The sequence below is a fragment of the Phoca vitulina genome, unplaced genomic scaffold (assembly GCF_004348235.1).
Source record: "Phoca vitulina isolate PV1807 unplaced genomic scaffold, GSC_HSeal_1.0 scaffold43, whole genome shotgun sequence".
Taxonomy (NCBI): domain Eukaryota; kingdom Metazoa; phylum Chordata; class Mammalia; order Carnivora; family Phocidae; genus Phoca; species Phoca vitulina.
The window spans coordinates 1,186,834-1,438,406 of record NW_022589746.1 but is presented as its reverse complement, the minus strand read 5'-3'; the positions used below and the strand labels follow the sequence as shown (position 1 = coordinate 1,438,406).

The window sequence follows — 251,573 nt, the reverse complement described above, 5'->3', positions numbered from 1 at the left end:
GCTGTTCACAGCTGGGTCACTCCCCGCTCGCATTCCCTCAGCAAACGCGGCTGTTCCGGCCACTCTTCAGGCATCTCCCAAACATCGAGGGGCAGGACAGGGCCTGGAGGGCACCCGCTTTCCTGAAAACAGCTTTACCTATGTGCGCACAGTAACATGGGAGGCAGATCTATGGGAAGACTTTCTGGAAGGGCCTAGCAAGATTGGTGGGCAGGGATGTTGTTCACGTAGAAATCTGTGGTGTTTCCTCATGGGAAAGCCTGCTCTTTGGAAGGCACAGCGTGACAGAAGAGATCAGACTTGGTGACCCGACAGCGCAGGGAGCCCACCTCAGCGGGCACTTCCTTGCGTGAAGTGATTTGCAGGCTGGGAAGAGGCCTCGTGGTGTGAAGGTTCCTGGGAGTAATGGGACCCCCCTCGGAATTGCAGATCTGTCTCCTTCCGTCAGTGGCCGCAATGACCAGGATGTCCCCAGGCTGAGGAAGTTAACGGGGCTGCAGTCTGTGGGAGCACAGAGGAGGGTCTTGCCCTAGCGCGACTTTCCCCAGGGCCCCTTCCGCTTAGCATCTATCTCACCTCTCTGTGGATTTCCTTCGGGGTGCTTCACGCTGCTCACTGTACCCCCAACCTCATCTGGGTGCCCCCTATTTCTTGTCCCAGTCTCAAAACCGACCTGTGTCCTCAGAGTCCGCGAGGTGCTCAGAGCCCACTAGTCCGGTCGGCAGCGTGGCGTTTGGTTTAACCTTGTGTGCAGTGAGAATCCATGTGTTTTCCTAGCAGGAAAATGCCTTAATACAAGATGTCTTAGGAAAAAGCATTTATGAGCTTACGGGAAGGGTGCGGCGCGGGGGTGGGGTGGGGGGGGTGGGGGGGGCTGGTCTTCATTTCCACACTGACAGTGGAATGCAACAAAAAGAGCCCTGGGGGGCGCCTGGGGGGCTCAGTCAGTGAAGCATCTGCCTTCGGCTCAGGTCATGATCTCAGCGTCTTGCGTCTTGCGATCAAGCCCCACGTTGGGTAAAGCCTGCTTAAGATTCTCTCTCTCCCTCTCCCGCTGCCCCTCTCCCCACTTTGTCCCTCCCCCTCCCTAAGAAAAAAAAAGAAAAGAAAAAGGAAAACAACAAAAAAGAAAGAGCCCTGGGCCAAGCTTGGGGAGCTTGTCTGTAGGGATCCCCACTGCCCCGTCTTCATGCGGATGGTGGACCTGGCTTTCTTGCAGGCGCCTGCCCCCCTCTGGCTGCCTGTGAGGCTATCCTCTCTCCTCTGAAGACACTTGCCTCCACGGGACAAATGATTGTAATGATAACCTGCAGGTGGTGTGACAGTGACAGGTGGTGCTAGTTTGGAGAAGGGGGCCTTTTGAAATCTCTCAATTCCATCACCAGGCAACCTCTCCGCACGAGTGCTGCTGGCTTTGGAGCCCGGCCAAGGCAGGCTGTGTCCCTGACTCACCGACGTGCCAGAGACCGTCTCGGCCTGAGCGGGCTTCTGAATGGGGAGAAGTCTTCCAGGAGTTGGATTTTCTGCCTCTTGGGCCAAGTTGGCTAAAAGAAAAGGACAGCCGTGAAAGAGAAAGGAGAAAAAACTGAGTGATCCCTGAGAGAGAGAGAGAGAGAGAGAGAGAGAGAGAGAGATTGGTGTGGCTGACGGAATTCGGGTCAGGTGTGTGAGCCTGGAGCTGCCAGCCCGAGCAGCTCTTTCCCCAAAACTGTCATTGTGGAACAGACAACAGTGTTTATCACTCTGACAACTCTGCCCCATGCCCCGCCTTGGCGGGAGCCACGGGTCCTCTCAGGAGCCCTGCTGTCCCCAACAGTGGGAGGACACAGTGGGTGTCCCTGTTTGCTGAGCGTGGCTGGGACTCAGGAACCACTTCCTCGCCTTCCCCACCTGCTCCTTGCAGCCAAGAGCACGGGCAGAAAGGCTGGGACTTTATTATAATAACAAAGGGACAGCTTGCGGAGTGTGTGTGTGTTGGGGGGCGGGTGGGGACAGAAAAGCTTGCCTGGGGTTTCAGGCAGAGAGCAGCCACCCGAAACTGGTGTCCAAATTGGATCCTTATTGCTTCTAGAGAACTGATCCAAAGGCCATCTACTTCCTTAAGGAGTTGATGTGAACAAACCAATTAAGTTCCTAGTAGAGATCAAAAAGGGAGAATTTGTATTATAATGCTTTCTGGGACACATTTCTGGGCTCTATTTCCTTCCCCTTCCAGGGAGGTGGGGGAAGTTAGGCCAGTCTATATCATTTTATTTGTCTCCAAATCCCTGATCCAAGAAGAAAAGAACAGAGCTGGTTAGAGGGGTGCGTTATAAACAAACCTTTTTCCGACGTTGAGAAAGGAGCCGGCCTGTCTCAGCCCGGAGCTCAGGGGCCAAACGGGATTCGATTTTCTGGGTAAGTGCTCAGCTCAGGACCTGATTCTTCACTCCCATGAAGCTCTCACTGTCTGTATTTGAATGCTTTATGCCACTCTTACTCTTTTTATCCCCTACTTTGATTTTCAAGATAAGTTCTGTCACTCACAGGCTTCTGAACCCAAGGATTCCAAATTGAAATCACAAAGTGAAGATCCGTGATATTAAATCCCTTTGAGCTGCAGACGGGGGAAAATGGTTTTCTGACAAAGCAGGTCAGAGTATAAGCGAAGTAGGAGAACCCCACTATCTTGCTTGTACAACTCCGTTCATATCATATCCCCATTTTACCGATGAGAAAACAGAGCACACTTAGCCCAGGTTAGAACACTTAACCCGGGATCATACAATTCCAAGTTCCAGCTCACGGAAGCTGGCCAGGCAGCGGTCTGGCCCCAGAATCCACAGCCGGAACACCACCTTACGCCTTATCAAACGCTGCGCTGGGAATCAGCAGCGGACTTTTAAATTAACTAACCAAGTGCCTTGTTCCTTCAAGTGCGGTCTCTGGACCAGAGACTTGGGGGCTCCCTAGAAACATAAATTCTCAGGTCCCACCCCAGATCTCCCGAATTGGAAACTCTGGAGGTGGGCGCAGGAATCCGTTCCCATGAGCCTCCCAGGTGATCCCGAAGTCTGGTTCACAGCCTGGCTGCATGCTAGCATCCCCTGGGGAGCTCCGCAGACACCCTGCAGCTTAGCCCCATCGCTCTAGGGTTGGTGTGGGTCACCGCTTCGGGGTTTTTTGTTTCTCAGCTCCCAAAGGAACTGCAATACGCCGCAAGGTTGGAGACTTGCCAGCGTCACACGGAGAGCTGGGTTTTGCTTCTGCCGACCACTAGCCGTGAACATGGCTTAACGCAGCCCCACTTGGTGCACCGGGTGACAAGGTGGAAGTGACCGCTGAATGAGATCATTCATGGAGCAGCGAGCACGGTTTCTGGCCGACTGCAGGCCCTCAATAAGCGGGAGCCCTCACCGTACAAAGCGGCAGCCTACTCACGCCCCCCAGCTGGTGCCCGAGCACACGGGGTAGGAGTGCTGGAAGGAGGTCTGGGATGCTGGGAAGCTCGCCCTCTGATGTGACCTCGGAGGCCCCGTCCTGTGAAGGCCACCCCCGGGGATGGGCTCCGGCCTACTGTCTCTGTGCCCATCTGGTTTGGAGCCAGCAGGAGGCTGAGCCGAGCTGGGCGTGGGTATCTGGGGATTCCCGAGGGCACCAGCCTTTGTATGAGTTTACAAGGCCGCAGCTGTCACGAAGTACCCCACACTGAGGGGCTTCAACAACAGAAAGTCCCTCTGTGTGCGTGTGTCCTGATCTCTTCTCACAAGGACGCCAGTCCCATTGGATCAGGGCCCTCCCCAAAGACCTCATTTAACCTTAATGACCCTGTCTCCAAACACAGTCCCATTCTGATGTGCTGGGAGTTAGCACTGCAACAAATGAATGGGGTGGTGGGGGGCACAGTTCACTTTGGGGAGGGATAGAACACTCTGCTTTATGACCCCCCAAATTACGTCCTCCTTATATGCAAAATACATTCACCCCATCCCAACAGCTGCACAGGTCTGGACCCATTCCAGCATTGACTATAAGGTCCAAAACTCATCCAAACGTAAAGCAGGTACGGGCGAGACGAGAGGTAAGATTGTTCTCGACCATCTCCAACTGCTGTCTCGAAACTCTTTCCAGCTTATCTCTTAACGCGGGCAAGCATCCTGGCCCGAAACGGAAACCACCCCTGGCGCAGGCGGGGCTGCCGGGAGCCAGCAAGACCCCGCGGGACCGGCTGCCAGAGGCCCACCGGCCAGACAGCGATGCCCCTGACCTCCGCGCCCCGCTGCGTGGTCCCACCGACCTCTGTCCCGCGTTCTCCTGACAGAAACTCCGAGGTATTTCCGTGCTTCGAAGACAGTCTTCGAGACGCTGGTGCGCCATTCTGCCGGTGCTGGCCTCGCTGGAATAAATCCCTTTCTTGTGTCACCCCCTTTGGACTGCTTGTGTCTCTGCCTTTGGGTTCGGTCAGCGGCGAGTGGCTGCACCTGGTCTGTTGGGGACCCCCAGGCCAGGTGCTCTTGCACTTAGCTCTCTACTTCCAAAATATACTGGTGGGTCAGGCACAGGCTAGACATCCCCGGTCCCCAAGGGAGAAACTGGAAGGAAGAAAGGGGTGACAGTCCCAAGCAAGTCTGAAACCGACCAGGGCAAATTCCACTAGATTTTAAGGCTCAAGAATAATCCTCTTTGGCTCTCTGCTCTGCCTTCTGGGCCAGCCAAGATAGTGGCCCTGACGAGCCAGCTCTGTCCCTCCGGGCCCGTGCCCTGGGGCCACTGTGGCAGTGGCAGCCTGTGACCTCTGGACTGCCCTCAGGGTCATTCTTGTCTTTTTTTTTTTTTAAAGATATTATTTATTTATCTGACAGAGAGAGAGACACAGCGAGAGAGGGAACACAAGCAGGGGGAGTGGGAGAGGGAGAAGCAGGCTTCCTGTGGAGCAGGGAGCCCGATGCAGGGCTTGATCCCAGGACGCTGGGACCATGGCCTGAGCCGAAGGCAGACGCTTAACGACTGAGCCACCCAGGCGCCCCAGGGTCATTCTTGTCTTGCCTAAAGGAGAAGGCGTGCTCCCAGCTTGATGGCCCTGCTGTGCTGTCCCGCAGGATCCCAGAAGCCCACCAGCCTTCCTTCGTTTTGTCCCCTCTCTGGTCCCCTTGGTCTAAGTTGGCATTTCTGCTGCTACAAAATTCCTCCACCACGTGAGATGGGGCTGATGGGTCCAAGCCGTCCGACGGGAGGCTCTTTGCGGATCTTCCCTGCATAAGCTCGTTTCTATTCCTGGCTTCTGTGGAGAAGGCTGATCAGATCCTTAAGTGACACCCATAATCTCTTTCCCATTTTTCAAAGTGTAGACAGGCTGAGAATTTTCCAGCTCTTCAAGTTCTGATTTCTTTTTCAATTTGTCTCTTTCCTCTCCCATTTGACTACAAATAGCAAGGAGAAACGAGGCCGTGCCTCCATTTGCTTGTAAACCTCCCCAGCAATGCACCACCCTGATCACTCACTAGTTCTGCTGTCCCCAAAACACTAGAACACACTTCAGCCAAGTTCAGTGCCACTTTTTGACGAGGACGGCCTTCCTCCAGTTTCCAGTTGCTGGTCCCTCACGTCCGAGAACTCGTCGGGAGCACCTTTAGCGCCCATATTCCAGCAGCAAGCTGTTGGGGATGCTACTCGCCATCTCTCCTCTTTTCTCGAGGAGCCCTCAAAAGAATTGTCTTTCATGTGTGTATTTCCACCAACAGTTTCTTCATGGCATTGAAGGCTTTTTCTAACATTCTCCTCAAAACTCTTCCAGCTTCTACACATTATCTAGTTCCGAAGCCACTTCCATACTTTTTAGGTATTTGTTACTTAGCAACCATGTCCCGGTACCAAAATCTGCATTGTTTTGCCAGGTCCGCCAAGAAAAGTACCACAGACTGGGCGGCTTATCAACAGGAATTTGTTTCCTCATAATTCTGAAGGCTCAGAGTCAGAGATCAGGCTGCTGGCAGGGTGGGCTCCTTCAGAGGCCTCCCTCCTTGGTGTGGAGACGGCCGCCTCCTCCCCGTGTCTTCATCTGGTTTTCCGGACTTGCGTCTCTGTCCTAATGTCCTCTTCTTATAAGGACACGAGTCATATTGGATTAGAGCCCACCCCAATGAGCCCATTTTAACTTATTCATCTGTTTAAAGATCTTACCTCCCAGTAGAGTCACATCCTGCGGTATTGGGGGTTAGGACCTCAGCATGAAGTTTTTGGGGGTTGGGGGCACATAACTGCGGCTCCACAGTGAGCCTTAAACACTTACTCACCACCTCCTAAGAGCTGACCCACATGCGTAGTGATGTCACTCTGTGGCTGTGTCCTACCCAGCCCCTCCTTGCCAGCCCTTCGAGCGGCTGTTGTCCATTTGTCCCCTACTGGAGAGACGTGGGCCACACGCTCACTGTGCCTCGCTCCTGGCATGTGGCTGTGGGGAGGGCAACACTTAAAATCGAGAGGTGTGGGGTGCCTGGGTGGCTCAGTTGGTTAAGCGTCCAACTCTTGACTTTGGCTCAGCTCGTGATCTCAGGGTGGTGAGATCGAGCCCCAGTCAGCAGGGAGTCTGCTTGAGATTCTCTCTCCCTCTGCCCCTCCCCCCGTGCAGGCACGCTCTCTCTCTTTCAAATGGAGAAATAAAAACTCTCAAATAAATAAGTAAAATTTTGAACAAAAAATCGAGAGGCGCTTAGCTGGCCCTCTTCTGAGGCCTGTGGTGCAGCTTCCGGGACGTGTGATGGCGGGCCTGATGCCTCTCCCCTTCCCGCCCGCACGGGAACCTTCCACTGAGAACTCAGAGTCTCCATCGCCCGTCGCCTGGGCAACCCGGTTCCGGTTCCCCTTCCCTCTGGGGCCCACACATGCCCACAAGGCCGCAGGGGAAACCACGGTGGCTCGTGGCAGCTGTGCCCGGGCCCAGAGGGAGGCGCTCTGCCTGACGCATCCTGTGAGGTGAGCCCACTGTGCCCATTTCACAGACCCCGGTAAGTGACACAGGCGGCAATGTGGAAATGCCATCTCTCTAGTCCCGAGGCCTTACCTTTCACTCACGTGAAGTCCCCTGAGCCTTCCCGAACTGTCCCTCCGCCAGGCCTTGGGGGGGCATCCACTGGCCTACCCCACCGCGGCTCTGCACTCCCCCTAAACCCCCTCCGGCCCCCGGCCCCTCCCTCCGCGGCTCCCAGCGGCACCCCCCTCCACAGGGCGAGGATGAGGATGGACGTGTGTGCTGTGCCATAAACTTTGGGCTTGGCTTCTGGGGGTGTCCGTTTCCCCCATGGTGAAATGGGGGAACAACTGCTCTGTGGGCTGTGAAGGTGATTGGAGGGCGGCGCCTTTATTCCAGGGTCTGGCAAGTCACGGGGTCTTGGGGTCACCCCCAGTACCTCCTTCCTCTTGCCTTCCTTGCTTCCCCTCATGCCTGATTCCCTGTCCTTAACCTTCGGTCCCACCTGGCAGCCAACAGTGGCGTTGGAGGGAGGCTACACTCTGCCCCCTTCCCCGCCCCGTCCCCCGCAGGCCCGCGAGCTGAGCTCCATGAGGCAGGTAGGCGGCACGCACCCCGCACGGCCGAGCTAGTCCACGCAAGGCGGGCTTGGACATGACAGGTTCCTGGATGAGGCCAGCCCCGGGGCCGTCGGGGAACACCTCCCTCTCCCTTAGCAGGGGCACTTCTCCCAAGTCCTTATTCTAGTTCCTTGCTCACTGGGCCATCTTCTGCTCCCTGTATCTCCCATGTGCCTCCAATATGGAGAGAATTTGGTCGGAAAATCCCAGCCCCTTACAGCCCCCATGTCATAGGTTCAACCGATGCTTGGGCGTTCTGAGGACCAGGTGGTTCCCCCGCAGCCCCTCCTGGGCCCCCTGGCCCACTCGCCCAACGCATTCACTAGCCGTTATTTCTCAAGAGAAATGCAAAGTCAGTGACTAGGAGTCTCAGGGTGCTTGGCTCACACGTCTGTCCTCAAGGGGCACCTCTTCCCACTTGGCCTTTGGAATCAGGGTGGGAGCCCAGGTCTGGGGTCAATGTCAGATTCTGCTCCGCCTCAGTCTGCCTCCCAGGCCATTTCCAGCTGATGCCACAGCAAGGAGACAGCCCCTGAAGCTGAGGGATGGTCCCGGATCACAGACGTTGCTCACAGATGTCATCCACACTGAAGTTCTTAGAATTCAGGGGATCCAGAAACTTTGATGGGGAAAAGAATGACATCTTTATTTCCACGAACCTCCAATTGAATTATAAAACTGGGAACTCTATCACCAGTTGAAAAAAAAAATCAGAGATATTTCCATATTACATTAATTATTGCAGATTTTTCAAAATGTTCACACTCATCACGACTTTGAAATTACAGTAGCTATTAGATAGGAGGCCTAGTTATTTAATGCATTGAGAAGCTCACTTACTATAAAAATATTTTGATAACTGTGTCTCAGTCTAATTAGTCGTCTCTGTAATCTCAGGCCATGTGTTTTAGTCATTTGAAAACCTCAGAGGCAACCCCACGTTGCCAGCAGACATCAGGAGAGCCGGAAGCCACCGCTCAGCGAGGATGCGGGAATCCTGTGACCGCGGGGCTGCCCCCACCTGTCTAGCTGCTTCCAGAATTCCTTCGGAGATGGCAAACGTGGTGGGTGCCGTGGCGTCCAATGGGTAGCCGGCCCCTCCCTGTCCTCCTTGCCAGCAGAACCCAAGTCCGTGATGGAGGATGACGGCCCCAGGGGAGGACAGCTGCTGGCTGGCTACGCACCTGAGCGCCTGGTTCTGGGCGGCGGGGCCTGAGAGGTCAGCGGGAGTGGGGTGCTCATGGGAAAGATGTGTCTTCTCTAAGGACAGGAAGGAAAGAGGGAAAAGAGAAAGGAGAAAGGAAGGAAGGCAGGGCAAGGAAGATAGGAGGGAGGGAGAGGAAGAGAAGGAAAGAAGGAAGGGAGGGGAGAAAGCCAGGAGCAGGAGGGGCAGAGGGGGGCGGGGGTGGTCAGGCAGAAAGCCGTTCGTTTTGTTCCCGGACAACGTCAAGCCCCGGGATTGACCTGGAACCCTGTCACCTTTGGATTCCTTGTTATACAAGACAGGAAATGTCTCTTTTAATTTAAACCGCACGTAACTGAGATTTCTCACGCTCAACTCCAAGTGCTCCACCAGAGAATCTTCTGCAGTTCGAGAGCAACATAACAGCTCACTGCTGTAAGTTCGTCAGCAAGCCTGCATCGGCCACGCTGAGGTGTCACGTGTGGGCCCTCGGCTGGCGACCCCGCCCCCAGACTGTTCTCCACGCAGCACCGAGGCGGCCGGCGCCGTTGTTGAGGCGGTCTTTATTCTCATAACTGCGTTCAAGGTCTGGTTCAAAGTCTGGCTCCCCTGCGGGTGTAACGTGGGGTGAGGCCCACGATGGTCTATTTTGCAGCCCTGTCCCACTGCGGGCGCCCCAGGCTGGGGTCCGGGCCCCCAGGGGCTCAGGCGGGGACTGCTGAGCCATCTCTCATTACTGCTTTGGGACCCTCCGGCCCTACTGTTTTTTGGAAACGATGTGTATCATTTGCAGCACGCATAATACAGAAAATCAAATACCTACACATTGTATTATTAGTAAACTGGTTAGGAATAGTAATAAATTGGTCTAAGAAGAGAATTTTCTTTTTTTCTTTTAGGTAGGTCCATGGACAGAACAGAGCATGAGACGAGATTTTATTTTTCTGGCTGAATATTTTTTAAAAATGTGGAATGTACTGCAGAATCAAATAGCTGAGTCAGGTTACACACTTTACTATAAAAAATGTTGCAAATCTGATCCTCTCCGCTCCAGTCCAGAGCTCATAGAGCACCCCTCCCCCTGCATCAGCCGAAACTCCTTCCAGAGCATTTGGGAGTCCACACCTGACTTGACTACCCAGTCGCGTCTCTGCAAAGCCCCCACTCGGAGCCTGCAGAGCACCTGTCCTCTTGCTTGGTGTTGAACATTTCCTCCCCTGCTGGGTCTTCAGGATGGTGAGGACCACACAGAGTTTTTCAATAAATAAACTTTTCCCTGATGCCAAAGCAGGACTCCCCCCCCCCCCCCCCCCCTCCCCCACACCCAACCCCCCCCCCCGCCCAAACCCCCCCCCCCCCCCCCCCCCCCCGGCCCACACACACATTCCTAAAGCACTCTGAGGGACACTGCACAATTATGCTAAGAGCTCTCTTTCTCACGGCAGGAGAACCTTGTTTTTGGTTGTCTCAGATAATGGGGGCAAGAGGACGCAGAAATGTGGTCTCTGGAACATGAAAACACCTTGTCCGGGCCAGTGTTTTCAGGGCCCCTCCCGGCACCCAGTCCCCATCCAAACTGCCAAATAAGGAATAGGCCACTGTAGTGTTTTCTTGATATGCCTGTGGGGTTTTTCAAAGGCAGGCATTTTAAAAGGCTGAGGATAAGGGGAAGGACCTCAGCCAGCCTCAGATAGCACTGGGAAGCCCCCGATAACTGGCAAACAAGTATATGGATCTTAAATACCGTAAAAGCTGTGAAAATATTTGCCCCTTCCCCCCACCGTGGTTTGGGGTGCAGGCCCTGAGTGCCGAGGGCTGACTCCAGGTGAGCACTCAGGAGTGGCGTGACCTTGAGCAGGTTAGCCCCTGACCTTGAGGAGGTGAAGGGCTTCAAGCGGCAGGCTCCCCGGCCAGCTGGGAAAGGCAGCCCGTCACACTGTCTCGCAGGTACCGTGAGTGGGTGGGGAGAACGCCTTCCAGGGCTTGGCGCGGTGCCTGGCACATCATCAACACCCCACAAACGATAATGGTTAGTATGACAAATAAGAATAAACAGCACGAGGGCAGAGCAGTAAAAAGCGAGTGCTTTTTAAAAGTGCGATAAAAAAAATAAGTAAATAAAATAAAAGTGCGATAAGGAATGGTCATTGAGCAGGGCCCCCAGAGAGGACAGACGGTCTCCCCTGCCCTCAAACGCTAGTCACCCCCTCCGCTAAAGCACCAAGGACGACCACAGCCACCGCCGAGAGCATTATCTATAAAGTATCTTCTCTTTATTTAAGTTAAACAATTTTCAAGGATGGTTTCCATCTATAAAATGGACAAAGTACAAGCTCTGTACAGCAGTTCTTTTTAAAAATCAACTGGAAAAAAAATTACCAAACTATATTTTGAATTTGCAAAACATACTCACAGAGACCATCATTTTAGCTTTGATGAAGACATAAGAAAGACCACCACAGAGAGGACAACTAGCTTCGCCACGCTTTGCTCAAAGGGCTCTTAGGAAAGAATCTGTACTTGTAAAAACAGGAGTGAGAGGGTGGGGTCGTCCCGATGACTAAGAAATAATGCAACCGCAGTAAGTCACTTTGGCACACTGTTGTCTTGTAAACATAGCTCACCTCCAGGGAGCCCTCCCAGCCCCACTTCTGCTCACAACGCCCCCCCACGGGGTCGGAGGCCGCCAGCTGCCCCCCCACCCCCAGCTCAGGGACGGGGAGCGACCCCAGAAGGGGCCGGGTGGGCCCGTCCCGATGGTACAAGCTCGATGAGAGTTCTGGGTGGGGCGGGGGTATGTGGGGGAAGGACTCATCAAGAACCTGACTCGAATTTGTTTTATATCAAAGCCAAATTTGTTTGCTTGCCATGGGGTATTTTTTGCAAACACTGGCAGTGGCTCACAGGGGACAGGGCCTTATGATGGGACCCAGGTGCTCGGGCTGAGTCTGGTTCCTCCTGCCCCACCTGCATTCAACGGCCTTGCACAGGTACCTGGCCCTCTTCCCGGGGCCTCCCTGTAGTCAAGACCAGCCTCTGAAGACACAGGTGTGCACAGGTAATCCAGCTATGGCCTCCCTGTCCACTGAAGGTACATCCGGTTGCTGGGCAGAGGGCAAAAAGGAAGCCACAGGACAGTCCCTGAGCCACGCCTCTACACCCGATCCCGGTGACCTAGAGCAAACACACGTGGGCCTTTTGCAGCGAAGGAAGAAAGACCAATAGCGTCCCCTTGCCTAGAAGAAATGGGTAGGGAACAGAGTGGCACTTCGCAAAATCTTCTGGGGCCAATTCTCACTCTGTGACCCCCCGGGCCCTCCCCGAAGGGGCCTGAGGATGTGCATCTCTGACGCACGTCCCACTCCGCAGCAGCTAGGGGTGGCCTGGGGTGGCCAGCCTCTGTGAGATCGCATGTGTGCGGGAGGGCCACTCCGTAGGGGGCCGGGGACTGCCCTGTCACAGCACGCGGGGCCACTGCAAAGGCAAGGGGGGCTCTGCAGGGACATTCCTGGGCACCTCTTCCTGTCACAACTTAGTTCCTAACTGGCTTGTGGTTATACTGATCTCTGCTTCCTAACGCACATGCCTCCTGTGTTGTGTCCAGAATCCTCCATGTCAGCTGATCAGGCATTGGATGGTTTCCGCCCCTCCCAACTCTTGACCCAATGCCCCATGACCCAAAGCAGGCGCCTGGGCCTGGGAGGGACGGTGTGGGCAGGCCAGATTCCAGAGCCCAGGGACCAGCTCACGGGACACTCACGATTCGCCCAATGCCAGCCTAGGACAGCTTCCTACTGTCGCCTACTGGGAGCTGGGAGGCTCCTGGGTTTTTGTTTTTTCCCTAAGAGAAAAGAAATTTAATTCAAAAAGACCCAAAGTAATGTCTGTCAAAATAAGTAGCCCATCCAGGTTTCCAGATACCAAGGGCACAGAAGGTGGATGCCGACACTTAGCAGTGACTCCCAAGCTGAAGCCGACAGAGGTGCCCGGGCTGAGGCTGGCAGTCCGCACCCCCCCCCCCGACCCAGGACCCCTAGCCTCCTGAAGCCCAGCGACAGGGAAGCCCCGAGCGGCCCCGTAGCACCTGCTCACTGATGGGGTTCCGGGCGGGCAACAGAGCCCGCCTTCCCCACCCCCCCAAGGGCCCCCTCCCTCTTCCTTCTGGCTGTTAACTAACTTGTGTGGGCAATTTACAAGATGAGGACAACCTACAGAAACCATAGGGAACTGACCGTACATTCTTTCTTTATATATATTTATATTTAGTGTCCCACCATAGAAAAGTTCATATTCAAATAGAGCAAGGACGTCACGTGGAAGAGGGGGTCTGTGCTGGGAAGACAGCTGGGAACAGAGGAGCAGGGACAGGGGAATACAACGTAAACCTGCAAAATGACTCGGTTCGCTGTTGTGGAAACCAGACGTGATTTCGATGGGATCAAAAATGGAGATTTCAAAAGAGTTCTCCTCGGGGTGACGCAGCAACGGCCCCCCCTTCCGCCCTCCCTGCCCCGCATTGGTCCGCGCTGGGGCGGCGCCTTGGCCGTCCTGGGGGGCGGGGGGGGGGTGTCGCTGGGGGCGGGCGGCCGCGGCCTCGGAGGAGGGGCCTGGCCGCCTCCTGGGGGGCGAGGAGAGCGGTTCTCTTCCGGGCCTCTTCGGTGTGCGCCCAGGCCCCGTGCCTCGCACAAGTTCTCCGACTTTCAGACCATGATGGAATACTGAGGTATATAGTTTCGCAGAAAGTTTAAGAAACGTAATCAAGAACGTGACCTCCAGACTCAGCCGGCGCGGGGGCCGGGCTGGTGCGGCGCGGCGGGCTCCGCCTACTGCTGCAGGTTGAGCGTGAACTTCCACTGCTGAGACAGGGCGGGGCCGCACACCTCCACGCTCAGGCCCCCGTTCCTGGCCGCGCGGCTGTCCAGACACAGGTTGCTGCCCACGTGCCGCAGCTTGGAGTTGCCCTCGATCTGTTCCCACTTCTGCAGGAGACAGGAGAGTGCCTTACGATCACGGCACACACAAAACCGCACAGTACACATCCATTTGCAGCGTCTCCTAGCTACACTAAAAACAAAAAAAACCAAGCCTTTTTTTTTTTTTTTGGTGGGGGGGGCCGGGGGTTTGGGGGGTGGGGGTGGGGGTGAGGGGTGGGGTTCTGATCATAACGGAGGAGTTACCCACTGCCCCAAGACAAAGCAGCTCCAGGGCCAGCTGAGCGTCCAGGGAAAGAAACCTATGCTCTCTGCCTTGGTTTGCAACTCAAAACCTCCTTTCTGGGCTGCTAGGGGCCGTGTGCCCTGCCCTCTTCCCTCCTTTGGCTGTCCCCTCATCCAAGCACCAGTGCTCTGGGCACCTGCCCGTCCTCGGTCATCAGGGCAAGGACTTGAGGTAGGGAGTCTCTTGTCGGCAACGTGCATTCATCCACAAGAAGGCCTCCTCTGATGCTATTTCACCTCCAGGAAGGAGCCCCAGGAAGCTGAGCCAGCTCAGAGAGGACCCCAATCCTGCCCCTGGCTAGTGGAAGGCAGCCCTGCCCGGAGCCCGTGGCCTGGGCACCTCCACGCTCCCACTTAGGTCCTTAGGCTCAATTAAACTAGGGGAATGGTGTCAGGTCAAACGAGAGGGAAAGAGATGCCTGAGTGGACAGAATATCATGTTGAGGAACCCGTTTCTATACTGTGTGATTTTCTCTACTAGTCTGTGAGCTCCTTGGTGGGTGTGAGAAACCTGTCTCAGCCACCCTGGGGGCCCCCAGTGCTCTGCGCAGCAGGGACCAAGCAGTATTTGCTCAGTTCCAAATGTGACTCTTGTAAAGCACAGGGTATAATGTCTCCTTATTCGAGTGTGGACACCCTTCCCCCACCAAGACCAAACCCATCAACCAACCCAACCCCAACCAACCAGCTAACTAAATTCAATCAGCCAACCAACCAACTCACCAATCAACTAACTAATCAACCAACCAAACAAGAAAACAAAGCCCACAGCCTAGCCTAAACGAAGTCTGAGGCCCCCTCACCCCGTTGTTCACCCCCATGTAAAAATCTCTAATGTTTGTTCTTTAAAAGAAAAAATACTATCATACTTTTTTCTCCCAAAAGCTCTCCCTTCATTAATATAGTCTGTGATTCTAATTAATTTTTTACACTGTGTGCACTAAAGCTCCTTTCCGTAAGTATTTTTGCAAATCCTTTTGACACCGCGGAATTGCATTCTCTTCCTCCTGCCTCCTTTCCCCTCTGACTCTGCAAATGCACACAAAACACGACCCACAGACGTGCCTGGAAACCAAATACTCCAACTGGCAAGACGGTGCAGCTTTGAGATCAAATTAGCTGAGGAGCCTCCTCTCAAAGGGCAAATGGATGGGGAGGGGAAGGAGGCAGAGTGAGGCAGAAGGCCCCGGCGCCCCGAGAGCCGGCCTTCTGCACAAGAACAGGAGGCTGGGATGTTCTCGTAAGGACCCTATGATACTCATTCAGGCCGCCCGCTAACCTGGAGCTTCTGCCAACAGTGAAAGTCAGCGCAATCAGATGAGCACGGGGAGGTCACTGCTGCCTGCCCATCATCCCTCCTCTCCGGTTCCCTGGCTGTCAGTCAGTCCTCACGCTGGTCTCCTCCATTGTCATGGAAAGTGTGTATGCGCAGCTGACAGCCCTGTGTCGCTCTGAGTGGCCAGGAATCAGGCCTGACAAAGAATGTGGAATGAATGGAATCTGATTCCCCTCTCTGGAGGGGCTCTGCCTGTCAGGTGTCAAAGCCTCAGCTAAATGCAAGGTCTTTAAAAAAAAAAATAACCAAACTCCAGCTCTGGCTCTAATCATGGGTCAGACTTCTGGGCCATCGAGGCTCTACTGAAACAGCCCCCACACGGCTCTGCACCGGGCGAAGTCTCGGGGTCAGAAGAGCTGTTTGCAGGATGTTTCCACCCCGTGCTGTGAGCCTCTCGGGGGCATCAGTTATGCTTCCCAAGAACTGGGATGGCACCAGGGACGCCTGTCAGCTCTGGAAACAAGGCAAACTCCTACTGAACTCCTCCAGAGATTAAGTGTCCATCAGAAACCAGGCTGGGGGTCTGCAGCATAGGGGACAGGGGGCACCCCACGAGCAGGCCAGGGATGGACAGATGCAAGCATTTCCCGACAACCGGGATCTAAGCCAGGCACCTGGTCCCGGCCTCGGTCCTCCCAGGTGACACTGGAGAGGAGGCGCTGACTCTGTGGGTCTCAGCCTCCCCTTTGGTGAAATCCGTCTTGGACTAGAAGCCCACTCAGGCTCCTGGCTCTGGTAGGCTCTGTGCCTCAGTTTCTCTACACCCGTCTATCTCATAAAAAGAGATTGTACGAGGATAAGCCAGTCTCCACTCGTTGGCACGCTGGAAGGTCCTTTCGTGACTGCATTTCTATTTCTGACACTAGTCACCACTCCCCCATGGCTCAAGAAAGGGCTTGCCTCCAAGTTACCACGGGGGCTTATGTCAGAGAAGGTAAAAACAATCCGAACTGTTTGGAAAAAGTAATATATACACACAGATACTTGAAAGAGAGAGAGTGTGTGTATAAGGTCTCATCTGCTTGAACTTTTATACTCATTTAGCATTTTTATAAATTTAAAAAGCAAAAATATTTAATGAGTAAGTAAGAACACGCAATTTTTCTTTGAAACATCCGGTGGCATGGAAAGAATGAGAATGTCATCAGAAATAAGCAACATCAGACCACCGGCTTAAGAAATAGAGATCTTTCCTTCAGGGCTGTGGGTTTACCAGCACAGAATGAAATGAAACAGAATGAAAACAGCTCCCTTTGGTGATGTGGTTATGAACCTCGCTTTCTTTTCTAGTACTTATTTGTAGGTCAGTGTTTCGCTGACTTCTCAGTGGGCCCCGCGCCTGGGCCAAGTTCTCTGCCCGGCGTGCCTGGCCGCTGCCGCACCCCTGCTTGGCCCCCGGGGCTTCCGCAATTCTGTGCAGAAGCCGTGAGCCGGCTGTGCCTCCCCGCTCCCGGGCCTGAGGTCTGTGCCTCCACACACGGGGTCTGATGAGGCAGAACGTGATGGGGTTCCAGGCATCCCGCCCAGCCCTCAGACGCACACGTGCACGGCCCCGGCCCCCGGGCCTCTCCCGCGTTCACAGGCATCACCAAACACTTTCAGGATGCCCATGTACGAGCGGCTGCTACAAAGAAGCTTCTAAAGAAGGGACCAGCAGCACTGCTTACCTGCACCTGGAGGTGCTGGGAGCCCCTACCGAGGCCCTCAGCCTGGAGAAGGTGCTTACACACCTTCGTAGGAGCTGAACATACAAATGAGGCCCCTTCCTCTCCTGTGTGGCTAGAGGGTGAGGCCCAGATATAAAGAGATCAATCGAGAAGGTACGGAAGGGGGCCCTGGGTGGCTCAGTCCGACCTCCGACCCGTGATTTCGGCTGGGTCCTGATCTCGGGGTCGTGGGGTCGAGCCCGGGGTTGGGTTGCATGCTCAGCGGGGAGTTGGCTTGGGATTCTGCCTCTCCCTCTGCCCCTCTCCCTGCTGATGCTTTCTCTGTCTCTTTAAAATAGATGAATAAATGTTTAAAGAAAAAAAGAAGTTATGGAACGACATAACCCGGGATGGGGGAACTTACGGTGGAGCCGCCCACAGGGGACAGGCCAGAAGGCACGCTGCCCAGAGCCGGTGCACGTGGGCGGCACAGGGCCTTCTGAGCGCCCACAGCCCGCACGGAGCACGAACGCCCCGACCGCACGCTCACCCAGCACGGGATTCACGGAGCGCCTGCTGTGTGCCAGGAGCTCCCGGCGCGGCGGGAGACGGCGGACAGCCGGAGCCGAGGTCCGACAGGGCAGCGGGATGGGACAAAGCAGCGCTGCAGTCAAGGCCGCAGTGGGGGAGGGGCACAGGAAGGCCGGACTGAGGGGCAGGGGCGCCCTACCTGTCTGGTGTCGTTCTCTCGGCAGCCCTGCAGCTTTATGACAGAGCCGGGCGCCCGGTCCACCACCGTCAGGCACAAGTCCATGTGCTTCACCGACTTCTCCTTCGTCAAGGCCCATTCCTGGAGCACAACAGCGGAGGTCAGGGCCGCGCCACGCGCAGGGCTGTGAGTGACGGGGCCCCGAGAGGGAAAGGGTCATGCTGCTAAGTGGAGACTCCGAGCCCCCAGCCAACGCAGGGCCGACAAACGACTTCTTACCGAAGGGCAAATCTCCACCTGGGGGTGCCAGGGGGAGCCTCCCAGCGTAGCATCAAGTTCACCGACTGATGTGACGAAAGGGCTTTGAGAACACGAGTAACTAAGATAAACAGTGTGAACTATTTTAGCCCCTGGTGCAAATCTGAGCGCCACACCCAGTTTTCTACCACGAAAGGTGACCTGGAAACAAAGTGGCCCATGCGTGGATCCCCCAAGATAGACAGTTCAGGGTCGACTTTTCCACCTGCATTATTTTGGAAAGACTCTGCCCCCCTGCAGGTGTGGTTTGGAAACAGCCTTTATGAATGTGGATTGTAATGTGTGAAAATGATAAATTATACATGGCCCATTTAAGCAAAATATGCAGCACGTAACCTTACTACTGAGCAGTGAGTTGACTGGCTGATGCTCACAAAGGTCTGAGATCCCTAAATCTGTGTACTTACACACACACCCCTTGTGCTAATACCAGGCGCCTACTGTGTACTGGGAACCACTGTATGCCCCACGAGAGGCTGTTATTACCCCCATTTACAGATGGGAAAACTGAGCCATGATCAAATAGAAACACACACACACACATGCACACACACCCCTTAAGGGCTGAGAGCACAACCATTTATTCTGAGTGCTAAATAAGACAGTCTTAAAAGGGCAGGAAGCCAGAGAATGGAGAAGATGGGTGAGCGAGGCCCCAGGCAGAAGGTTCTGGGCGGGGCCACGGGTGGGACAGGAGGAGGTAGCTTCCGACCTTCACTCTAGGACCTGACTCTCTCAAAGGGGTAAATACCCAAGTGAGCCCTGAGGATCCAGAAGCAGCCAAGCGTCTTCCAACCCAGAATTCCACCTGGACACACTCCCTACCACCGTGTCCCTTTCTGCTATCTGCCCAGGAAAGCTGCTACGACTCAGCCATCCTTCCAGCGACCGTCCACGGCGCCCTGCAGTGTCTCAGGTGCTCTCCCAGGGCCCAGCCCATGGCGGTGAACAGACAGTCAAGGCCCCGACCTCACGGGGCTGGCTCTCCAGTGGGGAGAATGCCTCACCCATGAATAAATGTATTATGTAACTTTAGGCGCTACGAAGTGCTATGGAGAAATTCTTTTTCTTTTTTTTTTTTTTTTCCTGTTCTCAGGGGACAGAGGTAAGGGAGGGAATAAATGATCTTTTAAAGAAGCCTCACTATTCAGCACCTCGGTCACCTTGGAACAGATGGTCTGCCCTAGATAGGCAGCCCATCTAGGGACTGGAGAAGGCCCTTAGCCTGTTCACGGCTTCCTTCTCTCCTAGCAGGGAGGCAGACTGGGGCCAGTCCCCTCCTTTTCCTTGGCTTCAATGTTCTCACCTTTTAATGAGTGTTTCTCAAAGTGTGCTCCATGAGGGATTCTATGAAAAGTTAGTTTCAGGTCAAGTAAGTTTGGGAAACAGTGAATTTGGGCCACGTTTCTTTCTGCAAAGTCACACATAGGCTCCTCACGGCTCTGGAATGCTGAGCCTAGCAGAACGTGCTCGGACTGTTTTCCTTAGCATCTCTCAAACCTGAGAGCACGGAGCCCTGTCCCCACCTGTCCCCACTGGCAGCTCCTGGCAGTGAGCTCTGCAGAGCATTCTCTGGGAAGGGCACCACACCGCCCCTGAGGGTCAATCCCAACCTTCCATGGTGCTGTCCCTCCACAGCTGGTGCCTTTGAGGCGCCAACGGGCACTCAGCATCACCTGTACATCAGGGCAGAATTCGGGGCCAAAAGGTCCCAGGAAGGAGCTCATGCACCCCGTCTTTCATGCATTCAGATACGCATCACACCCACAGCGAGGCTCACGTGAAGGAATGGCACCAACCCGCCCCCACTCGTGGGCAAGATTCTAGATGCTTCTTGGAAGCAGGTGTTGAAGAGATGTTGGAAGGGTTGCAGATACCCAGTGAAAGCTCACGTACGAATGTTTCTACAACCTTCTTCCTATTGTGTGCTTAATTATTTTAAAGCAGACTTTACACTGAATTCCAGGAAAACTAATTCAACTGTGCAAACAACAGAGCTGGCTGCCACTTTGTTCTTCTGTTGCATTTCAATGATCTGAATTTGTAAAATAAAGTTCATAAATATTTAAGAATTGCTTTTTTGAGCTGCCACTCTTAAAAAGAGCACGGCCATTAATTTTCCCATTTTCTGTGTGTCTGCTGAGGCTCCGCCAGAAACCAGATAAGAAACCGTACTCGTTCAGAGCATGGGACCCTATTTGCAGTTAGGAAACGTTATTTACCCTCTCATTTCTCACCCATGTGGCACACCACTCAAAACAGCATCGCTTTCCATCAGCTGGGACGGGACTTACTCACGGAACATCTGCACCAGTAGGCACGAGCCCTGGCTTCCCGCCGCCTCCAGACCCACGCTCGCCAGCATGGTGGCCAAACTATGCACCTGCTGAGTCAAGTGAATGAACACCTGACACCCTCAGTCACACTAGCTACATTCTGAGTGCTCTGTGGCCACATGGGGTCGGTGAGAACTGGACTGCATGGTGCCGATCTGGAACATTTTCAGCAAACAAAGCACAGTTGGACGGTGCTGATCTAGAAGGCAGCTCTCCGGGCCGCAGGCTGGTCCATGGAGGAACGTGGTCCCCGGTATGTGGGTGAAGGTACACCACGTGGTCACACTGCCGTTCCCGCACTGGTGTGGCCTCCCCTGCTAGAAAACCCTCACTGTGCAGTTGCTCGTTTAGAATCACCCACCTCGGGAGCTTTCACAAAGCCCAGTGCTCTGCGGCCCCAGGCTGATGAAAGCAGGCTTTCTGGGCAGGGGACCCGGCATCAGAATTTCCGGAGAGCTCTCAGGGTGATTCCAGCACAAAACCACGGGGGAAGGGCTCACTGGGCAGGCAGGGCCGGGTCCTCCTGGCTAGGACCCCTGAGCATGCAGCGGCTGGCCCAGGGGGCACTCAGCAGACATCTGCAGGGAGGAGGGCAAGCTCTCCCCGCCCCAGTGTGAGAACAGCAACGGTCTCCCAACAGCAAAAGGGAAAAGAGAGGGAACGGACTGCTCTGCACAGGCCATGCTGCACGCTCTCGCCGACAGCCCCAAGCCCAGCACAGGGACAGCCCAAGCCTGGTAGGGTCGCGGCCCAGCACGGTCACCTGTGCGCACAGCTGGGAGCAGCCACCTCTGGGGGGCCTCCGACACCGTCCCAATCTCCTCCTCCCCCCAGAATGGCATCCTGAGAGCAGCTCATCATCAACGAGCTCCCGTGCCTATAACCATGGTGACTACAACCAGGACACCTTTGAGACAAAAAGGGGGTGCTATGAAAAACTGCAGGGGAGACAGGTGGAAAGCAGTGATGCACTGGGCAGGCCAGGATGCTCAGCCTCCCCGTGGGCTTGCAGAGCAGGGCTCGTGGGCTCAGAGACCAGCTTGCAGGCAGGATCCGGGGATCCAGAGCCACAGCCACCAGCCCTCATGGTGGGGGTGGGGGGGGGCACGACTACCCAGGCCATGGCAGCCTGCTACCTGGTGGCCACTGGCTTTATTACCAGCTGTGCAGTACAAGGTGCCATCCATCCCCAAGGCCATGCTGAGCGCACAAGAGCCACGCACAGAGCCCAGGACAGAAGCGGGTGCCTGAGACCGGAGAGGGCAGGGTGCGGAGCACCGGGAAATCCTTCACTACAGCCGCCATACGTATGTACTTTTCAAATGCACAGAGTCAGACTTCTCACTGCCCGGTAGAGCTGCTAAAATATGAAGGACTGACCCTCTAACGGTCACTGAATCATCAGAACGTTGCAAATGTGACCGAGGGAAACCCCGGTCATTAAATGGGGGAGGGCGGTGAGGCTAACTTGGAATCAGACGAAGTCTAACAATACAGAAGGTAGATAACTCGGGGCCGCATCTCTGAACTGTAACATGCAGACGGAAGGCGAGCTTCACCCTTCACCCAGCTCCACGTGCAGCAGCCAATTTCTGAATTTCTGCCACCAAGACCAGAAGCACCCTGGGGCTTACTAGACCCCGAAGCACCGCCTTTCTGACGCAGATTAAACTGAGCTCCTGGAGACTCATTAGATGCACTGCGTTTCCTGTCTTCCCAAAGCTTCACTTTTTGGAAGGCAACACTTAAGTATTTTCATTCTGGCTTGGCCACAAACAGATAAAAACCCCCGCCTCTCCCTGCGCCCTCAGCCTCCCTACCTCACACCGAAGCCCCAGACCCCTTCACGCTTCGTCCCTGCACGGTTCCACGCAGTCAGACCTGCACCACATGGCCCCGCATCGCCACTGCTGTGTGCATCGCTGGGGGACAGAACCACACCCACACGGTCCCCAGCAGGAAGTGGGGCCACAGTGAATTTCAGTGCGTCAGACCAAAGGCCTGACAAGGACATAGAGACACTCCTGGCAGGCACGGCGCCCTCCCTCCCTCCTGTCCGCACCCAACAAACTCGGCTGGACTTGAATCTTCCCTCCTCCTCTCCTTCTTCCCTCCCTCCTTATAGCTCCTCCTTCCAGCCAACTCCTCACATCTAGGGACCCACCTATCATAGGTTGAAATACTCAGAATCCACAAGTCAGGCTACACCCTGAGGCCGGCTGTGTGTGCTCACCCAAAGCTCCTAGCCTCTCCCTGGGGAGCACGCACAGGAGCCAGGGGCTGTGCTCCGAGGACAGAGGTGAGACCCTGGGGGCCCGGGTGCGGCATGCACGCCCTGGCCGCTGCCTGAAACCGGCTCTCCCTCCCTTGTCTAATTTAGGATGTCCACACCGGTCCAAGCAACTGCTAAGATGACATCACCAAGTGAAGAGAGGAGGCAAAGCATTTGGGGATTGCAGTCTGCCTAGATATGCCCTGGGGGGGACTCAGAACCAACTTTACAGGAAAACAGGTGCCCTCTTTTAAAAATAGTTCTATTTAAAGAAGGTTCTGGGATTCAATAAATCTGGGATACACTGAGTTAACCCCCCACGCCCACACTTAAACTGTAGGTCCTCTGAGAGCTTGACATATTTTCAAGGAGATAAGAGCACCTAGCATTACCCAAACTTTTTTGTGCACAAAGCCCATATTTTACAAATATCTATTATTTTCTTATGGGAAAACTGCTTTCTAGAACATTGTCCTCTGGAACACGTGGGCCATGGGTTAGGCCTAACAGGCCTTCACTTCTCTGTCTTGTTTTCAATGAGGACAGAAGTTCGGGGTGGGGGTGTGTGTTATGCTTCCAAGACAAGTTGTGTGTGTATATGTGTGTCAGACTGAAGCTAGTAATTATTAATATTTTCTATCTAAGCCAGTGTTATCTAATAGGCAGGGACCAATAATGACTTTGGTAGCAGCGACAGAGTCTGTGCCTATTAAGCTGGGACCCAGGCAGGTGTTTATCAGCATGCTTGGAGATCAGACTCAGAGGCAGACACAGAACAGGTGCTTTGGGGACGAGCACACGCCAAAGGGACGACAGGGGTGGCAGGAAGACGAGGAGGAGGAGGAGGAAGAGGAGGAGATGAAGGCCACCAGCCCTGTAGGCCTGCCTTGACAGAGGGATGCTGGATGTCAGTGTTAACCACTGCGCCCCTCGCTGCGGTAGCAGAGCCTGGCCCGAGGCTGACGGCAGGCTCCACGTGTCTGTCCAGATCTGGGGCATCCCACCTGAGCCTGCAGCTGCCTGCTAGCGGGTGACCAGCTGGGGCCAGGTGCTACCTCAGACATCCCGGGTCACAGGAGAAAGGCAGCAGCCAGGACTTGTAAGCTCAGGGCCCCCTCCGTGCTCTCTCTGGGCCTCCAGGGGCTCAAGCCCACCCCCTCACATACCTGGTTCCCCCCTGCATTGTGACACTCGTAGACTCCAACGACACCATCAGCAAAATGTCCCAAAGTGTCCAGGCAGTTGGTTCCCTGCTGCAAGGCCCCAAAAGCTATATCCTGGTGGTCAGGGACCCTGGAAAGCAAGAGGAGAATCATCTGCTTAATTCCGCAGGCCCCCCGGCTCCCGCCCCCTTGCTCGGTGATTCCATGTCCGGCAGCAGGGACCACGAGAGGAAGGCCCCACCCCCCGGCCCGTACCGCTCCTCCCACAGGCGGCCTGTGTCAGCCGGGCGGCATCTCTCGCACATCCTGGATTTCTAACCCTAAGTGAAGATTTCAAGTTGGAGAAGCATTCTTTCCCTATCTGGAAAATGTTTCTGGAAAGGAAAAGCTCCTATACTCTTCAGTGTTGGCCTGTTGGAAGTTCTTTAGAAGAGCCATTCCTGAGGTCAGATCCTGTTGCCTTGAGCTTCCCAGCAGACTTAGGATCTGAGCTTTACCTAGTAGAGGGGGGAACTTGAGTGGCTCTGTCAGGCGGCCTGCGACCAACAGAAACAGGGCACAGTGGGCGGGGGCCACATGCCTCAGGCCTGGACCCGAGTCTGCGCCCGGCCGGGCCCCGTACTGGCTGTGTCATCTCTCGGACCCCCCCCAAGCCTCAGCCCCCCCCTCCGCACAGTGCCTGTAAAGCAGCACTGTCGCACGTGTCCCATACAACGTTTCACCGTGAGCACGGGCAGCCCGGTGCCTGGCGCAGGAGGTGCCCAGCGAATGGCAGCGATTACTGCAGACACAGCACGAGTACTGGGTCGGGGTCTCCCTGGCCGGGCTCGGGTGGGGGCAGGCAGACTCGCCTGCTGCCGTGGTGCTCGATGCTCTGGATATGGTCTGACGTGGCACAGGCCCGATGTCACCCCACATCATGGGCGTCCTCACGGTGAAGCTGCATTTAATGTCACTCTGTCTGGCATCATTACCCGGCAAATCACAGACAACCGTGACGGCAAAAGCAAAGTGGGCACCATTACGGGGCCACAAGGCCCTGGTGAGAAGCACCGCATTGGCGGGGAGAGAGACAATGCCCAGGGGCCTCCCCCGGGTGACCAACTCTGCTCGCAGGCCCCAGCGAAAGCCATCTGTCACAGAGGGGCCGGAGGGAGGAGAACGTCTGCTCTCCCCGCTCCTCGGGGCGGGGGCACCATGTCGTACACCACTTCTCGAAGGGCACAGGAAACAGTTCCAGGGGCTGATGGCTGTGAAGAGCAGCGCTGGGGCAAAGCCGCATTCTCTAACTCTCAAACAAATCTCTGGGACAAGGGCTCTGAAGGAGCTGTTAGCCCAAAGGATAATGGTGGGCATTCACGGCCCGTGTTGGGGGTGTGCGACCCGCTGGGAAATGCTCGGGCGACATGCAGAATAAGGAATGTGCCGCATTAAAGCAAAATTGTCCGGCAATCCCTTTACGAAGATGAAGTTCGGATGGGTCCCGAAACCCGCAGCCCTGCAGGCCCTCTGATGAGGGTCTCAAGTGCTCCCTTAGGACGCAGAGCTCCCATTAATTTAAGATGGAACAGCGGGTGTTGAGAGCAGATGCAGAAGAGTACTTCTGCCATCGGCAAGTCTCCTGGAGGGAAGCAGGGGAGTGGCGTAGCGGATTTACTGTTCCGTCTCTGCCCAGGTCGGCACTGACCTCAGCTCCGGACACTCACTCACGAGGGCAAGACGAGCGAGGAGGGTGAGGCCCTCGGAGCCAGAACAGGGAGGCCGGGCAGAGGCACCCACTGGGCAGGGAGGGCACAGAGAGCACACCGGGGTGGGGTGGGAGGGGAGCTGGGCGCTGCTCCTCGGGCGGCTTACAGAGCCCATGAGACAACAGCCCTTGTCACTTAGCCCCTGTCCTCTCACCAACAGGGCATGACTAAACGAGGCGCCACCTGGGACCGTTCCCGCCTCTGTGGGGAATGGGAAGGTCACACAGCAGGAGGCCACCATTCAGGGAGCGCGTTCTCAGGGGTGCTTAGGGACAGCTGTGGGGTGAGCCCCAGCTCCCGGCCTCTCGCCAGGGGCACAACCTTCACTAGTCACTTTTCGGGGCCTCCCCGCCTCTCTGACATCCGTGGCTCCTAAGCCCTTACAAAGCGAGACCCCGATCCCCAGCGGCTTACCTTAGTTCTGGGTAGACATTTTCCAGGTACCACTTGAAAGGCTTGCAGCTAAGTTTCTTCCTGAGCTCCAATCGGCTCTGAATACTGGAGGAGAGGGAAATAAGATTCCTTTACCAATTTTAAGAATGGACAAGCTCCCTACATCAAATCTGGAAAGCTGCTGCTGAGAAGAGGATTGAGGCAGGTGGTGGAGCTTGGACTGTCCACACTCCTGTCCCCGCAGCCCTGGCCCACCTCCCATGCGCCTCCTGCCTTGGGTCCTCGCCCGGCCTTGAGCAGAGGCCCCTGCTTTGGCACCTGGGCGACAGTTCCCGACTCTGGCAGCAGAATGGCTCGTGGGGTGCAGGATGACCACAGCCTCCCCCCACCCCCCGGGATCCCAAGTAAAGCAGCACGAGAGGGCTCAAGTGACACTTACTTTCCATAAGGAACGTTTCTGGCAGAAGGCACTGCTGCGTAATAGAAATTTTTGTATTCGTCCATCCAGACCTCTGCTGCCCGGCGGGTGTTACTAGAAACAAAATAAATCTCCTTGAGCTGTGATTTGCTTCCTTTCCATCAGCATCACTCTGTGTGCACTTGTCTGCTTGGAGGGCTACTTAGGAAGGTCCTCCAAGGTGGGCCGGCAGCTGGGGCAGGGATGCAGAGCAGGCCATCTCCCCGCTTGGCACCCAGGCCCGGATTTGCAGGTAGCGGGCACTCAGTGGGTGCTTACTGAACCAACAGAACTCGCCTTCTCATCTTTCACAGAAACAGATTGTCAAAGAGCAAAAGTCAGAGTTAGAACTGCAGCACGGGCAGGTCCCGGGAGGAAGAGACTGGAGCTGGACCAGCAAGAAGGACGCGGCGTGTCACCGCGGTAACCTGCATTATGTACGCACAGGAGGCTGGCACGGAAGAGTACAACCAAGAAATCCTTGGCCTCTATGGTCCTTCTCATCACGGCTGTCACATTACTAGATAGCTCTGGGGAAAAGTTACAAATAGATAAGAATTAATATTAAAAAGACTTTTTTCCCTGCAGACCTGAGCTGAGAGAGTGTCCTGTTTGGACAAGGAAGAGCGATGGGAAGGGGAGAGAAGCCTTCTGCCCCAATCTGGGGCTCCGACTGACCACACCGTGCTAGAGGGACCCACATAGAGCGGCCTTTTCTGCCAGGCAAGAAAACCACGTGCTCCAATCTCAAAACCATGATGCGTGATCATTTAAGGCCACCGCAACAAGCTACTTTTGCATATACGGCCAGTGTGCAAGGCTCCCACGTGCGTGGGCGTCCGCACCTGACCCTGCCCACATTGTTCTCACACACGTATGAAGCAGCATTCATACCGTGAGCCTCTTTGCTCCCGTGTCCTGGACTCGGTTCCAAAGTAGACTCACTCCTCCTTGAGAACCCATATGGAAGACATTATGTTCTTCCAAAATAAATACATTAGGGAGGCAATGTTCACCTTTGAAAAGAATTCCTTTTCTCTACCAGAAAGGTCTCTTTTAAACGGTGAGTCTTTCAAATTACCTGAGCTACGATTATTAAAATAATTTCTACTCGGGGCATCTATCTTTCACAATGATGTATAGCCCTCTTTTTCTCTTCGTGCAATAGAAGATGAACTGTTGTAAATGCCATTTACGAGACAGGCAGGACAATATGAATGAACACACCCCCTCCTCTGATCCGGCAGTTCCCACTTCTAGAGCTTTACCTCAAGGAGAATATATAGCTGAAGATATGCTCACTTCAGCATTACTTATAATGGTAAAAAAAAAAATTTAGAAACCCTATGACCATCGACAGGGAAATGATGAAATAAATGGATGACTCTGCAGTCACTGAAAATCCTGGTGGACATTTGACCTGCTGCCGTGGAACAATGTCCCCCTGGCTGGTTGTTGGGTGAGAGACCAGGGCATGGGAGGTCTGTGTGTGCAGGGAGGAGAAGGGAGGAGGAGGGACGGGAGGGGGGTGAGAGATGGACCCGCCACATTATAAGACTGCTCTCTTTGGTAATGAGATTGAGGATATTTTTTACTCTCGCCCTGTAAGAAATACATATGTACAGCCATGTGCATCTAAAGATTTGAAGTGCCTGGGATGCTAGAACATAAGCATTATTTCTCAGACGAGCCATTAAATACTCTTACTGGGATTTTGGAGGCTTCCAAAGTGGCTCATGCCTCAATTTACGCCCAATCCCTAACCTGCTGTGTGACTTCAGAGCTCTGGGACTTGGACTGCTCATCAGTAAGATGAAAAGGATTGGATTCAAGCATCTCCTAGGTCCCTTTTAGCCCTAATGGCTTCAAGGTTTTGTGAATTCCAATCACACAGTGGTTTTGAATCACTTAAGTCATTAAGTAATTAAGTTATTTCTTAATTCCTAAATGCAATGCAACACCTTTCTACTTAGTAGAGAAAGATATGTATGCAGCCTCAACGAGTCGGCTCCATATGCTACTCAGTGCTAGTTTCAGTTCATTCATTCCAACGTTTATTGGGTACCTGCTATATGCCAAACAGTCCTCCTGGTGCTATGACTACCTCGGCCCCCAGAAGGGTCCACTTTGATTTATCCGGCTTCTCCTCGCTTGCGCTTCCCCTCCGCCCACCCGTATACTCAGGGCAAAGCAGCTCTACCAGGAAGCAGGCAGCAGAGAGAAGGTGTGATTTGCATGGGCCAGCCAGCTCTGCTGCTTGGCGGTAGTAACAGAAGGAAGTTCTGTAAGAAACTAACTTTAAACCATTGGTTTCCTCTATTTAATTTCAATCGTATTAGTAAAGTCTTGCCATTAACTCTACACCTAAAACCATTTTAAATATCCATCTAAGGATCTACCCCACGGCCACACTGCTATTCTGATTGGGACCTTCCCCGCCCCCGGGGGAAACTCTAATTAACATACCACTCAAGCACACACACAACGCCCTCCAGTCTCTGCAGGGGTTTGTGGGAAGCTAACTGGAAATGCAGTGAAAAACATACCACCTGGATCACTCTCAAAATGGTCTTAAGGGATGTGGCTGCCATCACCAGGGACAGGAAGTAAGAATTTGCAGGTGGGTCACATCATCTTACCCTTTCAGTGCAGGTGCCCACGTGCACACCCGGGGGTGGCAAAACAACGTGAAGACCCCACTGGGGCTACTTGCTCCATTCATTCATTCATTCACTCATTCATTCATCATTCACTTACTCACTGACAGACTAACCTACACAAATGAGATCAGCCTCCACACCCTGTTCTGTTGCCCATTTTAGAATCTGTACCTAATGGACAAATTCCGGCAACCTCAGACACTAGCTGCCCCTATGGATCTAGATTAAAAAGATCAATGTGTGGTGACGACATGGAGTCTGGAGCCCAACTGCGCAAGTGGCAACCCAGCTCTGGCACTTTCCGGCTGCGTGAACTTGGACTGAGGGACTGAACCTTTTTGTGCCTTGCTTTCCTTTATAGCACTTCATTCATAAGGTTTTATGAGAATGATGTAAGCTAGTATTTGTCAAGTACTCAGAACAGCCAGACGCACACAAAACACTATATAAGTGTTAGCTATTTGTGAAGTCCCAAATTTTTAAATCATGAAATACTTATACCTTAATGCCACAGATTAGAGAAAATCAGAGAGAACTTGGAACTGGAAAGGGATCTCAGAAATAATGTAATTCTACCTCCTTATCTTTTAGCTGAATCCATGGAGGCAGAGGGCCGCAGAACCTCACAGAAGGCCAGCAGATCTCTGCTGCCCCAAATATGGAAAGCCTGGGTCTGTCTCCTCTCCAGGCCTCTAGTGTTCAGGCTCCTGGGCCACAGAACAAGAGTGAGGAAGTTTCCCTTCTAAAGAAGAGTGCTTTTAAAAAAACAAAGCGTATAAAGCAATGTTCTGTGTATGTTAACAGATTCTTAGAATTCTAAGGGCCTGCCATGTGCTGGTAGTGACCAATGGCTTTGATTTGGGTATTTGATATGTCTACCCAGGAGGTTTTGGGGAGGAATCTCGCGTTGTCCCTGGGAAAAAACATATCAATCACTGTTTGATTTTGTAGAGCTCACTGGATAAGAACATATTTTTGTTTCTAATAAAAAGCAGTAATGAAGTTAGACAACATTCGAGAAAGGACAGGCTTTTGAAAGAAGATAATTTGGTCAGAAGTTACTTGCTATTTGGCTTCATTTAAGTTTCCCAGAACCCAGAGTCTCTATGCTAAAACTAACTTCTATGTAATACATGTGTATTGTGCGATCTGTACTTTGAATCAAGGTTTTAAAATGCTATACAAGAGATAAGCTAGTCATTCTCCCCAACTCATTTCCACCATCTCTCAAGTGCTCCTAGTTTGGTGGGGGCAGCAGGTCAGCAAAGTTGTAGGACCGAAGGCCAAGGACTTGCTCTTAATTCCTGGCTCTCGGTCCCCGGCCACTGCCAGGCCACGGTCAATGCTGCCTGCTGGAAGGTGGCTGGAGCCTGATGCCCCTGGGTCCAGGCCACCTCCTCTCAGCCCTGGGCCACTGCAACAGCTCTTACAAGTGTCCCCGCCCCTGCTCCTGGAGAGGAGGGGAGGGACACCTGCACCATCATTTCCTCCTGGTGTCACCTCGCTCTCTAAAGCTTAAAACAGAGAAGTCAGGTAATTGCTCAAAGGTCAGGCGCCTACAGCGGCTTCCCCCCGGCCTCAAAACAACCTCCAGTTTCCCACAACCCACAGGGGGGCTTGGCTGGGGCCGGTCTAGCCCCCCACGCTGTCTACTGTCCCCTCATTCTCTAGGCTCCAGTCCCACCTGGGGTCCTCCTGCTCTGAAGTCACACTGACCTTGGCACCGAGGACCTGCTCGTCCTGCAGGGAGTCCACAGCTCCTCCCTCCCACCTCTCGGGGGTCCCCTGGCTGCACGACACCCTACGAACCTCTCCCCCGTTCCTCTCATGCTCAACCACGTGACCACGTTTTATCTGTTTCATGGCATTTATCAGTGGTTGTGATCATCTTATTTAGCTATTCGAATACTGGGCTGACTACTCCCACCTCCCGGAGGCCAGGCGGGCTGGCTTGTATGCTGTTTTATCTTTAGTATCGAAAAGAATTCCCTAGAAAAAACCGTGGGCCCACGACTGGTAATTTGCCTATTTTCTTCAGAAAGCTCTTCATTTGGCATCTTTATGTTGCTAAAATGTATCTATTATCTATCACAGATCCTATCTACATGCCGTGTGGATTTCCTGGCTTGAATTCAGTACGGCTTAACTTACACACTGTTCACACATTGTTCCTTGGATGGTAATACATACAAAAAAAAAAACAAGCTCCTCTTCTCTACAATCATGTTTCCTCATACATTTCTGGGGTTACAGTTGTATGAGCTTTCCCACGTGTACAGATCGGTGTGATGACCAACACATCAGGATGCAGCATGGCACCCTCACCCCGGCCACCATGCCGGCTGCCCCTCTGTGGTCACTCCCCCCCCGGGCCCTGTCCGCCCTCCATCGTTGTAGCTGCGTCTTTCTGAGACTGTCCTAGAAGTGGGATTGTAGAGGATGCGACTTTTCACTCAGCACACTGCCCTCCAGAGGCACTCGCGTTGCTGTGCGTACGGGTGATCCTTGTCAATGGCGTGTGGTGTCCCAATGAAGGACACCTGTTTCCACGCAGCCCCAGGTTAAGTGCCATCTGGGTGGTGGCCCCCAACGGCCTTGTCATGACCACTTACCGGGCAAAGACCGTGCCACTGCCACCTGGGAAAGTGTAGGGGTGCTGCTTCCGGAACACGTGTCCCACGCGGCTGCAGGGGACGATCTCCAGGCTGCCACCACACTGCCACACGCGGAACGAGATCTCTGAGACGAGGAACGAGACAGGGTGACGCACAGAGCGTACCAACGCCCACCCACCACCATCCCATCGAAGGGCTCTCATGCCCTCAACGGCCGAAGGAGATGGGGATAAGGAACCTGCCTCCCTCCAGAACATGGTCCTGAACTTCCTACAGTGGAGACATCCGACACACCCTGGGTCTCCCGGCTCCATGGCATGATCCGCAAAGTAGGTGCAGGCGGATGTGGTAATCAGCTTGACTCTAGTGAGTATCTCACAAAGTACACATATGGCAAATCATCAAGTCGTGTACCTTAAATGTATACAACTTCAAATTGTCAACAGGACCTCAATAAAGTTGGAGACACAAAAAATCAAACAAAAGTTCACACTCGGGTTCACTAGGAGGGTGTCTCCACAACAGGGTTGTTTTACAGAAATGTAAAGTGATGTAGACAGAAAGAAGAAACACGTCAAACACATTACCTCTGCTGGGACATGTGTGATCTTAGATTTTGGCACAGATCTGAATCATGGAAGCCAATGAGGTCTATGTTACCAAATCCCATGTTTTCATTAAACAATTCTATTCCAAATTCAAGAGAGAGAGACCACATGGAAACAGTTTTCAGATTCAGATGAGACACCTTGAGACAAATGTGAATCTTTGGTCTATCCTGAATATAAAGGACCCCAGGGAATAAGACCACGCATGTCCATATAGCATCATAGTATCGACCAGTGAAATGCTCGCACTGAATACTTCACTAGCTGGTTTGTGACCACGGGGTATGACATGTGCACTTGCTTAGTATCAACACTGTTAGAAAAGGCATCTCTGAAGGTGCATAAACATCAAAAGGCATGAAGTGCCCACACAATGAAACTTTGATCTTAACTACACCAGGCCACTGTATATGCCGTCTTCCTCTAAAACTTACTTTCTGTGCACTGAGCACTACTATGCACCCGGGCTTTCTCCACCCAAGAGAAAAAATGCTTTTCTTAAACTTCAAAATTTACCTTTATTCATAACTACATTATTAGCAGGCTTCAAGTCACCTGGGAAGTTCACAGGTGCCTCTTGGACTATGGTAGTGACCAAAGACGCTTCAGTAACTCACAGATCCCTCAAAGTTGGCCACGGAGTTTACCAGCAGCCAGTCACCAGTGGTTCCCCTGCTTGGACACAGAACCGACCTAAGGAGTAACGAGATGCTCAGGGCTGGCATTGCTCAGGCCAACGTCAACACACACACCGCCCTGAGCATCTGTACTCGGGCAAAGCTCGGCACGTGGCTGGCCCGTTTGGAACAGCCCGGTACCGTCTGACCAGGCACCTGTCCTCACCACCAACCATCCGAGTGCCTGCAGCAGACGTCATGATTGGTATAAAAGGGCACTTCCTCAACATCAAGAACACAGTGAGAGGCAAGACAGAATCCCCAGAATTAGCCATCACTGCCGCAAGTATAGAAGGATCAGAAGTCAGGTGGGATTACCGCAGACCCCGAGTGAGGTGCTGGGGGAATCCTCCAGACAAGGCCTCGTCTGTGACAGCAGGAGCCCAGACTGCACAGCTGAAGGCACATAACTCCCACTCGGACAGAACAGCAGGAGCTCCTAGGACTGGGTCCGGCAAGCTGAAGTATAGGAAACACCCCACTGGCTGGAAATGAGTGATCCACACAGCTGTTACAGGCCTTTCGTAACCAATTCCCTCACAGCCTTGAGAAATGCAAGGTCATGACCACCCAAGCCTCTGCAATGAAGGGCTTCTGACTTTCTTTCTTAGCGTCCAACAACACTTTGAATAAGAAGTTCTCTGTATTTCAGGACATAAAATTTAAATACACGTTTGCCTAACTGGAACATTCAAACTTGGGGGCTAGGAAGGTCCTGTGCCTTCTCTATGGGAAAGCTGTTAAACCAGGAGGGGGGATCCAGTCAGGGATCTGGTTGGAGATTCTGAAGGCCACATACGATTACAATTACATTCAGCTCTGATTTCACTTGAACTCGGCGACGCTACAACGTGCGAATGGTTTCTCAAGATAACTTGGTGGATTTTGAGTTAGGCAGTTTGTGTTTGCAGCTTGGCCTTTGCTCTGAGATCTTAGGCAAGATCTCGGTCCTTCAAGAAAGCATGAAATGAAGTGTATGGAGTTGTCAAAAATCTTTATGTTGTGCACCTGAAACTAATGAAACTGTAACACTGTGTGTTAGCTATCCTTTAATTAAAAAAAAAAAAAGCGTAAAATGAACTAATATACTGGAAGCAGATAGCCTCTATCCTAATGCTGTGGGGACACGAACGAAGGACAAATATGCCCAAGGAGCCTGTCCCCTGTGTCTCCCACGGGCTCAGGATCAGGTTCTTCGACTTTTTAATTGCTTACATTAGGCCCACACGACCAGCTAGGAAAAGTGGAAGCTGCAGCGGTTCTTTAGTTTGGGGGGTGGGTGTATTTGGAGGAGGCGGTTTTGGATTTTACTCCCGCATCCCTGCACCCCACCTCTCCCGACACACGTCCACGCACGCCTCGCAGTCTGGACAGCCGCCGGATGTGCAGCCAGCGCTCAGAGAAAGAAGTCACAGCAGTCTCAGAAAGAAAGAATCAGACTGGGGACTTCCCTTGCTGGAACCTGTACGCCTGCTTGACCTCTGAAGACAGTGGGAAGACTCATCGGGAGTGGCTTTACCGAGCTAGGCAAGGGGAGGGAAGGTGCCAGATGGGGCCCAGGCAGGGGCTGCTCCAGCCCCTCCCTCCCTGCCCGCCCCACCCTGACCCCAGGCCCCTCAAGCCCTTCTGGGGAACCTCCCCTATGGCACAGCTCCATGAATATAAAACCAAACCACCACCACCAACAAACCAACAACAACCAAACCAGGTCATTTAAGAAAACTCTCCCCCTTCTTCTGGTCTCTCTGTGAAATGTCCCATTTGATGCTTCAGTCAACACTCTACCCTGTGACACAAAGGCTGGCCGCCACCTCATCCGCCTAATCCATGCTTTCAGGTAATAGCACATATTTTGAAAATCACTCGGTGGCTTCAGGAGATGGTCACCTAAGTGATGCACTGTCCTACTGGGGGTTCCTGGCTGGCTGGGTCTCCACGAAGCCATCAGGAGATGTCTGCGGAGCGAGGGTGACTGAGAATTCTCCTCAGAAGATTAATAATACTTCTGAAGCCTTTCGTGCTCAAACGACTTTAATCAAGTCCTCCCTACCTGTCAACGTATCGTTAAAAAAACCAAAAGGAGTTTGACTCATGGTCCTTTGTCCCAGTGTAGTTACTGAGCCTAGAGAAGCTTTCAACATCAAACCACAGCAGACAAATGCTCTGCAGTGGAGATGTTATCACGAACTTTCACATCATAAAATGAGAGAAAAATAAAAGGCTAGTCTCGTTTTTTTTTTTTTCTTTTAAACAAAAAAGTATCCAAGTTTCTGTTACAGGTAAAACTACTAAAAATGACAGTGACGTCATGTTTCCCCCCTTGTCCCTGCCCTGCTTTCTCCCAGGGCACGCCCACCCACGGCCGGTGTAATGAATTCAACAGCATCAGTGGCTGAGGAGACTCAGTTCAGAACGCCCGGCAGAAAACCCTAAACAAACAGTAAAACAAAATAAGAAGAGTCTTTCTATCTTAATGCAATAAATATGATGTGGCTAGTAATGTAGACCGAAGTCTATAAAATTTCATTGGCCCTAAACCTAAGGAAAACTGATTTGCATGGGTTATTAAAAACAAAAACCAAAAAAAATCAAACCAAATTAGAACCATTCACAACATAGTCAAGAAGAGCTTAAACGCCAAGGCCTCTCAGCTCCGTGTGATTTCCTGCATCACAATTCAGTCCATCCCACGAGGCTGGCCCGGGCTGGTTTCCACCCCACATGGTGGAACACGGATCCCACAGCCTGTTCCCCATGTTTGGAAGCTCGCTGTCCAAACCCTCGGATCCAAAGGATGTTAAAGAATTTGCCATTCCCTTCAAGGAGACTGCCTGTCTTCTAGCATCCTGCGCTCTAACTTAGGGCGACAGACTTAACGCCCAGCCCCAGACACTGTAGTGGAAGCAATGCTATTTATACTTATTCAGGGACTGACGGTGTGTGATGAATGGTGACTGAGGTCTTTACAGTTGTTTTTTTTTTCTCCAACTGGCTCCCTGCATACCACCTGCTCTTGCCTAACAGCCTCCTCAAAGCTTCCACTTTTCATTTTGAAGCCCTTGGTGGGTAGGAAAAGGCCATCCAATTCATCAGAATTGTAAAGCGAAGACACAGGCTCTCACGTACCCAGGTTTTCTCCTCCCCACACGTCCATCATCATGTCATACTTCCCCAGTTCTTCAAAGTAGAGCTTGTCCATCACGAAGAGCCCGCCAGCAATCATAGGGGTTCTGAAAAGGTGGAGAGGGTGGAATGGGAGAGGGGGACGGGCCAGAGGTCAGGGTTAGATCTGCATTCTAATACCAAGGTCAGGTCTACAAGCTGACCTTAAAAACCCCGGTGCAGCCATGGCTCCCCATTTGGAGCTCGGGATGCTCTCACTGCTGACTTCAAATGCCTCCCACCTGCCCTGCTCAGGCACTCCCACCGCGGAGTGGTGTCCCCTCCGAGAGAGTGACCGTTGGAGCTGGGGGCACTCACTGACAAGCAGCCCTAGGCAAGTACTTGGGCTCTCTGTGCCTCAGTTTCCTTAGAGGATTTCAAAAAACCATACGTACAAGCCCTCAGCACACTCGGGAAATGCTCGCTAGTGTCAGCTAGCCTCCTCCTCATCCTGGAGCCGGTTCCTCCCGTTAGCGGGGACCATCACTGCTGTGCTTCCTCAGCCTGGGAGGGGGCTAACTGAGCCCCTACTTCCTTCCCAGGAGATGCCCTGAGAACTCAACTTCGAGTGCTGGAGGTCTAGAGCACACTGTCATGTTGGATAAATGCTAGCGAGTGCCGGTGGTCAGTGTGGGTGGTCAGTGCCCGGAAGTCAGTGCCGGAGGTCAGTGTGGGTGGTCAGTGCCCGGAAGTCAGTGCCGGAAGTCAGTGCCGGAGGTCAGTGTGGGTGGTCAGTGCCCGGAAGTCAGTGCTGGAGGTCAGTGCCCAGAAGTCAGTGCCCGGAAGTCAGTGCCGGAGGTCAGTGCCCGGAAGTCAGTGCCGGAGGTCAGTGTGGGTGGTCAGTGCCCGGAAGTCAGTGCCGGAGGTCAGTGTGGGTGGTCAGTGCCCGGAAGTCAGTGCCAGAGGTCAGTGTGGGTGGTCAGTGCCCGGAAATCAGTGCCAGAGGTCAGTGTGGGTGGTCAGTGCCCGGAAGTCAGTGCCAGAGGTCAGTGTGGGTGGTCAGTGCCCGGAAGTCAGTGCCGGTGCTCAGTGCCGGTGCTCAGTGCCGGAGGTCAGTGCCCAGAAGTCAGTGTGGGTAGTCAGTGCTGGAGGTCAGTACCGGTGGTCAGTGTGGGTAGTCAGTGCCGAGGTCAGTGCCGGTGGTCAGTGTGGGTGGTCAGTGTGGGTGGTCAGTGCCCGGAAGTCAGTGCCGGAGGTCAGTGTGGGTGGTCAGTGTGGGTGGTCAGTGCCCGGAAGTCAGTGCCGGAGGTCAGTGTGGGTGGTCAGTGCCCGGAAGTCAGTGCCGGAGGTCAGTGCCCGGAAGTCAGTGCCCGGAAGTCAGTGCCGGAGGTCAGTGTGGGTGGTCAGTGCCCGGAAGTCAGTGCCGGAGGTCAGTGTGGGTGGTCAGTGCCCGTAAGTCAGTGCCAGAAGTCTGTGGCAATGCTGCCACTTAGCTATGTCTAGCCTGAAGAGGCACCCCACATTCACGCCCAGCTACAGGTGGTTGACTCTGAAAGCCAGGTGTTAATGGCTACAAGCTCTGTCTTCTGTGGGCCAGCAGGAGGGCAGAGGCAGCTCAGGGAGCGAAGCCGACCAGGAAGGGCCTCAGTAGAGAGGACTCCCCCACCCTCCCCTTTCCCTGGTCCCCGAGTTCAACTTGAAGAAGAGCCTGCCCTGCTGGAAACTGCTCTACAGTATAAACGTGGGGGAACTCCCAGAACTCACAGATCTGCCTCCTTTAGTTGTAGGTTAGGCTTCATCTGAGGAAATCTCAAAGTACTTTATTCTATGATTCGGTGGCAGAAACTCTCCCTCGAGCCAGGACAGGGGAAACGGTGTCGGCGGCCGGCAGGAAGATGAGGAGTCTAACTACGTCTCTAGGAAACACGGGGCCAGAGCCAGGGTCTTACCTGGGAGGAGCACCCGGAAGGATTCCTGGCACTTACTTTATGGGGGCGACTGGGTTCCCTTGCCGGGATCTCCTCTGCTCTGGGGTCATGTAATCCCATTTGAAGACCAAGTTCCAGTCAAAACCTGCCGGCCACGGAAAAGAAACAAAACATTAGGGTGCTGACGAGAGAACTGAGTGTGCTCCTGGCACCTCTGTCCCTCAGAGCTTAGACATATTGGATATTTGGACTGGACTCACTGAAAACCACACACAGCAAAAAATTAAATAAAAGCACCACCACTAAAGCAGGAGAGGGGAGAACCCGGGGCAGGGGGACCAGCGGGGAGGGCACACACCGACTCCTTCCCTGAAAAGCTCACCCCAAACAGAAAATGTGGGTCAGGCTTTCCTACCATTAAAATGCCTGAGAATAACTCTGACAGGGAACAGAGGGCTGTGAGGAGGGAGAAAATGGGTGGGACAGAGTCAAATCTGCCACCGTGCCTCCCCCCAACCCCCCAGGGCCACAGAACCCAGGGGAAGGACAAGAGCATAGGTTCCCTGGGCTGGCCAACTTGGCCTCCTCCTTGACCCTCGATTGCAACTAAACCATGGGGGGCAAGGTGGCAGAGGGAAAACTTTTAGGTGAAAACAAGCCAAAGGAAGTGGCAAAGCGGGCAGCAGGCTGTGATTTCTGAGAAATACGGCAGCTGTCCCAATTCACGTTTAGAATCCACAGATCACTCAGGACACGGTTTCTGACATTTGTGGGCCCCTGGCCCAAGCTGTTGGGTCCGCCCTTACTCAGAAGGCACCCCGCATCGAGCCAGCGGGCGCCAGCACACCCCACCTGCTGATGCTCTCGAGACGCACGAGGAGACCACTTCTTGGTGACAGGTGGCTCACTGCATTTCCAAAGGTCTGACAGCCAAACTTAACTACTCCAGGGCCGTCTATCCTTTAGCTCTGTGCCACCAGGCTTTTCGTTGGTCGGCAGGGCTTGTGCAGTGCCTAAGTCTGGATTTCTCTTCAGTGTGCTCGGAGGTCAACGTTCAACTGCCCTGCCAGCCCCTGTGTCTGTAGCCTTAACAGGGCAGGATGGGAAGCATGGGCTGGGGGTCTCCTGGGACAGCACAGTATCCTTTATGGCCCAACCAGAGGCATGGGACTAAAAAGGCCTCCCAGCTGTTATTGCCAAGTGTGGTAGGCTAGCAAAGAAGCAGCGAGCTGCTGGGAGGCCAGGCGGCAGGGACAGCAGCACAGAGGGGAAACTGAGGCAGGCCCCACACAGGCTTTTCCTGAAGAGCCCAGCTCTCCCTGAGGCAGAGGGCCTGCCTCAACCAGGGAAACAACAAACGTCCTGCCTGTGTTATGAACAGACAATGCAAAGGCCTCAATGGGCCAGTCGACACAATGTTACCTGCATTTTTTGAATGATCATTATTATTTTATTAATTTGTTCCAAAGAGACAAACTTTATTAGGTTTTGAGAATCTGCTAAAAACATCATCCTTGATTTTTTTTTTCCTAAAGGGATTTGAGAAAATGCTCCTAGAGTAAATTTGGTGCATCCTCTTCTTCTGATCCAGCAGGAGGACTGCACCCCTCACCCCCACCCCCTGCCCCAGGGCATCTGTGTCCCTGCACTGGCTCTCGAATAAGCAGCTGCTATGGGAAAAGAGAGCCCATCAATCTCAGCTCCTACAAATACTTGGGGGAAGAAGACATTCTGAACACTAATGTTTTCTTGATAACTAGGGATCGGTCCTCTTTAAAACCCCAAACCTTCTCACCGTTTGCTGAGAATCTTTTCTGAATGTTACGTTTCCTGATGTAAGGAGAGTCCTCCCACCATGACCGCCCTGTTGCTGATGCCTTGGGATGGGGCAGCTGCTCGCTCACGTCACTGACCTCACGCTGGCTACTCTCATCCTTTCACTACCCCTGTGGCTGGCGTTCCTATCTCCCCACTTCTCAGATGGGCATGCTGAGGCACAGAGGTGAACTGGCTGGCCCACGGTGACATGGCAGGTGGAGTCAAAAACCCGAGTCTCACTGACTGTCTCAGCATTCTGTTTTCTGAGGTCATGCCCAATTTTATAGTTTCATGGTCTTTTTTTGACGCTAGACTATTAGTTGATCCTGTGTCTGTCTGTCTGGAATAGTCAGTCCTCCTCTAATCAGCTCAAAGTGTTAGAAGGTGGGAAAAGAAGCCCCTTGTTTCACATAAAGCAACTGGGGTGCTGGACAGCTAGAAAAGAAACCATGGATCTCAGGTGTAGAGAATCAATAGTGAATAGATTACACAAACAGAAGGCAAAAGCTTTGATATCTCTTTTAGCTGCTCTGGGCAGTCTTTGCTGACCTCTTGGCTCTCAGCTGAGTTCTGAGAGGTGTGGCTGCCATACAGCTGAGTTTCAGAGCACAGAGCATTCATTGCTGGGCCCCCGCCAGCCCTTCACCCTACCCCCCCCATCCCAGGGACACAAGGACAACTAGTAAGAGCCAGATGTCACGTGACTAGTTCCTTCGAGGGGTCCGGTGTGATTCCTATGCACCTCTCAGCACCATGAAGCACTACGTGAGCTCAGTGGTTCTCCAGGCCTGGTCCAGGAGCCCGTGGGGGTCCACAGACCCTTCGGGGGTCTATCCCATCAGAACTACTTTGATATTTACACTAAGACCTTACATGCCTCTTTCATGCTCACTTCTTCAAAAGTACATGATGGAGTTTTCCAGAAGCTGCAGAACATGTGATATTGGCACGCTGATGGACAACAGGATGTGTACTTGCATCGTCTTGTGTTTTAACAATTTCTTGGCTTTAATTTCTAATACAGCAAATGCTGATACATACAGCCCACGTGAACAGAAGGTCTTTGGGGCCTCTGATAGTTTTTGAGAAGGTGGAGAGCATGAGACAAGTTACTCGTGGGGCCCCAGGGGGGCTGGGTGTGAAGGGGCACATCCGGAGGCTGTGAGGACCAACAGGAAGCTGGTGTGGCCCTTCGAAGCAGGATGTGGATGGTCAGCGGGGGGGAGGGGTCCACAACCAAGCCAGGTGTAGGGGTGCCGAGTGGGCTTGGGTGGTCAGCGGGAGCCGGGGTGACCCAGCTGACCCGGGCTTTGCCACCAGGGAGACGCAGGCTGTCAGGGGAGCTGGTGTCAGAGAGGAAGGAGGCCAAGGCGAGCCCAGCCCTCCCACGCTACAAACCCCGGGCTCTGTGATGCTCACCACAGACAGCCTGTCAGCTCGGGCGACGCCTCGTCCCAGACTCCGACTTGGGAAGGCTTAATCTTCTCCGATTAAAAATGACACCCAAACTGTGTACTAAGCCACACATGTCATCACAGCCACAGAAGGTCAAAGAGATAAGAGGAGAACAGGAAGCACAGGAAGTTCTTTAAGGGGAAGAAGGCCATTTTTCTCTCTCTTTATGAGATTCTACTTGTCGGGCACAGAGACGCCCTTTGCTCGCGGCACGTGCGCTGGCGGTGAGCAAGCTGCTGTCACTGTCCCTCGTGACACCGAGCGGGAGCAGTGATCAGCCGCCATGCAGACGGCCAGAGCAAGGCCAGCCGGACCAGGAGCGGCACCTACCGCCTTTCAAGTCAGCGGACGCCCCCACGTACTGAAAGTTGTCCATGTTAATGACATCGATGATAGGGGACACGACCCGAGTCCTGTCCTGAAAAACAAATCGACAGAAGACGGGAGTCGGTATCACAAACAAAACAGAGCATCCCGCCCCACCAGAGGCAGGCATCGGTGTCCAGCGGCTTCAGGGACACCCGCTGCCCCTCTCACCACCTGCCACCCCCCAGGCCCACAGAGACAGAGGCCAGGGGCTCCCCGCCCTCACTGTCACGGACGGGGTCTGTTCTGTGCCGACCAAGGTCGGCAGTGGGCGGGCGGAGAGAATCGCTCCGAGAGCCGACAGCCGTGGCCACGGGACACCTCTGGCATTTGCCGCCCTGGCTGACGGCGAGGCCTGCACCCGTGTGTCCCCAGCGTTCTTTTCTGTTTCCCCAAACGCCAAAACTTCCCAGCACGGGGCTGCTTTCCTTCTGACAGAATCGAAGCTCCGCTGTCCTTACGTATCCTATCCCGTGAGCTGTGGTCAAGCTCGGGAAGGGACGCACGGCTGAGACAGCCACGCCGCACTGCTAGGAATCTGTTTCTGTGGGCCTGAGGTGTGTGTGATGAGAAGCACATGGATATCATTACAGCCGAAGGTAACCCAAGTCAACTCGAGAATCCCAGATTCGAAGTATGTCTCACCTGTGAGTCTACCCGACAAAGCATTTTTCCCCCTTAGATGGAGGCATTTCTTTTTGCCACAGTTATTACTCTGGGGGTTTGTGAACATAAGGCCTTTTAACTTTCCTGCCCTCTTTAAAATCAGATGCTTGATGCTGGTGAGAGGCATCGCCCCATGCGGCTAGTTAACAAAAGAGTAAATGCTTTCCTCGAGCCATTTACAGAACCCGCGCTAACCAGAAGAAAGACTGTGAAAAACAAATTAGTAACAGAATCTGCAGAGCTAAGAACAGAATACATCAGAGGAACACGTAAGAAAAGAGTATAAAGTTCCATCACCCCCCAGGTGCAAGTTTACGGGGTAGAAACCCCCGTGCGGGGCACTGAGCTCGAAGAATCCGATCTTCCTTGCCCAGCTCTGTCTGGACCTGGGCGTGGGAGTCAAAGAACATATAATGTGCTCGAGTTCTCAGTCCACTTCTTTTGTTTTGACTTCTTTTGATAGGACTGGAACTAGTGAGAATTACAATTTTCCACGCCTTCCATCCTTACTTGAGGAGAGGGCACTGGAAATAATTCTGACAGTTCCGCCGTGGACGTGTGGGGTCTACGCACATGCTAGCGTCTTGGCTGTGGCATCCCTGTGTCCTCTGCCTCCCTGGGGGACAGCCTGGGGCTGTGGGTACTGGCCCGGGAGAGGCGGGGCGGAGATTCCAGGGGGGTTCCTCTTTCAGCTAGGTTGGTGTGATGTGTAAGAGGGCTCAATTAGGGATGGACTCGAACTTTCTCGGCCACCCTGGCTCTGCCTCCCATATGAATTTGGATGTGTTATTAAAGTTCCCTGGACCCCAAGTCCCTCATGTGTCCAATGGGGGTAATACCTGGATTAAAGGTCATATGTAATGTGCCTAACATGTGGTAAGTAAAGAGTCCTATCAACAACTACTAGTGTACAAGATCAACATCATCATATGGTAATTGCTAGTAGCTTGTGGCTAGTTAGTATTTCATGACTTACTGTCCATTGGCTATGTCCTTGTCATGCTTGACTTGTAAAAGGCATGACTTGTTCATTCTCTATTTCTCTAGTACTTTCATTAAGTTTGCTTTATCACCCCAAAGAAACACTTTCTCAGGAGAGAGGAAAGAAAGTCAATAGACCAAGTAAAAGGCAAGAGACATGGCAAAAGGCCAAAAGTAATACCACTGATGACGTTTCTAGAGACAGAGGGACACAGAGTGCGCCACGGGTCACCCTGACAGCCTCAACAGGACAACCCTGTGGTCACGGGCACCGGTCCCGCCACAAGCCCGCAGGCTGGGTCTCTTAGTGAGCAGCACCACGGGAGACGCCCCCCCGCCCCACCTGTCAAGTGCTTTTCTCCCCGGCCGTAGATGCCTACGGTGAAGACAACACTCTAGGAACAGATGTCCAAGCGGCACTTCCTGCCGCACAGCGCGAGCCCCGTGCCTCACCTCGGCCACCCTCTCCAGGAGGGGCTCCAGCCAGTGCTCGTTGCACTCACAGTGGCTGTCCAGGAACGTCAGGACCTTGGCCTGGGCCGCGTCGGCGCCCCGGACCCGCGAGCGCATCAGGCCTGCGGAAGGGATTTCAAAAGCGCGTCAGGGTACCTGAGACAAAGGCCACAGACCAGCTCCTCCATCCCCACCATCGACGCCCCCCCCACCTCGGATCTGCAGCCCCCTTGCAAGCCTGGGTGGGAGGGGCAGTCCTGCCCTGTGGTCACCAAGACAGAGCTCTGTCGGGACGACTTCTCTGTCGGGACGACAAGTTTACTGGGTGCCCGGGAAGACAACTGTCTTAGCCCCGCCCTCTGAGAAAGGCCTCTTGAACTGGAGTCTCCTCCATCAGGCAACTCAAGTGTGGAACTTTTACAATGATTTTCCTGTGACACAGCGACAGGGTTTTCTGATGAACGGGGCCACGGAAGGTGTTACTCGGATGCTTCCAGGGGCTGATGGAGCCGATTTTGGTGGTGATAATGTAGTGAGAACAGTGTTGCAAATATCTTTGTCTTCCGAAGACAGCACAGCCCAGTGACATACATGACAAACCCCAGGTGATTGGCTTTTACACAAAAAATTAGTTCCACTATTGGTCAAATTAATGCCATTTTATACTTGTGACCTGTTCCTAATATAGGGTTTTTATGATCACGCAAAGTCCCAAGTGGTATCTGTGTCACTGGATGGGGGGTCATATGTGGCCTCTGTGATGGACGCTGCGCTCTATACAGCACCCCCGCCCGGTCTGTGGTTTCGCTTTTCACAGTTTCAGTTACCCATGGTCAGCTGCGGTCTGCAAGCAGATGACCCTCCTTCTGACGTCTCCTCAGAAGGTCAGTAGTAGCCTGACGCTATGGGGTCTCTGTCCCTCACGTCACTTCATCGCATCACGTGGGCATTTTATCATCGCATGTCAGGACAAGAAGGGTGAGTGCCATCGGATAAGGTATTTTGAGAGAGACCACATTCACATAACTTTTTTATAGTATACTATGATATCCTATATTTTACTATTATTGTTGTTAATCTCTTACTGTGCCTAATTTATAACTTAAACTTCGTTGGAGGTATGTATGCATAAGAAAAAAGAGTCTATCCAGGGTCCCATATGACCCATGGTTTCAGGCACCCACTGGGGGTTTTGGAACGTATAAGGGGGGATGACTGTATATGAAGATGATGTGACTATTCACAACCAGTGAGGACCAGTGTGTTAAGTTCCTTCATACACAGTAGTCAAATGGGTTTTCAGTGGTACTTATAGAGCCGCACGCCACGGGAGGGAAAAGAGACAAAGGCTTCTAGTTCTGCTGTTGCGAAGGCAAGAGTATCAGTTTGTATTGGGCAAACCCTTGCTCAGAGCACAGTTCTAAACCCCGATCGAAACAGAAAAGGCAAGTATTGTAAAGGGCCAGAGAGCAGTCAGAAGCAGGCAGAAACGGGAAGGGGTTCAATCCTTAAAAGAAGAGAACCAGTGGAGTGCCCCATGCATGTGGTGTTTCTCATGAGGTTACTCTACGACCCACAGCAACACCACCTTTTTGGCTCGCGGTGTCAGAGGACAGAGTCCAGGGTCTCTAGAGTGGCCGGAAACTGAAGGAGGAGATCCCGGAAAGGAGGTCAGCCCCCAGTCTGGTGATAACCTCCCCATAAATCCTCGGCTGACTCCTGATCCCCAGGCACAGGGAGACCCCAAGCAGTCCGTGAAAAGGAACGATCAGAAGGCAGAAAGAATGGAGATTTCAGCTGGTAACCACCCCAGGGACACTGAATTTGGCACATGAGTTCCGCCAAGGTCATCTTTGAAGTTCCTCAGCTGATTCTAATGAACAGCAAGATAAAGAATCACTGGCACAATAAAATCCTCAGTGCTAAATGAAGCTAAGCTGTTCCTTCGCTGTCATATTTTATGCAACTGATTTTCTCTGTCATCTAGTAGCAATACTGTAGGCATCTGTCTATATGTTCAAATATATGGGATACACACACACACACACACCACGTACAGCCAAGCACACATATACATTTGTGTGTGTGCATTTTCTCACTCAACTATCGCACACTTCATTTGTTTCATATAGACTTCCCACCCTCTGCCTTCCCCCAGCGGGCCCTCCTCATCCCATTCCAAAACAAAGCGTCAATATGGGCTCTTACCCGAGTGAACACCCTAATTTAAAGCACTTAGAAGCACGGATTTCTGAGGCTAACGGCACTCTCTGACAAGGCCAGCAAGTGATTTTTCAGTTATAAAATGCCGACACGAAAAATAATTTCTTTCTTTTCCCCCTCTTTTTTTTTCCCCCCCCCCCCCCCCGTGCTAGCAGACACTTTGGGTTTAAATTCAAAAAGTTATTATGCAGTTCGTCTGGAAGCAAATATAAGGCAATATTTTCAGTCTGATCTCAAAGTTTTGGCTTATTCTAAGCTTGGGAGACAGATGGGAGTCCAGCAAATAGAGCTTGCTTAGGAGCAAGGCCGGTCCCATTGTTTATGTATCTTGAACATCTGGATTGATGACCTGAGTTGGTTAAAATATGGTGCTGACAGCATTGTCCAAACAGGTTCAATCACTTTATCGCAGATGAAAATCGTGCTAAGAAAAACTGCACTGCTTGACTCCAGCTGGACTGTCCAGGGAACCAGAAAAAAGAGTGTCCATTGATCAGGGAATGCAAGCACCACTCCAGATCAACAGAGTCATCCTCAAATAACCAAAATGGCATGTTTTGAAGCTGTGCAATCTTCCTATCGGGAAAGGTTTCTCCGGACTATGGTGGAGTCTAGATGCCAGCCACCATGCCTTCCAACAGCACTGATACACTGGATGGTAATTACATTGTGGATTTAGCTTCCTTTCCAGACACTTCAAAGTAATACTTTCCCCCTTTGGAGTCTCTCTTATACCTGCCAATAAAGTCGACTCGATGAGCCCAGCTCCGGCAGATAAGACTGACAGCAGGTTTTGAAGCCGGCATTTGCAAAATCCAATAAGCATGTAATTGCAGCACTATCTTCCTTCTTGGGATGCCTCACCTTCAGCGGGCTGTCAAACTTGAATCCCTTATTTTATCAGATGCCTGGAGCATGGAGTCATTAAACTTCTCATTGCTAAGTCTTTGTTTTTCTTCTAAACTCTAGTACTCCAGGGACTGATAAGACTTCCTAGATTGTAAAAGGAAGAGAGGAGCCACTTTTCTAAATACACAAATAAAAATATAATTTGAACTCCTGCCCTAGTATACAGATAATTTCAATTTGAATGTCCTCCCTAGGCTTTGCAGGGAGGGGCTCCCAAGAGGCTCTGGGAGAGACAGACAGACAAAAAAGACTAGAAAGTTAATTGTTCTTTTAGCTGAAACACTTCTTTAAGTTATTGCCGGGCTCGGGAAAAGTCAGAATTCAACTGTCTTGGTATTGAATTAAGAAAAGAGTCTTACCTTCTCGCCGATCATTTCTGAGAACCCTCACCTTCTCAATTTTCCCCAAGAGAGCCCCGTCTTCAGCTAGGGAAAGAGAGAAGCAGAACATTGGGAACCCCGTTTACATGGGCTTCGTATTCAGGTATTGTGAATCTCGGTCATCTGCGGGCGGAGGATCTCCTGGGGCATCAAGGGGTATCTTCTTTCTGCGGGCCCTGATTTCTGGCCTTTTCAGGAAACTCGTCATTAGCACGCACACTAAGGGAAGCTGGCGTCCTGGAGAAGGGCCGGGCATGGGGGAGGAATCTGACACGGTACTCACGGTCGTTGCTGTAGTCATCCACCAAGATGATCTCTTTTATGAGGTGGGGAGGGCTTTTCTTAAGCACACTGAGGAAAAAAAGATAAAGGTTGGAGGCCTGTAAGGGGTATCATTGGGGTGGGGAATTCTCATGTGCTGGTCCCAATCCTTGGCTGGAGAAGCCATCAGCCACTCCTCGTGCTGCAGTCAGGGGACCTGCCTGTCCCCCCCCCGAAAGCCCTGGCCCAGGTGCGCTGGGGACGCGGGCCGTGTCCAGCACCCCTACCAGTGAACGCCTCCCATAAGGTGCAGCAGGTGGGCAACGGGGGGCCTCTCCTGCCCTCACCTGACCACTGTCCTCAGCAAGGCCGACCTGGCTTCATTGTGGAACGTGATCACCACGCTGGTGGCTGGCAGGTCCACCCGCCACTGCTTCCGTTGACACCTGAGGGAAAGGAAAAGACGGTTCTCTGAACGAAGAACCCGGACCTGTCTCGGGAAGGCTCTGGAGAGCGCAAGCAGCCCGACCGGCTGGGGTGGACCTTCTCGGACGAACTGGTTATCTGCAGAAGGGACCGGCACATTCTGAGAGAAAGTGACAACGGGACATAAGGAAACAGAAAAACACAACCGGAGTTACATTTTAAAAGACGATTTCGGCGAAAAGTAACATATTGAGAACATCTTTCTAACGCTGAAAAAAAAAAGCATGTTTTAAAACAGTGAAGTCCCATTTATTCTCACATGCAGATACACCTCTAGAGATGTGCTTTTCACAATTCACAGTGGTTATTTCTGAGGGGTGGAGCCAACTGTGCGTCGATGCTCTTTCCTCATTTCCGCAGCAAGCACGTGGGGCCTCTGGGATTCTTGGCAAAGCTGTATTTGGAACCTGGCTCCGCCCCCCCGCCCCCCCCCCCCCCCCCCCCCCGCCCCCCTCCCCACCCCAAGGCAGCAGGGACACACGTCTGTCACCCTGCAAGGCTGGGGCAGGGTGTGGGCCCGTGGGAACCTGAGCCCGCCCGCTCTCACCTTTCGTTTTAAGGAGTACTGAAAGAACCCAGGGACTGTCTCTGAACAAAGTCGATCCGGGGGGCCGGGGAGAAACTATGGGCAGATCAACACAAGGCACTTCTCAAGTCTGTTCTCCACAAACAGACACAAGACTGTGAGGACAAGGAATGGCTCTTTTAAAAAATAGGACTCGGCCAGCTCGAGGTTGAAGATGCTAAAGTATCCCACACTAGAGGTAGAAATGACCCATTAAGGTAGACCCAGCTCAGTAGAAACCATCATAAGGGACCCTCCAAGGCAGGCCCCATGGATCTGGAGAACATGCTACCATGGAGGTGATGGTTCCAGACACAGAGCAATACATCTGGGGCGGGCTTGCAGCCTGTTAGGACCGCGAGGCAACCATCAACTTGGGGTTTCAGTGCATTTAGAAAGTTTCCAAAATGGTGGTACCACGGACACCTGCTTGGAAAAAAGGCTGGGGAGACAGTAAAGCCTCTTTGCCCTGAGAGAAACCGTTCTGGAACAGTCTTTTTATACCCAAGGTCCAAAGAGTGAAAGATTTTTGCTGGGAGCCTGCAGCAGGGTGGGGACCTGTCCAGGGGCGCCCACCACGAGGTCCGTCCCCGGTGGCCTCTGTGCTCTGCAGACTGTCCCTGCACTTCATGCAGTGAAGCATACTGCCACCCGCACGGACGCAGCTGGAAACCTTCCATGGTGCCAATCCACTTTAAAAACCTTGTTCTACCTGTTAGCTCTTAACGCCATTTACCGCGGCTGTGAGGGATGGGCTTCCAGAATTAAAGGCCTCTATCTTAAATGGCAAATCAGTGGGAAAAGGAGACAGATTTCTTAAAAAAAAAAAGTCATCTCTGGAGCTCAGCCACGGCTAAAAGCACTTAAGCAGTTAAGGACTCAAGTGGCCGAGCGAGCAGCTCACGGACAATGGCCAGTACTTCCACATGAACGGGGACATCTGAAAGGAAAATGGCCCACAGACACTAATTTTCCCTCCTGACTGGGAAAACGACTTCAGAGAAGCAAATTTCGAAAAGGAGCAAGAAAAGCAGTGCAATTAAGAAGCAATTAATTCAGAATCACAAAACGGACTTCTTTTACTTATTCTGGTTATCTGGATAGGCTGACTTTCACTAATCATGAGAAAACTGCATAATCTACCCGTCATTGTTGTCCGGGGGACAAAAACACATTCTGGAATTAATATGGTACCTCATTATGGCTCCCGACAGCCGAGTCTTTAATGACAAGTAGACGGATAGGCTAGTTTTGCAGTTACTCCTTTTCTTTCAATTTTAAGAATTAGCCAGTTGTTGGATTAAGGAAGGGTGTGCAAGGTTCAGCTGTAAACAAATTCCCGAAGACAGTCCTTCCCCGGGACTCATTCCGTAATGCTAACGAGCAGCGTCGGAACAGCAATACCCTCCGTAGTGAGGGGCCCCCCAGGCCAGCGGGCAGCGCGGGCACAGAAGGATTCAACCAGGGAAGCACTTTTCCTCCTCGAATCATTGTCCACTTAACCAATCCAATCATGTCCTATTCTCCCGGCTTCCTCTTTTCTGCGGGAAGCCTCATTCTCCGCGAGCACAAGCACGGGCGAAGTCTCAAGGGGTCCCTGGAAATGTTTTTTTCCAGAACACAAAGGGCTGCTGCAGCCACATCATTTTATGAAAACTCCTCTGCATATTCATAAGGCACCAAGTTTTGCTAGGGCTTGGCAGTCAGGAGGCATACCATTTTTTAAGAGGCATCGCATTTTTAAGGCAAAGAGGGATAACGAGCAAAAACTGAGAACTATCTTACGCCCCATGAGCTAAGAGTGTATGTGTGTACGGACGTGTATGGATTCAGATCCGAACTCCTCACGCGGAGCCAAGAGAAGGGGGAGGGGGGAGTGCAGAATTTCTTTAAAAAGAAACAGAATAAATCTTGCATTTAAAGACTCCTATCCGTGCCACCCAGTCTTCACTACTGCAGAGTGAGTGAAAGAAGGCCCGATATAGCAGCTCATCGGGGGACTTGGCTGCCAGGGGCACGTTCCTACTGGAGCTTTCTTGGGGAGCAGAGGATGAACCACAGCGTCCTTCAGGTCCGTGGCAGGACGAGTCTGCAGCCGACGCGAGCTGGAAGCCGTGGGATGCCTGGGGCGCAAGACAGGGCTCTGGGGCCACAAGCTGGCCTGAGTCTCCACGGGTCTGGTAGTAGAGCGGTCATTCTGGTAACTTCCTATCCGGTAAAACGCAGACTTTAAAAACTGGACACAAAGTTTTTCTTTTTTAAGTCTTGAGTTTAGTTTTAAAATTTCTCTGCGACCACACGGCTATCAATATCTAACTCTTGAGTGGCTGGAAATGGAAAAAATGGCTGATCTCAACCACCATGTGCTCCTGAGCCCTTCTGAAGAATGAACTTGTCTCTGGGGCAGACTCGTTCTGATGTGGGGGTTATATTTGGGGTTGTTCATAAAGTTGATCAAAGAACCCAAAGCACCTCTTCAGATGCATCCCCAAATGCCCTGGGAAGCTAGGGGCTCTGTTTAAGAACGCAGGAGTTGAATAATGTATGTCTTCTACTCCACCCCCAGCATGCCACGGCTCACCACCATCCCAGCTGGCCTAGTATTTCCGCAAATGGCCTGTGGTAGACTTGGTTACCGAATGTGGCATCTGCGAACATGGCTCTCATAATCTTGCACGGTTACTGGAAAAATCAAATAAAAATGTATGAAAAAAAACCTTTGAAAATGGGAAAGGCCACTATAATTATAACTCAGGGGTGTAATACGCATTTGGTGGTTGCGCATGATCAGTGCCTGTCATCGGCACGTGGAGGTTAGCATGGAGTTTTCTCTAGGAACTTGGAGTTGAGGCCGATGTGACGGGCGTGAGACAGACTAACGCACATGATGATCCAGGGGGCGGGGAACGCACGGTCACTCGGGGGAAGAGGGGTTCTGAGGTCCGTGAGAAGAGCTCAGCGGATGGAAAGGTGGGGGATGGAGAAGCAGGCTTCAATAAAAGAGAGAGTTCCAGAACATCTACAATGTGTAGAGCAAGGCTACACTTAGTGAGACGGGCATGACAGCCAAACGGAGGGTCACAGGAATGAAGAAACACTGGGTGAATATGCTCCGTCTCCCTGAAATGCCCATTCAACTCAGATTTTGTTAGGAAAATAGCAAGCAAGTTGGCTGATTCGTAATTAATTTAGTCATTAAATTAGTAATTACACATTACTCTATGTCAGCATAAAGATTGGCTTCTATGATGGAAGAGATGGGAAATATACACACCTTAAAAGATAAAAAAGCAACATTTCAAACCATGTCAAGCCCACGTCGGCATTTTCTGGTCTCCCAGCGCTCAGAGATGCTCAGCCCCTCTATGAAGCCCGCGGGGTGCTTCCAGCCAGTCCCGAGAGAGGGCTGTGTAGACCCCACAACCCTGAGCATAACACAGCCTGCATCCTGATTACGAGCTGGAGTCCGCGTCGGAGGAGATCTTCTGGCCACGGGAGCCTTGGATGTTAGTTTCTGCAGCAGACACTTCTCACCGTGTGCCCCCAAGTCACCCTCCAGCCATGTCTGTGCTTCCCGTGGAGCAGCTCAAGGGGGAAACACCACCAGGCTCAGGCAAGGCCGTGGGATTTCAAGGTTCTGGGTGCTGTCCTATGTATTCCTCTTTACAAATTATTAAGTTGGCATTCTGGGTTCATTCAATCTGTGAATTCAGTTTGAGTCTGCCCCTGAGAGACAAATCTAGCTTTGGTTTGCTGGCAATGAAACAAAGCAAAGCATGGGGGGCGGGGAGCAAGTAAGCAAAAAGCAAAAGTTTCTGGGTTTGCAAAGATAAGGGTCAAGCCCTGGACCATGATACATCCACCATGGTGAAGAGTTTCCCGTGGCTTCTTGGGAAGAGCTGCTTTTGCCCAGGCAACCTCTGCCCCATCACCATCGGTGTGTGTATGCACGAGGAAGATTTCATACCCACAACCTAGAGACCATTACACAAGCAGCCATACACCCTCCACTCACTTTTATCAAGTCTTAATATTTTACAGGGCGCCTGGGGGGCTCAGTCAGTTGAGCGTCCTGATTTCAGCTCAGGTCATGATCTCTGGGTCATGGGATCGAGCCCCGCGTCGGGCTCCACACTCAGCACAGAGTCTGCTTGAGATTCTCTCCCTCCCCCTCCCTCTGCCCCTCCCCCTCTCTCATGAATAAATAAATCTTTAAAAAAAACCTATTTTACAACAGGGGCACATGACATGTGGTAGTTTAGTCCCTTGTGTCCTTCCCACCTCAAACCCTATCTTTGCCAGTAACCACCACCCTGAATTTGGTACTTCATTATCCCTATGTATGTTTTCAATAAACTACGTATATCCATATTCATAAACAATATATAGTATTGTTCTGTGCGTATTTGAAATTTATATGGGTGACACTGCACGGCGACTTGCTTTTTGCACCTTTCGGGAATACGCCTGCTTTGATCCACATTGCTCTATTTACCTCACGTTCACTGCTGACTAGCTGCCCACAGAAGGCACACAGCACATTCCGTCCCTTTTCTGTGGATTGTTAACTTGTCTGTTTGGAATAACGCAGCAGTGGACACTTTTTACATGCATGAGAAAGCTTCTCTGCATTATCTACCCACAAGTGGGACTGCTAGTCGTAGATTATGTCCCTCTTCAACTGAGCCTGAGACAGTCAAACTGTGCTCTAACATGGCTGTTAGTGGTTTCACTCCTACCCACAAGGTCAAGTTCATATTGCTCCATGGTCTCACCACTCTTGGTACCATCACAGTGTTTTAATTTTGTCAGGCAGACTGGTATGAAACGGCTGCTTAGGATTCCGATTTTTATTTCCCCAGTTACTAGAGGCCACACATCTTTCCATATGTTTATAAGCTGACTGGAGTGTTTCTTCTGTTAACTGCCTGCTCATATTTTTGGTCTACTTTTTGATTAGATTTTTACCTCACCATTACTCGATGACAGCAATTTGTATATTCCGGACATTATCCTTTGTCTGCCAGATGCACTGTAAAAATCTTCTCCAAGTCTGTGGCAGATGCTTTAGTTTTGTGTATGATGTCTTCTGTCTAATGTACGTTTTAAGTTTGCTTTTCAAACTGTGGCCCTGGGGTAACGTTTTCGCGACCCAAGGTCACTGATATATTCTCGTAGATTTTCTTCCAGATGTTTTAACTTTTACAAATACTTTTAACATTCACGTTCTCCACCTACCCATACTCTCATGAATGGGAGGACTGTCATCTCATTTTTCCTACGTGGATGATCCATTGTCTGAGCACCACTTAATGGCTCATTTACTTCCTCCCGGATTCATAATGTCACTGCTGTCATGCTGCATTTTTTATACGCAGAGTTCTGTTTCTGGTTCCACTTCTGCTCTGTTCATCTATTCGTGTAACCCTGCATTCATGCCACGCTGCCTTAACTGGAAGTAAGTCCTCACATCCGACACGGGAGGTTGCCTACGGTGTGTTGTTCTTCAAGGCTTTTATTGGCTATTTGGGGCTATGTGCCTTTCCTTTTGATTTTAAAGATCAGTTCTTTAAGTTTCATGAGAAAAAGCACCGTATGACACTGTACTGAATTCCCACATTAATTTCAAGAGAATTGGTATCTTTATAATATCGACTGGGTTTTTTTTGGGTCCTTCAATTACGATTTTTTGTTCGCTTTTGTTTTGTTTTTTAAGTAATGTCTACACCCAACGTGGGGCTCGAACTCAGGATCCCGAGATCAAGCGTCACAGGCTCCACCGAGGGAGGCAGCCAGGCACCCCCTTCAGTTATGTTTTGTATTTTTCTAATCTTCTCCAGAAAAGTTGTGCGCATCTTATGTTGTGTTTATTCCTAACCGCGTCCCGCTCGCTCTACAGAGTGGAGTCTGTTGTCCTGTCTCCTAACAGGCCAGGACTACTGCTTGTCTCTGCAGGTGGACGCTGTGCTGCGGCCTCAGGGGGCTCCCTTCTTTGTTCTGACAGTCTGTAGGCTCTCCTGGATTTTCCGCTAATCAAGTCATCCACACTTTGTCCTTTTCTTTCCATTTCTTACCTATATTATGGTTCTTGTCTTAATAAGGCACTGGTGATGGCCTACGGCATAAAATGCGGTTTAAAAAAACAGGGTAGAGATCATCGCTGCCTCCATCCCATCTTTGATGTCCATGTGATTAGATTTTCATCATTAAGCATAATGTTTGCAGTGGATGTTTTATTGATACCTTTAATTGGGTTAAGGAAATTCCCTTGTAAGTGCTAAATTTTACTGATTTTTTTTCCCTTTCCATTTATTTTTTTTTTAAAGATTTTTTATTTATTTATTTGAGAGAGAGAGAATGAGAGAGAGAGCACATGAGACGGGGGAGGGTCAGAGGGAGAAGCAGACTCCCTGCTGAGCAGGGAGCCCGATGTGGGATTCGATCCCGGGACTCCAGGATCATGACCTGAGCCGAAGGCAGTCGCTTAACCAACTGAGCCACCCAGGCGCCCCCATTTATTAAGTTTTTCTTAAGCTTTTCTTCATTATTTTTTAAAAGGTTTTATTTATTTATTTGAGAGAGAGAGAGAGAGAGAATGAGTGCATGTGTGCAATTGGGGGGAGAGGCAGAGGGAGAGAGAGAATCCCAAGCAGGCTCCACACTGAGCATGGAGTCCAACGCGGACTCGATCTCATGACCCTAAGATCATGACCTGAGCTGAAACCAAGAGTTGGATGCTTAACCAACAGAGTCACCCAGGAGACCCTAGCTTTTCTTCTTTAATCCATTGAGAAGGTAAATTGTATTAATACAGTTTCTTTGCTCAGTCATTCTTGTAGTCCTAAAATAAACTCTAATGGGCTATGATTTTTTTTTAAATAGAGCTGTATTATATTTGTGAGGATTTGGTTGAGATCTTTTGACTCTATAACCATAACCGTGACTGGTCTACAAGTTTCTATTCTTATGCTTTCCTTTTCCAATTTCATAGTAAGGTACTCCTGCCCTCATGAAGCAAACGGGGTAGCTTTCCCTCTTTTTCTGTTCTTTAAACTAGCCCATGTTTTAGGTAAACCCACTTGAGCCTTGTCCATTTGGGGAAGGCAAACTTTTTATTGCTGTAACTTTCTTTCGTGGCTTGTATTTATTCATATTTTTTATTTCTTGAGTGATTCTGGTAATTTCCACGTTCCTAAAAAACTATCTATTCTATATAATTCTGTCACATCTATTTGCATGTAAGTGTACTTACAATTCTCTTACGGTCTTTATAAGCTCTACTGTATCTATAGGAATGTCTGTGCTTTTCTTCCTAATACTATTTAATCATGGTTTTTCTTTATTTTGGTTCATCAGTATTCTTGGAAATTTCTATTTCTTTTTTCAAGCTTTATATAATCCTCTCTACTTTGTGTTTTCCTAGTTCATTAAATTTTTCTTTTTCCTGAATTATGTCCTTCCTTCTGCTGTTGAGGTTTTACCCTGTTGTATTTTCCCACCTTCTTGAGTCACAGAGTGGGCCTGGGTTACCCTATGGAACAAACAGGTGGCTTCAAATCCAATCAAATTCTATAGGACGGAGAAACAAAAGCAGTTCTGTCCTTAACCAGGAGGAGGGTGGGGTGAAATGGGGAGAAGTGGCCTGAGGTGTAATGATTCACTTTTTAACTCCAGGAAAGAGCGACGTGGCATGTCTCCATCCTATGCCAAAGTACACACCGCGGGCCGGGCCCCGGGGAAACAGAGCTGCCGAGGGAGCCCTGGGGCTGCGCCCCCTGCCGTCTCTAGCACACCCAGCACCTGACAGTGTGCCAGCCTCCACGCACACCTGCCGGCCAGGTGAGACCAACCGGGAGAAGCTGCGTGAGGGTCAAGCTCAGACGGTGAGGCCGGGATGTTTCAAAACCTCGAAATAGATTCAAGTGGATTCTCTCACCTCCCAGCCCGTTTGCTCGCTGCCTGTTCAGAGGAAGGCTCTGAACAGCAGGTGACCCCAAAGAGGCCCTGAATGCACATTTGTCCCCTTGTGCTCCCCCACAGAGACCACTTCCGTGGTTTCCATTTCAATGGAGAAAAAAGAGCGGGTCTGTTGTTTGTGTGTGTTCCGGCAGCCTGACACAGCTGTCCCCATGGGAGCTGCCGATTCCCACATAAGCTGTCCAGTTGGGGCACCCGCCAGGCACATACTCTTCATTCAGGATGCCGATGTCCTTTGGGGGCAGGGCCTGGACTCCTGATCGCCATGAAGTCTGGACAGTTAGTGTCAGACTCTCAGAAGGGCTATGAAAATGCAGATGCCTTGGCCCGTCCCCTGGGGTAGGTCTGAGTGATGCCTGAGAATCTGATTTTAGAAGCTCCCCTTTTCCCCAGGTGAAGCTGAAGCAGGTTGTTCTTAGGCCTCATTTTTTATTTTATTTTTATTTATTTTTTATTTTTAAGTCATCTCTCATTTTAAGAAACTTGGCAGAAGACTGACAGACTTAGGGAGCTGTAATCAGACTCATCCGAGGAGCTCTGGATTTATACACCCAATTCTGATAATGGACCACAGAGCACAGAGGTTAAAAACCACTTCTCTAGATTTTGGTTTCCCATTCCCCGTCCACCTCAAGCTGAGTCCCAGTGTCCATCACGTAAGGACCCCGCCTGTGCTATATTCCTCACACTCTCCCATGGCTGTGAAGCCCGATGCCTCGAGTCAAGTCTGAGGCCTCTGGAATAAGGCCCCAACACCCAGGGCCCCATGGAAGAAGACCTAGCCCACCCGTGAAGTCTGGACTCACTACAGGAGGTGGGAGGTACTTGAGACAGGCTGGCCCTCTACCTTCAGAGCATGAAAAGCTTTTATAGGCCAGACTGGGTGGGATGCCTCTCGGGCACTTCCTCTCGGGCCACCCACAGATAATCAGCCTCCCATGGCCAAGTTCACCGTGCATTTTGCTGCAGAGTTCTAGGAAGGCTGGACAGACCCTGGCGTAGAATGGGTGTTGGATATGGAAAAGAAGGCAAAATTGAAAGGAAAGAAGAAAAAAAAAGAAGCAAGCTAACTAGTTGTTGTATAGTGTTCATTTAATTAAAACATGCTCTGAATAATCCTCCCAACAGTGATCATGGCGCTATATTCCACCTAATCAACTAATTTCTGATCAGTCCTAATGGCTAGAGAGCTTATTCCCACAGAGGTTTCTTAAGGCGGAAGAGAACCAAATCCTCAGACATTCCAAAACCTCTACAGGACCCATCTGAAATTAAGCTTCTTAAAAATCTAGTTGGCAGGAGATGGGAATAAGCCCCATTAATCACCATGGGTTTGTCTCGTTTTGAAATTATTAGTCTAAAACAGCTCTCTCGAATACTGCCAGTTCTTGTATCCTGAATGCATACGGATCAGGGGCATGACCTAAAACAACATACTTATCCTCGCTGTGACACGAGGAGCTCGAGCCGGCCTGATTCACCACACTCCCTGGGAAGTCCTCTGATGCCCTGGAAAGCCAGCAGTCCCAGAGGAGAAAGCACACACATGCCCTGGGTGGGGGGGTGGTGATGCACGAACACACACTCTTCACTCACCGGACACCCCAGGCCCAGGATCCACAGTGTCCTCCTCCCAAGGCGGGAAAGCTTTAGGCTTCCCTGTGCTGCCCGCAGCGAGCACCGTCTGATGGGATAAAACTGTTCTTTCATTCAAAGGCCATCAATTGCCCTTTACTGCCTCTAGCTTTACACGCACTGAATTTTAACTGAAAACTTTTTCAGGAGTCAAGAGCTATTGAAAGTTGTGAAAACTACAGCCCTGGATGAAGCCATCTGAGCTTCTGTCATCCGCTCCTGCTCGCCGTTCGCGTGGAGTCCGTGCAGAGACGGAGAGCACAGGACTGCCCACTTTCCTTCCTCCCGATGCCAGGGGAAAAAGCTGTCCTCTCTGGAGGGAAGCCCACGCTGCGCATCAGACAATAAGAACCGTATGTCCCGTTTCTTGCCCCTTGCCTGTCCCCCTGGGACACGAGGCACCAACTGTCCCGCTCAGCGACACCAACTCTGCCTCCAAGTTGCCAAGGACTGAGTTTTTACTTTCACTGCTCTCCGCAGAGATGTGCTTCTATTTTATCTGCTCCCTGCTGTCCCGAAGTGGCTAATCTTTAAGAGTATCTCTCTTAGGGATTACTCAGGCAGTGGGCTTTCTTTTCTGCTCTGTATCTTTCTCTTTCAGCCGTGGCCTCAAAATAATGGAGTCTGGGTGGCCACTGAGCAGTAGTTCTGACTTTTTGAACTTGGTAGAAGAAAGCTATGTGCCATCAAGGATGATGTTTGGAGGGACCACTCTTTTCAAAGATATAGTTAGTTGCTCTGTGTTGTTGACTGTTGGACACAGATCAACTTTCCATATAACAATACGATGACTAGTCATCGAAGGTTGCAGAGGATCCATTCCCTCACACGGATGACGGCAAACAGCTCGTTATGTCCCTGGACAAGTGTAACAGGGGCGCCTGGGTGGCTCAGCCGGTGAAGCGTCTGCCTTCGGCTCAGGTCATGATCCTGGAGTCCTGAGATTGAGCCCCCTGTAGGGCTCCCTGCTCAGCGGGGAGTCTGCTTCTCCCTCTGCCCCTCCCCCTGCTTGTGCACGCCTGCTCTCTCTCTCACTCTCAAATAAATAAAATCTTAAAAAAAAAAGTGTAAGAATGTAACCCTGAAGTAGAAGATTCACTATTTTAACTGCCTCTGCGGCCCCAGCCTATCACTATTCCGTACAGAGAACCAAACACCCCGTGTTTGTCTTGGCATGGCGTGTGTGCATTTTTTCCAACCAATGTCAGGGTAATTTGTTTGGTTCCCTAATCCTTGCTCATGTCAAATGTAACACCAATGTCTGGAATCTTGGGAAAACACATCAACTTCTAGTTGATGACAGAATGGCGTGTTATGGTAAAGAATGATAAGGTTGTCTGACATATCTGGACACTGACAGTTATTACGTTTTACGTTCAGTCCTTCTGACTCTACGATTCTGTGGGATGCCTCTAGGCACACCTCAAGGAGGGTATGTCCTTCTCAGTATTGCAAAAATCACCCTCTCTTGCTCCTTTCTGACAGATTTTGTTTTGGGTGAACTGCCAAGCCTCTGAGGTAAGTTCTGACTGCCCCAATAGAAACTCACTTTCCCAGCCTCGGTCACGGCCACAAAGAGCCATGACTTCGTTCTGGCCCAGGGATTATAACAGAAAGTCTGCTGGGCAGACTTCCAGAAAAGCCACTGAAGAAAAGAGCATTTCTGACCCCTTTACTTCCTGTCTTCAAAGTGATCGTGATGCATGGAGCTATGGCAGCCTTTTTACAACCAGAAGGGAAAAAAAAATGCTGACTACAGTGGCGAGGACATCAGTTCTCAGCCAGCTGAAGCAGCCTTAGGGGTCGCCTCCAGACTTCCTGTTAAATAATTTAATAAAATGTCTTTTTTGCTTAAAGTATCCTAACCGACACAACACAGTAAATGAACCCGATCAGAATACTAAACAGAAAACCATGAAACAACATATAAGAGTTTCAAGAAAAGACACGCCACAGGAATTCTGTGCATTGTGAATTTACCATTCATGTCCGTAGGGAATGGAAAGTAATTCTTAGGGTGAGCAAGCTCACAGAGCACTTCAGTTATCTGAGCTGCCTGAAAATACATTTGAAGGTCTCCTCTAAGATAAATAAATTAAAAAAAAAAATAAAACCAAGACTCAACTTACGGCATGATATGGTAGGATGCATGAAAACTACTTCAGCAACAGAAACAGGCTTGTGTAATATATGGTGGTGCAAATGAAACACCGCTTAAAAAATCATTATATAAAATATAATAAAATGATTATATAAAATAACTTCAACAATGATCTGTGTCGAATTCCAGGTAAATCAACAAAACCAGAAAGTGAGTGGGAGAAAGTAAAAGCATATTAATTCGTCATGTGGAAATATATACGGTTTTATTCTTGGCATTAAACCAACACTCCTTTAATTTCAGTGTTTTTGTGGAACTTTTATAAACATGGAAAGGTGCAACTAGTTGACTCCCATATAGGAAACAAACTTTCTTAGCCACGGGAGGGAAAAACAACTGACAAAACAGAAGACCAGCAAAGTAAAACACAACATGTTTTCCACGTGAGAGAGGAGAGAAAATGGTGAGAAAAGCAGGCATGAAAAAAAACAGGATGATATAAAAAACCAGAGAACAGATCCACCATGAAAATGGCATAGCGTTCTATTACACTTCGGACCATCAGGCTGGCCTAAAAATAATACAGTACTGGTTGCTTACAAAAGACAAACCTTAATCAAAATGACACCAACAATGCAAAAAGAAAACTAATTGAAGACAACAATATATCAAGAATAAGCAGAATCAGGCGCCTGGGTGGCTCAGTTGGTTAAGCGACTGCCTTTGGCTCAGGTCATGATCCTGGAGTCCCTAGATCGAGTCCCGCATCAGGCTCCCTGCTCGGCAGGGAGTCTGCTTCTCCCTCTGACCCTCCCCCCTCTCATGTGCTCTCTCTCATTCTCTCTCTCTCAAATAAATAAAATATTTTTTTTAAAAAAAGAATAAGCAGAATTGAGTAGGAAGTTAACATAATAAAAAGTAAAACGCATGGCAAACCAGAAAAACATCAGATGCAATGCCAGAGGGTAATTTTATGTTAATAAAGGTATACTTCATCATGAATATATCATTTCTAGGTCCCGAATCACAGCAGTCTAACATATCAAGCAAATACTCTTAGAAATAAACAAAAACTCAGCAAACTGTAGTAGGGGCTTCAAATTCTTCTATCGGGTGGATAATAATAAGGATCAAGAGGTTTTGAATACAATTAATTAAGCTGGTTTAACAGGTAAATTTTGAACTTTGAAACAATGATAGATACTACCGGCCTTAAAAAAAAAAACAAAAAAAACCCCATCAGATATTTCTAGAAATGAGAAGGAAAGATTGTAGCCTCTGGGGTCAGACTGCTGTTGCTTAGAGTTACGCAACCTGGGGATTCTGTCTCCTCAAGTATAAAACCATAGTACCAGGAGGAGCATCTACTTCAGAGTTGTTGCGGGAATGACATGAGTAATGCTTGCGAAGTGCTTAGCATAGCGTCAGGGACCAAAAAACTTGACTGCAGGGGGCTACCAGGGCCATCACTCATCTCACACCACAAATAAAGCCCTCCGTGTCCTCCAAGTCAAATCATCATGTTGCGATGTCTGACTACACCACAATACAGTGAGAGAAAAAAAAAAAAAAGAAAACGACTTGTTTAAACAGATAAAAAAAAAAAATCAATTTCTTACAGTTTTGAAACTCTCTCCGAAATAAGCATGGTATTAAAAAAGAATCCACAAGTAGAATTCCAGATGAGTGAGAAATAAAAGGTCATTTAAAAGGAGGCTTAAACAACAACAAAAATTATAATGCTACATTTCATAATAGGGGAAATTCAGCCAAAGCAGCCCTCAGAAACAAATGTTAACAGACATAAAGTAAACATTCAGTTCTAATGGGGGGTGGTAGGAAAGCAGAGGGAAGAAAATATAAAATAACACAGGCTGACATGAATATGCTGGAAACAGATAAATCTTAGAATGTACGCATAATCCCAGGTTCCTAAGGATGAAAGCAAGAAAGGGTAAAAAGACAAAGAAGTAGAGGAAGGAAAAAAACCCAGAGAGACAAACCCCTGGCATTTCTAAACAGAAAAGAGATTTAAGTGCATATGCACACAACACACGCCAATAAATTTGAAAAGCGAGCGAAACTTATCTTCTGGGAAGATATAAACTATCAAAATTAATTCAAATACAACATAGACAAACCTACCATATGTCAACATCCATGAGAGAATTTTTAAAAGTCATCAAAAGACTGCTTTGAGTAAAACAAAAACGGCTCTAGGTTCAGATGGCTTTTATAGGTGAATTTCAGGAAACAATTCCTTTGTAAATAAGTTTTTCTTAAGCATCTTTTTTTTTTTAAGGATGATTGTTCTAACATTCATTTTACAAAGTTAGCATAAACATGAAGCCAAAGGCAGATGAAGGGAAGGGAGGAAGGGAGGCAGGGAGAGAAGGAAACCACAGATCATTTCAATTATGAATCTTAATCTAAAACCCAAAATAAAATAGTAGCCAAACTCAGCAATACACGGAATACATTCTGGTAGATTCTCAGAACCAAGTAATACAGTGACATTTAAAACAGGACTTCCTTTCAAATGAGTGGGCAAAAAAGGTTAAAAAAAAAATACCCCAACACTGTTAGCATTAAAACCGAAAAGAAACAATCCCTACTTCCGTCACCAGAGAACTAGCTAAATAAACATAAAATGGAATATATAAAGCCATTAAAAAGGAAAGCTATATTTAAAATGTTTCCTATGGATCAATGAGTGAAAAAAAGGAGAATGCCAAAGAGCAAATATAGTAACATATTTTTATATAATTACATGCATCTAACTATTGCAGGATAATATAAGAGACAGATCAGGAAGGACATTCACAAGAATGCTAACGCTTATCCCTGCCTACTGAGACTTTTACATCAGGTGACATTCCTTTTAACTCTTTGGTATGGTTTCCTTTTTTGGGGGAGAGGGTGATATACAGCAAACATGTATCTACTTTTTAAAAGCTACTGTCAAAAGAAAAAGAAACTGTTTAAGAAATTAGATGTCTTTTGAAGAGGTCTGATACCAGCTCTCCTATGCAAGGTAGGGACAGGTCCTTCTGGGTGGCTCGCTACTGTGCAGATGAAACGGGGACAGTTGCTTAAGATACAGTTTGCCAACCATGGGAGGGGGTGTCATCATCGCCACCGCCGGCAGCCCTGTCATCCGTGTCTTACCCTGAGCCCCTCGGCGCTGGAACTGCTTACACCCTGGAATAGACAAATCCTAGGACCCTCTTCCCCTCATCCTGGAGGCCGTGACAAAAGTGTGTTCAGAAATGCGACACGGCCGTGTGCTGCTGGGCACCTCTTTCCAAACAGGCTTCTGGAGTCAACAGTGCCAACGGAGTCATTGTATGAGAAGCCACCAAGTGAGATCCGGGGCAAGCGGTGGAGGGTGAGTGAGTTACAAAGTACGTGAGGAGCTGCGTTAGGTGTTAATCTCCAGGGTAAACCTCCCCAGGTAACTCCAGAAGCCTTCCAGGAGATCGAGCTGCCTGAAGACTATTCCTGGGGTCTCTATTCCCCTCTACGACCTCTCCTCCACCATCTAATATACCTGAGAGCGAACACATCTGATCACTTGGGTTGTCTTAATCTCCCACTATGCAGGGCAGGACGAGTAGGCTCTGGCCCCTCGAGGTCTAGCTGCTATTCATCATGTGGCAGCAGAAGGACATTTGCTTTGCTACGCTTCTTTATTTACCTACCAGGAGTCCATAATTCCTGATCTACACTTCTGAAATTTGAAACTCTTAAAAAAACAAAACAAAACAAAACAAAACAAAACAACTCCTATCCTATTTCGTGGCAAAACCTGAGCCCACCTGAATTCATCTGGCAGCAAAACGTGACCCAGACTGAGGTCTATCAGCTTTATTCATCTCGCTTCGTGTGAATGTTCATTAAGTTTTCCCGCAAAAAAATATTAGCATTTAATTATAAGGTATTGTTCCAGAATTAAGGATATTATGTAATAAATCTATCCATGTAGTATCTATCTGGAGTGAAAAAAAAATCTGAATTCCTCAGGAGTTTAAGTGAGGGACTGGGAAGCTACATAAGTACAGACAGTCTCTATCCCCAAGAAGCTTACTAAATACCTGGAGGAAGAACATGTGAGCCCAGAAACAAGGGAGCCCCTCCCTCACACAGAGGGGATAGGCTGCGGGGGATGTCAGCTGAGGGCTGGGAGCCCCTGGCATGGGGCCGGTCGGAGGCGACCCTTTGGAAGAAGCAAGGTGAGCTGTGTCTTGAAGGATGAGCCGGGGTAGGAGGCCGGGCCAGCTGCTGTGGGATGCTGATGCAAGGCCAGGAGGGTGGATTACGCTTCCTGTGGTCTTCTGTGATTTCTTGCATGGGAAGGAGCAGGTAGGAGTGGCGCCTGGGGAGGGGGGCCTGGAGATGCATGGAGTCACCTGAGGTAGGTGCTTGCAGCAATTCCAAGGGGAGGAGCCAGGGACTGGACCGAGAGTGGCAAGGAGAGGAAGGAGTCCATTTGAAAGGGAGGCCAGAAGAAGAGAAAGGCACTCCATGCCACGTGGGCCACTCACAGTCCCACGGGCCCGTACGGATCAGACAACCCGAACCAGACAGGCATTCTAGCTCAGAACAACAACCGGGGACTTTTCCAGTGTCCAAACATAGCACTTGCATGTGAGTATCAAGAACAAGAATTACCTTGGCCTTTGCACTTAATAGAAGAGAATATAAAAACGAATTATCAACCATAAAAAGGTGTTGGTTTCAAGGGTCACAGCGTAAGTACCAAAGGAAATTCAACAATCACCATAAAGGAGAAAAATTCCATGGAGAACAAACCTATTAACACTGAAGCCATTCTGGTGATCAGAAATACCTCTGTGCTTAATAACACAAATTCAGGGATGGATAGCGGGATGGTTTTAAATACCACGTAGAACTGTTTCGAAGTCCCAAACGTGTAACTTCTATCCAGGCTTGTGCCCCGAATTCCAGATTTTCGCGTATCTCCACTGCCCACTTGACCCTTCCACTTGGATCGAAGTTTCCCCCCTAGTCCTTGCAGCAAGGCTCCCCTAACCACAGCTGATGTTCATGCAGCACCTACCGTGTGCTGAGGAACTTACAAGTGTTAACTCATTCACCCCTCACCACAGCTCCGTGAGATGCCTGCTGCTATCGCCCCAACTCACATGGGACGGAAGTGGCTCAAGGGGCTCAGGGATGGGTCACTTCCACGGGTTTCCCGGATTCTGTCCTTGCATCTCCCACTCCAGCCCCAATAAGCCTGGTCTTAACACAGCCACCTTTAGAAGAAGCATCCTTTACACACCTAATTCAGATGATGCTTCTTTGCTCAATAACGTGCAGTGGCTCCCATCTCTCTCGGGGGAAAACCCAGTGTCCTTATAATAAGCCTCCAGGCTTCCCAGATGCCCTGACTCCTGTCACAACTCCTGCTCCCCTTGCCCAGCCACGCCGGCTTCCCGGCCGCCCTGATGTGCCTGGCACACTCCCTCTTCAGGGAACTTTCCCTTGCCACGTCCCCTGAAGGGAACCCCTTCCCACTATCCAGATGGCACTCCCTTGTCCCTCCCTCAGATCTTTGCCTAAAAGCCTTCCTGTCTGTGAGTACCTTCCCTAATGACCTGTTTATTTTTTCCCCGTTTTACAGAGATATAATTGGTGCACAGCACAATGACTCGACTTAATGTATACTGTGAAGTAATTACCACAATAAGTTTAGTTGACAGCCATCATCTCATACAGATACAAAGGAAGGAAGGAAGACACGTAGTTTTCCTTGTGATGACAACTCCTAGGACCTACTCTCTTAGCACCTTTCCAACACAGCATACTCCAGTGTTGACTAAAGTCACTATGCTGTACATTACATCCCTAGTACTTATTTCTAATTGGGTGTTGTATCTTTTGATCAACTGCCTTCAATTCTCCCCCCACCCCCACCCGATAATCACAAATCTGATCTCTTTTTCTATCAATTTGTTCTTCTTTTTCCTTTCGTTTTTTTTTGGCGGGGGGATTCCACCTATATGTGAGATCACATAATATTTGCCTTTCTCTGTCTGACTTATGTCACTTAGCATAATGCCTTCAAGGTCCATCATGTTGTCACAAATGACAGGATTTCCTTCTTTTTTATGGCTGAGTAATATTCCAGTGTGTGTGTGTGCGCATGCACGCATGTGTGCGTGTATCACAGTTTCTTTCTTTATTCATCCATCAATGTGCACTTAGGTTGCTCCAGGTATTGGCTACTATAAATAACGTTGCTATAAACATGGGGGTGTAGCTATATTTCTAAGATAGTGATTTTGTTTCCTTTGGATAAATACCCAGAAGTAGAACTATTGGATCATAGGGTAGCTCTATTTTTAATTTTTTTTTTTTTTTTTAGATTTTATTTATTTGAGAGAGAGAGAGAAGGAGAGGGAACATGAGCAGGGGGAGGGGCAGAGGGAGAAGCAGGCTTCCCGCTGAGCAGGGAGCCCGATGTGGGGCTCGATCCCAGGACCCTGAGATCATGACCTGAGCAGAAGGCAGACGCTTCATCGACTGAGCCACCCAGGCGCCCCTCTATGTTTTTATTTTTGAGGAACCTCCATACCGTCTTCTATAGAGGCTACATCAATTATACTCCCACCAACAGTGCACAAGAGTTCCCTTTTCTCCACATCCTGGCCAACATTTCTTATTTCTTGTCTTTTTTTTTTTTAATATTTTATTTATTTGACAGCGAGAGACACAGAGAGATAGGGAACACAAGCAGGGGGAGTGGGGGAGGGAGAAGCAGGCTTCCCGCGGAGCAGGGAGCCCGATGCGGGGCTCGATCCCAGGACCCTGGGACCATGACCTGAGCCGAAGGCAGATGCTTAACGACTGAGCCATCCAGGTGCTCCATCTTATTTCTTGTCTTTTGATGATAGCTACTCTAACAGGTATGAGATGACACCTCATTGTGGTTTTGATTTGCATTTCTCTGATGATTAGGAATGCTGAGCACCTTTTCATGCACCTGCTGGCCATTCATATATCTTCTTTGAAAAAATGTTTATTCAAGTCCTTTGCCCATTTTTAATTAAATTATATATTAAATTATATATGTTAATTATTAAATATTTTGCTATAAGTGGTATGAGCTCTTTATATATTTTTGATATTAACCCCTTATCAGATATATGATTTGCAAATATTTTTTCTCATTCTGTTGGTGCCTTTTCATTTTGTTGATTGTTTCTTTTACTGTGCCTAAGCACTTAATATTGGACCTTCGACCTTGACTATCACACTCTCTGACCCCACCCTTCTTTTATTTCTCTGTATTGCCTTTAACATCATCTTATACCATATAATTTAATAACTTTCTTTTACTGTCTCCTACCCCTCCCCCTGCAATGTAAGCTCTATGAAGGCAGAGATTTTTTTTTTTTTAAATCAGTTTTGTTCATCGATGTTTCCCTAGTGACCAGAAAAATACCTGTCACACAGTAAGTCCTCAAATGCTTGCTAAATGAATGCATGAAGGCAAGAGTCAAAAGAAATCAATGCTGAATATAAAACTTCAAATCCGAGTGCAATTTTCCTATTGGGATAGTTCCTTCTTTTAATAGACTTGAATTTCCAAAGACGTGGATTTCCTTTTTCTCTCATCACTGTCAGATGGAGGAAATCACAGTTGATTCAGTATAGTTAAGATGGGTGTTATTTTAAAAGTCTGTACTTCTGGGCGCCTGGGTGGCTCAGTCGGTTAAGCAGCTGCCTGCGGCTCGGGTCATGATCCCGGGGTCCTGGGATCGAGCCCCACATCGGGCTCCCTGCTCAGTGGAGAGCCTGCTTCTCCTTCTACCTCTACCTGCAGCTCTGCCTACTTGTGCTCTCTCTCTATCTCTCTTTCAAATAAATAAATAAAATCTTAAAAAAAAAAATTCTGTACTTCTAATTTTACAGATTGGGATGGAGATCTGGGTTCTCACAGACTCCACCGCTAACACCTAACACTCCAGGACACACATGAAGCAGTCAGTTATACCGCTGAGCAGGCAGATGTTTAGGTGTAAGAACACAGGTGCCATCAATGGGCCATGCTGCTTCCTTCCAGCTCATCAGAAAAGTCCCAAGTAATCTCTGAAATCATATTGTTTCAGAAAAAGTAAAATACACAGCCCAAGGGACTAAGAAGGCTGAAATACAGTTTATCCTGTTTTGACTATTTCCTAAAATATACAAAACGCTTCTGTTAAAAAAGAAAAGAAAAATTTTTTTAAAGATTTTATTTATTTTGACAGAGACAGAGAGGGAGAGAGAGAGAGAGAGGGAGAGAGCACAAGCAGGGGGAGCAGGAGAGGGAGAAGCAGGCTCCCCACTGAGCAGGGAGTCTGATGCAGGACTCGATCCCAGGACCTTAGGATCATGACCTGAGCCGAAGGCAGAGGCTTAACCAACTGAGCCACCCAGGCGCCCAAAAAGAAAAATTGTTAACAGTTACATGGTGATGGTGAAGCAATGTGTTCAAGTGGGTGGCTAACAGAGGAGGGTTTGTTTGGACCCAGAGATTCATCTCATTTACCAACAGCATGCTGATGACCCCCATTTTTCTTGCTCTAATTTTTTTCTAAAATAGGTGGAATCGCTGTTTCAAAGTTATTTCCTCAACTGTTTTTGGTCGATAACGACACTCTCCAATGTCACGCTTGCACGAGAAGACCCACTTACCCCTCAGCACAACGGAGGCATTCATACAGAGAAGGCGGAACGTCTGCCCTCAATGGGATGCACCTATCGAGAGCAAAGCTTAACAGAGTAACAACTCAGTCTTTGCTCAAAGCTGATTTCTCATGTACATAAGCTGCTAGTCACACAGAATAACAATACAATAATATCCTGTATTTGTGTAGTTGTTTGCAGCTTATGAAGTTCTTTCACAGATGTCTGAGCTTAATAGCAATGTGTAAGATGGAGAGGGCATGCATTATCGTGGTTTTGCAGGTAAGAAACCCAGAGTTTACAGAGATTATTTCAACCCTAGTTTGGGAGTTAAGTGACAGAGCCATTAACCACTCAAGTCCACAGCTATTTCTACTTATTTTCATTTGTGACAGACAGTGCTGCTCAGGGCAAAATCTATGAACTGTCAAGATTCAGACTGAATTTGGATTCCAAAGAGAACACTCAGGTTTTTTTTTCCTGCTTTCAGTGATAGTAAAGTTCTTGGTATAGACCAATCTACCCACTAAAAGCAACTAGAAATTTTGGATGAAACACACCAAAAAAATCTATTTGAAGGCACTGGAGAGTTTCACGAGGCAGCTGGATGTTACGGGGCCAGGTTTCCAGAAAGAGGAGAGGCCCCCAGAGTAAGGCCAATGTTCTCTGATCCTCTTCCCCTCAAGCAGTGTGAAGCCAAGAGACTGGATAAGCCAAGCAGAAGTGAGGGCTTTGCAGGTAGGGAGGCAAGCCAAGGTTCTGCAGGTGGCATGGAGCTGGGGAGGCCAGAACTGTAGTTCAGGTCTTGCCAAGGAAAAGAGGCCCTAATAAACATCCCGGACTTCCAGGTGGAATCCCAAAGGGCTACTTCCTAGTAGCAAAAGAGAACTGGAAATTCACCAGCACTCTACAAAAGACTGAAATCCAGCTTTATGGCAGCTCAATTCCAGACCTGACCCAGGTGATCTGCCCTATTTTAACTGTCTGCCAGGGAGCAAAACTAAATCCTCTTTGGAGGATGAAAACACCAGCTAGGGCCTTTAAATATCTCTATATTTGTTCATACCCAACAAAACACAACAACTAAAATTAAGAATGCAGTAGATGGACTTAAAAGTAAAACAGATATAGCAGAGGAAAGAATCAGTGAACCAGAAGGAAGGCCAATAGAATTATATCTAGATTAAAGCACAGGGAATAAAAAAGAATAAATAAAAGGAAAAGAGCACAAGAGGGGCACAGGACATTTAGAAATATCTAACAAAGATGTAATTAAGGCCCAGAGGAAGTGGGGAGAGAAAATGGGGCACAAGCAAAACTTTACCAAAGACATGAAGCTACAGATTCAGGAAATCTACAAACACAAACAGGTTCAATACAAAGAAAACACTTAGGCACATTTCAGTGAAATTTCTGAAAACCAAAGACAAAGGAGAATGTCTTAAGGCAGCTAGAGGAAAAAGTCAAAATGCCTGGAAAAAAAACGCTACAGTAAGATGAACGGTTGATATTTTACCAGAAACAATGGAAGCCCAAAGACAACAGAACGACTACATAAATGTGCCCAAAGTACTGTCAACCTAGAATTCTAAATTCAGTGAAAATACTTTTCCCAAAACTAAAAGTGAAATAAAGGTGTTTTCAGACAAATAAAAGGATAGCATTCATTGCCAGAAAAGTGGTACGAACAGAAGTTCTCAGACAGATGAAAAATGGTCCAGGTGCAAAAGTGAAAATTATAGGAAATGAGGAAAAATGGAAACATAAATATATGAATAAATTGAAAGAATATTTACTGCATAAAACAACAGAAGATGTCCTGTGGAGTTTACACATAAAGAGAGAATTAAACCATATGACAACAAAGAGTGTCAAAGGGGAGAGGAAAGCTAATGGGATAAAGAGCTATAAGGTCTGTGCATTGTTTGGGAAATAATAAAATTATTCATTTATATTAGATTCCCATTAAGTAAAAAATGCAACAAGCTAATAGAGGGGGAAATACTTAAACCAAAAGAAGCAGAAAAGAGGAGGAAAAGGAACACAAAGCAGGTGGTGGGAATAGGACACTGACAGAGGGATGCTAGCGTTAAATCCAAATACATCAGAACTTGTACTAAATGTAAAAGGACTAAATACTGTAATTAAAAAGACAAGATTGTCACAGTGGATAAAAATCCAAAACCCAATTAGCTGCTACTCACAGGAGATATGCTTTAAATATAAGAACAAAAAGGTTGGAAATGAAAGCGTGGGAAAAGATAGACAACCTTTCCCATGGGAACGGAAACAGAGCACACTCTTCCATTACGTTCCCTGGAGAACCTGAGACTGGAAGGAGAGAAACAAAAACCTCGCTTCTTCTCAATTTCTCAGGATTCCATCAGCATGTGGCTGGCGGAGAGCTGATGTGTCTCAGGCGTTTGGCTCTAAGTCACCAACTCTTGCTGCTTTTTAGGTGCATTTAGGTCTCATGCCTGAAAACCAGGAGTGGGAAAGACACCTGTGAAGAACGATGGCAAGGCAGCCACACTGGAGACGGAACTCCGAGTGGGTGGTCAGGTGTCTGCCGCTCGGGTTCCTCCACTGACCGCCGTGCTCAGCCACAGGCAAGTGGCCCAGCTTCCGAGGCTCCCCATCCACCCCGCAGACAAGCCATCAATGGCATGGACTTCCCAGGGGCTCGGGGCTCTAGATACAGGTGGTGCCTTAGTGGGGGCTGGGGATATCTCAAGTGCCTGCCATGCCCTAAATGTGCTGCTCTTGACAACACAACAAAGGGGGAACCACCTCCGTCCAGCACGCGGTCAGCAACTCTGCCTCCTGGGTGAGGCTCCTGCAGTTTCTCGAGGCAGGCTCTCAATTCACGGGCTTCTGGAGACCGGCAGATGATGCCATCAGAAGAATAATCTCCCTACCTACTTGGCAGGAATGCTAGCAGATTAAATACAATCAATGCGCATGAAAGGCTGAGCACAGGCCATGACTGATAAAATGTCCAATAAAGATTCTGTTATTGTTATTATCGAACAGACTCTAAAGGCTCGCTGTTATGCTACAGCCAAACTCCCTCTGCCCCACTGGCCACAAATGCCCACAAGGCCACTTGAACGTAGAGCATACCTTGTGCGGTGCCTGCCTCCTCCACCGGGACCCTGCCTGGTGGGACGGAGGAAGTGCAGTTCGGTCTGCAAAGCGGGTGGCTGGGTATTCACGGGTCTGAGCCCTACCGAGCTGCAGAGGGAGCAGGTGCTCTGAACAGTCTGCCCCGAAGCAGGTGCCACGTCAGGAGGTTGGCTGCGCGTGTTCATAAGACACCACTTTTATAAGAAAAAATGTGCAACAAAAACAAAGCCTTGGGCCCCCTTAAGAGCCCCCCCTTTCATGCACCCACTCACGAGGAGCCAGATTCCCATCAGAGATGCACTTCTCTTGTTTCCCCGGGTCCTCTGCTCTCCTAAAAATCAAACTCTTGAGTCCAAAATGATTGCTTACGCCAGTGTCCCTCCAAGCAGCTGAGTTTACGTAGAAAACTTTTTCTTGGCTTCCACAGTAACAATGAGAAGTTTAGATTATATTTTTCCCCACAACCTTTAATCTTGATCGGCCACTCTTAAAACAACTGACATCAACGCTGACATTCCAGCCAGAATAAACAGCACAGCCCATTACTTACATGCCTGCTCTGTTGTTGAAATTTTCCAAAAAATAAAAGAAAGAAAGGGAGAATGGCCCCCTCACGAGTCCTGATCTCTGTGTTTGGGCAGCATTACGGCCAGACATTTAAAAACACTGGTTCAAAACACAGCTCTTCAGTGATGATTCTGAACAAAACCAAACCAAACCTTACAACTCTAATTTATAGACAGAGTAAAAACAGCGTTTTCTCAATTTCGAGCCTGCCAAATGAATCCATTAGGTGGGTAATTTGGATACACTTCTTTCTGAGAGAAGGATCCTTTGTGGGATGCAGTCAAGATAGCCCTGTTCTCAGGAGCAGTATTTTAGTTTTCAACTCAAAAAAGCTTCAAAACCCTTCATTTTTAATTTAGTGATCAAAGGAAAGGGTGGGGACACAGAGAGAAACTTTCTAATCATTTAACTTTTGCAACCTGAGCAAAACCTGTTCTTTTACCAAGCAGTTCTCATTTTAGCAACTTCAATACATAAATGAAAAGGAATGGTGTTTGGCTGACAGGGAAAAGAAGAAGGACAGAACCATATTCTACAAACTTCTTGGGTTGCACTTGATTTCCGGACTTGACTTTCCCATCAGACGCATTTCCGGGCAAACAAAACAACACACGCTCAAATGCAAACAAAAAACAAACAACACAAACCCTTCTGAGTTGGATGCTGGAGAGGCTTTCTCATACCCCTACTCTAAGAAGGCAACACTTCTCATCACCCATAGGAAATAGTAAGCGGTCTACCATGTTGGCCCATACTCCAAGTGTTAGCCTTGGCTTCACATTTGCAGCTGAAAATTTCAATGGTGGAGTCATCCAGAGCTTGGTCTTTGGGCCTCTCCTTATTTCTATGTTCTCTGCCTTGGATATGACATCCATCGCATGATTTTAAGTACCATCTGCATACAGACCATTCCCAAATTCACACTGCCACCAAGACCTTTCTCCTGAACACCAGACACACATCCAATCACACACAACGCATCTGGAACTTAACATGTCCAAATGTTAACTCTGGATGTGTCCCCCACACCTGCTCCACTCAGCCTCCCCCATCTCACTTAAAGGCAACCTGTCTCTTCCCTTGTTCTAGCCATAAACCTTGGAGCTCTACCCCTCATCAAATCCATTAGCGCGTCCTGTTGGCTCCCCCTTCAGTACGTATGTATGTGGATCTGTCTAATGCTGCTTTGCATGATCTTTTGCCAGGCCCGTAACAACAGCTTCCCAGAGGTGGGATGGGGTAGAAACAAATAGTCTGAAAAAGGACTTTCGAAATTCCATCGGTTTTTAATTTGCTTTTCGTCGTGATAGCTTATTTGAGATTTCAAATAAGATTAAATGAGGTAGAGAAGCAATTTTTTTTGGAGTGGAGAAACTGTACTTTCAAGAATAGCATGGGCTTCCACTTTCTAATTTCTAAGGGTTTCCTGTATGTCAGATCTAGGATTTCACTCCCACAAGCTTTTCTAGGCTTCCTGCTTCTATGTGTGGATTTTTTTTTGGCACAGTATTTTTTTATACACTTAAAAAGGTAAATAAAACATAGCCCAAATGTGTGGAGTTTTTGTTTTGTTTTGTTTTTGCTTTTGCAAGGCTCTGAATCCCTGATTCCTTGTATCTATCCCAAATGACAAACAATAAGGAGTAGAGTGTAACTGCAGTGCCTTCCAGTCCTGAAGAACATAAACATGGTAGAGTTATTTGGGGTTCATCTTGGGGCTCATCTGATCTCCACTGCTTAACAATCTCCCTTTCACTCACTCTCCTTTATTTTTTTTATGACTGTTAACATCACTAATGACTCAGTGGGCACTCACCATATGTCAAGCTCTGTGCTAAGCAATACACTCACTCAACAAATATGTACCGAGTTTATGGAGTGCAGTGAGTTGTTCAATAACAGCCCTGGACATGCTATCTCACTATTCTTATGCGTAAAGACAGACGAACGTGTAAATAAGTCAAATGCATGGTGTGTAGGTGGTGATATGAATTATGGAGAAATCAAGTGGGGGATTAGGAATGCTGGCATGGGGGCCAGGAGGCTGCATTCCTAGGGGAGGCAGTCAAGGTCAAGGGCCGCCTCACTGATGTGGCTCTTGCGCAAAATCTCGCAGGAGGAGGAACCAGCCCTTGTGAACATTCTGCTTAATCCTCACAGTAACCAGAGGTGATCGTGTGACATCATCTTATAAATGATAAAGGCCACAGAATTAAGAACTGGAGAGTCTGGGATTGTGACCAAGATCTGCGTGACTCCAAAAACCTTGTCCTTAATTAACCACGTGCATTGCTTTCAGATTTATTCCAAGTGAAGACTGAATCCAAACATTTCCATAATCCTAGACCAAGGGGGATACTGCAGAGACAAACAAAAAAGTGACATCTGTGTGGAAGGTCAAATGCCTTAATCGCTCTTTATTAGAGAAACGGTGGGGTGGGGGGTGGGGGGATTCACAGAGGTAACTTGATCTCCTTAACCTGACATTTAATCCGAGCAGTTCTCCTCGAGCTCACACTTTGAGGACAGCACACTGGCTCGGTTCCAGGCATCTGACGGACTTGGGCAGACTTTAATTTAGCCGAAGTCAAACAAACATGGAAGGCGTCCCAGCTGTTCCTTTAACACATGCAAATGAACATGACACAGTAGCTGGAACTCAAATTAGCCCCACCTATAACACATCCCACCATGAGATGAATAGTCAAACAACTGTTTGGACAAACTCCTATCTCAAAAACTGAAAAGAAGCCATGTCTGTCTATGTATAGTTTGGGGGACTTTCAAGGGGCTGGTAATGTTGGCAGAACCACAGCCCACACACTGATGGGCCGTCACCAAAGACAAACTTTCTCGCAGCTCGAAGGAAAAGTCTGTGGCGGAAGAGCCACAGCAGAAAACCACTCATACCCAAACGGTGCAGTGACGTGAGCACCATCTCACGGAGACAGGATTCCAAACAGTCGATTCCAGCCACCAGGTAGGGTTTCGGAGCTAGATTCTGCTAGAACTTTAACCACTCTCTCGGGTTTAGGCCAAGCCCCTCTGAAAAGCCACACTGCCCCTTTCTGGCCTTAAGTCGGCTGCTCCTAATCACTGGGCAAGTTTTAACACAGCAGGAGCCTCAGTTTCCTCTCCGTGCAACGAGGACAACCTTTGTGTCCAGCGCCATGAGTCCGGAGGATGGTGTGACGGCACCCCAAAGAGCGTTTGGCACATTTAGCCTGGGGATGGATGGTGGTGGGGACGCAGGCACCCGGGACCTCTCCCCAGATAGGCAGGCATGTCCACACCTTGGGACGGTACACACAGCTTCGGGACTTTCAGGGTCCCAAAGCCTCCATGTGGCCTCCCCGGGGTCCTTGGATCCCAGGTCAGCAAACCCTATTTTAGAGAGGGTGTTAAACAGTTAACCATGCTGACTTTAACCAGGAGCGCAGCATCAGGACTGCCCTTGAAGAAGAATGAATGGATCACAGGAGATATTAAGCAATCTCCTGGACTGGATTTAGAAAAATGGCAGGATTTTAATATCACATACATTTACATATCGATCATATGTTTCGAATACTAAATATATCACACACACACTGCATGCTTACTTCCCCAGCCCAAAGACTTGTAAATCTACATCCTTATGCGCTGCTGTGGGTGAACAGAGCTATCTAGAACGCAAAGAGACCTGTTAAGGGAGTGAGCACTGGCCGTTAACCGGTACCTACACAGTTAAGTCAAGTTCCCCTGAAAGGAGGAGAGAAGAAAAATACTTTCCACATATGCTACTACCTTACAAAATAAGGGCAAACTTTAAGATGTGTTTGTGTGCAATTTCGTTGACTTTCGTCGCTCATCAGCTTACCCTCCTGTCAATCCCTGGACGCACGCCCAGAGCAATCGGATCCCTGGCTGGCTCCTGGGAAGCCCAGTGCAGCCTGTCACAGCCGTGTCCCTGACCCTCTTTCTGGAGGCCTCCAGCTCAGGACCCACCCCTCCTTGGGGCCTTTCCTGGCCTTCCCACCTCCTGGGGGCCCCGAATGCATTGATTTGGAACAGACTGTCCAAGCCTCAGGGTACTGCACCCCTTTGCTTCCTGGTGCACCTGTCATCCCCCACCCGCCAGGACAGGCCAAGACTTTTCCTACTGGAATCCCAGGTCCCGAACACAGCGTCTGAGTCGCAGTAGATGTGCATCCACGATGTGCCAGCCCTGACAGAGGACCGACTCCCTAAGTTACTCAGTGAGCAGGAACGCCCACCCAGCACCCAGGAAAGCAGCTGGCCTCCAAATGCAGCTGCTTGTTTTTTTAACAATCCGAAACAAGACGAGTCCCGAGAGAAGCCCGTGGGAACAGCCTCTCAATCAGAGGTTCTTACCAGCAAGGCTTAGAGGTAAGAGTAGGGCGAGGGATATCACTCCCCTCGTAAGTGGTGGCGAGCACACGTCCGTATGGCTAGAGACCTCACTGGCCGAGCCTGGTAAACCCCAGGGTGCCCTCCACCCTTAGGTCCCAGAGCCCTGAAGAATCAATAGAGGGACGCAGACAAGAGCTCCTACTGTGGTCAGAGGTCACCCTGTGCCTCCTGTCTCAATTTCACACCTACCCTGCTAGGCCGTCTCTTTCCCCTTTCTACTCCCTACAGCATTTCCGACTTACACTGTCCTAATAAGCAAGCATTCCCATTTTCTTCCTTCCAACGAGGTCGTGAAAAACAGGAACCGATGCTTGTGCGTGTGGATGGATTTTAGAAATGACAAGTGATGAGTGAACATGAGGCCAGTAACACAACTTTCTCCTGCTGACTCCCACGCTCTGGCCAGCAACCCGCAGCCTCCAGATCCTGCCTCGGGGCATCCGCAACGCTGGAATCCCATCCCAAATGGGCCTGTCGCTTCCCGTGGGTGAGGTCCCATTGCCGTGTGCCTCAGAACTTTTCCTAGCTTTGCCACCCCGTAAAAGACACAACACACGGTCAGCTGCCCGGAGGAACAGAAAAATGTTAGTGGCACAGTAAAAGCTACTTACTGGGCTGTGGGGAAGCAAGTGAAGCCCCGGGCCCACACCCGGCTCCGTACTTACTGGTCGTGTCTGGTGTCAGGAATGGCTCTGTCCATCCGCAGCTTATCACTTTCCACCTGGTTGAATTTGTTGCGGGCGTAGGGGTCCTGCCCGGAGCGGACCATCGTCCCTCCGACGTAAGCTTCCTGGTTAAAGTCCCGCCACCGCACTTTTCCTGCAAGAAGCAGAGCAGAGGGTGTGGGACCGGGAAATGAGCCCAGCATGGCCAGCACACACCACAGGAACTGTGCTACCTTAGGGATAAGTGCCCAGGCTTTCCTCTCCCAGCAACTGTCATCGACAAACTAGCCGGGAACAGCCCGAGCAAGCACCATCATGTCCATATGTTGGACAGTTTGCAACAGGGAAGTTAAAGACTTGGACCTCAGGTGTTGTCTAGTGAATAACAGTCTCTGCCCACCGAAGTACACGTAAGCACAGTAAGAGGGGAGATTTTCATCTGCTTGTCCCACCTGCCCAGGGATTACAGTGATGTCCCAAAGCACCTCAGATATGGTGAAAAAGATAATGTCCAAATTCAACATAAGGCATCCCATCGTGTTACGTCAGGTAACTCAAAAATAAATGTCTTTTTAAAAATATTTATTTATTTTGAGAGAGAGAGAGAGAGTGCATGCACACGAGTGGGAGGGGCAGAGGGAGAGGGAGACTCTCTAGCCAGACTCCGTGCTCAGTGTGCAGCCCAGTGCGGGGCCCAAACTCACGGCCCTGAGATCAGGACCTGGGCCGAAACCAAGAGTCGGATGCTTTCACCGACAGGACCACCCAGGTGCCCCACAGAAATAAATGTTTCAACAAGGAATAATACCCCCAAGAACACCCCTCGGTGAGACTCCCTCAGGGATTCTTCTTGGAGCGGCTGCCATGTGTGTCCCCACGAGGGGGTGAGCGAAGATATTCCTCCCACACACACCTCCTAGCACACGCGTCCAGAGGGAACGGAGGCACGCTGGCCGGTCCACGCGTGCGGCGCCCTGACTCATGATCAGATATGCAGCCGCCGCTCTAGAAGGCCAAGCACGGGGTTCTCCAGGAACATGGCAGTGGAGTGGGGAGCACTTACTAGGATCTGGTGCGGGAGCCGTGCTGGCAGTAGCCGGGGATCTAGAAGAAAGAGAGCACTGCGGCGTGGGGCGAGCCTGGACAAGCCTGGGCATAATGAGGGCAGAACCTGGGGAAGCATGCGAAGGCATCAGCTCGCAGAGGGAAAGAGGCGGAAGGCAAAGAGAAAATTCAGGACTTGAGGGCCACCCCGGCTTTAGACGGCTGCTTGCCACTTGCTACATTCATGATCGTGGTCAAGTTTTTTATCCTTTGAAACAGTTTCCTAAAGATAAATAAATTTAAAACAATGAAAAAAGGCTCTTCATGCGGATTTAATGGCCTATTATGTGCCAGTTTGGTAGGTGTAGCAAATTCAAGCCAAACTCAAAAAGAAAACCATGGTAACAGCCTTGCCCCATGAAGCTCATGAAGTTCCAGGTGGTCACAGTGCTGTGAAGAAAAGGCACGAAGGGGCAGACCGTTCGGGGGTTGCTGTTTCATATGGGGTGTCTGATGGGGCTCTCTAGAGGGTGACCTGGAGCAAACACCCAGACGAAGGGAGCGAGTGGGCCACATAGCCCTCCGGGAAGAACACAGGAAAATACTCAGGGAACCGCAGTGCAAAGGCCCTGGGGTGGCAGTGAGCTCGCATGTCCAGGACCAGCCAGGAAGCCAGTTTAACAAAGACTGAGGTGCTGGTCAGAGGGGTGAAAGCAGGCCTGTTGACAGCTACCCAGAACAGAGCAATGTGTGCGGGCCATAGCTCTTCTGCCTCACGTCAAACGTTGGTTGGGTTGGTTAAGTAAAGATCAACAATACCTACATACATGCTTTTCCAACATGGATCTCTCCACATACAATCAAAAGAATGTCTGGTTCCTTTCTCTATTTCAGAGATGAGGAAACTGAGATTCACTTATAGGAGATCTGTTCAAGGCCATACAGTAAATTTTCCATCTAAAAGCTCATCTGCTTCTTGTTGCAAATGTCCTGCGAGGTCAAAACCCCCCATCTCATCGCAGCTGGTTGCCATGGAAATGATGCTTGGGGTCACAAAGGTCCAGTCTCTCAAATGGAAAAGCAGTTTCAAAACTCACGAGCTCTCTGGCTATGACTATGCCGTCCCCCGATAAATGTCCGGTCATGGGAGCCAGCCAGAGGGTTAACATTTTCTGCCACCTAAAATAAAATGTTTCCAAAATATTTTTTTTGGAAACATGTTTTTCATGCTAAGGCAACTCTAGAAATACTTAATCGATCCTCCTCTCTCCCCACCTTTCTGCCTTCCCCCTCACAGACTCTTGAGGAAAGAGGAGGAAAAACCACCCACCTGTGCTCAGACTAACACAAATCAGAGCCTCAGCTAAAATCTATACGTGCAACACTTCCTATGGAATCTAAATGAGCTGGTTCCCACTAATGCTTAATGGCCTGAATATTCTTTACTGCAACTAGGAGCTTGTAATGATGGAACCGGGAACTGTGGAGCCCCATCCACAGCCATGTGGATGTTCCATCACTAATTCTGCTTATGCTCTACGTGAGCCTCACTGGGAGCACTGGGGACAGGAAGAAGGAGGTCCGCTCACTCTCGGTCGGTGTGGGACTATGTGTGGAAAGAGCAGTGGTTAAAGGCCAAGGCCTCTGCTGAGCTCCTGGGGCTTCGACCCCACCTGTGCATCTTGTGCTATCAGACCCCCGCCCCCTTTCTGGAGAAGACCTGAGCACAGCAGAGGGTTTTATGGGATGCCTGATGTCAGTCGACTGTGGGGACTTGGCCCCAAGCCACTGGTTTATACTAGGTGTGGATTATATGCTAGGCATCGCAGTGGCTCCTGAATGAACAAAACCAGACCTGTCCTGTGGAGGTCATGTTCTAGAAGATGGAGGGAGACAATCAATAAAATGACCATCCTAATCAATGTATCATTAAAAACTGAGCCAGGTGTCCTGATGGCAAGAATTGTAGTTCTATGGAGGCATCTAACAGAGGAAACTGATGCAGACAGGGGGAGCAGGGAAGGCTTCCCCGGGGCAGGCCCACCTGGGCTGAGATCTGAACAATGAGTAGGAGTGACAGAGGAGAAGCCTTCCTCCAGAGACGGTAGGAACCCACTCAGAGGCGGCCCACCGTGACTGCTGCCGACTCGGGAACATCTTCACCAGGACTCCTGGCGGCTCTGCCTTGACTTGTGACAATTAAATTTCCCACGGCATAAGACCATTTCCTGGAGACAGATTGTAACTGGTTTCCCTTTCATAAAAGTTTAGCAGTATGTTGGAACCCAGCAGGGATGTTCGAACATGTTTGACTAAAGGACGCACATTTTTCTCTCCTGTCCCAGATGTCATGACGTGCATGTACGCACACAAATGCAATGAAAATCTAGTCTGTTCTGTTTTTCTTACGTGGGTGTGACAGATCCTCTAATAAAGGGTCACAACCCGTAATTTGAAAAACACAGAGCTAAAGAACCATTATAGAAAGGTGTTATTTCTGTATTATATAGAATTCCTCAGGTTGGAGCCACCCGAAGAGGCAGAGGCAGGAAAGAGAGCAGGGTTCCCAGAGGGGACGTATGCCCCAGTCCGATTCCGGGCAGCAAGGGAAGACCCCAGAACAGGAGGGGCATAAGTTACAGGTTGGAGAGAAATAGTCCAAACAGTAGATATAATGTCTGAATATCCTGACTTTTAAAAAATGCCATTCATATATCATCTTGCACTTCTATTGCCTCTTTAAAATTTGTAGAAAAGAGCCTTGCAAATTAAGAGCTTTAGAAAACAAACACACAGAAATACATGCAAATCTAGTGACCGTGCACTTGGCTAGGCAGAAGCAGTGGACAGGAAATACCCCAGAGATAGAAAATGTTAGAGGAGAAGCCAGAAACCAGCTTCATCCCCAAAGACGATGGGAAAACAGCCTGCAGTTAAAGAACACGACAGCAGAAAGCAGATATTACCCTAAGAAGGCCGGTGAAAACAGCTCTTTTATTAAATGAGGTTATGAAAATATTGATGAAGAAACTGATTTCCAGAAGATGGACTTCTCTGGGAAGGAGGGACTATGTGGCCTTGGGAGTGTTGAAACCTATGATTTTGTAAACCTGAGACTCTTCCTGATGGTCACTGTGCGGGTAGGACGAGGCACCTGTCTGTGCCTGATGCGTCTGGGGGAGGATCCCCACCCTGTGTGAACACATACAGCCAGCCCAAGCCCACCTTGCCTTTCAAGGTCAAGCTTGCCCTTCAAGGTCAAGCTCCTCGGAGAAGCAGGCAGCTTCCAATGCTGCCCCACCTGCCTCCCATCACCCCGGGCACATGCCTGCCCCTCCCAGCTGGACTGGGAAGGAGCTCCTCACCCCAGAGCCAAATCTCCTGTTTTGTTGCTATTTCTCACCCACGGACCCCAGCACCCCATGCGCACTGCACGCACACACTTGTTGACCCATCTACTACGGATGGTCTCCACCTGGGTCTAAGGCACCCAAGGCTGATCCTGAAAAAGCAACCCAAATCCTGCACACTGGCCTGAAGAACACAACTTCAGACTGGCTCTAAGGAGTGGCATCCTCGGGCAGCTGACACCCATGTCTGAGAAGCACTCTCCACCCGGGCCGGACGGCGGCTCCTTCCCTTCGTCTGCTGACACTGCTGCCCCGGTGAGCCCGCTGGGTGGATCGCCGCTCACCGCGCAGAGAAACTGAGGACGCGGCGTCAACGGTGGTCCCGCACCAATGCTGGGTTCATGGATGGGGCCTGGAGGTCCACAGCTGGCGTTCACGGAACCTGAGCAGAGGAGCAGCCTGGAGGGGCAAGGCCCCGGGCCCGAGACCCTGGCGTGAGCTCAGTCCCCCCACCCCTCCTGACCCTCAGGACTGTACACAAGCAGAACGACATTCCACCTCTGAAGTTGTGATGAAACATAAATGAAGCCACGACAGCAATAATAGTTCCTAAGCCACTGACTACCGTCCAACATTAACTGACTTCGCAGGCAGAACTGGCCAAACACGAACACAATTACCCCCACTTTGCTGATGTAACCCCTACCTCGGCTCCTCACTGGGGAGGGTCGCTGGGAGCCGCCGGGCCCGCCAGGCCCCTCCACGGCTTCCCTTGGGTGTCCCACCTCTGCAGCCGACCCTGGGGAATGAGTGGGAAGCACTGGATGGGGGAGCCTCATCTGCCTTCCAAGGTTCCTGTGAGCACCTGTCCAGGTGAGCATGACACCTGCCCAGGTGAGCAGAGGCCAGAACACGCAGGAGAAGGCAGTTCACCCTTCCCTGCGGCCCACCTTCTGCCTCTGACCTCTGGTGCCCGCGAAAAGAGAGAAGGGGGGCCACCGGTAAGTTAACCTGTGTCCGCACCTCTATTCCTCCATCCCCACCTGCGGTGCCCAGGGAACACTTGGAAAAAATAATCAACATAATGTCGGTCTCTGCTTGCTTCAGGGAGGGGGACAATGTGATGCCATCACATTTCAAAGGTGGGGCAGGGGAGAGGGGAGGGAAGGCTGGCTCGGAAGCGTGGGTGTTACTGCCCGGAAGAGAATGGTCAGGATGGAGCCCAGGCTGGAACACGGGAGTCTGAGTGGCCTATTTTCAGATAATATTAGCTTTACTGTCAGTTATACCATGATCAGCGAGGCCCCTCAGTTTTTCACTTAAATTATTTTCGAATTTCTTAGATGACAGATACCCCAGGACTGTGGGCAGGAAGCACAGCGCCCAGCAGCCTACCCTGCATGCCAGGGGGTGCCTCCCTTCACCTTTCTGTCCTGCCCCCACCCCACCCTGAGGGCCGGCAGGGGCCAGCCACAGACACAGACGCCCTCCTTCTGCTCAGAAGGCGATGCAGAGGGAGGGACTGGGCTGCCTGGGAAGGCCATGTGTGTGCGGGACAGGGTGGGAATGGGTTTCTGGTCCCATTTCTACCTTCCCATTTCCTGGTGAGGCCCGGAACCCACCCTGTCACATCTGACAGTTGGAAGACTCTCTTTTAAGGGCCAGCTCAGCATCTTGTTCCTGTTCACATATGCAGTCCCGGGGAACTGCTCACTGCATAAGACAGCCATTCTATTTTGGGCAAACTTACTGTAAGGAAGTTCTCAATTTTGGAGAAAACATTCACTGCCTTCTGTTTTCCCCAGGTTGTGTGGAACGGGCCAGTACGGAGAAAATGCCAACCCTGAGCAAGCACACAAGAAGGAATGCAGCCTCTGCCCTTGAGCTACACACACGTACCTTGTGGGAAAGGAGTGCCAACGAGCCATGTGGCCAAGATGAGATGAGTCTGTAACCCAAGGGCAGAAAAAGCCCCGCAGAAGGGGCATTTGGGCTGTGTTTTGAGGCATGAGTAGGAGCCTGCCAGGTCCTGGGAGGGCTGTACTGGAAGATGCAACAGGATGAAGGGGAGGGGGTGTGAAGACAGGAGATGACAGGAGAGGAGAAGGCCAGTCTGTGCCCAGCCCTGAGTCTCAGCCCTGGCTCAAGCGCTCAAACTGTATTCTCCACATTCCGGGGAGCACAGAATCTTTGAGCAGGTGAGTGCTGACCAAATTTGCACTCCCGGAAGTGATTCTGGCTGTGGGAAGGATGGATGCTCAGAGGGGGGTAAATGATCCCCCAAACACCTGCCCCCTCAACTCCCTGCTCAGGAAGACCCTGCCTGCACCCGAGGATGAGTCCCAGGTCCCCAGAAGCACATCTTTTCTTCTCTAAGCCCAGTGCCCGTGGGCCCTGAACCTGTGAGGCGGTCTCTGCTCTCCTCCAGTGTGCACGGCCTTGCTGTCCGCCCCCAGCCTGTCCTGATCCTCAATGAGGAGCCACAGCAGAACCCAGGCCCCCAGTGTGGCACCTCTTGTTTATGGCTGAGATCCCATTCCCATTCTTGTCAGCCTCATCTCTGTACCCTCTACAGTCTACCTGTGAACACTTACTAAACCGTGCCTCCCACCCATCTGCGCAGAGCCCGTGCTGTGTGTACGTACAAATGAGGTGTCATAACACTGCAAGGCGGGGCTGCTTCTCAACGTGGCCACCTCCTCCAAGAGGCCCTCCCGGTGTCCCCAGCTATGGCCTCTCGCTACAGCATTCCTCTTCCCTCTTCCTCAATCACAGCTCCATTCCAACCACAGCTTTGCCACAAACCTCCTCCCCTCTAATAACTGAACTCAAAATTCTGCCGAGGAAGGAGCTAAGTCCACCCTTGAAAATGGAGACGACCGTGTGTGCCCTGCCCTTCCCCAGGAACTGCAGAGCGGGATCTGCAGACGCCCATGGGTCCTCGCGGTGCCTGTCTCTGTGTTGGTCCGCCCTTGGGGACGCGTTCATTAAAGCGGTCTGACAGGAGCGCTCAGCACCTCTTCACCCAGCTCCGCCTGCAGGATCCCTCCTCACCATGTCAGGTGCACCCTTTTCGGTGTGGACATCAGGGTCTAGAAAGAGGCGACGGAAACCAAATACAAAGGGATGAGCTCCGCATTCTCCCATTGGCGCCCTAGCTCTGAGCACAGGGGCAGGGCTGGCCTCCCTCTGCGGCCGCCCCCCAGCCCCCTGCGCAGGCCCGGGCACACCTCGGGTGTGCCTTGCACACTCACTCACATCGCCTGCCTGCAGCTCTGCTGCCTGGTCTGTTGGCTTGTTTGCTTGTTTGTTTGCTCTTTTTGCTTCCAGGCAGGGGCCCAGCCATGAACCTGCCACAGAGTGCATGTTTAATAATGCAAAGAAGTATCCCACAAAAGGAGCCTTCTGCAACCGGGGCATTGCACACAGCCTCAGCTCGTTCTGTGGCCGCTCCCACAGATCCACGGGGGTGCTGGAACTCTGGCCCTCCTCTCCTGCCCGATCTGGTCTCTGCGGGGAGCGGAGGCCAGTCCAGGGAGGGGCCGGCTACCGGCCAGAGGGAGCGAGAGTACTCCCCGCCCAGCACCCTCGGATCAACACCCCGAGGCCTCCCAGTGGGGGCCAATCCCGTTCTAGCCTTCCAACCACAAGAAACAAGATCCAGAGATGGGGGAGGGTGAGGCCCAGGGCAACCACCTTGGGGGAGAAGAGCCCGGACCTGAAGGGACGGACCAGACCGCCCACCTGGGCCCCACGAGTCTCCGCTCGCGGCCCCCACGGGGAAGGCGTCCCAAGGTTGGTAGTGACAAGACAACTTCCTGCCACTCGCCCCTGCTGGTCCACGCCGCAGACGTGCCCCTGCCCACCCTGCAGCCATTATCACCTGCTCCCCGGCCACGCTGACCTCAGGCCCAACAACTTCTTCCTGTTTTCTTTTCCCATCTTTGACTCCCACCCACCCCCCTCGCTGCCCCGATCTCGTCCACACTGCAGAACGACACAGCAGCCCTCGGGCAGAGAGGCCAGCTGGCGATCAGAAGCACACGAAGTCTGCGGGGCCCAGACGGAGGCTGTGGGCGGCACAGGTGCTGAGGCCCACGGGAGGCCCCGCTCTGTGGCCCGAGGTCAGGGCCCGTTCCAGCTACCGCGGGGGTCCAAAGTGCCACCCGGGACGGCATTTCCACAGAAAAGCTTGGTCTAGGCTCCTAATACCCAACCCTAAAACTGATCTTTCGGAAAAGACACTTTCCTAACCAGGGAACTGCTTGCATTTGGATGACTCGCTTCAGTTAAATTTAATTTAAAAGAATGCCACATTTCCAAACAACGTCATTTCTTTCTTAAAAATTTCCTGTTCACTAAGCCTCATCTTTAAGGCAACAATGACGTCCATCTATGAAAACGAACCTTCAAAGAGTTAATACCACAAAACACATGAAAACCCGAGTGCTCGGGGACATACCCACGGGGTCTCCACATCAGCGACCTCAGGTGGGATGGTCCTTTGGCAGATCCCGACTGTGCTGCCGTGTGTCCCCGAGGACAGGTGTACGAGGGGAAGGAAAGTGCCTGGGCCGGCGTGGCTCCCACCAGGCCAGCATTCGGGGGGTGCGGGCGGGGGCAGGAGGCTTCTGGATCCTGGGGGGCTACCACGGCTGTGCCATATTGTAGTGCTGCCCTCAATCCTCCCCGGGAAGGACGGCTCCGACAAATTGAAAGCTAGTCTGTATAAAACAGAGTAGCCTCTTCCGGGAAAGCAGCCAAGAAGGGAAATAGAATGTATTTTAAATCAAAGGACAAAGCCCTCAGATTTATTTTAACCTCCTGGTTGATCTCAAATGGAATGTAATTTTACTATGCTTAAGAGAGAGAAAAAAAAAATCCCTAATATTGTTCCTCTAGAAGGTCATAATGCTACAACATGAAAGAGGAGACCAGGGCAAGGCTGGGACTGCAAACAAATATATCCAACTAAATGACAAAGACATGTAAATAATACTTTATTATTTTTTGTCACTGGATAGCTGGTATGACAGGAAATTTTGCTCACCCATGAGAAACTGTCTCCTGGAATAAGAAATCCTACACAACTCATTTTTAAGGACGAAAGAAGAGGAAATTCAAAGAAGAGATTAGAAGTTCTTTAATCACTTAATGAAAATAAAAGGAAAAAAATCAGATGTTATAGGGTAAGTACCCTTAATTTATTTAAAATGACTGGTGCCGGGGCGCCTGGGTGGCTCAGTTGGTTAAGCGACTGCCTTCGGCTCAGGTCATGATCCTGGAGTCCCGGGATCGAGTCCCGCATCGGGCTCCCTGCTCAGCGGGGGGTCTGCTCCCTCTGACCCTCCCCCTTCTCATGCTCTCTCTCTCTCTCTCATTCTCTCTCTCAAATAAATAAATAAAATCTTTAAAAATAAATAAATAAATAAAATAAAATAAAATAAAATGACTGGTGCCATCAAAATAACTATAAAAACACCATGAAGCAGTTCTGTTTTGCATTATGAGGTTTACCCCTGGCTTGAATTCATGTATTTCTTTTCCAAATTTTAAATGGAAACTTTTCATGTTTCCTCTAAGGGACAGTGGTCTAATTTATAATTAATCTAGTTTGTTGTACTTGGTCTCTACCGATCACCTATTTTATTCAGACTTTTAGTAGAAGTATCAAAGCGAACAGAATGGAAGCTGATGCAAGGAAGGTACAGGTGGAGAAAGAGGGAGCCTATTAACCAGTACCACAGGACAGACACTTCACCCAGACCCAATCCACACCACACAATCACCCTGGAAAATATGTATTATTACTGTGCCCATTTTACAGATTGGGGAACTGAGACTTAGAGGTTAACGTGCAAAATGATGGTACCATGACGCAAACCCAGGTCTCTCTCTTCCCAACTGGCCAACAACTCACTTTAAAGGAATTTTGGCGCAGCACCAAAGGCACCCAACAGGTCTGGGGAGGTCCCATTTCCGCTGGCAAGCACCCTCTCACTTCCCCAGCCCCGCCCCTGCCCCGGTGGCTGGTGCGATGGAGTCTCGGAGTGGCAGCCGCGCGCCCATCTCTTGAACGCTGACATCCTCTGTGATCGGAGTCCGAAGGAACCAGGGAAGGTATTTCTCTGCAAGTGTGGGAACATCTCTTCATCACAACCCCTAGCATGCAGCCACTGCTTAGGAGTTTCCAGTGATGGAGAAGTCATCGTTTCAAGAGGAGCCAGAACTGCTGGCCCAGGCTTCCTTACCCACTAACAAAAACTGCCTGCCTGTGACTTCCACTCTCCGGAGTCTCAAATAAAAAGAAAAACATGAGACTTCAGCCTCTTTTCTATGGCGGCCTTCCGACTATTTGGACATCACGATTCCATTTTCCCCTTCTAAGCCCTTCTGTAAAAACATGCCGTTATTTTAAGTGCTCCTCATCAGATGCTGTTTCCGGCCCCCTCACATCTGAGTCACATCATCTGGACCCACTTCAGCTTATGAGCATCTCGGAAAACCCTGTGCCCGGAGCGGAACAGAGGAGTTCAGGTGTGGCATGCCAGCACGGAGAGCTCTAGACACCATCTGAATTGTTCTGGACGCTTGAGTTGCACTAAGAAAGCTTCAGACAATTTTACTTTAATAGCTTTATCACACTTCTGGCTACTGACCTGATTGATGTCCTCGTTTTTTTTTTCTTACTTGTTGGAAGGAGGGGGGAAGGACATTAGAAGGTTTGTTTTTTCACGCTGGCTAGGGTGCAAGGAAACAGGCCCCCTTCTTTGGAAGACAATTTGGCAATTGATATAAAAAAATCCTTAAACACATGCCTTGCCACTGACCCTGGAGTTTCTCTTTTAGGGATTTATTTCAGGGAAGTAATTAAGGGCATATAAAGATTCACCTCAATGGATGTTTGCTGGAAACCCTCTATAAGTTCCACAAAACAAGATAAGTTCAAGGAGCTTAGGTAACGGGTACATTGCTGTCATTAAAAATGCAGTACAGGAAGTATTTCGGGACATGAGGAGGTGTTTATGATAGAATACCCAGAAGAAACAAGTCCAGTGTGGTGCTGCGTGTATAAAAATGTCGATGTAACCGGCTGGTAGGGGCTGCCTGTGGCCTGTCCTGAGCCATCCCGGGAGGAGGAGGGAGGCAGGAGGCGTCCTCCATGACAGACGCGGGGAGAACCCTGAGGTGCTATTACCGGGAGAGAGGAGCATGTGTGAGTAGACTTCCCAGCTAATCCCCCAAATCCTTAGCAGTGTTACTTGCCTGGTGGACTATTCGATATGTTTTGTAAGAACTCACGAAAACACTGAAAAGGCCCAGAGCTGACTCAGACATCGTGTCTAGGGCCCCAGGCCTCCTGCACCTGGGCCTGGCCCATCTGGATGCAGGACACTGGCTCACCTTATTCAGGCGCCTGGCTATACGCCCAGGATGAGTGCGGACGAATGGGCAGTGCCAGAGTCACACGGGTTACTCTGGGGTGGTAGAATTACGTGTGAATAATCTTCTTATTTTTGCTTATCTGAATTTCTTAAATGTTCCACAAATAGCATATTGCTTGTTTTTAAAAAAGATGCTTCCCCGAAGGATTATCAGCCACGTATTCTCTTCTCCTGGACCTCGGGCCTGGGTCACAGCGAGGCATGCAGAGCTCACTGTCCCAGGGCTGTCTCACGGGGCTCCCCGGACAGTGTGGCTCGCAGGGCACGCGGTGCAGAGAGATACAGGGGACGAGTGTTTGGCCCTAAGAAGCAAGGAAACTCTGACCCAGGCTACAACATGGATGAACCCGAGGACACTGCACGGAGTGAAATACGCCAGTCACGAAAGGACAAGTACCGTATGATTCCATTTATCTGATAAGGTGTTGAGAGGAGAGAAGTTCACGGAGACAGGAAGTAGAATGGTGGCAGCCAGGGACTGGGGGAGGTTAGTGTTTCATGGGGACAGAGTTCCAGTCTGGAAAATGAGAAAGTTCTAGAGAGGGATGGAGTGAGGGTCGCACAACAGTGTGAGTGCGCTTAATGCTGCTCGACCGTATGCTTAGAAATGGTTAAAATGGTAAATTTTATGTTACGTGTATCTTACCACGATTAAAAAAAAAAAAAAAACGCACAACGCTGGAGCCCAATAAATTCCTCAGAAGGAGAAAAGGTCAGGGGAGCGTTTGTCCCGACTCTGCAGCAATACTGAATAAATACACAAGTGGTTCATCTCATCTTTCTTCGGGCAGGTGGGAAGCAGAAAAACTAAGACGTTTCCATTAGCATCCGCGGCAATTCACACCGGGATTGAGGTTCTATTACACATTTTGCCATTCCCATGTCATTCATCTTTGCGTGAACATGAGCAATTTCTGTTCTGAGAAATCAACTGACTTGGGTAATGAAGCAACAGTGGGCCGGGCTGGGGTGGGAGAAGACACCGCGACGGATGGGGGGGACCTCCCAGACAAGCCAAAATCTAATCAGGACTTCTCCCTTCTCTCTATCCATGTCTCTCCGAGGCCTTGCCCCCTTACAGGAGGTTATAATGGAACATGAGAATGACGCTACGGTTTCAGAAAGGCAAAAAAGAGAATCTGCTCTTAAAGGACACGTCACCATCTGAAGGACAAGAGCTCCCTACGAAGGACCTCATCCTCAGCCAGCCTCAAAGACAGACCTGGGCCTTTCCACCCGTGGCCGGCCTCTGTTCTTCATCGTCCTGGATCATCGGCTATCCTGCCTGCTAATCTCATCAGTCAGATCGAGAGAAGCTGAGGACACAAGAGGAGACGACATGGGAGGGACAATTACTGGGACAGACTAATTTTCAAAGCAGAAAGCTTTCTCTGTACCCAGAGGGGGAGAAAAGATAAAATTCGTCTCCATCAGATTTTCAAAAAACAAAAAATCAACAAATAACCACTCTGTTTGAAACAACACTTTGAAAATCAGCACCAAAAAGAAACTTCAGGGGCTGAAATGGAAGGAATTGGTCCTGGAACCTCAGGGCCAAAGGCCTTCCAGTCCAGACATGAAATCTGCAAGGACAGAGGCAAGAACACGAAGACATATTCTTACCCCATCTCCAAGGCAGTGCGACTAGTGATTCTAATCTGGGAAGAGAGATTGAAAGGCAACAGAAAGATGGAGTTAAAACAACAGAATCAAGGGATCTCAGCGAGAAAGTGTCTCTGTTTTACATAGGAGGAAAATGGAACTATAAAACAGTCACTATTTTTCTAAGGCCCGATACCTGGGGGCGGTGCTGAGCCCTGAGCCCCAGTGCCCTGCTCAGGGTGCTGCCCTGTCCTTGTCCCCAAGCCCTATGTTCCTTGAAGACCGCTCTCACGTTCCAGTTGCTATGTGCCACTATTTCAGAAATGGCAAAAACACTGGAAAAAGGACATGGGGAGTGCCAGCCCAATGTGCTCAGGGGTTCACGAATCTTGCAGCTCCTTCTCCACTTCTAGAAAGCAGTTGTCCTAGAAGAATGTGTCCACTTGAGAATGCTGTGTTCCCTCTCTGAAGCCAGTGGACTCCTTGGCAGTATGGGTGGGGGGGGCGGTTAGCAGGACTCTCCCCACGAGCATGACCATGGCCTCCTCTGCAGGGCACCAGGACACCCACCTTGGGAGCAAAGAAAGCAAAGCACTCCCTCCTTTCTTTAGCCAACTGGCGGAGAACCATCGGACTTGTAAGCTGCCCGTGACGCAGACAAGGTGCAGTTTTATGGAGGTAAATGGAGGATTCACAGAGTGACTGCTGAATTTAGGGAACTTCCACAGAAGGACTCCTGGCCCGCATGACCTGAGTGAGGTCAAGGGCAGCCCGCTTCCCAACCGCACCCGGTCTCCCTGATGACAGCAGAAATAAAAGGAAGTGAAAGATGATGTTGACCAGATCTCTCACCCCAAGTCCCAGACCTCCTTCATGGACTAGGTTTCCACTGGAGAACTTGGTGAGGAAATCACAGGTCTCTAAAAGGCAAATGTTGGATGCAGTTGTTTATAAATTCGGCTGCTGGCACTCACATTTGTGGTTCTGCTCCTGCACAGTGCTCACAAAACCCTTCTCAGCTGTGCCCTGGCTCAGGGTGCAGCTTGGTTTGTGCACCTCAAGCCCCACGAATGGGAACATGTGTGACTGAGCTTCCAACAGAAACTGAAGGCCGGGACTCTAGCCTCCAGGCCTCCCCTCGGCCACGGCGACTTGGCTGGCATGTTTTACTGAAATTCCAGATTCTACCCTAAGTAGGCGGGCTGGGACAGGAAATTGAGTTAAAACAATAACCTGGGCTTTTGTGGCCATGGCTGACCCAAGAGCAGAGGTGTCCAGAGTGGGGACATGTAAGACACCCTTCTGGGGTAAAGAAATGGTAGAGATTTTCAAGTATTTTTCCTAATCCTTTATAATATCACATTTAAAATAGGCTTTGGAATGCATCAATAAATTAGTGTGGTAATACGTGTTTAATCTAGGAGTATTTTAAGATAGAGGGAGAGTGAGATATACTCAAAATCTATTTTGCTAATAGGGTGTTTGGTCAAAGAAGTTGGTGCTGTTGCCTGGGGGCATCACTGCTATCTTTAATCTGGCTCTTACAGCTGTCAGTGGGTTTTGTGGCCATGCTGGAAAACACCAGGCTCCTATATTCAGCTTCATGCTGCCTCCTCCCACCCATCTGTCTACAACTGCTAGATATCCAACACCTAGAACACAGGAAGCTACTGAGTTTCTGAGCAACCCACTTTACACAGTGGAAAGTGCGATGAGCAGTGGTTCCTTGCAGACCAAAAAATTCTGGCAGTGCCCATCATTCTTGCGGAAAATATGTTTCTTAATCATAGCAAAATAACTTCTAAAGGAAAAACTCATGTGTATGCTGATTTAGTGAGAAAAAAGGTCACAACGAAAACAGATAAAATCCTTTGGAAAAATAAAAGGACACGGTGCCTTCATCAAAAGTTATTAGTAATAACTCAAAAAAGAGGAAAATCAGTACATTCCTATCTCTGAAGAAAATCAACTGTATAACAGCTGAAAACATGAAAGCCAGGGTCAATGCCATACTGAACTGATTGTAACTAGAGTATGACTCTAGTATATGCCGTGAAGATGGCTTCCCCCTCCCTCTTCATATATGTCTTAAAATCCACTAGAACACTTGTTTAACAGGAAGTCTCTCATTAATCCACACAGTAGAAGCATATCCTATTATTATAATAAAGAAAAGCTTATTAGCTAAGTATTCCATTCAGATGCTCCCCACTGCGTGGGTAATGCCTATTTTACATAGGAAGGAACTGTGGCTTGGGCTGCATGACTCATCCAGGAGTTGTGGAAGAAGAGAGGGGGCCACCCTAATAGATACATCTAATGGGAGCATGTACACATTCCCGTCTAGTGCATCTGGGACAATGGGAAGGGTGTAGACAAAGGAGAGCCTATACTCCTCGGGGTGATGCTTATCCAACCTCAGTAAGAAACATGAATATACAAAATCTTGGTCACCATCAAAGTAAAAATTCCATGAACCAACTTCCAGTTTCTGGTCCAGTGTGTAAAGAGCTTGGAAGTCATCACTCCATCCTAATAATAAGCAAAAAGCTAAACAAGGCAAAAAAATCAACCAACAACTCTTCTTAGCTCGCTCAGAGAAGTGAGATCATAGAGCACCCTGCTACTCTAAAAACTGGAGAGACCAACAGGTGAATATAGAGAATCACAGCTTACTGGAGCAGCAACCTCTGGGGGAACCTCGTCTGGATAACGAAACCTGAACTGTAGTGGATGAACAGCAGGAGGTCACTGTGGACAAGCCCAAGAGATTAAAAACTCCAGGGGCATCAGCCACAGGTGGGCCCCCAGGCCTCTGTGAGTTTTACCTCCAGGAGCTTAACTCGGTTTCTCATCATGAATACTGGGAGACAGATCTCTTCATGCTTCCAGCAGGGGTGAAGAAGAAGAATCACTTTGAAATATGCCAGAGCATTCTGTTCTTAACAAGGCCTGCCCGCAAGAGAAATTATTTACCACAGCTAACCTTTTGGGAGTTTATCAGAGCCTAAGCAACCTGGGGAAAGGAAAATACTCAACTCCAGCCTGCCCCTAGCCTTCTCCATGGAGGAAGGGAAATACTCCTTTTTTAATCACCTCTGGCCACCCTGTCCCACCTCTGTGGGAGAGGAACTGAGAAGCATTTGTGAAGTTGACAGCCCAGGAGCACAGACCTATCATATGACTATGGCTTCCCCCTCCCTCTTCATATATGTCTTAAAATCCCTTCCCCATCTAGAACTTATCACCACATCACTAAAGGCCTATTCACTGGGGTTCCTTTTACCCAGCACATCATACCTAGTGCCGAAGAAAAACTTACAAGGCATACTAAAAGGCTAAAACATAGTTTGAAGAGAAAAAGCAAGTGTCAAAACAGACTTCAGATATGACAGGGATGTTGGAATTATCATACCAGGAATTTAAAACAACTATAATTAATATGTTAAAAGCTCTAATGGAAAAAGTAGACAACATGGAAGGACAAATGAATAATGTAAACAGAGAGATGAAAATTCTCATTAAAAAAATCATAAAGAATTACTGGAGATCAAAAACACTATAACAGAAATGAAGAATGGCGCTAACGGCTGGGCACAGCTGATGGAAGAATCTTTGAGCTTGAGGATAAGACAGGAGAAACCTCCAAATGGAAAATCAAAGATTAAAAAAAAAATAATAATAAAACCTGAAAAAAATCAGAACAGAGTATCCAAGAAATGTTGGGCAACTACCAAAAGTGTACACACGCATGTGATGGGAATACCAGAATGAGAAGAAAGAGAGACAGGAATAAAAGAATTATTTGAAGTGATAATGACTGAGAATTTCCTCAAATTAATGTCAGACACCAAAACACAGCTCCGGGAAGCTCAGAGAACATCAGGCAGGATAAATAACAAAAATAAACAAACAAACAGAAAATATAAAAACAGAAACTATACTTAGACATAGCACATTCAAACTGTAGAAAATTAATGATTTTTTAAAAAACTCTTGGAAGAAGACAGAGGGGGGAAAACAGCTTTAGAGAAACAAAGATGAGAATTCTATCCAACTTCTCATAAACCATGCAAGCAAGAAGAGAGTGGAATGAAATATCTAAAGCGCTAAGAGGGAAAAAAAAAGGCCAACCTAGAATTCTATACTCTGTGAAAATAATCTTCAGAAGTGAAAAAGAAATAAAGACTTTCCCAGACAACAAAAATTGAGGCAATATGTTGCCGGTAGACCTGCCTTGCAAGATCTATTAAAAGAAGCTCTTCAGAGAAAAGGAAAATGATACAGGGCAGAAACTCAGATCTCCAGAGTGAAAGTAAGAACATCAGAGAAGGAATAAGTGATGGTAAAATGACAACTCTAGTTTTCTTATCTTAATTCATCCAATAGATAACAGTTTGTTCAAAATAATAATAGCAACCACGTATTCGATTATGTATGCTTATATATATGTTTATGTACACGCATATATGTGAAATGAGTGACAGTGATGATATAAGGAATGGGAGGGAAGAATTCTTAACATTTTGTTATAAGATACATTAACCGTGAAGAGGGCTAGTGCTATTTGAAATTAGACTTAGATTAGTTGTAAATACATATTGCAAACTCTAGGGCAATCACTAAAACTAAGAGAAAAAATAGGAGAGAAAAATGGAATCATGTAAAATGCTCAATGAAAGCTACGGAAAGCAGAAAAAAGTGCGGAAGACAAAAATAAGAAAGGAACAAGGGCAAGGAATAGAAAAGAGTAACAAATATGGTAAATATCAACACAGCTATATTAATAACCACTTTAAATGGCAATGGTCTAAATACACCAATTAAAAGACAGAGATTGTCAGAACAGATCAAAAAACAAGACCCAACTGACTGTATGTTATCTACAAGAAATCTACTTCCAAAACAGAAAGCACTGAGCCCAGATGGGTTCACTGGTGAAATCTACCAAACATTTAAGGAACAAATCATACTAATTCTCTACTCTCCTTCAAAATATAGACACAGAGGGAATATTTCCTAACTCATTCTATGAAGCCAGCATTACCCTAATAACAAAACCAGACAAGGACATTACAAGAAAATAACAAACCAGTATCTCTTCTGAATATAGATGCAAAAATCAACAAAATATTAGCAAATTAAATCCAACAATGTATAAAAAGAATTATATACCATGACCAAGTAGGATTTATCTTAGGTATACAAGGCTGGTTCAACATGTGAAAATCAATTAATGTAATCCACTTGACAAAATCCAACTCATTCATGATAAAAACTCTCAGCAAACTAGGAACAGAAGGAAAACTTCTTCAGCTTCATAAAGAACATCTACAAAAACCCTAAAGCTAACTTCATACTTAATGGTGAGAAACTAGAAGCTTTCCTCCTAAGATCAGAAATATGGCAAGGATGTGTACCACTTTCCAACATCATACTAGAAGTCCCAGCTAATGCAATAAGACAAGGAAACAAAAAGTATAACATAGATTAAGAAGGAAGATGTTTGCAGATGATGTGACTGTCTATGTAGAAAACCTGAAAGAATCAAAAAATCCTAGAACTAATAAGTAATTACAACAAGGTTGCAGGATACAGGGTTAATATACAAAAGTCAATTGCTTTCTTATATATGAACAATGAACAAGGGGAATTTGAAATTAAAAACACAGTACCATTTACTTTAGTGCGCCCCAAGTGTGGTATAAATCTAACAAAATAGGCACAAAATTTATATGAGCAAAACTCTAAAACTGATGATAAAAATAAAAAGAACTTTAAATAAATGGAGAGATATTCCATGTTCACGGGTAGGAAGCCTCAATACTGTCAAGATGTCCATTCTTACCAACTTGATCTACAAATTTAACACAATCTAAACGAAAATCCCAGAAAGTTATTCTGTGGGTATCAACAGATTCTGAAGTATATGAAAGGCAACAAACAAACAAACAGAATAACCAACACAACATTAAAGAGAAAGAACAAAGTTGGAGCCCAGAAGTGGACCCACACAAATATAGTCAACTGATCTTTGACAAAGGATAGTCTTTCCAACAAATGATGCTGGAACAACTGGACAAGCACATGCAAGCAAGCAATAAATAAATAAATAAATAAATAGATCTAGACACAAAACTTACACTGGACAACCACACGCAAGCAATAAATAAACAAATAAATAAACCTAGACACAAAACTTATACCCTTCTCAAAAATTAACTCAAAATGGATCACAGACCTGAATATAAAACCAAATTATTATAAGACTCCTGAAACATAATATAGGAAAAAAACCTAGATGATCTCTGGTATGGCAATGACTTTTTAGATAAAACATCAAAGGTGTGATCCATGAAAGAATTGATAAAGCTAAACCTCATTCAAATCTCTGTTTTAGGAAAGACACTGTAAAGAAAATGAGACACTGTAAAGAAAATGAGAAGACAAGCCAAAGACTGAGAAAAAATATTTGCAGACGACATATCTGATGGAGGACTGTTAACCAAAATACATAAAGAGTGCTTAAAATTCAATAAGAAAATGAGCAATCCACTTAAACAAATGGGTGAAAGACCTGAACAGATACCTCCCCAAAGGAGATAAACAGAGGGTAAATGAGTATATCAAAAGAACTCAGCATCATATACCATTAGGGAAATGCAAATTTAAACAATGAGATTCTACTTCCCACCTGTTATAATAGCTCAAATTAAAAACACTGACAACATCAAATGCTGCCGAAGACGTGGAGCAAGAGGAACTCTCATTCACTGCTGGTGGGAATGCAAAATGGTACAGCCACTTTGGAAGACAGTTTGGTAGTTTCTCACAACACTACACATAGTCTTACTATATGATCCAGCAGTCTTACTCCTCGGTACTTACCCAAATGAACTGAAAACGTACACCTACACAAAAACCTGCACACAGTTCTTTATAGCAGTTCTATTCACAACTGCCACAGCTTAGAAGGAACCAAGATGTCCTTCAGTAGGTGAATGGATAAACTGTGGTCCATTCAGACAACAGAATATTATTCAGTGATAAGAACAAATACACCAACAAGCCATGAAAAGACATGGAGGAACCTCCATTACACATTACTAAGTGAGACAAGCCAATCTGAAAAGGCAACATACAGTAGTATGATTCTAAGTATATGACATTCTGGAAAAGGCAAAACTATGGAGACAGGAAAAGGATCTGTGGTTGTCAGGGATTGGGGGGAGGGAGGGATGAAGAGTCGGAACACAGAGGATGTTTAGGGCAGGGAAACTACACTGTAGTATACTGTAATGGTGGATTCATATCCCTGCACATTTGTTAAAACCCACCGAATGTACACCACCAAGAGTGAATCCTAATATGAACTATGGACTCTGGGTGGCTGTGATGTGTTAATGTTGGTACCCTGATTGTAGCAATGGGCCACTCTGGTGGGATATGTTGACACTGGGGGAGGTGCGCACGTGTAAGGGCAGGAGGTAAATGGGAATCTCTGTCCTTTATACACAATTTTGCTGTGAACCTAAAACTGCTCTAAAAACTAGTCTTTCAAAAAAACTTGTGAACTGATATACTATCTTGTGTTTTCTATTTTATTCTATTTTTTTTTCTTTCAAAAATTTTGGTCATCTCCTAGTAAATTTATTTCACCACCCACTAATGGGCTTGAAGGAAGTCCCCAAAACATTGCTATAGGGCAGTGTCTCCAGCAGCCCTATGAAATCCATTCTCTATCCCGCAGGCTCCATAGGCCACATTCAGCTCATTCAGTTTCTGAGCAAGAGGACTTCCCAGCCACTAGCCACCAGCCACCAGCCCAAGGCTGGACGGGTCCCCAGGGGCTGCTGCAGTACCTGGAGGAAGGGTCTCCATGCTTTGTGCTTTCTCATCCCCGTTGCTGTGATGAAGGTCTTTCTTTTTAATTGGGTCAATTTCATTCCAGTCCTCCTAAGGGGAACAAAGACACCAAATGAGTTGATCCGTTTTTCAAGCACACCTGAATTCACCAGTTCAATAAACGGTTAAGTGTTACGATGCCAGTGGGCCCCGGGGATGCAAATGATGAGAGAGAGAATTCCCATCTCCAGGACCTGCATCCCGGGACTTCTCAGACAGTGGAGACGTGAGGGGAGAAAAGTGTGGGAGTGGGAAGGAAGATTTCCGCTTCCCTCTTCATTTTATATTTGCACTGCATATCTATGGGAAGGAAATATTCCGGAAATTCCCAGGGCTCTGTGGATCTTCGAAGGTAGGGAAGGGAGATGGGGAAAGTAGATTAAATAAAATAATTCAATAGTGGTTAAATTAAAGCCATTAAAATCAGGGTAGCTCTCCAGACATCTTAGATGGTTTAAGAACACCCTAGGACCCGATTCTCCCTCCAGGCCCCTTGGAGCCCTCCTCTGAGGTTGCTAAATGATTTAATTCCACTGAATAACAGTGGAGGGAGAAAGGACCAGCCAAGCTTTTCCTAGGGCTTACTCTATTAAGACTGCCAATGGAACAGAGCTGTAAATTAAGGGTTTAATGTGAAACCAGAATAAGATATAAGCTCTGGCAGAATTTATTCAGCTCATCTGCACAAACAATTTACTCTAACCCATCAACATTAAATCAAACTAAAAAACATCTCCATGACCACAGAGCTAAATATACTTTTCAACCACTTGGAATCTGACTTCTGCGACTCAAGGAAGAAAGGCTTCTGTATATAACCCAGATCAGAAATGTCCCATGGCTAGTCATCTTCCTACACAGACGTCTGTGAGCCAAGCACCGTCGACTGGCCATTCTCCCGAGCAGATGCTGTTGGGATGATCTGCAGCATTAAGCCCTCCCTTGGGGGCAACCCGATCAGTTCCGCACAGGTCTGTCCAGCTAGCATTCCTCTGGACCAGCATAGGCTGCGTGTTGTGCAAAAGCTGACCACTGGAGACATTTTGGCTCTTCAAAATGTAAAGTGAGCTCTGCAAGGAGGGCAATCCTCAGGAGCTGGGCCAAATCAGACATTTTTCCCAAATGCAACTTGCTTTGCCAATAATCTGCATTTTTACTCAAACGGTACAGGAATTAAAGAGAAACCATGCCTAAGCTTCCTCCCTCGAGGCCAGCTTTTCCTTCAGCTGCCTCCTCAGTGACGCAGCTGGGTTGGTCACCATGGAAATGATGGGTGGGGGCACCGGGAGGATGACCCCACTGCAGAAAGAGTGGGCTGGTGAGGAACCCTCCTGTGCCCTGGTAGTCCTAGCCCCACCCAACTGTCACAAGGCCTCAGTCCTTCAAGTGCCTCAAGTGCTGGGATTTTGAAGATTTTATCCTGCATTTTAACAAATGTATTAAAATGCATCTGTGTCCCAATTCACGTATTTTTTGCAGCAAAATTTTTTTCAGAGATTATTTGGTTAAAAATAAACTTTCAGTTTACTATTGGCAATGATTTCACAGCAAGCTTGGCAAATGCATGGGAGAGAGAGAATCTAACCTACTGCCTTTACAATATATGGAAACGTGTGAATACTAATTCAGTAAGTGATGAAGTAACCACAATCACGCTGTGCAGACTTTTAATTAAGCATTATTAATTCTTAGTTTGCAGCTTGCTTGTAGCATTTTGTGGCTAATAACTTTTTTCCCCCACAGGCATTACACTGGAAATGGATCAAACCATTTAACCTTGTACTTGAACGAAATCAAAAGTGAAAGTTGCTGGTGGGGCTGGTGCCTTACTTTCTACGTGTAAGAAGCAAGGCATTAGCCGTACTGTCGACAGAATCAACACCGAGGCAGGTCAACCATCCATGTTTTCTTGGAAAATAAATGTTTCCTTCTTCCCACAGGCAAGACTGACTAGTCCATATGCAACATTCCTGAACCTGCCTACCCCCCACCAATCCACCACGCCCACCACAAAACTAACGCTGGAGCCCAGACCGTGCTGAATGGCTATGTTCCAAGCAGGTGAAATGACGTTAAGTGCCATTTACGAATGCCTACTCTGCACCACCTGTTCTCGTCCCTGCCACGTCCACCCTGGCCGTTTATAATTCCTATTTCACAATGGGGATGTGGAAGATCAGCGAGCCTAAGAGGTTTGCCCACACAGGTCATACAGTGAGTAAGAAGCTAAAGGTGGCTTCTTCTCAATCAGGACGTAGTTTAAACCAAGTTACAAGAGCCCGAGTCTCACAATATTGTAAAAATCCAAGGATATGTTTCTAAGAGGTCATTTGCAAAGGACTCTTTTATTCTGGACTCCCGAGTCAAAAACTGCAAATTACCATGGTAACTACCTGCTCCTAGAGTACAGTGAGGAGCAGGGGGAAGAAAAGGAGGAACCGCCAAGGCCGCTAACACTCAGAGCGCTTAGGAGGTGCCGAGCCCCATCCTAGACACTGCACCGGGAGGAGGTGCCGAGCCCCATCCTAGACACTGCACCGGGTGCTCTTATTAGCCCCATTTTACAGATGAGGAAGTTGAGGCACTGAGAGCTTACGTAGCACAAAGGATACAACAAGGTATTGATTCTGTGGTCTCAATCATTCTACTGTACTGCCTTTAGATAAAATATCTTCGCCCTCTACCAACTAGATAAACACAAGTGAAGCAAAACAATGTATTAACCATTCATCTCAGGATATGTCTGATCACTGTAAATTCCTGATCGTTCAGGATCACTGATTGGATTCACCGGCTGAGATAGTCACTGCCCGTGTATGACCTGCCACCTGTCAACCCCTCACCCTTCCAGACAGTTGTCATGTTCCACTCTCTTCCCATAACCCTGACCCATGGCCTTTGCTGGACTGAAAAAGGTCCCCAGAGACATGGTGGGGACCAGGCAGCTGCACCTTGGCCGAGCGTGCCCGATGGAGTGCAGACAAGCATCCAACAATGATGGCACAGTGTCACATACCCTGAAGACTGTGGGGGCAGGGCACACTGGCAGGAGTGTCGAGAAGGCTCTGAGAAGCCTGTGCACAAGAAGTGACACCTTGGCAGAGATCTGAGGGGGTCAAGAATTGACCTGGCAAGATGAAATGATGGGAGTGGGGAGATGAAGGTTGTGATGGAGGGAAGAGCATGAAAGACAGAAAACAGACATGGAAGCGGCAAGATACCGAGACTTGAGACTTGTGTTCCAGAAACATCACTTTGGCTGTAGTGTAGGGAGCAGATGGAGGGGACAGAAGAGAGGCCAGGGGGCCATGAGGGCAATGAAACAATGGACCGTGGTGAGCTGGCTCAAATCCGGATCCTGGAGATGCAGAGAGGAGGTCGGCATAGCTGTGGGGCAGTGATTAGAAGGGGAGAGCAAGAAGGAAGGAAGGAATCAGAGCTGCAGGTTTCCTACCTGGACGTTTCAGACAGGAGAGGCACTCACCGCTCAGGAACACGAGAAAGTGGTGTGGGTGGGGTAAGGAGTGGCTCCGGGAAATAGAGACGAGTCTGTTTGGGAAATGTTGGGGTTATTGAGAGATACCAAGAGGAGGTACCTGGCAAACACAGAAGACACACGGCTGTAGCTCTGGAAAGGCAGGAGACAATCAAAGCTGCCGGTGAGCATGCGAGAGCATCCAGGGAGGGTGTGAGCTGAGTGAGAACGGGTACCGTGGCGGGGGGAGATGCCAACACTTTAGGGGCAGGCAGGACACATGGCACGTTGGGAAGAGCTGTGGCCCAGGAGCTGGAGCCTTGGGTTCAAGCCATGGGGGTCTGAGGACGCCAACAGCCTCTATCCACTAGGCCACTAGGCTGAAGGTCACGTGGCCTGAGCATTCCTGGGGACCAGATAGACCTAGCACTTTCTTATACTTTCTACCTATTTCATGTACGTTTGGTATCCAAAAGCACTTGAGGTCCTTGGAGGGCAGGAGGGCCTTGTCACATTTTGTGCGTATCCCCACGGGGCACCAAGTGTGGTGCTGGTTGTATGTTGGTTGCATAATAATAAATAGAGTTGAAAAAAAAAATCCCCACACTACTTACTCAGATTGATTTGACTGGCTTCACCCACTCTGCAGCGGAAGCGTTTCATTACAACCACCCCCCCGCCATACATCTACATACATTATAAGACTTATTTACACCAGTGGAGGCTCGTTTCACAGGGGAAAAGGGCGGAATGTAAATATGTGGAGAAGCCGCTCGTGCCCAGGACCCACTGACAGCCAGGATGTGCTACCAACTGATCTGTTTGCTCCCTGTTAAGAGAAAATGATGCAGTGACAGACAGGTCCTCTTTTTAGTGACAAGGAGAAACTGCTGAGATTAGAGGAGTAATGATGTGGTTTGATGCTGGGTCAGAAGTTGCAGAGGATCCAAAGCCTGTGATCTGATAAGCCTGCTTTTCTTCCCCAGGCTGCAGCCCCATCTCTGCGTTGTCTCTCCCGCCCTCCACCCTCCAAGGAGGGCTGTCGGCACCGAGGCATAATGACTAATCTGCAGATAGCCCATGCTGCTGACCAATGTGGACAAGGGCGGGCTCAGTGGTTCTGGCCCAACACTGAGCTCTGTCAGGGAAGTTTAAGCAGAGGTCTGCCAACCACATCACCAGTCGTGGAGCAGGGAGGATGCTGTTGCCCAGCTTGACTTTCCCATTTTGACCACACTGCAGGAAAGACCTGGAGAGCCCCACCTACGGCACGAGACGGTCCCGCCCCTGTTAAACAGTGTTTGAGCCACATAATGCAAACTCAATTCCCTGTCCTCCTACTTACTAACTGACCTGAGCTTGCAGCTGCTATTATTCGTATTTGAATTGGGTGAGTTTCCACAGAGTCTTTAGAAGCTCTAGATATGCACTTCACCTACATTGTTCTTACAAATGTGTACAACAGCAGCAGTCTATTACCTGGAGCACAAATGGAATTAAATCAGGCCGGGAGAGAGATCAGATGGAAATAAATGACTGAGTGATATCTATTTATCTACCGTAATTAGAGAGTACAACAGCCAAAATTCATCCTGTTTCCAAGAAGATAAAAGAGCAACGAGTTTTAATAAAACGGCATTCTTTTCAGAAATAGTAAATCCAATAGGTTGGTTTATTGAGTAGTTATGAAAATTAATTAAGTGTATATATAGCTATAGATTAAAAGAATATTCACCATCATAGTCCCAATATGATCTGTCTCTGTTTCAAAACAAGAATAAATAAGTAACAAGTGGGCTTGGCTTTTGCCAGAGCCAGGCGTCAGTGTGTGCTGCCAGGTGTGGGGGCAACAAGGCCAGCGTGGGGGCAGCAGAGACGGTCAGCTGGTTTTGTGAGCAGCCTTTTATGTACGAATAGATTGTCATCAGCTTGTTCAGGGCACTGTTTCGTCCCTGTTTCTTGTCCCGGATGAGAAAAGCGACCCAGAAGGGCTACGTGACTTATCACGTTATCAACCACTGCAAAACAAGTTCCCTCAAAACTGAGAAGCTTGAAACAAGAAACATTTATTATCTCACACCGCTTCTGAGAGTCAGGAATCCAGGTGGCTCTGGCTCATGGTCCCCCGGGAGGCTGCAGTGAGGATGCCAGCCTGGGCTCCTGCCATCTTGGGTCCGACTGGGCCGAGGGGCTGCTCCCAAGATCGTTCACTCACACGGCTGCTGGCCAGTGGCCGCCGCTCCTGCTGTTCCTCACCAGGGACTCAGGCAGAGGGCTGCTTGAGCGCCCTCACGACATGGCAGCCGGCCTCCCCCAGAGTAAGAGATCTGAGAAGAGAGGAAGGCTGGGGGAGACAGACAGAGGGAGAGAGGCAGACACCAGGACTCCTTTCACAGCGTAGTCTTGGAAACCAGACGCTGTCACACCAGCACGTTCTGCCGACTAGAAGCACATCACTGTCCAGCCCACAGTCAAGGGGAGGGGAACTAGATCCCACATTTTGAGAGAAAGACTGCCAAAGAACTGGTGAGCACATTCTAAAACCACTACATGTGTCAATGCCTAAGACCGAGAGTGGCAGAGATGAGGACAGAATATTCCACAGGGAGACAGAACACTGCTGCGACCCAGACAGACAGCTACCCCCACTGGAGCCATGAGGTGATGGGAGTCCCAAGAGATGAGTCACGAAAGGGTTAAGTCTGCCCAGTAAAAAATGTTTTACTTCATCTCACGCTGACCTCTTGTCCACAGTCCAATATAAAGACTAACACCCCTTATAGTAACACGTTTGAATCATGAACCATCACCGAAGCAAACATGCTTACCCACGTAAAACTACATGATAAAGGTCGGGGTATACTTCGGACTCAGCAGAGGCTGTCTTCATAAATTTTAAATGGCTAACATTGTATTTGCTAACAGAGACAAAAATATCACTGTGGAAGGAAAAAAGAAAATAAATAGGTTGTTTTTAATTCGCCGTTACTGAAATATATTTTGTCACTGTTAAATTATTTCAGCCGACTAGACCATATGCTCGGAGGCAGATTAAGTAACCAAAAATACCACCTGAATGACTACTTGATTTTTTTCCTCATCAACTGTCTACTTTCCACTGTTATTTAATGACTGTTCAGTGATCACCACCACCACAACCAATCCGTACAGCAATATTCAAGTTCGGGGGGTGGGGGGGAAAGACCAGGTTTCAGATCTTTTAAAAAGATGCGATCATTTATATTTCCACAGCCCACTGACACTGAAAACTAACTAAATTGTTTACTTGAAAGCAATTTCTTTAAAGAGCAGACTTAGTTTCCTGCTAAAAACCAAGACCTCCCATACCCCAGCATTCTCATTATGAAGTGATCCATAGAGGAACAGAAGGACTATTTACCGTTTCTAATTCTTCAGGGTGGGTATTCCACCAGATTAATGCAGAGGAATAATTCCTAGGTCTTCTTATGAGAGGATGAAAACACCTGCTGATGTAAAGTGTCACTATTGAAATTTTACTTTCCAAATAGGGTATGTGATCCATTAACAAATTGGTAAATATAATTTTAATTCACTGGGAAACATAATGCTCAGGTGAAGCTTCCTTAGCTAGGCTAGGAGTCAGGTCACTCTGAACATAACCAAACTTCGGTTAAAACCAGAAGCCTGTATCCTACAGACACTGATATCTATGAATTTATAAAAGAGATAGTTTCTAGAACATCATATATCAACTATACTTAGATAATAATCTCTTTTTAAATCAAAGCAATGAGACATGAAAATAACTGGGGGAAAAAAGATTTCTGCTTCTAAATAAGAGTTCCCACTGAAAGAATAACTTAAGAGGAAGAGTGTTCTCCTCCCTCCTAATCATCATCAGAATAGGAAGGGGACATAATATACCGTAGGGACCAGAACCATGCAGGCTCAGTCACTCAACCATTTCTGAACATGCATTTTGTGCATGGGCACCAGTGAGAGCCCCCAACGCCGTATTTCATCGCTTGGGGAGAGCGAGTCAAACAAGCTGGAAGAGTAGGGTGAGAGTCCATTGGCAGCCTCCTGACAGTTTTCAAAACCTTTATTCAGGTAAGTATCAAAAGATAAGAAGGGGGTTCCTGGGTGGCTCTATCAGTTAAGCATCTGCCTTCAGCTCAGGTCATGATCTCAAGTGTCCTGGGATCGAGCTCTGTATTGGGCTTCCTGCTCAGTGGGGAGTCTGCTTCTCCCTCTCCCACTGCCACCCGCCCCAGCTGTGTTCTCTTGTGTGTGCTCCCGCACACTCTCTCTGTCAAATAAATAAAAATAAAATCCTAAAAAAAAAAAAAAGATAGGAAGGGTTTTAGCATCAGGATCTGGGTAGAGCGGCAACAGAAGAAACGAGACAGAAAGGCCAGGTCTCCTGGTTTTCTCCAAGGCCTGGTCCTTGCCCCAGCTTGGGGACGGGGCCCAGCTTGGGCATTTTCTAGAAGTTCCCCAGGCAGCTCTCTAATGCACGGTCAGGGTTGAGAACCACTGGCTTCATTTTCCCATTCATTTCTCCAACTGAGTTCATGAAACTCAATGCTGCTAAAATAGAAGGGGCACATTTCTACTGTGGGTTCAAGTCACAGGCTGCTTCATACATAATCACTTGCTCACAAATAAAAAAATATATTATGATAAAGGTCACCGCTTTGTTTATTGTACATTGTCGTCTCAAAGAAACGTGGGCTCGTGAGAAATACCGTGGGGCTGCTCGTTATTTGGGAGCTGTAATGATCAATTGTACTGAAGTCATGAGTTAGAATAACATTGCTTTTTATCCTCTGTTATTTAACTTTTCTAACATGCAGAGGGCCAGGTGCATCATCCTGCACACTCACTCCATACACGGCCAGTCAATTGCCTTAATTTAGTCAAAATCTTCCCATTTAAAACCCCGTGGCCATGTACAGATGAAACGTCCATCAGTGACATTTCATGTGCCTGCTCAATCCAGAAACTCTAGAGCCTGAGATGTGATGAGGAAAGGTTTGGGATGTGTCGTGGGCATGACAAACTGATCCTGGTCTATCTCTATCACCTTGGGCAACTCAGGGCCTCGGGTTTCCAATATGCAACATAGAAATTTAAAAACCCCTCTATCCTATCCTATGAAATGTGACAGGGCTCCAATGGGCTGTAAGGCATTACACAAGTTAAACACTAAGTCCCACTACTGAGAACATCAAACTTGCCTTCTTCCAATCTGAGGAACCTGCCCTCACCCCTCTTTTTCCTTATACTACTCAGGCTACTGGACGTCATCCTTCCTCCCCATCATTAGCTCATTCACTGACTTGTTAACATGCAGACGTGTTACTTCTGTGGTCTTCCTTCCCTAAACCCTAAACCTCTGTCGCATCACGAGGAAAACATTAGATAAACCCCAGATGCGGGATATTTTTATCAAATCCTTGACCAGGACTCCTCAAAACCATCAAGGTCATCAAAAGCAAGGACAGCTGAGGACTGTCACAGCCCAGGAGCCGAAAAAGATCTGACAACCCAATGTAATGTGGGATCCAGATAGATATTAGAAAAGAGAAAGAACATTAGGGAAAAACTCACGAAATCTGAATCAAGTAGGGACTTCAGTTCATAATAATGTATCAGTATTGGTTCTTTAATTGTAATGCATGTACCATACTAATTTGAGATGGTCATTACAGAGGAAACTGGCTACGGGGTATATGAGAATCTCTGCACTGGTGTTCCTGGTTTTTCTGCAAATCTGAAACTCTTCTAAAAAATAGTTTAAAAAAATTTTAAACTAAATGTGTGCATAGATCTTATTTACATAAAAGGAAAATAATTACATTAAACACTCCTGGTTCAACATCTGTCAACTATGTATTTCTAGGGTGTCTGTCAATTTTTAAGAGCAATTTTAACTCCACTCCCCTCCCTGCAGGGAGCTAAGGTGTGAATCTCTTGATAAATGTGATTTTAAAGCCAATTTTTGCAATGAGACACAGAGCCCAGGAGCAATCTATTTCACACCACAATTCTCTTTTGCAAGAGCACTATCAATCCATCCTAAACTCGCATGCTCACAGTAGATGACCAAAACAGTAGGTGGCCCAGAGCAGGGGGGCTACTAACATGCAGCTTTTCCTTATTCCTGCTTCTAAGTAAGAGTTTATGAAGCAAGACGGCTCTCGGGCCCGGTCATAAACATTCCTGAATGCAGGAGAAGCAGGCCTTTTAATACAGAGGCACGGGCTGCCAGAATTAGAGCTCACAAGTTAGCTGAGCACTAGCTATTTTAAGGAGCCGTTTATGGCCTCATTTTTTGTTACTTGATCTGTTTCCACTTCTTTCTTCCTGTAAACAGAGAAACAGCTTCTCCTATTTGGGGGGGGGGCGGTTCTCAGACAAAGCCCCTTCTTCACTGCTGCTCTACTTCTTGTTCTGGAATTTTCAACATTAGCTGAAGCAGGTTCTCTTACTTTAGAGAAATGATGAATTGCAGCAACCTTGACAAGAAAATGTCTTTTTTACAAAAAGAAAATGTACTTTAGAAAATTACTGTGGTGCCTGGGTGGCTCAGTCAGTTAAGCGGCTGACTCCTGATTTTGGCTCAGGTCATGATCTCAGGGTCGTGGCATCAAGCCCTGCATCGGGGTCTGCACGTGGCGGGGAGTCTGCTTGAGATTCTCTCTCCCTCTCCCTGTGCCCCTCCTCCTGCTCGTGCACACACTCTCTAAATAAAATCTTAAAAATTAAAGGAAATTATGTCCCCCGTGACTTTTGCAAAGATCAGTTGTAATATTAAAGTTAGGAAATAATAATTCCCAGTAGACGAGAAAAAAGCGGGAAGAGAAAGGTCAAGCAGGCCGTCGGCACGGCCAGCAGGGAGAGACAGGTGGCTGAGATCCCCCCTCGCCTCTACGTTCCACACCCACGCCGCCCCACCTTCCCCCACCCCAACGGCCACCAGGATTCCTCCAAGCTTGGCAGCACCCTGACTTGTGTGTCAATACCCTGGCAGAGCTGCTTGGCCACTTTGCTTCAGCTCATGGCTGGACCGGGTCTTGCAGAACCGCACCTCAATGCTCCCCTGTCATCAGTCGGTGTCACCCACTTGTCCATTTGCTGAGTAAATCCCACCCGCTGGGGGCCCAAGGCCCCTACGATTGGTTCCTTCCTTGTTCAGCTCTGTAACCACTGGAGTCAGAACTCTCTAAGGGAAAGATCCTCCATGGACATCAGACCTGTTTTGAAGAGCATCTCCAGGAGAAAAGTAGGAAGATGATGGGGACCCACCTGGGTCTTTTTAGAAAATCAATGCATGTGGCTAGAAGACCAGAGACACCACGTGTTGAGGCACAGCTCGGGAGATGCATGTCATGTGCAGTGAAGGAAAATAAACCCATGAGCATCTCAGTGAGATGGTGGGGAGGAGTCTTCTGAAGTTTCTAACAAATGAATAACAGCAAATGGGAACGACGCAGCATTTACCTTTATGAATTTAAAATTTACTGTTCTTATTAACATTCTCTTCATCTGGGGTTCGATGCCTCCCTGCCTGCCATATGAACATCACCTAAAAACCCTAGAATGGCTGTCTGAAATCTGTTTTTTTCATCGGGTTCTCATTTTATCAATTCCAAGTTTTTCTTTCACAAAGGATTTGTGCAAACAGAACACCCACCGTCCATCATTAGCCCATTTTATAGATAAGCAAACACATGGGGAAAGGCGGTTGAGGCTGGACCACTCCCGCCTGTTCTCAGTGTTTTTTCCATAGCTCCAGGCTCTTTTCTTAGGAGGTTATTTCCATCAGATCACAGAAGCCATGAGGAGCATTCACATCCATCCCCTAGTGTGAGGGGCATGCAGCTAGACTCTGCACCCAAAGACAGGGAAAGCCCAACCCGGCTGGGCACCATCTGCTGGCATGTTCCACGGGTGCTGGATGCCCCAGGAGCCTCCCTCCCTCTTGTGTTCTGTCATGGGACAGGACGGACAGCTCTGGTCAGGGACAAGCTGTTTGATCCCTCCACCCCTGGCACATTTATCTACATGTCCGTTCTCTGCCTCCAACAGCTGGGACATTTTCCACACTATTCCAGTATGTGGTATTACAACATGGGTTGCAAACGTCCCACTATCTCATTAAAGAGCAAAAGGAGAGGGTGTGAATTAGTTCAACCTGACTGGGAAGCAACTGGGCACCACACATCAAGAACTAGAAAGACACTTATAACCTTTAAGTTGAGAAATTGCATTTCTGTGAGGGTATCTTAATGAACTAACCCAGAATAAGGAACAAATCTTATACATGAATGTTGCAGCACTGTTTCTAAGAAAAAAAAGTATTCACCAATAAGAGGTTGGTTAAATTATGTTATAGCCCCTCAAAAGAATATTATGCAACCATTAAAAATTATAATTATAAGGATCACACAGCCATATGCAAATGCTTATAATATGTTAAATGAAAAAGCAGGAAACAAAATTTTATGTACACAATGAAACAACTATATAAAACTATGTAGCCATATGGATTAGCTTGGAATGAAATGCACTAAAATAAAAATGGTTGTGTTAGAGTGAAGAATAATGAGTTTTGTCTCTACTTCTCAAACTTTCTGTCATGTTTTTAAATTACCTTCATGAATAATAAATTTAAACACAGACACGTTTAGGTTGGAACTTCCAACTTATGCACTATTTCACATCATTAAAGGCATCATGGCAGTTGGCTTGTATCTGGCCAGAGGGTACGGATGCCGCCCAAAGCGGCTGGGGAAACCTGCGGGGGCACAGGGGCTGTTCCTAGAAACGGGTGTGAGCCTGGCCTCTGCTTGCAAGGTGTGAGGTCAACACACTATTCTAGAAGCCCGGGAGGTCTCCCCTCCCCCCAGGAATTGGAAGGGCCCCCGCTGTTCTGGGCAGGGTTTGGCACTGCCAGGCCTATGGAGGGGCCCGTCTCCTCTGTGTGCATGTTTCCCTACTGAGTGCTCCTTCCAGAAACTGGTCGATGAAAGACCAAATTGATCTTGTGTGCTTATGGCCACTGCTGGCGCCGACCTTTTGAACTAAGAGGCACGCTGGGCCCTAACACTCAGTTCATGGGCAAGTTCACGCGCAGAGAGAAAGCAAAGCGTGCTCTTGCACGAGGCTGCTGTCCCTGGCTCGACAGCCCCTGTTCCTCCAGCATGAACATGGAGGGGATGGGAATGACAATGGCAGTGATGCCATCTCCACAGGACAGACATTTACAGGGAAGTTCCTAAGTGCCAGGAGGGGTAGGGTAGCTGTCATTCTTCTCAGCATTCTGGAGATGCAGCGTTAATGCCCCCGTTCAAAGACGAGAACATTGAGAACCAAACAGAAAACCGAGGGCGTGTGGCAAACACGCAGCACATCCAGGGTCACACCTGGGTCTGCCCGGCCCAGGGTCCCTGCTCCATCCACAACACCCGGCCAGCTCTGGGACGGACTGGCTGACTCCGCGCCCACCCGGGTAGTTAGAACAACTAAATCCAGCTCATCTAAGTGAAGTGTCTCGCTCCCAGTTTGTAAGACAGTAACTGGGGAATCCTTCCTCTTATCTTCTCTTATTCAATTTCAGAAAATTACAATCTTACACTAGTATTTCATTTCAAAGGCTGCTTTTCCTATTCACATGCTTTATCTCATTTAATCATAATGGGAAAGCTGGGGAGAAGGTAATCCGCTACAGGGGACTCAGGCTCTGCAGGCAAATTCAGATTCCTGCTCTGGAGCTCAGAGCAATAGGAATCGTGTTTTCCATCCATGGTGATGTTGCAAGAATTAAATGGGATAACATGTATGATGATGATGATGCCGGCAAGGTCTGACACACAGTAGGTTCTCAATAAAAAGTGAGGCACAAGAAATCACCTGAGTTACCCAAGACCACATAGTTACTGATAACTAGTCACGAGCCTTCTTTCCACTGCAGACCCGCAGAGTCTGTGGGATTCAGGAATGGCCACCAAGCTGTGCCAACTCCACAGAATTCATTCCAAGTGGTGCTTGTATATCACCTCTACTGCACACTGAAGTCTGAGAAATTAACACTCTCTTTTGACATAGTTTTTTTTTTTTTTTTAATGCTGCATTCCAAAGAGCCTGTTGACCTGCTAATTTACTCTCCGTAGGCCAAAGATTCATATGCCTGTTGTCTTTGAAATAAGAAAGAACTAGATGCAAATCCAGTTTCTAGAACTTTATAAATTATCAAGCTCTCTAATTCTTGGCGGCATTAGCCAGAATGCTAGCCTCTGGGAGGATTAGACAAGTGTACCTAAACACAGCACGTGCTCAGATACAGAAGCCTCATCGTAACACCTTGAGGATGTGGTGGACCAGATGTAATAAGTGCCGGAAGGAACGCACCAGAAAGTTGGCTGGCTTACGTGGTTGTGATAAACGGCAAAGTTCATCTGAGTCAAATCAAGCAGGACATGCAAACTCACTTTCATTCCTGTGTACACAAGCTTAGGCAGTAGGACTAGAACCCTGAGGCTTACCAGCAAAACCAATGAACTGGGAGTGCCGGGAATTTTTAACTTTTTAAGTCATTTTGCTAGTGGGTCTTACCAAAGGTTTCTACCCCATTTTCTTCCAAAAGGGGTTGGGTAGTTTAAAACAAAAGACCTAAGGAGCAACACAAAGGAGATGGGACACGGAGCCCGAGGAAATGCGGAAGCAAGATGCTGTGGCTGACTTGGAATTTCAACTCTGAGCTTCCCAGGGACAGAAGTAAAAGGAGTAACAGGAACGAGAACTAGGGTGTAATGAGCATCAGTCACAAGCAGGAAAAAAAAGATGCAAGTAACCGGTCAAAGGCAAAATGCTCCATGATTGAGTCAGCGTCTGCGTTCAGCCCAGATCCGATGGCTACCCTTCAACGAACTGCATTTTCAGCTCCCAAGTGAGGTCATAAGTACCTTAAGAGAGACCGAATTTCTGGTGCAAAATCCTAAATTTGTCATTAAAGTCATGGATCTGGGAAATGGACTGTGGTCGATTATACTTGGCCATGTGTCTTAGCTCCTCCTCCCGCGGGAGCTGGAGGAAAAGGGCCCGCCCCTCGTGGCCGCTGGGCGGGGCCCTGTGACGGCTCTGACCAATCGGACGGCCGCAACCACGAGGCAAGGGGTGGAGCTTGTAAGTGCCTGTGCACTGTCCCTGTCCTCTCGGGACACAGCCTCGGGGGCCACCACGCTGTAAGGAAGCTGACCAAGGTTCCTGGCACTTAAACCTGGCCATTTGGAAGCTGAGACAGCCCAGGCCACACCCAGCAGTCTTGCGGGACATGTGAGCGAGCCCGTCCTGGACCAGCCAGCCAACTGAGCTGTCACTTGACTGCAGGGACACACGTGAGCCCCGGCCCCGGAGACACCGGCACAGGAATTGTCCCACAGGGTCGTCGGGAGTCATAAATCATTTCTGTTTAGGCCACTGCGCCTCAGGGTGACTCGCCAGGCAGCAACGGATAACAGACAAGGATGTGGAATGAAATAATACAGGAAATCCTCAATGACAGCTGACAGAAAACAGGAAGCGATTTTCCACGGCTGTTGCCTATAAAAACCGTGGGAGCACGACAAGGAAGGGCAGTTCAGTCACAGGATTCTACATGGAGTAAAACCAGTACCATCCACACAGTCTGAGCCAATGGCCCCCATTTTAAATATTACTCATGCCCTTGAGTCAATATAAAAAAGGATCCAGGAGAGCTGGTGCATTAGCAGGGCTGAAAGTTTCTGAGCTTCTGAAGCCATCTCTGATAGAGCCAATTTACTCATTTAACAAGTTTGTTTGTTTGTTTTTGAATGCTTACTATATGCCAGGTCCTCAGCTAGCTAGTAGAGATGGAGAGATAACTGCATGGTCAGGCCCCGTCCTCAAGAATATCACATGGTATTCTTGCTGAGTACAAGGTATGCATTGTGATCTTGGGCACATCTACACCCTCCCTAAGGCTCAGCTCTTGTGGGGACAGCAGTTGATGGTCACCGTATAGGATTTCTTGCTATAATGCCTGATGCATACTACATATTCAATAACATTACTATTGTTATTAATACTGCTATTAATACTACAATCCTGAAACTAATACAATATCCCTTTGCTATGATATGGAAGATGGGCTGGAGAAGTCTTTGGTGGGAGGAAGTGAGGAGGGACTTTTAGAATTTTTTTTTAAAGATTTTTATTTATTTCACAAAGAGAGAGAGAGAGCACAAGCAGAGGGAGCTGCAGGCAGAGGGAGAGGGAGAAGCAGGCTCCCCGCTGAGCAGTGAGCCCAGTGAGGGCCTCGATCCCAGGACCCTGAGATCATGACCCGAGCCAAAGGCAGACGCTTTACCGACTGAGCCACGCAGGCACCCAAGGAGGGACTTTTAGATGACAGTGGTCTTCCTGGAGAAAAGAGATGAAGGTCTGACCAGTGAGCAGAGGCTTAGGACACTGGCCCAGAAGCCAGGGAAGAAGCACCTGCATGGGTGCCTTCTAGAAAGAGAACACACCCCAAGGGTTGTGACTTCAGCCTCCCCACCCACCCCTCCAAAACCCTCGGTAGTCATTCTGGGTCAAAAGGCAGGAATGGAAGGCATGTTGGCCAACTCCTCCAGAGCTGGGAACAAACTGGCAAACAGGGCTTGGCCAAGGGCTTCAGAAAGCTGGCACTCCCCCAGGATTCCGGTTCCCTAAAGGCATCTTGGTCTACCAGGTCCCTGGTGAAAAAGGGATGAAGGGAAGGGGAGGAACGCTGTGGCCAGAGCCAGCGTGCCTGCAGGTGGTGGGGAGACTCTGCGTTTCCCTCCTGGAACTGACCAGTATTCACCTCGCCCTGCTCCACGTGAGACATCCGATTCACAGTCTTCACCGTGTTCAGTGGTGCAGCCCGCCCTGTCAGCACCAAGATGGCCCTGGGCGATCTGGCACCCTGAGGCCCCAGCACACCCCACGGTTCCCTGTGGACTCGGTGTGTGGTCCTCAGGCTGGCCATGGCAGCGTGGAGCCCTAGGGCCACGCACAGAGCAAAGTGACCATCCCTTTCCCACTGAGGAAAGTCTGACCCACGTGGTCCCAAATTAGATTATAGTTTTAAATGTTTTCTTCAGACCTGGCTGAAATGCAATGCAGGGATGCAAATAAAGAAACAAAATAATTAGGCGAACTTCTCTTGCTGAGCCCCCAGGCTCACACTGAATATCTCCTTCCTCGAGACCCCCCTAATAAACTCAAGGGAGCGCTCAACATTTTGAGAGAAAGCAGTGGAACGACTTGGCGTCTGTCACGTGTAAATACAAGTCATGTGCATTAGACATTTTTGTGGACACAGGAGCAACCAGTAAGAATAGAGAAGACAGTTCCCTGTGTAAATAAAACATTACACGGATAGCAGCCAAAAGTGCGGGGGGGGGGGGGGCGGGTGCTCTTCCCGGGCTGGGTAAGCTCGCATGTTTACAGACTATGGATGGGTGAAAGAGCGCACTTCCGATAAAGCTCTATTTCAACCCCGGCTTTTTGTCTCATCGAAAGGCAGTGTCAGCGTCCTCGGCAGACACACGGGGTCTGCCCCTTCACCCACTTCAGGCATGTGATGCAAGAATAAACACACTGCTGCCCAGGCGCCGGGCATCCGAGCAGCAGGGGCTGGGGCTGCACGGAAACCCCGCCTCCGAGGCTGGCTCTCTTTATGGCTGCTTGTTCACAGCTCTGCGTAGACATGAGCAAAGCCATCAGACCGCATTCTTCCGACCAACTTGGAGGCCGATGGTACAAAATCTTTACCTGTGCTCGGATGGCAAGACGCAAGAGCTCCCGAGGGAGGGTCAACCTGACTTGATTTCCCTGGAGGGTGAGATGGTGGGAAGCCTTACGATAGGCCAGGCCAGCTGTCTCATGGGGTGGTTCGAGCTCTGCCCGGCTGCTGGCCGCTTCTGCTCTCCTCTGAACAGGGGGATCTCTGGCTGAAAATACTCTGCAGCGCCCCCACTGGCCCGGCATGCGAAGTCTGACAGTGTCACTAGAGGCCTTAGCTTGCACTCCTGTAGTGGGCACTTTTCCAAGACAAAAGTTGTTGGCTTCCTACCTTAGCGACCCCATCTCTAAAACAGGCAGCATATGTTAGCGATGGCCTCAAGCCCCTCTCTACAATCCCTCGACAGATGCACTGTGTGCCAGCTTCACCCACATGCTGGAGAAACACGGTGACCCCTGGCCAGGCCCTTTTCCATCCCTGGAGCAACCCAAAATGCCACCATCACCCTGCCACGCACTGCCTGGGTAGTCCTGAAGGCTCACCATTTTACATCCCCTCAGGTACACTTTCAATCCCCTGCAGCCAGGCTCCACTCCACCCACCCAGCTTATTTCTTACTGACCCCCTCCCTACGCCCGCTGCCCAATTCCAGACCTGTTCCAGCAGGTTCTCTCTGTTCCTAGACTTGGCTCATGATTTGTTTTCAATGAAGGTGCCATTTACATCCAGTGAAATTCACTCTAGTGTGCAGCTCTGTTGAGTTTGGACCATTGTGCACAATCGTGAACCACCACCACAAGCAAGATACAGAGCAGTTGCATCACCCACAGAATTCCCCTGTGTACCTTAACTCGGCCCCCTGGCATCCCCTGATCAGCCTTCTGTTGGCTTTGCCTTTCTAGAACATCACATGAGTGACATCCTACAGCAAGTGACCTTCTGGGTTCTACCACACCCTTTCTTATGGCTGTACCACAGCTCACCCATCCATCCTCCAGCTGAGGGGCAGCTAAGTCATTTCCAGTGTGGGGCAAGTATGAATGAAGTCATCAGGAATTCTGTGAGTGTATAAATTTCCACTTCCCTTGGAGAAATATCTAAGCGGGATGGTTGGTGGCATGGAGCATGTGTTGACCTTTGTAAGAAACTGCCAACCCATTTTCCAAACTGGTTGCACCATTTTGCCTTCCCACCAACAACCAGAGAATTCTGGTTGCTCTGTATCCTTGCCGGTACTTGGTATTATCCTTTGGGTTTTTTAGGAAATCACTCTACAGAGGTGACAGTAACAGGATGCAACTTTCTTATTTGCTGTCATGATGTTTACTACACGCCAGGCCCCATGCTCCGTGGCTCACATCCATCTCAATCAATGCTCATTCCAACTCTGCACAGTAAGTTCTTGTATTTTCTCTGCTTTTAAATGCAGAAATTGAGGTGGCACTTGATCCAGGGTCACCTGACTACAAAGTTCCTGGCCTTAAATAAAATCTCTCCTAGGATGACCTTATTAATGCCTTCACGGATTCTCTGCCAGCTTTTGGGTTCTGGCTCAAATTTTACCTCCTGTGTCACAGTTTCTCCAAATCGTAACGTAACACAGCCCAGTCTGACCTTGCCTTCTATTGTACTTGATCAATTCCCTAATTACTGCATTTATCTCCAATGAGAGAACCAAAGCATTCTTTAAGTAACTCCTGTTTCTTGTCTCCCAAACAGGATGTTCAGTTTCTTGCGGCCAGAGCACCTGCCTTCCCAACACTACTTTTCATCCTCTACGTTTCAGGCACTGACTGAAATGAATCCGAATGTGCAGACAGTGTCTGGAAACTGAGGAACGGGGTGTGCTATAGAAAAGACAGCACAGCTGGCGTGCCTCGGCCTTCCATTAGTGCTTACACAGCCGCAACCGGAAGGCCGCCTCTGCCCTCCCACGGGCACCAGAAAGCTGAGGCAGTTTAGTTACAGAAGCTATGACAGGTTAGGGGTCAAGGCAAAGCACATCTCCCCCGCCCCTCCCCCCCAAAACTGACCATAAACGGATCCATGACAAATGAGAATAAAATATCCACTGTCTGCGAAACAGGGTGAAAACAGTTGGTGACATCGTGAAGGAAGGATCAGTTTTAGGAAACAAACATTGAAGGCAAAAGAAACACAAGACGGAGCCTCTTGAGTTAATTAACCAATTAACATTCTACCAGGGACAAGGAGACTTCTTAGGATGACAACGCAAACTCGTGCTAAAGCCAGAAGAGATCCTGAAATACCACAGCAGGCCTCGGGCACATAACTGGGAGCTGCTGGAGAGCAGCCGGGCCTGGAGGCCCATCAGCACACATGGCCAGCTCCTCACGTGCCTGACCCCACCGTGCTGCTTTCCCCACCAGATTCAGGAGCCAGGTCTTTGCTACAAATCCACCTCTCTCTCCTCTGCTCCCTCCCCTCCCCCCGCCTGGGCCCCATGTCATCCCCACACCACCCAGAGGCGAGGCCTCCGTGCTGTCTGCTCAGCATTTCAAATCAATGACCCCACATCCTAGAGAACTAAAGCCTTTTTGTCACCCACAGAAAGCTCCCGGTCCCCTTGCCTCACCCCATCCTCTGTGTCCCAAGGGTCCCGCCCCAGTGTCGCTCACACCGCTCTGCCTATCCGCAGAGCCAGGGAGCCCAAGTCTGTGGCACGGATTCCAGGTGTCTCCTGACCTGACTGACTCAATGCTTCCCTCTTCTCTGCATGTGTAAGCCACTGGGGAATCTGCCCTTTCAAAGCACCACTTTGTCCTCTGCTCAGAGCCCGAGAGCAAACTCTGTGGGCACTGATGTTTCCCTTCTTAGAACCCTCAGGGCCCTCTCTTGATCTGGCCCTGATCTAACCTCTCTTGGTCAGCGCTCTGTCCTCCGGGAGACCGGCCGATTCCCGACCTTTTGTGACTTCCTCTGTGCTCTTCACTTGGGAATCCAGCCTTGGGTTTATAATCACCCTTCCTCTTGGAAATGGTCTTCAGATTACAAAAGTGTCAGACCCACAAAGCCTGGCTCTGCCTGTGCGACTGTGCTGGGAGAGTCCCGCCCTGGGGCCAATGAGCCCCAGGGACGAGGCCCCGTGCGGCCATACACCCTACATTTGTACCCCCATCATAACAACTGGGGTGGCAGGAACTTAATGACCTATCCCCACACATTCCAATTTCTGATAAGCCAGAATTTCATTTTCTCAAATCTCTGAATTAACGGCCGTTCTGAAAAAGCCCCTGGTTGAGTTGTATGCCAATTATTGGTTCAGGGACAGACAGCCCAGCCTACGCACGGACTGGGAGTGAGAGGTGGGCTGTGAGGAGGAAGGCAGAGAGGGGCCGCTCTCCCTCAGGTCAGAGGCAGCAGGCCCAACCGCAGAGACCCGACAGAGATTCTGGACAGAGAGCGAGGCAGCAGGAGAGAGACGGAGAGGGCAGAACTCAGCATGCATGGCTTTGAGAATCCTCGGGCAGAAATCAGAGGACGCTCACCCCACCCAGATGTGGGGGGAAAGTGACGCCCTTCAACAGGAGGGAACCCACGAATCCAGGAAACTGCTTGGAAGCCAGCCACAGGCGCCACAGCGAAACTCAAGTACTTAAAAAGTAAAACTAAGCGGAGAGCCAGGGCCACCTGGGAGGGCCCTGACATTTGGACAACAAAGCCCCAAACCTAGACCCCACCCAGCCCAGTCTCTGAGTCCAAATTTCCCCATTTTATAAGGACACCATCCATACACAGACCTTGCCTCAAAATAAGGTCACATTCTGAGGTACTGGGGGTTAAGATTCATCATATCTTTTTTGAGGGGACGCCTACAAGACCACCTCTCCCCCAGAGATTTCACAGCGGGGGCAGAGCATACAAATAGAAAGGCCCAGACACCTCTCACTCAGCTGCTGGTTTTCCCACTGACCTGTAGCTATTTGTTCACATTCTACCAGACTCAAGACAGTTTCTTACAAAGGCGGAAAGCACAGGCTCTCACTTAGGGGAAAGCTGGAGTGGAGGTCAGTGAGCTAAAGGTCTATGGTCCTGCTCTACGGAGAGTTCATCCCCTGTGGAGAAAAACTCACCCACCGTGTGACTAAGGGCCCACATCTTGATTCCAAGCACAGGTAGCTTGATTTCTAATGGGACTGAACAGTGAAATATTTAAAACGTACAAAATATACATTCCCATTGCACAACGGGGATCAGTTCTTGGCGTAACAGCTCAACAGACACTCTGATTATGCAAGCTCTTTTCAAAAAGCGTCGAGCCTCCAAGAAGCTAATCTGACAGAGACTTATTATGCTCTCCAAATAATGAGTGAAAAAAGAAATCATTTCTGAGTCTTTATGAGATAGACACCCAGGCAGACAGGCCCACACAATAAATCCGCACAGAAGCTGGGAAGAGGCCTGGACACCAGTAGCTTTTATGAACATATCAATTCCACCAGACTCCAGTGAAGGCAGGAGAGGGACCGTTCAGGGCCACCGGCTGGAGGCCCCCTGGGCCTCACGGCCTCCTGAGGGCTGTTGGTGTGTCAGGCGAGCTGGGGCGGGGGGGGGGGGGGACAGAATTACAATGGCTGTAATGCATCTCGCAGGAGCGGGGAGCAGGGCCATGGCCAGACGGGCTGAGCTCACTGTGTCTGACAAAAGGAACTTCTCACAACCGAGACCTTTGGGTTGCAATTATGAAAAGACAGCAGGGGTGGGGGGTCGGGAGGGCACTTTGGGAGACCGGTGACTGGTGAGTTGAGAAGGCGTCCTCAGACAAAACTGGACGTTCTCTGCGAAGTGTCTTCCGAAAGGACACCAAGGTCATTGCAACGCTGGTTTCGATGTAGAAAGTATCATGGGGATGTTTTCTGTTTCCCTAAGACACTAAAATGTGCTTATTGGGACATTAAGAAAAAAGAAAGGTAGATCTTTAAAATGTTAAGGGATGAGCCCTCATAAATTGCTGTTTAGGGAGTTTGTCAAATCTGACTACAGAAATACTCTTCTATGTAAGAAAAACAGAACTGACGATCGGTGAGTATCTACCGTGCGTCCCGGGCATGGCACTGAGCATATCTGTTCTCATTCTCTGTTTTCGTTTTGTCTCCTTTAAATGTACTCAGAGAGACTGAATGCACTGTAGTCAGGTCACCAAGTATTAAGTTTTACTCACAGTGGTGGACAAGAAAACCGAAGGCCCAGGGAGATGGGAGTGATTTTCTGTCCCGAACCAGAGCCAGGCACGAGGCGGTAAAACAGGTAACAGGGTAAGAAGATGAAGTCTGCGAATGCGAACCAAGGTGGGCAATGCACCATCCGGGTAGTGCGCCTGGGAGCCGGGGACCGGGTGCTGCAGGGAGATGTGGGGGATGGGCAGGCGGGAGGGGACCCTGCCCCCCGAAGATGAGTGACTTAAGAGGAGCGGACCAAGGCTGCACGTGACAATGGCACTCGTTCCGTCACACTTACCCAAAATGTGAGTATGTGTTCTAAACCAGATTCACGAGCTCCTCCCCTCCCCCCAGCCTCTCCCGTTATTCCTGTCCTATGCCCAGCAGCTTTCAAATTTTTTTTTTTTTGCCAAAACCCACAGGAAGAAATAAATTCAATGTAGAGACCCAGGACACAATTCATATATTAATATATATATACTATAGATTTATAAACACGCACACATATGCGCACACATCCGTATATATGTAACAAGTTCTATACAATAACTACCTACTTTACTATATGGGACGTGCTCCAGTATCTTCTCCTCTATTTAATTTTTCTTTTAAATACTGATGCCATCCTCCTAAAGTAGTTTCGTGATCTGCTTTATGGGTTGTGACTTAAAATGTGAAAAACCTTGCCCTAGTCTTGGCAAAAGTCCTGTTCAAGATTCCAGCCTGGTGGCAGGTACACTTACAGGCCACAAGTTCAAGCCTGAGTCAAAGAAGTAAAAGGGAGACCAACGGTCCGGACCCTCCGAGGGCCTTCTTTCTGTTCACCTGGAGGTGAGGACACAGCTGCAGACCAGGGGCTGTGCTGTCCTTCCGCACAGCTGGGCGGTAGGAACAGGGCCGAGGAGGGAAGGGAGCCCGGGGGAAGGCAATTCTGAGTAGATCAGAGAACTGGAACTCCTCCTCCGAGGCCCACGCCGGGGAGGATAGGTGGTGAGGGTCTCGGTGCCTTATTAAGGAAACACGGGCCCTGCATTACCTCTCTAGCTTCTGAGGGCTCTGAGGGTAGCTTCCATTTCTGGCTGGGCCATCACCACTGGCCTCCCGGAGGCACCTAGATGGACAAGCCCCACCTTTCTCATCACCCTCGCCTGGATCTACACGTGCAGCACTGGGCCTGGTGGACACAGTCAGAGCTGGAGATGCAAGCAGAAGGCTCTACTGGAACCCCTCCTCCAGGCTCCTGCCTCCCGGCAGTTGCAGGGACACGAAGAACAGGGAGGGAGAGGAAGGCCACGGTGACCAACCATCAAGTGCTCTGGGATCACGATGCTGACAAAGCTACAAAATCCCATCCAAGAGGTCCCACAAAGCTCAGGTAGTAGAATGTAAACCGAAAAGAGGTGAATGACATCACACAAAAGCACAAAACACACCTGCACTCCTGCGGCAGCCACCCTAGCCCTAAGAGTTGCAAACGGTGGCCCTAACTGGAGATTCTGTGAGTTGCTTTGGGACCACAAGGCCAGATTCCTCAGGGAAGGAAAGGCAAAGACAGGTTCCTGGGTGCTCAGAAGAAGACAGACAGCAGGCTTCCATCCCAAAAACTCATCAGAGGCCAGCAGCAGAGCCCCCATTCGGAAGGCCAACCCCCTGGATGGGAAGACGGCCGTTCTTGGGCCTCCTGCCATCTTGGAAGGCCAAGGGGAGGCCTGGTGTTCCAGCACATCCTCTTCTGGAAGGCCTGGCTCCACAGCAGCTCGACAGGGGTGCCCTGGGCAGAATTATAAGTAGAGCTTCGAGTTTCAAAACGAGACAAAAAAAGAAGAGATCTGAAACCCTTGTACAGGGGGCAAGACATCTCTGTAAGAAAAGTTTTTGCAACAGATTAGACTTTCCTTTCAGAATAAAATAAGATACACACCCCTCCCCAATTCCCAACTCAATCTCCAATGGAGACATTCACTTTTCTGGGGAGGCTGTTGACAAAAACAAAGCAGAAGCAAAAAGGAAGCTTGAAGTTGCTGTTTTAGTCTATCTTCTGAAAGTAGCTTTCAGAAATAGGTTCAAAAGTTAAAAAAAAAAAGAAAGAAAGAAAAAGAAAAAAGGGGGTTTTTGTTTGTTTTATCCAAACATAAGTTTCTGGGAGCAAATATGCCACCTTGGGAGATGTATGAAATATTGCCTTTTATTCAAGCCTGTGAAGTCTCTTCTGGGTGTTCTATCTCAGGCTTCCTTTGGTGAAACAAAGAAGTGAGTCTTCTGTACAGAGAAACAGAAGCACATGCAGGTGAGCGGGCTGCCCAGACCCCAAATGAACTGATGAGTCCCTGGCTCCACAGCCCAGGAAGGGAGAGCAACGCGGCAGGTCCCCGGCTCACTGGCTCCCAGAGCCCCGGCAGCCATCCGCATCCCGGGGGCCATCACGCTGTGTGGCTGTCACTCTGTGTGATGGCATAATTAGGGAAGACGCGGGCACGACGGCAAGTGGTGGTGAGGATTAAATCAGGGCGGGACGCCCGCAGAGGCCCCCCTACGCGTCAGGATGCATGCTCTGACGGCCAGCAGAGCGGCCTCGCTGGACTAACTCAGCGATGCGCCCGGTCCCCAGACATGAAATCCTAATGAGGCAGGAGAGTCTGTAAAGCGGTTTCGCGGGTGTTCCGTCCTACAAGGGAACAGTGCTTGGCTGCAACTTCCCGCTCTGGACACGGAATTCTTCAATCTATCTGTCTGTGTGTATTTCCACGGCTGAGATGTAGAACAACAAAACCCAAACACAGCCCATCACCCGCCTCGTTCAGCCAGCCGGGGCGGCACATGGAGCAGGGCGGGGGCGCGCGCACACACACACACACACACACACACACACGTCAGTCAAGCGGTATTGCCAGTCCTCTAAATATACAAGGACCCTCAAACTTGTGCCGCACTCCACTGCACCCAGGGAGTCCTGCACGCCCCGTCACGACAGTGGCCCATCCCAGAATCGTGATGTGTTCAGCTCGGAAACCTCCCTCCCTGCAACACCAGACCCAAGAATCACCATAATCACAGAGGGCCCCAGCCGCAGAGCTGCACACACACGGTGGGCCCCAGCAGCCTGCAATTACACGGCAACCAGGGCCGGCGCTCCCAAACCCTCAGCGGCCCTGCGCAGACTCCCTGCCAGGAGAGACGACATCGGGGCCACAAGACGACCTCAGGAGCCAGAAGACGGCAGCAGCAGCTCCTGCAACCAGATGACCAAGACTCAGACCAGGGAAGCCCCTCGAGAGGCTGAAGTCCCCGGAACTGACTTTGAGGGAGTGAGGCACATCGTTGTGGAGAGACATGCAGGAACAAGGCATCCGGCTATCGCGGCAGCAGGGAGGGGGCCGCGGGGGCAGGGGTGCTCTCCCAGCCTGGCAGGCCCTGCGGAGCACCTGACTCCACCATCACAGAGACTGTACTGAAATGGCCCAGATCTCAAGAAGGCCCCTGGAGGGGATCAGGTTCCCCGACGTCAGCCTGGGAGAAAAGTAGCTCGTTACCATGCACTCTCCCTCAGCGGGTGCAGGGCACATGCAGGGCTTTCTCGGGTGATCTGGCTGTCTGGGGGGATGGGGGGCAGCCTTCACCTGCGGGGCCGCTGCTTCTGCCGGCTGGGTCAGTGCCTCTGTCTCTTAAGACTCAGAGCCTAAAAACGGGGGGGGGGGGGGTCTGTGTCCGCTGGGCTGGACACAAACAGGGGTGAGCCAAAGGGCTGCTCCTGTATTTATTATTATCAACACCTGTCTGAAGGGTCAGCAGGTGTAAGAGTTTCGGAAGCAAACAGGATGACGCACGGGATGACGCACGGGGTGGCGTCTGCTATGAAGATCTGGGACCTGTGCCTCCCTCCATCCAAGCACTTTGTACAAAGGCCTCCAATGAACAAACGTCCCTCGGAATACGGCTCAGTGCAAGCTCCCAGGCTGGGAAGCACAACACCCGCCAGGAGAAGCGGAGACAGAAGCCTCCCATGCAAGGGAGGAGGTGCCAGGGGCAGGTACATCCCCGCAGGAGGAGGCAGCCCTCCCGACAGTGACCCCCAAAGCCTCAGCCCCTGCCAGGGCGTGGTGCTGCAAGCCCATCAGCTGGCAAGTGCTCCGCTGGAAGGGAGGAGGGCCACTCCTGAGGTCTCACAGGAGGGGAGGGAGGGAGAGACGAGGGACCACAGGGCCAGGAAAGTGGTGGTGAGGATTGTGTTTCTATGTCTTCCGTCCCAGGGGAGAGGCCCTCACCCACCCCACAGCACCGGGTCCCAGCCCGCCCGGCTCTCCCGCGGGTCCTGCCAGGTGAGCGCAGGCAAAGTGAACACCTGGAAGTAGGCTGCTGTCTGTGAGAATCTGCACCATAATAAAGGCTTGGTTTTGTTTTAAGATTTATTGATTTATTTGAGAGAGTGAGAGTGAGCATGAGTGCAGGGGCGGGTGGAGGCAGAGGGAGAGAATCTCAAGGAGACTCCCTGCTGGGTGAGGAGCCTGACAAAGGGCTCGATCCCACCACCCTGAGATCATGAGCTGGGCCAACATCAAATGTCAGAGGCGTAACTGACGGAGCCACCCAGGCGCCCCACCATAATAAATGTTTTTAATAAAATGAACATCACTACACCTCATGATCAGTCTAAGCCAGGAGACAGAGGGAGAAGTTTCGGGGGTGTGCATTTTCATTGCCATATCTATCGGTCAGGTGTCAACATGCTGAAAGGAACATGAAAGTAATTCCTCCAAACTGAGGATGGTGTCAAATCACAGAACAACATGGGAGCATCACCATCGGCCACCTCGCTGGGCTCAGTGACGCCACCACGCTCCCTGTCGCCCCCAGCACTGCCGCAGGCCCTAGGTTCTTCCGACTCTGCCTCCCATTTCTCTGGCTCCAGCCCGTCCCTCCAGATTCCCTCAGGGAGAACCTCCTACTGGCCCACCTGCCTCTAGCCTGGCTTCCCCCCGCCCCCCCCACACCCAGTGCTGCCAGGGGAACATTCCATCCATACGCAGGGCCCTATACGCTTCTCACGGGCGCATTTCCAAGCACACCCCTGCCCCCCAAGGCATACGAGGCAGCATGAGCTACGGGCAGCTCCCTGACCTGCCATTGCACTTCTTAGGCACGGCCCCCTCCCTCCAGCATGGACCACACCTCCAGCTTAGTCCTGGTCACACTGCATTGTAATCATTATTTTGGTGCCTTTCCTTCTCTTAAAAACACCAGCTCCCTGACTGCAGAGTTGGCTCCTCACTGATATCCAGCGTGTGCTGCATGCACGGTAGAAGCTGACCCAACAGTAAAGGCAGAGTGGAGTGCCAAGGCCACGCACGCCTGCTTTCACACCAGCCTGGCTGGGAAGGGAGAGAGGTAACAGCCTCCAATCAACACTTAGACAGAAAAGGAAGATCTTTCTCAGAGTGAGGACAGATTCCGAAACATGATTTAATTATTAACAAAAAATACTGGAGAAAGAGGGGTGGTCGTGCACACATGTGAACCGGCGTGCTCAAGTTCTCAGCCGGTGGCTGGAGACGTGACTCAGGACAACCCCCCCACCCCACCCCCGGCCCTGCTCCTCGAGGGCTCCCTAACTGGTCACATGAAAGAGGCTGGGCAAAAATAACCCGCCTGCGTTTATCAGTCTCCAAAGAGCAGAAGTACAAGGGCTGTTTTTTAATTCCCAGCTCTGGAGGAAGAATGAAAAAGTGCTTATTTTTAGCCCAGCCCAAAACCATAAGCATCTACAGGTCAATAAGGAGCAAAGGAAAAGAAAGAAATTTCACAAGAGATCAGAACTGGAACCAAAGCCCCCGAGTAGCACCAGACACGTGTGCAGTGACTGCCCAAAGCAGCCTGGACAAGGAGTGGACCGTCTTCCCTCTTCTCTGGATAATTAATCTCAGGATAATGAAAACGCATGCCCTAAGCTTCTTGGAAACACACACGTCCCAGAGGAGCTGGGCAAGTGGGAAAGAAAACGAGCAGTGTGAACTCCTCTGTTTTTTCTGTAATTTACAGAGACCTCGTTTCCAATGTGATCTTTCCAAGTCCAGACAGAACCACTGCCACCAAGATGAGAGCTGGTCCTCTGTGAGTGTCCTACCTGGGCCTGGCTTCCACGACAAACCACCTTTCAAGGCCTGGGCCTGACCCAGAGACTCCCAAGCTTTGGGAGCCCAGGGCAGGGACTTAAAATGTGGATTTCAGAGCCCACCCCCTCCCCCCAGGGATTCCGATTCAGAGGGCCTGGACTGGAATCAGCCCATCCTCAAGCAACACTGGGGCACTCTGGGAAATGGTGGTCTGAGGACAATGTTGGTAGTAAGACGGAAGGAGGAGGATAATGAGTGAGAAAGCCTGCGGCCGTCACAGCAGAACAGACGCCCTGACTCTGGAGGGGCTGCCATGGAGCTGCTCGGGCGCTCAGCCCCTTCTCTCCCTGCTTTGGTAGGTTATCAGCAAAGGGAGCCCGACCTCACTCAGAGAACTTCTCAAAGGCCTGAGGGGAGATATCCGAAGGTTGCCAAAGGTAAACTGAGTCGCCGTCCTCCCCTCCATGTTTGGAAGCCATGATTTCACAAATGCTCACCATAATCTCTGCCCCGACTCAGCCAGCTCCTCTGAGGGCATCTGACACCTTCTAAATGCAGCCTTGCCCTGGCACCCCCCCCCCCCCCCACCCGCCCAGTCTCTAATTAATCCCTCTGCTCTTCCCACCCCTCGTGAGAACAGGGACACAGGCCAGTGATGCCTCCTTTGAAGTAAGCATCACAAGGAGAAAAACAATGCCTGGGATTTGCCGGAAACTCCAGCAGCAAAAAAAGTGCATATAAGGAAGAGACAAACCAAGCACAGTAAAAGCGCAGCGACTACGGACAGGGTAGTCGGTACACAGTTCACTGCATCTACTTCTGTGGGTTTTTCGTAATAAAAAAAAATTTTAAGAAAAATTACTGAAAGTCTATATACTTATTACGATCATAATCATAATTCTCGCGGCAAGGAACAGAGACCACGCGGAGGCCACTGGACCGGTGGTCATTTGGAAATACACAAGTGACCCCCAGCATCCTGGTCTGGACATCCTGGACTGTCGCCCTGTAATTATTAACTCGCCTTTGCTTTCATTCCCAAAAGCACCCTGGACCCTAAATTGCAGTCACTCCAGATACAGGGAGTGTAACAGGGCTATCTCTTTGAAACGCGGCCCAAAAGCAGCATAGTAACATTTACTCCCCTGACCTGCTCTAAATCATGATCTAGGTCAAAATACTGACCCAGATCTGCTTTCGCACACCTCCTCGCTACAGGCACCAGGCTGCAAAGCATTCAAGGGTGATGCTTTTGGAAGTTGAGCATGTTTCAGCAGATTTCAGAGGCACGGTTGTGTTTGAAAGGGTGCTATTTTAAAACTGATTAAGATTCAAAGGTTAGCAATTAAAGCCATTAAAAACAAAACTCTTGGTATCTGACAAATGCCCAAATGACAGGAGGAACATTATCTGGGAGAAACAAAATGAGCTATTTATCACTGAACATGGTGACAGTCAAATGCTGCCTGAAAGAAACGTCAAACGAACAGCTGTTGCAGCTGGAAAGTCTGGCCATCTTATGGATGACACCCACGTGGTATCACAGATAAAGACAGGCCCAACACCCTCTGAATTATCAGAGCAGCAACAGAGGCCTGGGAAAACCAGGGGCTTCAATAAGGGTGTGGGCCTGGCACTTTCCCATGCGAAAACCATACGCTGCATAAAGCCAAGGAAAAACAGACAGCATTCAGGGCTGACAATCTCTTTCTCCTTGGTCTCCTCTGCATCTGTCACATCTCTTTACAGAGCAACAGCGGCATTCACAGAAAAGGCAGCTGGCCTCCATGGCAGGTTCCTGATGGACTGTCAGGGTGACCTGAAGAGTGGGGGCCGGCATGTCGTGCTAATGCACCCACCTGCACACACCCACACTGCTGCCACTTCCAACTCGCCTCATGATCCAGTTTCTGTGTTTGATTCCTGCTGCTGCTGCTACAACAGATGGACAGATGGACAGGGGGCCCCTCTGCATCTCTTGCCAGAAAATAACTACTTGCCACAGAGCCAGTCACATGGTCTCTTCCCCTGAGTTTTCAGATGTGGAACCTGAAAGCCAAGAAAGTGGGGACCTGTCCAAGTCACGATGCCCACAGGTGACGAGTCGGAGAGTGCCCCAGTGCCCTGATTCCTAGGGTCCACTGCTAGAAAAGACTCCAGGACTCTGCCTCTGGATTCGGGCTCCAGGAATACCAGAAGCCAAACTGAGCAAGCACCACTCTCTCGGCCAGCTATTCACACAGAGGCACTGGGCCCAGGGGCTGGTCTGCTTGCACGCTGGGGCTCTGAATAGGTAGCCACTGCTGGGACTCAGCTGGGGTCTCCCTACCTCCTCCCAGTACGTATATAGGCTGACCCACACTTGGGGTTTAAAATGAACATTTAAAGGGTAATTTCTAAGTGAGTATTCAGAGAAAAACCATGAAAACCAGCCTACCTAGACACCCAGCTGAGGCAGGGGGATGCGAAGCAGCTGACCAGTAAGTACCCAGAGAGCATCTGGCATATAAGCAAATGTATTTTATTAAGGGATTGAATAGAACAGGCAATGCCCAGGTTATAAAAGTTACATTGGAGACCCCCAGACTCACCAGCAGCCCGGCCTATCTTCACATGCCTGCCTCCTCCGCCTTTTCTTCTCCCCTGCCCTCCCTCTGCCCCTGCAGGGGTTCCTGATCCTGCAACAGCCCGGACCCTTGGACTGACACAAACTCCAAGTTCCAAATAATCAACTCACAGAAAACTAAAAATGTTTTATAGTCCCTTTGAAATCACTTGCCAAAAACAAGGAGAGGACCTGTTATGACACTGGGAAATATGAGAAAGAGGAGACTTACCCCATCCCACCATCTAGACGTGGCCCTGAGGTGACTCACGGAGCTGCCTGTGACGACCTTCAGCAGGTGGCCCTGAGGAAGGGTGTGTGTTGCTGTCTGTCTCAGGGTCTCCCCTCAACTTCCTTGTCCGTAAACTTAAACTTGACACAAATCACTTAGCCAGGCCTGCAGAGCGTTTTAGGAGGCTTGACACCCTTTACAAGTGTCAACTCATTCAATTCTCTTAACAACCCAAGGTCAAAAAAGCACAGTAAGCCTATCAGGAAAAAAAACAAAAACAAAAACAAAAACAAACAACAAACTCAGAAAATAACAAGCATTGGCAAGGATGTAGAGAAATGAGAAATTAGAGCCCCTGTGCACTGTTGATGGGAATGCAAAATGGTGCAACCATTAAGGAAGACGGGATGGTGGTTCCTCAAAAAATTAAAAGTAGAATTACCAGATGGTCCAGCAACCCCACTTCTGAGTATAGACCCAAAAGAATGGGACAGCAGAGATTTGAACAGATACTCATATATATACACCCATGCTCACAGCAGTTGAGTCACAATAGTGGAAGCAGCCCAAATGTCCACCTACAGATAAACAGATCAACAAATCATGATACATACATACAATGAGATTCCCTTAAAAGGGAAAAAAATTCTGGCACATGCTATGACATGGATGAACTCTCAGGACTCACACACGTGAAATAAGCCAGTCACACAAGGACAAATACTGTATAATTCCACTTATATGGAGTTCCTAACGGCAGTCAAATTCCTAGAGACAGAAAGTAGAATGGTGGTGGCCAGAGTCTGGGGGGGAGAGGGAGAGGGGGAGCTAGTGTTTAATGGGGACAGAACTATAGTTTGGGATGATGAAAAAGTTCTGGAGGTGGATGGTGGTGATGGCTGTACAACAGTATGAATATTCTTAATGCCACTGAACTGCACACTTAAAAATAGTTAAGATGCAAATTTTATGTTATATGTATTTTACTACAATTTAAAAAAAATGTTTTTGGGCGCCTGGGTGGCTCAGTTGGTTAAGCGACTGCCTTCGGCTCAGGTCATGATCCTGGAGTCCCGGGATCGAGTCCCGCATCGGGCTCCCTGCTCGGCAGGGAGTCTGCTTCTCCCTCTGACCCTATCCCCTCTCATGTGCTCTCTCTCATTCTCTCTCTCTCAAATAAATAAATAAATAAATCTTTAAAAAAATAAAAAAATAAAAAAAAAATAAAATAAAAAATAAAAAAAAATGTTTTTAAGCAAAGTAAGGGTCACAGCCAGGGTCTGAAGCCAGCGTCTGGACCTAAAGCCTGGGGCTGTCTTAAATGATGGGTAAGGCCCCTCCCTTTCAGTCGTTAATATCAAGACTCCATGATACAGTGTTGAAATATTGTGAACGTTTCTGAACTAAATCAGCTCCTACAATTCTCCCATAGGGTGACCCAATTCACATGTGAAAAAAACACATCATCTGTTTTCATGGTTTTAAGAATCTTTATTACATAGCCATGCATTCTCATTTAGTTTGTGGTTTATTCCAAGATATACATATTTGCAAGGAATGCTGACATTTTCCCATGATGACAGAAAACCAGAGAAATAAGGATCGAGCTCTTCCAAACCCACGAAGGACCCAGGAAAGCAGAGGTCTTATTTTTTTCTCCCCCTTAACATCATCATTTGGTAATCAGAAAGAAGATCCTCTGCATACATTTAAATACTGTATAAGTGGGTTGTATAAAGGCGCATGCCATCAGGGTCACCGTATTTTGCGTTATGCTAAATGATTTAGACAATTCATTTACCACTGAGATGCACACAGGCCTCTCCCTGAGGAGACAGGGAAGGGGGGTTTGTAAACAAGATGGTATCTAAACACCGACAAGACAGAATCAGGCATAGGAGGGGAAAGGATGGAACTGTAATATATTTGCGAAAAAGCCTCCCGCCGTGGAAGTGAGCCGCACGAGGGAATCCGGGCCACAGACGGATGCACGAAGAAGAAAAAGCACGCAGGCTTCCACGCAAAAACCATGACTCTATAGATTTGCCAGTTAGACCCTGGTTTACTGAAATTTTCTAAATATAACATAGACCCATGCTTAAACATCACCTAATTTCCTCATTTAAATATAAAATTTCCTAAATGTTCACCTAAATTTCCTCATTTAAATATAAAAACTCAGCGGTGGGGATGAATCTACCTGCTTTCGACAGCGAGGAAAGGGAAGCTCAGGGAAGTGGTGACTGCCACTGGTCGGTGGTCAGTAGCGGCTAGAAAGAGCCAGCAGCTTCTAGCTGGTCTCAGCAGACTGTAAGTCCCTGGAGAGCAGACGTGGGGCTCGGCGCTCTGGGCCGCGGTCCCCAGCAGGTGCATGGTGAACAGCTGACCAGGCGGTGGGGCGGGGCTGCAGCGAGAGGACACAGGAGAGATGCAAGCAGTGACAAGCAAGGTCACTTCTTTCTATCAAACCATCACTGAACAAAATCCAAGGAGAAAAAGGTAAAAGGGATGAGTGAGAGGATCAGGATGAAGCACAGCAACTTGTAAAACAAATCAGAACTAAAAAGCTAGGGAATAATAACATTTAAAGTCTCGAAGGAAATCTTTTTTTTTTTTTTAAGATTTTTTTTATTTATTTGACAGAGAGAGACAAAGCGAGAGAAGGAACACAAGCAGGGCAAGTGGGAGAGGGAGAAGCAGGCTTCCCGCGCTGAGCAGGGAGCCCGATGCGGGGCTCGATCCCAGGACCCTGGGACCATGACCCGAGCCGAAGGCAGACGCTTAACGACTGAGCCACCTAGGCGCTCCTTGAAGGAAATCTTTATGTCTAACATAAAGTCAACAGAAGCCGAAGGAGACTGTGTTTCAATTTTCATTAAGGAAGGAAAATAAAAGCTAAACCATATACAGTAGCAATCCTGAGCCAAATCCTACTTTCTCTTTTCAGTGTGTTTCGTTAACTGGGCTGCATTCTAGAGCTGGACACATCCAGAAAGCCTAGCGGACAGCACGGTGGTGACAGGGCGCTGGGGTCTGTAGCAGCGGGCTCCCACCCTGGAGCCAGGAGAATTCAAGCGAGGGACCACGACCCTCCTGCAAATAACTCAGTAATCACATCCACTCCTCAGCCTTGGAAGAGCAAGGAGGTCCCCTGTCACTGCTAGAACCGCGTTGGCTGGCTACCCAGCTGCAGGTCACCAGCAAGCACCCTAGCGGGTGGTAGCAGGTGAGGAGGCGTGAGACCCACTCCCCAGCCTCAGCACCTGACCACGCGTACTGCCGCTGAGCACAGTATGAGTCAGAAATGGACTTGGCTCCCAGTGAAATCCTCCTGCTACGTCTGCCACGTCCACGCAGGCTTTCTGCCGTGCAGCACAGACCCAGCCTACACTCCGTTCCATGATGGAGCCCACAGCAGCAAGACAGACCATGTGATTCCTCTGCACAAAGCACTTGTGCCTCCTAGCACCCATTCATGCCAGAATGAGCAATACCATCTGGCTCCACCCAGTAAGCCCTGGGGAAGCCCCCTTGTTTCCCTAAGGAAGTGGGGTATAAAACAGAAGCTCCTAGTAGGGAAGGATCATTCTTTTGTCTCAACGAAATGGCCTCTTAACTTAAGGACAACCCACTGGCTACTGAAAGCTGTTCTCCCCACCCAAACCCCCCATCCTTATCATTTCCCTATGCACACCGTCGAAGAAGCCTGATGAGAAAGGAAGCCAAGTGAGGAGCCCGAAGAGCCGGGGCTAAGGTGTGGGGAAAGCAGGCCACCCTGCTGGAGGGCTCTCAGGTCTGAGGGTTACTGTGATATGTTCTTGCTGAATGACTTTGGACCAAATAAATGACATTGCAGTTTCTTGCAAAATGACATTACTAGGAATCTCCTCCCACTTGCCCCCCTCCAAGTCCTGTGAGGCTACAGACAAGCAGGGGTTTGAAGAGTCTAGTAATAGCATCAAAGAAGAACACTGCCCCCATGATTTCCAAAGCGTCTCTGTCATGTCCAGTGCTCCAGAAGCGAAGCCCTACGCGTTGGTGATCTGAAGAAAATACCTCCTCTTTCGGGATGAATGTATTTGGACAGGGAAGACGGTGAGTCCAGTCCGGAGGAGGTCAGGAGGCCACACTGGGCTAGGAATCACATCCGGAAGAGAACACGAGACAGGCCTTACGGACCGAACTGTATTTTGAAATGCTAGGTTAAATGTAAAAAGTATAGTTCGCCAACTCAGGCAACAAGGTATGGACCCCACTCTGCTGCGAGGTATGTGGCAGGGTCATCTACAGAGCTGGGGGCCAGACACAGCTACTGAAGGGGGCCCTGGACAGAAAGACGAAAGAAGCGAACGGATCAGGCTCCATCCAAGAGGGCACGCAAATGTATGTGCAGGCTCAACCGGACATACTTGACAGGCTACCGACGGAGTGAAACTCACATCCCCTGCACTCTCGTCACCTACAACTTCTAAGAGAGGCAAGAAGGAAGGTGATGTTTACGGAGAATCTAGAATAAGCCCAAGAAACGCTGCTAGGGCTCCGGAAAAGATCTTTTCACCCTCATTTGCTAGAAGAAAAAACTGAGGATCAGAAAGATGGCACTTGTCTCAGATCCCGCAAAGAATAAATGGCAGAGACAGAATTCAAATTCACAGCCAGACTGGAAAGGGTCCTACCCCCACCCCCACATCTCGGCAAGGGGACGGGATGAAGGGCTGCTGACTTCCACACAGAAGGCAGATTCTGATGGCTTCTGTGGCTTAGGCCTGACAATTCAAAGAAAGACAAGAGGAAGACACCTGGGCTGAATTCAGAGTTTCTCTGTCAGCACAATGGAAATGAGATGGAGAAATTTGGAGAATCGTGTCTTCTCTAAGAAAAGCACCATAAAGTAGAATTACAAAGAGGAAAAACGAGCCTCAGGAATCGGTGCAAAATGAAAATTTGGTATTGGAGAATAAGATACAGGTATCGCAATGACTGTCTTCCTCCGCAATCCTTACACGAGCACCCAAAATCCATACCTGGCAGCTAGGACACCCCTCAGGAGAGGCAGGTCCAAACATCAAATGTCATCTGCTCCAAGATGCATGATTTTTCCCATCCTGACATCTCTGAAATGGACATCAGCCCCTCTTAAAATTGATGGCAGGACACCCTGGTCACAGTTTTGTTTTGTTTTCTTAGGGATAATAAGATGGTGGCATCTCTTACAATCCTTAGCACCTAAGATTGAATTTAAGATGCTGTCATGCTTTGAAGTTATATAACATTTCATTATTTAACACTTAGAGGATTCAACATGCTCTCAAGCACTTTGTCTCATTTGAGCTTCACAAGATGTAAGCCAGACAGGGTCTTTAATTCCCGCTCTTCTTACTTAAAAATGAGAAACTGAGGCAGACTGCTCAGTGATTTGTTCAAGCAAGTGGCGGCCCCAAAACTGGACTTGAGTCTTCCTCGAGCTGGGCCCATGGGGAGAAGTCTGGAATTGAAATGCAGACCACACAGGTTAGGATACTCCAGGATGCGCTGTGCACTCACTGAGCTCCTCCCCGTCCCCCAGCGCCTCTCCCTCACGTGGCCAGGAGGGTGAGGATCCCAACCACGAGACATCCCGTGAGCTGATGCGGGGGAAGAGCTTTGTCAATACAGAGCATCACTGGCGTCCAAAGGGGCTGACTCAAGGAAGCTAGTCCTCCCCACCCAGCCTGGGACTCCCTCCACCTGGCCCCAACCCAGAGGGAAGGGAGGATGAGGGAGGGACAGTTAGAAACTGCTCCCCTGGAAACGAAGAAAAAGCGAATGGCTGTCACACCTGGACCACTGCTTAGCTTCCAGGAGGAGAGGGGGAAAGTCTGAGTTGACTTTCACTTCTCAGAAGTGCCAAATAAATTCAGATGGATGAAGAGTTAAACACAGAAATCAAGCAAACAAACCAAACACCAGAAGAATATGTAATTATTATTTATCTGATTTCTAGATGAGAAGAGCATTTCTAAGCTTCAAAGCAATGGAAGAAACCACAGAGGAAAAGAATGAGAATTTAAATGCATAAAGTGAGGTCCTCCTGTTTAAAAAAGACAAGAAAAAAGTCAGGGAAAATATTAGCCCCAGAAATAGACAAAGGGATGTAATTTGTAACCCTTATTAAACAGCGTATACAAAGTGATGAATAAACAGACTACGGAATCAGTTAATACACACAGGAAGCTGTTCAATAGAATTAAAGTATTGAAAATGGCAATGTGAACCACCCTTAGGCAAGGAACAAAGATTTTATTTGCAAACGTTAACATTTCCGTGCGGCAAAGGTACAAAGAGGCTCCTGGTCCAAGTACAGACTGGTACAACCTTTCTGGAAAGGAGCTGACAACACTATCAAAAGCTTCAGCAAGGTTCAAACTCTCTGACCCTGTAATTCCACTCCAGGAATTTATTCTAAGGAAATAGTGAAAAATGCAGCCAAGGTTCATGTAAAAACATGTTCACTATAAATTAAATGACCAGCAGGGAATTAGCTAGGTAGACTGGGACATATCCATACAATCTTCATAAAAAAACACTTTTCAGATCATATAAAAATACTTGTGATGTACTGTTAAAATTTACAAGTAAGGAAAAAAAAAAACAAAACCCTAACATGTTATTATCTCAAGTATATTAAGAAACAAAGAGACTAAAGCTTAGAAGGAGCCAGGGCAATGTCGCTTATATATATGGATTATATATTACTTCTTTCTGCTTCCTGTGCTCCTCTGGAGTTTCATCATTAATGTGTGACAGCTCTACAATGGGGGGGGGGGGTATGTGGTAAACACAGACATTCTCACCCTCTCACCCCAAGCTCAAGAAACACAATTCCAAAGCAAAGAGGGGCGGGCACAACCGAAACCACAACACTTTCAGAGGTATTCAGAAAGAAGAGAAGCATCTCATACAGCAGGTCTTTCCTCTGCAACAAAATGCTCAAACCGCGTTTTTAATCACTGGTTTAATTCTTTCAACCACTGGCTTGTCCATGATTGAAGAAATGCCCATTTGACTATTGCCATCCTGTACTTCTTCTTCCCAAGACAGTTTGCAGCTCACCCTGGCTCACTGTGGTTCCTTCCTTAAGACTCCCTAATTTCACATTTATCAGCAAGACCCAGCCCTGAAACAAAAACCAGAGGAGGGGGCAAGGCAAGCTGAAAGGTATCTCCATCCCATGGCCACGCTGGGGGGTGGGCTGGAGGGGCCCATGACCTAACCCTCTCATGGGCTTTCCCAGGGTTCAAGGAGTTTCAATGTATAACCAGGAACCCACACCATGGGTCCAGCCAGACAGATGGCCACCAAGCCCCTCCTAGGAGAGGAGTCAGTGTGTTCTTTCCCCAGAAATCCGGCGAGCCCACAGTCCCCGGGCTGGAGGTCCTGATGCCCCCCTTCTTTGTCCCTTCTGGGGCTGTAAAAACCAGCTCAGAAGAGTTACCCCAGGGACCCCACACCTGGAGCGGCCAAGTCCCTGCGTTCCTATGTCTCTGGAGCTCGCCCTCCAGCTTTCCACTCCCATGAGAAACAGAAAGCAGTTGGGTGTGGAGGGAGCAAGGGGCCAGCCTATCTGCTGCTCCTGCCCCAATCCCCCCAGCGCTCATCCTCCTCCCACCTTAGGTCCACCCATCCCCCCGGCTGCCATCCCGACCCGGTTTGCTGCTTTGCTGGGGGCCAACGAACTCATCAAAGCGATTTAGCCATCATCAGCCAAGCTTGACCCTAAACACACGGAGCTGTCTCTCAGACTACCAAACCTGCCTAAGTGGAAATTCCAGACACTCTGCGGGACACCGCAGGCCGGGGCGCCCTACCTGGGAAAGGAGACAGGGTGCTCCGCAGATGGCGCTGGCTGGTTCCTCGGCGAGCCCCAACAGCCTCTGTGTGCAACTGGTGCTCCTTTAGGCAGCCCAGCCAACAGCGGGGGTAAACACTGGGCTCCCGGACCCCTCCCAGCTGGGCTCCCGGCACAGTGGAACCTCTGCATGAGTTAACAAACAGCAGCATCTAGAAACGAGCATTTAACGAGTGCTTTCTTACTGCCAGACCCTGTGTTAAGTGCTTTTCCAAAGCCACTTAATTTACTTAACAAGGAAAGCAATAGTGGCCTCTGCTCAGCACTCACATTAACTACACCGGACAGTGAGATCACACACAAAGGGAGCACAGCGCTGGCGAGGAAGCTCCAAGGTGCACACGGAAAACGGGGCAGCCGAGGGCTGCTCGAAGGAACCTCCCCAAATCCTACAACGGGGAGGAACCCAGATGTTTCTTTTACTTACAGGTGGCAGAAGAAGGTGGCAGGACAGTAGATCTCAAATACTGGGGAGATCTTCATGTGCGAGAGGTATTAGGACCAGACTGGTGGGTATCAGCTGCCTAGAAACTTCAGAGACAGGGCTGTGGGTGCGGGGCTGTCTACCCTAACTCTGCACTGTACCCAGAAGGCAAATGAGGTCCCCCAGACCTTTCCCCATGGCTCGGACAGCAGCCAGAGGCTGCAGTGCTGCTGCTCAGGGAATCCCAGTGGGAAGGCGAGGCCTGTCCTCAGGGACGCTGTGGACGAAGTACCTGGACGGGGACCAACTGGGGGCTACTTTCAGTTTGAAGACGCTGAGGCTAAGTGAGTCAGGGAATGAAGGAACCTTTTCAGTACCAGGGCACGTGGCCGCTCCCGAAGGATACTCGGTGTACTGTCTCCTCTCAGAAGATTTAGATTTGTGGCTTTTCTCCCCAAATAGCACACAGGCTAGAGGATAGCAAAGAAAAAAAGGATTAAGAAATAGAAAAATTCACAGCATATCTGCAGTCAGAATTTGGCTTTAAATCTTGGCAACACAATCTATTTTGAGCATGAGACAAGTTTGCTAATTCCTAATGAGCCAGATTAGAAACAGACTACAAACGAACAGCAAACTCATCACAAAACTATGAGAGTGCCCAAAATACACGGCATTACTTATGCACCGCGAATAGCGGCCATGTGGCTACTGAGTGAAAACCGTGTGATGGGTGCTGCAGGAAGTATTACTGATCATCCAGAAACTCCTCTCCGCGGACTCGCCACGATCCAGAACGTGCCAGCTTGAGCTGCCCTGAAGGACGCGGAGGCACAGGGGGTCCCGGACAGGGAAAGTACAAGGTGCTCTGGGACAGAGTTTAGGGGCGCTGACCCAGATTTGGGGAGACGGAGGTTCGAGAAGGCTCTTCTGGACTGGGCCCTTCAGGGCAACACAGAAGAGCGTGCTCTGGCAGAGGCAAGGGGGAACTTGAGGAGAAGGGGAGACTGGGACACAGAGGGGTCCGGAAGATGCTTCCCTGCCAAAGCCCAGGTACTCACACCATTCAGGCAAGACGCACCCAGAAAAAAGTCTCACGTAAACATCTTTATCAAAGTCCCTTCTCTACTTTAAGATAGTTCCTGCTTTGCTTTCTTGGTCACCTCCCTGTCCAAGAAGTGGTGAGTCTATGGAGACAAATCCAGAAACCAGTGTTTCCAATCCCAGTACAAGAAGCAGCTGGGGATCTTTATTTAATAAGTGGGACAGATCCAGGATGCCCGGGCTGACTGAGCACTCCGAGGAAGAGGCAGGGCGCGAACCATCTGAGAGGCCGGCACGAAGAACCACTATAATCAGCAGCACCCGAGCATTTGCGTGACCCCATCAATGCCAGGACAAAGGTTCTGCAGACACCGCTCTTCTCCATAACCCCATGTATTCGATCCTCAAGTGCACCTGCATTTAGAACTAGCTGCATATGGTGAGTGGGGTGTGAGAGAGCAGCTATAACAGGAGGCCTGTTTGGAAGGCAGGACAGATGGCCTCAGATGGGCTGGGAGGGCGCTAAGTCACAGCCGAGCCTCATGGTGGCCTTTTGGGGGCCCATATGCTCCCCGCCCCCATGGGGACTAGAAAGGACCCACAGACCATTCCTGCAACCATCAAGCTTGCAGGGAGAACCTCCGGCCAAGGAAGAGAAAAATGGCCCCCGAGGCAAACAGCCCAGCCTTCTTGAATCCTCAGAGAGCACCGAGGGCCACAGCCGCCCGCTTTCAGGGCACGACTGTGAGGACACTCTGTCTTCGCCTGCAAAGATGCTCTATGTCACACGCCCTGGAAGCAATACTCCGGTAACAAGGAGGGAGTTACAACACAACTACTTCACACGTGGAAGGAGTTCACACGTCCAGCGGTGTGCATGGGGCAGCGGAAAAACAGCACTGAGGAACTGAGAATGCGGGCACGTCACTGGGGACAATTAAGGTACCCAGCAAGGTGCTCCAAGAGATTTGATTCTTTTTAAAAAACAACTTCTCGTGAGTTTTCAATCAAACCATCAAGACCAGCTGGAAGAGGAAAGGCGCAGAAATGCACAAGGAAGGGTCACCTGCAAAACGCCAGCAGGAGGGGCTCACGGCAGGATTTAGGAGGAGCCTCTGACCCCGTCCCTCTTTCCAAATGAAGTGTCGCGCGGCACCCAACAGGAGGGTGTTTTATGGATCTTTCTCAGGCTCTAGTGCTCTGCAAAATATTAACATCCATCCCATTAACCGACCACTGGGAGTATAAAACCCCCAGACTGAGCAATTAGGTTGGAAGTTTACAGCCTCAAGGCTTAGGTCTAAAACAAAAGCCAGCCTTGGCAATCCTTCCTGCTCACTCCGAGCCCTGAGGGAGAGAGCCGTCAAGCTGCGCAGGCCTGGGCACTGGTCATCAAGTGCTACACATCGTCGCCCCCCCCCCCGCCCCGGGGCGCTCTGGCTGGCTTCAGGAAAGTGTACCACGGAGGCCACAGAAGCCTGCAAGCCGGCAGCCGAGGCCCCCGTCTGACTCAGAGACGTGCCATCTTTTGGCCTGGCCGGAAGCATGGACGGTGACTTGCCGTCCTCATTCCTGCTCTCTGGCCCAGTTGTGCTGACCTATTTCTACTCGCCTCGGGGTGGGGGGCCCCTCTCCTCCAAGCCCCAACCCTCTCAAAGCATCAGCACGCATTAGGCCTCAACCACAGCCCCACACAAGCTAAGGTGAAGAGGCACACGGTTCCCCAGTCAGCAGGCTCCTTGTCCTGTTCACATCCCCCTCCTCACGGCACCCCAGGAGCCCCCGAAGCCCACGCTGACCTCCCCCATGGACTACACACCTCACCAGGCGCCTCTCTGCACTCTGCCTGCCCCCCACGATCTGGCCCTGCCCATGGCCCCACTCCGGGCTTCAGACTGGGTGCTCCCACAGCACGGTCCCCGCACCCACCCCTCCAGGCACCCCGTTCCACCAAGTTCCCCATCTCAGGGTCTCTGCTCAGGCCATCCCCTAAGCCACCCACCCTGCCAGCAAATACACTCTTGTCTGGGGAACTCGCCAGTCTTTAGGTACGGCTCAGGGGTCCCTGCTCCAAGAGGCCTTCCTGCGTCCTCCCTCCCCGCCAGTCCATTAAGGGTCCTCCCTCTTTCCCCTTGACACCCCAGCCTCACCACACCACAGGGCCACTCTCCATTTCCACGTGGCCTCCACCTAGGCCCCAAGCACCTACGAGGCTCCCGTCCTACCCACGTCTGGCCTATTTTGGTCACTGAAACATAGAATTGAGGGAAGGAAAGACAGATAGGAGGGGGATATCAGGAACTCTGCCGAAAATCCCTTTTGGAAGGATTGGCACACGTGTTCCTGTTCTGAAGAAATGATGCTATGAAGCATGACAAAAGGTTTAAAACCAGCTTAACTTTTCATGAAATGGAAGACTGGAATATCACTGGAAGAGCTCTCAGAGTCTGGTCATCCAACACAAAGTTGCCTGGTACCCTTCGCAACGCAATATAATTTTCTCATTGCCTGGAGGCAGCTACAAATCCCGCTCTCCGGCCTACCAAAATCTAGGAGCTCTGATAAGACACACCCACTAACCCTCTACACAACTTTGGACTTTAAATGTGATTGGCCTTCCCGTAGGTGCGATATTGTAAGATACAAAATTTAAGACACAATCTTGCCTGAAACTCACAATCCAAACACAGCAAATCTTTCATCTCTCATTATTCAATTGGCCTTTAATTTAAACCACGTGATGCTATCAAACTCCAGCCGGGCCTGGCATGACATCCTCAGGGAAGGGTACCCAGCAAACAGAAGAATTTGGAAAAACACAGAGACCTTTTCCCAGCTGTTCCTTCTTTCTCCACTGCCTGTACAACTTCTTCCCCTGCCCCCATCTCAGTTAGTTTGCTTTGGGGAAAGAGACACTGTATTGTAATTGTGTGGCAGGTTAGCCCAACTTTATCTACAAATGCTCCAAACTGGTACTGACTTCAGACTTTGGCAGCCTTCTTTGGAAGTCTATTGACTTCCAACATTTTTCAGCCAACAATGCATAACCAGGCTGGGGAAGCCTTCACACTTAACAAGAATAAAGAATAACAGCTTGGTGGAGATCAGCTTACACGGCACGTCAAGTCATTTCAACTGCATCAACAAATAAAGGAAAAGCGGAAGGTCAGGCTGTGGTCTGTTTGGTCAAGAACAATACTCATGAAAACGGACGGTGGTGCAAACAAATGCCATGATCTTCCAGTATTCGTATGATTGATGAGAGCACAGTAACCTGGATTTAATAACCAGGAAAGACCATATTCCTGGATGGACCCTAAACCCCCAAGACCCCCATTTTGGTTGCTGAATTTACGGGAAGGACTCAGGGCAAAAATCAGTAGAAGGTTCCAAGACCCCCATCCACGCTTCCTCCAAGGACCTGAAGAAATCCAGTATATTCTGGAACACAGGGAAGTCCCTTCTCATCTCTCCAAGGAGAACTGCAACCTGCTTCCTGGAAGTTCCAGGAGCCCTGGGATTGCTCCCACTGTGTTACGCCCCAGCTATATCCCGACGCAGTACAACCAGAGAGACTTCTCATGCCGTGCGCAGATTTCGAGAGAACTCCGGATTATATTTTCTTTGCTTTTTAATAACATTAAACATCCCACTGGTGACAAGGTAACATGGCAGCTTGTCACAAACCCAGGACAACCACAGCTTGGGTCAGAAGGGCTCTTCTGGTAGACAGTTCTTCCAGCAATGTTTACCAGCAAACCAACACACCGAATTCTTAAGACTTGGTGAGCTCCCCTCGCCTAGTCTCCATGTTTGCATCAATGGTTAAAGAGAAGGAGATAATAAAAATTTACTGCAAGAAAGTACCTATCCAAACTTGCACGTAGTTTAACTCCATCCGAATCTATGCTGGATGGTATTTTTGACATTTAACAGATCTGAGAACATCTGGGTTTCTTTTTAAATCTGAGCTGGGCATGTGAGTAGGTTAAGTGCCACTAGGAGTCCAAAGGACAGGGACAAAATCTCTACTCACCTACATGTCACTCTGTGCATGCTTTAATCACACGGCGAGAGCTGACTGCAGGGCCTACAAAGTTCACCAACTGAGGGGAATGACTAAGAAAGCATTTCTAGGGCATTCTCACAGTTTCCGAGTGCTTGCACCGTGTGGGTTTGGGGTTTGGTTTCTGTATCACATCTGCTAAGGGTACAAGTCATTTTCAAAACTGCAGATGCTGAGAAACAAAGTTAATGATCATGGGGCTAAAGTAGACAAAAGAAGGCAATTAAAACATTGTTTCCCACAGTACAGGAGAAGGGCTTAAGTGTATCTGCTGCCTTATAAATAATATATATATAAATTTTATACACGTACACACACACACACACACACACACACACAATTCCCCTTCTCCTGTCAGCAGAAAGCCAAGAAGCAAAAAAGGCCTCTAAGAAATGCAGTAAAGGTCTGTTACAACGTGGCCTTAGGCAGGACGATCCCAAAGTGAAAAACAAAACTGAAAAGTGGTGAGGGGCCAGAGCCCAGGAGCCTGAAATGCTCAGGAGTCTAAATTTAATGGTGGAGGCAATGCAAATACAGCCATCACTGGGTACAGGTGGGCTATTTTCAGATCCTAGGACTCATACACGTCGTGTAGGCCACCCTTCAAAACAGTCCCCTTGGGAGATCTTTGATATGCCCATGAAGGTGCCATTATGCAAAATATTTCTGGAGCCTCTCTAATGGATTGGCTCCCCCCAGAGCCAACAGCATAATTTTCAACCTTTAAGGCATATTTGATTTTTGGAAATGGCTATTAATCACTCAGAGCCAAGAGTGATAAAAAGGGCAGGTGATCAAGCTCAGTAATTTCATTCCTGGTCAGAAACTCCCAGTGAGTCCCGAACAGCAAGTCCAAGTTTTCGCACAGGCCCGTAAACCAGCTGTTGACGACCATGTCCAAGGCAGAGCGCCAACACTGTTCTGAACAAGGACAGCATCAGTAATAGAAGTGGGCAGCCCCCTCCCAAAACAACATCTTTGAAGATTGCCCTTCCTCTGAATGCACCCATACTGAGGGGTCCATTAAATCCAGTCTCCTGGGGCACCTGGGTGGCTCAGTCGGTTAAGCATCATTTGGCTCAGGTCACGATCTTGCAGTCGTGGGATCGAGCCCCACGTCGGGCTCCATGCTCAATGCGGAGTCCGCTTGGAATTTTCTCCTTCCCCCTCCCCTCACGAGCACTCTCTGTCTCTCTCTCTCTCTCTCAAATAAATAAAATCTAAAAATAAAAAAATCCAGTTTCGTGATTTTACAGCCATCCCTGATATATCACTACAATGCATTCCCCAACTCAACATAACCCCAAATAAGTTATTACTAATGAGGGACACCAGGCACTTCAACAGCTAACCAAGAAAATCATGAGCCACGACGCTGCAGAGGCGTTAGCATCCCATGGGTGTGTGCCAACGCCCAGAAGTGTGTACACGCATTACACATGTGTGCAGATATATACACACACCACAGACTTATGGCTCATCCCCAAATCATCTTTAGTGGGTTTATCTTAAATATAGATAATAAATTCAATGTTAATAATAGCTGAGACCTTTAAAATCCTCTAGAGGAAAACATACACAGCACTACTGTTCACAACCCCTCACACTGATTGATCCACTGTGGTTTTCTGGTTTCTCCAGCCTTATAAGAATAGGAGGGCATTAAAAAGATACAACGAAGAAACAGACGAGAGTGCAAGCACAGACACTAACACAGGACTTGCCCAGAACACTTGCTTCCCACTGACAACTTGAAAAAGTGTCAGTTTCACAGAGACACCAGGTCGGGGGAGAGGTAGGATCAGTGTGCCGTGACTGGTTTGGGGGCCTCGAGGTCTGGGGCTCATATTCTTTAAACCCTGATCTAATGCAGAAGGAACTTTTTTAAGGCAGGGTTACACCACTTTTTTTCCCACCCAACTATGAATGAGTCGGTCTTTCAGCCTCTGGTTAACCAAACATACCTGCAAGAAGCACGAACTGAAACCCAGGCTTGCGGGGCAGGTTCGAGAGGAAAATGGCCTTCTGCCAAGTCCTGGCAGGTGGGCTGTTTACGAGAGGCAGGACTGTCCAAGAGGGAAGGGCAAACATTAGAATCCGAGAGACCTGGGTGCAAATTCTCAGTCTCCCCTCCCCCCTTCCAGCTGTGTGTCCTTTCAGGAGCTACACAACGTGGATCCTGTGATAGAGTGTGTCCTCCCAGGGCTGTGGGGAGGACTGCCTCTGTATGTCAAGTGCTTGGTGCACTGCCTGGGACATCATTCAGCTGTTCTTCCTTATGGCAAAGTCAACAAATCCCCCCCTCCACCTCCGTGTAACCTCCTCCAAGGGACACACACACACACACACAGCATTAGCGGGTTCTAAAGGTGACACCATCCATCTTCAAGAGGATCACAGTGAAAGGGGACATCTGCCCAGAACAAAAACAGATCCTGGTGTTCTCTTACTGTAGAAACAAAGCCTGGCAAAAAGTCTCCTTGCCCGAACCTGGCGTATTCAGAAATGGTGCTGGAGCTCTCCTCACCAGCGACGTAGCCCAACAGGAAACAGGTGAACTAAAGGAAGGAGAGATCCAGGGACCTGAAACGGGACTGAGGCAGCAGCAGAGACTACCAGAGGGGGCAAAACAAGGAAATGAAGAGGGGAGGACAGGTCAGCAGGACAGAGTTGCCTGTTCACGCGTGAACACCTTGCTGGTGCTTCTTCCGGTGCCGGGAGCTGCTTTTCCAGTGCTGGGGGGGCTCGGGTCCTCACGGGCCTCTGCCCGCACATGGCAGGCACACGGAGGGCCGATGCCCCAGCAGAAGAGAGGGAAGAGTGGGAAGCAGACACCCAGACCCGCGGAGTATAAAGGGAGGCAGCCCCATCGCACCCGGACTCCGGCACCAGCTCACTCACTGCTCTCAGATCACCCCTGCGCAGGGAACACGGAGAAACGCCTGGCACATTCCCATCCTACGGAATGCTTTCAATAAACCTGGAGAAAGACGGGTGGTCCAAACCAACGTTAACCAATTTCTAGCCTGGGGTCCACATCAAAGTTTGCTTATGAGCCATTCAGTCTAGACATCACAAAACTAAGTTCGTCACTGGAAAGTTTATGTTCACCAAGGGGTGGGAGCTATGGCAGCATGAGCTAGCCTGAGCTCAGCCACGTCTGGCCGTGTTCGATGACCTCGGGCCGTGGGCACTAGAAGGTTCACTGGAGGCTGTGTGTGTGTGTGTGTGTGTGTGCGTGTGTGTGTGTGTGTCAGAGAGAAGCTTTCTCTCCCGGGCAGGCAGCCTGGAGAAGAGAGGAACGTTGACTCCTGCACAAGGAAGGGCAGAAAAGAAGCTAAAGGAGCATTTCCACATCCAGCTCTGAGCCACGAGGGTTGGGACAGTGGTGTCCAGCTGGCAAAGTGATACTGGAGGGGAGAGGCGCATGGGTTCCATCTGAACAGGGAACACAGTGTGCCACAGAGCAAAGACTCCAGGGACGCACTGATAGGACTCAGGCACCAAGAGGGGTTGCAGCTTGGCAGCTCTGGGAGATACACCCTTGGCAGGGACCTCCTCTTTCTCAGGACAAGTCCTGGCCAGGGCTGATTAGGGTACAGGCAACATCCACAAAGCAGACCGAGACAGACAACATCAAAAGGCTGTTCCTGAGAGCAACCCCTGGACCACTTAGAACCAAATGGATGACACTGTGGGAAGAGACACAGGTTACCCTTACTAATGTAATAGCCTCACTGTAACCCATGCTGGGAGTGGGGACCCGGAGAAACTCAGGTGTAGCCTTTAGAAACCCCTTGCAGGGGCACTTGGGTGGCTCAGCCGGTTAAGCATCTGCCTTCGGCTCAGGTCATGATCTCGGGGGCCTGGGATTGAGCCCCGCATCAGGCTCCCTGCTCAGTGGGGACCCTGCTTCTCCCTCTCCTCGCCCCTCACTCATGCTCTCTCTCTCTCTGGCAAATAAATAAATAAAATCTTAAAAATAAAACAAAGAAAGAAAGAAACCCCTTGCAAATCTGACGGGGCCTTTAGTCAGCAGGTGTTTGCACTCAGATGTACTAGGGGCAAGACGAGTGCTGGAGGCTAAGCATCCAAAGATGGATGAGCCAGATACTGACCCTGGGACACTTATACCCTAGGTAATGGGAGGAGTCATGGGGTAACAGGTAATTCCAGCCTATGGGGGCAGTACCTGCAGAATTGTCAGCCAGGTATTAGAAAGCGTAGGGAAGGGGCATGAGAAGCCAGCTACCCCAGGGCCCGGAGAGTGGCTACAAACACCACTTCCTAATAAAAGGAACCAAGGCTCTCTGGGAAAACGGCTGATTCCAGGTCTGGGGCAAAAAAATGCACAATGTGACCACAGAAATCTTTCCATACCAGATAGCAAGACAGTGATCAAAGGCGACCAGATCACACCAGAAGGACCTAGGAGCCACCTAGAGAAGGGCTCACTGACCAAGGCGGGGATAATGTGAACGTTAAACAGGATAAAGACTATAATAAATTGAAACACGTATTTAAATCCATGATACAAAACCAAATCTAACCAACTAAACACTCTATTTGGGCACAGCTGACTGAAAACCAATAAATAAAAGAGAAAGAATCAAGCTGTGTGCAGTCTTTCCCGTATGGGCAGCACCACAAGGTAAAGCCGACAGGGGATGAGGAAGAGTTTTCCTTTCTAGAAGTATCCTAGCAAGGAAATTAAAAATGGTTTCCAGGATGAAAATGCCACGATGCTGTCATCCGCAGCTGCTAACATCAAGGACAGACACCCAGTAGGCACCGTGGGACACTCACTGAACAGCGTGACCCCACGTATGATGAACCCCCCTCCACGTATGATGAACGTTATCTTGCTCACCCTCCCCCAACATTAAAATCAAACCTGAATCTGATCATACTTCGAGATCCAAATTCCAATCTGCAGGAAATAAAGAGCACAAAGGTGCTTGCTCACCTACACCACGGGAATGCAACCAGCAACATGCAGACTGTGGAAAAGTGTAGGGCAAACAGCCGGTTCCCTGAACAAATGAACTGCAAAAACAAACCAAGAAAACAAAACCAAACCACAAGAGAGATTTAAAAAAAAAAAAAAAGAGAGAGAGAGAGAGAGTGATTTAAAAAGGCTGAAAGGCAAATGAATCATCAGGGTGACTTTATCTAAGTCTGAGTCAAGAAAAAAAACCTGTAAGATAAATTTGTGACATTTATGAACCAACAGGAAATCTGAACCATTGAATATCTGATGATTTAATAAATGTGCTAATTTCCAAAGGTATGATTTATGGTAGTATGAGTTATTTTAAGAGCCCTATGTTTTAGAGATACATACTAAAATATTGACAGATAGAACAATGGTTTCTGGGGCCTGCCTGAGAGGGCACGCGGATGGGTCAAGGTCGCGCCTAGGCTGATGGCGGCTGGAGCAGGGGAACAGTATGCGGAGGTCATAATAATATTCTGTCTACTTATGTATATTTGCACTTCTCCACAGGATTTTTTTAATCAGGCTGGACTAAGAGCAAGGGCCTCCCAGAGGAGGTGAGCTCCAAATCAAGCCCTGCAGGGTAAGGATACAGGTTGGGATGGTGTTGCCACTAAGATGGCGCGAGCGGAGGCTCTGAGGTGAGGAGAGGAGGAGCCACACAAGCAACAAGATGCCCACCAGGAGGCCACAGTCCAAACGTCTGTGTCGCCCCCAAATTTGTGTTTAAATGCTAACGCCCAATACGATGGTGTTAGGAGGCAGGGCACGGGGAGGTGACTGGGTCCTGTGTGAGGGTAGTCCCACAGAAGGGACCCCCCCTCCTGGTCCCTTCCACCAGGGGAGGACACAGAAGAAAGGGACCTGAGAGACAGCTCTCCCCAGAGCCGGACCGTGCTGGCACCCTGACCTCAGCCCTCCAGCCTCCAGGACTGTGAGAAGTTAATACCTGCTGTTTGCCCCATGTGTGGGGTTTTGTGGTCACAGCCTGACTGAGCCACACACAGTCCTTGCGGGGCAGAAGTGGGGGAAAGCTGAGACCCGAACGAGCTGGGGAAAAGCCTAGTCATGCACGCACGGCCTTTCCTCCCAGCCGTCAACCCAGGACTCTGACGGGGAGCCCGGCCCCATCACTCATGGTTCAAACACTACAGGTCTCTGATGCCTCTGCAGATAGTGGCCCCGAAGGGGACTAAAATGGGGGGGGGGGGGCCAACCTGGAAGGCACAGCAACAGTCCTGGTCACTATGCATGACAAACCTCCCTCCTCGATGTAAGGCCTGCACGCTGGAAATGGCGAAACAACACACGGCCGTGCATCCCGTTGTTATTAATGCGTCACCACATGTTTATTGCAAAGATCAAGGGACCAATCCAACACTCTAGATGCCAAGGTGAGTTGACGGCACGTTCCCTGGGCCCACTGCACCATTCCCATCCCAACAAGCCAGTTCGCTGTCAGATCAGGACTCACCAGGTCACTGGAGCCTGCTACTCACCTGGTCGGCCCAGCCCTAATTCCAGCGTTCAGGTCATTCTGGGGCCTACTGACGGCCAATCACCCTCCTCTCGCTAAGACATCCCTCTTTCCTCACTGCCACCTAAAAATAAATCTTTCAAAGATAAAGAGGTAATAACAAGGAAAAACGTCTGTCAATTTATTAACCTCAAGTGTCTTCCTGAATTTCCCTAAGAGCCACCTGAGAAAACTCCTTCACAAATAACAGTCTGAAGCCACCAGGTGACAGCGGAGAAAGGGCAGGAATGATGACTAGAATGAGGTGTGAAATCACCAGGAAGCTAAACTGAAGATATTCAGCGTGGTCAGGAAGGGATCACGGTGGCCCAGTTCCCAAAAGCCCAGGTCACTCAGCTCGCCGTTCGGCGGGCAGGAAGCTCCATCCCCGCCTGAAGCCAGCTCCCAACTGAGAGGAAATCCCCGTCCAAACTGCCTTCCCTTCCCATGCGATTCTGACGCCTGAGGCTTGTCACAGAAGGACTTTCCCTTCGTCACATCAAGCGCGGCAGAATTCAAGTCCCACATCCCACTGCATCACCCTGTACGTCGGAGACACAGCCCACGTTGACCCGAGGCCACAAAAAAGAACCAGCGACTTGCGCTCCCCATAGCGACACGTCACAGCGGCACAGGGAAGGGGGGGTCCCCCCACCTCCCAAATCAGCGCTCCGACTGCAAGCCCAGGAGCACCAGTGACCCCTTCCCCTGAAAGCACCGTCACAGAGAGCATGACCTTTTATCTCATCGGGCGCCAACAAGCTGACATCCCTCGCTGGGCTCTGAAGGCAACGAGACGAGTGTCTGAACTCCCACGTGCCCGCTGCACTGGGGAGTCCCGCTGCGCACCATCCACCATAACCCACTGGCAGCTCCTAAACCCCACGCGGTAGCGGGCTGAGCCCTCCAACCCCTCGGCACGCCCTATGGGACACCCCACTGGCATTTCCTGTTGGTCAACTCTCGCCCCAGGATGGTCTTTGGCTGTTCCACCTCTCCCGCAGTCCCTTCCCCAGGCCGGTGCTCGGGGACAGCCTCCCGGGGAGGGCAGCTGCGCCCTTCGGCTCCAGGTAGAGACCAGACACAAATGCCAGGCAAACGGGGCTGTGAAGGAAGGAGGAGAGAAGACAAGAGAGAGGGAGTGGGTCCGAGGAAGGCTGGGGTCTACAAGATGAGCACAAGGCTCACCCTTTCTCCAGGGCCCCCGCCTCTCCGAGCTGGACTGATGCAGCCCCGAGCAGAGGTCCGGGTGCCATCCGCGTGGACTGGCCCAGACCGTTCCGACGGTCTCGGCTCCAGGGCTCACCCCCGCCACCCACACGCGGTGCTCGATGCATGGCGATCTTGCAGGCAGCTTCCCGCAGAAGAGAGTCAAAACCCCGCACAGACAAGCACGGACTGTCTGGTCCTTAGGTCCAGCTGCTGCCCAGGCCATGTGGGTTTCAAGCACCCCAGCAGGCCAGACAGCAAGGGAAGGAAGCCGCAATGTGGGTGTCAAGCACCCCAGCAGGCCAGACAGCAAGGGAAGGAAGCCGCACCGAAATGTGCACGGACGGGCAGGCAGGAGGGCGCCCGGGACATTCCTACAGTCTCCCCAGCGGCCCTCGCCCGCTCCCACAGTCATCGGGGAGGCCTTGGTGGCAGGACAGAACGCGAGGACGCTGGGCATCTTGTAAGTGCGTGAAGACGCCGTGCTTTACTGGGAAAGATGCTTGCTCGCGGTCTGCTTTTGTCGTGGCTGAGGGCCAGACCCAGGCCTCCGAGTGCTACCTGCTCCCTGGGCAAGCCACGGCAGCTCATCTGCAGTGCGGGAACCCCCACCGCTTCCTCTCTCCCTGCCCACCCCTCCCTCGTCCCCCTGCACCACCCTCACACCGCTCACCAGAGGGAAGGCTTACACTGAATCACCTGGGAGAGGACCAACAACAAGCCGGCGTGGGCAGAGTGGCTAGCCCTGGGCCTCCAGACAGACCACAGCCACCTCCTTGCCCCCTCTCCGCCTGCCCCCTGTCAGCTCAGGCCACGGACCGTCTCCAGCAGAGCTGGAAACAAAGTGCTTTCAGATCCTTTGGACTCCTGGACACCAGAAGCAACCTACGCGCTTCAGACACCTGCTTTGAAGGCAGGTACTCCCAGCACCTCCTTTCTTTAAGCAGTGCCCTGGCCCAGGCACACAGGCCACACCATGCCCCCTCCAGATGCACCAGGAGCGGGCACCCAGGCTCAGCTAAGCCATTTGGTTCCTCCAGGGAGGGGTCAGTTCCTCCAGGGAGGGGCCGGCTCCGACGAGGCTGGGAGGCCAAATCCAAGGCGAGCAGACATAGGATTCCCAAGGCAGAGAAAAGCCCTGTACAGAGAGAGGAGGGAGCAGCGACCTGGGGGGGTGGGGGCGGGGGCTGCTGCCGTCTAAGCCATGACCCAGGCCGTGCTCTGGGCTGCGTCCACGTCCTCTCTCACCTGGCCTTGTGAGGCCAGGCAGCCTGCCTACTCTCAGTCACGTGACACACCCTCACCTCCCCACAACAAATCCCCTTCTCCGCCCCAGCCAGGCTGCTTTTGCTTGTAACCAAGAGGACCTTTTAAAAGGGTGTTCATTAAAAATCAAAGAACAACAAAAACAGGTGGCTGCAAGGTGAATTCAATACCAGAAAAGAGTAAGAAGGGTTTGCACCCAAATTTCAGGTCCTTAGCTCTAGACTCTGCATTCATGATACTTTTTTCTTTCCTCGTAAGACATTCCAGAGTGAAACAGTTTTCATTTTAGGAAGCTTTGGTTCCAGGCAACCTGACAATTAATTTAATGCAACAAACTAATCACAGTGAGCAGCACAACAGCAAACTTGGTTCCATTCAAGGGCTGGCTCTGGGCTTTAAAAGGAAATAAGAAGTTAAAACTTTAAAACAATCCCTGATGATTTCAGTTGGCTAAAGAAAGCCTACCTGGGTCCCTGCCCTGCTTTCTCGGGACAGTCTTGAGGACCCCAAAAGCATCATTGGGCAGAACTGAGTGGGGAAGCCTCACTGTGGAACATGCAAACACACACACACACACACACGAACATGTGTACATACATAGGTGCTTATACACCTACATACAAATACACACCCACCCCCCACACACATTCTCATGACACTGTCAACTCATCCCCGATCAGCTTCTGCTGGCAGCGGGGCCTCTTGTATTAAAGAGAAGAGCATGAATTTCCTCTGAGGCCCTACGGTCGCGCCAGTAACCTGCCCAAAGAACAGTATACACCGCAGCCTCTCCATTTCTGCAAGAAGGCCAGGCGCAGGTCCAAACCCCTCTGACCTCAAACTCAATGCATCTGCGTTCCCGGTCTCAAACCGGAAGAGTCCCTAGAAAAATCCTGGAGACGAACAAAACAAAATAAAACAGAAACAGAAAAGCACAGCTGCGAGGGACCCCCAGGGCGTAGGCAGAGACGTCCAGAAACCACATAAATAAAGAACAGCACCGGCGTGAGCAGTTTATTACATTATTACCGTGTCCAACACCCGTTACACTCACTCATTCAGTCCTCCCACAAGCCTCTGGTCATCCCCATGGTGTAAGAGGAGAAACTGAGGGCAGAAGTCAAACACCCCCCAAATAACAGGGCTGGGGACAGACCCGAATGAGCCATCCTGGGGTCACTCTAAGTCCTGACCCTGTGTGATGCTAGTGGAGAGCCTGGCCCCTGCAGTTCGTGACAGCCCAGTGACTCAGACAAGAACAGCCAGAATATTCTGTGTTCCATCCTCAGAGCATGCACAGGGCAGAGACAGAGATCCTTTCTTCCCTTAAAATGTCCCTACCACACAGGAAAAACACAAAGGGGAGGGTGAAGGAGGCACAGAACTTAAAAACCACCATAGCGGGGCGCCTGGGTGGCTCAGTCATTAAGCATCTGCCTTTGGCTCAGGTCATGATCCCAGGGTCCTGGGAATGAGACCCGCATCGGGCTCCCCGCTCAGCAGGGAGTCTGCTTCTCTCTCTCTCTCTCTCTCCCCCATCACTCATTCTCTCTCTCTAATAAATAAAAATCTTAAAAAAAAAAAAAAAAAAACAACCACCATAGCATCTAACAAATGAGCTACAGGCCAGACTGAGAGGACCAGAGGGACCCCCCCAGTGGGTGGTCAGGGTCCTGAGGTGGCTCTCACCAGTTGCTCGTGCTAGCACTCTGGGCAGGAGAGACCATCACCCCAGTGCCTACCAGAGGGTGAGGTCACAGGCACACGGGGCACAGACTGCTCAGGTGGTTCTCCACCTCTGATTCCACGACAGAAACAGAAACAGACCCGGACCGATTGCTAACCCATGTCCAAAGTGAGGTAAATGATCAGCACACTCGTGAAATGGACTTTTTGGCCCTCTGACTTGGGGGCTCACCGCCTGCTTGCCTGAAGGCTTTTCCCTAAGCACACCCCATCCCACCACCCTGCATCCCAGGGCTGACCCTGTGCCCCCAGTCCTCCTGCCCAGGTCACCCGGGCACCAGTGTCAGGCCCGCTTCCTAAAATCACTCTGGTCTGCAGCCTCCCTCAAGACCTCTGGAACCCAAATGCCCAATTCTGGCACTGCTGCTAGGCTCCTCCCGTCCTATGGGCGAGTGGGTAATGGTCATCTGGGGAAGCAAGGTCTTCTGACAGAAAAACAAGAAGTGAACAGGATATAGATGGCCAGGGTCCTCCCGCTTCTCCTTGGGCTCTCTGTGCTCTAGGACTCTGGGGGTCTGGGTGGGGCGAGGTGGGTGGTGTCCAGAAAAACAGCTCACATTCACTGTGCTTGGTCAGCACCAGCACTGAGCTAATAAGCCTTTGCAGGCCTCACAGCAGATGATGTTTGTATTTCTGTCCCTTCATAAGTAGGGAAACCAAGCAAAGCAGGTCAGACTCTAAGTCCACTTGTGAGCAAGATGGCTGCCGCCCCATGGAAGAAGGTGGGAGAAGGCAGGGCACCCAAGCCAGCCCCCAACTGCAAGGAGGTGGTCAGATCTAGTTAAACTGGTTACCAGCACTCTAGCTGCGAAGCCCTCTGCCAAAATGCCCAGATGGGACCCGGCTGTGTTACAAGAACTTGAAGCAAGAGATGTGTGCTCATGTCTGGGCAAGAGAATTCAAGGGCAGCTCTCCCATCCCCAGGCCGGTGTGATGGTAGCAGTGACCGGGAGGGGGCCACAAGGGGGTGTGAACCTGGAAGGATCATTTGGGGCTCCCTGCCCCCGGCTGCCCAGGCCCACATGCTCTTCTTCAAGGCCCAGGGTGTAATTCTAGTCCTCCTTGCCTTACAAATTCCCAGGGGTGGAAAATAAACAGGTAAACAACGGTGCCAGGGAGAAAGTAACCAAGTGTTGTAAGAGATACAGGAAAGAGGCTCTGGTGCAGCAAAGGGGCGATTTATTTGAGAAGAGTGGTTCTTGACCTTGGCTGCTGATGCCTGTCCCCGGCCCCCAGAGACTCTGAGCCTCAACAAGGGCTGCCCTGGCATCAGCCCTTCCACAGAACAAGCCTCTGGCTTACACGTAGCAGGGTCACTCCTGTTCCTTATGGGTGAGCATGGTCTGGGCATACGTTATACTTCTCTTGCATCCCACAGAGCCCAGGACAATCACTGAATAAACACTGGTTGGTTTTCTGATGAATCCTGATGAATGATCTGCCACTCAAATGCACATCTCTAAAAGGAAAGAGCTACCTCTTTTTTCTTTTATGATTTAAAAAAAATTATTTTAGGGATAGAGAGAGAGAGAGAGTGGGGGGAGGAACAGAGGGAGAGGGACAAGCAGAGTCCACGCTGAGCACAGAGCCCGACGCAGGGCTCGATCCCACGACCCTGAGATCATGACCTGAGCCGAAACCAAGAGTCGGACGCTGAACCGAGTGAGCCACCCAGGTGCCCCAAGAGCTATCTTTTAATAAGCAGGGCCCATTTATAGTTCTGCTGTTAACCCTTTCATGTCCAACCTGAGCGGCTTCCGCCTGCCCCATTTCACCCGTCTCTAAACGTCACTAGGTCTAAACTTTATAGATGCAGCAATTTCATAACGTTGCAGGCGGAGTCGTGACCTAAACAGTAATCGAGCCACAAGAGGTACATGCGAGTCAGCCCCAGGTGGGCCAGAGAAGCCAGGAGCAACCCCTGGTGGCCCTGAGGCACTGGTGGCTCCAGACGCAGACAGATGTCCCAGAGAGACTGACCACGAAGCCCGTGCACCTGGCAGGGCTGGCGGCCCTCCTCCTGCTGACCGCTGGTGGCTCCCTGCCACACGCCACGGGGAGCCTGGCCCCATGCCCACTGCTGCAGCAGGTCGCCGGCCTGCTCCTCTCCCCGCTCCCTCGTGCCTGCAGCAAGACCACCTGGGTGGGCTCACCCACTACTCCCAATCACCCCTGAGAAAGCTGCCCGAAGCAACCAGATCCCCTTCACAGGGCTGTGGCAGCCACTTCCCTCAGGGAGACACCGATCTTAGGGGAGTGCCTTCCAACTGCCAGAGGAGGCCAGCAGTGGGGTGTGAAATCAGCTCAGTGGGCTCAACAACTCCACGTGGCGGTGAGCTTGTCTTCCCCTGCTGTGTGTAGCCCAGCCCCGCACCCTGGGCCTGACCTCAGCAGCTCTCAGCAACACCTCTCACGCACTGCTAGCATCCACCTGTCTGCACCTGCCCGAAGAAGGGGGGTGCACGCCCTGCCCAAGGCCGCCGAGTCCAGGAATCTGGGCGCACAACGCGACCACCCTCAAGAGGCAGCCTCATCCCCACCACGGCTCCCCGGAGGACTGCACAGGCTCTGCTTCTCCCTCCCCTGAACTTTCACTCGGACTTTTATTTTTTAAGATTTTATTTATTTGAGAGAGAGAATGAGAGAGAGAGAGAGCACATGAGAGGGGGGAGGGTCAGAGGGAGAAGCAGACCCCCTGCTGAGCAGGGAGCCCGATGCAGGACTCGATCCCAGGACTCCAGGATCATGACCTGAGCTGAAGGCAGTCACTTAACTAACTGAGCCACCCAGGCGCCCCATCACTTGGACTTTTAACATCTCAAGTCTCATGAACATCTCCTAGAAAAATTTTTTGTCTTAATTACTCATATAAACCACCCTCTGAAATTCCGGCTCTAGCAGCAATATGTAAACTACTTTTAATCATAGAAACTCTATTTGGAAGTTAGAAGATCTCCCTAATTCTCTTTTGTTTAATCAACAGCTTAAAACACACACACACACACACACACACACACACACAGAGTCTGTGAGAAGGGCCACAGAATGGTGGGCTGACACCCCCCTCCGAACGAGAAGGTGAGGGCCTGTGTTTACCAGCCACCCCCCCATCTCCGCCTCGGCAAGGCCCCTCACCACGATGTGTACCCCCAGAGCACCCATTCTGCTGCTGGGACGCAACCTTCCAACGAGACTGCCTGCAGAGCCCAGCCTTCCGGGCACTGACGTCTAGCTTCTGGAACCGGCTTCTTTTTGTTCAATCCTGAGCACCCGGTTCGGGGCTCGGCCCTTCTGGATCCAAACGGCGACCCCCGCATTGCTGCCATGTGCCCACTGGCAAGTCTCACAAATGCGGGGCCTCCGTTTATCACCGAAAATGGGGGGAACATAATACTGCCTTTTGTGTGGTGTTGTTACAAGGATTAAATGAGATGACGCACGTGAACTGGATGAACGCTTGTGCAAGTGAAAGGGAGTGTGTCAATCACCACACTGGGGCAGCGGAGCGAGCACCCCAGGACGGCCCGCGACACCAGCACATGGCCAACCTGCTAAGAGGGACTGTCTAAATGAGGGCTGATGAGGAAGGAGTATCACCAAACGCACTCTCACCAATGCCTGGCCTACAGTAAGTACTCGATCCTCACTCGTTACTGTTACATCATCCGGTTCCCACCTCAACCCCCAAAGCCTTCGATGTAAAGTAAAAGGAACAGGGACTAAAGCGAAACACAAACAGCAGCACTGAGGTCACAACCTTAGCGACCCGGTCCCCAGACAGCAGGCCAAATCGCCAATGGCTTCAGCATCTGCAGCGACACGGAGCCCCAGGTGCCCGGGGACCCGCCCCCGGGCCACAAGGATGCACCAGCTCCTGGCAGCAGGCACTCAGTCATTATCTCCCCCCGCTGCCACTCCTTATGCTGAAATCCGTGGGGCGACGGAACACCCTCCCGACAGGCATGACCAAGCTCACAAAGAGGAACAAACTTGCTGCGGAGATCCGTGGCTCATCCGTGCGAAGAACTCTGTGATCACTCGAAGTCCAGGACACAGAGCAGACAATGCCTGGCAATTCTCCAGCGTGCAGCCCTAAGCCAAAAGAGCCTGCGTGCCCTCCTTCCTGGAGTCTCCAAGTGGTTAATGTACAACTATTGCACAACACTGGCTACTGAGAAGTCAGGTTCGAAGACTGGACTAAAAAAATGAATCATCTCTACTGCATTCGCCCGACCGCTATCGGGGTCAGGGGAAGGGCGGTAAACAGAGGGGAGCGGGACAGGCTGGGAAGACAGTGGGCCCGCGGACAGGCACGCGGGGTACTGGACGTGGTGTCGGACAAAGCTCCTCTGTCACTTACTAACCGTCCATCCTGACCAAGCTGCTCAGCCACTCCCTGGGGGCCAGTGCCCCAAAGTGTAAAATGGGGATAATCATCCTCATGAGCCAATGGGACATGAACCCCAAAGCACAGTAAAACACAGGTATTAGTCTCCTGTAAAGCCACACCGTGACAACAGGGACAGAAGTCCTCACTGTCGTATGCCACCGTTTATGTAAGCTTCAACGCGCCCCCCGTGCTGACCACCGTGAGTTACAGATGAGGCGGGCCTCATCTGGGGAGCATATTCCTCCCACAAGAGCTCAAGCAAGAGCAACATGGGTCATTGAATTGAGCCACCATCAACTGCAGGTCACACCACTAATTTTACATACCACTTAGGAAGAAAAATGGTATCAATTAAACCATGAAACACTGTCCCTAGTAAGATGCATCCTGATTTTAGAGATGTTAAAACATGAGAGAAAAACGGTGCATTCTGGAATCAATGAGACACGGTGTGACGAGGACCCCAGGGTGGCCTGGAACTCAGGTTCTGGTCCTCACTGGACAAGGTCCGAGGCCAGTGTGAGCCCCCTGAGCACTGGGTGTCCAGTGGAGAATGAGAACCCCTGGGAACTTGCACACATTCCAGGCTCCCCGACCCTCCTGCAGATTCTGACTCAGTGGGTCTGGAATGGGGCCTGGGACCCTTTCTTCAAAGCTCCTCAGGTGACATGTCATGCAGGCCCTCCAGTCTGAAAGGGTTGCCGCCTCCCACCAGCTGGCCTTTGCCACCCCACCCCACTGCCAGGCCCCAGGCTGATAAGGTGGAGAGAGGTTTCCGTGCCTAGGGCACCCTGTGCCAGCCAGGGTTAAAGCCTGGCTAAACTAACAGAATGGATCTACTGCACCTCAGTCCCCCACTTCCTTCCCTCCCCCCTCACCTCTGGCATCAGGACACACCTTCAGTGAAGACTGAGCAGGACCGAAGGTGTGAGTCTCTATATACAGCACCATTCTGTGGCCCTCCCACACTTCCATTTCTGCTGAGTTTCTCTTGCACACTTTCCCCCCACTCTGATTCATTTTCTGAGTATGCAGTTGCAAACCTCCATTTAGAACAGGGGGGAACTGAAGGCGTCCTGTGTGGCATTTCCCTAAATCAGCTGTGACTCAGCCTGGCAAAGCCCCAAGTGCCTTTATAGAGGCTTCCTTCTGCCCCTTTATTAGCTGCGTGAGCAGCAAAGACCAGTAATAACAGGCCAATTGCTGCTCAGCGGCGCATTTGCCGCACCTCCCGGGGAAAGAGCAGGAATGCGGGCTCCTTCCTCCCAGCTCTGCAAGTTTCATTTACATTTTGAAGCGACAGGGGACATTGGTGGAACTCCGTGGCTGCAAATTATGCACTCCAGGATTTCTGAAGCCCTATTAAGAAAGGGGAGCCTAAGTGGGTGGCGGGCATGAAGCAGCTCCAGCCACCTGTTCTCTCCTCCCACCCCCGCTCAGCACATCACATTTATTTTATGACTCAAGGTATCCAATGAGGTAGGGGCTTTAAAGCTTCCCATTTCTGATGCTAGAGCACCAGGGGGGCTGAGAATCCAGATCCTCAAGTGAAAATGTCAGCTACGGCCTTCTGAGGCCCACCAGCTGGTTCTGACAACCCACTATACCACAGGAGGAGAGGGATTCCCCAGCCAGCCATGCCCAATTCCCCAGAAGACAGGATTTCAGGGGTTTTTTAGAGAGTGGTTCCATGAAGCTTTGGGGAAAGGAGCCAGGGTGACACCGGCCGTAGGGGGGCCGGGATCCCCGTCCCACACCCTGGGACGACACAGAGAAGCTGAGGGTGCAGTACCCTGAATGCTGCCATATACTGAAAAGGAACACGGTGCGAGCCTCGCAGGGTGAGCACGCAGTGAGCGTCGGTTGAGTCTATTAGTTAATTAAAGCCAATTCACGGCTCTCTGGGGCAAGCGCCTACCCCCTGAGTAAGGAATCCTGCTGGGGAAGCACAGCGTCACTCCAGGACCGGCTGCATGGATATCAGCCAAGGTCAGGTAGGAGCAACTCGCCCCCAGTAAATGACTAGGGAAGGAAAGGGATAAATAACCAGCCATTGCCTAATAAAGGGTCTGTCTAACCAGCTAACTTGTTCCAGAATTGAGGCCAAAATCAGGCTTAACTGCAACAGTGCCTACGTGATAATTACGGGTTTGGGGGCTTTTGGTGTTTCGTTTTCTTTCTTTCTTTTCTTTCTTTTCTTTCCTTCCTCCCTCCCTCCCTTCCTTTCTTCCTTCCTTCCTTTCTTTCTTTTTTACAGCCACCTCCTCCTCTCCTTAGAGCCACACAGAAAATCCTGCAAGAATCTCTCTCCTGGAAGCAGCAACTTATCCTTGAGAGCCCCAGGGATAAAGACAAGCCCCAGCAATCCACCCACATCTGCCCCAAACCAGCAGGAGGGAGGCCGACTTGCATTTCTTCTCAAGCCCTGAGGCTGAGGACAGAAGCCTGCTCCTGGCTGTGGATGTTCATCCCCAGGAAAGAAGGCAGCTGTGGGAGAGCATCTATCTCCACGCTCAACCCCATTCCTGCTGAATGAAAAATAATCCCCTTCACACGAGAGCAGCATGGTCACTCATATCCATGAACAAGAACAAGATAAACCAAGGTGGTGAGAGTAAAAGCCCCATTAGGTCCCACGACGCACAAACTGAGAGTCCATGACGGTTATTAATACCCATTAAGGGGCTCTGGGGCTCCTGGAAATCTAAGGGACGACTACTAAAACACAAAGGACCACAACCCTCTGTCTCTGGATACAGCTCTTCCTAGCAACTGTTTTTCTGGACAGTCTCGCTGAGGAGGAAGTGGAAGCTGTGAGAATTTCTCCAAAACTTGGTGAGGGCTGTCAGATCCCCTTACCTCAAAGTGCTGTATTCCCAGCACTGCCTCAGGAAGACCTGGGTCTCAGCCTCGGTATGACCTACAAAAAGCAAAATGTCACTTCTGGTCCCACAGAGGGAGCCCTCAAATAACACCCTTCCCCGTGCCACTTCTGAGGATTCTCGGCTCTTCTCCTACCACCCAGCCTCATCACTGCTGCCCCCAGAATAGCCCCCTGGCACTCCACTGTCACGGTTACTGCAACGTTTTCAACCTCTGCACCACCCAAGTGTCTCTTTGTTGTTTGCCCCGCGGAATCTGCGTTTCCATCAATGCCAACCTGAAAAACTGCGAGCGACTTAGTTTGCTCTTTCTTTAAAAAAAAAAAAGCTACAAGCTTCTCCCAAGTTCTCTCACTAAGTGCATGTCCTTTCAACCAAGAAGCCCGTGCAGCCTTAGGTCAAACTGACGAGCAATTGCCACCTCGCTCCTGCAGATACTAGTACTTCAAAGACCCTGAACTGGGTATAAACTTTCCCCATAAAACCACATCTGCCACAAGCTCTTCCAGAAAATAAACTGGAATTCTAAAACAGGAATTCATCCATTTGGACTTAAAATTTCAGAGAGACACTACTTCACTCTCGAGACCAAAATTACTGATTTATTTTGGAGCTGCAGTTGCCATCCCGAGCAGAAGCTCCCCTGAGCACGCTCCGCCCCTGCATTTACAGCAGGGAAAGCCCAGCTGCCAGCCAGGGGTTCCTGGGTGCCCCGTGTGCCCAGCCCCAGTAGCTCCGGGGGCAGCAAAAGAGACACATCTGCCCTCAAGGGGCTTCGTCTGGTCTCTCCTTTTCAGACCTTAAAACAGGCTTGTTTTGCAGGTGGGAAAAGTGCTTCTTCTGGAAGAAGAGAAACAGGTTCGAGTCTTGTAAGCCCTTAAAATGTACTAGCACCTAAAATTAGCTGCTCTGATGGACAATTTGTCTTTGCACTTTTACACAATGCAGACGGCTCACCCAGAAGGGCAAAGAGTACCTGCGTCAACCAGTAAAAAGCGTTGGGGAAACGAAGAGAAGAGCTAATTTTAGGAGGCGACTTTTCGCTCCAACCACTTCTCATGCTTCTGTCTGGCAAAGGGACCGAAGAGGAATACATAAACTGTCCCCAAATCTCCTATGGGAACGTCTCACTACACATCAACCCTCTATCCCAGGCCAACCTGCTCCAAAGGGCCAGGAAAGGAATCCGTATCATATAGCTTCTTGAGCAAAGAGAGGAAGCCTCTCGGGAAGAACATGAATCATTACACACAAAAAGAGCAGGAACAATAATCCATCACAGACTCACAGACCCCACAGTTCCACTTAAGATCCATGCTTTTCCTCCATCACCTTTACATTGTTTATTAACATTTACTCCTGGCCCAGAGTTTGGCTGACCAGGACTTAAAACTTGTTAAAACACCATGAGGATCGTGTCAAGAATCTTTTAAGTCATCTAAAAAAGGCATCTGTTTCCTCTGCCTTGACAAACTGGGAATACACCACGCAGGCTTAGGCATTTCAGTTCAGCAGACACACCTCGGCACATGATATGCTCAAGAGTAGGCAGAACTGTCTGAGAAAACGAGTGCAGGAGCGACTGGACCCGGCGAGCACCTGATGGGAGCCAACCGCAAGGGCCAAGGGGTCGTAGCCCCTCAGAGAAGGGTAGCCTGGGGGAAAGGCTCGTGCAACATTTATTGTCAAAGCCAGAATCACAACGAGGCACCTCTGGTGTACAGCACACGCAGGAGGTGTCGGGGAAACGTACACGTATGTAGACACACACACAGCTGACCCTGGAACCACACGGGGGTTAAGGGCACCAACCCCCTGCAGAGTCGAAAATCTGCATCTAACTTCGGAGTCCCCCAAAACTTAACTACTAACAGCCTACTGTTGACCAGAAGCCTTACAGAGGAAATAAACAGCCAATTAACACATACTGTGTATATGTATTCTAACTTAGAAGGCAGTGAGTTAAAGAAAATGTTAAGAGAATCATAAGAAAAATACATTTATAACACTGTGCCTTACTTATCGGAAAAGATCTGTGTGTAAGTGGGCCTCCACAGTTAAAAAAACTGTTGTTCAAGGGTCAACGGTACATACATATGTATGTGCGTGTGTATGTGTGTGTATGCATATTTCCCCCACACACACCTCCTAAATGTGTCATATACCGGGAGTGTGTGTGTGTACACCATGCATGTGTACATGTGTATGCCCCACCTCCTAAATACGTACACACACATACGTAAGTACGTGCATATGTATACTTCTAGGTACGCGAACACACACACACACACACACACACACACTGTGGAGTGAGGCAGCCCCGCCTGCTAGTTACACTTGTCTAACTTAAGAGCGGTGTGACCACGAGCAAGCTCTGCAGCTCTCTGCACCTGCTCATTTGTGGGATCAGGTGAGTAAAGCTACACCTCACGGGATTCCTACTGTTGAAAACAAACCCTGGATGTCCCCCTCTGCACGGCGGCAGGCATACGGTACGCAGAGAACCACGGAAGTTGCTCCAGTGCCCTTTGGAGCCATTTGAGGAATATCAGCTACACCTCAGAATTTAGAAAACGGAGGCAGAGTGATGGGCACGTTGCCTGCAACTGCAGCGCATTAAAGCTGCTTCCAGAACTTGACCCTTCATTTTCCAATCGCTCACTGAACAAACACCACACTGAACTCCCACTCTTCACCACAGACGGCACGAGAAGCTAGGATAAACCATGGGCCTTGCCCTCCAGGCGCCCGGCTCCTAGGGGAGAGGAAAGAAAGACTCTTTACTAACTATTCACACATGCAGCGTCGGGGCACCAGCCACGGAAGAGAGCCAGACGTCTCAGAACCCTAGAACAGCAAGAAGCTGGGAGTGATGGGAGCAACTGGCCCTTCCTGCAGGCGCCGGGCCCGATGGAAGGACGGAGCCCTCTTGCCTGGGTTGGCAAAGCCATCTGCGGAGCCAGATGGAGGGAGACTCCAGGAACTCCTGCCTGGCGGCCTCACAACATGGGGGAAGAAAAAGCCTCCTGCCAGGAACGAAGGCCAAAATGCCATTAAGCTGTCCACAGTGAACCCTCCGAGGGCAGGGGCAGCTGCCAACAGCCTCGCGGTGGCTGTGGGCACGGCATGTGACTTACGCCACCGCCAAGCCGGGTCTCCCTGCAGGCCCCTCTTGGGCATCGCAGCGCGGGACACGGACCAGGGGAGAGAGGTCCAGAGCTGTATGGACTCACGGCAGACTCGTCCAACACACTCGTCATTTAATGTTTTCAAGAAACTTGCAGCACAGAATACGTATTAACTCTGTTTAATGTCCCAGACTCCCCAAGACGTCTGATGTGACGTGCTCCTGCCACACTCCCCCACCCCCAGCCTGGGGCTCAGAGATGCCTGGAACCGCTATTGTAGGATTGTGGAACAGCCTGTGTGCATGACTGGGAATTAGCAAAACAGACTAAATGATGCCAGGATAAGAAAACCTGGGCCAGGGGGCATTAAGATTGCTCTAGGTTCCCAAGCAGGTGTCGGGGTAATGTACACTTATGTAGACACACACACAGCCGACCCTGGAACCACAGTGGGTCGCTTGTACTTTGTAGAAATGCCACCATCAAGGATGGCCAGTATGATACAGGAGGACACGGACGGCCAACCTTGCCAAGAAAGCAATTAAAAGTCTATGGTTAGATGACACTGCTGAAGCTGAGGACCTTCTCTCATGCATGTGATTTTGTGTGATCAGGAACACTGAAACTCAACAGATGATTGGGTCTGTAACACCAGACCAGCTGAAATTTCTAGCCAATGTCCCAGATTCATCTAGGACTGAATTCCCCCACATCTCAGGCCACATCTTGGGCAGTCCCTGGCGTACAATCAATAAATACATCCTGGGACATGGCAAATCCATAAGATGTTTGGGTGGTAGCCTCGATGCCTATCATTCATCTTGGATTAATGTCTGTGCCCTAGAGAGGGTCTTTTTTGCTAGGGCCAGCCCCCAGTGATCCCAGCAGCCTCCAAGAGTCTGCAACCCACACAATGGCTAAAATATGGTATGTTATAGGAACGTCTCACATTGGTTCAGGCTGGGCTACCAACTGGGCCTGGTGGTCCAACCTGGCTAATCACTGGGAGGAAAGAAACTGAGGCAGAAGGTAGCTAGATACACAAGTTTGGAGAGAGGTAGGTTTAATCCAGTCCCCTAATACCCCTACCCTGAGCTGAGCTGTCAAGGTGTGTGGTGGGTGGGGGCCAAGTAGCCTAGGGTAGGACATAGCCCATGCCACTTCTGGGGTATTGCCCTCCTGCCTGGGAGCCTGTTCTTCGGAGTATGCTGGGCCCAAAGCGTCCACAGTCAAGTCAAATGCCCTGGTACCACCTGCCTGGTTACAGGGCCCTCAAGGGTAAGGGGAGCCATGCCTCACATCCTTTTCCATCATGCTGGATTTGTTATTATTTTGCACTGTCAATAAAGACTATCTATACTGAGCCTAAAAAAAAGAAAAGAAAAAAATCATGTACATGCAGGCTAGAAAGTATGCTATCCCACATTACGGCCCGCACACCTTATAGGAAGAGACAGGGCCAAGCAAAGAGAGAAGACAGGAGAAAAGAGAAAACTCTGGCATTCTACGGGAGTACAGGATGTCTAGAGAACCTGCAAAATATTTAGATATGCCTTCAAACCTCGTAATCCCACAAATAACCCCTTATAGTTCAAGTCTATGCTAAAAGTGTTTGAGGTTTCTAGAAAAACGCGGTTATAAAATGTCTACTTACCCAGAGTGTAAACAAGGACATTCAGAATTTATTCTGGTATTAACTAGTAGCATTTATATACTCTTTTTTACGAGGGGCACTCATACATATCAACTCATCTTTGATCTCTGAAATCAAAGCAGAATTAGCAGTCTCATCTATTTTATAGAGGCCGACCTAAAGACTCAGGTAACGTGCGTTGCCCTAAACTGCCAACCAGTTAAGTATGATACAACATGTATTTAGTACATGTTACCACAATTCTCTACTATTAAAAGATATTTCAGGGGTGCCTGGGTGGTGCAGTTGGTTAAGCATCTGACTCATGATTTTGGACCAGGTCAGGATCTCAAGGTCGTGGGATCGAGGCCCATGTCGACTCCACACTCAGTAGGAAGTCAGCTTGAGATTCTCTCTCTCCCTCTCCTCTGCCCCTCCCTGCTTGTGTGCAGAGACGGGCAGGCTATCTCTTTCTCTCTCTCTCTCTCTCAAAAAAAAAAAAAGATACTTCAAAATTTCTAAATATCAAAGATAGATAATTGTTTCATTTTTAAAGTTAAGATGTACAAAACAACGTTATTTACAACAGCCAAAAACTGAAAGCCACCCAAGTGTCTATTGACAGAGGAAGAAAAAAACAAAACGTGGTCTACATTCCATACAACAGAATATAACTCAGCCTTACAAAGGAAGAATTCAGACGCATGCTACAATGTGGATGGATCTGGAAGACATGATGCTGAGTTACAAACCAATCACAAAAGGACAAATGTTCCATAGTTCTGCTCATACAAGGTCCCTAGAGGAATCAAATTCCTAGAGACAGAAAGCAGAATGGTGCTGAATGGGGGCTGGGGGAGGGGAAACTGGGAGTTAATGTTGAATAGGGACAGAATTTCCATTTACAAGATGAAAGAGTTCTGGGGGGTGGATGGGTGGTGGGGACGCATGCCCGACAACGTGAACGGACTTAATGTCACCGAACCGCCACCAGTAAAAATGGTCACTATGGAAAAGGAAATATACTGAAAATACGCTGAAAAATGGTTATCTCAACATGATAAAAATTGAATCTCCTGAGCCAAGTACCTAGTGTTTTAATAATCTGGATTAATAGCTGATTAACAGTCTGGCAGGTAATGTTACCGAGGTCCCCCGTGATCCGGGGCCTGAACTGTGAAATCTCCGTCCCCTCCTCCCAGACATAGCTTTGGACAGTAACTCAGTATGATCCTGATGTTCTCACAACAAATTTAATAGGAAGAGGGAATCATTTTGTTTGCTTCTAAACAAACCATTCAGACAGAAATGAAGGAATTACTCATTCTGCAGAATCCATTTACCATCTGTTGCTGAAGGCAAGTCTTCACTGAATGGGAGCCTGAGTTGGAGGACCTCAGAGTGAATTAAACCCTTCCAGGTTTCAGGGCCCACTGATTCTATGCTTGTATATAATTCAGACCATACGGATTCTTCCCTTGAGAAGAAATACATGAAGGGTCATTGAGGAGATCTAACATGGACAGCAGCTCCCCCGGAACCCCCGGGCTACTAAGGATTATTGGGAAGAGATTGGAAAACTGAATTAATTATGAATTAAGAGGGGCACCTGGGTGGCTCAGTCAGTTAAGCCTCCGCCTTCGGCTCAGGTCATGACCCCAGGGTCCTGGGATCGAGCCCCGCATCGGGCTCCCTACTCAGCAGGGAGTCTGCTACTCCCTCTCCCTCTGCCTCTCCACACTGCTCATGTTTGGTCTCCCTCTCTCAAATAAATAAATAAAATCTTTAAAAAAATTTTTAAAAAATTATTAACTAAGACTTCACCTAACGGATAAAAAAAAAAAAAATCTCTCAAATAAGATGAGGGTCAAATGCAGAAACATTGAAGAGGTCCTGGAGAGGAGGAGGGAGGGCAGGAAGGAGCATCTGCTGTGGGGCCCTCAGGACGGCCTCTTGGCCCCCTCAGTAGTACGTAGCCAGCATTTCCCCTAATCACCCTGCCCCTCATGATTCCCTTTGACAAGATACACAGATTAACAACTATCACATTTAAATCACTTAAGCAAATGACTAAGCTGCATTGATAAGGAATTCTTTAGTCATAATTATCACAGATAAGTATATATTTAATATGTTCAGTTTCAGTAATTAAAATCTGAAAAGGGAAAATTTTCTATCATGGCTCATGCCACATTGGCAGGCTCTAGAAGATGCCACGAATGTAGGCTGGTTTGTAGGTTTTCTTAAAACTGAAAGTATCACCCCAAAGATACAAATGTAGTGATCCGAAGGGGTACATGCACCCCGATGTTTATAGCAGCAATGTCCACAATAGCCAAACTATGGAAACAGCCAAGATGTCCATCGACAGATGAATGGATAAAGAAGAAGTGGTATATATATATAATGGAATATTATGCAGCCATCAAAAGGAATGAAATCTTGCCATTTGCAACGATGTGGATGGAACTGGAGGGTATGCTGAGCGAAATAAGTCTATCAGAGAAAGACATGTATCATACGACCTTACTGACATGAGGAATTCTTAATCTCAGGAAACAAACTGAGGGTTGCTGGAGTGGTGGGGGGTGGGAGGGATGGGGTGGCTGGATGATAGACACTGGGGAGGGTGTGTGCTATGGTGAGCACTGTGAATTGTGCAAGACTGTTGAATCACAGACCTATACCTCTGAAACAAATAATACATTATATGTTAAAAAAAAAAGAAGATAGCAGGAGGGGAAGAATGAAGGGGGGGAAATCGGAGGGGGAGACAAACCATGAGAGACGATGGACTCTGAGAAACAAACTGAGGGTTCTAGAGGGGAGGGGGTGGGGGGATGGGTTAGCCTGGTGATGGGTATTAAAGAGGGCACGTTCTGCATGGAGCACTGGGTGTTATACGCAAACAAAGAATCATGGAACACTACATCAAAAACTAATAATGTAATGTATGGTGATTAACATAACATAATAAAATAAAATTAATAAAAAAATGTATTAAAAAAAACAAAAACCTGAAAGCAAACCCAACTGAAGCCGGCCCGGCTCAGTGAGACGAATCATGACAGCAAATACCTTCTTACAGGCAGCGGAGCCCAGGACATCCCACTGCCCAGAAAGCCCTCCTCAAATGCTTAGATGACAATGATTTCTTGCACCTCGGAATGTTCTGGGTTGCCTGGGCAGTTCTGGTAGCCCAGCGGCGTCCCTGGGGTGAGGCCACAGGTGCTGGGCATAAGGGGGTGGGGGGGGCTCTGTCACCTGAGGCCCAGGCCCAGGCTCTCCTCCACGCCACCTCCCCTGCGGAGTGTCCCAGCCTCCGGGGCAGCTCGCCAGGGCTTCTCTCTGTAGCAGAGCCGCTGGGACATGTCACAGCGCAGCAGCCCGGCTCCAGGAAAGGCAGGCAGAGGCTACCAGGCCTCTTCAGGCTGGGCCTCCAGAGCCCCATGTCCCCCCTTGGCCGTCCACTGGTCCAGGAAGCCAGCAGACTGGCCCGGATGCCAGCCGGGCGAATCCAGCGCTTGACGGAGAAGGGGCATGCGGAGCGAACAGGGAGGACAGCCTGTCGGGACATCACCGGAGACCCTCTCTCACAACAGGACACCGGAGTCACCATCTCCTCTGACACCACTGGAACCCGTCACGTGGGGACAGCAGTGGCGTGTGACGGTTAAGGGCAGGCCCGGCCCTACTTCCACGTCTGCCACCTAAGGCTCCTCGATTAACCCCTCGTTACCCGGCCGTCTGTCCACAGAGGGGATAACTCCGCCTCATGCAGTGTTTAGAAGGATTAGAGGAGTGAACACACACAACAGAACATGCTCAGAAGAGTATGGGGTACACAGTCAGTTCTCGGGGTCACTGTTTTTATTGCCCGCTGGAGGGGCCACACCGGAGTCCGCCCAAGCCACAGGACGGACGGTCACAGCCCCACAGGCCCACTGCCCACTGCCACACGCCAGGCCTCTGCAAGCTGGATGCGTGAGGCAGGGCCAGGGTCTGGGTCCCCAGCTCGCTCTGACTGCTCTTCCTCTCTCACCCTGTTCAATCAGAGACAGACAGCAACAATCTGGGAACCAGAAGGCCCCGAGCAGAGGGGCCAGTGTGCAATCACAGTGAAATCCCCGTGACCGGGAACCACGTGTGACTCAAGCCCTGCGCCGAGAGCTTCGTCCACATCACTCACTCTAACCCTTGCCACCCCAATGGGAGTTAGAGCGCAGTGCACCTAACACAGAATCTGTTCATCTATCAAGGGGGACATCACCAGGCCCCTGCAGACCGTGGGGACAATTAACAGTCACCTAACAGCACTCGAGGTTAGTCCCCACCCACCCGGCTCTTTATCTCCTTTCCCCAAGTTGTTTGGCTCTGACTATTTCCCTTCTGATAGTTCTGGCTTCTACTACATACATTCCGTTTCACATCAGATGTTTTGGGAAACTGTGTGGACTTAAATCAAAAGAACAATAACACGACTGTTACCCCCATCTTCTGAGTGACAAAACTGAGGCTCGGACAGACTGAGCAGCTTGCCCAAGTTTGCATGGCCAATAAAGGGTATGGGGGGGTTCAAACCCGCTTATCAGAAGCCTGCCCTCTTGGCAGCCGCCTCATGGCGTGTCTCAGCAGTGAAGTGACATGCAGGGAGGCGCGCGGCCAATGGCCCCCTGGGTCTTCCCCGTGACCGGGTCAGAGCTGCAGAAGGCGGGCTCTACACAGAGGCAATCGTTCTCTCTCACAGAATGCCTTTACCCAACGATGAACTCCGTGTCCTTGCTTCAGCTTCAGGCATTGACTTAAATAAATGGCCACGTGTGCCTCTCTGCATTTGGTTTTTGTTATTTTTTTTGTCGAACTGACACTATCCATTAAGACGTGCAGTGACCTTTGAAGTCCAGGAGATTCTTATCAAGTGTAAAGGCTACGAAATACTTGTCTCTCACAAGGAAGTGCTTCATTTTGTTCGAAAAATGAGGGCTATGTAACCCAACACGTTTCCTCTGGTTCCCAAGATCGAACTTTGTGTGCAGCTGATGGAGCTTCTCTCGGTCTGGTGTCAGCGGATAAAAAGTTCATGGGCACAGGAGTCCTATCTATCCAGTCAACTCTTTGGGTTTCAGGCTCCTGCTCTATATATGGAGATAATAATACCCATCGGGCAGGATTATGTTGGGGAATAAACTCAACACAGACGGGCAATACCCACCCAGGATCTGGCCCAACGGAGATGCTCAATGTCCGTTCTCCTTCAGCCTTCAATTCTCTGAGCACTTCTATTTTCTTCCCCTTTTTCTCCCCACCCTATGCCGCCACGTCCCCACCCCTGCAAATTACTGGGCCCTAGATTTTTAAACTCTTGTTTTAATGAGTCTATGTTTACACACAATATATATGCTTTTTCTTATGTACTGCCTCAAAGCTTTTTAGAAGTGTATACGGCTTAAATACACAAGAACCATCATCTAGAAGTTGAAGAAAATTTCAGAGCTGCCGCATAAGGGGCATAGAATTGGGCGCTAAGGTTGGAAAATGCCACCCTCTGAAACTAAAGCCAAAAAGAACCAAGAGAATGAATGGCATTAGCCATCTGAGGCGATCTTTCCAGGAAATAGCTCACTCTAGCTGATGATTTAGAAGTGCAGCTGATGAGAAGAGAGTATGTCTCAAATCTCATAGAGGAATCAAAAACATAATCTCATCAGGATGACTTGAGCAAAAAAATCTAAGGAACGTAACATAAACCATAATCTAATTAAGTACCAATATGTCTCAGGAAATAGTTCTGCCGGCTGAATACTAAAGAATGTTGAAAAGAAAGTCAGATGTATCAGTCAGGATCCAAATAGAATTCAGATGCCACACCAGCTTTTTGAACAGAGGGACTCTAATAGAAAGCATTAACGAGGTGTAAAATTGTTAACCAGGTAACTAAGCAGCCACCGCCCCCAGGATGGAGGTTATGAATAAAGGGGAGAAGTTGGAAGGACTGACCCTTACAAACTCAGAGACGGGGCCCTGAAGCCCAGAGCTCTGAGGACGGGATGCTACGATGAGCGGGGGCCACGAGGCGGATTCTCCAGCATTGGGAAAACTAGATTCAGCTGCCACAAGTGAAGTGGACAAGTGTCCCTGAGGGCAGTTCATGGGAAGAGGCAGCCTAGGGGAAAGACCAAGTCCCTTCTCTGCTGCCCGTCTTGCTGGTCCCTTGACTGTTGCCCCGCCCCCCGCCCCCAATGAAATGCTGACAAGAACAGAAATGGGCTGACAAGCTTGGGCATCACAGAGTGGAGTCTGGAAGGATTTGGGGCTGAGACAATGGTTTAATAAACTGCAGATTGGGTTTTTGTGAAAAATGAGTCTCCACTGCTACCCTAGAGAGAAGGTATTGATTCTATACACAGAAATATCCCCAGAACGGTGAAGGCCAATTCATCAAGCTTCATCGGCAGAGGGAAATAAGGCCACAGAAGACATAGCTGCTCACCAGCAATGTCGTGGCTTCCTGAGCACATGAGCCCCCAGGAGCCTTCTTACAACAGAATGCTTCTCATCATCAGTTAATGAACTGTCAATCTTATTTATCAGCATTTTACAACTCTGATTCATGGAAACCCCAATCTTTGAGAACTTCCAAGGTGAACTAATACAACTGAGTTTCCAAACCTGTGAAACCCAGAGTGAGACCCTGGGCCTGTGGCAATTCCTCTCTCAGAGCTCTGTCCGAGACAGCTGAGTGGCTTCTCTTTTTTAACTATGTGTTTGACCACATGTGATTTTGCACACTGGAAAGTTTATCAGGTATTCTGAAGAAAATAATCATGGAGGTCTCAAATGTTTCTACAAATGTGTTACACACACACACACACAACTGGGCAGAATAAAGAAAACAGACGCAAAACTTCAACCTCCCCACGGATAAACCTATTCATGGCATTCCTAAATTCTGGCCAGTTTATCCTTCAACAGAGAAACCAGCCAAAGCCCATGATTTCAGAAACCTCAGAAGCACGGGGACCTCTAGCCCTTCCCTCCCCACTCTGCTTCTCAACGTGCACAACGTGATCCATCCTAAGAGGTGACAACAACAGGGAGACAAGGACAGATGCGCTCCTGGAAGGCCCTCTACCTTCCATTCAAATGAGTATGTGCAAGGCTGTGGAGGGGAAGCGGTCAGGCCGCTGTGCAGAGAGCTTAGTAGCGCTGACCAATTCCAGGTCAGACCAGGACAGACAGCTTTGTTTGTTTCCCCCCAGCAGATAAGTGGCTCACAGGCAGTCTGATGACAAATGTCAGTGTCCTCTAATTATGAAGAAGTTCCCAACCCTCCCAGTCAGTTGGTGCAAGATCCAGAATAGGTTGTCTGGAATGATTTTTTCTGGAGATTTACAACCACATGGTCACTGACACTGCACATTATGGGGTCAAACCTCCCTCCTTAAAAAACAGCAACAACAACAAAAAAACAAAATAAACCCCCCCCAAAACAAAAACAACCAAACCCCAGATTAAAAAAATACAGAAAAATAAAACCCATGATTGCTCAACTACTGAATACCCCACTCCCTATATTCATTCAGTCCAGAACCTATAAGAAAAGTTGTATTTTCCTTAAGCTCTACACTGTCATTTTGGTATCTTTTAATCATTATTTTCTATCATAAACAGCAAGCTTCTTGGAGATTCGAGAATAACTACTTATGACTAAGAGCCTCATCCAGTGGGCAATCCATTATATGTTCATCAATATTCAACTCTGAATATAAAATCAAGCACCCAGAGAGAAGACCCAAATCAAATCCAAAGTCCACAAAATGGACCAAACACACATGCAAGGACTCCATGATGTTTAGCGGTTACGACCAAAACATGGAAACTCTCAGTAATGCCTTCCTGACCAACTGTTTCCAAACCTGACTGCATGAGAATTGGGTGTGGGGAGCTTTTTCTAAAACATGCTTCAGCCCTGTGGCCCAACATTCCAATTTAATTGGTCTGGGGTAGGTCCTAGGCATCTGTACTTTTAAATCTCCCCAGGTATTCCTCCCGCGCACCCAGATTGAGAAACACTGGACAATAGTTTGGGGGTGGAGTGGGGATGAAAGATGTAAGCTGCAAGGAAAACCAATTAAGACACAGAGGAGAAGGAAGGGGGGAGAAGAAAGATGGTAACAGACAGAGTCCGAGGCCACTGCAGTCCTTGAAATTTCATTTCAATGCAGCAAATCGAGGGCAATCCTTGGGCAAATTCCTTCACTCCGCGTCTCCTGCCTTTGCGAAATTCACTAATTGGTCCTGGTCATCAGATGAGGCAGCTCTTAAGATATGGACACTACGCATGCCCTAACACGCCACGTCCCCGTCTCTCTGGGAACACTGTACGGGTTTTGAAGGGGCTGTACCAGATGCTTGCCTGGTGCCTGCCACGTGAAAGAAGGGGACAGAAGCGAGCTTCGAAGCAGAATCTTCACTTCCACCTTCCCTGGTGAAACACGTTTCTCCCTGTGGTGGACAAAAAGCACGCTGACTACACAAAGGAACTTCGCATTTCTAATGAAATGACATCTACACCTTTTCAGCCAGGAAGAAGCAAAGACGTGGGAGTGCAGGGCTGTATGTGTGTGTACATGCACGTGCACAAGTGCACGTGTCTGCAGCTGCAGACAGAAAATGACTTTCAGCTGAGTTAAAGACAACACACACGCACACGCACACACACACTATGCTGAGCGCTTTCTACCTATGTGCCTGGGCACAGGGTTATACGAAGTGCTGGACAGACAACATCTCATTTAATCCTTGTAACAGAAAAGGCCCTGTTATTTCCATCTTACAGAGGAGGTGACAGAGACTTAAGGAAGGTACCTGTCCAGGGATAGACAGCAGTAAGAAGGGCTGACACTGGACCCAGGCAATGACTCCAAAGCCCCAAGCTGCCCACGCCACCTCTCTGTGCACACTCTCAGGGTTCCCGAAAGCACAAGCAGCATGGCCAACACACAGCTGGGCAGAAAGTGCTGTGCCCTAAATCCATGTTATTAATAGTAAGTTATTAACTGCTCCAGGAGATCCAATGCAGGAGGTTCAGTCTGCAATTGAATCCTCATTTCTGCAGAAGTTACATCCTGCGGGGTGGGGGTGAGGGGCAAGGAGGAACAAGGAGCCAAAAGGGTAATCAATGCCCTCGGCACACAAAGAACTCGTTTTACAGCTGTCTTCCTCCCCAGCCAATAGGAACACCCCCCAAAATGTAAGAGACAGAAAGCTCCAACCTCCAAAGGGGAGTGAGTCGTGCTGCAGGAAATTCTCCCTCCAGGCTTCCCTCTTCCCGTTCTCCCTTTTCCCTTGACTTAGGCATTTCTCCAGCCACCTGCACCCCACTCACCCACTAGTGCTTAAAGGCTGAACTAACCACTTCTCAGTGCAGGGCAGAGGGATGCGCTGTGTCGCTAATCACCACTATCCATTCTAAATTCTTGCTCAAATGACTCCAGGTGCCATCCCCCCAGGTCTCATTATTTTGTACCTCCAAACTCTACAAATAAGGGAGGACAGAATTTTCTCGGTTCCTGAGAATGCCAAGTCCTGGAGTAAATTTACTCTTGTTGGTTCTCCGCATTCCACAGAGGCGGACAGAACTCTCCCCTGTCGCTCGGCACATTTCCGGTGGCACCTGCGTTCCTCCCTGAACTTGGCAGGTTGGCTTCAAACACTTTGCAAGTTGCTGCAGGCATTCCAACAGGTGCTCCTGAAGAGCTTGCTCCCTTGGCAAGCAGCGTCCAATGACTTCAGGGGCGCTGACTGAGGTGTGAACAGACTGTGCGTCCACCCAATGGCCTCCCAGAGTATTGCCTAGAGGTGTCCCCACATTTCACAACATAAATCCACCTCCATCCTATCTGTCTGATGCCCTAAATCTCCCATCCGCTATAACAGAAGGCAGGTGGTGTTATCAACACAGCTTTATCTCATAAGTGGTCGTCGAAGGCACAGAGCATTAAAATAAGCAGTCAGAGGTAGCTCCCAAAACTCAGGAATGTAATGAATAAGAGCACATCAGATGCTTACTCCGAGCCTATCAGCAGGTCTCCTCCACAGCCAGACTGCCCAGAGACTACTTTAACCTAGGTGACTGCCTCCAGATTACCATCTAAATGCAGAGCAGTTTTATGATGATGAATTGGTGGAAGGAGAGCTTGTAATGAAAAACTCTTTGCTAAATACAGCTGGAAGGAACTAAGAGAGTTTAAAAACAACTGATAATTCTATTGCTCATTATCTCTCTCTCCTCGACTTCAGCATCCCTGCATGGTCTCCCCACACTCCTCCGACGAGGTGAAGCGGCTCCCCCACACTGATTAAGGCCCAGTGATTTAACAGCACACAGATAAAGCGGGGGCCTGCTCAGCCGCAACAGCCATGCAGTATTTCTGGAGGAAAAAAACGCTCTAGGATGCACTGCACTTGGGGAAAAGCCAGACTTACACCCAGAAATGACAGTGACTCCCTACCTTGACCACGTCTGCCAGACCACAGCTGTTAGAGACCGGAGACAGTGCATAAAGGGGCAAGTGACTTATAAGTCAAGCCTAGGTCACCCAGCAGGGGAAAAGCCCAGGGAAGGGTGGCGGCAGGGGCGAGCATGTGTTATAATAGTATAGCAGGGTTTACCAAACAGCAGACCCTCCACTGAGTCTGGGCTCGTGGCCGTTCTCATCACGGTGACCCCACCAGTCTGAGATTCATCTCGCTGACTAAGGTTTACAGAGCACCAACCACGTGCCAGGTGTTGAGCCACACTTAGGGAACCCAATGACACACATGAATAAATTCCTAATGCTTACTAACCTGGTGCCTCCCTTGCCCATCGTGCTTCCATTCGCCACTTTCTTTTTGCTTTTAGTTGCCCAACCACACCAAATTCACTCTGGCCTCAGGACCTTTGCACATTCCTCTCCATGCCTGGACAGTCTTCTACCACATCCTCATGGCTAGATCCTTCTTCCCCAAATGCCCCCCCCACCCCGTCCTTTCTGCTGATTATGTGAGCCCCCTTGGAGCTCCATGTAGGGCTATCCAATACCGGTTTGGTGGCCTTCAACCTGCACCCCTCCCAGAATGCAGATTCCCAGGCCCACAAGGGCCTCATTCCCCAAAGCCTCCCTCAGGTTCGATATACTATGGCTGCTAATGCATCTCTGCAAGAGGGAGGAGAGCAGGAAGGGGAGTAGCTAAGCACATGCCAGCCTTCAAGACGCTCAACAGCCTGTGGGATACAGGCAATCAAAAATTACATGGCACCGCAGGGCAGGTTGGGGAGGTCCTGGGTATCAACGGTGGCACATGGTGAGGGACCCGGGGACAGTGGAAAGCCGTGCCTTGCTATCTGCTGGACTAGCAGGATTCTGGAGATGCAAATCTCCTCCCCCATGGGCACACAGCCCAGTGTCGGGGGCTGCTGAGAAGAGCCCGAGCCAACCCCCAGCTCCAGGCCCTTTCCTCCTTTGTCCCAGGCACCACTTCCCTCCACTGGCACACAGATCAGAGGACGGAGCAGTAGGGCCCCCTCCCGGGGGAAAGGCTATGAGATGCCCAGGGGGATCTTCAAGGCTTCATACACACACAGGTACAGTTGGTCCCAATCATTCCAGAGACACTGAGCACAAACATAGTGTCCCTGTTGTTACCACCCAGAAGGAACTAAATGCTGAATGCTGTCCATCTCCTAAACTCTCTGGGCACCATTTAACAAGCCCAGACAGCCTTTTTAAAGGAAAGAGCAATGCCTTAGAACGGGGATTCTCTATCTTGAGACATCTCAATGTGCTGCAAGTATCAGAGGTCTGCAGACAACCTTTAAAGGTCATCTCTTAGCCTGGCTCCCCGGCTCCATCATCCCAGGTGCCTAATTAGCACTTAAATGGGTATGTTCTGTGAACTCGGCGTCCTGTCAGGCAGGGCAAGGGCTAGGTTTCTAGGCTTTGTCCACTATTTCTCCGTGTGCAGACATCCAAAGCCAGGACTCTCCTTCTCACAATGCAACACTCCCTTCTTGGAACAAATAAATACTGCAGACCGTATGGAAGGTTCCTAAGCCAGACTCTCCCCCAGCTCCGCACGGAGGGGGAGGGACGAGAAGAGCCCGCCTTGGGGGCCATGGGGCACTGGTGGGATCTCCAAGGGTGGGCCAGCTCCAGAGGCCTTGGGAGGAGATGCCCAGACTGAACATCTGTGGACTGGGAAGGCAGGACTTGAAGGCAGACACCCATGAAATTGCCCTCCCATCAGCTCACTCCCTCAGGCCATTAATCCATCAGGTCTGCTCCGTTCTCGTGCCCCTGAGAACCACACTGCACTTTGACCAATTACGATATCTTAAAAATGTAACCCCAGTGTGACACTTCTGGTCTTGCTCAGCACCACAGCTTCACCTTAAAAACAGGGACCTCCCTACGTACGCCCAGCGATTCCATGTGGTCTAAGAAAGGGGGAGAGACCACCAAGGAAGGGAAAGCTTTCACCAACAGGGGCTTTTGCACCTGATTTCATGCCCAATCCTTAGTCCAGTGAGTCACACCATGATGTCACCACCCACTAGGGTGTCTTCCTCCAAGCAAACCTCCTTATCCAGCAGAGAAGCCCAGAGTCGGCCCCCAGAAGCCTTTGCAGAAAAGGAGAAGCCCACGTGCCGGGAAAAATAAAAGGAGGCCGTCGCGACACTGGTCACCCCCCCCCCCCCCCCCCCGCAGGTAACGAAATTCCAACCCTTTCCACAGATGAGGAACTGGAGGCCAGAGTACCGGCAGCATCGGAACCCGGCCTCTTCGAGTTATCATCCCCAAACATCCAGGGTTCTGCATGGATTGTTCTTTCTTGAAATCATCATGCCATGTATCTATTAATCTGCAGTCTAGTTATAAGTTGTCTTAATTAGAGGCATCAGAGAAAACCACACGAACACCATGCTAATTGACAGAACTAGTCCTCAGCACTCACGGGGGGGGGGGGGGGGCGGGCAGCGGCTTTGTTGCATTGCCACGATTATTAATTTGTCTTCCACTTGTCACTCACCTATGGTTTCAAAAGCAAGCCAGAAACTGAACTAATGAAACTAAAAGAACGTTTACTAATTAAAACCTTGTGGAAAAGTTTTCAAATAACACGCTGCATTCGGATAATAACAGCTCAAGATATTGAAAAAAACCAATTGCCAATTAGAGTTAAAAAATTAATTATACAGTCACATAGTTAAAAACCACATCCTGGTGTAATTTGCAAAGACGAGAGATTAAGGGGTAAAATCGGGAAATAAGCTCTCAGTAACGACGCACTGGAGAAGGTGCCGGCCTGCTGCCTCCTGCATCCGGTCCGCAGACCCCGCATCCACTCCGTGCCCACCCCGGCCGCCCGGGCACCCTGCCCCACTCACCCACTCGCCCTGGGACTCAGTTTCCTCACTGGAGAAGGAGCAAGGGCTGCAGGAAGCCCTTATGTCCTTACCCTCCTTCCAAGGCGAAGGTTCCAGGCAAGGTCCATGGAGGTGGAGGGCCGTCCTGGGGAAGTAGGCCCGTCTGCCTCAACACGGCAGAGGGCACAGGAGCCCCGGGCTGGTGAACACCGGCCACGGAGGGCAGCCCCAACCAGCTCGGGGAGCCAGCACCTGTCACTCTAACAACCTGAGAGTTTACATCAGCACCAGCGGTTAGGGGCACTTACTACCCAAGTACCAGGCCCCATTCTGACTTCTGAACAACCCGATAAGACACATAAATGAGGAAACTGAGGAACAAAGGAGTTAAGTAACTTGCCTGAGTTTCCATAGCTAACTGGAGAAGCCAGACTTCAAACCCAGGCCCACCGCCCCCGTGCGACACATCCCCTCCGCCACGTCACCCCAGAGCCGGCTCCCCTGCCGAGAGCTTCCCTGCACAGTCTCTCTGGGCTCTGCCCCAACGTGGATTTCCTGAGCTGCCCCCTGAGACTCAGTCCCCCTCCGGACACCAGCTCTTCGGGGGCCAAGCAGGCCGAGCTCCCAGTGCTCAGAAGTCACCCCATGTCACACACGGAGCCTGCGTCATCGAGACTCTGCTCTGTGGCAGCTCGGACCCTGAACACCTTCTAGCCCTCCACAGGGGCCTCCTGGCTGCTGCCAAAACCTAAAATAAAATCTCACAGTACCGAGGACAGCTTTGCTTGAAGACACCTATGCTGCAGGTGGGAAGGACACCAGCACTTTCCGATGCTTGCGTGAGAAACTAGACGGACCAGATCCTCAGAAATGCCATTCTAGGGCCAGCACAGTGCGGACAGAGCACGAGCCTCAGCAGCCCTCACACAGGGATGTTGCACAGGAGGCCCCACCTGCCTCCGGGAGCCCGTCTATGAGGCCCGGACCACCCCGGCTAGGCTACTTCCGTGACGCCCAAGCTCAGGCTGGAGCTCAGATCGCCTAAGAACCCAGACCATTCCCCTGCCTCGCTCACTGTCAGCTCACACACATCAGCAGCTTGCAGTGAAAAGGTGACGGAGATGACCCCCAGTCCCAGCGATCCGCACCTTCCAGGCCTGCACCTGCGGTTTGTAACTCGTTCCTGGGTCCAGGACTGCAGCTCTAAAACCAGGATTGGCCAAAGCTTTCTCCAAAGGCGTATTTTAGGTAGCCGGGGGACCATGACAATCCTAGCCCCAACACTGCTACCGCATGACCTGGGGGGCAAGTTCACGACCTGGGGCCTGCCGGAAACCGCACACGTGAGTGCAGGAAGAAAAACTAGCTCCTGACATTCTTCCGGGCATGCAGAAATGAAAGATAAACAAGCAATGTCTCTAGAGTGTTTGGGGCATCTCAGTGACAAGGCTGATATAAATTTGAAGTACCAGGAATTATACCTTCCAGAAAACATGAATTATCATACATTTGTCACAAATCGCTCATTTACAGATCCAATGTAAAATATGAGGTGTTAGCAATAATAGCCCGCTGGGGAAACGAAAAAAAGGAATAATACATGTTTATTAAAGGTCTCCCACCCTGGCTTCCCAAATCATGCACGGCTCCTAATGGATTGTTTATTACAACATGCAAACTGCCCAGGACGAGTGGAAAAGCTAGTAGAAGGACTAAACACAGAGACGTGTTTTCTGCCCACTCTCACCTGTCAGATGAGAAGGGTGTAATCAATGTTGATATAATATCCACACCAAACTCTGGGGGGTGATACGGTCTCTGGGCCACTGAGCAGCCTGGTTAGGTGCAAGCAAACTCACAGAACACCCTCAACTGACACTCTACCACCAAAACGATCACCAACACTAGCCATTTCCTAAGAGTTTAGATAATTTTTTGAAGCCATTTTATTTATTTGAGAGAGAGAGAGAGAGCGCACACACGTGAGCATCACAAATGGGGGGAGGGGCAGAGGGACAAGCAGACTCCTCACTGAGCACAGAACCCAATACAGGGCTCAATCCCAGAGCCCTGGGATCATGACCTGAGCCGAAGGCAGACACTTACCGACTGAGCCACCCAGGCGCCCCTAGATAATTTTTATAGAAGAAATGGTATCAAATGTAAGAATGTTTTCCTGCTGGTACAGGTGATAATTCCAGGATCTTAGGCAACTTCTGAAGCATCCTTTGGAAAGAATCACCACTGGATATTCCTAAATTACAGAGGATACACGAGGCTGATGTAGATCTTCGCTAACTGTGATACTTTGAGTTATGAGAAATACATATATACTCTTCGTCCACAGTTCCTGGCTCATGACTCCCCAAACCCTTGAATTTCCTGAGCGCAACAGGAGCATCTTTTCTCATAATATTCGGTCTGTTGTCCTCTGTTCCTGAAAACTCTTTAAAGCCAGAAAGGTGAAATGGGTGTCTCGTTATTCATAACAAGGCCCCTTCCACAACTGGGTTTATGTTAATGAGGTGACTTTCTGGAAAGCACCACGGGAACCAACCATGTGACTAGAGGGCTGGAACTTTCAGTCCCACCCCCCTGATTTCTGGGGACCGGTGGGGAGCAAAAGACTGAATAAATTACTAGTGGCCCATGATTTGATCGATCATGCCTACATAATAAAACCCCCAAAGGAGGGGGTTCGAAGAGCTTCCAGGCTGGAGAACCAGAACCTTTCTATGTGCCACCATGCCAGGCCCCAAACTCCACAAGGACAGAAGCTTCTCTGTTTGGGACTTTGCCCTGTGTATCTCTTCATCTGGCTGTCCATTCATATCCTTTGATATTCTTTGTAATCAACCAGTCATCTAGTCAGTAAACGGGTTTCTTGAATTCTATGAGCTGCTCTAGCAAACTAATTGGACCCAAGAAAAGGGTAGTGGGAACCTCTAATGTAGAGCCCGTCAGTCAGAAGCACAGGTGAAAACCTGGCTTGTGACTGGCATCAGAAGTAGAGGACAATCTTGTAGGACGGAGCCTTTGACCTGCAGCATCTCACGCTGTCTCCAGGTAGACCATGTCAGAACTGGACCAAACTGTAAGACACTCAGGTGGGGCTGCAGCATCGTCTGGGAGAACAGAAACCGGGAGCAGAAACCTTCCACTGACTCCATCACTCAGCCTTCAAGCTGTGTTTTAAAAAAATATTAGTTTTCACCCAGTTTGCTAGTTTTAGCTACAAACATCTATAAACTTTTTTTTAAATGTTAATGAAAATTTCAAAAGTACAAAAAATAAAATAGTAGGATGGACCCTAGGTACCCATCAGTCAAATTCCCATAGTTTTCCTTCCAGACATGGTGTCATCATCCATAAACACTTTAGACTGGATCTACACAAGATAAGGATTTTCAAAAAACAACCCCCCCAAGACCATTACTGCCACTAATAAAATCAATAACGATGCTTTTCATTTCATCTACTATCCAGTCCCTACTCAACTTACCCCTAATTTTCTTTCTTTTTTTCTTTTTTTCTTTTTAGGTCTTTCTCTAGTTGGTTTGTTCCATGATTCTGAGCTCCATGAAGCAAGACAGAGTGCCTTGCTCACTTCTGCAGATCCCAGCATTCAACAGGCTAACTTGTAGACAGAGAATGCTCCCAAGAGTTTCTGAATGGGTTCATGCTCATCACCGTTCATCTCTCAAAAATAAAAAGAAGTAAAAAGAAAAGGAATAAAAAGAAGTAAACTTCTGTTTACATGGATCCTGGGATTTGGGAGTGAACAGATGGACACATTCCAATGAGGGCTACCATTTTCCTTTATCAAGGACAGGAGGCCCGGAGCTGTGTTCTCATACAGGTGAGTTCTCTCACACAGGAGAAAAAGAAGACCGTAACTCATCAATTCTAATTTGCACTATTTTTCACAGTTTGACATGAAATTGGGACGCACCTCACAATGAAGGACACTGTTATGATGCTGTGGGTCAGGCAAGGGCCATGATGCACCTCTCATGACCAGCACATGCTCAAACATACAACACACCAGCAGCAAAGCCCACATGATGCGCATCAGTGGCCTGGAAGAAAATCTCAGAAACAACAAGAAAGCACTCATAATCCTTAGAAACCAAATCAAATGGGGTAGAAATGGATGTTGAATTGGGGAATTAGGGAAAATTCCCAAATGAGTCAAAAACTGGATAATTCTATGTAATTGCCAAGCTACATTAAGAGCCCAGAACCAAGAGCTTTTAGCGCTTTCATTGATTTTTTTTTTTTTTTTTTAATGCTGCATCACCAAAGGTCTTGATGACACAGAAAACTTTGAGGAAAACAGGCACAAATATCTCTGAGTTAAAAACTAGATACTGGAAAAATTTTAAGAACCCCTTACCCAATATATTTCATGCGCATTTTCCTTTTTATCTATGCACAAGAGTGATATATGGAAAAAATCAATGTCTAATGAAGTCTAAAAGAGCTCTTTAAATAAGTAGGCAAATAAAAATGTTAACTGATAAAGAAACCATTGTATCACAGTTCAATGAACAGCGTTTTTTTCCTTGCCTGGTGGTACATAAAATAATGGTTGTATGAAAAATGGCATTTTAGATATGATAAAAAGAGGTATATTATCTATGAAGGGGAAAGTCAGTGATTATCAAAAGTGAGCAGCAGAAAAACAAGTGGGTGAGCTGACTGGCACAAGGGCACAGGGAAGGGCCCGGAGTGGGCAGAGGGGGCAGTGAAAAGAGAGGAAAAGAGGTTAAGCCTTGTGAAGGTCACAGAGCAAAAGCTCCAAATCTAGGTCAACGGGAGAGCCCTTGAGGCGGAAAGCGCCAAGACAATGAGACCTGAAGGCGTCCCAGCTGGGCCAAGTGGCCCATAACCCAGGACAGCCCTGGACAACCCCCCTGGACAAGAGTCATTGCCACTCGCCACCTCCTGATAACAGAGTGCTTAGTTTATGGGCATCTCCCAAATGCAGACCTCTAATTTACATCAGCTGCTCACGCTCTCCCGGGTGATTCAGCTACGACGGACCCTTCAATTGAAGTATGTGATCTTTCTAGAGCAGCATCCTTCCGCAAAGAAAGAGTTCACTCCCCGCACTGGCCTCTGAAGAAGCAGAGACAAAGAAACCACCACAACCGCTCCTAAGTCTGAAGGTCTTTAAAATTACCTTTCCTTTGCTGCCATGCAAATGTTCCAGTTGTTGTATCCAGAACCACACTGGGGGCATCGAACGTAAACTCATAAAATATCTAATAACCTCATAAATGCCAACATTTTCTCTGAAAAGCAGCTGGATGCTTCCCCGTGAGAACCAGGAGGACCTGCAATTTCCTACCGTCCCACCTCCCCTACAACGGCTGTGGGCAATGAAGTCACACATCCATTTTATTTCCCACAAATACTATAGACTGCAGAGCCTCAACGTAACCCACATTGCCGAGAACGACCTCTCCAACGCCCTGGTATCGGGCAGGTTTCTGACCTCTGGTTTCCTATGGGCTGGTTTTCCTGCAGGAATCAACAAGCCCCATCACCCATAGCAACTCACAGAGATTACATCACAGTGGAAATCCTGCGCTAAAGCAGGTGCACAAAGACCCGCAAGAATTTCTCATTACATGATAATATGCGTGGAAAGCACTCTACCCATGTGCAATGTCATTTAATAGTGCACTCAACAATGGACAATGGATGCTTACCTGGTCCAACCTAGCATTTCACAGAGATCAGCTCAGAGTGCAAGCAACGAGATTGTTCCACAAGCACATTCTACTGAGTCAACGAGCAAACTACCCTGCGGGCACCTCAAGCAGTCCCAGGTCTGAAGTGGGAGCCGGGGGCATGGGCGTACGCACACCATTTTCACTAGGAGGAGTACACACGTCACCCAAGACACCACTGCAACAAGAACACCCAAGATTTCCACGTCACAGAGGAAATTTCACCTGTGACAAACCAAAGGCAACAACCTATGGGAAAGAAAACCAGCTCAATTTAGCAAAGGCCAGCAAAAGGAAGTATCACCAAAAGACAGGACACGGCTAAAACAAGGGGCTGCATGGGAAGCAGAGAGAGCCCCAGGTGAAGCAGAGATTCCCCGGCTTCCAGTCTTGGCTTAAAGCTGCCCCAGCCTCACTTCCCCATCGAGCCGGAGGGACCACCGCGGTAAAACAACCCCCACCCCGTTCCTAAGCCCCTTATGCTGCTGTGTTTCCCATGGCACTTAGCACCTGTTTCCACGCTGTATCATTTTCTTACCTGTCATGTTTTGATCTAGCTACCCTCTCCCCACCCCCGAATGAAAGTTTTATGAGCACAGGGATTTTGTCTGTTATATTCGCTGTCATATTCCCAAATACCCAAATAGTGCCTGTCACACAGCAGGGGTTGAAGAAATACTCATTGAAAGAATGAATGAAAGGGACCAGAGCCTGTTTTCATTTCTGCTCCTGCCAGAGGGGCAGCTGAGGATGTCGTCTTCGGGACAAACAGACGTCGGGCGGATAAGAACACACAAAACCTCTCCTGGCGCCAAAGGTGAAAACGAAGAAAAAAGCAAAGCATTACTGAGTGTGCTCCAAAATGCCTCCCAGGAACGTTCCGACATGGTGCAGCAGGACGAGGGCAGTGCCAAGAAGCAGGGAAGGGGGCAGGGGAAGCCCGGCTCCCGAGAGCAAGCCACAGGCCACGCCGCGGGCCGGCACACACCTCCGGGCCCTATGCTGCGGACAAAGCCCCCTGCCTCCAGGGGTCCGCACGGAGGCCTCCCAGCGGATGACTCTGGGTCTGCCGTCCACCAGCTCCGCGACCTTGGGAAAGTGACTTACCCTCTCTGTGCTTCGGGCTTCATCAGTAAAATGAGAGGAACAAAAGGGCTGTTATGAGGAGTCGCTGAGTTCATATGGATACGGCAGCTTTAGGACGGGGCCTGGCACACAGCGGGTGCTAACAGGGCAAGTGTTTATTAGATTAAAACCCTTTGCCCAGGGCTCCAGCCCAGACCACACGAAGAGGCCGTCCTGTTCTGCAAGGGTCTAACAGGGTCTGCAAAGGTCGCAGGGAGAAGAAAAGAAATCAAAGTTAACAGAGACACAGCAGCAGCTCTAAATGAGGGGGGACTGTGTCCTCCAGGCGACACATGGCGGTTGTCACATATGGGGTGGAGGCCAGGGAAGCCCCTAGACACCTGACCACATACAGGGCAACCCCACACAACCAAGATGATCCGGCTCGAAATGTCAACCAGGTCAAGACTGAGCAACCCTGATCTGGACTGACCACGCCCCCAAAGGCCCCTTGACCCTGACAAATCACGGGTCCAGGGCTGGGCTCTGGAAATCCAGTAACTCTGTCCCGGCCGTGCCGACCATTCCTCCTCCCGAAGAGTCAGCTGGCAAGAAACAGCCGGCCCTGGCAGGATCGGGTGGCTGGCACTCGGGGCTTGGGAGACCCGGGGAGGGCAGAGGTCCAGGCGACAGGGTGCCCGGGCAGGCGGCCCCACAAAAGCTCAGTGAGCCACAGTGAGCGGCCCACTTCACGGCCCCAGACAGCCACCCTCAGCTGCTGCTGCCCAACAGCCAGCTCCTGGAAGAAACTGGGCACACGGCACAGAATTCCCAAAGCCCAGGAAAGTGGTTTCCATTTAGGCCCAGGAGTGAGATTCTCTGTGACTGTTTTTGGTTTCTTCAAACCCAGCCCCAATGAATCACTGCCTTCTACATTCCAGCACGCTACAAAACCCAAAGTGTAGAAAATGCCATGTTTCCCGGGCCCATAATACTGGACATGACGGAATGTCGCACCCCAGGCTGCGAGGGGCAGAGTGAGGCCAGGAACAGAGAGCTACCTGCCCAGGGCAAGGGGCCGAGGGCGGGGAGGATGTGCTCCACCACGCAAGGCCTTGTTTGCTCTTCAAGTCTGGTTTTTATTTCCCAGAAATGGGCCCACGGTCAGAAAGGAGAAAGGTGGAGAAGGCTCTCTTGAGTGGCCAGGTAAACCAGACAGGCATTCCTGGTACCTCCTCACCTGGAGTCAATCCTTCAGGTCAAGCACATGGCCAAAGGCTAGAGAATCCTCACGCCAGCTAAGAGACAAGGTCAGGTTCCACCCTGAGGGCACGAGTGTCTACTGGGGTGCTCCCTCCAACACTTTCAATCTAACTCTTGATGGAGGAGAGTTCCTCGCCAGGCCCAGCCTATCCGGAAACCCACCCAGGAGGGTTTGCTCGTGGAAGTGCCAGAAGGTCCGCCTTCAAAAACTTTACCAATGAGGCAGTCTGGAGGCAAGGATCCAAGACAACAGTAGGGGGACTAGGGTCCCCAGTAGCAACAGAGAATCAATCAAACACTCCCTCAAGGGAAAGGTGACCTTTCAGGTCAGAGAAGTGAGACCAGGCCAACACTTCCTTGGGTCCAAGTGGCACACTCAACACTCAGGGTCCAAAAGGCCCCCGTGGTGGCAGGTTTCAATTCTTTGGTTGCTGATCATGGAGGAGGGATCCCAAGGGAAGCCACCAGGACAGCCGGGGGCTGGGAGTCCCCTCGAGGTCATGAGAGGGGCATTTATTTAACAACCAGTATGGAAGCATCCCCCTATTTTAATCTGTGTGGCATCACTGTATGGGTGTTTCCATCTGGACATCCACCTGGCTTGTATGTCTCAGCATCATCCATGCGAACTTTCCAGAACAGGATTCACAAGGAGAAAATCAGAAGAACAAAAAAAGGGAGTGGATTTGGCCAGGTTTGGCTATTTTCTCATCCCACGAATTCTGCTGGGCCAGCTAGGGGACCTCATAGATTTTTTTTTCCCCCAGGAATACCCTGTGTCTTTCTGGGGATCTCAGCCAGAACCTCAAAGTCAACTCCTGCGTGCGCCTGGGTCTCTGCCCCAGGTAGCCTCACCCTCACCACCTCCTCCTCCTCCTCCTCCTTCCACCAAGCCAAGTGCCTCAGCTTTGCTAGAAGGTAAGCAGCACAGCACTGCCTGCTTTGAAATTGACATCTTTCCCAAACTTAACTTCCCGCTCCCCAAAGATCTGAAAAACATGAATGGCAGAAACAAGATATTATATGTATGTATAGATGTAAATGCGTGCATGCCCAATCATTTTCCTGACCACCTCTCATTACCTCTTCCTCTGTTCCAAAGAGGAAACCCACCGTGCAGGAGGAGGGACGGTGGAGAGACTGACAGAGGGCCTGAAGCCCACACGCAGCCCTACCTCCAGGTCTGAGAGCCCGAGCAAGCTGACCCTACTTTGTACTGGGTACAGCAGCTTTCTCGTATTGCTAGAGGGTTACGGGAAGCGCTCAGTGCTCCGGCGGTGTTTATCCGTCACAGTCTGCTTCCATTATGTTTGCGCACCCGAGGCAGCCACAGCATAACTCAGGAACAGGGAAACTTGATTTTCCTTGGAGAAAAGTTTCTATTACAGTGCCATTTGTCAGATTCTCTGGCTATAGTGCCCCCCCCCAACTACTGCCCTCCCTACCCCAGCTTCAAACTCTCATCTCAAATGGAATTTCCTTAAACTCAAAACTGATTGTAGGTGCCGAGGTATAGTATGGGTCCCCTCCTGCGCATCCACCCACAGACCCCCCGCTCTACTGACACCCGTCAAGGCCCATGGCGGCTTCATGTCCCACCTCAAACCTGTCACAGGAGAGCAGTCACAGCCTCTCCCCTCCTGCCCGGAGAAGCAAGGCTGCAGAGGCAGAGTAGGGGAGCCCAGGTCCTAGTGGGGAGTGGAGCGGGCCGGCTTCCTTGCCACAAGAAATCTCCACTTAGGGCCACGTACACAGAGCCACTCCCACTGTTCACACAACCACCAGAAAAAGGTGTGTCCTCCACCCAAGCTTTCCTGCTGGCTGCCCACAGGTGGAAACCCCACTCCGACACCACAGCTAGGTACCAGAGAGCTGGCATGTCTGGACCACTTCCCCAAAAGGCAGTCCTTAATGTCATTCAAGCTTCTTTAGTACGCGCCCAAATACACCGAACAAATCAATCTCAGAGGAATGGATGAAGGATAAAAGAAAAAATAAAAACATCAACGATTTCCCAGAGAGCAAGAAGACACTGCAGATTCCTGGTTCAATATATTTTCAAAGAGTATTTCAGCTGTTTACTTTTTCTTTATGCCCCCCAACCCTCAAAACCATTTATTCGGTGTCTACTATTCCTCAACACCTACTAATGGCATTTAGCTTGCTGCCCCAAGGTGAATATGATGATCCCCACTGTGAAGCTGAGAAACTGAGGGTCAGAGAAGTTCAATTAATTAGTAAAGGTCACTAAGCAGAAGGGGGTAGAGAGCTAAGGTCACTCAGTACCAATAAATGGATTCATGCTATTCCTCTTCCTGTGAAAGTCCACTACCCAGGGCGCCTGGGTGGCTCAGTTGGTTAAGCAACTGCCTTCGGCTCAGGTCATGATCCTGGAGTCCCGGGATCAAGTCCCACATCGGGCTCCCTGCTCAGCTGGGGGTCTGCTTCTCCCTCTGACCCTCTTCCCTTTCATGCTCTCTGTCTCTCATTCTCTCTCTCTCAAATAAATAAATAAAATCTTTAAAAAAAAAAAAAAGAAAGAAAGAAAGAAAGAAAGTCCACTACCCAGCTCAAAACACATGACTGTTTCCTTAGGATCGACCAAATTAAGAACCAACAAGTCAGCTTGGCATGCGGAGCCCTCTCTACAGCCTAGTCCCCAACTCATTCTCCGATTTCAAACCCTACTGTTCCCCTACACATGTCCCATGCTCCAGCCAAGTGGGGCCCCTCATCACTCCCTCCTCCCCCAAATGCCTCTTATAAGATCACCCCCAAAGTCCTCCACCCTCAAACCCCCAGAGCAAGGGCTGCAGCACCGTGCCTGCTCATCAAGGAAGGGTGGTGGAAAGCGAACGGGCTGCCCAGGCCCTTGGCCATGTCCTTCAGGTAACACTTTCCCTTACCTCCCAAGGATGTGGGCAGCACAGACAAGGAGTCTCAGGCTGGACACACTCTCTTTCAGGAGCAATCATCCTTCACATACTGGGAAACCCTTCCCTTTCCAGCCTCAACAGCCACACTTTACCCAGAGGCAGGTTCACTACAAGAGAAATCCCTTCTTCTCTTCTATACAGCTCCATCCACCACCAACTTGCCAAGGCCTGGGGGAGACTTAACATGATTAAAATTTTAAAGCATTTAAGAGGCTTAAAAGAAAGCCATTCTCAGAGTGCAAATCTTTAATTTAGGGAGAAAGAGCAAACTATGGGAGGCGCGAAGAGATCTATATAAATGAAATAATTTTAAACAATATTACACATAAACTGATTGACCGCACACCCTGAACCTCAGCACTGAGTCCCAAATGGTGTGGCAATGTCCCGATTGCTTTTGAGCACCTGCTCCTATTCACTTTATTAGATCTGCAATCTGAGGTGAGTTGGCTTTCTGGGTTTTGGCAAATGGAGAATAACAGTCCTGAGATGAGTTATTTAACAGGCAGGGCACACAGTGACAAGCCCGGGCGGGGGTGCTGAAGCAGCAGAAACACCAGGCACGCTCCCGGCAGACAATCCCCCAAAGCCTAATACTGAAGCCTGGTACCCCGTGAAAAACGCCGGGGCAGAGAGAAATTGGCTAAATACGGAATGAGAGCCCTGACTTACTATAGCGTAGTATGAAACAAGAGAAGAAACATTAATTCCACTTGCATCTAAAAAACTATCGCTAGTGTTTAAATTCTGCCTTTACTTGCATACCACGTGATCAACTACATATTTCCTTTTATCATAAGGATGAACTAAATTTGAAGACTCTTTAGTCCTGAAATCCATGGAAACACTTCAGGAGGAAGGAAGACTACGCAGTTCTATACTCTAGATTCGGAAATTCAGGACAGCGGGGTTCTATTCAGGCCCTCCAGAATAGTCTCACGGTTTCGACTTTTATACCAGGGTCCACAACACTAAGTTAATGAGTCTTTTACTGCGATTTCAAAAGCTATTGCATTTACACACCTCTTCCCCAACTGACAAATCACTAAACCATTCTAAGAGGTGGGATTAAATTTTATGGTTCGTTCACAGAAAGAATAGAATCCCAAATCACCAATCCATGTATAATTGTTCATTTCCCACACATTTTTCCCTACCTGATCCCTGTACCTCCCTATTGCGACTGGGTCACAAAGAGTTCTTGGATTTTTTTTTTTTTTTAATTAAGGATACCACTTCAGAGGTCAACACAGAGGACCCGTCAAAACCCAGCCAACGAATGAAGCCCACCAGGGAGAAATCAGCCTCTCTGGATGCTAAGGCCACACTGTTGCTATTTCTAATCACATGTACTAATGAAAGTGCCAAACCAAGGAAAGAGAAATACCAGTGTGGCTTATTTGTTTGTTTTCCTTTTGCATGAAAGGCAGAGGCTTTGCCAGGTCCTACCGGCACACCGGGCCATGTGGACCTGCCAAGGCCCACTTAACTGCAAAGCAAAGTTTTGAAAATAATTCCAGTTTCACATGAGCATAGTTTTCAAAGGGCTGCACTGCTCCTACCAGATGAACAAACAAGAGACTTTAGGTACATATACAGCAGTTCCCTGCATTAGAAAAAAAGAGAGAGAAAATTGGGCGAAGAGCACACTGTTGGCTCAGAACTAAGCTAGGCCAGTTCAGCACATGGCAAGACTTTTCATTTCTGCCCCCTCCAGATAAAGCAAACCCATGCAATTTCTCAAGACTCAAACAAGATACCTACTACCTCCATCTAATACCTTCAGGTGAGAATGAATGAATGAATGAATGAATGGGAGAAAGAAACAAACCAGGAGGGAAACCTCTGAAGCAGCCAAACCTCAGCGTTACTTCACCGGTGTCTGACTTCAAGGCTAAAAAGTCTGTTCTAATACGGTCAGTCCCGTTTGCCTTGTTCCAGAATATCATTCCCTAGTCCCAGCCCAACCCGTGGTCCACCTCCATTAACTCAGAATTTCCTAGGTTTGCGGTGACACTAAACGTCACAGTAATGAGCGTTACAGGATTTTGGAAACGATAACGCGGCTTTCAAAGCCTCTTCCCCACCAAACAGCACAACCCCGCCGGCGGCTGTGCACAGCCAAAGCCCTCCGCTCCCAGCGGGCGCCCGGCCGCAGAACCCCGCCGTCGGGGCGGCTCTGGCCGCTCGATTTCCTCCCGAATACGCCGGGCGGTCCAGGTGGCTCACACGGTCCCCACGGCCTAACCACTCGGCCCTTGGGAGCCTGCTCAAAGCACACCCATAGAACAGGGACCGTCCCCGCGTAACCGGGCAGCGGGGCAGGGGAAGGCACGCGCAGGGGGCCACGGCCGGGCGGCGGGGGCGGCGGGGGCCGAGCCGGCCGGAGCGTAAAGCCTGGGCCGAGAGGGGAAGGTCGGGGGGCGGGGGGTAGGATGTCGGTGGCCGGCCTCACTCGGGGCGCAGAGGCGCGCTGGCCCTCCGCTTACACCCGCCCAGGGAGTCCCTTCTATCCGGCGCTATCTGGCGCGGGGCTGGCTACATTCCACCCCCCCCCCCAGAGGTAATGGGCAGAGGGAGAAAGGGGCAGAGACCCCGAGCTGCCCCCCCGACCACCATCCCCGGCCGCGGGGTGACAAGGGGGAAAGGGGTGGGGATTTGCAGCGGCTTGTATCAAAGGGCTGAAAAGAAACTTGGACTCCTTTCTCCTGTACATGACACTTTGGAAAGGCAGCCGCCTCTCCCTCCTCGCCTCCCACCCCCTTTTGTGTGTCCCAACACCCCCACCGCTAAACTTCCCACCGCTGGGGATGGGGCTCCCGGCGGCCGGACAAGACTCAACTTCAATTACGTGGAGCAGACACAGGGGGACATCTACGGAGGGGGACGTCTACGGCGACGAGAAAGGCGTCCGGGGTCCCCAGCTCTGCGGGGCTGCGCCGGGTCGCCCTCTCCCGAGCCCCGCGAGCGCAGAGGGGCTGGGTGCGCCCCGTGCCCTGGGGAATCGGCTGGGAGGCCCGGGGAGGGGAGCGGGGGCCCGAGCCGAGGTCCAGGCAGAGGAGCAGGAGGGGCGGGAGCCCCCCTCGGTGCCCGGCCGGCCACGTCCGAGCAGGCGGTCTGCAGCCGGGCAGGGGGCGCGTCGGGGCGGGAGGGGCCGGCGGGGAAGGGGAGTCGGGGGCTCGAGGGGAGGGGGGGTGGCCGGGCCCGGGCAGGGCGCCCCACTCACCTTCCTGCCGGCGCCGCCGCCCGCGCCCGCGGCCAGCGCGGAGCCGCCCCCCGAGTACATGTAGTAGGCGATGCCCAGCACCCACAGGAAGGCGAAGCAGAGCAGCATCCGCGAGCGCCGCCGCATTCTCCCCTCTCGGCCGCCGGCCGCGGCCGCCGCTGCTCGCGAGTGCTGCCTGGGGCCGGCGCGGGCGGGGAGCGGGGCCGGGGGAGGAGCGGAGGAAGGGGAAGGGCGCGGCGGCGGCTCCTCCTCCGGCGCGGGCTGCTGCTCGGCGGCGGCGAAGGCGGCGCGCGCCCGGCGCCCGAGCTCCGCCCCGGGCCGGGAGCGCGGCGCGGCGCCCGAGCAGGAAGCGGCGGCCTCGGAGGCGGCGAGCGGGTCAGGGAGCAAAGGGCGACCAATCGGCGGCGGCTGCGGGGGCCGGGGCGCGGGCCGGAGGAGGGGATTACCGCGTCTCCATGGCGGCAGCACGCGGGGGTGAGGGTGGCGGGGGGGATTCCGCCGGGAGGGCCTCCGCGGGACCGGGCCTCGGCACCGCCCCGCTCCGGCCGCCGCCCCGCCCCCTCTGCGTCCTCCCCGCCGCTGCCCCTCCGCCCCCGTGAGTGACAGGTGGCTGCCCGGGACCGCGCGGAGCGCGCGCAGACGTGCGCACACACACGTGCACACGCACCCGAGACCCTGGCGGTCCCTGCTGCCTGGCGCCGCGCCGCCGAGGCTGTCACCTCTTGGGTCCCGGGTGTTGGGGACCGCCTCAGACCCTTAACGGCCTCGCTCTTACTGGCCGGCCCACCTGAGTGTTTTGGTGCAAACCCGCCTCCTGGACCCGACTTCTGCAGTTTTCTTACTAATCTTGCAGCGAAACATCCCCGATCCCCAGCTGTCAATTTTATGTAATTATTTAGTCAGAGATGGGGGCCCACAGGTAGAATAAGAGAGGTCAAGGGAATATTTTTCCGAGAATGGACAGCCCTGAATAGCAGGATTCTTTTGTTTTATTTTGTTTTTAATAAACATGAAAGAGGAAGAAGGGACGTAATATATTTTTTTCAATCTTTTCCTTTTAATTTGTTGCTTTCTTAAAAGAAGAAAGAAGAGTTAACACATAAACATCTCAGGAAGACACATCTATCTCGTAACAGAATCTGTGTAACCTTGACGATGCCCTTGCCCCACACACGCAAAGTTTCCCGTACTCCTAGGAAAGAAAGAGATGTTAGTTGGCACTTGGTATTTCAAAAGTGATTTCAGGAGCTTCCCAGTCTGGAGGATAATGGCAGCTGTCTGAATCTCAATCCCTACTCACATCTTCAGCAAAATACAAACACCAACAAGCCTTCAGCACCGCTAGGAGAGGGAATGCCGAGGCTGTGAACTGAACTTCTAATTACTTCTTAAGTAGAAGAAAGAAAAGACATCAAATTCCAGCAGAGCTCCCTCGGCTGTTGCCAAGGACTTAAGTGAAGTCCGGGCTTAAAGCCTCTACAAAGAGAAAGTCCAACACCAAGAACTAAAACTGAACACAGGTCGGGTACTTAACAGGGAAGAGGTTTGAAAGAGAATGGGACAGGAGGTGGCAGCCTTGAAGAAGCCTTGCTTCTGGGAAAAGTCAAATAAATAAAGAAAGGGTAATGCCCTTTGGAGGCCTGGTAGTGAAGGGAAAGAAGGAAGTAAAAAGGGCAAATTAAAGATCCTACAGAAATAAAAGACAGTCAGTCCCTCCCCCAGACACTGTTATCTATTAAAAACTTCACTTCACTCTACAGATAGAAGAGAACATTCTTGAAGTGGGAACCCTGTGTCAAAATTCCTAGTAACAGAATAACATCAGATTGACTGCATGCAAAGCTACCATAAAAAGAAAACAAAAAAGGAATCACATTTCTTATGATAAAAAAAAAAAATGAATCCTAACATTTTCAGCCGATGAAAATACACACACACACATAAAACCAGGAAGCAGGAGAAACTGTAACACCAAGATCAAACTACCTAACTGACCAAAGCATCATGTATGTGGACCTGTGCACACACACAGACATACATATATGCATACATATAGACAACTGCAATCAGAAATTCAAAAACTAAGAACAGACTAGACAAAAATTAGGAAGAAATGTAACAAAAGTTGATCAAATTCAGGAAAGAAATTGGTACTCTCTGAGAAACAAAGAATAATTATAAAATGCCCACGGGAGAATATAGTCAAATAAAGATACGTAAAAAGACTCTTCCCGCCATCTTTCCGTGCGGCCATAATGGTGTGCATGAATGTCCCGGCAGATGCTCTCAAGAGCATTAACAATGCTGAGAAGAGAGGCAAATGCCAGGTTCTTATTAGGCCGTGCTCCAAAGTCATCGTCCTGTTTCTCACTGTGATGATGAAGCATGGTTACATTGGCGAATTTGAAATCATTGATGATCACAGAGTGGGGAAAATTGTTGTGAACCTCACGGGCAGGTTAAACAAGTGTGCAGTGATCAGCCCCAGATTTGATGTACAACTGAAAGGTCTAGAAAAATGGCAGAATAACCTTCTCCCGTCCCGCCAGTTTGGTTTCATTGTACTGACAACCTCAGCTGGCATCATGGACCATGAAGAAGTAAGACGAAAACACACAGGAGGGAAAATCCTGGGATTCTTTTTCTAGGGATGTAATACATACTTGCAAATAAAATGCTTCAATGGAAAAAAAATATGTAAAAGGACACTGAAGGATGGCAAGAAAATAATCAAGAAATTGAAAATAAGATAAAGAAAGAAGCAAAAAGTATTCAAAGAGAAGTGGTTGAAATGAAAGGAAAGAAGAACCAAACTACATAGAACTGGAGTCCTCAATAGAAACACCAGTGAAGCAGAAAACAACAACAACAACAACAACAACAAAACAAACAAAAAAAGAAACTGTAATCTCAGATGTAATATTCAACATAACTACATCATGATGGATAATGCTGTATGGCACATTTGAAAGTTATTAAGAGAGTAGGTCCTGAGAGTTCTCATTACAAGGAAAACAACACTTTTTTTTTTCTTTCTGTATCTATGAGGTGATGGATGTCAACTTTATTGTGCTCCCCATTTCGCAATATATGTTAGTCAAGTCATTATTCTGTACAACTTATACGGTGCTTATACAGTTAGGTCAATTATGAAATTAAAACTGGGGGAAAGCTGTAATCCCAGAAAAGAATTCAGAAATAAGAAAAAATTTAAATTGTGTATCAAAAGTAACTTCCAAGTACCCTGAAAAACTGTTCTGGAATAATCAACTCCAAAACATATCTTAGTAAAACTATTGGATTTTAAAGGCATCAAGATCAAATTACTTATAGAGATCACAAATTTAGGCTGGCGTCAGACTTCTTAAGAACGACATACAAAGCAAGGCAACAATGGAGCGGCATTTATCAGAAACTCAATGTGAGAAAATACCAGCCAAGGATTTTTGTGTGCAGCTATAAACAAACAGAAAGGAACTGAGTGCAAAAATTCAGAGACCATTATATGCCTTTCCTGGAGAGTGGGCTTCCCCCATCCAAGTGAAAACAGAGGAAAGCCAGCAAAATGACTGATGGAGAGCAATTTATATATTTAATTGGTAGAAGAATAGTATGTAAGCATTATAATTTCTGGTAAAGTAAAACACCAACAACTAAAAGCAATTGAAGGAGAAGGGAGAGAGAAAAGAGAAAACAGAATCATATATCATTGACTATAAAAAGGCAATAGGTGGAAGTCAAAGGAGACCATATAAAATGCACATGCAGATGTTAAAAGGTCAAGAAACAAAGGAAAGAACTAAGGGTAACATAAAAATATAAAACTTGACCACAAAGCAAAATATATATATTCCTAGATATCAGAAACCCTGTTCTAAAACCCTAAGAGAAAAAATTTTAAAACAGCAAAGAATACATACCAGATAGTCGGAGAAAAAAACCCAACAGAGTAAGTATAGCATAACACACGTGGCAATTGTAAAAGAAAATAATATGACAGAGCTGAGATCAAACCATATCACAATATCATTTACAGAAGGGCTTAATTTGCCTATTAAAAGATTTTCAAGGGGCGCCTGGGTGGCTCAGTCAGTTGAGCATCTGACTTGATTTCAGCTCAGGTCATGATCTCAGGATCCTGGGATTAAGCCCCGAGTCAAGCTATGCACTCAGCAGGAAGTCTGCTTGAGGATTCTCTCTCCCTCCCCTCTGCTCCTCCTTCTGCTCATTCTCTCTCTCTCTCTCAAAAAAATAAATAAATCTTAAAAAAAAAAAAGATTTTCAAATCTGTTTATAAAAGAATACCCAAATTGAGGGGCACCTGGATGGCTCAGTCACTTGAGCATTGGACTCTTGGTTTAGGCTCAGGTCATGACTCAGGGTCCTGAGATGGAGCCTCAAGTTGGGCTCTGTGCTCAGCATGGAGTCTGCTTGAGATTCTCTCCCTCTGCCTCTCCTCCCTCAAAAGAAATAAATAAATCTTTAAAAAAAAAAAAAAAAGGAAAGAAAACCAAAATCTAAAAAAAGCAGGAGCTGTGATCATAATATCAAAGTAGAACAGGCCAAAGAACATGGAAGAAGGACAATTTATAACCAGAACTTCAAGTCCTGATGAAGGCATATCAGTTGTATATCAGTTAGGATTTGATCAGAGCAGTAAAACCATTATTAATGTTATAGAGTAAGGAACATAAGATAGGGTTTAAACTTTGTACAGTGTTGGGGGTAGAAAAAAAGTCGATGGAAGTCTATTTCCATTGTGTGGCAACAGGTCTGAAGTCACTGTAGCTTTCAGACCTAGCAGTCAAAAAAAAAAAAAAAAATTGCTAGATGCGGCAGTCTGAAGTCATTGAAGTCACTGAACTTTGAGGATGTGAGGCCAAGGAAATAAACCAGTCACAGGAAGACAAATACTATAGGACTCCACTGATATGAGGTACCTAGAGTAGTAGAATTCCTAAGTACAGAGCTTCAGTTTGGGAAGATGAGAAAGTTCTGGAGATGGATGGTGGTGATGGTTGCACAACAGTGTGAATGTACTTAGTGCCACAGAGCTATATACTTAAAAATGGTTCAAACGGTAAATTTTATGTATATTTTACCTTAATTTGAAAAAAGACATGACAAATTGGACAGAATTATTTCCATACGTATCATAGATAAAGGGGTAATATCCTAATATTATACTTATATCCTAAGTATAAGGAACTTAGACATTGAGATGGGCAAAACACATAAAAAGACAATTCACAGTAAAGATCTTAAGTCTGTAAACATATGAAAAGATGCTCAACTTCACTCATAGTAGAGTTGCAAATTAACACTACAGAGAAACTATTTATCCCTCTCCCCACCCCACAAAATTCAAAAGCTTGACAAAACACTTTTGGCTGGACTTTAAGAAAGAATAAGGAAGACTTCTGTGAACAGATATGGAGTGACTTCCAGGGTATGTTATTAAATTTAAAAAAGCAAACTGCGACAGAGTATATATTATATGCTATTTTTTGTAAGAAATAAGGGAAAATAAGAAAACATACAAATATCTGCTTTTTTTGGCAACACACACACACACACTCACACACATACAATAATGATATACCAGAAAACAATGAAATGAGTTACCTATAAAGGGCAAGAGGATAACGTAGAGGGGACAGAAGGAGTGACGCCTCCCTGAGTACACCGTTTTCCTAGGTTTGACTTTTGGAAACATGTTATGTCCTCCAAAAAGTAAGATAAAACCAACAAAGATGGGAGGCCCTAAAAATGTAATCCAAAGAGAAAGACCTGAACCCAACTATATTGCAAATGAATAACATAACCACACTGCAAGGGAGTAAAAGAACTAATATGCACACCTTTTGAACAAAGTACTTGGGTTATATAACCTCAGCCTAGAAAATGAAAGAACCTCAAGCAATTTTTGAACTCTTCCTTATGTGTTTTTCATAGTGTTGTGGTGTGGCAATTAAACTATTTTATGCATATTGTGCAACTGAGCATATAAGAAAATGTATTGCTGGGGAGTCTGCTTCTCCCTCTGCCTGCCACTCCCCCTACTTGTGTACTCTCTCTCTTTCTCTCTGACAAATAAATAAATAAAATCTTAAAAAAAAAAGAAAGAAAATGTATTGCTTTGGGGAGCTAGGGTTTTCACTGTGAAAGAAGGGAGATATGATACCGAATGATCTATAATGAAAGACAAGGAAAGGGTGAGGAAGGCAAGGAAGATTCTTGTGGAGTAGATTTGGAATCAGAATTAGCAGTATGAGCTGTAAATATGTACATATATATTTATACGTATACACACATGTGCATGTTCCCTAGATCTGTCCACTGAGAAGATCCCAGAGCAATGATACCTCAATAGCAATGAGCACATCTTGCAACCAGATCTTGGTTTCTAACACCACTCTCCACCGTAAGAAGATTTCCTTGGAAAGATGATTGATTCAATGACCGGAGCCTAGAAGGTACTAATGAGCCTAGAAGATCTTGTTGTAATGGAAGGTAAGAAATAGTGGTGGAGGAATGTTAAAACATCACAGGAGCCAGCTTGAAGGGCCCCCACTGGCTAAATCTAAACATATATGTATCAAAATAAATATTGAATAAATTAGGAATCTTTGAGTACATGCTGATAATAAATAGATAACCAAATGAAGGAGATGGGAGAGATCTTTGTTCCCAGGAAAAGCCAACTGATAAATGTGAAGGGAAGGGTGAAATTGAAAATCACCGTCTTGCAACCATCCCAGTAGAGATTGGTTGGCGAAAGGGGAGTTTGATATCAGGAGGATATTTACAGCATCTTCAAATATCTTTCAGTAGGATACTTATTCGTTGCAGAGGGAATGGAGTAACTGTATAGAGGAGAAACTGGACAATACCTTGACCAGGTGATCAAAGTTAACATCACTCATGAGAGTCAGATGGATATCCTGTGTCTGCAGATGCCCAGAGAAGGACATTTCACAGTTTTGGTATTCTGGCCAAGGATTCATAACTTGAATCTAATAATGAATAAATATTGGAAAAAAAGCAGAATTCAAGAACAGTCTGTAAAATAACTGGTCTGTATTCTGTAGAGACGTCACTATTATGAGAGACAAGGAAAGGGCGAAGAACTATTGCAGATTAGTGGCCCTAATGAGACATAACTAAATGCAATGCATGATCCTGTGTCGGGGACCAAAGAACGCTGTGGAGGACATGAATAGGACAATTAACAAAACTGGACTATGGACCATAGATTAGGAAACAGTATCATGTTACCTACTATAGCACGCCTTAGTGAATCACACGGTGTTGCACTTTCTGATGCTGATAATTGCACTATTGTCCGTCACACAGGGGGATTCTCGTTCTCCGGAAATGCGAATGGAAAGATCAAAGGTTCAAGGAGCAAGATAGAACACAAGTTACTCCCAAAAGGTCAGAAGAAACAGACACAGAGGATAATGCAACCAATATGGCAAAATATTAGAAAGTGGTGAGTCTGGGTGAAGAGCATATTGGTGTCATTTTGCAGATTAGGGAAGGTATAGAAGCCTGAAATCATTTGGCTAAAGCTCTTACAACCCTGGACTCTAAACTCCATGCATCTCTTTTCCCTAGGCAGCCGGCACAACACGTAGCTCCTTCTTTCCATTTCTTTTACCTTTGCTTCTTTTCCTGCCACACCTCCACTTGCACTTTCAGCCACTTGTGCATGGTTTCTGTATTTTTATGGGTAATGAGCTGAGTAGCAAAGTCTCCGTAAGTGTTGACTTGCCCTTTATTCAGCCCCCGGCACCATACAGCACTGTGGCTGCCATTTATCAATGTAAGATTTTCATGCTGGAAGCCCTTAGGGCTTTTTTCTTGACTGTATAGTACAGTATGAACAGCTACATATTTGTAGCAACACATAAATATAATGTAGATATTTCTCCTGCCAGTTTGCCGTGCTGGTTACTGTTGTCAGAAATGTCAGGAGCCCTGTACAATTTAGTGATACTTGTGTCTTTATACAATGGAAACTTTTTTTATAGTCTGATAGCTCCATTTTCCTTTGCCTCAAATATTTGAATGAGGGCAAAATACCCAACTAAGAGAGAACAGAAAAGCAAAATTATTACACCTTCAATAAGACCAAAATATTAAACACTAAGATTGGATTCTCAGAACTCTTCCTGACCCCTTGCCAAATTTTGAAATGTGTTTACACAGAGGCTTTTGTCAAAAGGGGAGATTAAAGAACACTGCTCAGGTCCCGTCAGAGTCCCAGGACCCACCACAGGCTGGCTTTAATGGGAAAGGACACTTTGAAGTAGAACACTTCCATCCATTGCGACTCAAGGACTACTGTCCCTGAAAGGTGCCACTCTTAGTGACAGAAGCTCAAACCCCGCATACCCCGTGGAGACATGTGGTAACCACCTGCCACAATCTTCCCAGAAATTTCCTGACTTGCATTGCGACTGAGAAATAATTCATCAATGTGATTTAAGTTAAGGAATTCAATTGCCCTAAAAATATAAACATTAATGATGTGCTTACTACATGCCAGGCACTGTTCCAAGTGCCATTCGTGTATTATTTTATGCGATTATTATTAATCTTTCGCAACAGCCTGATGAAGCAAATGTCATTATTATTCTAGTTTTATGTGGAGGAGCAACACTGTTACCGTTCCTCGCCCAGGCAGCTCCGAGGGCTGCAGAGCCTGGGAATGTGAGTGACAAGGAAACATTTGGCCACACCACAGGCAAAATGGGTCACCTGGAGGGATAGGGCTGGGCCTGATGAAAATAGCACAGCAGGGACTTGGGGGATGCTGGAGACCTTCTGGCTGGTGATCTGGGTGCTGCTTACCGGCCGTGCTGTGTGTGGAAACAGTTAATGGGTTGTACACCTATGATGTATGCACTCTCTATATGAAATTATACTTCAGTAAAAACAACAACAACAACAACAACAACAACAACAAACCCTCAGGATGAAGAATCACTGACTTCCTTTCAGTCTCCATAAATGCTCGGTGAAACTCGCCCCCTCTCATCAGCCTCTGTCTGGAGCGACCGCGGCCCAGCTACTTCCTGTCACCGCTTCCTTTCCTCGCCTGCCCTGCAACCCACGCTGCTGGAAACATCCCCAGAAACCTCCACACCGCCTCCTGGGCTTGTGGACACGGAGCTCCTCACCTCACATTAGGGGAGCGGCAAGCCATTAAGGGTGATGAACAGGCCACCAGGGCTGCTCACACACCTGACTCTCGCTGTTCATCTCATGGATCCTTCTGCCTGGGGCCTCGTCCCAGCCTCTTGTGCTCCAGACGTGGGGAGAGGAGCTCCAGAAGAGAGCTGGGATGTCAGCACCATAGTCCCTCATTCCCCATAGCTCTTTTCCCCCTTAAAATGCTTGGGTCGTAGGCCACACGGGCCTGGGGAAAAAGGCTTGTTCGTGGCTTCGAATTGACCTCCAGCCCCTCCAAGTTCTCTCTGCCAATGCTGTGTTGTCAGCTGGAAGGTGGTGTTCATGTTCCCAACTCCCCCTTTTGTACATCCCTTTACCCAAGACTCCCAGGAAGCCTGCCCCCCACCCCCGTGGCTGTGCCCCTAGCGCCCCCTGTAATACCACCTCTGTTAATGCCCGTGCACTTGAGAGCTGCCCCAGGACGCAGGGGTGCAGGGTCAGGACAGCTGAAGGCTGCCTGGCCCCTTGCCCTGCCCAATTCCCCAGGGATGACAAAGACCCAGTTCCTTTCGTTTTGGTACACTCTGCTCTGATAGCCTTTCCCTGCCTATGCCCCAGAGAGCGAGGAGAAGCCTCTGGATGAAGGGCAGATGCTTCCCTAACTTCAGATACCTCTGCCCCTCCTCCCCTGTGGATGAGCTCCCTTCCTTTCTGATGAGCTTCTTCCTGGGAGGCCTCTCAGTTCATTGGGTAAATGAACTCCCAGGTGCCTGCTCCAGCAGCCCCCCAGATAGCTCTGGGTTCCAGGGTGAATCTATCTCAGGCTCTACTAGACTCCTGCTGCGGATTTCACAGTGTCTTCCCACGCACCATCCCTCTGCGTTCCTCCTGAGGTAGGTAGGGCTCCGCTCATCTTGGAGGATGACCTGAGGCTCCAAGAACTCAGGTAAGTTATCCCAAACCATCCCCGGGCTTGTCGACAGCAGCACCAAGGGCAGAGCCAGGTCACCTCCCTCTAAAACCCCAGCCCCCTCCACCCTGCCTGCCCACGCCAGCCGCGGAGCCCCGAGATTGGCTCCAGTGCGCGTGGATGTTCTGAGGAAGTCTCTGGTTTATTTATAGTTTATACTCCACTCACTTCCAAAGATAATTGGAGTCATCTTACACAACCCACAAACACACATACATAAGATGTACAGAGAAGTGTTGTGTAGGCAGACCATGTCATGGGGGATTTTCCGTACTCCCTTCCCCCTGCCAGATTTCTAATCCTGGAGAGCTTTGTAAAAATATAATTTCTTGAGATTCCCATCCCAGACCTACTGAATCAGAATTGCCAAGAGATGAGCTGACTTGTACATAGTGTTTTTATTCCACAATACAAGGAGATAAAGGAGGCTAGAGACAGATTTAAGAGAGAATGAGATCATACGGTAGATAGCTGTATGGGCTAAGAAGCTCTAACGGCTATATGGGGCCCAGGGCAGCCCTCAGTGTCCCAAAACAACACTTCCTTTGCCCCTGTTGAGGATGGACACGGCCTGTTCTGGAAACAACCCATCTTTGGGGCCCAAATAGCCCTTTATCATCCAAGAACCAGACAATGCAACTGTGTTCTATGAACTACAGGACCTTACCATACCTGTCAAACCCAAGGAATCTATAAGGAACAAGGACTAGAATCCAGTTTTGGAGAAAGCAAAGTCATTGTGTGGTCCAAAAGCAAACCTCTCCAACTTAAGAATAAACAAAAGGACATTGGATTCTATTTCCAAATGATTATTAATTTTTAGCTGTGATAATGCTGCTGTGGTTATATATAGAAAAATGTCCGCAGTCTTAGGAGATGCAGGAAGCATTTAGAAGGTGAAGTGTTATGATGTCTGCAACTGACTTTCAAAATAGCTGCAACAAAGTTTTTATATTTACAGAGAGAGTTATAAAAATATAGGCATAGATATACCTATGATATATAGAGAGAAATATATGGAGAGAGAGAGAGAGAAAAACAAATGTAGAAAAATGCTAACTGTGGAACCCAAGTGGAATCCAGCATACTGGGGTTATTGTTCTATTCTTCCAGCTTTGTCTCTATTTAAAATTTTTCAAAATGAAAAGTTGGGAGAAAAAGAAAGAATAATGGACAAATGAAGGAGAACTGGTGAGCTGGTGAATAATTGCCGTGAAAATAATCACAATTTTTCCTGGGGAAAAAAAATCCCAGACATTGTAGCCAGACAGAAACATCCGGCATGCTTGGCTGGCTGTCAGTCGATCAATTATTCAACAGGTGTTTATTATAGGTCTGTGCTGGGTCTAGAACTTCTCTAAACAGTGAAAGGGAAATGAAGTTGTACACCATGGGGTTCTTGTTCTTCAGGCCCTAATGATTAAATTCCATTTCATGAAACTTTTTTTGCTCTGGGTCTAATTCCTTGGGAGATTCTAAAAAAGCACCTAAGTTATACCTCTGTGAGCAAAGACTTCTCAGTCCCAGGAAGAATGTCCTTGTCCGAAACTTCACCAGAAAGAGTATTCCTCTTCTTCCAGGATGTTCCAGGATGTCAGAAAAGAGAGATTATACTAAGAAAATTCCTGAACCAGCTCCCAAATAGGGCCACATGTTCTGGAAACGTGACCTGCTGTGTCTGGAAACCCTAGGAAGAGCTGGGTCAACATTAAGGACTAATGGAAGCAAGGTCTGACCTCAAAGGGGATGAGGGACGCAGCGAGCCCAGGGGAGAAGAGAGCTCGAGAGAGGCCTAAAGGGCCTGTAGACACAATGAGGATGGCCCATGAGAGAGGGACACAGCCACGGCCCGTCCCCCTCCGAGGACCAGCAAGGAGCAGGGATGGCGGGCAGTGAGGAAGTCACCGCAGGGCAGGTCGGACCAGCTACGGGATCCGTTTAACAAGCCTAGGGGTAATTTCAGGGGTATTTTTGCTTCAAAGGGTAGAGGGAGGGAGAACATTTCTCCCCATGAAGATGATTGATAATTCCTGAACATTTCATTGAGTAACTGGGGATCAAGATTTTCAAGTACAAACTCCTCCTGAGCTCACAGTCCCCTGTTACCCAAAGACATTTTCAAGTCTGTGCTTCATTCCAAGGTCTGTTCTAGATTCCTGGAACACACTGAGGAAGAACACAGAGGAAAATCTCATAGCGTCTAGTGTCGTGTATACAACCATTCATCAGTGCACATGAAGGACAGGCTCCCAGACCCATCTGTTCCAGACGAGGCTGTGGGAGCGGTGAGCTGGGGGTACATCCTGAAGAGTCACCCGAGGAGCCTGAAGATGGCGTTGCCAAGGCCCAAGTCCAGGTGAAGAGACTCCAGGCTCAGGCACAAACCTTCCAGGCTGCTGCCACCCCCTGTGATGGGCCCTGTCGACTTCAGCATCTGTGGAGACAAACAGAAACTGCGCTGAAGTATTTCTGACATGCAGCTGTAAGCAGGCAGCTCTGCTTAGAATGATTTATGAAGATGTTTTGTTTTTATTTTTGCACATAGTTGACTTTGAGTGAATGAGTCTTGTTCCTGAGGAATTTCTAATCAAGGTATTGCTGTATAAAACAGCCTTTACCCTCAAGGAACTTATGGCCTTGCTTGAAAGACAGAGCACGCACCCGTGGAATAGATAGGAAGGCCATAAATAAGGTGACAAAATGCGGGGTATGGACAATTAAGGGGTCAACAGAAAATTTAAAATGCAATATACATGATCGAGAGCAAGCCAGGTTTCTACCCGAGTCTCTTTTGGATTTCCGAATGAGAAAAGGTTCACTGTGCTTAATCTCTTGCTGTATTGATCTGGCTTTAAATCAGAAGCTGCCCTTGGTTGCCGTTATGAGAAGTCAGAGAAGCGACACCCACGTCCGTGAGAGACGCACATCAAACTTGATCCAACAGGCTATGGTGGGGAACAAGATAGACCCAAAGCAGCGTGTTTAAAAGATTAATTTAATAGATGATTCCAGGATGCACTGGGGTGAAGAGGACCATTCCCCACCTTGGGATGGCAGACGGCACCTGCGGAGTGAGGATGTTTCCAAAGGGAAGGAGGCTCGGTGTGAAAGATGCCTCCGAAGCCTCACACTTCAGGGAATGCAGGGCAGTGGTGGATGGGCTTATAGGAGAGTTCTATTTCTTCCTTCAACCAATATCTATTGGGCACATGCTTGGGGCCAGGCACTGTTCTAGGAACTTGGGTTACATCTGGGACAGAACAGACTTAGGTTCCCTCTGGAGTTTCTGTTCTAGCAGATGAGGGAGGGGTGGGACAGGCACTAGACATTGCACATAATCAGTAAGTAAACAGTATGCCGGGAGGTAGGAGATGCACTGGACACAGGCCAGCAGAGCAAGGGAAGGGTGAGTGATGTGCGTGCACAGTGGATGGTCAGGCAGGCCCCGTGGAACAGGTGAGATCCAAGCCTAGAATGAGGGGAGGTGAGAGAATTAGCCAAGCAGGTACCTGGGAGAAGGGGATCCCAAGCAGGAGCCAGAGTGGCCAGTGCAAAGGCCCCGGGGCAGGAGCTAAACCGGCCCGCGAGATGAACCCAGGAAAGTCAGTGTTGCTGGAACAAAATGAAAGTGAAGGAAAAGAGGTCACAGATGGGCCAAAGGTTGCAGCCGAGTTGAGAATGTAGGGTCCCATGGGCTATCATAAGGATTTTGCTTCTATTTTGAGTGAAACAAAAAGCCTCTGGCAGTGGCAGGGCAGGGGGGCGGGGGGATGGTTGGGGCAGAAGAGTGACATGGTGTGGCACTGACCGCTATGTTGAGATTTGATTGTAGGGGCGGGGTCAGAAGCAGGAAGATCTTTCAGGAAGGGACAGAGACAGGATGGTAACTCAGACCAGGGTGGGAACAGAGGAGGAGGCCAGAGGTTCAGCCTCTAGATGGTTTGAAGGTAGAACCAACAAGATTTCCTGTGAGGCGGGAGGTAGGGTATGGGAAGAAAAAAGCAGCTAAGGCTGATCCCAAGGATTTGGCCCTGAGTCCCTGCAAATCAGGAGCTGCCTGGCCGAGAATGGAAGGTGGCAGCCAGGGCTGGTTCTTGAGGGACGGTCAAGAGTTCATTGTGGGATGTGTGGAGTCTGAGCCATCTCCGAGACTCCAAGTGAGGAAGTCAAGAGGCAGTAAGATGCATGTGCCTGGAGTGTGGGAGAGACGTGTGGGGAAGAGAGACATCTGAGGGGCTGGGTGCGGGGAGGGCGTGTAAAGATGGCGGAGAACACCAAGAGGTAGGCCAAGGACCGAGCTCTCTCTAACATTACTTAAAAATTAAACACAGTAAAATACACTGTATGTCTAGCATGCAAATAAAGAGAACGGGAGGACGGGAAACGGAGGGAGAGAACTGAATGGACATTTTGGAGTTTTGCTGCAAAGAGGAGCAGAGAAATGGGGTGATTGGTGAGATAAGGATCAAGAAATGAACATTGTGTTTGAGGAAGGGGAGCTTGTGAAGGGGACCAGATTGGACAGCGAGATGACTTTGAGTCTGAGGAGATGGCAGGCCATCTGCTGAAAATGCCGGTCACTGTCAACAGCGTAGGGCCCGCTGAGAAAGGCCATCACACGGGTGAGCCCACTGGCACCTGCTCAGCCGATCTGAGTCTTGCTTGGCCATAGATCCTGATGGTTAAAACCAGAAATAGACAAGACTGCTTACCTCATGCGCTAACTAAACCCCTCGTGCTTATTTCTTGTCACACTTTCTTTAGGCACTGATGAAGGTGTTTTGCAATGACTGGAACTTCCCAACCTCCAGAGCAGCAAAGCCCTGATAGCAATGAAATGCCTGGAAGACCACCCCCCACACGTCCGCTTCCCTGCCCGTGACCGTGGGCTGAACACGTCCTGCCCTGCAGCCATGATCACGCACTCTCTGCCTGTTGTCTCACACATACCCCCTGAGCCTCTCCCATAAAGCTCTAGATGTCCATCCTGCAGGCGGAAAGGTTGGCAAGGGCTTGAGCCTGCCACCTCCCCTGGCTGCCGGCAGCCGAAATAAATTTCCCTGTTTCTCCTGTCCAAACCCTCATCTCATGAATCGTTGGCTTCTCTTGCGATGAGTGTATCCGAGTTTGTTTGGCAACTCTGTTGGCCAACCCAACCAAGAGCTATGGCTCTGATTTGTCCAGCCCCTGGGGTTCCCTGGGATAGAGCAGTCGGCCTCGGCAGCGTTCCGGGGCTCACCTGTGCCTTTCCTTAGTTCGAGGCTGTGATAGATGGGTCCCTAACATGAGGGAGGGGCCGAAGCGAGTTAAAAATGAATAGAGACACTGGAAGGAATGCCTGGCCTGCGGAAGGAAGTCGAGGGGTGAGAGGGGGCCAGGGGAGCCTCAGCAAGAGACGTTAGCCATGTGTGTTGAAGTTCAGGGACAGGGGTTCCTTCAAGGGGCAGACACTGGCCTCTGGAGGAAGGTATGAGCTAGCCCTAGGCCAGGATGGAGACCTATGGCGTTCGGTCGGCTGGGGCTGCCATGACAAACCACCACAGACTTGGGGCTTCAACAAGTCATTCAGCAACAGTTCTGGGGGCTGGAAGTCCAAGGTCAAGGTGTCGGCAGGCGTGGCTCCTTCTGAGGCCTCTCTCCTCGGCTTGCCCACAGCCGGCTTCTCCTTGTGTCCTCATGTGATCTTCCCTCTGTGTGTGTCTGTGTCCTAATGTCTTCTTATAAGGACACCAGTCCCATTGGATCAGGGCCCACACCAATGACCTCGTTTTACCTTAATTACCTCTTAAAAAGCCATGTCTCCAAACACAGTCACATTCCAAGGAACTGGGAATTAGGGCTTCAGTGTACAAATTTTGGGGTGACATAATTCAGCCCATAACACATAGAGATTAGATTAGATCACATTCCCTCTTGAGATGGTAAAGCTAGTGTCAGCATAAAGCTGCATTTGAGCTAGGAGCAGATGTTGTCAGCTAAATCTCCCCACCAAATTAAGAGTAAAGCCAAGAGCAGCAATGGTTAGGGCTACAATAAACAGAATCCTCTCTGCTTAGGCAGAAAAGGGAAGGTCAGGAAATGGGGCCAGGCTCCAAAGGAAGTGGTTTTCAGAACTGAGATTTCCACGAGACCTGGCTTCCCTGCCCCTTCCCAGAGCCCCCGGTTCTGCCCATTGCTTCATTTTTCTCTCAAAAACTTCTGCACTTCAGGGCTGATGAGGCCAGGCCCAGCCTCACATGGCTCCCCAGTCCTACCACCTACAGATTGCTGGGATGCTCTCTGAGGTTCAACTCCTGAGCCCCAGGAATTGAATGTTTGATTGGCTGGATTGAGTAAAATGTATCTCCCTCTCCAAACCACTAAGGTCTGGGGGTCAGGTGGGGCACCATGGAAAACCCTTCCAGGCTGCTAGTGGAGAGGGCATGCGCAGGCCCACCCAGGCGGCTACTCGAGAAGGTAAGGGGTGGGCTGGGTGGGGAGGGAGGAGTCAGAGCTGGGGGCTTGCAGAAAGCCAGAAGTAGCCCGTGTTGGATGAGATGAGAACAAGGGAAGCCAAAACTGGGTGTGAATGGCTATGGGAGTGAGAATCAGGAACACACAAGAAAGTGAAATTTCCCCAGAGAAGGACAATTTAGGCCAGGTAATGTTCTGTTGAGTGTGATTGCACATAATGAAGCAGAACAATAGGGAAATGAGTGAGGCCTCAGACACTTTCGAGGGGCTGCTACAAATAACTTATTTTCATATTGTTCCTTTCATGGGCTTCAAATACATCCGGCAACTTCAGACAACTTAATTTTTTCTGTACGGAGTGAAGAGGAAAAATGCCCCACAGTTTGTGTCTATCGAATAGTTCAGCCCAAATGCAGAAACCAATCCAGTCTCGAATGAAATGAATCTGCCCAAAGATAGGAATTTTGGAAATATTCAAACCTTTAAAAATTACTGACTTTGTTTTTGATGATTGAAATTTAACAAATAAGACTAGTTCTGCCACCTGTCTCGGCCTCTCTAACCCATCCAAGGCAAAGAGCCACAGGTGACAAATCTTTTCTTACTGGGCCTTGTCTTACTTCCCATGAGACCATGGGTGAGCCACACTCTCTTGGAATCTTAGTTTGCTTGTCTCGAAAAAGGGTATCATAACACCAGTCCTCCTGCCTCTTTGGACTGCCTGAGACTTGCCTGGGGCTCACCAGACACCGTGTGTGGAAGGATTTTGCAAAGAGCAGAGCTAATCTGTCCTTCAGCTCACCTGCCCCTGAAGGGAGGTGCATGACACCCTCCTGGGTCTTGCTCTACAACCGTGGCTGTCGGTGGCCATGGTGGGCAGGGGCACGGGAAGCCCGTTCTCCTCCCTGGGCATTGCTGCAGTGCAGGCTGGCTGGCTGGCAGCCCAGGCCCCCTGAGGACTTGCCATGTCATATGGATTTCAGCAGCAACCGTAAGTGATGTTGACAGAACTCCACATGCTGAATGCTACAGTGCAGACAGTTCTATAAACGATTAGTGAAACCACCATCTTCTACGCCCTCGTTCGTTCGTTCAGGAGTTCACAGAGATAGAGATTCAGGGTCTTCTAGGTTTATTACCTTCTAGCCTGGACCTCGGTGCCAGAGTCCAAATACCATATTCACAGCAAGGTAGCGCAGCTCATTGTCATCAAGGTCAACAAGTTAAATCCACTGTTTCATTTAACAATTACAATGAATTTTGTTTCTCTCCCTTCTATCTATTCAACAATTTTTCATTCCTTTGTCCCCGGCACCCCACGGCAAAACGTGCTGGATCGGCAATCCTATGAGGAAAGCCTCAGACATATGGCCCCATACCCTTGTGAATAACATGAGGGCACTCACTCCCAATTCAGCTCAAGGGCTCACACAGAAGCTGCTAAAAGCCTCCTGAATCAGGCAGGATGCTCTGGCTGCAAGTCCAATTAGAATTGGCGAATAATGTTGTTCATGGACCTGGAAAGGATGGTGATGGTGGTTTACTGCATGTTTGTCAATCTTGGCTGCTCAAAATCCTTTCAACATACTCCCCGTGTTTTGGTCGTTGGCCACGTGGTGACTGCCACTTTGTCGATGGAGAGGCTCAGCCCCCTTGCTGCCTAGGGGGCCTGGGTTCCACCAATAGGCTGCACTCTCCTGCAGCTTCGACTGGGAAATAGGGTGACCAGCCATCCTGGTCTAGCTGGCACTGAGGGAATACGACACTTTCAATGCTAAAATTGGCCAAGTCCCGGGCAAACCTCACCAAATCGGTCACCCCGTCTGATGCTACCCACATGTGCAAACAGGCTGGGCTGGGGCATCCTGTTTGCTGGCCCGGGGCAGAGGTGGCATGGGGTGATGGTGGGAGCAGTTTCTTTTCATACTGGTTCTGCGGAGGAGCGTGCGCGCTTGTGTGTGTGTGTCTATGAAGGCAGCCTAGAGCCTCTTTCCAGCCCTTCTCTGGGCTTCTGACCATTCTCTGTGGTGTCACTTCCCCAATCTAGCTGGAGGAAGCTCGGTGACTGACAAGACACGGGGGGCTCATGCTTAGTGGATCACAGGCTCCATGGCATCAAATACGATTGCTATTTCTCCGATCAGTTGTCCAGCTCAGGCGGCTCCCCTGGGAGTTGTCGGGTGCCCGTCACATGCAACAAGGGCTGTGGATTTTTCTCACAGTTATCAGTGGGAGAGAGAGTGCTTCTGCCCCGGAATCCCAAGCAAGACTCCAGGAGTTCACCGTGATTGGGCTGACTCCGGCCATATTCCCCACCAAAACAATGACGGGGCTCAGGGAACGGAAGGTGCCAATTGGCTTCAGTTAAGTTAAATGTTTCCCAAAGGACACGGACTGTGCTGGCAGGAAGGAGATACCAGAATCAGAGTCACTTTTCTGTTAGGAAGTGGAAAGGTGGGGGGAAGGGGGGCTGGCGAGGCCAGAGCAAGTGTCATCACAGAGGGCTCTTGCCTTTGCTGCCTATGAAGGCTGAAGGTTCGGCTCAAACATGACCTCTCGCACAAAGCCTTCTGTAGACCCAACACGCAGGGATTCTTTCTCCTCTGGGCTTTCTTCTGCCTCTCAGCCACGGCATACTCACCTATATCATACATTCTTATTATACGGTGAATCTGCTGGTAGCTATGCATCTGCCCGACTGTACTGAAAAGAGCTGAAGAGACCAGGGCCCCCGCTTGCACATCTCAGGGTCCTCCTCCAGCTGTCCATCATTGCACACTGCCTTGCACCTGACAGAAGAGAGTGGCTGCTGAATGGAGAGCCCCTCAAAGTCCTCGATTCCATCCCCTCCTAGGTTGTCTGAAGCCTGGTCTATCAGAATCTCTGTTCTGTGACAACTTGCCCTATGAAAACATGAACAGCTCAACTCTTTATTTATGCATGTGTTTGTTAGTTAGTTAGTTACTTGCACGGTGCTGAGGACTCAGGCCTCTGGCTTTCTCCAAGTCCTCTTTGTCCCGTTGCTATGGCTTCTGCCCCATCTTTCATCAGTCACCATGGAGCATCCTCATCCTGGGAAGCAGATGCCCTTCCCTGCTCATTGAAGACCAAATGCAGTTGGATAGGAGAATGGTCAAGACATGGCTTTGATGTGGAAAGAGGCTCTCCACTTGGATCAACTAAGTAAGCAGTTTGAAGAAGAGGTGGTGTCTCATTATTGAAAAACTTCTCCCTGTCATATTCTTTCCTCGGTCGGGTAGGGGTGAAGAACAGAGAAGACGACATTTTTTTTTTAAGACACCTTTAATCAAAGAGAACTCGGTAGAAGGGCTGAAAGAGAAAACGTGTCATTTTTAAATGAGCAGGCCAGTTGTTTCAAAGGAAATTATTAGCATATTTCAAGAACAGCATTGGTAAAGCAGGTTGGAGAATGCAAAAGCAGGAAAATCACATGCCGAACGTTAAACAGAGATCAATCAGGTCTCGGTGCTGAAGGGGCTGGAGTCAGAGACATAATCAGCAGGTGTTTTCCATAATTATTTCTCGGTTTCACATGCAGCTGGCCTGATTGCAGAGGGGCCTAGGCATTTCCTCCTCACCTGAGGAGAGCCCACAGTCCCTCTTGAAAATCCCAGAGAAAGCAACAATGGGAAACAGGGAAGACAAAAATCCACACACCAACTTCCTTGTATCATGAGATGCTCTGTAATCACATAAGTTTGGGAAATGCTCCTTACTCCAAATTCCCTTGCTGGTATAGTACAGACATTGGCATATTAAAAGCCCTGAGAAGTCCTGCAGCAAAGGAATATGTTTAGCTACCTCTAATCCCGGATTTCTCAAGTGTATTTGACCAATTTTTTTTTACCCATAAAATGCCTGTAGTACTAGCATTTCATAGAACATAATTTGAGAAATATTGCCTTGGCCCATTTCCAGGTCACATTTTGGCCATCAGCTTCAGACCCTTCTCCTACCAAAACTTTCTCCATAAACCACTTTATAGTTTAAAATTGGACTTTCATTGTGTTCATGCTTCCCACATTCTAGGAGCAGCAGAGGATCCTAAATAGTGCAGTCAAGAGAGTGCCCAGACCCTACCTGCAATGAAGTTCTTCTTAAAAAGATCCTACAGGTTAGGCCCAGGGTCAGAGCAAGTCTGGTAGCATCCAGGTATGGGGTCAAAAAAGACCCCAGCTTATCAGCTTAGAGTTTGAAGGGCATGGCCCATGCTCTTTTGGAATGGCAGTGACACTGGGTATTTACCGCAAAGATAAAAATGTAGTGATCTGAAGGGGCACCTGCACCCCAATGCTTATAGCAGCAACGTCCGCAATAGCCAAACTATGGAAAGAGCCTGGATTGTCCATCGACAGATGAATGGATAAAGAAAATGTGGTATATATATAAAATGGAATATTACTCAGCTATCAAAAAAAATCTTGCCATTTGCAATGATGTGAGTGGAACTAGAGGGTATAATGCTAAGTGAAATATGTCAGTCAGAGAAAGACAGTTATCATATGATCTCACTGATACGTGGAATTTAAGAAACAAGGCAGAGGATCATAGGGGAAGACAGGAAAAACTGAAACAAGATGAAACCAGAGAGGGAGACAAACCATAAGAAACTCTTAATCTCAGGAAACAAACAGAGGGTTGCTGGAGGGGAGGGGGGTGGGGGGATGGGGTAACTGGGTGATGGACATTGGGGAGGGTGCTTGATGTGATGAGCACTGGGTGTTATATAAGACTGATGAATCACTGACCTCTATCTCTGAAACCAATAATACATTCTAGGTTAATTAATTGAATTTAAATAAATAAATAAATAAATATGCATGAAAAAAAAAGAAATGGGAGCGACTAGCATGAACATGAAAGGATACAAGGTCTTGCTGGTTCTGTACATTGACAGCCTTTAGCGAGGTGGCTGGGAAACCATAGCTCTATTCCCATAAGGGGCTCCAGGAACTCAGTTCACCTTAAACAACCTTGCTAGCAGACACTGACACTAGATTCCATGCCCCAGTAGAGAGGGAGTTTCTCCAAATACATTCCATGTCGCAGGGATTAGCAGTAGGGAGCAAATAGCCAGCAGGTATAATCTGCCTGGGTGGGATTGGGGCCAACCTGGAGGGACAACTATACCGGCTTATAAAATCCAACAAACTCAAGAGGCCAGGACCCAGCCTGGCAGGCATTATTAATTAACAATTAGTAGTGGCAGCAAAGCCACGATTAATTGTTAATGCCAAGAGAAAAGTTAGGAAACCAAGGCAAGAAGATCGAGGGTACCATGCCAGCTGTGTGCAGTTGTGTGGGTTGTACACTGTACCAGGGTGACCAGTCAAGGAGGTGGGCGGGGGCTGAAATCTAGCCTACATCCACTTGCAAAGCTAGGAAGCCTCATTTGGGACTATGTGTACTTATAGAAAAGAGTATCTTTTACTAATTCATGCCAAATCTAAGTTATCCAGATGGGTGTGAAGTGAAACCTTAACCTGTGAAGTGGAAGAAGAAAGGGGACCTGGCTGGGGTCACTTAGTACACTTGACATACAAAATTTGGGCAAAATGTGGGTCATAAGCTGAGACTAGAGGCAAATCTAAAATCTAAAGCTGGCAATGAGTGACAGGCAAAAAAGACACAGCAAAAGGGCCTCATATGTGAAGCCAACTGCCCTGTTCAAACATTGCCTCTTTGAGAGCTCCAAGTGCCCCCCACCCCGACATGGCACTCTTTCATAAGAGTTAAAGGCGTGGTTCTGACCTCAGCATCTGACCATGTATGAACTCTTCTCTATTTTTAATAGAGTAACAAGAGCTAAGGCTTTCAGGAAGGCTTTACAGCTAGGCCAAAGAATGGGGCTGGAAATGCGGCACTGGTGTTTAAGCTCTGAGGTAACAATCTTGCTTGGATTTCCAGTGGCCGAGGGAGCCTAGAGGAGTGACGTTCAATAAGGCTCAATGAACATGAACCTTTGGTGGTGAGCAGTGGACTCACAGTCAAGGGTTTCAGATGGGGTTTAGTCCTACTCTCTTCAGATTACCTTTCTTCTTGATCAGCATTGTTACAAACTTATGGGTCCTCTAGTCTGGTCACCTGTCTTTTTTTCTCCCCCTAATTAGCTCTACTTTACCCTCCTTGCCTCTACCAGCTATTCTTTATTTTATTTTTTTTTTAAGATTTTATTTATTCATTTGACAGAGAGAGAGCATGCACACTAGTGGGGGTAGGGGCAGAGGAAGAGGGAGAAGCAGACTTCCCGCTGAGCAGGGACCTCAACAAGGGGCTCAACTCTAGGACCCTGGGGTCATGACCCAAGCCAAAGGCAGATGCTTAACCAACTGAGCCACCCAGATGCCCCTACCAGCTACTCTTTAAATCTTCCCATTTTCTAAGCCTCACACCATTTTTACTGGATTATTGTACTTCCCACATTTCTGAGAAAATAAATGTCCCCAGAAATGAGCTCCTTGAAACTTTCTACCCAGTGTTGCTGTGACATTGTGATATAATAAGAAATACATATTTTGTCTGTGGTTCCCTGGCCAGAGCTCCTAAAACCGTTGTAATTTCCAAAGTGATAAGAGCCATAAGAGCATCTTTCATGATAATATTTGGTTTTTATCTCAGCTTAAGAGTGGAGTGATAAAGACGAAAGGAGTATCTTCTGTTGTTCATGACAAGCTCTGTCATCCATATGAGTTTGTGTTAATGAAGTGGCTTTCTGAAAGCTTCTAAGGATGGGAGACCGTTTGCCAGGGCAACCAACCATATGATTAGAGGGTTGGAACTTTCAACCCCACTCCCTACCTCCATGAAAGGGAGAGAGATACTGGAGAATGAGTTCATCATTAACAGCTAATGATTTAATCAATCGTGTCATGTAATGAAGCCTCCATAAAAAACTTAACCAAAAGGGTTCAGAGAGCTGTCAGATTCATGACCACATTGAGGTGTTAGAAAGGTGGTGCACCTGGAGATGGTGTGGAAGTTCTGAGCACCCCCACTCCCAGACCTTGCCCTATGCATCTCTTCCATTTGGCTATTCCTGAGTTGTATCTTATATAAAATACAAGTAAGCATTTCTCTGAGTTCTGTATGCCATGCTAGCAAATTGTTAAACCCAAGGAGGGAGTCGTGGGGACCATGATTTACAGCTGGCCAGTCAGAAGTACAGGTCACAGCCTCAGACTTGAGGTTAATGTCTAACATAGGGGGCAGTCTTGTAGGACTGAGCCCTCAGCCCGTGGGGTCTGTGCTAACTCTAGGTAGTTAGTGTAAGAATTGTCTAATGTAGGGAAAAGTCCCACCACATATTTGGTATCAGAAATATTGTGAGAGTATAGAAAAACAGTTTTTTTTTTTAATTGCAAACTTTAGTTCTAATGGTCTTTATCCTTTGCTCATTTTCTCTTGTGTGCAGGAGGAAATACCTGTTCCAACCTAAAGAAAAAGATTCCCTTGATTCTGTGTAACCTTTAAATTACTGTTTACCCCTCTCTCTCCCTCTCGCACCACAAAACTTAAAAGAATGTTACAAAAATCTACTTTTTCCATGATCGAGTACTGGAACTGAATACCCCCTCCCCACTTTAAATGAAAGGTCGTAGAAAACTGGACAGAATTACAAGAAACAATTTTTCAGACACTGGACACAGGTAGTACATGACTGAACTGCTGAGAGAAGAGAAACAAACACGATAAGCCCTACAGTGCTCAGGTTAGTGTCTGGAGACAATTTCCTGGCTGTATTGCAGGGATGGGGTTCCCAAATAGTCTGATGATCACACTGAGTTGAGAAAGAGATTAGAATTTGGGGGATACAATACTGGAAAAAAAAGGAACTTCACAAAGAGCTCTGGATATGCATAGAAGGAACCACTCAAGTCTCTCAGTGAATACTGATCTGCCCACGTATGGAAGGAAATTACCTGAATATTGGAGGAAAAACCCCTGCAAAACAGAAGGCCGAACATTCCTAGAGCTCACTCATGGATGGGAATAATGTGCATTCCCTCTAGCCAGAGTGAATGGACATTGTAATGCTGCACTGGACATCAGGTATAGCTCTCAGGAAAATCCCATCCCATCTTAGTATTGGGATAAATTAGCCTAAACTAAAGCCTTCTGCAGACTTGTCCTAAAAAGAAAAAAAGAAGAAGAAGAAGAAGCTTAACAGCAAGGCTTGAAAGGAGCAAGGAGATTCCAAGTAACTTAACAGCCTACTAAAACCAAGCTCAACACTTTTTAAAGGAACACAAAAATATCCAGCACCCCAAAACTGTAAAATTCACAATGTCCACCAGCCAATTAAAATTACTAGACACACAAAAAGCAAGAAAATATGAGCTATTATTAGGGGGGAAATCAATAGAAACAGACACAGAAATGATAGAAATAATAGAAATAGCAAAGATATTAATAGTTGTTATAAATATGCTTCATTGTTCAATGAAGTACAGAAAAAGTAGATATGATGAGGCAAGAAATGGAAAATATAAAAATACCTGAATAGAACTTCTAAAGATGGAGAACAATATCTGAAATAAAAAGTATATACTGCAACAGTAGATTAAATACAGCAAGAGGGAATATCAGTAAAAGTAAAGACATAGCAATAGAAACTCTTTAAAATTGAGTACAGAGAGGGGCGCCTGGGTGGCTCAGTCAGTTAAGCGGCTGCCTTCGGCTCAGGTCATGATCCCAGGGTCCTGGGATCGAGCCCCGCATCAGTCTCCCTGCTTGGCAGGGAGCCTGCGCCTCCCTCTCCCTCTGCCTGCCTCTCTGCCTACTTGTTCTCTCTCTCTCTCTATCTCTTTGTCAAATAAATAAATAAAATCTTTAAAAAAAAAATTGAGTACAGAGAGAAAAAAGGCTGATGAAAAGAAGTAAGAGTATCAGTGATGTGTGAGAAAATATTTAGCAGTCTGATAAACATGTAATTAGGAAAAGAGAGAGAAAAACAACAATTGAAGAAATAATGGCCAAAGCTTTTCCAAATTTGATGAAATCTACAAACCACAGCTTTAAGAATTTCAACAAAATCCAAGCAGAAGAAACATAAAGAAAACTACACTGAGGAACATCGTAATCAAATTGCTCAAAACCAAAGATACAGGGAAAATTTTGCAAGCAACCAGAAGAAAACAACACAGAGAAACAAAAATAAGAATATCAGAAGAATTCTTGCCAGAAACTATATAATCCAGATGACAATGGGATGACATAAAGTTTTGACCAAAAAACCTGTCAATCTAGAATTTCACACCCAGCAAAAATAGCTTTCAAAAGTAAAATAAAAATAAAAACTTTTCCAGATGAACAAAAGCTGAGCTGCTTATCACCAGCAAACCTACACTATAAGAAATATCACAGGAAGTTAGTTCTTCAAGGAGAAGAAAATGATACTAGTTGGAAATTTGGGTCAAATTTCCAAATCAAATATTTGGAAATGAGATGACATACTTGTAAATAACCCATGGGTCAAAGAAGAAGTCACAGGGAAATTAGAAAATATTTGAACCAAAAAAAAGAAATATATCACAATTTTTCGGTGTCTGCTAAAGGCAGAAACCAGTGAGAAGACACAAATTACTAATATCAGGAATGAGAGAGGAGCACTATTCCAGAGTCTACAAACATTAAGATGATATAAGGGAATAGTATGAATAATTTATGTCAATAAATTCAACCAGTTAAATAAAATGGCAAAGGCCATGAAAAAACAAACTTCACTTAAGAAGAAATAAGTTATCGATAACCCTATATCTATTAATAGAATTAAATTTATAGTTTAAAACCTCCCAGAGGCTCCTGGGTGGCTCAGTTGGTTAAGCATCTGCCTTCAGCTCAGGTCATGATCCCAGGGTCCTGGAATCGAACCCCACATTGGGCTCCCTGCTCGATGGGAAGCCTACTTCTTCTCCCTCTGCCTGCCGCTCCCCCTGTTTGTGCATGCTCTCTCTCTGTCAAATAAATAAATAAAATCTTTTAAAAAATTATAGTTTAAAACTTCCTAAGAATAAAATAAAAAGAAACTTTAGGGTAGAGAAACCTAAAAAACACTATCTCAGCTAGGTGGTCAAAGTTATTATCAATAGTGATGTTGTGTTAATAGCATGTACCCTCGGTATAATGTGATGAGAATGGTACTTAACATCTATGGTCTTCATTCCCAAAACTCATCACCCCAGCCTAATCATGAGAAAACATCAAACAAACCCAAATTGAGAGACATTCTACAAAATACCTGACCAGTATTGATGAAAACCATCAAGGTCACCAAAAACAAGCAAAGTCTGAAAACTGTCACAACCCAGAGAATCCTAAAGTAACATGATGACTAGAGCTAATGTGGTACCTTAGATGGGATTCTGGAACCAAAAACAAAACAAAACAAAACAAAACAAAACAAAACAAAACAAAACAAAAAAAGAAAACAAAAACAGAGAACAAAAAAACCCAATATCAGCTAATAGTTGTGACAAAAGTCAATGCAAAATATTACTGGAGTATATTACAGAGAAGCTCTCTGTAAGTCTAAAACCTTCCTAAAATAGAAAGTGTATTAAAAAACACACACACACTTAGGGACGCCTGGGTGGCTTATTGGTCAAGTGTCCGCCTTCAGCTCAGGTCATTATCCCAGGGTCCTGGGATGGAGCCCCACATCCAGCTCTCTGCTCAGCTGGGAGCCTGCTTCTCCCTCTCCCTCTGCTTGCTGCTCTGCCTGCTTGTGCTCTCTCTCTTTCTTTTGCTCTCTCTCTCTGTCAAATAAATAAATAAAATCTTTAAAAAAAAATAAATTCTTAAAACACAGACACACACACACACACACACACACACACACACACACACATACCTTCTTACAAAGAAAACTCCAGGCCCAGGAGGCTTCACTGGTGATTTCAATGAAACATTTGAAAAAGAATAATACCAATTTTATACCATCTCTTCAGGAAAATGAGGGGAGAGCATTTTCCAACTTTTTCTGTGAGACCAATGTTGTCCTGATAACAAAAACATACAAAGATATTACAAGAAAAGAAAATTGCGAACTAAGATCCTTCAGGAACATAGAAAAAATTCTTAGCATAAGTTTAGTAAATAAAATCTAATAACGTAATCTAGAATATATCATTACCAAATAGAGTTTGTACCAAGAATGCAAGTTTGGTTTAACATGTGAAAAATCAATATAATTCACCATGTTAACAGATTTCAAAAAGAAGAACCATATGATGATCTCAACAATTGCAAAAAAAGTATTTGACAAAATTTAATACCTATTTATGATTTTAAAGAGCTCAACAAACTAGAAATGGAAAGGAATTTTCTCAATCTGTTACAATATCATATTTAGTAATGAGAGATGTTTTACCCCTCAGATCTAGAGCAAGATAAGAATGTTTGCTCTTGCTTTTTCCATTTCACTTTGTACTGGAGGCTGATTTTTCACTGATTCAATGAGTCTAGAAAAAGAAGCTAAATGCACAGAATTCAAATGCAAAAAGAAAAAAACCCCAAAAACTAATGATATTCACAGATGTTGTAACATGTACATGTATAAAATACTAATGAATTTACAAAAATGGTAGCTAGACTATTAGGTGAGTTTAGCAATATCAATATACAAAAGTCAATTGTATTTCTACATAGTAGCAATGAACAATTAAATTAAAAAATGTAATGCCATTTATAATTACATCAAAAAATATTTAGTGATATATTGTACAAAATATGCACAAGACCTGTATGCTAAAAAACTAATGTTGAGAAAAATTAGAGAAGACCTAAATAAATGGGGTGATATATCATGTTCATAAATTGGAAGGCTTAATATTTTTAGTGTCACTTTCCCCCAAATTGATTTATAGATTTAGATAATTCCAATCAAAATCCCTACAGGTTCATTGGGTAAACATTGGTAAGCCAAATCTAAAATTTATATGTAAATGCAAATGACCTAGAAAAGCCAAAATAATTTCTAAAAAAATAAGATCCAAGTTGGAATACTCACACTACCTGATTTTAAGATTTACAATAAAGACACAGTATTAGAGAGAGTGTGGCATTTGTATTTAAACAGAAGATCAAAGAGACAGGGTTTCAGCAAGAAAGGCAGAGTAAGGACCTCTGAAAATGCCCTCTTCCATTAGGGCAACGAGACCACTGAAAAAAATCAGTCAAGTTCAACTTTTTCTGATCTCAGGAAATTACCCAAAACCTTGAAGAAAACTGGGAAGTCTTTATTCAAGAAAAACAGCTGAATCTCTGTAAGAATGTTGAGTTTTGTGGTGTTTTAACTTGCCCTATTCCCATCCCCATTTCCCCAGCTCTGCAATAGCTTTGAAAACAAACAGCTCACAATCACATGAAAACTAGCAGCCTGTTAGCCACTAGAGTGCGCAGAACCAGGTTGGAACTCTTTGAAGCCCCTTTCCCAGAGAATTGTCATTATTTGACCCATTTGGTGGTTCTTTAAAAGAGACCACTCTCAAAATTTCTCTTTATTCGACTTGACTAGGAGCTTGCCAAGTGTGAAAAACCTTTTCTCAAGGAGTGTTTGTTGGAAACAGTCAGGGGCAACTGCTTAACCTTGCAGCTGTCTGAAGCAGTGGATTAGCATTTTGGGAAAACAAAAGTTACCTAAAAGCTTAAAAGTAAGCATTGGGGAATAAGAAGTCTGTAGGAACCTTTGAAAGCTCTGAGATATTCCTGCGAATCTAGAAGTTCACATATACATGTAGGGCTAAGTACATGCTCAGGGCCATGAGGATCCTCAGGAAGAACCTGAGAAGGTTCTACACTCTCACCTTTGGCTGACCTTCAGGCTGTGTGCCAGCAATAAATGAAGGCCAAGGCAGAAATATAGACTGCCTGGCTGGGGGCCGAATGTGTTCCTCAATATATACCAGAGCCCCACAACAAAGACTGGGAGCCTTATTTGTTCCAAGCATTTAAGGAAATTTCCGATGAGCTGACCACTAAGCTATTCATGCAGAGATTGCAGAGACCACACATGACAAAAAGTATAGACTCAATAGAATTAGTTCAGAAAGGTCACCAAACAAACAGCAGCAACAATAACAATAACAAAAAACAATAACCATAAACCCTAGAGAGGGGGTAGATTCTGACTTCCAGAATTGCCTCACTGTATTAACAAAAAAGTATGAGAGATGCAAAGACAGAAGAAAATCTGGCCCATGGACAGGGCAAAAACAGTCAATAAAACTATTAGCTTACTAGACAAGACTTTAAGTCAGGTAGTTTGAATATAAAGAACTAAAAGTATCATGTCTAAAGAACTAAAGGAAAGTATGAGAACAATGTCTCAACAACGAGAATACTAATAAAGAGACAAAAAATATAAATGTATATATGTATATAATATAAATTATACATGCATATATGCTCAAGTAGAAATTAGAAATTCTGGAATCAAAGAGTACAATGCCTAACATGAAGGGCAAGAGGAGCTCAACAGCAAATTTGAGCTGGTAAAAGAATCAGCAAACTTGAAAATAAGCCCACTGAGGTTATTCAGTTTGAGGAAGAGAAAGGAAAATGAAGAAAAGTAAACAGCATCAGAGAAATGTGGGATACTATCAAACATATCAATATAAGCATAATGGGAATTCTAGAAAGACAGGAGAGAAGAAACAGGCAGAAAGAATATTTGAAGAAATAATGGTTGAAAACTTTCCAAATTTGATGCAAAACGTTAATCTACATAGTCAAGAAACTTAATAAACTTCAAGTAGGTTAAATTCAAAGAGATCCACACCTGGGTACATCACGAAAGTAGCAAGAAACAAACAACCCAACGGAACCTCAAGAAGATCAACAGTGGACTTCTCATCAGAAACCATGGAGGCCAGAAGACAGTGGGATGATATATTCAAAGTGCTGAAAGAAAAAGAATGTTAATCAAGAATTCTATACCCAAGCCCCTCCTCCCAGGAAACCGGCATGGCCAGAAAGGGGGCCACCTCCTCGTGCCTCAAAAAATGCACGTTTGTGGGGAACCTGGTGCTAAGAGGACCTGCTTCTGGGTCAGGGTTTTGTTTGTAGCAGAGCCGCTCCCTCGCTGCGATCTATTGAAAGTCAACCATGGACACAAGGGTTTGTTAAAAAAATAAAAATAAAAATAAAAATAAAAATATTTTTAAAAATTAAAAAAAAGAAAATTAAAAATAAAAAAAAACAAAAAATAAGAATTAAAAAAAAAAAGAAAAAGAAATCTATATCCAGCAAAATAATCTTTCAAAATTGAAGGAGAAATTATGACATTCCCATACAAACCAAAACTGAGAGAATTGGTTTCTAGCCAACAAGCTCTACAAGAAATACTGATGGAAGTATTTCCAGCTAAAATGAAAGGGCAAACAGTAATTTGAATCCACATGAAAAAATAAAGAGTTCTAGTAGAGGTAACTACATGGGTAAAAGTAAATATAAAATATAAATGCAGTATAAATGTATTTTTAAATTTCTAACTCTTTTTTTCTCTTGACTGATTTAAAATACAATTGCAGAGGGCACCTGGGTGGCTCAGTTGGTTAAGCAACTGCCTTCGGCTCAGGTCATGATCCCAGAGTCCTGGGATCGAGTCCCGCATCAGGCTCCCTGCTCAGCAGGGAGTCTGCTTCTCCCTCTGACTCTCTCCCCTCTCGTGCTCTCTTTCTCTCACTCTCTCTCTCTCTCAAATAAGTAAATAAAATCTTTAAAAAATTAAAATACAATTACAGAAATCAATAATTAGATCAAAAGGAAAAAATAGAGATCAGAAAGAGACCCACATACATATGTTGAATTAATTGGGGCAAAGATATCAAGGTAATTGAATGGAGGGGTGGATTATCTGTTTAACAAATATTAGAGCACCATATAAAAATGAATCTTAGATCATGCTGAATATTAATTCAAATTGGGTAATAAGCCAAAATTAAGATATAAAATTATAGAGGAAACTCCTAGAAAAGATAGGAATAAATTTTGACTTGTGTTGAGCAAAAATTTCTTAGGTAGGACACAAAAATAGACACAAAAGAATCAATATATTGGGCATCATCAAAATTAAAGATTTTGCTATTCAAAAAATGCTATAAGAAAATGAAAAGGCAAGCCAGAGCCAGGGAAAGATATGTAAAAATATATCTGATAAATAATTTGAATTTAGAACATATGAACAACTTTTACAACTCAACAACAAGAAGACAACCCAATTAAAAAGTAGATAATATTTTAAATAGACACTTCACTAAATTAGATACATAAATAAGCCTATGAAAGGATGTTTAACATTATTTGTCATTAGGGAAATAAACATTGCTATCCCAATGATATTCTACCACATACCCATTAAGACAACTAAATTTAAAGAGCTTGTCAATACCAAGTTTTGGCAAAGATGCATGGTAACTTTGCCAAAACTTGCTATTTTTTGGTGGAACTCTCACCCATTGCTGGTGGGAATGCAAAATGATATAGCCACTTTGATGAACAGTTTAGTGATTTCTTATAAAGTTAAGTGTAAACTTACCTTACATGTAGAAATCATTTGTTTTTACTCAGTGTTTGCAGAAGAGAAATGAAAATGTATGTTCACATGTTCTCATTTGTTTCTAGCAGCTTTATTCATAATATCCCAAACTGGATAACAACCAAATGTCCATCGACTGGTGAATGGATCAACACCTTTTGGTATATTAGAAATACAATATATTATTTGGTATGCTAGGGAATAGTATTCAGCATGAAAAATGAGCAAACTGCTGAGACACAGAATAACATGGATGTATCTCAACAGCATTATGCTAAGTGGAGAAAACCAGAAACAGAACACTACATAATGTATACTTCCCTTTACCTGAAATTCTTAAAAAAGGCAAAACTATAGTGACAGATAGTAGTAGTAGATCAGTGTTTGCTAGGGGCTGGGATGGAAACAGAGGACTGACTGAAAAGAACACAAGGGAATTTTTTGGTATAATGAAATTTTTCCATAGCATGGCAGTTCTACAACTATATACATTTGCCAAAAGTCATCAAAATGTACACTTAAAAATGGGTGAATGTTACTAATTATAAAATTATATCTCAATAAAGCTGATTAAAAAACATACACAGAGCGAGTAACACTTGTTTCATGTTCCCCCCATCACAGCTCAGCGCACACAGCCATTTGTTCTATCCTCAGCTTTCTACTGAGATTTCTCCAGGTTCATGAGCTGCCTCTAACTTCAGTCTCTAGCTACTCTGTCTGTCTGCCATATTTCATGTTTTTGATCACCCCCTTCTTCTCGATGTTTTCTCTGCTGGCTTTCTTAATCTCCCTGTGTCCTGGGTTGCTCTCACCTCTTGCTTCATTTTAGTTTTCTTTCCAAGCTTCTCTGTCCGCCCCTTAGAGGTTGGTCTTCACTAAGTTACTTCTGTTTTCAGTCCTCTGTGCTCAAAATGCTGGGCATGACTGATCTCATCCCTACATGACCTCACTCACCACTTCCAAATATAACAAGCTCGACCAACCCAGTCTTGGCATCCAAAGTGTCTTAAATTATGTCAAGGGATGTAAAGAAAACCTTAAAAGAAATGAATCCAAATTTGCTTTAATTAAACCCAGCATATACCCACAACTGGAAGAGATACGTAAGAAAAATCAAATGAACATTAGTGTTGCAACTCCAGTGAAAGTTTATAATCACTGCCCTCAATCTGATTGGAGTTTGACGTAGAGCCACACAGATAAGGCCTCCACCCTCCATTACATGCTAGTGCTCACTTCCCAACTCCTTCACCCACCCACCCCCACACACACTGTAATTCATCATGACAATTCTATTCCTTCTTAGCTAGCTGTGAGATGGCCCACCCACTGGGATTGTTTTCCAGACAGGCGAACTTCCGTTTGCTGTTCATTCTCCTTTTGGTTCCAGGGCACTTTTAAAACCAGGAAACTACCTCATAAATCAATGTGCCTGTCACCCTACATGAGTCAATGGAGCATGTCACCATGAATTTAAGAAAATAAAACCATAGTCCACAGTGAAATGGATTTAATAGTCACAGTGGTGTTCATAAAACACCTCTCCTCCGCTTCTTAAGCACAGACTTTAATAATAAAATGTTTTTTCTGCTGTGACACTAAGATTTTTCTGAAACAGAAAGTCAGCAGTAAGAGGAAGCCTACATCTTCCCCCACTTTCATGGCAGCAGAGCTAAGGTCTCTTCTGCAGCCTTTCGCCATGCCTACGTGGAAAGTCTCGTCACGCCAATGCGCTGATTTGGGATGCCTTGGGGCGTCCGTCACCTCCCTGACTCATTCGGATGAGAGCCTCAGTTCTCAAAAAGTTTAGCAAAGAAAAAAGATCTCAGTGTTTGCATTTGGTTGCACTTATTTTAAATTATTTCAAATTCTGAATCTTTACCCTAAAAACAAAAACAACTAGCATATAACAACAATATAAAAACAAAGCACTTGGTAAACTGCCATATTGGCCAGACATATGCTTCAGAATCACTTTCCCTCATGTGGGTTTATAAATGTTATTAAAAATTTACTAATTAAATCTATATAACTGAAGTTTTAAACATATATAAAAAATATATAAACACTTTTTAAAATACAAAAAGAAATAAATGTTCCCTCTGAAAATTTGGAAAATAGAGAATATACAAAGAAGAAAACAAAAATGACTCTTAATTCCAGTGGCGAAGGATTACTATTAGCACTGTTTTATAGCTTTTCAGTTTTTTATGGACATGTACAACTGATTTACGAGGGTTTATGTGGTCATATTATATATATATTGTTTTATAACCTGCTTCTTTTAATAATCCACTACAAGCATTTAGTCTTCTTATACTCCTCCAAAATAGTATTTTTAATGTCTTTGATAGCATTCCATCATATGCCTTGTATCATTTATATAACCTGGATCCTATATTTAAGTAAAAAATGTTTCAGTTGTTTTTATTTCTTTATAAATATCACGTCCTTGCATAGTTATCTTCAGTACACATGTATTTCCATAGGATGAATTCTTGGATGATATACCTACAATTTTTGATAAGATAAACCTAAGAGTCTGAAATTCCCTTCAAGGTCTAGAACATTCCAATTAAGAGCCTGTGCCTCTATCAAACTCTTTCGAATGATTCTTCTTAGAGCTCAGCTGCAATCCTGCCCCTTGCAGAAGGCCTTTAAGAGCATGTATTGAATTAGATATCAATTCCTTAACCTGGAATTCCCAGACCCTTTTTCTAGTTAGGTGCCAGGCACTTTACACACATTACCGCCAATCCTCACAGTGGCTCGAGGCAGGTAGTGGTGTCTCATTTTATGGCATGGAAATCGACATTGAGAGGTTTGATAACTTGCCCAAGGTCACATCACTAATTAATGGGTATTTGAATCCAGGTCTGTAAAGCCTGTGTTCTTTCCCTCAGTGACTCTGACTAATGCTCCTTCCAACCTCCACAGGAGAGAGGCAACCTGTCACCCATGCAGGAGCAGGATTTGAACCCCGGGTTTACATCTAGCCTTGTGACCTCACTCAAGTTACTGTCCTTGTCTGTACTTGTTTCCTCATATCTAAGATGTGGATAATAACAGTAGCCACCTCACAGGGTACGGTTAAGATTAAATTAGTTACTATACATAAAGTGCTTAGACTCATGTCCGGTGCATTGGAATATTAATTACTTTTATCTTCATTACCATCATAATCATCATGTTGTTCTTACTGTTTTGTTTTAAATATGTGAAAAATGTTTAATCTCACTGGTGAGCTAGAGAAATGCAAATTAAACAATATATTAGTATTTTTTTCTTTACAAATTAACACAACAGATCATTCAAAACCACTCTAATACTCAATGCTGATGAGGGGGCAGCAGGACAGGCATATTTTATTCTATTGCTGAAGGTGGAAATTGGCACAAAGTTCTTAAAGGCATTTTTTTCAACATATGTGAGAAGATTTTTTAAATTGTTATTTAAAAAAATTCTTTTTTACTTGAGTGTAGTTGACACACAATGTTACATTAGTCTCAGGTGTACAACGTAGTAATTCGACAAGTTTATATGTTATGCTATGCTCACCACAAATGTAGCTACCATCTGTCACTATACACTGCTATTAGGATATCATCGACTATATTCCTTGTGCTGTGCCTTTTATCCCCATGACTTATTCATTCCATAACTGGAAGCCTGTATCTCTCACTCCCCTTCACCCATTTTGCTCATCCCCCCACATCCTTTCCCTATGGCAACCATCAGTTTGTTCTCTGTATTTACAAATCTGATTCTGCTTTTTGTTTGTTTATTCATTTTTTTTTTAATTCCACAGATGAATGAAATCATATGGTATTTGTATTTCTCGGTTAGACTGATGGTTGCCATGGGGGAAGGAGGTGGGGGATGGGCGAAATGGGTGAGGGGGAGTGGGAGATACAGACTTCCAGTTATGGAAGCACTTGTGTTGCTTCCATATCTTGGCTATTGTAAATCATGGTGCAATAAACATGGGGTGCATATATCTTTCTGAATTAATGTTTTCATTTTCTTTGGGTAAATACCCAGTCGTGGAATTATTGGATCCTATGGTAGTTCTATTTTTAATTTTTTGAGTAACCTCCATACTATTTTCCACAATGGCTACACCAGTTTGCACTTCCACCAGCAGCACATGAGGGTTCCTTTTTCTCCACATCCTCACCAACACTTGTTATTTCCTGTCATTTTGATTTTAGCAATTCTAAAAGGTGTAAGGTGATATCTCATTGTGGTTTTGTTGTTGTTGGGTATTTTTTTTTTAAAGTAGGCTCCATGTCCAGCAGAGCCCAATGTGGGGCTTGAACTCACAGCCCGGAGATCAAGACCTGAGCTGAGATCAAGATGCTTAACCAACTCAACTGAGCCACCCAGGTGCCCCTCTCATTTGTGGTTTTGATATGCATTGCCCTGATGATTAGTGATCCTGAGCATCTTTTCATGTATCTGTTGGCCATCTATATGTCTTCTTTGGAAAAATACCTATTTCAGTCCTCCGTCCATTTTTTAATTGGATTGTTTGGGTTTTTTGGTGTTGAGTTGTATAACTTCTTTATATACTTTGGATATTAACCCTTTATTGGATATATTATTTGCAGATATCTTCTTCCATTTAGTAGGTTGCCTTTTTGTTTTGTTGATGGTTTCCTTTACTGCGAAAAATGGTGTTCTTACTATTACATTCAAGGCAAACCAACCTTGCTGGCCATTTCCCAAACATAACGGTTACTTGATTTATGCCTTTTTCACACTGTTATCTGCTTGTCCCATCTCTTCCTAATACTAACATTATGGCTAATATTTATTGATGAGGCTGGTAGAAATAAATGCTCCTTATCTATTCAAAGCCACTCTCTTTCTTATTGTTGCATGATCTCTCCCTTTTTCTTATACCACCTACAACTCTTCTTTATTTTTCATCCTGTCTGTCTGCTTTTAGAGTTTTTCATGTACCTGTTTGCCTTCTTACTACACAAAAAGCTTGCTGAGGGTAGAGACCATTCTGGGAACCATCATATACACAGTGTGGAGAACAGCAGGAGGTGGACCCAGACAGTCCATGTTTAATTTCCAAGTCTGCCCCTTTACTATCTTGGCATTATTTAACTTCTCCATGCCTTAGTTTTGCATCTGTAAAATGGACATGATAATAGGACCTAGTATGTGGAGTTGTTGGGAGGATTAAATGCATATGCTTGGAATCATGTCTGAGGCAGAACAAGTGCTCAATAGTTTTAATATAATATTACATAGCCAGCACCGAATAAGTGTTAGTTTAATGAATGGAGGCCCTCATGAATCATGATTACTCACTAGACATTTGTCCGAGCTGTGCAGACTCTCTCTGGTTCTTATTTGGTACCATGAGGAATTATTTCCTAGAATTAGTCTTATGTTCGGGATGCTAATGGGATTGAGGGTAGTAGTGGTAATTGTTGAATTCTAATCTCTGAGTCAAAAAGTGAAGGTGTAGGTAAAGCTTGGAGAAATAAGGAAGAAAATAACCTTTGGCAGATGACTTTTTAAAACTTCTCCAGGAGTCAAACTGTTTCTGAGAGCACAGGTCCCCTCTGATGCCAATTGCAAACACCTCCCCTGCTGAGGGCATCTTGGGGCCATAGCAATAGCATTGTTTGGCTCGTAGTGCTTACATACAAAAAGGTGATCAAATATAAGTAGGTATGGGAGAAGCTGCAGTTGTCCAGTACATTTTGTGTTTCCCTAGAACGTTTTGCTCCCACCTGAAAGAGCAACATGGCTGCCATCATCCCATAGTCTCATTTACCTGTTGGTGCTTTGACCTCTCACTTTTGATCTCCTGCCCAATTTGAGCTCAGTCTCTAGCTCTCAGGATTTTGCAACTTCCCTCTCTTGGCTGGGGAGTTATACAGTATGTTTCTATACTTTCAGTGGTTACCCTAGGAATTACAACATATGTTTTTAATTTGTCATAAGCTAATGTTAATCTATGCCTTTACCCTCCTTCTGAATAATATTCTGCCTCTTTGCCAAAATTATTGCATTATATCACATGGTACTAAAATCCATTTCTCTGGTCTAATGACAAGCCCTTCTGCCATTAAAGGGGCTATGTCAAGGCAGGAGAATAAGTTTCAGTTTTCATGCCAACATCAATCAGTTAGTAAGAGCCAGAGTTCTGAAGCAATCTTCAAGGTCAGAGGGGAAACCGAGCCCTGAAGTTTTAGGAGCCTAGGAGGAGCCCAGGAGAAATCAGAGATTAGATAAGAAAGTAATCAGAAATAAGTATCTTGCTAGAAAAATACAACCTACTAAGACTGAATCATGAAAATTGCAAATCTGAGCAGACCAATTATTAGTAAGGAGATTGAATCAGTAACTAAAGAAAATCCCAACAAACAAAAGTCCAGGGCCAGTTGGTTTCAGTGATGAATTCTACCAAACATTTAAAGAAAAATTAATTCCAATCCTTCCCAAACTCCTCCAAAAAACAAAAGAAGAGGAAACTTACAAACTCATTTTATAAGTCAAAACCAGACTTGTTTTTTTAATAAGCCAAAATCAGACTATGTCTGATACCAAAACCAGACAAGGATGCCACAAGAAAAGAAAATTATAGGCCAATATCCTTAATAAACCTAGATGCAAAAATCCACAGTAAAACTTTGGCACACCAAATTCTACAACATATTAAAAAGGTCCCTGTGATCAAGTGAGATTTATTCCATGGATGCAAGGATGGCTCAAAATCTGCAAATCAATCATTGTGATATACCACATTAACACAATGAAGGACAAAAATTATATGCTCATCTCAATAGATGCAGAAAAAGCATTTGACAAAATTCAACATCCACTCATTAAAAAAGCTTTCAACAAACTGGATATAGAGAGAACATACCTCAATGTAATAAAGGTCATATAAGCCCACAGTTAACATCATACTTGAGTGTGAAAAGCTGAGAGCAATTCCTGTAGGTCAGGAACAAGACAAAGAAGCCCACTCGCACCACTTTTATTCAGCACAGTATTGGACATTCTAGCCAGAGCAATTATGCAAGAAAAAGAAAAGGCATCCAAATCAGAAAGGAATAAGTAAAACTGTCTCTATTTGCAGATTATATGATATTATATGTAGAAAACTCTATGACTTCAAAAAACAGCTGTTAGAACTAACAAAGGAATCCAGTAAAGCTGCAGGATACAAAATCAATTTCCAAAAATTAGTTGCATTTCTATATACTAACAACAAACTATCAGAAAAAAATTTTTTTTTAAATCCCTTTTATAATTGCATTAAAAAGGATAAAATCCCTAGGGCTAAACTTAATCTGGGAGGTGAAAGGAAGGTACACTGAAAACTATAAGATGTTGTTGAAAGGAATTGAAGAAGATACAAATAAATGGAAAGACATTCTGTATTCATGGATTGGAAGAATTAATATTGTAAAAATGTGCATACTGCCCAAAGCCAACTACAGTTTAAATGCAATCCCTATCAAAATTCCAATGGCATATTTCACAGAAATAGAAAAAAACAATTCTAAAATTTGTGTGGAACCACAGAAGACTCTGAATAGCCAAAGCCACCTGGAGAAAGAACAAAACTGGAGGTATCACATGTCCTAATTTCAAACTATATTACCAAGCTATAGTAATCAAAACAATATGTATTGTCATAAAAGCAGACACATAGGTGAATAGAACAGAATTGAGAGTGCAAAAGTAAACCTACACATATGTGGTTAATTAACTTATGACAAAAGAGCCAAGAATACACAATGGGAAAAAGACTGTCTCTTCAATAAATGGTATTGGGAAAATTGGACAGCCACACATAAAAGAATAAAATTCGACCACTATCTTACACCATACACAAAAATCAACTCAAAATGGATTAAAAACTTGAACCTAAGACCTAAAACCATAAAACTCCTAAAGGAAAATGTAGAGGGTAAGCTCCTTGACATAGGCCTTAGCAATGATTTTTTTTTTATTTTATAGCAAAAGCGAAGTCAACAAAAGAAAAAATAAACAAATGGGACTACACCAAACTAAAAAGCTTACCGTACAGCAAAGGAAATCATCAACAAACTGAAAAGACAATGTACAGAATGGGAGAATATTTCTGCAAATCATATATCTGGTAAGGGGTTAATACTCCCCAAATGTAAAGAACTCATACAAATCAACAGCAAAAGAAACAATCTGATCAAAAAATGGCCAGAGGAACTAAATGGACATTTTTTTCAAAGACATACAAGTACATAAAAAGGTGCTCTACATCCCTGATCATTAGGGAAATGCAAATCAAAACCACAATGAGATACCACCTCACAGTTGTTAAAAGGGCTGCCATCAAAAAGGTAGGACAATTAGTGTTGGCGAGAATGTGGTGAAAAAGGAATGTTTGTGCACTGTTGGCGGGAATGCAAACTGGTACAACCACTGTGGAAAATAGTATGGAGCCTCCTCTAAAAATTGAAAATAGAGCTACCCTATGATCTAGTAATTCCACATCTGGGTATTTAAATGAAGGAAATGAAATCACTATCTTGAAAAGATATCTGCACCACTACACTCATCGAAGCATTATTTACATTAGCCAAAACATGGAAACAACCTGTGTGTGGGGTGTGTGTGTGTGTGTGTGTGTGTGTGTGTGTGGCTGTGTGTGTGTGTATAGTGAAATAAGTCAGAGAAAGACAAATACTGGATGATATTCCACCTACATGTGGAATCTTAAAAAAAAAAATTAATCGATACAGACAACAGATTGGTGGTTGCAAGGGGCAGAGTGGGAATATGTGAAGGTGGGGAAAAGGTACAAACTTCCAGTGTAAGATAAATAAGTCATAGGGATGTGATGTACAGCATGATACAACACTGTATGGTATATTTGAAGGTTGCTAAGAGAGTAGATCTTAAAAGTTCTCATCACAAGAAAAAACAATTATAACTCAGTAATAGATGTTAACTAAACTTGCTGTGGTGATCATTTCACAATATATACCTAATCAAATCATTATGCTCTACACCTTGGACTAATCCAATGTTTTATGTCAATTACATCTCAATAAAATGGGGGGAAAGATCTGCCTAATGAAAGATCTTAACAGCCCAAAATCTCCCCTGGGGTTGTTTTAGGGTTTCCTGGATTACTGGTGACTCGGTGCAGTCTAAAAGCGTTGCTCTCTAGGGGAGGGGGCTGGTCACGGTCAGAGGGGAACAACATACAAATGGAGGCCTGCGAGTGACGTCATCAGGATGGTTGCCATCACACTGGGGAGCGAACATGCAGAACAAGGAGTTAACAAACAGAAAAGTGACTGAAAATACCTTTCTGAACAAGAAGGAAGGCTGTTCATCCTATGTGGTGCTTGCTTCTACGAATAAAATGTGGGACACCGTTTATGCTGCCTAGGGTGGGAGTGGGGCTCAGTCTTGAGGTAGCCTTTGGAGGACTGGTTCTGCTTCTTCCCTTGATCTAAATATCACAGATTTCGTTAAATCACTGTGGCATAAGGTTGACTAAGAGATAATGGTGTTAGCCATCTGTGGTGAGTGGAATGTGGGGAAAAAGATAAATCCCCTGCTGGACACGAGCCTGTGAAACCTGAGACCCCAGGTTTCCCGACCCTACTAGGGAGCCCCTTGGAGTTCCTAGGGAATCCCTCCTCTATTCGGTTCATTTGCTCACAGGATTATCAACCCTCTGGGACACCCAAGAACAGGGAAGAACCAGACTTTCTTCCCTGCTTCCCATCTCAGAGTCGGGGGACAGGGCGGGGTGGGGGGGACTTTGAAACTACAGGGAGCAGACCATTAAGTAGAATGGGGTAAATCAACATGAAATCCAGAGAAGTAGGCATTCTCCAGAGGCAGATCCTGCACGCTGAGACTTGCAGATAAAGCTCCGGGAAGCCACTGGGTAAATACAAACCGAGAAAGCCAAGCCCTTCTTTAAATTGCTCTTGGAAGAGAAGTAACCACAAGATGACATTGCCCCCTGCCTCCTCCCTAGGCATAAAATGAACACACTGAAGGAGAAGCTTGACCTGAAAAAATATTAAATTTAATTGGTATCTAGTTCTTAATCTTTCTAGGTGCAAGCTGGGAACCACTGAGAATTGGTGTCTAACTGGACTGATATGCAAAATGAAGGTTTTCTCTGAGGCTCTGCCCCACCTCCCACTTGGTACTCTCAAAAGAAAAACAAAGATCGCTGATAATACCCTAAGTGTGAGTCATTCCCACGAACATTTGCATTTAAATGAACCAAAACCTTCAAACTGAAGGACTTGCCTGAGAGAAAGATCTCTCAGCACCCAGACTCTGGGGCTTCACCTGGCTTTCCTGTGGCCCAAGACGGTTCTAGATAAAAATGATTGGGTGCTCCTATTTTGAGTGGCCAACTGAAGACAGTATAAATGAACACCATTTTTATGTCCTTTTACTCTTCCTGCCTCCACCCAGCTGTCCTCAAGCCCGAACAGCCTAAGCGTTCATCCATCAGCCAATTTATTTCTGCATTCCTTCTGACTGGTGCAAAATTTAATCTAATTAAAAACGTAATCAGGTGAAGCAATCAACACAATATGGAAATCCAGGATTTCTACCCTTTGCATAATGTGCAAATAAGAAAAAAATGTATTTACCTGAATAATTAGTAGTTTCAAAGTGTCTAATAATTACCACCTGCTGAGAACAAACTCTTGAAGAGGAGGGAAGGTGGAATTAACTTAGGGGGCTGATCAAAAATGTATTGTGGATTACCTGTTTTAAAAAACAAAATCAACTGAATAAATTTGTGAATCGGGCAGCGGCCCATCTAGCAAATAGGGAGGCGCTCTGTCTGTGGAGTTGTACAAAATGGAAGGTTTTTATAGGAAGGAGGGTGGGCCAAGGAGTTATCAGCAAAAGAAAAGAAAGGATTGTTTATCAGCAAAAGAAAAAAAACCAAGGATTGTTTCAGGCAATGTCACTTTCCCTTAGGGGGAAAAGGAGGGGGTTTTATCAAGCGGAATAAGTACCTCATCTTTTGGGGGAGAGGATGGAGAGGGCCAGGTGACAGACTACCTCCTTATGCTGGGCAGAAAATTCCTCACTGACCAGTTAAAATTACATTTCTGGGGAAGTTGAACTTGTCTTAAGTGACACCATTTGGGGCCTATGGTTTTCTTTTTAACACCTGGTTGTTGGGGAATAATGAGGTGTCCACCTGATCAGAACCCCTGGCCCAGGTAGACCAGGAAAACCAGTGAAAGGACCAGGGCATAAAGGACAAAATAAAGGACATAAAGGACACACGGACATCAAGAATGCGCTAGGTTGACCATCTGTCCCTAACCGGCTTCATCTGACAGTCGGTCCAGGGGAAGAGGGAATGAATTTTGCCTCTGGAAGGTTTGTCTCAATCTCTACAACTCTGGGCAGGAGCCTCAGTTTTCTTATCTGGCCAATGGGGCCCCAGTCCCTACCTGTCCTTGTTGCTATAGGCACCGCCTGGAGTAACATATGTCCAAGCATGTGGTAAGCTCTAGAGTGCTACAGAGATGTTCGGTATCTTTATCAAATGAGACTGGTTATATAGTAAACAGGCATAGAAGGAGGAAAGAGGTCCATGAATAAGTTTGGGCAGAGGGTATTGGATTAGTTCTGCAAAGTAGGTAAAGTCTGAGGAGCGTAAGGATTTTAAATCTATGAGGACAAGGAAGGAACTCTGCTAGGCAGACAAAAATCAGTGTTCATTCACTTATTTAAAAAATAATTTGCTCAACAAATGTCTGTTGTGTGTTTGATCCATATCAGGCAGAGGGGCAAATGCCGCAAGGCAAGAATGTGCCACGCATTCTGGAAACTTCTGAACAGAGCTGGGAGAGCATTCAAAGAAAGAGAGCCGGAGACAGAGAGGGATAGAGAGGAGGGGAGAGAGTAGAGGCGCTTCTTGGAGTTTCTGGAGGGAACCCAGGAGAGGTTCCAGAGCTGTGCCAGGTCAGGCAGCCAGATTACAAAGCACATGGCGGGCTCGAGCCTGATGTGATTCTGTGACCCCCGGTTCCTTTTCATGGTGGAAGTCCTGATCTCTTCTCCTGGAAGCCTCTGACTTTTGCAAACTGCTCAGGATGGAGAGGATTCTAGGGAACAAAACCCATCTATCTGGGGAGAGTGCTACACAAGGGCAAAACCCAAGGCCCTTTTGAATAGCCCCTGTCAGCCCAGATCGGCTCGTGAGTGGCACCTGCAGCCAGGGGGTGGGCAGAGAGGCTTAAGCATGCTCACTTCCAGCATGTTCTCAGTTTGGAAATAAGATGGGTACGATTTGTCCTCACTGTTTCTTCTCCCCCACATATACTACTGGGTAGAAGCAAGAGAAGGTTGTCCCCGTCGGGTGAATTGGTATGGTTGTAGAGATGGCTAGAGACTGGCGGGGCGTCAGGAGGCCTGGCTTCTGTTGCTGTTCCCTTATAGGTGGGTGGTCTTATGACCTTGGGAAGTCACCTTGTCTTTCTGGGTATCTGTTCACTCACTTTTAAATGGAAGGTGTTGGGATTAGAGCTGTATCCTCACCTGGAAGGTGGCTGAGAGCGGGATGGGGCAATCAGCCTCCTAGAGGAGGGCAGGGCAGGTGTATGCAAATTAAGAATCCCATTCAGGAATTTCAGTAACACTGGCTTCACCCTTCCCGCCAACCCCCCATGCACAATTTCTAACCACCCACCCAAGGTTGGACGTAAACACCGTTGTAGATGCTTGTGGGCTAGATGAGGTGAGGAGGCTGGGGTTCCCCAGGAACCTGTCCCCTCACCCCAATGCCCCAAAATTCCATGTTGACTTTTTCAACTCCAGGATCATGTCACATCTGTGAAACAGACTCGATCTGCCTATCTCCAAAGAGGATTAGCAAAAGACTGACACTTTATAGAAAACAGCTGAATCTTCAGTCTTTGAGGACGAGGAAATGCAAACCATTAATCGCCAAATTTCAGGGCATTGCAACCAAGTTGTAATTAAAACAATGAAGTCAATTGCCCTGGCACTGAACTGAAAATTTCCCCGGGGAGTTACAGCACCCAAGGCTTGTGTGGAAATGAGTCAGAGGGGAAATTTTCAAGTCTGGTCTCCTCTTTGGCTTTGATTCCAGTTTTCTCTTTCCACCCTCTCAGTAATGTGTGGTCCACCCTCGGCTGCTTCCCTCCTCCTCTGTCCCCATGCAGTCCCTCGTGGGGGCCACCCTGTCCTTCTGGCACTCACTGGGCTCCCAGGTTCTGAGGCCCTGCTCTTGTCACAACCATTTCACTCATCCCTTCCTGTCAGTGAGTATTTCCAGCCTCTGTCACTTTCCTCGAACCTCCTTGTGCCTTCTTCATACAACGACCTTGCCTCTTACTCCACAGAGAATATGGAACCCATCTGCAAGCAGCATTCTCTTGTCCCTCTGCTCCCCAAGCCAGCCGGACCGCATCTTGTGGTCTCAGGGGTCTATGCCCTGGACCCTCTCCAGCAGCCACCTCCACCAGGGAGCCCCCACTTCTCCCTCTCCTGCCAGGTCATAAGCACCCCATCCATGTGTAGCATTAAGAGGAAAGGCTACCGTTCCTCAATGTCCTATCAAATGTCCCTCAGGCACTTCAAGCTCAGTCTTCCCCACGCTCAATCAAGCCCCAGATTGAACTTGCTGCCCTCTTTTCTAAATATTCTCCTCATGTTTTTTTCTCTTTGAAAAGGCCACTGCCATTCACGATGTCACCCAAACTCACCTCCCATTTGTCTGGTCACCTTCTCTTCATCCACGCCTGCCTTCTGTGAGGCCTTATCATCTTCCTGTAACAGACGCTCCTCCAGACACTCTCCATGGTGCTGCCAAGATAGATCATCTTTTTAAAACCACTCCTGGGATTTACACCTGTCTATGCCTGTCTATTGACCTTTGTCAATACAAAATCCAAATCTCTTGTCAAGGCCAAGAGGCTATTCTCGATCTCAGCAGGATGAAAAGCCAGGAGACCCAATGATACATAAGCTAAATAGTCACACTCCAATCTAAGCTGTCTGGGAGCAAAATCAAAAGTCAAAAGAACTTGGTTTTGTTTTTTAAATAAAGGAGACTAGTAGAGATACAGAAGATTCATAAACACCAGGTAGGCTGGTAGGAAGGCCAGAGTGAGCAGGACACAGCTGCAAGCAGGGCAGACCCTCAGCTGCTTAGGTACACTCCCATCTTCCTCCCAAGTGTCTACTCCAACAGCTTCTGTAGTATGGTTACTATTCTCCCCTAGGGTTGCTCCTTTGAATTCATTGTTTTTTTTCTTCTTGGGAAGTCCTCTGTTGCCTTGTAACTGTGTAATGCAGCTCTCCCATAACACGTGTTCAACAAGTACGTTACATACTCTTTGAATAAATGGATGAACGTGTCTCCTAGACGAGGGAGATTATAGCAACCTACTGGTACCCAGCAATAAATCAGCCTGGATGAATCTACACTTAAACTCAGTGATCAAGTGGTAGGACAAAGACGATAGAACTTTTATGGGGAGGAGAGGGGAGGAGTGGGTTCAGGGAAAGAGGAGGAAGATCCGTAATAGGGTGTGATTCCAGAGAACATATTGGGACAGGCCCAGTGAAGTTCCATACTGAAGGCCTTCTGGAAAGTGCAAAGTTGCAAGATGTCTGGGGAGTAGTGGTGTGTGGTACAGTTGATGCAGAAATAGAAGACAAGGGCACCAGGTCCTCCGTGGTCTCATCTCACCCTGGCCCTCACCAGTGCACCAGGGATAGGCCCACAAGACCTTCTTTTTCTGCTCCAGCCACACTGGCCTTGGTGGTTTCTGGAGCCCACCTGGTTCTCTGATCTTAGCGATCCTGGAATCAGGAGTGCCCTTCTCTCAAATTTTATTATTATTCAAGTATGGTGAGGCCAACAGGTCAGGAGATAATGGCATGGAAAAGAGGGTTTTTTCTCGCTATAGACTGAATGTCTGGGTGCTCCCCCTTCCCCATTCCTGGATTGGACACCTGATGCCTGATGTGATGGTATTTGGAGATGGGGCCTCTGGGATTCAGAGCCCCCGTGAATGGGACCAGTGCCCCTAGAGTTACCGGTGGGACATTCTGTGTTGTATGAATGGAGGTCTCGGTTCTTGGATTCCCCGTGGAAGATTTACATGAGGATCGGTGCTCAGCTAAAGACGGCCAGAAGGAAAGTCGTGAGCACAAGGCAAGGTCTTAAGGACAGTGGGCTCTCGAGGTGGGAGAGTGCGCAGGCCCAGACGTGGCAACGGCCCTGATGCTGCAGGGGTTTTTTCTTTTTCTGGAAGCAGGGTCTTGAGTCATAGACAGGGTGGTCTCTCCTGGAGGCTGCTTCCAGTTATTTGGGGAACACCTCCCACAGATCGATCTCAGCAGGATGAAAAGCCAGACCCTACAGGGTTTGTACCAAACCTCATGGCAGCCTTCCCCCATTAGGGGGGCCAAAACCTCAATGTTAGTGAATTATAATGAACCTAGAGGTCACCCTGGGGCAGAGGTAGAAGAAGAGAGGGCATGTTCTGCACCTGTGGCTCTTGGTCTGTTAGACCCCGGGGTCTTGGAAGCCACAAGGTCAGAATGTTGTACGCCCGGGCTTCGAATGTGTCCCCTATATATCACCGCCCTTGTCTCCAGCTCCTGTCTAATTACTGCCTACTCTGTCAAGAGCTCCCTTGCCTCTTCTGCTCTGTGAGGACACAGTAAGATGGCTATCTATGAGCCAGGAGGTGGGAACTCACCAGACCACGCCTTATTTGGCACCAGCCCTTCTTTCCAACATGGCACCATGGAAGATCTAATCCATCACGGCACCATGATGTTGGACTTCCAGCCTCCAGACCTGGCACCATGATGTTGGACTTCCAGCCTCCAGAACTATGAGAAATAAATGTTTATTGTTGATGAACCACCTAGTCTCTGGAATTTTGTACCAGTGGCACAAGGCAGGTACCCTAAGAGTTACACTCACAGCTTTCAAGAGGAGGTGGATGCCACCCTAGGGGAGGCACCGGGGAAGCACCAGGGCTGGTCAGGAGGCAGGTGGAGGAGAGGGGGAAATGTGGGCAAGAACCTTTATTGTAGTTCCCATGGGAAAGAACAGGTAGGGGAAGCAGGCTCAGGATTGGCTATTTTGAGGGCTCCCATACCCCAGCTGGGGTGATTAGGGCACAGGGATGGTGGCCCAGAGTGCGACAGAGGAATCCCAAGCAAGATCAAGAAAAGTAAATCCATATGTTGACTCATCAGAGTGAACCTACAGAATACCCGACATAAAGATCTTAAAAACAACCACAGGAAAAAAAAAAAGACAGTATAAAAAGTAAATACCGTTAGATTGACAGTACAATTCTCAATAGCAACAACAGAATGTAGACTACACTGGAATTTAATTTTAAAGTACTAAAAGAAAATAACTGATATCCTAGAAATCTATGTCAATATAAACATTATTTAAGAGTCAGGGGAAAACAAAGGTATTTTCAGACAAACAAGGATTAAAATAATTTTCTGCTAAGAGAGCCTCACTGGAAGAATTAGGAAGTATGTGTTTCAGGGGTAAGGAAACTGAACCCGGAAGGAAAGAGTAAGCTGTAAGGAGGAAGAGGACGAAGGAGGAAATTCATAAACAAAGGAATAAATCTGGAGAAACATTTGATGTAAAACAGATAGACCTTGAGCAACATTCTCAACATTCATTCCTTCAACAAATATTTATTGAGCATATAAAATGTGCCAGCAATTGTTTTAGGGGTTGGTGAGACAATGGTGAATAAAACAGACCAAATGCCTGCCCTTATGAAGGTTATAAATAAATAAGTAAAATATTTAGTATGCTGCCAGAGGATATATGTAAGGGGGAAAAATCAAGCAGGGGCAGGGGATAAGAATGTTGGAAAGAAGGGCTGGGATAAATAAAACTCCATCCTCACGGTTGGAGGCTAGAGCACACATGGCTGCCAGGAAAACCCCACAAGCTCAAAATGGCGTCACCGAGGCCAAGTTGCAAACCCGGATCTTAATACCTAACTTCATTGCAGTTTCAACCTCCCCCAGAAATGGAAGTATCTTAACCGGTCAGTCAGGAATTTCCTGAGCAGAACCTATAGGGCCCTCTCGACCCACCAAAGGAAGATGAGGTCATCTTATCTGTCCCCCTAAGGGAAGGTGACCTTGCCTGAAAACAATCCTTTCTTTTCTTTTGCTGATAATTCCTTGCCCCATCCTCCTTCCTATAAAAACCTTCTATTTTGTACAACTCCTTCGAGCCCCCCTCTGGGGGAATGCCGCCCAATTCTTGAATCATTTAGTAAAGCCGATTAGATCTTCCAATGTACTTGGTTGAATTTTGTTTTTTAACCGGTGTAAGAACCTTTGGTTCTATCTCTGCCTTCACCATCTTAGAGGCAGCACTGCCTTTTCTTCCCCCCTCACCCAAAATGACTTAAAAAAGAGAAAAGAAAAGAAAGGGAAAGAAAAAAGAAAAGAAAAGGACATTATGAGCGGCCATCCCTGAGCTTTTTAAAAGGACAATCTGTGAAGATTAGTGGAAAGTCATGGGCAGTGAGGGGACTCTCCATCGGGCAATTTGGGGGTGGAGGACCGTTGGTAGCCAATCCTATACTTCCCAGCTTTAGAGAAAAAGTAACCACCTAATTGGGCGGGGACCCATGGGACTGAGTGGGTCTTGATAAGTTGGAGTGTTACCAGAATTTAGCATTTGGAAGGGTTTGGGAAGAAGTGTGCTTAAATCAAATCCTTTTTGAGGGAAAGTAAGAAAGAGATTTTGTGGGTTGTGGCCAGTCGTAAATTTGTTTTAGTGTCAGAGTTTTTAAAAAAGTGGATTTTACAGTCTATAAATCAGTTTTATTTATGAACTTAAACTTGATCTATTTTCTAAGCATTTCTTTGCATAAAATAGGCTGAGCTAGCCTGGTGTAACTTGGACCGTTAAGCCTCACAACTGTGAATATCAGAGGTCCCCAACTTATAAAACTTGAATTGGTCTAGTTTATAAGCAATATTTATGAACAGTTTCAAGAATGGCAGCTTCTCTCCCCTGACTTCCTGGCCACTTCTGGGAACGGCCCTCCCCGCCCAGGTCCTGGTGTGTTGAGCCAGGTGGGGAGCATCTCTGGTGGTCCGTACCGATGCAAGAGCCAGGGTCGTGAGAGGGGACACTGCTGCCCTGCTCACCTGGCCCCTTGGGACTGACATCCATCTACCTCATGGGTGAAATTGTTAGGTAGAAGCTACACCTGTATGGTGGAAGGAATGCCTAGAGGCAGAGTCCCAAGTCCTTGAGGGGGGAATGATAGAGACATGAGCTAGAGGCAAGGATGGTGATAAATAAGCTACACATTAAAAGCCCAGGAGTGGGGCAGGGTGGGGGACACCATATTCTACCCTTGTGGCTTCCAAGACCTTGGGCCCGATAGATCAAGAGCCACAGGTGCAGAACAGGTGCTCTCCTCTTCCACCTCTGCCCTAGGATTACCCCTAGACTCATTATAATGCATTTGCTTTGCGGGTACAGCTCCCTCCCAACCCAGTCCCATGAAGAAAGGCTGCCTTGATGGTTGGGTGACAACCTTGAAGGGTCAAAAACTCCTTCTCCCAACCTGCGGGAGGAGTTTCCCAAACAACTGGAAACAGCCTCCACGAGAGACCACCCCACTGTGCGTCCCAGCTCCTCCCAGCCGAGAGAGACCCAATAATATCCAATACCAGAACAATATAGGGGCCGGTTCCACCTAGAGGAACCTGCTCGCTCTCTCACCTTGAAAGTGTACTTCTGCTTTAATTAACTGCGTTATGCTGGCTACTCTCCTTTAGGCTGTCTTTATTAGAGCACGGATCCCCACGTAAATCTCGTGAGGATTCCAAGGACCGAGACCTCCAGTCACACAACGCAGACTCTCCCACCGCTGACAAAATGGACTTTATTAAATAAACGCTATGTTGGCAGTTCACTTTCATCCAAGTAAGGTCTCCATGGGAAAATGAATTCTGAGTTACAAACAGCTGAATTTAATCAATTTTTGCAATTCACACTCACACGGGAGGGATGCAAAACCTGATGACAATGACATAAGAGCAAGCAGAAAGAGTCCCTGTCTCATTAAGGGGAATACGCTTCCCTTTCAACTGCCAGAATACTCGATCTGATCATGGAGAGCTGAACTTGGCTCTGGGAAGGAGGTGAGAAGAAGCTCGTGTCAATCAAGCTAAGGAGAACGCGTCAGCCTTCCACTATCGGGGAAGAGGACCAGCATCAAGTGCCTTAAGGAAACCAGCTCCCCAAACCGAGAAGGGGGGCCACACCCTAATTCTACCCTAAGCGAGCAATGGGTTATTTCCGCTTTGGGAGGGAGTGGGTGTGGGGCCGGCAGGGGTCAGCACCTGATCTGCCTTCCAGGAGCTAGGAGCTGGGGTGCCTGCCACCTCTCTTGGCCTTGGGCAATGCCCTCCTACAGGGTTTCAGGTCAGCTGTGAGTCAGGGTCAGCGGGGCTGAGTCTCTGTTCTCTTGTCCTCTGAGCCCTTGTGAGAACACACCTGGGAAGGACCACCGTGGACGGACTCAGGGATGTGAAACCTGAAGTCTCTTACCTCTGTTTTAAGGAGATGGGAACCTGTCTCCCCAAAAAGGGAAACCCGAGGGTAATAAATTCGGCTGTCTTTATGCCAAATGCTGAGTAATCTGATCATCAGCAACACCTGGGGAGCTTTAAAAAAAAGCATGCAGATATCTGGACCGCACCCCAGACACGCTGGATCCAGAATTCTGAGGTGGAGTCCAGGAATGTGTACTTTATCAACCTTCCCAGATGATTCAGATTATAAGCCAGGTCAGGGAAAATCTGACATAAAGAATCCGAATAGAATTCTCACACTGGTCATTCAATCATTGAAATCCTCTTGACATGCAAAGAACTCGTCTAAATCAATAAGAAAAATATGAACAGTACCGTGGAAATTAAGAAGAAGGCAGTTTTATTTTTAAAAAAGTACAAATCATCAATAGCTACATGGAAAGATGTTCATCCTTACTACTACGCCATTGAAGCAACCAGATGTGATTGTTTTTACACAACAAATTGGCAACGTTGAAAACACTGGATAATTCTTAGCATGGCCGGGTGTGAGGAAACCCACACTTTTGCACCCTGTTGGTGGGAATGTGAATTGATATAATGTGTTTGCAGGGTCATTTAGCAATCTCTGCCAAAACTGTAAATAAATATTAAAGTTTTAAATACACATGGCTTTCATGAAACAATTTCAAAGATCTTACTCTGCAGGTATATTTGGAGAAGCAAGCAAAGCATATAAGAATGGTCCTTGCAGCATTGTTTATCATAGCAAATTCTGGAAACAACCTAAATGTCCGTTAGTAGAAGACAGTATGTACATTAAGGTGCAACCACACAATGGATTCCTAGTCAACTGTTAAGAAGAATGAGCTAGATTTATAGTGCTGATATGGAACAATCTCTGGGAGATGCTATTTCATGAAAAAGCAGTAAGTATGTTTGGGATTCATTTTGAGGAAAACAAAAATGGGTAGAAATGGGTATTGGTGCTTATATGTGCATAGAGTACTGAGAGGGGAACATGAGAAACCGTAAAACGAAGTTACTTCTAGAGATTGCGAATCAAGGTTTGGGTGAGAGAGGTGCTTTTATTTACTTTTCATTTGACAACTTCATAAATTATTTGAATTTTACCACGAGCGTGTGTTACTTTTGTAAGGCAACACAAGGCAAATAAATAAAGAAGGGAGAACTTACACATACACAGCCTCTGTGGGCACGGTGGCCCCATTTTCTGGTCTTGTTCCCCGTAGCAGACGCCCCCGGAAGGCCCACCACACCCCCTGGCTTACCCCCCGATTTTTGCAGCCATGAGTTTAGACTTAGTTCCAGCAATTAGCACTGCCACAGGCCTGTGTCCTTCCACTTTCTACCTCAGGACCTTTGCTGATGCCCTGAGTCTGACACCTGAGAGGCCCAGGGGATCTGAAGCCCCAAGGAGCAAGCTTGGATGGGGAAGCGGCTTGGTGGGTAAAGCTCCCAGCCCTCAGAGCCGGGGCTCCAGGAGGCACTTTGCTCCCAGGGCTGGCACAGTCAAGCCTTGGCAGCCCCCCCCTTCCCCTCCATCTCCCTCTCTCCGCTCCCTCACTCCTGCTCTGCGCTCGATACCCAAACAAGCCACCGCACCCACGTACTTGTCTCAGGATCTGCCTTGCAGGGAAGCCCAGTGAAGTCTCTTCCACAAGAATGGCAAGTTCTTGGAAGCCGCTGTTCCCTCAGGCCCTGGCACTGGCAGCGGGGGTCACATTAACAGTGACCACGATTCAGCAACATGGCAGGCCCTCTGCTGCGTGGACAGCCCTATTTCATCATCCCAGGGATGTGGAAATTATTCTGATGCCCATGCTACACTTGAGAAAACAGGGGGTGACTGGGGTCAGTGAGTCCGAGTCTCGGCCGAGATAGATAAGTGGGCAGCGTTCCAGCTCCGGATGGGCCAGCTCGAGCTCCTCGGGCCCTTGCTTGTCGGGTATGGTGCTTGCAGGCCACATCCTGTGGGGTTCCTGGTCAGCGGAAGTAAGAGACCAGTTACAAATCTAAACTGGACAAAACCAGGCCAAGAGACTTGGATGCAAGAGTCAAGCACTTTGGGAACTGAGCGGTAAAGATGTAGAAGGCATTTCCTCTCGGAAGGGAGGAGTCCCTTCAGCTGGGATCCAGGGAATCATCCCTCTCTGCTGGGTCCATAGCCTTGGGCATAGGCTGGGTGTGGCATGCAAATTGGTGGGTGGGGGTGCGGGGGTTTCGAGTGACCAGCCTGACTCTGGGAAACAGGTGGGACTCCTCCAGGAAAGAGCTGGTGGAGAGGATGGAGCCCTCATCTGAGGAGCGGTCTGAAGCTCCCCCAGAGCTCTTGTGGGCAAGGACTCCTGATCACCGGTCCTCCCAACGAGAATATTCTTCAAACAGAAACCATTGTGTTTGTACACAAATGCAGCTTCTAGATGAATCCCCAGCTCTTCCCTTCCTGGCCTGATCCCACCCCGAAATCCTCCCTCCCTATTGATAATTTGGAACTCCCTCTGGAGAAGGTGAGCAAGGGGGAAGGGGGCACCGGCAAACCGGTCTGACCCTGTTTAGAAATTTCTAACAAGGCCCAGGTGGCAAGCCCTCTGGGGCTGCGGCCGCCCCATACAGGCTTCCAACGCGGCACATCTCTACGGGCCGCCCTGTGCGAGTCTAAGAGGACAGTCACTGCCAGACACAAGCTCCTCGTCCCGAACCACAGGGTGTCCTCCCAAAATCTCATGCATGAGAGGTCTGAGGGGGGTGCCAAGCAAGAAGGCAATTCAGAAGGACAAAGGAAAACAATTTTATTAGCAGAGAGCGCCAAGACAGAATCATCTGTTCTTTTACACGGACCAAAGCTCCAAGTGTTCTTTGAGTAATATTTAATCAAAGGGGTGTTTCAGGTGGGTAGAGAAGCAAACATCTGACCCCGGGACTGACTAAAAGTCTCTCCAGGGAAAACATCCTGGACATGAAAATCATTGATTCTCACGGGGTCCTGTCTCCGCGGTCTACAGAGGAGGGCAGAACGGTGAGCCTGAGGGCCTGTGGCCCAGCAAGGTCAGCAGCCAGTGATCCAGTGCCTTAAGGTTTCTGGTGCTCCAGAAAGCCCAGAGCTCAGAGCAGCCCTGATGGGTGCCTGAGCCCCCCGCGTGGAGCTTCCTCTAGAAGCTGAGGGTTCTGATCCTCTTTTGTGAGGCTAATACTTGGAGGGGGCCACGAGCCAGCCGTCTCCAGCCGGGCCAGCCCTGGCCTCTCCAAGGGATCGGCCACCTTCCCCTCTCTGCACACGTGCTCAAGTTAGAAAAGAAAGCTAAGCGCCTGCAACCTCCGTCCGACAATCTGCAATCTTGAACCACGAAGGAGGAAGAGAAGATGATTCATATTGTTATCTGAGGCCGAATGGAGACAAACACTCTGCGTGATAAGCAGCCACTGGAAAAAAATAGGAACTCCCATCATGCCTCGCCCACTTGTGGCGAAACACAGTATTCTATCTGCCTCCTACCTGTCTTCTTTTAGGATTTGCTAATGGATCTTGGTTTCCTGCCATGTGGAAAAACCCTTATGATAATTCATTATTCTTCCAAAGAGTCTCCCTGGAAGAGGTTTCATGATCTAGAGTTCCAGTTTCACGCTGGAGTAAGGAGGAAAATCGCAGAAGGCTGAACATGACTATCTGGAGGACACATATCTGTGAGGAGCAGAAATGGTTTTAGTCTGAGAACACAGCACGTCGGAGCACCCTTTATGGACACCAGGACTGCCCTGAGATTTTCCCTCACGGGGGGTGGGCAGAGGGAGGGGCCTCCAGGGCCAGGCTGCAGAACATTCCGCTGCCATTTCTGAGGCCCCATGACATTGGCCTCCCCCATTTCTCTCTCTCCGGCCTGTGGCTTGACCTTGTGCCGAGTGTCGTGAACCAGTGGTCTCTTGTCCAATCTGTCCATCTCTGCTACAGCAGAGAACTGTTCTAACTCAACGTACCCATCTAAACGGGTCTGCATCCTCAGCTGCCTCCCCACCATGCACACACACACACACACACACACACACACACACGTTTCTCCTCTTTCCTTCCTTACTCAGCTAATAGCACAACCATCCTCCTGGTCACCCAGCCTCAAAACCTTAGCACCATCTATAATCTTGTCTCCCCTGAATCTGCCAAGTACAGGCCATTGGCGATCCCTGGTAGTCTACCTCCCACGTGTCTTCATGTCTTTTCATTCCATTTGGCTTTTCCAGAGTTCAGGTCTTCACCGTGTCTCCCTTAGACAATGCAGCAGCCTCCAGATTTCACTGTTGCCTGCCTCCAACCTCCCCCACCCTGATCCATCTGCCCTGAGCCCCAGAGTCACCTTCAGAAAGTACAGTTGCCCAGCCCAGATCCCTTCCATGGCTCCTCGCAGTTGTAGTCGAGATGCTCTGCAATCCTGGGGGGGAGAAGGGGGGAATTCAGCATGGCGTGTGGGGTGAGCAGAGAGTTTTCCCCCTACTTGGCCCTTGTCGGAGGCTGGCAGGCGAGCAGTTAGCAAAAGAGAAGAAAGAAACTGCTAGGCCATTCGCGTAATAACGCCCAGGAATTATGCTCTAAGGAAATCACAAATGGTCTCGCACCTGTTCCCCTCTGAGACACCTGAAGGAACAGGGCAGAGGGAGAAGCAAAGTGGGCCCAGGCAGGCCAGGGCAGGAGTGAGGAGAGCACCCACAGGCCCCTCCTTTTTCGGGTCAGTATTGATGCAAAATCAGGACAGAGCCTATAATGAGAGTCCGGTGAAAGGGGCACCGTGTCCCAGGTCCACTCAGGTCCAGGGGGATGATGGGCAGAGGGCAGTGGATTCCCTTCTTCACCTCCTACTTGTGGTGGAACCAGGGCAGAGATGAATCTGGGGAAAGAGAGATGGAGAGTCAAGGCGGGGGAGGTGGTTTGAGGACAGGGGACCTGGGACCAACTGACAACTCTGAGCAGGGACCAGCTCTTGTCTTAGCACCTCCTACACCAAGACTGGCACCCAGGCACCCTGGGGCCACCAGAGACCCTCCTGACCCATGGCTTCCCTCTGTCTGTAAGGCTCTTCTCCATCTCTAAGTGCTAAAAGTCCAGCCATCATTTGAGACCAGCTCAAGTGTTGCCTCCTCCAGGAAGTTTTCTTTGATTTCCTAAGTCAGGATTAACTTCCCCTCCTCTTCATTCCCTTGGTACTTTGTTCACCTATCAAACCACTTACCATGTTCATGTATTTTTGTACTACAGTGTGCAAACCCCCAGAAGCTGGCATAGTTCTAGACCACAGGTACTAAATAGATGCTTATTGAAGTGAATAAAGGAAAGAACGAACAAATGGAGATGGCGAAAGCTGCCTTTATCTGGACTCTTCTGCAGTAACCAGCGTGGTCTCACATTTCATTGCTTCTCAACAAACAGCTAACTTGTTCATTTCATGGAGCTTGTGATTATAATCATCTTATCTCGTGTCATGATTTTTTACCCACTTCCTACGGGGGAGAATAAAGGGAAATGTCCAGAACTTACTGCTAATACATTTTCTGAACATTCCAGGC

General features: G+C 48.5%; 2 protein-coding genes across 2 annotated transcripts; one reads left to right on the top strand and one right to left on the bottom strand.

Moving 5' to 3' along the window:
- Nucleotides 1-11,000: 11,000 nt before the first annotated feature.
- Nucleotides 11,001-194,429, bottom strand: GALNT2 (polypeptide N-acetylgalactosaminyltransferase 2). The gene is made up of 16 exons (XM_032430382.1): nucleotides 194,227-194,429; nucleotides 98,981-99,074; nucleotides 77,678-77,831; nucleotides 47,793-47,891; nucleotides 47,468-47,535; nucleotides 47,164-47,229; nucleotides 43,673-43,794; nucleotides 41,537-41,624; nucleotides 37,991-38,078; nucleotides 36,030-36,133; nucleotides 31,616-31,742; nucleotides 26,326-26,418; nucleotides 25,908-25,991; nucleotides 23,749-23,875; nucleotides 17,678-17,797; nucleotides 11,001-13,728 (listed from the first exon to the last, which is right to left on the bottom strand). Exons 1-16 carry the CDS (start codon nucleotides 194,350-194,352, stop codon nucleotides 13,573-13,575), a joined length of 1,716 nt encoding a protein of 571 aa, XP_032286273.1. The 5' UTR covers nucleotides 194,353-194,429; the 3' UTR covers nucleotides 11,001-13,572.
- A 2,046-nt stretch (nucleotides 194,430-196,475) lies between these two features.
- LOC116648408 (40S ribosomal protein S15a-like) lies at nucleotides 196,476-196,909 on the top strand. The gene has a single exon (XM_032430369.1). The coding sequence runs from the start codon at nucleotides 196,482-196,484 to the stop codon at nucleotides 196,872-196,874; it is 393 nt and encodes a 130-aa protein (XP_032286260.1). The 5' UTR covers nucleotides 196,476-196,481; the 3' UTR covers nucleotides 196,875-196,909.
- The last annotated feature ends 54,664 nt before the right edge of the window (nucleotides 196,910-251,573 follow it).

What these genes read in the sequence shown, in the direction of transcription:
- GALNT2 (XM_032430382.1), bottom strand. Translation starts at nt 194,352, where the DNA reads ATGCGGCGGCGCTCGCGGATGCTGCTCTGCTTCGCCTTCCTGTGGGTG. An exon ending in TTGCTGAGGACAGTGGTCAG is followed by an intron (nt 47,536 to 47,792) that starts GTGAGGGCAGGA and finishes TTTTTTCCTCAG; the next exon opens with TGTGCTTAAGAAAAGCCCTC. An exon ending in AGTGGCACGGTCTTTGCCCG is followed by an intron (nt 26,419 to 31,615) that starts GTAAGTGGTCAT and finishes TTTTGTTTCTAG; the next exon opens with TAACACCCGCCGGGCAGCAG.
- LOC116648408 (XM_032430369.1), top strand. Translation starts at nt 196,482, where the DNA reads ATGGTGTGCATGAATGTCCCGGCAGATGCTCTCAAGAGCATTAACAAT.